Raw genomic sequence first — 288,358 nt, forward strand, 5'->3', positions numbered from 1 at the left:
ATTCACAGAGAGATCAATGATGAATTTTTTAATGTAATTTCATTTTTCCTCAGAACTCTAATACTTGGGAGTTATTACCATATGTTTTTGGGGGAGCAGTTTAAAATCTTATCGAAGAAATGCCTATCTATGAATCAATAAATTTAATGCTTACTAATTAAGAGTTTTAGCCTAAGAACCAGTGATTGGTGTTGGGATTACAGTATTTAATGGTTTTCAGATAACTGTTGGTTAAATCCATTGTTCTTCAAAAAGTTGTTGCTACTTGAGAACCCAACTTTATATCAACCTCTTTGGCAATTACTGTAAGAAGTTAAACATGTGAAAGCCAATAAAACCACTGAAAGGTATTATATGTTATGATTCAATGTGCTTTCACCACTCTGAAATAGAAGCCCCATTTTAATGTTTATCTTAAATCAGTGTCTTTGAAGTTTATTCCTATGACTAGTAATTAAATTATATATAACCCATGAAAAGCTGTAACTGTGTAATCCCTCACTAATGAATGTGAAAGTGGCTAAAACAATGATGATTGGATGCTCACATTTTCCAGAAGTTCAATATATATGATGTCTAAACAAATAACAAACTATAGTATGCATAAGTAAAAAAACTCAGAGATGTGCCTGCATAATGCCAAGAATGTGCCTTAAAAAAAGTTTCAGTTGAATAACATTATTTAGATTTTTTTTTAATTGGATGCATAGTGGAAGCAAGACAAGTAAGGTTATGGGAAGATAATTCAGGATGGCCTTTTTAATTTAGCAGAAAGAGTTCTGCTCTCTGCTCCATGGACCCATTCTAGGACCCAAGATGACAGCAGTTTTGCCATTTTCAAATGATGACTTCTCAGTGAGCTCTAGTGTAATTGTCATATAGTCAACAGGAAGTGTGAGAGTTTAGGGAGGGGTGCTCAGTAGAGGTTTCATGGGCCAGTCCATTAAATAATATACATCATATTGACTCACATTTCATTGGGAGGAACTTAGTCATATGACCACACCTAACTACGAGGAAGGCTGGGAAATGTGATCTATAACTCAAGCCTTATTTCCAACTAATTAGAAAGACAGAAAAGACAGATCGTGGTTAGCAGTAGCTCTATCATTGGGCAGTAGAAAGACCAGATGGGAAATGAGGCTCAATCTGCTTAACTATGTTAACGTAGTGTTTTCCAGACTTAGTTCACCATGGAATCTCCTTTTAGAAGATACCTATTAAAACATTTTTAAGAAATGCTAATCTAGAGCAACAATTTTATTCTATATCAATGCCCTTAACATAGCTGCAATTTCTCTTAAAATTTATGTGATGAAGCAAAACCCGTGGCATTACAATGTTGAAATCCCTACATTTGTATATTCCTATAAATGAATGTCACTTTCACCCCCGAGATTTGGACAGGTTTGGCATTAAATTGCAGGAGGGTTTCATCTGTTTTAGGAATCACTAACTTATTTTCATCCAGAGCTTTCATACAACATAGATAGATACTTTTTCTTACTATCCGCCAAAAATAACAGCACTGAAAAAAATGACAGAACCCGTTTTATGAAGGCATAATATAACCTACTGCTGGGAACATGTCACTCCAGGCAAAAGCAGTTAGATCTGCTGGCTGGATGCTCTTCTGATCTTTCTCCTTAAATAACTTCATTATTCAATGAGAAGTGTTTTAATTATTTAAGTGACATAAAAGATAAGGTTGCAGTATTATATTTAGATTGTGTTTACTGATTTTAAGTCTTTTCTGTCTATTTATATTGTAGTTGTAAGCACTTACCAAATTCTATCTGGTAGGGAATCTCTCTCCACATTTAGAAAAACAAAAGATTTCTATGTCCTGAAAGTTTCTGTTTTCCCAACAGGATCCCTGTGATCACTCTTTTGCTGTCAAATATGGTCCTAGCTTTATTAAAAAGAACTTTGTCCTTCCCCTTTGCAAAAACATTTACTTTTGTTACTGATCCTCAGACATGGTGCACTGATATTTACTGATAATGAATTTTTCCCTCGTCAATGTAATGTACTATCATTAGGGATTGCTCTCATCATGACAATAGATATAACAATAATTATTCAACATCCTCATTACCTTCATTTATTTAGTGTGCACTATGTGTTAGACACTAGAGAGTTTCATTCACTAAATTTCACAGCAACCTTGATATATAGGGATTATGATCTCTGTGTCATAGATGTAGAAATTGAGGGAATGTTAAATTTAATATTTAAACAATACTTGGGATCCCTGGGTGGCGCAGAGGTTTAGCGCCTGCCTTTGGCCCAGGGCACGATCCTGGAGACCGGGGATCGAATCCCACGTCGGGCTCCCGGTGCATGGAGCCTGCTTCTCCCTCTGCCTATGTCTCTGCCTCTCTCTCTCTCTCTCTCTATCTCTCTCTGTGTGGCTATCATAAATAAATAAAAATTAAAAAAATAAATAAACAATAAACACAGTAGCAGACAATAAACACAATTGAAATGTTTTTGAACATTCAAGTCAGGATTCTAACAGAGGTCTGATTAACTTCAAGTTATGTGCTCCCTTTTTGCATTATCCTGTGTTTTTACTAATGCAGTTGATAGATATGAAAACTTATCTATGTCCTTCTTTCTGCATACCTACTATCTTTATGTGGAGGTTTTGATTCTTGCAACTGTAAATTGTTCTTAGAACTGTGAAGTAGTGAAGCCTTGAACTCAAATAGCAATTTATGTATAACATGGAAAACATAGGGCATGAGAAAGAAATGAGAATGTCCATTATAACCTCAGCATGATCTGAAAGAGATCAGTATTGTCTTTAGCATTCACAACCACAGAGCAATGCTCAGCAAGGACCTAACCCTTAGGGATAGTGAGTAGTAGGTCATGTAGGCTGCACTCCATGCACTTCATGTACTTTGCATTCCCTAGAGCAGTGTGTAGCAAAACTTCTCAAACTAAATGCAGACATCTCATTTACAAGTCATTGGTGGGCCAAAGGTGTGGCCAGGAATTATGTCAGGAAAAACAGAAATGAAGAAAACAGTAAAAGTAGGCGAAAGAAAGGTTAATAGAAACAACACAAGAAGGCTCCATTAAAATATTAAAATCTATATGTGCTGACCAACAAATAAGTAGATAATTAGCTGAGAGAGAAAGGAAAAATAAAATGAAAAGGGGGAGACGGGATGATAGGAAAGGATAAGAAGGAATACATCTCTGTGCTTCCCCTGTCCTTTATTATACATATAAAAACTAGCTGAGTTCCAATCTTACATTTACCAGTTATAATTATTATATTGCAAGCAACAAAGAGTGGGTAATGGTTAATGTAAGAAAAAAATAATAAAGGAAGTGATGAGGGAAAGCTATAGGAATATCCCGGTAGTTCAGCATACAGAAAGGAACAACTCAGAAACCATAGTCCATTATGCATCTGGAGCAGAAAGACCTCTTGTACTCTGGCAAGTGAAGAGCAATGAACAGTCTCTTCAAGCTGCTGACACTGGGATGAATTTGCTTCAGCCATTTTCTGTCCTGAGTCATTCAAATAAAGAGGCAAATACCATTGAGTGTTTCATAGGATCAGCTCCTCCCAGGTCACAGGTTCATCACTTGGTAGGGAATGGGAAGGGGAGGCAATGCACATTAATGGCAGTTTCCACAAAGCCAAACAAAGTAGGGAGGTAGCTTCTTAAAGCGAAATCCTGGTGGTGGTATGAGAAAAACAGTTAAATAGATGTCAGGCAGGCACTGCCAACTGAGCTACCATAACACACAGCTGTGCCAAGTCCAAAGATCTCAGTTTTCTAACAATTCCTGTGATGTCAACATCAAAAGAAATTACACTGGACACTTGTAGAAAATGGCAAGGAAGAGTTTGTCTAAGACTATTGCAGCAGGAGAAAGAGATTGGAATCACCTCCACTGAAACAATAAGCAGATTTTTTTTTTTTTTTTTAAACACTGAGGTAAGCTAATGGAAAAGTCCTGAGGACTTTAGGTGGGTGGTTAGGGAATGTGATTAGGCCATCTATGTTTGTTAGTTGGTGCTCATTGAACTTGGGTTCCTACCCTTGCACTCTGGGAGGTAGGAGCTCTGTCTTACTTGATTACATTTCAAAAAGAAAAGATCCCAAGTCCTGAGAAAGACATTCCTGTGTAAAGCTTTCAAGAGGTTATGAGAAGATTTACATCTAAAAGGACCAGGGAAGAATTTATACTTGAATGTTTTTTCAAGTAGATGCTCTAAAGAAAGAGAGGTCAGGAACCTAGAGTCAGAAATAAACTTGTCTAAGGTTTAATCAAGCCGAAGGAAATGTTCAAGGGTTCTTGGTCAGTAATCATGTGCTCTGCTGATGAAAACCTATATCTGTTGCTTCCAAGTCCTCCTCCTGTGCTTCTCCCATCTTCCTGTCCCTGTGTGCTGCTGCCTCTTACTCTGGTCCTCTCTCAGAATTCTCCAGAGCAGCAATAAGAAGCACATACTCCAGTGCTGGTGTATGTGCTTCTCCTGGAAGACCTGCAGGTAGAGACAGGGAATTGCAGCATCCCGGAGGGGAGAGAGCAACTGAAAAGTGAATGTCAGACAGCAGTACTTTTGAATTTAGTTACATGTTCATTAGACTTTCTAGGAACTTCTCAGGGGCTCTACCATGATGGACCCCAGTCTGCTACTGCATTGTTCAGTCCCCACCTAGGCATCCTTCATTCTCTGGCTTCTCTTTCTTCCAACATTCCCCCACTCCCAGTACACACAAGCCTCCAGGGAAGAGTAGAAAAATCTCATTCCATTATTATGCAAAGCAAATCACCCTTTCTTACTTTCAACCTCTCCAAGCCTGGCCAAGACTTAGGACCTATCTGTGCATATTCAAATAAGAAGTTTCCTAAACAAAAGGGCTTTTGGGCCTAGTTTTCACCTTTGAAAGACTAGCAAAAATTTCCTAGTTATATTTCTTCTGCATGCCTCAAATCAAATTCTTATGCTGGGTTCAAAATCCGAACACCAGGAATTTCATCTGAGGATATAAAAGAGGAAAGGGGGAAAAAAGGCAATAGAAATTTTAGTTTTGCTCCTTTGCCAAAAAAAAAAAAAAAAAAAAAAAAGTGAAGGTCTTGCTTATTTATTTATTTATTTATTTATTTAGAACCTGAAAGAAAGAGGAAGATAGGGATAGAGCAAGAAATTATCCAAACCAAAATAATTACAATGGACATAAAGCTACTGTAACTGTGAGATTTGTAAAATATTAATTCTTTTACTTACCTGTGTATCTTATAATTTTATTTATTGTTTTCATAACTAAAAAAATATAAACCATGGCAAGATAGGATACCAAGTAAAGGATATGAGGTGCTCAAAATATGAAACTGTCATTGATAGATAAACAGACATAAATAGAGATTTGATAATCACTTGCTGGCATCTAAATCATAAAATTCCTGGACATTAAATAGCATGTGAAGATTATTGACTAGGCAAGTGACTGAATAATGACCTAAAAAGCATACCATGGAGAGTGCCAAAGAATTGTTTTATATTACAAAATGGAAAAGATTTAGACCAGAAAGCAAAACAAAAGGCTTACACCACAGCAAATCTTCCTAACAAAGAATATAGCTAAGATATAAAAGACCTTACTGAAATGGTATTACTGACACTAGAAGCACAAAATGTTGTGCATGAGCCATATTTGGTCTGTAGGAATATTTAATTTGCTATGCAATTAGTAAAATTTGTTAAATTATATTTTTAATTTAAGAGTACAAACATTTATAAAATTAAGATCAAGGTTTTCCTTTTATTGTTTTTAAGATTTTATTTATTTATTCATGAGAGACACAGAGAGAAAGAGAGAGGCACAGACATAGGCAGAGGGAGAAGCAGGCTCCATGCAGGGAGCCACTCAACCACTGAGCCACCCAGGTGTCCCAAGCTTTTCTTTTTTAATTGGAAAATACAACCATAGGCTTTTCTTTCTGCATAATGACCACTGGCTAAATACCATTCCTCCCAACATAGACAAGGCAAGAGGCAGACTTGTAGTGTGGCACTGATGACACAGAATGAGGCAGATTTTCTCTCTCTCTTTCTCCTAAGGAGGTATGTCCTGTGTTTCCTTGGAGACTTGGCTACTAGCAAACTCTGTGCTCTGGATTAGGCTTTCTCCTCCATTTGGCTTCTTACAACTCTCCCTAAGCCACTGGCTTTTAGTGTTCTACCTCTTTGGGGTCACATGGAATGTGATTTTTCACGCATAGAATTTTTTTTAATTTACTAAAGTTGGCTCCCTTCCTCAGAGTCTACATCTGGCCTTTTGTCTGCTATCAGAAGGGCAGTTTGCTTTGCCCCTTCTCCTGGTACCTATTGTTGCTGGCCTTGGTGTGTCTATAGATACTCCTAAGGACTAGAAAAAGGTTACATTTAACTTCTTCTTCATTGGAAGACATTGGATATCTTTTTTAGTGAATATACTCATCCCCTGCCCTGTGAGTATATTTCATAGTACAAATATAGTTACTTGATCAAAGTACCAATATTTGGTCCCGTCTTAACTCTCTAGCTCTTGAGCATGGGTCAGCTGGTCTCTTGTCTTCTGGCATTTGCTTCAGAGTCCACTGGCTCCAGAGGCACAAAGAGGCAGAGGAATTATGACTATTTCTCCTGTGTTTTTGAGCCACCAGAGTCTGGCACAAGCTTCCTAATGAATGAACAAAGACCCGAATACAATTCATTTAAGAATATGGAAGGCAAAGAGAGGGCTTGTTTGCAGAAATGATGATCTGTGCCTGGTTAACCACCTAAGCCACTTGTGCTGCTACATAATAATGCACCACTTCTCTGTTGAGTAAAAAGTTGAGTTGAGCTGGTAGAGAAAAATGTGCCATAGCAAATTGACCATGAATAAAACAAATTTACAAGTTTCTCCTGGGTGTCTGATTATCTAAAAATCTGCCAGGAAATTGAATTGCCTGTCAGCTGCCTAAATTATTTTACTCACTGCTATTGAAATTCTTGGTGGGATAGGTGTTTTAAAAGGAAAAAAATAGGAAATGAGTTGGAAATGATTGATCAAACTTGAAAATAACTGTATATAGAGTCGCTTCTTTCATGCAACAAGGACACATTCCACTGCATTCTTTTGTCATCCATCCAAAGAAGAGAGAATCAAAGACAGGAGACCCATTTCAAATGGTACAACTATTTTACCTGGGGTTTATGATTTTTTTGACATGATATTGAGAACTAAGCACTATAATCAATCTAGGATCTGACTATATTGCTTACCTATTTCAAGACTAAGAGTGAAATTAATCCATCAATGAAATATGAATTAATGTAAAGAAGAGTAACACAGAGTACAATAGCTCTAACGTATACTATATTCAGGTCATAATGTTCAAAATCCACCAACAAGCATTTTTTTTTCTTTAGATGGTTCCATTACCTTCTTTAATTACCTGTCTCTTGAGGGCACTTTGGCCCTCATGGTTGTATTTTCTTTCGTATGTCTTGTCCCACGCATGAGACAGATGTCCCTCATGTTTTTCAATACTACTTTCAGACTAGTCTTACTCACATTTCCCTAAAAATCCCAATTTTGAAAATCAATCAGATTGAATCATCAGCATTTCTTATTATTCCTGTCAATTACAGCATCTCAGGTCAATTCTTCCTGTTTTAGATAACTCTACCCCATGGTTTAATGTCAATGTCTTCAACACTACTCCTGTCTTAACTCATGGTAATAGATGTTCTTTCTAACACCTTAGATCCTCATTTTTAAAACTAATCTCTTCAAAGGTTTGCATCTTCACCTGACTTCAGTTACTCATTCTCAAAGTCAGACCCTGTGACTATGTCCTCATCATATATAATCAACACCAGTAACTGCTACCCTTCAATAATAACAATTATATGCACCAGTTCTCTGACTTCTGCCTTGAATCTCCCTCTAGCACTCTGCCCTCTTTAAGAACACTAGCATCTCCAATCCATGGATTCTGTTAACTTCTCATTGTTCTTCATCATTTAAAGTCATTACCTACCCCCTCTTCTCCACATGTAAATGCTATGGTCAATTGTTATAATCATTCCCTTGCTAATATTGACTTTCACTCCTCTTTTAGCTTATACTCAATTGGTAAAGCCAAAGTCCTATAAAAGCAAGCCTTCTTCCTATTTCATGCTTGTACCTGTGCAATTTAAATGCAATAGAGAAAAACAGATGATCACTCTGATTGGTCTCATTTAAGTTTCACAAACAAAAATCTCAGTTAAGATTATAATGGTGCCAGTTTAACTTCCTAGTCTAAAGGTTCTCCCATTCTCTTGGAAACCTCACAGCTTCTCTCTTGAATTCTCCAGTATTCCTTTTCCATGCTCATTCCCACCTAATTATACTGCTTCTTATCTCACTGACAAAATTGAACCACAAAAAGAAAATCTCCACACACTTCCTCTACCTCATCTACATACCTTGTAGCATTTCCAACCTATATTCTATCCTGCTGCCTGTTACCATAGCCTTTAGAGGAAGCTAGTCCCTGTCTTGGGTGTTAGAACCTGCTGCTGCCTTCCCTGTTCCTTGTCTCCTCTTTTATTCGTCCAGTTCATTAGGAAACTTTCAAATCTCTACCTCTAAATATATATCTAGTTTCCCACCATTTCTAATCACCTCAAAGGCTGCTACCACCTTCACCGTAGCCACTACCGCCAATATCTCTAATCTTCTGTTTTTGCCTGTTACCCATCTGCTCCCCTCCCACTATTCTCAAAGTCCATTACTATTCAAGTCTGATCATGTTGCTCCTCTGTTAACATCCTGCAATAGTTTCCTATTTTGTTTAAATGCTTTTATTGTAAAATGGCCTAATATGACCCACTTTGTTTTCTTATCTCATCTTCTTTGCACTCCGACTCCTCCACTTAAAGTTTATGCCTTGGATGCTTCCCTACCTGGAATACCTTCCCCTAGATAGCTCCATGGTAAATTGCCTCACTTCTTTCAAATATCTCTTCAAATGTGACTTCTCAGTTACCACCTATCCTGACCATTCTCTTTGTCTCACTTGCCAAGTGTCTTTGTACCCTCTACTTCTATTATCTATTATTCTGGTCTACTTAAACATTTTTTGCCATAATATTTGTCAGCTTCTGAAGTATCAAATACTTTACTTGTTTAGGTTATTATTTATCTACTCTTTTTAACTCTAGAATATAAATTCCTCAGGAATTGTTATCTCGTTTACTCACCGATATGGCCCAAATGGTCTAAGGCATCACTGGGCATATGACAGAAGATCAATAAACATTTGTTGAATCTTATAAACACTTTTTACTGCTGATGCTCTATAGTGTTGCATGTTCAACTCTTGTTGGTTTGATTTATCTGTATTGTAAATATAAGGGTATTCATATTCTTTTGCCATTTAGTAAGTTGAGTAGTATTTATTTTTCTTAGTACAAGTATGCTTTATTTATATGCCAGTTTATGTTTTCTTATGTTAAAACACCTGGATTTTCTCTTATTATCACTATTTGCTTAAGACTATTACCTCCCATATAACTTACTTTGTTTTGAAATGCCTCATTTGTCCAGAGCTTCTTGGGCCCACCTTATAGACTACCCATATAGAAGGGATCTTTGAGATAATATACTCTAACTGCTTTATGCATAGGTGAGAGCATTATGACATAGAAAGATGAGCAATTTTCTATTATTTATTAGTGATAAAACTCAGCTTCAATTCTCCTGGTTCTATTCTCTTTTCACTATAAGCCAAGATAGCATACACATGACTCATTCCATCTTTCCCTCCATTGACTTAAAAGCACAGCAATCTTTTGCAGGAGCAAGGCAATGGGTTTGGAGGAAGCAGGTAATAGAAGTAGGGACCGAAGCACAAATTCAGTCTTTTTTGATAGAGGAACTCAGACAATAAGCTCAAGACAATATATTCCTTGATATCACCTCAGAATAATGATGAGGAACTATGCTGGGACTCAGAGGATGATGGTGAAACCCAATGACCTCGGGAATACTAAAGCATTGTTTTCTAGGTCAGATAGGAAAACTTAAGTTAGAGGATGCAAGATGAATGGTGCCTATCATACAACAGAGCATTCTAGGTTACTATTATATTGATGTTTATTTCCCTGAAGCTACTGTTACTTGAGCCCTTACTCCTTATCAGGTGTTGGTTGCCTTAACTCTCTCAGTACTTACATTAGATACTACTCTAACCCTCATTCTACAGATGAGAAAAAGGATATCCAAATAATTTAGTCATTTGCCATTTGTTACAGATATAGTAGGTGTGAGCTTAGCATAAATTTGAACACAAACCACTCTGTGAAAATGCCCTCCCACATTCACTAAAGGAATGTATTTAGGACTGCTGAAGTATTTCCAGTTTCAAGTTGCAGTTCATTTGAAAATTGACAGGATCAAATCTATACATAGGATGAGATGCACACATTGATAAGAAAAAGCTAGAGTAAGTAGAGTTACCAATAAAGTGGGATGATGATTTTAAAAATATCTTTATTTTTTAATTCTTCTCGAGCTGTACAGTTTTGAATTAGTAATATTATTTTGATTGAGAGACTCATGAAATCAGGTAAGACCTAAGTGATATTAAAAGTAACATTATTCACAAATACCATTTGGGATCAGTGATTTCACCAACAGAGGCAATTCTTAATTTTGTCAATAAATCAATTTTGGGCCATCAGAGAACTTTTGGGAGTGACATGTGTCTTCCAAAATCAGTGTCCTTTGTCACAGAGGGGCCCATCTAATGAGAAGTACTGTGTTCCCACCAGAAAAAGCAGTTGGTTGCACATCAAACTGAATGTGGAATGATAGGGATCGCTGAAAATTTGCCGGCCTGGCAGTGAATTAGTTTTTCCGTGTCCTCAGGGATAGAGTGCCCTGTGAGAATTTGAACCTATCAGTTAGCTGTCAAATTTCATTTGACACCTCATCCAAAATTTAAAAGGGGCTGCCATCTGAAGTCAGAGATGTTCTTGGAGGAAAGGAAAAGGCTATTTTTTTATGGGCTAGCAGGATCGAAGCTGCCAAGTGCTTCTACTGAGGGCAGCAAACTGGCAGCCCTACGCAAGCAAACTTCACAGATATTATGGCTTCCTAATGTAAGCAATTCTTTCTTGGCCCCTAAACTCATTTTTCCCCCTCTCTTTCTTAGACAGAGGGCCCCCAGAGGCATGAAATCCCTCAGGGGACATTTAGCACAAGTTGCAGAAGTGCCGCTGGAGTGTCAGTTGGCAGAGGCTACAACTTGTAACTCCTTTGTTTCTTAACTGCAATTGAGTTTTCTACTCTCTCCTTGTCTTCTTCTGGGCATTGCTTTTTAATTTTACCCAGAATATCTTGCATACCCACCCCGTCCTTTGAAATGTGAAGATTTCATTTGGTTTTTTATTAGTGAACCTCATGGTAAAGTTGTTTCTGCATGTTCTGTAGAAGTGTTCCTCACTGGAGATGTGCTCACACTTGGCTGACAGATCACCCCCTGAAGTTGACGTTCTCTAATGCCCCCCATGCCCCCACTTTCACCCTGTTCTGCTAACTGCTTTAAATGGCTTCTTTGAGTGAGGGCTTCAACAGTTTGGAAACTGCCCTGAGACAAGGACCCCTTGATGGATTCATGATTGACCTCTTGATTATCCATGGCCATTCGAGGAAGATTAAAAGGGCATGGCATGAGAGGAACATTAGCTGCAATCAATCTGCTGCTCCCTTCTCCTTCTTCCTTTCTCCTTCACACAGACTGATTCATCAAAGGACATTTGCAATGCCTCATTTCAGAGATCCTGGCTTCAAAGCCAGGCTTTATTTCACAAAGAGAAAAATACTAAAGTCTCTCGCTAGATCCCTTCAGGGCCAAAGGAAAAAAAAAAATCACCCTCTAATTGTCACATCAATGCTGGCTCTGGTTAAAAAAAAAAAGAAAAAAAAGTGCATATGTAAGGGCAATCATTTGAAAAGAATAAAGGAAAAGCTGCTCACTTTTGTTTTATACCACCTTAATTTCTTTGTTAGTTTCTCTGTGCTAGTCACCTGTACTGAATCTGGACTCTTAGAAAACTACAGAGGGCATATAAAGGTTTTAATTTAAACATTAGCTTCCTAGGTAAATGAAGCTGCGTTCCTGCCTTTGCAATCTAATTCACACAGGGCCAATTTTATTCTTGTTCCATTATTTCATCGAGCTTCTGTGATCATAAGTCTCCCTTTGAAGTTGGTTGGAACTCTGAGCACAGATAGATTCCCTGGGTCTTGGAGTAAAATGAGTAATAGATCTGTAACCTCACAGTTCCTAAGGCTTGCTCACTTTTTCTCTCTCTTTCCCTGTGGTCCTCATTCGTGTTCTGGAAATGACTGGAATTTGTACAACTTCGGAAGTTTGATCTGTCACATGACTAGTTAAATGATAGGAATGTGGTGAACAATAAAACATATGTACAAAACAAATTAAACTGAAGTTGCTTTATATATATATATATTGCTATATATATATTTCACAAAGAGAAAATACTAAAGTCTCTCTCTCTCTCTCTCTCTCTCTATATATATATATATATATAGAATGAGAATGAGAGAAAACAGAATGAGAGAGAGAGATAGAACATTAAACTGAAACCAAAGTTTAATTTTTTTCAAGTTATCTTTTTAGATAGATTGAAGCTGTAGGTAAATATCTATACTATATCTGTCCCTGTCTATCATCTATCTATCTATCTATTTATCTATCTATCTATCATCCATCTCTCTATATCTATCATCTATCTATAGAAAGAGAGAAAAAAATCAAAATAACCAAAATAAACCAAATATAACCCAATAACTATATATAATCCCCCATAATATGTGGCACTTTTGAAGATGTGATTGGTTGAGAGATCATAGAAGCTAAATTTCTGCACCAGATATAACTATTTAGTCAATCTTACTACTGGTCCCCAATTAGTCCTATATGTAGTTTGGTAAGCAATGCCCCAGTTGATGTGATCAGTAGCCACTACGGGGGCCTGGTCTTCCTATCCCACATAAATTTATGAAGACAATAAGCTTATTATATGTTCTTATGATAGGAATAAAGAAAGATGCAGTGAGGTGTGGTGAAAAAGAAATCACTCACACAAAAGTCTAGAATAGAGTGCCAGTTTCAGTTTACCCAGATCTGAGTGGTATCTTGGTATGTGGAATGTCAGTGCTAAAACTATGAGTCTCTGGAAAATAAGAATAATTGATCTGAAAGCTTAGATTCTAGCACCTTTTCTTGTATATTTTTATTATCGGCCTCCATGTCTGTTTTCTATATTCTGTGGATAAGACTGGATAAGAGGCTTTAAAATTGGTAGTCAGAAGCCAAATCCAATTCACAAATTTGTTTTGTTTGGGCCACACCATGATGTGTGAGATTTTGCATTTAGATCTTGATTTCTATTTTATTGTTGGTATCTTGAAAGTAAGAAGGTATTGTAACAATGGGTCTACTACAGGTGTACCAGGCAATGGTAGTCATCTGATGTTGAACAGCATCTGCCCATAAAATATGGATGGAATGTATATTTTTACTCATTTACATTGGCTACTCAGCTCCTTTAGTCATTGGAACATGCAGCCACTGGACTAGACTAGTGATTGTCAACAAGTCTGCTTGAGGCCTACCTTGCATTGAGTAATAGCCTTTCAGCCAATGTCAGGAAGAAAGGTTGTTGCTTTTAATTCTTAGGTGTGCCCACATATTAAAATCATAGTGTCCTACACAAATGCCCATCTTCTCCTTGAAATCCCCCAATGAGACTTAACAAAGTTCCAAGGATCTGGAAGATCTCTTGCAGCTCTAAGACTCTGTTAACGAAAAGGTGGAAATTGCCTATTTATCACCTCTCATTGAAAATACTTGTTGTTTTATTCTTTTAATCACTGAAATACTTCCTACTTAAAATATGTCAGAAGTATAAGCCTAACCAGTTTACTCTGATTGTAAATCAAGTGTTTCCTCCAATATGCTTTTCTGAATTGGGAAAAATGGGGCTCTTGGAGATCAATATGTGGTATTCCGCATGTTGTGATCAATTGGTGATTAAATGAAAACGGTTTAGCTTAATTTGCTTTGAAAAGCTGTGCTTGTGCTGATAAAGTGTAGAAGTGTTTCTGAGATGAGATACAAGGAACAGATGTTTAGTATAAAATATTGATAGCACAGAGCAGAGATAAGCTCAGTATTTAATTTGTCTTAATATTTTCATTGCCACAAATTCAACAGCCTTTATCTTACTGGGTAATTACAACTTTTCCCCCCCCTGGCATAAGATAAGATACGCTCTTCCCCGTTTTCTGTCACATTTAAACTCTTTATGCCCCCCTTCTCTCTGTGTTCTTTTTTTTCTTCCCCTAGGTCGTGGTTCCTTTATTTTAATTTCAGTTACAATCTTCAGTTAAATGATTAGAGAACTTGTTTGTAAAAGTCGACATTTTCCTTGCCTTAGAGTTTTTAGGTTATCTATTCATGTTATCCTGTAAAAAGGAAGTGCCTGTGTTAGGATATAAGTTGGTGGCTTCAGAGGGCTACAGACTATACAGATTCAAACAATAGAGGAGTTGGGTTTGGTCCTTCTTTTCCTATAACATTCAGGTCAGGTACAGGTCTCCACTCCATGCAGTCATTTAGGGATCCAGGCTGGCTTATTTTGACCTCTTCAGTGTATAGCTTCCTTCACTGATATACAGCTCATGCTCCATTTCTTAATGTTTTTCAGGCATATGGAAGGAGGTTGGGGGCTGAATGGGTAAGTCCAAGGCAAGCAACTTGTCTTTCAGGAAGTGACCCAGAGGTGTATACATTAGTTCTGTTCTTTTACAATTGGCTTTTTGCAAACATGTTCACATCCAAATGGAAGGGAGGCCAGAGTCCATTTTCCAATGAAGAAAATTAATCTTCCTCTTCTAGGAGTAAGGCAAAGCAACTATGCTGAAAAACAGTCCTTCAAAAGTCAAAATAAGCATCATAAAATAATATTATTGTGTTGCTGGAATAAAGGATATGAAGGAATGTCCAAGGAGCAAAGGAAAGAGGAACAGAGATTAAACAATGAACAGAGGAGAAGGCTGTGATCTGTAAGCACATATATTGGCCTTCCTGGGTGAATATAAACCCTTGGCCTACCTCTCATAACTGTTTAAGATGAAGCCAAAATAGGACTGCACTAGGCTCAAGTCAGTAGTAACTCTTGACTCATGGAGAAAACTACTGAATGAAAGAGAATATCTGAAGAAAAACACCATGAATTTAAGCATTCAGATATTCCACAAATAAGAACAAATATGAACTTCCATTCAGATATTCCAAAATCTGCTGGAAAATGAGTGGCAAGGGAGCAGAAATATTAAACGAAAGATTTAGACCCTTTAGTACCTTGGATCTCACAATTATGAAATAGAGAATATAAAATGATCACATAAAAATATGTTAATATATAAAATATAAGGTGGAATCACAAAATAAGGAACCAAAAAAGACTGTAAAAAAGAGCAGAGAAAAAAATAAAATAAAAAATAGAAAAAGAGCAGAGGGACTCCTAGGTGACTCAGTGGTTGAGTGTCTGCCTTTGGCTCAGGGCATGATCCCAGGATCCAGGATCGAGTCCCACAATGGGCTCTCTGCATGGAGCCTGCTTCTCCCTCTGCCTGTGTCTCTGCTTCTCTCTTTGTGTGTGTGTGTCTTTCATGAATAAATAAATAAAATCTTTTAAAAAAAAAAAGGCAGAAAGGCCTGAAAAAAAAAAAGCACCAAAAAGAATTTAAAAGCAGTAGACAATTCTTTTTTTTTTTTTCCTTAAGATTTTATTTATTAATTTATTTTTGGGAGTGAGAGAGTGCAAGCAGGGAGAGATGCACAAGGGGAGTAAGAAAGGCTCTCAAGCAAACTCTGCTGACAGCAGAGTCTGGTGCAGTGCTTGATCTCCCAAGGCTGAGATCATGACCTGAATGGAAACCAAGAGTTGGACATTTAACCAACTGAGCCACCCAGGGGCTCCAAGAAAATGATTCTTTATTTTAAAACAGATTTTATTGATTTATTTTGAAGAGAGAAGGAAACTGTGTGCATGCGCAAGTGAGGGAAGAGGAACAATGGGAGAGGGGGAGAGAGAATCTCATGGAGACTCCCCTCAGTGAGTGAGTGCACAGCTGGATGCTGGGCTTGATCCCAGGACCCTGATATGGAGACCTGACCTTAAATTGAGAGTTGGATGCTTAACCATCTGAGCCATCCAGGTGCCCCAAGAAAACGATTCTTAAAGTTACAAAAGTAACTCAGAAAATACAACAACAAAATAGTAACAGCAACATGTATATAAAAATGAGGCTAGCTTCTATATAGAGATAGGAAGTAACTTTGGCCACATTCATTTTTTTGGGATCTCAGGTAATTTTCATGTGGGCCCTGAACATCACATATTGTTTTATGAAAAAAGTTTTCTGTGTCTCATTGAAGGAAGTGAAACATATTCCTTCTTAGTAAGGCATTTTCAACTAAAACAACCCAAGTAGACAATTTTTACATTCTTACTCAAGAAACAGTTTTTGATCTTTGGAACTCCATCTCCATTTCAGAGGAAAGTATTTGCTTTACATTTGCATAACTAAAAGGCTCAGTTAGATGGTTTTCACAGAACAAAAGAACATTCTGCCTAAAGAAATAGGCACAGTAGTTTCTGACACTTGAGAGTTAGAAATCACTTGGCTCCTTTTAAATGTCATTTTCCCTTTCCCCACCCTCATTTGTATCCATCAAAGCTTGAAAAATCCTGGGTCAGAAGCCACCCGGACACCCCACAAGCCTTGGTCTGAAGCACTGGTCACATTACTTTAGTGGTTCCTTGTTCTCAGTCGCATGAAATCTGGTAAACCAGAAACTCAAGTTTAACAGGGAGCTTTCCTCCTCCTATTCTGCATGGTACAATTGTGAAACTGACCAAAGGAGGAAAGTCAGGGATTTGTTTGTTTCAAAGGAACAATGAGGAAAGTATTCCTTGTGCTGCATTTATTGAATGCACTCAGAACTAATCATTGTTGACTCAGTCAGTACTTCATCACTTTAAAACTACCCCTAAATAGTCAAATAGAGATCATTGATCACTCTTTGTATTTGCAGCGTGCCAAAATTGTGTTTTGTCAGTTTTCTTATTTAATCTTCATGAACCTCTCTGCTGCAGGGTTTATTATCACCCTTAATTTATAGAAGAGAAAACTGAGACTCAAGGCATTGCTAATAAATTTGAGAACCATGACCTGAGTCTTTTCCTTCTCCCTATAAAATCTGTTATTTACATTGCACAATGGTCTCTTCTTTACTTATAGCAGAAGTGCTTAATTACAATGTATTTTTTTGAAGTAGTGTAATTCATAGTTTATATAGTGACTCTCAGTTGTCCAGAATAAATAAAAGTTTTTGGATAATGGATAGTTACATATAGGAAGTCAGGAAACATGGTTGTTTATGTAAATCTCTGCAATTAACCAGCTGTGTGACGTTAAAACAAACTTTGGGATCCAGGTTGCTTATATGCATTTGAAGGCTTTAAATTTTGTTTTAATAGATTATTGATTACTAGTGATTCTTCTGGTTTAAAAAATAGGATGCTTTTTCAGTTCAAAACAAGTTGTCTCAATATCAGCATATATGTGTGTGTGTACGTGTGTGTATACACACACACACACATATATATGTCAATTTGTACCAATTCCTTAGTCCATTCAGGATGCTGTAACAAAAATGCCATATACTGGCTTAAACAATAAACATTTATTTCTTATAGTTCTGGAAGCCAGGGAATACAAGATTAAGGGATTTAAGATTCAGTTTCTAGTGTGAACTCTCTTCCTGGTTTATAGACGGCTATCTTCTCACTATGTCCTCATATGATGGAAGGAGTAAAGGAGCTCTCTGAGATCGCTTTTATCAGGGTCCTACTACCATTCATGAAGACTCTACCCTCATGACCTAATCAACTCCCAAAGGGCCCACCGCTTAATACCAGTACATTAGGTGTTAAGTTCTAAACGTATAAATTTTGGGAGGACAGAAACATCCAGTCCTTCAAAAGATTTTTCTCTTTGTTTTTCAATACATGACCACTAATGATTCTCCCTGTTAAACAAATTGTAGACATTTATGTATATGATTTTATTTATTTTATTTTATTTTATTTATTTTTAGAGAGAGTGAACACAGGAGTGGGGTTGGGGCAGAGGGAGAGGAAGAGGGAGAGAAGCAGACTTACTGCTGAGAACAAACCCAGAGCTCAGCAACCTGAGATCATGAACTGAGCCTAACAAGAGTCAGATGCTTAACCAACTGAGGCACCCAGGGGCCCCTAGACATTCATATATTTTATCTTTAAAATATATGTTCATGATTTTTCATTTCAAAATTAGTTGTCTCAGTGTTGCCTTAATTTTTTTGTATTAGTCATTACAAGTCACATTACATGCCTGTATCTAAATTTTGCCAATTGTTAAGAAAAAAAAAAGGTATTGTACCACATTCTTCAGAAATTCTTTAAGAGGAAAAAAAAAAGAAATTCTTTAAATCTTGATATTCCTATTTGAACCAAATGAGGTCTGGCCATATCACAGAAACCCTCTTTAAATAACACCATTAAAGCATAAAAAAGAGCACTTTAAAACACCCAATTAACTAAAGTTCATAAAATGGAATATAAAATTGAATCTTAAGTGTGTTTAAAGCTGACACTCATATTTTTAGACTTCACAAAAATATAATTTGTTTATTTTTTCCTATTTTTTTGTAGAAGGAATAGAACTGCTTCTTTCAAAGAAAAAAAGAAGTCTATAATTTTATCTAAAGGATAAGCTGTTCCTGAGTGAAAGTTTTGTGATAAAATGGCCACAGACCTCATTTTGTAAATTTCGTCATCCCCTCAGCAATGTCAGTTGCCTCCATGTGACTTCATTATTTTCTTCATCTCCCCCAATGAATCATATTAATATTAACACCTGATTATCCTACATTGAAGATCTATGAAGAAATCGGGCGAAAAGCTTGACAGTAGCATTTATTTAATGTAGAATAAAACATTCTTTAATGACTTCCCAGAAGTCAGAGATGAGGGGATTTTCTTCAGTTTATTTGCATCTATGCTCCAAGTGATTTTTTCTGGTTTCTGATTTGGTGAGAAGTTTCCCATGTGAAATTTCAGCTGAGCACAGTATGATACTGCTGCAAACATCTTTGACTTTGGATTGAAAAATTCAGGCCAGTTTTAAGTATTCTAAAAGGGCATTCCAGTGACTCTGGAAATGTGCCATATAACTTTCTTCTGCAAAATGGATAGGTATCCATTAATTAGACATTATTATTAATGTCATCTTCAGCTGCATACTAAAGGGCAGTGTATAGAACTGAGGGCAGGCCTGATGACTTTGGTGATATATGGACAGCTTTCATAAATTACTTACAAAAAATTCTCACTTACCCTACTGCATAAAATCATTAGAAGGTACTGAATAATTGTGAGAAAAGGAAAAAACGTACATGGATTAGGCATATTTCTTGCCCCCTTGTTATTAGTTATTTTCCCACAGTGGTGGGAAATCTCTGTGATGTTGCAGAAGGTTGGGGAATCACATGATTTAAAGAGTGTCATGACTTTTCTTTATGTCTATTTGAACATTCCCTCCCCAGAATTCCCAGGAACCATACTTCTGTATTTCCTAACTCTGTTTATTACTTAACCATGCCATATTGTGCCAGGGTAAAGTTTTCCAAAATATTTTCTATGATATCCTAAGTCTGAGAACAATGAAAAGGCTTTGGGTTCAAATAAGTGTGAGGAAAAGTATTTAGGTACAGGTAATCATTTCTTATTCTAGAACACCTAAGTGTCTTTAACATGCGACAGCATATTCTGAGTTTACAACAGGGATATTTCACAAAATTAGGTGAATTATATTGTACTCTATAGTGGAGTATCGAGTGGGCCTACTTTTCTTTGGAGCACATGCTGGATATCCTATGTTAAGTGATTCATACAACAGACATATGCCACAGTCCTTAACCTGAAAAAGAACTTTCAGAAGAATAGGCATGTCTGGGTGGCTCAGTGGTTGAGCATCTGTCTTCCGCTCAGAGTGTGATCCCAGGGTTCTGGGATCAAATCCCGCATTAAGTCCTGCATCAGGCTCTCAACTCAGGAAGCCTGCTTCTCCCTCTGCCTATGTCTCTGCCTCTCTGTGTTTCTCATAAATAAATGCATAAAATCTTTAAAAAAATTCAGAGAATGGATACATTTGAATCAAGTTTCCAGGTAGGATCATACTGATATATCATATGCTATTGTGCATTATTTCTGCACTAAAGATCAACTTTGGTGATAACAACAGATAAAACAGTCTTAATGTAGGTGTCCTTCAGACACTAATACAAACCTTATAAATTAGTTTCCTTTTTTTAAATAAAAGATTTTATTTTGTTTGAGAGAGGGAGAGAGAGAGCATGAGCAGAGGGGAGGGGCAGAGGGAGAGAGAGAAGCCAATTCCCTATTGAGCAGGAAGCCAACACTGGTCTCTATCCCAGGACCCTGGAATCCAGACCTGAGCTAGAAGTAGACCTTTAACTGGCTGAGCCACCCAGGTGCCCCTAAACTAAGTTTTCTAAGGGTGAAGGTGCTATGAGGGACTGGTCAATAAAATCTACTGCACCTGATTTTTGTATTATCATATACCTAATCAAGTATGTGGCCAATCTAGTAAAGTCATGATGGAGATTGGTCTGCATGTGACTAAATAATTAAGGCAAATTAATTTACATAAATGATACATCAAATCAATAATTGATTGCCTTGGGATCCCTGGGTGACGCAGCGGTTTGGCGCCTGCCTTTGGCCCAGGGCACGATCCTGGAGACCCGGGATCGAATCCCACGTCGGGCTCCCGGTGCATGGAGCCTGCTTCTCCCTCTGCCTGTGTCTCTGCCTTGTCTCTGCCTCTCTCTCTCTCTGTATGACTATCATAAATAAATAATTTAAAAAAAATAGTTGATTGCCTTTAACATTCATATAAGTATTAGGTTGTAAAATTTACATATTCAAAAGATTGCTTTAGTTGAAAGGTAATAATGGTTTGGGATTAACAATTCAAATGTCATGCTTGTCTATAAACAGATGGAGAATATTGAAAACAGATACTTTCTCTGTATTTTTTCTCCATATTCTTATCATAATACCACCTCTGAAGAAAATGTTGCTATTATATGTGTGTGTGTGTGTGTGTGTGTGTGTGTGTTTATGTTGGAAATTTTACAGTGTTGTGTTCCCTTGAAAAGAATGAGTATCCTTCAGGAGAAAGAATATGTACCAGATATAAAATTTTTATTTACATCAAAGATAGTCAGAAATACATACTTTTCTCCCGTATAACCTTGTCTGCACATCCTTAGGTCACCTGCTATATTGCATGCATTATTCACAAAATGCACTTCAGTAATTTTGTTTTTAAGACCTTTAAAATACAATGATATATAATGAAAAAATCAGAATCCCTTCATTTTAAAGTAACTCACAACTTTTATGCAATTATCTATATTATTTTAAGGCAGATTACATTTGCTAAAACATTTTTTGTCTCTGAACTAGAGTTTACATATTAGGTCGTTTTTGTTCAGATGTGCCATCTGAGAAATTTCTGCCTGGTCAAGGAAGCAAGACTCTGTAAGAGAAGGAATGTAACAGTCTTCCTAGCACAGTGCCTGGCACACGGTTAACCTTCATCAACATAGCTCTTAGCTCTTTTTTTTTTTTTTTTTTTTAGGTGTGGGGTATTGAAAGTAAAAAGCTAAACGTGCAGTTTTATTTGGCCATAAGATAAGGTTGCCAATGGTTGAGGGTAGAGTCAGAAGATGTTTACACGCAGGGTTCCCATCCCCAGACATTCCAAGGACCCGTACCAGTGTTTACATGTAGAAAGCCCCAGCACTCTCCAGAGTCTTCTGGACTTACAGTAAAGCCAGGTCAGTATTTCCTACTGTGCTTCAAGTCACTAAAAGGCCTGAGATCAGAGGCACTGTATGCTGCTACAGTTAGGGTTGTGTCAGCATTAGCAAAGATGACAGTTTAAGTGGGGAGATCTTCTTGAGGTTTTCCGACATGATTACACAAATGAATTTCTTCTTTTTTTTCAGATCTACATGTAAGACATTTGCCTAACTTTTGTGGGGAGGCTAGTATAACTAGACTGTGGATTCACAATGTCTTAATTTTAGAGGTCCATCTCCCTTCCTCACTGACAGATCCAGGCATGGAGGGAAGACACAGAACTGTGTTCTGAATTTTCATGCCCGAAACTTGACTTGCCGTTTCCGCCAGTCTGAGAAATGGTCGCCCTCTTGGTGCTGAGTCAAGCAGGGGTGCACAGAGATAACTAAAGTAAACTGTCCAGCTTCCCTTTTCACTTCTGGTTTGATAGGGCACCTTGAGGTGCGTTGTCTAGTATGGTTTTGCCTACATGTCAAATATTTGAAGACATCTGGTTCAAATGTTTCTTCTCTGTTCATGAAACTTGGTTTTAGCACATAGTCGCTTTCCCCCCTACTCTTGTGATTAGGTGTAAACTTCTATTTAGCCCAAGTCCTACATCACTGATCTTCCCTTTGGCCCAATTTTCTTTTGCCCATAATCAGAGTTGAAGGAAAAAGAAATTATGAAAAATGTGGTAGTAACCTTTTCCTGTCTCCATCCCTCAGCTTTAAAGTCTGAAGGCTTTTACTGTCATTTCAACGATTTGCCCTTCTATCTTATTTCAGTAAAACTTAAAAAAAAAAAAAAAACTAGGTTTATCTCATTCACCATTGGAAATATTTTTAAAACTCCATTAGTGAACTTGAGATGCATGAGGTTTGGGCTTCTTTCTTTTGCATATTTTGCATCTGTAACTAACTCAGAATTACTATTACAAGCAGCAGCATGGAAAAAGGAAGGAAGGAGACTGCAGAATTTGAGATCTGGGCTATACTTTTCTCCTGCTATGCAACCCACAGGACTCACAAAGCTTCTCTGATATTTACATCTGCTGATGGAATTTCTTTAATGGCCAATTTCTTCAAACTCCAGTTCTTAAATCTGATGATAGAATCTCTCTTAAATCCAGTTAGCCTTTGCCAGAGAAAACTTAAACATACATGTCGTCCGTCTTCCCTATGTTGGCTACTTTTTAAGGAAAGTGACTAAAATCAGTAGGTGATTCAAATTTAACATTAATATTATATAAAATAATAACACTTACCCTAATGATAGTATAATCAATAAGGAATGCCTATTTAATAATGATTGTATTGTGGTTGATCTGGTGAAACAAAAATATCTAACTTCTAAGTAAATGTTAGCGAATTGCAGTTCATTTTATTGGTTAAACAGCACCGGGCCTGAATGCTGGCATGTAATAACTTAATCTCAAAGGGTGCACACTTCTCATTTTTAGTTTCCTTGCATAGAAAAGACTTAAGGTCGTGATTGCCAATTGAAATTTACAAAAACAAACTGCTGTTTCTCTGCAAAGTTACTTTTACACATTCTTTGCCAGAAAACTACAGTGTAGGGATAACAAAGACACAGGGATCTGTTAAATTATGCTGATTTCTTTTTGTTTCATGGAACGTGTATGTATACTCTGAGAATAGAAAACTCGCACACAGCACGTAACCTTTTCAACTTTCCACAGATTAAAAAACACACTGTATTGCTTTATTGCATTTTCCTACAACAAGGGACATATTTCAGTAGAAAAGGGCAAACCAGGAAATTTACTCATGAAAACCAATTTATATAAGCATATGAATAGTATAACTATTCCCATAGTATGTCTGGTATTCATCTTTAGAACTCTTGGGGACACATGAATTATCCTTAGTGCAACTTCGATTTAGCTTGTGCTTAAATGTAGAAAGCAAATGAGGTTGGCTCTGGATTTATTATTATTATTATTTTCTCTCTGGTATCAAGTCAACCAGTGTGATGGCCTGTGAACTCTTTCAGCATTCTCCCTGCAAAATCAGAGTGTGACAAGGTGTCAGCATTGACAGATCAGTAGTGGAGATTGAGCAGACCTGAATTAATAAAGGTCAAAATTGTCAGCAGGAAGAGTGTCCAGTGGCATGTGAGGACTTGCTCCTAACCAGCATTTGAAAAGCAAAAAGTGATTCCAGAACAGAACCCAAGGCACCTAGACAAGCCAGGAGTTTGCTGAGAATCTTCTCTAAAATAAATACCTATACTGAAATGATTTTAAAATGCCCCCCTTCCTCCTCATTTCTTTTCTCTATCTTTAAATGCTCCAAAACATCTCAGGTCCTAAAATGACCCAAGGTGTTAGAGGGAAGAAGTGGCAGTTTGTGAGTAGAGTAGAACACAGTCACTGTGTTTCTTTGTAAGAGGAATAGATCCTCCCACTGCCCCACCTTCTACTCTGCCTCTGTCCCCCCCTCCTTTTTTTCCCCTTTCCTCATAGCTTATGATGTTTTCACAGCAATTTGTAAAAGCAAAGTGCTTTTTCTCTGTACTGCATAATTTGGTCTTTGATTCTATTTTGCTGGTACCATTATCTTTTCATTATATGTAAGTTTCATCTCTTAAGCAAAGTATGTAAGAAACTCAAGAGGGGTATCATGTATTTCTTTTACATCATCTAGAGTGTTAGCTGAGTCCACATTAGATACATAGTACATTGGGGATAATTTCACTTTAGTTGATGAGGAAAGAAATTTATAACAGTTACATTTGGGGAGGAAATTCAATATTTTTTTCCGGCCCTTCAGTTATATTCTTCAAAATTGCAAGAATGTCAGTGTTGTTTCAAAATAAATAAAATCAGGGGAAAGGAAAGAAAATGAGTGGGAGATATCAGAGAGAATGACAGAACATGAGAGACTCCAAATTCTGGGAAGCGAACAAGGGGGTAGTGGAAAGGGAGGTGGGCGGGGGTTGGGGTGACTGGGTGACGGGCACTGAGGGGAGCACTTGACAGGATGAGCACTGGGTGTTATACTGTATGTTGGTAAATCGAACTCCAATAAACATATACATATATGAAAAAACAAAATAAATAAAATCATTTAGTACTTACGCAGGAAAAATGAAATTGTGCAACAAAATTTTCTTGAAGATTTAGAATTCTCTATAGCATTTTATTTTTCTCGTTAGGATTATCTTTGTCAATTTTCTTGTCTCTTGATTTTTTATTCAGAGGGCAGATATAGATATAGTGGGAAATTTATCTGTGTGTTTCCAAACTGTATCACTCTCTATGTTCAGTTTTTTGAATGTGTGTGTGCGTGTGCGTGTGTGTGTGTGTGTGTGTGTGTGTGTGTGTTGTCCTTCTGGCAAGTACTCCATGATGCCCAAACAACTTCCAAATTATTTGAATGAAAAATAAAAATGACTTTATAGCCACTTAGCTTTTCTCTAGGAAGTGTGTTCATAGAGCCACATATTAATCTCCCTCTCTCACCCTGTCTTTGAAAAATTCAACTGAAAGTAACCAAATTCCTTCAGAGCCTCCCAATTTCCTTTTTTCTTTTTAATAGCATAATAAATGCTATTAACCAGTTTTTTTTTTTAGTAAGAAATGGTTTATTCGAGAAGTCTAATGTAGCAAACACATTGTTGTCATTCTCTGTTAGAGAAAATATACTAATTAGCCAAAAATATAAACTGGAATATGTTCTGTACATCTTTACCAGATTGGTTTAGTACCAGAGTCTTTTCAACTTTATTTATTTTTTTTTATTTATTTATTATTTATTTATTTATTTATTTTCTCAAGACTTTCAGTCCTATGTGACAACACCCTGCTAAAAGTTAGGCAATCTCCTTTCACTGCCGTTTGGAAGGGATAATTATTTTATAAGGCAAAACAATCTAATGATGCCATCTCAGTGACTACGTAAAATTGCAATCCAAAACCTTCTATATGATTTTTTTTCTTTCTTAGCATATTAAGGTCTCAGGGAATGAAAATGTTAAAACATGGTATCCCCCTAAATTCTCTTTTAAGCTTTTATCTTGTAGCTAATTATTATCTACAGTTAAATGGGTTAAGTGATTTTTTGAAATTGCATAAATTTACTTTAGCTCATAAGGCATTTTTTTTCAAAGTTAGTTTCTTAATAGTAAAGTCAGATAATATTATCAGCAGCCAAGTACTATGTGATCTGGTTTCAAAAGAAAAAATGAGTAAACAATTCAACTCTGTTATTCGTAAAATTCAAAACACTCTCAGATCCCAAATGGTTTTATGTTAGAGAATGTGAAATTTTCTGTAACATACAAAACTAATACTGTCCACCACAATACAGTGCAAAATGAAGGATTTAAATTGAAGAAGATAGTAAAAGTTATCTACAATTTTAAAAAAATATATTATTTTCCTGATTAAAAAATAATAGCTTTTGAGGTGGAAATATATTGCCTGTGATTTTAAGAGAACAGAATCATCCTACTCTGGTTAGTGAACATGTTTCTGGTGTGTAATAAAAATGAAAACAAACTCTCACAAAAAATATAATAGATTTTGGTGAAGAAAATAATAAAAAAGTTATAAAGAAAAAATACCTGTCATCCTATTAATGTTAACATTTGTAAAAATATTACTAGCTTTTTTATTTTCACACAGAACTGTGTGTATTTTTACTTGTGTGTCTTGTGTGTGTGTATAAAATATTGGATTGCATTTTTGAAGAATGCAGATTATAAATGCATATTTGGAAGCCTATTTTTTAAAAGATTTTATTTAATTATTTATGAAAGACGCAGAAAAAGGCAGAGAGAGAGGCAGAGACAGGAGAAGCAGTCTGCATGCAAGGAGCCTGATATGGGACTCATCCCAGGACTCCAGGGTCACACCCTATGCAGAAGGCAGGAGCTCAACTGCTGAGCCACCCAGGCATCCCTGGAAGCCTATTTTTATATTTAAAAATATACAGAACATGCAATTCTGTATGTCATCAAATATTTTGTTATAAAAATAAGATTTCTCATAGCTTTTTAAAATGGCATATTTGAATACTTTTAGGCTTATGTCTATGTTGCTATAATGTTCTAACTTTTTTTTCTATAAAATTATGTCTTTATGTGTAGCTTTGCTCTTTTTCCCCTTATATTCCTTTGTTATAGGTTAAATTTCAAGATCTAAATCATGTACATTTTTACACTTTTGATAGATAGTGACATATTATATACCAGTAAGATTGATTCAAATCACATTGCTACATTGGTTTATGATCTTATCTCACTCTTTATATCCATATATTTTTATTGTGATTTATTTGCATATTTTCATGCCATTTATATTTTGGTTATAGTTTGTTGTATCCATTTTTCTGTTGAGGTATTTATTGTCTTCCTATTAAGGTAGTGTACTAATATTGTGTTTAAGTATTTTATGAGTATTTTTCTCTCCTTTTCTAATTTTGTTCAGGTAACATACTAAATTTTAAAGAAGTTAATTTTACAATATAGTATAAAGACTCTAATTTTTTTTCAGAATCAGTTCTACCTTTTTGACTAGATACAATGTGTGCATATATATGTTTTTGTATTGTGTGTATACAGAGAAAGAGATAGCTTTATAGACACAATTTCTTCACATCTCCTTTTCTTCTCTCCTTCCACTACTTTTGTCTTTGCTTACCCCTTATTTCTTTTTCTGCCCTGATGACCAGTTTCATAGGAAATCAAAATAGAGAAGAAACTGAGACAAATAGGTTAATTTCACTTTTTTTTTTAGTGGTCTCATCTTATAATGGACATATTCACTATGAAATTGAATCGCATTTACTTCAAATCTAAGAAACAAATAATGTGCCCTATTTTAGGATACTTATGAAATGGAAGAGGAGAAAAATTAATTTTAATATTAAAAATGGTACTTCTTAATTTGCTTAATTGACAATACAATTATGAAATTAGAAGTAAAAAGTATATAATGATCTATGAAAATTTGGTAGCATCTTTCATTAAGTGTTACTAGTATTAGCAAGGACATATAAACAATAAGAAAGATTGATCTATAGGAGTTAAAAATGAAAAATAGAAAAATATACACAGTTAAAATGTATAATAAAATTGAGCTAGTAATACAAAATTTTAAATAGTGATATAGAATGTATATAGAACTAAATATTCTATTTTTTACTCTTCAATTTGCAAGATATGCAGAATATTCAGTGTATCAGTTCTAGACCAGTCCTTAGAATAAACTAAATCTTTTAAAAGACAAGATCTCCAAAAGATATAATAAAATTAGGGTTGACTATTATTAATAAATTTGTTTTCACTTTTCTTTCTCTTCCTTCTTTTTATTTTTTATTTTTTTAAATTTTTTTTAAGTTTTTATTTATTTATGATAGTCACACACAGAGAGAAAGAGAGAGGCAGAGACACAGGCAGAGGGAGAAGCAGGCTCCATGCACCGGGAGCCCGATGTGGGACTCGATTTCCTGTAGAAAGCTGGTGATCTTCGAGTATTTAAAAGCTGCTGATCTCGGTATTTTCAGTGAAATTTTGAAGGACATAAACCAAACACTCAATTGTGGAATGCGGCTATGAAATCTGCAATGAAAAAAGATACTTTTAACTGGATATTCTAGAGGGTCCCTGGAAAGGTTTCATTTGTTTTTTCTTTCCTTTTCTTTTCTTTCTTTTCTTCTCTTTTCTTTCTTTTCTTTTTCTTCTTTCAACTGGGAATAACATTTCTCCCATCTTTATCTAAATATCTACAGAAAATGTCTCTTTCTGTACCAGGTGACCCAAGGCAAGTATGTGATATAAAATATGTCTTCTTGAACCTTTAAAGCAGCTTGCACTCCCTCTTTCCCTACACTTTCAGGTGGTCTATCTCTTCAGCATTCTCCTTTATCTTCCCCTACTGCCAGCACAGGTTGTCATGGAACTCATTTATACTTTTCTTATTCTGGATAAATGCTACCAGCTGTTGCCAGGAACTACCTGCCATTAGTAATAACTCATTAGACTTGACAGTGAAAATCTCTCCTACATGGCAAATGCTAGCTGGTAGACTGTATACTGATGAATCCATTTGAATCCATTTTCAGCCAGTGGGTGAACATGAATTAGGGAACTATATAGTGCCTAAGATCAGCCCATTGTATAACTCTCATTACTTTTTTATGGGCTCATCCAGCATGAAAATCATTCATTAGCAATGAACATATTTAATTGTTCTTTCCAGTTCATCCCTTTGTACATTTTAAACAGCTTATCCTGGCTGGCTCCAAACCTGAAATCTAAAAGCAGATGCTGCCTCTAATTGTGAGACTCAGGTACGGTACTTAAAAAACAAAAGAAATACACTATTTTTATGATTTTATGTCAAACTTTGTGTTTGGAGCATGATGGAATGAATAAATGAAATAATACATGCATTGCATGCACTCATTAATAAATTAATGGATAGATGAACAAAAAATTATCCAAAAAACAGTACCTCCATTTATTATTTAAAAAGAGAGAAAGCAAAGAAAGGTGATGATATAGTTAAAAGGAGGAATGAGTGGCAATTGGCAAACAGAAGCAGATGCAGAAAGATAGAACTGGAACTTCAGACCTCTACACTTATTTTAGCACAGTGGACAATCAAAAATTATTACTCACTGCTCCCATCAGAAAATAAAGAATTAGGAAGGGAGGAAGGAAGGAGGGAGGAAGTAATAAAGAATTCATAAAGTAGGAAAATGGCTCTAACATTCTGAAAGTTCCACAAATAGAAATATAAAATTAGAGAAGGTTCTTGTAAAATCATGCAATATTTAGTATATTAGAATACTTCACATATTTTGCTAACAAATATTTGAACTACTGTCAAATGATTGTAGGGGTGTTTGAACTTCAAGGTTACAACCTTGACATGGCTATAATGAAAGAAATTTAAACTTCTTTTAGATTTCTCATTAGTACTTATGAAATTATTTAAAAAGATAATTGGTTTTTATCCTAACATCAGATATGCTTCTTGAACAAGCTATGTATTATTTTTCTATTATCTTAATTACAAAAATAAACACACCATGTTTTGCCAACAACCAAAAAATAAAATCCCTTGCTTCGAAGAAAATGCTCAATTTTATTATTGAAGGAAATTAATGCAATCAAATTTTATGCCCAAATACTTTGGGGGTCAAATTTTATTTTGACAAGTGAATTTTCAATGTGCCTCAGGGAGGGGAATCCTGAAATTCATATAGTGATAAATATAATAAAAATCTACACATGATCATAGGAGGGTAATTGGTAGATAAAATTTCATCAGTTCATGTCACCAAGTCATTCTGTCCGCTAGGGAGATAAAAAAATTATTTTCAACATTGGGGAAAAGACCCTGTAACTTGATGAAAACTCTAATCAACTGAACCCCAAATTCATGATTTGGAGCCTATCACACGAATGTTAACACAGATACGAAAGATGCTGGTGAATCATCTTTTATTAGTTTTGAGACCTACACAAATGGCAGCTGATCAACATATTTTACTCTTGGAGAAGGGAATTCATATGAGTAAGATAGACAAAATTGAGGAAATAGAGTTCTTCAAGCTTAAGAAAGGAGGTAGAATATTTCAAGAGTGGTTTTCAAGTAAATATGAGGTTATTTAGCAAAGGGTAATAATCAGTTTTTCAACACACTTGTGTAAAATAACAATGAGCAGAATTATCAGAAGTAAAGTTTCAGTTAGATAAGAAACAAATGTAGTAGTGATTACATATATCTTTCATTTGGCATTTATTTGAGACCTATAGTTTTGACCTTATTTTTATGTGACATTTTTTAATACCTCAAGAAGAGTACAAGCTCTTTGAGGTTTGAGGTGTTGCTTCTATGTGTATGAGAGAGGGGAGGACACAGTGGGTAGGTGTATCTTGATTATAAGAGGTGTTAAATCGAAACAAGTTAATTTTTGTGTGTTTTTGGCATTGAGCAGTTTTAAGATTCAAAGAATTTCTGCTTTTGGATTTCTTTTTTTGCATTTTGTTTGAAATAATTTTGAACTTATAAAACATTGTCTAATGGTGCAAGGAATACTTATAACCTTTTTATCTAAACTTGCCTATTAATATTTTTCTTTATTTGCTTTACCATTTATGTACTCTCTCCATCTTTCTCATGGACTCTCTCTATATATGTATAGATATAATTTTTCCTGTATCATTTGAAAGCAAATTTTGTATATGATGGCCTTTAACACATAAATTCTTTAGCATAAGATTTCCAAAGAATAAGGATATTCTCCAACATAACCACATTGCTGTTGTCAACTTCATTAACTTACATATGTACAACACCTTTACCTAACCTACCAGTCACATTTAACTTGATCAGTTGACACAGTAGTATCCTTTATAGCATTTTTTTTTCTCTTCTAGTACAGAATCCAGTTTACAGGCCAGTATTGCATTTAGTTGTCTGGTCTCTTTCACATCTTTAGCCTTTTTAAATCTCAGACATTTCTATAGCCATTCTTCGTCTTTAAAGACATTATCATCTTAAAAATATGCTCTCCCACCTTTTCAAAAATCACATATTTCTCATCATGTGTTTGGTTTGGTGTTTCCTTGTTGACTAGATTATGTTTATGCCTTCTCACTGGAATGCTGCATAGGAAGTATTTTGTCCTCCTGGAGCCACATGATGTCCATCTGTCCTCGTTGGTGGTATGAATCTTAACATCTGGTCAAGGTGTTGCTCATTTCTCCTTTTTCCATTGTGTACTTGTTTCACCTATTCTTTCACCCCGCCCCTTCCTAGTTCATAGGCTTATAATAAATAAAACTCCTAAAAAGGATTTAGGATTTGTTTGCTCTTCTGCCTTGCCATCAAATAGCCCATTCTGCCCAAGACTGAGTGTGTAGAGCTGAATGCTCTGTTCGCAAGTACTTAGATTTGTTCTTTCTTTTCTAATCCTTTCAGTATGGTTATGGTGTTCACTTAAAATATGATTAAGGCTCATTTATTTCAGTTTGCTTGCAGTTTTTTCCCCTTCCCGTTCTTGTTGGTTTAATTAATATTTTTAACCATGTGGTATATTAACGTGCTTAAAAATTCCCAAGTATGCATAAAAGAATATTCAGAGAAGTATCTTTGTTTCTTATACCCCTTGTAGTCCATTTCCTTGCCTCACCACATGAAGTGAACTTCATTTTATTTTCTGGTTCCTGCTTCCCATGTTGCTTTTTTCTTAAAATTGTTTTATTTTTAAGATTTTGTTTATTGGGGTGCCTTGATGGCTCAGTCAGTTAAGTTTCTGACTCTTGATTTCACTCAGGTCATGATCTCATGGCTGTGGATAGAATAGAGCTCCAAGACTCCGGCTCCTGTCCACAAGCATGTTCACTCTCTCTATCTTTATCTCTCTCTCCCTCAAATAAATAAGTAAATCTTTAAAAATCATGATCATGATCAGATCATGATCTGAGCTAAAGACAGACACTTAACTGACTGAGCCACCCAGCTGCCCATGTGTTACTTTTTAAAATGACAAGCAGGTATATGCACATTTTCTTACTTTCTGTTCTCATACAACATATAGTATTATATGTATGTTCTTTTACACTTTGCATTTTTCACTTAACAGTATATCTTGTTAATAGAGTCCTTCACTTGCTTTACAGAAGCATAGCATTCCATTATATTCACTCACTCTCCTATGCTTAGAGACTTAGATATTTTCCAATATTTTGTAGTTACCCATAATATTTCAATGAATAATCTTGTTCATTTGCATATAGCAAACACATTTTCATATATTTGAAGGTATATCTTCAGGGTAAGTTTCTGGAAGTAGCACTGTTGTATCAAAGAGCAAATGCACATGAAGTTTGTTAAAAAAATTTTTCAAATTCTCCTCCATAAGAGTTGTACCATTTTTAATTCCCACTTGCCATGTCAGAGAGAGCCTCTTCCTGCACAGACTTTCCAACAGAGTGGATTGTCAAGCTTTTGAGTTGCCATTCTGGTGGTTTATAAATGGTACCTCAGTAGTTTTAACTACACTTATCTTAAGAAAATTAAGATGAGTATCTTTTTATATATTTAGAGAACATTTAGAGACATCTCTTTTTATGCGTTGTCTAAGACACGTCCTTAAAAATATCATAATCTTGATTTAGGAGTGCTTTCATACCAACTCAAAGACAGTGGTAGACAATAAGTAAAAACTTAATGAAACAGAAGTCAGAAATTAGGATGTCAACAGGACATTATCTTCATAATCTCTTCTGTATGTCTGTCTGATCTCCTGCCTCTCTTTTATAAGGATATTTGTGATGGCATTTAGGCCCTACCTTGATGATCCAGCATAATCATCGTTTCTCAAGACTCTTAATTTAATTATGTATTTTGTCATACAAGGTAATATTTACTATTTTGCTATATGAGATAAAAATCACAATTTTTAGGGATTAGGACATGAACATACATTTTTGAGAGCCACCACAGAGCCCACTACATATGGATAGTCTTATAATATGATGAGGAAAGAGAATATGAAGTTCTTGGTATCAAATAAGGTTTGTTTTTTGGAGGGAAAGCATTGAGGGAAACAACATGGTTACCCTTCTGGCTATCACTCTTACCATTTCTAGAATAGAAGAGTACTGGAGACTATTCATGCTTCTGGCTGAAAGAGATTTAGTAATTGTTTATGTGTTTTAACTGGCTTAATTTGTTGTTGATGTTGTTGTAATGTGCCCTAATAGGAGTAATTGCATTATACATTTATATATAAAAAAAGAACCCATCCGAGGATGTCTACGTTATACAATAAACAATTTTAAAAAGGAAGAACAAGGCACTTGAAAAACTTTAAGCTTCTAATGAACTTTATTTGTGACTTTGGCAACAATAACAAAACATGTGATTGTAAAACTTTCTAGAAGGGTGAGATCACAGTTTTCCAGACTTGATTCAACTGAAGATACCATTCAGATATGGTGTCAAGACCGAACATATGTTTGAACCACCTTGTACTTATTGCTGTTGTTTTACACAGTTGATCTTAAACAAAAGCCCACCTTTAAATGTCATTGTAAAGGGCTTTCTCCTTTGTTTGGAGATGAGATCATACAATTGGTAAATATTATTGCCTTGTATATTTTCATAATGCCTGTCCATCAGAAAGGTTGGCATTGTATTGCATATTGTGATTTAAACAAGATGTTATTAGTCGTGTAGAGATTAGCATTACATTTTACAGTATATCCTAAGGACATTGAAGATAAAATGATGAATCATCAATCATATAGTTGGCAGAGAATGTAGAAGTAAACTAATACTTGATACTTGAGTAGTTTTCCTGCAAATACTTTGCAAAGATAGCATCTAGATTTTGCTAAAATACTTTCAGTTCAGGGAACTCACTATCTCTCAGGAGACCCTATATTATTTTAGTGATTCTGCATTAAAAAAAATCATCTTACATAAAATATTAAGTTAAATGTTTTCTGTATATACTTTGCAGATTGATCATTTACCTTTCTGATCTCTTTGCTATACTGACAATCGTGGGGTTTTTTTGAACTTTCTAGTAGTTTCCTGTTTTGAATTATTTTAGATTTTGTCTAAACATATGGATATTGCTACTGTCTTTATTAATATTGACTGCAACCATTTTTGTTTCCATGTTAAAGTGGAAAACAACTATAAAATCAAAGAGTAGGAGGGATTAATGGGCTGTGGACTTTGGCTAGTGCTTTGGGCCTGAAGAGTCTATGGAGTTCCTTAAGACCTTGGGTTGTTGGTGTTTTTTGCTTAAGCCAAACAAGGGTTTTATGTCATAGAAATTAAAAAAAAAATTCAGGAGCACATGGGTGGCTCAGTTGATTAAGCATCTGCCTTTGCCTCGGCTCATGATCCTGGGGTCCTGGGTTGGAGCCCCAGGTCAGGCTTCCTGCTCAGTAGGGGAGTCTGTTCCTCTCTCTCCCTCCTCTCCTTACGCCCCTTCCCCTGCTCATGATATCTCTCCCTCTCTCAAATAAATAAATAAAACCTCAAAAAAAGTAATTACAAAAATTCAGAAGTGTCATGGAACTGAATTTTAGAAATGTATCCAAGCTTCAAAAAGGAAGTGGAACAAGGATCTGTAGAGCTTAAAAAGAAAACAAAACAAAACCCTAAAGTCTGTTCATTCATTTTCTCTCTCTTTTTCTTTCTCTCTTTCTCAGTACCCATCTTAAGTCTTATTTCTCCTACATGTCTTCTGATTTTGCTTTATCCTTTTCTCTCTATACAGACTGGCTTATGTGATATTCCTGGCTGTCAATTTTACATTAAGATTATCTTAGACCAACCAACTGTCTTCAGTAACAATTCCAAATCCCCGAAGAGATAACCCACTTGCTCCAAACTCAGCCCAGGTCAGGCATTTTTCCTCCTCTAACCAGTTGGAGCTAAGGGGCAGAGAACATGCAGTGATGTTATTCAACATTGTCTGGAGGTTAACACCTGTAGATCAAGATCAGGAAATTACAGGAGTAAGGAGATGGCTCTAGACCAGGACAGGCAATCCTCCAAATGTCTGTAACAGAGAAGGGCAAACTTAAACTTCAAATTTTCTAGAGTTTGAGAAAACAAACTAAAATATTTTCTGTAGGGGGTAACTATATTGGACACTGAGGGTACAAAAGTAACAACTGGGTTGTTTAAGACATTTCTTAAGCTATTGAAAAAAAAAGAGAGTATCTTTAACTTTTCTTTCTTGTCTGGATCAGTTTAGAGGGGGACTTAGGGGAGACCATATATGCAGAAATATTGTATTAATTTTTTATGAAACCTGGCTTGATAAACTCAGGAAAGAAGGAACCTCAACACAAAACTCTGGATGCATTCCAAGAATAGTTGGTATTGTTGGCAATTAGGTCACATTTGGGGGGGAGGGCTATGTTTATTATATCCTACTAAAATCTAGATCTTTTAGTAGGATTGCTTTTGCTGTTTTATGTTTCAACTTACCTATACTTATCCAAAATCCCTTTGTACAGGACTTGACATTTATCTTGAACGAATACGTGACATAACTCAGTATTCCAGTCTAATAGGACGTTTCTGAATTCTGATTCAGTACGCCCATCTGGTAGTTATTCCTTAAGTTTCGTGTCAACTGAAAATATGATTACATGCCATCAGGTAGTAATAAGGTATTTAAAATAAGTTGGCAACTGTGGTAAAATGTATATTGGACAAGGTCTTAGAGATCTATATTGTATGAATTTGGGTAGGCCATTTGGATAGGCATTATACCTTGTTCTGTCATAAATAAATGGAGCAATAAACAATTTAGTAATTATAAATTGAAACAGCATGAAGACAGTTGGGCAATTGCTTGAACTTCTATATAAATTGGTAACATCATTGAACATCTCTAGTCTTAAGTACCTACCAGGAAATGCCAGATGGGATGAATTGTTTCAGTTCTGGGCCTTGGGCAGGCTGATCTGAAAAGCCAGTTGAATTCTCCTCTGCATCTTGAGGAGGATATGAAGTTGCAGCTGTGGAGCACACCTTCACTGGAAGGGTAATTTCTTCTATCCCTAGCATCAAATGTATTTCAAGTGTCAGATGGTGCCTTTAAGGCAACAGTCAGTACATGCATCAAGGCTGTTAAAGGTGATGCCCGTTAAAGGAATTACATTAGTTTGATTCTGAGACAGCTTCACTGATTGCAAGGTGGCTTCTATACTGGATACATGCTGTTTCAACTCATGCAGCAACCTCTATCTTTATTTTTTGAACAGCATCTTTATTTCTCTTCAAGTAACCACACTTTTTATCTCTGTCCATGGAGTTCACTTATCTGAACCATTGTCCCCAAAGGTAGACATGAGCTACATACTTGGCCAAATAGGGATCCATTTCTACTCATCACAGCAATAAAGTCAGAGACAGGTATGCAAATCAAGTTAGTCCAATCAGACTCTGCCCCAGAAAATGTAGATATTGAATAGAATGACAAAGAGAAAATTAAGTGGCACATGGTCATTGGTTCTTGCAGTATATCCTCCAGACTTTCATAGTTTCTCCATTGCCAAGGCCTGGGCTGAGTTTTGTTACTTGTAAATGCATAATTGAAACTGATACATACCATGATTTTAGAAAATAAAGAAATATGCATTATAAAATCAAGAAAATGTAACAACTACATGGCCTACAGGACTCTCACTGAGTCTAAGCCCCAATGAGTTCTGTGCTTTTCCTATTTATGCCAGGAGCACCCATTATCAGCCTGGGCTCTCCCATGATCCCCATAGCTCACCATATAAACCAATCACCTTATCCACTTTGTATCCATCCACACTACACTGCATTTCGAATATCAGACCAGATCATGCTTTCCCTTGAACATTGGTTTATTAGTTCAATTGTGATTATGATTCATGATTATTTGAAATAATTTGCCTAGTCTTGACTCAGTCTTGCTTCTTTTGACTAAATTCTTTCCAGATCTCAAAGTCAATATTAAAGTAAACTTCTGGGGGCACACGGCTGGTTCAGCAGCTGACAGTCTGCCTTTGGTTCAGGGTGTGATCCCGGATTCCAGGTCCGGGGATTGAGCCCTACATTGGACTCCCTGAGGAGAGTTTGCTTCTCCCTCTTTCTGTGTCTCTGCCTCTCTCTGTGTGTCTCTAATGAATAAATAAATGAGAACTTTTAAAAAATTAAATAAATTTCTGTATTATTTTCTTTTAATCTATGACTGCTCTTAATATAATAGAGACATTAGGTATTTGTTAGAGACATTTGATCACAGAAAACAAAGGTTTGTTTGTTTGTTTGTTTTCCTAATGTAATTGTAGTAAAAATCTCCATAGTACTACCTAGACTTGTATGGCATTAAGAAATACATTATTTATCTATTGCTGGATAACAAATTATCCTAAAGCTCAGTGACTCAAACAATAACACACCATTGCATAGTTTCTGTAGGTGTGGAGTACAGACACAGCTTAGCTGGGTCCTCTGCTTCAGAGTCTCTCAAGGGATGCAGTCAAGGTGTCATCAGTGTCTATGATCTCATCTTAAAGTTCATGCAGACAAGGATTAACTTGCAAATTCACTTACATGGTTGTCAGCATGATTCAATTCCTCAAGGATATTGGACTGAGGGCTAAGTAACTCATTGACTATTGGCTAGAGGCTACCTTCACTTCCCTGATGTCTGGGCCTCTCCATATGGCACCAGGCTTCATCAGAATAGGCAGGCAAAAGAGGGAGAGAAAGAAAGAGAGAGGGAGTGAGAGAGAGAGAGAGAGAGAGAGAGAGAGAGAGAATAGGAACAAGATAGGAGTCACAGTCCTTTATTAAGTTAAGTTTGGAAGTGACATCCCATCACATTTGCATATTCTACTGTTACTAGCAAATCCTGTTGCCTGGCCCACTTTCAAGAATAGGGGATTCCACAAGCTCATGCATACCAGGAGTCAGAATCTGCTTTCTACAGTAGGCTTGACCACTTTTTTGTTCATTTATTGATATCATTGAGGAGCTTAATTGCCAAACATTGACAGTTGTAAGGCAGGACACTACATAGCATTTAATTCACAATGTCCTCAAATTTCTGCACTTTATGCAGTAGCACCTCTGAGCTTGTGAAGAGAAACTTCACACACATTTCTTACTGAAATCGTCTCATTGTCACTTTTTTATAATAAATTTATTTTTTATTGGTGTTCAATTTGCCAACATACAGAATAACACCCAGCGCTCATCCCCTCAAGTGCCCCCCTCAGTGCCCATCACCTATTCACCCCCCACTCTCCTCCCCTTCCACCACCCCTAGTTTGTTTCCCAGAGTTAGGAGTCTTTATGTTCTGTCTCCCTTTCTGATATTTCCTACCCATTTCTTCTCTCTTCCCTTCTATTCCCTTTCACTATTATTTATATTCCCCAAATGAATGAGAACATATAATGTTTGTCCTTCTCCGATTGACTCATTTCACTCAGCATAATACCTTCCAGTTCCATCCACGTTGAAGCAAATGGTGGGTATTTGTCATTTCTAATTGCTGAGGAATATTCCATTGTATACATAAACCACATCTTCTTTATCCATTCATCTTTCGACGGACACTGAGTCTCCTTCCACAGTTTGGCTATTGTGGACATTGCTGCTAGAAACATTGGGGTCATTGTCACTTTTAGTTACACAGCAATGTGTTCCTTTAGAACTCATGGCGTTACATACCCCAGTGGCTATGATACAATATGCTTTAGACATAGAGACAATATTCTTATTTACTTATGGTGCAATACTATACAGGGTCCTCACTGACAATCAGCTGTTCAGTCATTGTTCTCTATGAGGGAAGATGTGAATATAGTTAACTTGATTCTTTAGGGATGACAGTGACTCTTGGGCTCACTTTTTTTCTTAAGCAGTTGAATATCTTCTTACAGAAGAATGTCTGGGTTTTTTTCATGTATCAAATAGCCAGGCTTTTTCTTTTCTATTGTCTTTTTAAAGCATATTATCTTAATATGACAGTTCTCAGTTACTCTTAAATCTAATTTTTATATATCTGATTACAGAAAGTTGATTCCATACGTACATGTGTATGTATGTATGTATGTATAAGCATTGGAATGCATAAATCAAATAATTTTGTATTTGGTGCTTATTTCTAATTAGTCTCATGGTCGTAATCACCAGTGATCTAGTTTATAAATAAGTAACTTACATGTACTATGATTTTTTATGATAGAAAACTTAGAATTTGAGTCAATATTCACCTATGTCATACATAGAATACAGGCATTAAAATACCTGTGATTTGGAAAACAGTACGGGCATTCTGATTAACTGAACCTTCTAGTTAAAAGAAAATATCATAAGGTATCCAGAGGCTGTATTAATTGTTTGCTATTATATCTGGAATTTTCACACTATAGTAATATAAGTTATGATGCTAAAATATTGTTTTCTTTAAAGGTTTTGTTTATTCCTGAGAGACACAGAGAAAAGAGAGAGGCAGAGACATAGGCAGAGGGAGAAGCAGGCTCCTTCCAGGGAGTCCAAAGTGGGACTCGATCCCAGGGGATCACAACCTGAGCCAAAGGCAGACACTCAGCCACTGAGCCACCCAGGTGCCCAGATGCCAAAATATTGTGAGAGCACTGTAGACACATGTAACTAATGTTTTTATTCATTCATACTTGCATTTATTCAGTCACTCAATAAACAGTTGTGGAATCTATGCTTTGTGCCAGATGCCACACTCATTGCTGGTGAGCATAAATAACACATAGTCCTCACACTTTCCATATTCACAGTTTATTTAGATAAATGTAAATGTATTTATATTTATTTAGATGTAAATAAATATTTATGCTATTTTATACAAAATAGTGATAATAGAAGAATGTAAATGATATGGAAATTGTTTTGGAGCCCAAGTTCTCAAACTTCTGTATTTCATTAATCAGAAAACTTAAAAAGAAATTGTAAGAGGCTCAAATAGACTTATTTTGCTAACTTTGTGCTTAGAAAAACAAAATAGATTATTACAATCAAATCATAACATATAGGCAATTTTTTACTAAAAATATAGGAAAGGAAAAATATATAGGAAATATGATCTTAAGTTAAAATACATTTCTTCCAAAGAGAACTAATTAGTTATTTATTTCTGTTAGCAACTGTATTAGTTACCTATTTCTGCTTAACAAATTACCCCAAAGTCTAGAAGCTTACACATGGATATATTCTCTCACAGTTTCTGAAGATTAGGAACCTTGATGCAGCTTAACTGGGAAACTCTGGCTCTAGGTCTTGACAAGGCTATAGTGGATGTGTCTGTTGTAGTTTCCATCATTTCAAAGCTCATTTGGAAGAAGATCTGATTCCAAACCACTCATGTAGGTATTGGCAAATTTGGGGTCCTGATGAGCTGTTGGCTGGAGGCTTTCCTCCATTAATTCTATTGGTGCCTTCACCTATCGTGGAACATAGCAGGGCAGCCAGTTTGCTCACTCAAAATGAGTGAGCAAAGAGAGGGGTGGCTAAATGGAAGCTAGAGTCTCTCATACTTTACTTTTGGAGGTGGCAGCCCAGTATTTTTTTCTGGATCCTACTGATTTTTTTTTAAGATTTTTATTTATTTATTCATGGGAGACAGGGAGAGAGAGAGGCAGAGACACAGGCAGAGGGAGAAGTAGGCAGAGGGAGAAGCAGGCTCCATGCAGGGAGCCCCATGTGGGACTTGATCCTGAGACTCCAGGATCATGCCCCAGGCCGAAGTCAGGAGCTAAACCACAGAGCCACCCAGAGATCCCCTGGATCCCACATATAAGAAGTGTGATACTAGGTGTTCCATCCCACATGCAAGGTGATGAATACCAGGAAGTAGGGATCTGTGAGCCACCTTAGAGGCTCCCTATCATAGGAAACTTTTAAAATTTCTTTCATGTTATATTGCACTTTATGTTGATGAATCTCTGTAATTAAATAAAAGGAGAAAAAGAAAGGAAAACCTTCTCAGAAGTAATACTGGACAATATATTCCCACATAAAAAAAGAAATTATTAGAATGACTGTTAAATTGATATAAGCAAAAGCTATGGGGTAAGAAACAGCAAGGTGAATTACTTGAGATCAAAGATAACATACAAAGTCAGAGCAAATAGCACTGCAGAGGTGCTAGAGAACCTTATATACCATGCTGAGAAGTAGGGCTTATTTTGTAAAAAGTGTTTCAGAATACATTGTGGGGAGTTCTTGATTTCTTCTTATGATCTTTATTAGTATAATATTTGTGAAATTAATTAATATCAAAGTTACTTTGATAAAAATATTAGTAAAGTCATTTGGGAAATGTACATATATTTGTTGCTCAATGGTTAGATTTCTGTAAAGAGTGAATCACTTGGGGATCCCTGAGTAGCTCAGCGCATTAGCGCCTGCCTTTGGCCCAGGGTGTGGTCCTGGGGTCCCCGGATCGAGTCCCACATCGGGCTCCCTGCATGGAGCCTGCTTCTCCCTCTGCCTGTGTCTCTGCCTCTCTCTCTCTCTTTCTCTGTGTGTCTCTCATGAATAAATAAACAAAATACTTTTTTTAAAAAGAGTGAATCACTTAAAATTAATTTTCTAATTACAAAATAAGAAAAAAATCAGAGCCCTTTTCTGAGTTTTTTTTTAAAGCCAAGTATGTCTTTTAAACAGTATTTTGTCTTAGTCTATCCCTATAAAGTGTTTAATGGAACTATTAAGCTTAGCCTTCTATCATTAAAATGGTTAATCTCCATTCTCTCCATTATGAAAATTATTGATATGAAATCTTGGTAATAATCAGTAAAGTCCCTTCCTCAGAAGGCATTGTCACATATTGCTTTGATGGTGATTTCATTAAGGAGCAACAGATTATCAGTGAAGTATCACTCTTAAAAATGCCTGAGAAACTCTAGCTGGTTCCATTGGTGATTCTTTTTATGGCTTCTCCAATAACTCCATAAAATGCATGTGTGTACAACCTGAACACACACACACACACACACACAAATGCATGTGCCCATACATAAAGGGAAACACAATTCCATAGAGAATAGCTTCAGAATATCTCAATACAGTACTACTGGGAAGGTAGATCCTGGTCTGCAAATCACTTTATTGCATTTTGCTATAAATATGGTCCTATCACCTTCAAACAGAAGTCCTGGAGGGTACTTCTGCATGTGCTTCCAGTATGTGATATAAAAACATTTGGCAAGCAGTTTAAATATTAATCCAAGCTTATAAATGTTTCCACCTAAATTTTTAATGTTTTCATCATATAACTAGTTTACTTTGTTTCACATTTCGAGGGCACAAAAATAAGATAACATTTCTTTGTAAAATCCAGATTGTACGGTATGGTACCTTTCTCACAATTAAGGAAATATCATTCTCTCTGCTCTGGGATAACTTTGTTCTAAAATGATCAAGAACTCCTGGGATTATGCTAAATCCAAGTGGTCAGCATTCCTGGTTAAAAATATGAAAACTAGAAAATCCAACGTATCAACGAGCAGAGATCATGATGAGTAAGTTAAGGTAGAAGGGAGTAGAAGTCTAGACTAAAAGAAAGCATGTGCCAAGTCCCTCTTGCAGAAGGGACTATAACAGAGATAGGCAGCTGAGTGAGACTGAGCCTGAAATAATAAGAGAAAGTATAACTGGAAATACAACAGGGAGATTCCTCAGAGTATTCGTAAAGGTATAGGAAGTGTTGTGATCACGTAGGGAGACTGTACAGAGATAAAAAGAAGGATAACTCAGAATTGACCTAAAACGTCCTCACCTACAGTCTGGGTAGAAGTTAATCTTGCAAATGATAAGGAGCAACCAGACAGATTATCGGCAAACACAATGTTCAAGGGAATATAGTGTTTCCAGAAAAAGGAATTGATTAACAGTGCTTAATGCTGTGGAAGCAACCAGAGACTTTAATAATAGAAAGCTGGAAATTGTCAGTGACTAATGAAATATGTTTTTGCAGAATAGAGGCAGAAGCTAAAATGGAATGAGTTTAGGAGAAAGCGAAGAGTGAATAAATGGAGGCAGAAATAAAGACGGTTCTCCCTAGAAGTTGGCATACTACATGGGGGAAATAGATTGGTTGTAGCTAATAGCACTTGCCTGGTTGAATAAAGGTAGTTTTAAAAATGTGGATGGTTTGGCTGTTTATTAAAAAAAAAGAAATAAACAGTAATTCTGCTCCTAAGTATATACCCTAAAGAATTGAAAACTGGTACTCACACAAATTTCTATACATGCATGTTCATAGAAGCACTATTCACAATAGCCAAAAGATGAAAATAGTCCAAATATCCATCAATATATGAATAAACAAATGTTGATAGATATGGTGGATTATTTTTCAGCCGTTAAAACTGATGAAAACCTGATATGTACTACAACATGAATGAGCCTCTAGAACATTATAATAAGTAAAAGAAACCAGACTCAAAGGATTACACATTTTATGGTTCTTTCTATAGGAAATATCTAGAATAGGTAAATTCATAGAATCAAAATGCAAATTGGTGATTACCATGGACAGTGAGGAGAGAGAATGAAGAACAGCTCATTATAGGTATAGGGTTTCCTTTTAGGGTTTTAAAAATGTTTTAGAACTCAACAGAATTTGGAGCTGGATAGTTTGTGATTGCTCAGCATCGTGAATACACTAAATACTACTGAATTGTTCATTTTAAAATGGTTAATTTTATATCATATGACTTTCACCTCAATTTTTTAAAATAAAACTAATCAATGATAAAGATCTAACAGCAGGAAAAAATGAAGTATGCAAGAAAGAGAAGAGATATCAGAGTACAATATTCCTGAGAAGTCAGATGGGAGTTGGAAGGAAAGCAGAGATAACTTTATTTCTGTAATTATCTGTATTTTTTGAAATTCCATTTTAGGATATCAATGTACAGAATTTAAAAATTGCAAAGTAGATAAATATAAGAGACATAAATATTTGAATCTTTTGCACATTTTCCAGAGAGCTTGTATATATTTCAGAAAAATTTCATTTCACTTTGAGTCTTTCTAAGAGCTAGAGCTAATAACTTTTGTCCAGGTTTGAATCCTGACTCTGCCATTAAGAGTACCAGTTTGGGCAAGCAATTTAATATCACTTTGCCTCAGTTTCTCTATCTGAAAATAGATATGATAAACATGTACTTCAGAGTGTTACTTTGAAGAATAAATTAAATAATACTTGTAAGAGTTTAGGGAAATGCCTGGCACATATTAAATGCCCAATAAAATTAGATATTTTAATAATCATTCACAGATGAAAGCAATGTTATTAACCCATCATACTTAAAATCTGTGTTAACATCACTTTTCCTAAAGTTGTTCTTTGTACTAAGCATTTTATGCTTTCTATGTCCAGCACGCTTTGAGAATCAGGTAGGAAAAAGGTACTTGTCTTTTGTGTCAGAGTTATGGAAAACTTGTTGCCTAAGTAGAAATTTACTTCAGTCTCATTGGTACTATCTGAATCCAGCTAACAACTAAACATAAAGAGAATCTAAAGCTATTATGAGATGCCATAAATTAAAAATAATATGCTGATTTATTTTCTGTGGAACACTAAACACTCAAATAATACAAGTAATCAATATATTATTTTAATGACAAAAAAATTAAGTTTCAGATGTTCGTAATTTTCTGTCAGTCTTGACAGAAGCATTGAAATCTTTTTCTCTAGTAAACTTCAGGTGAATTAAGATGCATCTTGGTTTTTGTTTGTTGTAATTGAAAAAAATCTATTACAAGTTTGGTTTCCTGGGGAAAAGAAAGTCCATCAGAATAAGTAGATTAATCTAAAAGAAAGGGAAAGATTGAGATAATTTATTCTTTCAGTGTGCATTGGCTTTTGATTAGTCAGTGCTAGAAGCTGTCATGAGAAAAAGAGTTCAAATTGTAGTAGAAAATGTATTTGCATCAACTTTTCATTGAGCCAGGATAAAGAAGCTTAATATTATAAAATTTTTAGCACAGTTCCATGATATGAACACATTTTACCCTTAAGAAAACTATAGAGGTAAGAACATAACCTCTTCATGGTTTGCTGTGATGGTTAAAAATATATATGTCTATATCTATCAATGTCTGGCACCTGATAAGTATTGTTACTGTTAACTATTATTTTTGTATTATTTGCTTTTTTGAAAAATGTTGTTTACCAAGAAAGTGACACATGATTCAAGAGCAACTGTAGATTGATGAATATATTTTTTTACTTTGAAAAGTAATGTGAGACACATGACCATGTAAAATCTTTCTCCATATAGAACAATTAAGGAAACCAAGTAGTTTTGATGGACTTCTATATTATAACTCAATTTAAAAGGAAACCAAAACCACAATTTTTTTTCATATATTCACAATCCTTTTTTGAGAATTATTTTAAATAGCATAAAATGTAAATTCCTTAATCTTCTTTTATATATTGGATATACTACCTTGATCATTTATCAGGGAATATAATAAATCTGGACTGATGTCTAAGATTACTTTGGAAAAAAAACTTACATTAGTCCTAATTTTCAATATTATTTTCTTATTTACCTAGAGAATAGGGATTTTATTTAATAACATACAAATTTGTCAATTATAAGTCAATATTTGATCTAGCAATCTTAGGGTTAGGAATTTACCAATACACAAGGAGTTCATATTTAAACACAAATGCATAAGATGTCCATTGCAATATTTTTAATAATGAATACTGAAAACAACTGAAATGTTCACCAGTAGATATTGACTATATCAATTCTGGTTCCTTTGTACAATAAAGGACTACTCAGAAATTAAAATAAATGTGATAGACATTAATGTATTAACATAGAAGTCATTATAAGTTATATTATTTTTTAAATGTCTATAGATTAATTCATTAGGTCATACACAAGTATGTGTATGTACACATATAGTGGAAGCTTTTGAAATATAGCTTTATGGACAAGGTTTTGGGTTAAGAGCTAGGGGCTTTCACATTATATTTGGGACCTTCTGATAAATCTAATAATATCTGGTTCTAATAATGTCAACAACAATATCTGGTTGATGCTATGATGGGTCATTTTCACTTTATTATATACTTCCTTGTATTTGAAATTAATAATACTTTCTAATTTAAGGTAACATATTGAATATCCTGATAAAATAATACATTTTTCTTAGTTCGTCTATATCGTTGTGTACTCTTCTTTTTAAATCAATTGTAATTATGTACTTATTTATATTCTCCTTTAAACTATGAGTTTTTGAGAGCTCTGAGAATTAGCATAGCACCTGATATGAATGGTAGATATTTAACAAATACTGCTTATATGATCCAAAACATACATTTAGAACATAGATTTCAAAATAAAATAGACATGGATTTAAATTTAGATTTTTCCAATATGTAGCTGATAGTTATGCGTATGTTTCATGACTACTGAATTGCAATGAAAATAAACAAAAAAACAATCATTCTTTATCATATAGAACTTTATTAATGATTACATGATACAGCATTTCTAAAAAGAATGCTACTGTGATTGTCATATAGTAAGTCTTGAATAAAAATAAGATCTCTTTGTTATTTTCCTTTTTCTACTACTCATTTAATAATCCTCTATAAGCCATCAGGTTCTCCTTGCAAACATTTTAACACATTTATTTTTTTATATCTAAGTCATTTCCTGTTGGAATGAAATAGAAGTTTAAAACTCCAAAGGTAAGTTGACAGAAGATGTGGAAAATGTTCTCCCATCTATATGCAGTAGGGAGTGGCTATGGGACATTAATTTTTGGAAGATATTTTTTATCAAACATTTTTATCATTAATCATGTATATAAATATATACTTAAGCAGAAAAAAATATGATATATCAACTTTGCTTCCAGAGGAGATCCAAGCAGTGGCAGGCAATATGAGTAATTTAGGAGACAGCACAAAAAGCTTTAGGATAATATATAATTCAGTTATAGAGAGGCAAGTCATTGTTGTTAGTCTGAAAGAATTATAGTAATTTTTACTGCCACCATTTATTACTTTGGATTCCTCAAGGTGAAGGTTTAAGGGAACTGCTCTTCCAGAGATGTTGTTGTTCATGAAAGTTGAGGTCAGCTTGTCTTTGTTTTATTTTTAATTATTCATTTGTTTTTAAGTTGAGTTCAGGATTTAAGCTTTAGCTACTAGCTAAATTTATTTTTTTCAATGTAGAATTAAATCATGAATTTAGATTAATGGCCTCTTTGTAATATTGCCATTGCCCAGTGGACTAATTACAAAAGCACAAGCAGTAGGAAAGATAAGAAAATGCAGTTACTCATTTTTTTGGAATGTTGACATTTGGCATACAGCTCCAAAGTGGATGTTTACACAGTAGCTGTCGTTAATATCCTTTTCCAATAGGTTATATATTATTTCTGACTTGATTGTCTCATCCTATATACAGCATACTAAACAAACAGCTGTTAACCTATGCATAATTAAACATATTTCACAAGGCATTTTAGATATTGTAAACATTTCCATTCACTCATTCGCAGGGAATTGTGCCACTGTTTGTTATTGGATTTGAGGAAGTCATCTGATCATAATGAAGTTCAATGAAATCTGAAGACTGGTTAGAAAAGGCTTAACCATAACCACTTTCTATCTATTGAAATATGTAGGGAAGCACAGATTTTATCATCCTGAAATTGTCACACATGGTGCAACTCCATTTGCTAACAGTCACAGAGGGTGATACTTGGCATTTGAAACTCTACCATAGTATTAAACTCATTACATGAAGTGATAATATCTAGTACAGGATTTTCAAAAAATGTCTCATTGTTGGTTGTGATTTTTATTAAAGTTATCCAATTTTGATTTTTCAATGTAATAGTTTACTTCCTTTTTTTTAGATCTGTGTTCTATGAATCACATATAATAATTTTAGTCATTACTGTTTCTGAGATCAGATCTTGTGTAGCTTGGAAAGGCCAAATGAAGCCAACAGGATAAAGTTTCACATAGGTGTGGTCTCATAGGCCTAAGAGGCTGGGAACTGGCTCCAAAATCAGAAAGACCCAAGTTAAAATCCGTCGACTACCTCTGAGCTGAGTGGTTTGGAGAATATTAATTCACCATTGATTCATTCCATCAGTCCATCAATAACATTTATAGAGTGGTAACTTTGAGGCCAGCACCATTCTAGGCACTGGGGCAATAGCAATGGACCAAGAAAAATGTAAAGAAACAAACAACTCACAACAAATATTAAGTACAGTGAATCTCCAAAGGGAAAATCTAATCATGCAGGGTTAGCTGAAGCATGTCTAATACAGCTGATGCCCAAGCTGAAGCCAAAGAATGAATTGGCACATTTGGAAGTAGGAGAACTCAGGGAACCCAGGGCAGGCTGCCAGACCAGGAGCAGTATGTGTGGGGTCCCACAGACTGACTTGTTCGTTTGAGGAATTGAAATGAAGCCTGATTGGTCTACATCATGGTGGTGATAATATGGGGGTTGCGTGTTTGGAAAGGACAATTGTGGCTAGATTCTGAAGGGGTTTGAGAGGAATGTCAGGAATTTAGACATTTTTCCTAAGAACATTGCTTAACCCTTCTAAATGCTGGTCTATTCAGCTATAAATGAAGTTAATATTATCTAATCTTAGGAGGTCTTTATAAAGATTATATGAGCTATATGTATATCATTTGCTTAGGAACAAAGTCTGGCACATTATAAATAATTTATCATAATAACTATGATTCATTTTGTTAAAGGCTATTCCTAGGTTTATTTTTAAGTAAGTCAATTTGTGAGTAAGCACAGGAGGGCATCAGGACTAGCAGATCAGAGCTCACTGAGAGCCTATTTGCTAGTGAACAGTAGTAGCATAGGTAGATGCTTTCCAGGAGATACCAACTTCAAGAAGAAAGTAAGAAGCAAGCAGGCATCATGGCTCTAAATTGGTGGGGTCTACTGCAGTGATTCTCAAACAGGAATGATCGTACTTCTCACAGGACATTTGGCAATGTCTGGAGATTTTATTGATGCTACAAATGGGGGTAGTGGGTAGAGACCAGGAATGCTGCTGTCAGTGCACAAGATCGCCACCCATAGCAAAAACTGGCAATAGTGCTGAGTTTGGAAACCCCACAGTGTGCTGGCCAAAGTTGCAATACGGGCAACTGCTGGCAAAAGATGCCAACGGTGAGTTCCTGTCTTTAAAGCTCTTTATTACATGGTTGTCTCTCTTACGTTTGCTTCCTTCTTTTATACTGGAATACAAAGTAAACATCATGTGGTGCATTAGTCATAGAGTTTGCTTATTCTCAAATCTGCTGAAACATATATACCTTTTCTAACTAATCAGCTTAAGCAAACCTCTGCAGTGGGTGGTAATTGTAGCTGACAATAGCAATCATGTATTTCTGAAGTGGCTGTGGAGAAACATGAAGATTATATGGGAGTGTCAAATCTATGACTTAGGCGGGGAGGTGTCAAACATCTACAAACAATATTGCTAGAACATCCAAATTTAGCGAAACCATTTTTTAGAAGAATGTAAAGTTAGTGTAATATATAGAATCTGGAAAACATTAATGTAAGAAACTATTATCTACACTAAACTCAAGGCTTATCAATACATGTTATTGATGGTGCTGTGAGACTCTATATACAATCTCCTGAATTTCTTTAGGGACTTCTATATTTGTTTTTATTGCAATATTACCTTAATTAGATATCAAGTAATAGTAGTGCCTGGGAGTGCTCATGGTTTTCTTTGGGCTTTTTTTTTTTTTTTGAGGTGGGCAGTGCTCATATTTTAAAATTCCTAATTTCAATATTGAATAAGAACAAATGCTTCTGTGGTGTTTTATGTGTAAAATTTGGCAAGTTTATAGTATTAAAAATTATGTATACTAAATGTTAATTTACTTAAGTAGTCCAAATTTATTTTAAATATAAACATTTGAAATTAGTAAATACATTCTAATAATGTATGCAAAGTCAGTTATATGTATATTAATTTTTGTGTGAGTACATTTTAATTTTGAATGAAGCACTTCCTTAAGTGATAATTACTAGAATCTATTAAATTCAAACATTACTTTTCACAATGCATAAGTAACAAGATTCCCAGATAAAAAAAGTATTTGTATTTAGCAAATTTCATAGGTCAAATGAAGTTAGGAAATATAACTTTTAAAAGTTTAAAAACAATTACAGTTGACCCTTGAACAAAATCTGGCTTAGTGGTACCATCTCCCTAGGCAGCCAAAAATAACAGTAGGGGGTTCCTGTGTGGCTCAGTTGGTTAAGTATCTGCCTTCAACTCAGGGCATGATCCTGCAGTCTTGGGATCAAGCCCTATGTCAAGCAGCCTCTCCACTCAACAGGAAGTCTGCTTGTCCCTTGTCTCTCTCCCTCTTCCCCTCCCTCTTCCTCTCTCTACGTTCTGCTTGTGCTGCTCACTTTCTCAAACAAATAAGTAAAATATTAAAAAATATTCCTGTGTGATTTTGTCTTCACCAAAACTTAATTACTATGGCCCACTGTTAACCAGAAGGCTTACTGATAACATAGTTGGTTAACATATATTTTGTGTTGTATGTATTATATACTATATTCTTTCAATAAAGTAAGCCAGAGAAAAGAAAATATGAAGAAAATCACAAGGAAGAAGAAATACATTTGCAATACTATATTTATTGAAAAGAATCCAAGTATGAGTGGACTCACACAATTCAAACCTGTATCGTTCAAGGGTCAATGATATTACATTTTTAACCTTATAATTCAGAAGTAATAAAAACAATCAAATATCAAGATGGGGTAACTGTATAAAAGCCACAAGATTTGGGGTAATATTTCAAAATACCACTCTGATTAATGTCATTCCTCTATAGAACAACTTTTCATGATTTCTCACTACTTTTGGTTAAAACAAATGAGCAAACAAACAAGCAAACAAATAATAATAATAATAATAATAATAATAATAATAACTCCCTAAGAGAACCTATTGCCCAGTACAGTCTTTTTCTAGGTCTCTGGTCCCCCTTAGCACCAAATTCCTACTGCCACAGGACCTTTACATATGCTATTGCCTTTGCCTGAATGTCTCTTTCCAATAGTCCCTTATGCTATGCTTATCAATCAGAGTAAGTCAAATCTCTAGATGATACATACTCAAGGAACCTTAATCTCTTTTTTTTTTTATATTCCTATGACTGGTCATTTTTTATGTACTTATGTGCTGATTTAATAGAGGGAGCAGAGAAGAATTGCAACCATATTTCTAATGAATTTATCACAGATTTACAGGGTTTACCAGTCTTATTTCCCAGTCATTCCTTGTAATGACACATTTGTGGAAAAGATGAGGCCACAAGAGAAAAGAATAATAATTATAAATAAGATTCATATTTGTATAGGGCTTTATATTTTATTAAACCTATTTTAAGCCTTATTCTCATTTGATCCTTGCAATAATCCCATGAGGAATATAGGAAAGTTATTTAACAAACATATTTTAAACATCTATTATGATGCTGAGTGCTAGGTATACAAATACAAAAATAAGCAGCAATTTTACTCCCCTACCCTCAGGGAGATCCTTTTCTGAGAGGGGTGGGGAGGAAATACAAAAATAACTAACTATAATGGAGGGTGATTAGAGCTATGTTTAATAATAAGAAAAGATTGTCATGTGAATGAAAACAGGAAATTGTTAATTCTGCCTGAAGAAAGAAGTGGGAAAAGCATTGCAAGCAGAGAAACTACTTGAATAAATAACACATGATAGATGGTTTGTGTTGCACAGAACTCAGAGATGTGGAGAAATACTAGTAGAAGACCCATCTTGGTGTCTTCTGCATATCTCTGTGTTGGCACCATTATTAGGCAGGCTCTCCTCTGTTAGCAACAAACAGTTCCAATATGTTGTTCTCTCAACATTTCTAATAATTGTGTCAAAATTGTGTCTTACGGATTTCGTTTGGGTAAATCAGACACTTTTCTCGGAGGTAGGCAATGTGTTGATTGTCCATATCTGATTAAAAATTCTACTTCAAAAGTCACATCTAGATTGAAGGTATCCAAACCATGTGCTTTAAACTAGAGGTTCTCAAATTTTAGCACACATTAGACTCCCCTGGAAGGCTTATTAATACAGAGATGCAGCTAGCACTCCCAGAGTGTGTTTGATTCAGCAGGTCAGGGTGGCAGTTATAACGAGTTTTTAAGTGATTCTGACACTGCTGATCTGGGAACACAATTTGAGAACTTTGAGACTTTTGAAGAATAGTTTCTCATGAAAAATCTGAGCTATGTTTCCTAAAGATACAGACTGGATTCCAAGCTAGCTAACACCACGGAATTAAATTCTGACTGTGCAAATTTGGGAAGTCTGTGATAACTGCTCCCATTTCAGTCTTTTTCCTTTGTCCTTGACCCTTTTTACTTTAGCTGTTCAGTAGCCCCATGATTCTCTTCTGACTCTGAAAAGTTGCTTACTTCAGGTACCAGATCTTTACCGTTATAAATCAAAACATGTTCTCTTTTTCTTTTCCTCAGAAGAACCTGACCCAAAGATCTGATGGCAGCATAGCCATTAAAATCACAGGACAGATCCAGAATTCTTGGGTTAAGCACCTTGTTTTATCTTTTATCTGACTTTGGGCATGTTACTTAACATCTATGTACCTCAGTTTCTTCATATGTAAGATGTTGATAATAAATAATAGTATCTAATAATAACACCGTCATAAGTTATTCTGAGGATTCAATGAGTTAATATATGTAAAGTGCTAAGAACAGCTCCTGACACACACTTAAGGACTATATAAGCCTTAGCTCTTATTAAAATCGTCCATTGTCAGTGGCTTTAAATAATTAGACTTGATAGATTTTAGAAGAGAACAGGTACTGAAACACTGACAGAATTTAATCCCTTCCTTTAACAGTCAATATGCATCTCTACAGAGAATTAAATGATCTGGCCAAGGGTAAAGAGATGGTTATTGGGCTCAATACTCATGGTTCTTCTGCTATTGCTACTATACAATATAATTTTGACTTTTTTTCTAATGAAAAATGACTTCTCATGGAAAGAACAGGAATTTCAGAATTATAGGTTCCCAATCCCAATCATAGGTTGGGATTCCATTTTTCCATATTCTAACCAAAAAATTATGAACAAATTAGACATTCTTTTGAGCTTCTATTTTCTTATTAAAATATTAAAAAAGATTTGTGTGTGTGTGTGTTTGTGTGTGTCTGTGTGTGGGGGAGGGCTATATATAGATTTGTGTGTAAAGTGCTTACACACTGTGCGTGCTTAGGAAAATATCAGTTTCTTGGTAAATTTTCAAGTCCTTTCTTCTTTTCTGTTTCCTTACATAAACCTATTACACCTAAGCATGAACCTTTGTTTGCTATGTCGAGAGGATGACTATGGTAGAAACTGTAGGTTGTACATAGATTATATGAATATGATGGGGAAAATACTCTACAAGAGGGTTTTCTTTTTCTTTTTCTTCTTTTATACAAGAGGGTTTTCTTTCTTTTTTTAAAATTAATTAATTAATTTATTTATTTATTTATTTATGAAAGTCACACATAGAGAGAGAGAGAGGCAGAGACACAGGCAGAGGGAGAGGGAGAAGCAGGCTCCATGCACCGGGAACCCGACGTGGGACTCGATCCCGGGTCTCCAGGATCGCGCCCTGGGCCAAAGGCAGGCGCCAAACCGCTGCGCCACCCAGGGATCCCCACAAGAGGGTTTTCAATGCCCTACCAAGCACTTTTCTCAGTGATTATCCCCTTCAATTATCTATAGAACTATGAGAACAATTATTAATAGCTACCATTTATGGAATGCTTAAATATGCCTGGCATTGTGCTAAGTTCTTGACATACAGTGATATACATATTCCCCATCACAATTCTAGGGATCTGGCACTACTGTTAGGCAAGTTTTGCAAGGGAAAGTATTTTTACTGAAGTCTGAATGTCTTCTAAGCCCTCATGCAACTTGGTTTATACCTAAATTATTAGGACTTTTGTGCCATGTGCCATGTAAGGGTTAAACACAAGGCAAATGTAAATGGTAGATCTTGATTGAAATGACTGACACCCTATTTTGCAAATGAATTTTAGTTTTTAGAGTGGCTTCATGTATGTTCAGACTTCTTCATGGAGATGATTTGGGAAAGGTGAAATATATGCTCATTCTGAAGTCTGTGATATGGGGACACCTCTCTTCATATGGCCTATTCGTTTTATGTACTGGCCTGTATCTGGTGAGGAAAATTGGCCCATGCTGTCCTTAGAACATGCTCTGTTTTCTTGCCTCTGAATTTGCTGAAAGATTTTCTCCTCTAAGTGGCTTTATCCACCTTTTCCATTTGCCTAAATCTGATAAATTCTTCAGAATAGCTCAGTTGCCTTCCTTCATGAAGTCCTGCCCAGAATACACTTGATTAATCACTGATCTCAGAGTTCTAATTTGCAAAATGTCTTAAAAGTATTTAATGTACAATTAATACATGTATAAATTTGAAAAATGAAAGAGATAAAACAAATAAAAATAACTGCAATTTCACCAATAAGAAGTTATGCTTGCAATTTGCATGCATGAATATGTGTACATGTGAAGTTACATATATATGTAAATATGTGTTTGAGAGTTGTATAGGCATCTATTCTATATTTTGCTCATCTACTAAACATCATGCTATAAAAATGTTAAAAATATCATTCATCTGTACATGTTAAAATAGTATCTTCCATCCAAACATTTACATGAATTTTATTAGTCAGTTTTAAGTCCTCTATAAGGCATTCCAAATGACTATGTAGCAAGACATAATTTGTTTTCTGTCTACTTATTTAATATAAGATCTTGAGCAAATTACTCATTCTGTTATTTTCATGGAAAAGTATTTAACTTACAGAATTGTTTTGAGGACTAGGTAAAACAATGAAAATAAGATGTGAAAACTCTATAATACAAGTTTTCAAAAATATTTATTGTTAGCATTATTTTCATGATTATTATTTATTTATTCATTCAACATATGTCAGCTATGTATCCAGAAATACGCTCGATCTAACTTAACTTCTAGGGGCAGCCCAGGTTGCTCAGTGGTTAGCAACTGCCTTCAGCCGAGGGTGTGATCCTAGAGACCTGGGATTGAGTCCTACGTCAGGTTCCCTGCATGGAGCCTGCTTCTCCCTCTGCCTGTGTCTCTGCCTCTCTCTATCTCTCTGTCCTCATGAATTCATGAATACATAAATAAAATCCATACAAAAAATCTGTTTAAGGTATTTTCATTAGATAACAGTACTTCCACAATTGACAGAGGGATATAATGGATAAGCATGTGGCAAATTAGAACAGCCAAGACTTTAGTCTTAAAAATGAGGTAGTGATACAAAAAAAATTGCAGAGAACAAGATTTCCCATATTCAATGGAGATTTCATAACGAGCTATCCAAACTTGTAACCTGCAACCTCAGGAATTTTCTTTTATCTTCCAGATTCTATAGTAAAAAAGCAAAAACCAAAATAGCTCTGCCACATCCAGCCACTGTCAATTAATGCCTGGAACTGAATTAACTACGAGAAAACCAATTCAAGTAACAGGAGACTCACCAGCTGTCAGGCAGGGTTAGTCTCCTTGGAGGGACCACATACATATCTTGTTGCCAAGGAAAACAGCCTATAACATCATCTTTTTTCAGGGCACGGGTAAATTCCTGCTTCATCCATACAAAACCTTCAGACCTCCAAGAGGCCAGAGGGTACAGATTAAAATTCATGCCTAGCAGAAATAGCTTCCACCCTCCTCACTATACTCTTGTACACAATATTCAAAAGAGGATCCCAAGGACTAAGCTATTGTCTCAGCTCTGCATTTGAACTCCATTCATGTACAAGCATAGAGCGGCTAGTGTTTTACAAAGGGCAGGGGTGGTTACATTGAAAGTACTTGGCATTATCAGAAATCCTTGTTTATATCCTTTTTATGGGAGCCACAAAATGTGTTTGCTACACTCTTTTTTACCTTAAGTCTTTGTTGTCAGGTTGGGAACACTGCTGAATTCTGTTAAACAATGGGGAGTGGGTTTTTACAAAACAACCGTATGTGTGTGTGTGTGTGTGTGTGTGTGTGTGTGTGTGTGTGTGTTCCAAAGACCTGTAAAGCAAAGGAAACTATTAAGAGAAAATTTTAAGCGAATCTGTGGGTTACCGGGCCCATCTGGGTGTTTACTGACTGTGTTCCACTGGTTTATTTGACTGGAAACACCTGTTGTTTTCTCTGCAGAGCTGTTGGGAAGAAAAGGTGTACAGCCGAAGCTTACTGATTAGAACATGTGGCTGGTGCATGAACCTTGGTAAGTCGTAGTAAAGCAAGAGTGTAAATACTGGAGTATGCATTCTTTGTCAATTCCATGCTACTTTTGGAAATTTGTTGGCATTTGTTTTTTTGTACTTGGCACTATAGACTATTTTAATAATGTTTACACTCTTGTTCTGCTCCCTATCGCAACAAGCTGTTAAGAGAAGCCACATTTAAACAAGCATCCCTGCATCTTTTGCTGCTACTTGAAGAGGGTAGCAGGCTGTTCCTCAGAATAGTCTGTAAAAGATCTTCTCCAAATAAACTACTTTAATGCTAAGCAAAATGCCACATATGTAAAATAGGTAATGCCGGATTATGTAAAATGTTTTTTTTTAAGATGAGGGAAAAGGACTTAGCATCAAATAAATCTGTCAGCATGGTGAGTTACAGAAATAGTTTTAAAGGTAGTTTGAACTGTTTAATATTGCAGTTACTATTTACTTCTTCAAATTAGCCTCCATTATCTTATGAACAGATCTTAAGAATGATTTCTTGACCATCCAGGGGCTTGTGGTCATATTATAAAAAGATGTTTAAAGAGTGTTCTAAGAATCTTCTGAAACCTAATTTAATCTTTGTATCAAACACTTTTACTTATTGCTTATCCCCTTCCAAACACTCCCACTATCCAAATTTCTCAAGGAATCCTTTTTCTACATTAGTGTTAATGCATTGGTACGCAGTAGGGAAATTAGCCTTGAGTTATATGTATCAAGAGAAACAACAAAGGGAATGTGCTTTGTTCTTAGCAAGCTTACTTAATCTCTCAGATATGTAAAGATGAATCAGAAAACAATATGAACCAGCTCATGTCCTTAACTGCAATCATAGAACGAATGTTGAACTAAAAATGTATTTTAGAGAGTACCCACCTTAGACCTTTCTTTTTCTTTTTGAGAAAAAAACAAGTTCAAAATGCTAAAACAATTAACCTAAGGCCCACAAGAAGGTATTTGGCAACATGTAAATAATACAAACGGAACTTTGCACCATATAATTTTATCTTTATCAAAGGCCAATATTATCATTTAAGCCTCTCTAACAATTTCTAAAATATATGAATTTATTTTGGGAGGAAGCCATACATTTAAACCTGTGTGGTGTCTATTGATAAGTCAATTTTCTTGGAATCTGCTTTTATATTTATGGTATTTACACATCTGTCTTCCATAATATTGCTATTTCTTAGAGTCTGTCTAGAGCTTTGACCATTCAATCAACATTCTATTTACTAAGATATTGGATCCAAAGATGCACTGAAACAATCCCAATGAAAGATGCGCTTTAGGAACTAATGTCAGGCAGAAGCAGTTAAAATACTTGGCAACTGACTGAACTGCTACGCTTGCCATGTATGAATTTCCTAGAGATAAGGCAAATTGTGCTTTGGCAAGAGATTAGTACCTTTTTTTTTTTTTTTTAATCATTTCCTCTGTCTCTCACACACAGAGGTTTAAAAAAAAAAAATTAAAAGGCGACTGCTGTCCATGGTGCTAATTGAGAGCTTTACGGGGGGAAAGGCACCTTGCATATAGCTAGCTTGTGAAAAACCCTTAACAGATACTGATTTTAATCACTATAATTTTGGCAGTGCCAAGCATATTTAGATACTAGATTCAACACCTAGAGAGTCCTCTCCTAAGTCAAATGAGTTAAGAGTACCTGCAATCATTTAAATAGACACATTTGACTTTCATGTAATTTTTAGGGAAAAATAATGGCAAATGGACAAGTGTTGAGAGTTACTCTTTAAAAAGACAGACTTAGCCTCTAAGCTCACATGGTTTATTTTAGCAATTTCAGAGGCTGTGTACTCAACTTCTTGTGTGAATTGTGCTTTATACCATTCCATTTGACAATTAAAATGAAAAAATGTGGAAAAAGCCATTGTTTGTTTTTTCTATAGTACCATCAATGTGCACTGCACTGAACAATAGTCAGGGCATGACAAACAAAGGCTCTGCCCTGTGGAGCTTACAATCGAGCAGCATGATACAATACAGAACAATACAATTCAGAACAAGCATGTGGTGATTAACAAGCTTTCTAAGTGACATTCTTTGCAGAATAGGAGTTTTTTTTTTTTTAAATAAATCAGTGGGTGAGGGGGTGGACATACATTAATTGAGAAGCGGTTTCATCTATTGGGACTTCAACAGAAGACACAAATCAGCCTTGGGTGAATAGACCAACGAGGAAAGATTAGGAGGATGGTATGATCAGTAATTAAAGATTTCAGGGTAGGATATCTCTGCAGTGAATGAAGAACTGGGGAGCTCCTAGAAATAATCAGTATAGCCACATTATAAAGAAGAGAATAAGAACCAAGGTATTTAATAAAGAGTCCTTTTCTAGTATATCAGGAAAGAAGGTAGGTTTGAAAGCATCCATGGAGAGCATATAGGGATGGGAATGTGTGGTATGTGCTTTATTTTTTTTTAAGATTTTATTTATTTATTCATGAGAGACAGAGAGAGACAGAGAGAGAGAGAGAGAAAGAGAGGCAGAGACACAGGCAGAGGGAGACACAGGCTCCATGCAGGGAGCCTGATGTGGGATTCGATCCTGGGTCTCCAGGATCACATCCTGGGCCGAGGGTAGGCACTAAACCACTGAGCCACCCAGGGATCCCAGGTGTGTGCTTTAAAGTTAGAAATTTTACTTGAATCATACAGAAATTCTGGCAGGCATTTGATACATGAACTCTAAGTTGGTTATGGAAGAAGAAATGGTGCCAGATAGTTAGAATTGTATGTTGTGAAGTCATGAATCCATAGCAGTAGCTGTGTAGACTCAAGTATATTCTGGAATGTAAATCCATTGTTCTGTGTGTACAACATTTCAGTAAGTTAGAACAACTATTGGAAGCAAGAAGGTATTTATTTCACCCCAATAGCAATGGCCAATATTCATTGAGTGCCTACTACAGCAAGGTACTATTCTCAACAAACTTGTATTATCTCCTTTATTTCTCACAGCAGCCCTGTGAGGTAGATAATATAATTGTTATAAAATCCCCTCCACAGATGGATAAATCAAGGCACAGACTAACTTCTGAAAATGGAGTCTGGGTTAAAAATCAATACTCTAAGCACTATGTATAAATTCCTTTCAAAATCCAGATTACCATTCTCAAGAAAAACTCTCCTTGAAGGAATCCTGTATTTTCATGAAGGTTAGGAAACACTGATCTCTTTTGTGCTTTTGTAATTCCATATATCATTTTCCCTATACAGTTTGCATTCTGCTCAAGACTACCTTATGAGTCAGTAGATTAAGATGAATGAGATGCTATTGTTTATGTGGAGTGCAATAGACTTAATATCTAAAATTCTAGATTAAATATTAAGAGACTGGAAAGAATATTATGAATCCTCTCAGCCCCCATGAAAGAATAGAGTTAAACGGGTAAATAGAACATGTAATAGATTAAATTTTGAGTCACTGGAAAGTATTTGCAAATGTCTTTTTGCTATACGTGCTTCATTGCAGGAGGCCCCAAGTGGCTTATGGCAGCCTTGGTTCACCAGTACCACATCCAAATAGATTATAGCTAAAGTAAGAACTTAAATAGCTTTCCTATTGTTTATCCCATATGTAGTAGTATCAAAGTCATTTCTTGCTATGCAAAGATCCCTTATCTTTCTATTTTTTGTGACTTTGTCACATCCAAGCTATCTCTTTACTCCAGAAGACTTCATAAAATTCTTGAATGTGAATTATTTTAGGTGATATTTTATTTTAAAATACAGTGAGCCCTAGGGCACCTTTTGCTTCAGATAGGAAGAGATGAAAACCAACTGCTATAGGAAACTTCTGCTATGGGAATTATTGTGACAACCCTAAAGGAATTGAGACCACTAGTTTAAGAACATGAGAGCAAAATGTCAAAGACACTTAACTAGTTGCTTTTCTTGCTAAATGTAAATTTGCATGATATCTTTGTTCATTGAGCTTAAATAACAATTTTTCTTCAAATCTTCCCAACTCGTAACAAGTAGTTTACCAAATAAACAAATAAGAATGGAGAACACAATAAATGTGTCAAAAGCTCTATTTGCACAAGATTTTCTGAAACTCCTGAAATGATTTTCAGCAGCTGTGCATTTAACTTTTAACAAAATAATATAGGCTAGAGTCAATATGAGAGGGGGAAGACCCAATTGAATTTAAGGGCCCAAACATGTTTTCTTCAATGATCCAGATTTATACACAAAAGGCCTTGGATGATTTAATTTTATTCATGAGTACTATTACCAATTTTTAGTTGTTCCTTGATCTATTTTTTCATTCTCCATCCTGTTTATTAATTCTGTCTCATATGCTAAAAAAAAATTCACCAGATCTTTCGTAAATTAAACAGTAACAGTAAAACTACCATGTTTCATTCCAAATAACTGTGGGGTCTTTCTCCTTTCAAAGGCTGCATTTCTTATTTACAGTGTGTCCCCCGGGCCCCTGAAATAGGAGTCTGTCATTCCACTCCACTGAAATATCTTTTTCAAAGATAATTAAGGCCTTTTTTGCCTTTTTTTCCCCAAACTGAGATATGATTTATTTCAGTGAAAGAACAGAGAGTTCTAAATATTTTTTAAAATGTGTGCACTACATAAACCATAGACCTTAGTAGATATGATAGTATATTTGCATCATTCCAGAACATTTCCCTTTCCGCCTTACAAATGTGATGAAAGAAATTGGAACGGTTATTCTCTCTGGGGGGATGGATAATGCATTCTGATTTCTTGTACCATAGATCATTTTTTCCTGTTGTAGAACTTAAAATAAATGGAATCATACAGTGTGTACTCTTTTGTATCTGGTTTCATTCATGTGAATATATTTTGGAATTCATCAAAGTTGCAGCAGAAGTTCATTCTGTTTTACTACTAGGTGGTTTTTGTGAAATGAACAAACCTCAATTTATTAATCCATTCTCTTGTTTATGTATATTTGGATTGTTTCCAGTTTGGGTGCATTATGAGTAAAGTTGTTAGGAGCATTCTTGCACATGTTTCTTTCTGAACATGTTTTCATTTCTCTTGAGTAATTGTCTAGAAACAGGAGTGCTGCTGAATCATAGGGTAGATATATGTTTGACTTTATGAGAAGCCTCCAATTTTCCAAATACATTAACAATTGTACATTCTTACGAGCAACGAATAAAAGTTCTAGTTACTCCATATACATACCAATATTTGGCATTTTCAGGCTTTGTAATTTTGACTCTTTTAGCACATAGGTACAATATCTCCTTATGATTTTATTTTGCTTTTTCGTAATGACTAAGGATGTTGAGCACCTTTTCTTGATTTTATTGTTCAATCAATCATGAAGTGTTTGTTCAAGTATTTTGTCCATTTTATTGAATTGATTATTATGATTAGTGTTACTATCATTTAGTGGTGGGCAACCCCTACCTCATAACATACACACAAATTAATCCACAATGAGTGTAACATCAAAGATACCAAAACTGCAAACTTTTAGAAGAAAACATACAGAAGTATCTTTACAACATAGGCAGAAATTTCTTAGAAGGGACAGAGAAAGAACTATCCATACAATAAAATACTGCCATATTAGATTTCATAAAAATTAAAAGCTTATGCTCATAAGTTACCATTAGGAAAATGAATAGGCAAGCCACAGACCAAGAGAAAATATTCACAATGCATATATCTGACGAGTTCTTGTAGGAAGAATATATGAATGACTAATGATCTTTTAATTATTAAATATACGGACTTTTCATTTCTCTTATGGCTTATTTTTTTATTTCATTTGGTCTTCTTTGACCAGCCATTTCTTGAAAATTTATTCTTCTTAGTTGTTGGTGCTTTTCTTATTTGTTCATTTTTTAATTTTCATTAATTCATCTATTTTTATAATTTTAACTGCTTCTTTTGGAATTTTCTTCTGATGTGTTATCCAAGATCTTTTTATTATTATAATTTTATGTTTTTAGAAAAAAAGAGCTAGTCTATTTTTTTCCTCAGTGGTCTAAATTCTTGCTACTCACAGTGTTATCTGTCAACTAGCAGCACCGGCATCTGCGAGCTCTTTAGACTTGCAGAACCTCAACACCTGACCCACTATATCAAAGCTGCAGTCTAACAAGATCCCCAGGTGATTCCTATATACATTTATTAAAGCTTGAGAAGAAGTAGTATTGTAACTTATACCTATGGTTTTAACTGTCTCCTCTTCTGGTAGTTCTTACATATTTAGTAAATGCCATTTTAACGTAGTCCAGATTTATATTTCAGTGTACTGAGTATCTTCAGATGTCTGATATTTAAGTAGGTATGTAAAACACAATATGTTCAAAAACAAACTCATTATCTTTCCCTTCTTTTATTTCAATATCTCAGTTAATGAAGAGGTAGTCAAATAATTTTTATTTTAGAATACTAATTACTAAAGTAAAGTTTCTTAAGTAAAGAAATCTTACAAAAAACTAAAATGGTGCCGCACTACTCAATTCTTAATTCTATATGGCTTTGAGGGTATAGGCTGAGTTATTAGGGAAGGAAAAGTAAAGAAGCAATGGAAAAAAAACAATAATAGTATAAACAATAAAAATAAATAAATGAGGATAACATATTAATTCCCTAAACGAAAGACAGTTATTTATGTTCCTTCATCCTAAATACTTTTTGATTTCAAAACTGAAACACCTTTTCCTTCATGTAACCAATTCAGCAATTCATTTATAGGAGAGGAATATAAAGTGCTATGAATTTTGCATATGTTATATGATTTCAGAACATCAACAATATTTTTATCCTGTCAAAAATGTCCATCAACAAAAACAAATAATAAAAGTTATGTTTTTATTCAGTTATTCCCAGTAACCAAGAAAGCAAGCTGTTAGACTAAAATGAGGAGGAAATGCAAAGAATTTGATTTATATTATATAAAGACCAAAAATGACTATTGAATTACTAGTATTGAATTACACATATCCCATAGGTACTGAGTCCAATGACAGTTAAATTTTTAGTGAAAATACTTCATTTCATCTCATATGTCAGAACATCTTAATAATCATGTCACAAAAAGGATTTTTCTCACCCTTTCTTGAAGGTGAAGATCCAAATTCATGCATTCTACTTTGACTAAGAAAGAATGTTCAAGAAGTTTTATATCACTCATGGCTCTTTTTAAAAAGGGGAAGGGGTAATTAATTCTCATACTTCAGCCTGATCCTAAACTAAGTTCCTAGCATAAAATATCCATGAGCATGGCTGAAAGATGGTGGTGTCTCCACTACATTTGGGTTATAATAATGCCATTAGATAACAATTACAGAGAGCTTCTCTTTACCTTGCTTTATGATCATCATTTCATCAAATTCATACAACAGCCCTATGGCACTTAGAAAGTTATCGTGGCTTTCTTGAGATTTCATAGAAAAATGCTACTCAGGATTGGTGGCTAATTCCAAAGTCAATGTTTTTTTTTTTTTTTTTTTTTTTTTTTGTCACCATCTCCATCTGGTTTGTTTTATTTATTTACTTTATCTGCCAAGCACCTTTGGCATTTAGTTTTTCTTTTTTTTTTTTTTTTATAAATTAATTTTTATTGGTGTTCAATTTACCAACATACAGAATAACACCCAGTGCTCATCCCGTCAAGTGTCCCCCTCCGTGCCCGTCACCCATTCACCCCCACCCCCCGCCCTCCTCCCCTTCCACCACCCCTAGTTCATTTCCCAGAGTTAGAAGTCTTTATGTTCTGTGTCCCTTTCTGATATCTCCCACACATTTCTTCTCCCTTCCCTTATATTCCCCTTCACTATTATTCATATTCCCCAAATAAGTGAGAACATACACTGTTTGTCCTTCTCCGATTGACTTACTTCACTCAGCATAATACCCTCCAGTTCCATCCACGTTGAAGCAAATGGTGGGTATTTGTTGTTTCTAATGGCTGAGTAATATTCCATTGTATACATATGGACTTTTTTCAGAGACTTAGAACAAATTATTGTAAGATTTGTGTGGAATCAGAAAAGACCCCGAATAGCCAGGGGAATTTTAAAAAAGAAAACCATAGCTGGGGGCATCACAATGCCAGATTTCAGGTTGTACTACAAAGCTGTGGTCATCAAGACAGTGTGGTACTGGCACAAAAACAGACACATAGACCAATGGAACAGAATAGAGAATCCAGAAATGGACCCTGAACTTTATGGTCAACTAATATTCGACAAAGGAGGAAAGACGATCCACTGGAAGAAAGACAGTCTCTTCAATAAATGGTGCTGGGAAAATTGGTCATCCACATGCAGAAGAATGAAACTAGACCACTCTCTTGCACCATACACAAAGATAAACTCAAAATGGATGAAAGATTTAAATGTGAGACAAGACTCCATCAAAATCCTAGAGGAGAACACAGGCAACACCCTTTTTGAACTTGGCCACAGTAACTTCTTGCAAGATACATCCACGAAAACAAAAGAAACAAAAGCAAAAATGAACTATTGGGACTTCATCAAGATAAGAAGCTTTTGCACAGCAAAGGATACAGTCAACAAAACTCAAAGACAACCTACAGAATGGGAGAAGATATTTGCAAATAACATATCAGATAAAGGGCTAGTTTCCAAAATCTATAAAGAACTTATTAAACTCAACACCAAAGAAACAAACAATCCAATCATGAAATGGGCAAAAGACATGAAGAGAAATCTCACAGAGGAAGACATAGACATGGCCAACATGCACATGAGAAAATGCTCTGCATCACTTGCCATCAGGGAAATACAAATCAAAACCACAATGAGATACCACCTCACACCAGTGAGAATGGGGAAAATTAACAAGGCAGGAAACAACAAATGTTGGAGAGGATGCGGAGAAAAGGGAACCCTCTTACACTGTTGGTGGGAATGTGAACTGGTGCAGCCACTCTGGAAAACTGTGTGGAGGTTCCTCAAAGAATTAAAAATAGACCTGCCCTACGACCCAGCAATTGCACTGTTAGGGATTTACCCCGAAGATTCAGATGCAATGAAACGCCGGGGCACCTGCACCCCGATGTTTCTAGCAGCCATGTCCACAATAGCCAAACTGTGGAAGGAGCCTCGGTGCCCATCGAAAGATGAATGGATAAAGAAGATGTGGTTTATGTATACAAAGTCAATGTTATTAACCACTCCAATGTAGAGGGGTAGAAATTTATCTTCATCTTTCTCTTTCACTTCTCCTACTTGGAGAAATAATAAAAAAGAAGACAATCTATCCCCTCTGCACCTCTGGAGGGTAAATTTTCTGCTCTGTGGAGTCAGAAGGAGAGAATCAGTCAGAGAAATAATAAAAATGATGACAACTGTGTCAGTTCTATGGAGGAGAGGAAAATGAATCATTTCATGGCATCAGAGTGCATTCGGAAAGTAGGACTTCGAGTAACCCTAGGAAGAAGCTTTATTTCAAAGCAAAGTGTGAATGTGTGGTCCTCTCCCAGGCCCCAACCTGAGGCCCCAAAGTACCCACACATTCCTAATAGGGGCAAACATTCACCTCTCTCCTCCTTTATCTCTCTCTTTCTCTCAGCTTCACTGTTAGTCTGGACCCCAAACTTACTACTTGTACAACTAGACACATGAGTGTTTCCAGCTGAGAAAACGAATTTTTCACACATTGCTGGAATCCTAACCCTGAGCAGAGACAGCATCCTCCCAGCATATAGGCTTTCTGAGTGAAATCAGTGCTGCTGACAGGATCCACATTTTCAATCTATATTCATCCACACGGCATCATATCTTCTTGGGGAGGGCATTGTCATACAGTTGAAGCTAATGTTCTGTCAGGCTTTTATCTTGCTAGTCTATCATTACAATCCCAACTGAACCAGAAGGCCTCAGGGGTTTTCTGTTGCTCTCAGTCAATCAGTATGGCAGTTACCAACACACTGATCCAAGGGAGGCAGTCCCTGCATGAGATTTCCACGTTTGGCATCTTTTCCTCTTCCTACATAAGAAATCTGCAATCATTAATTGGAAAATACTGGAAAACATTAGGTTTGCAACATTTCACAAGGCTATGAGTTTCAATTAATATTTGTAAATTTCCAACCTTCTTTTTAGCTGCTATTAAAAAAAAAGGCTGCTAAAATGTAAAGTACAGGAAGAGCTTTTCAAGCTAAATACTGTTAACTGTGTCTTCTTAAGGAGCTAATATTTAGATTTTTTTGGGATAAATGACTTTAATAATGTTAAATGCATATGAGACTATTTAAAAATATATGTTATAATATGTACATTTCCCCATAACTGGGATTTTCCCCTTCATTGTTTTCCTTTTAATTTTATGAGAATTATTCCAGATATGTATATTCTGCCTTTTTAAACATAATACATTGAGCATAATTTAACTTTATTCTAGAAAACTCAGAATCTCATTTATAGATATGCATTGTTGCATTACGAGATAGTGATACTGTGTTGGATTCTATATAATTTAGTAAGTCAGGTCTTCCTATAGACATATGACTTTCTTTCTTTCTTTCTTTCTTTCTTTCTTTCTTTCTTTCTTTCTTTCTCTTTCTTTCTTTCTTTCTTCTTTCTTTCTTTCTTTCTCTCTTTCTTTAATTTTCTATATCTGCTTATCAAGTTCCAATTATTTGCAAATATGGTGCTCAATAAACATCAATAAAACAAAACAGATAAGATCTTTGTCTTCTTGAATTTAGTCCAGGGTGGGTATAGATAGAATAAATACACACAAAAAATACATAATTTAAATCTAATCAATGCCAAGAAGATAAAGAACAGGTTGTCATTATAGAGAGAAGCAGAGATATCTAATTAGATTAAAGAGTTAGGGAAAGACTCTGAGGAAGTGAAGTTTTTCCAATGAGATTTTCAAAATTAGGAATTAGCTACAAGAAAGGAATAGCATGTGCAAAGGATTTAAGATCAGGAAGATATCCAAACACCCAAAACCTGGATTAAAATTTAATATTGTTGTAGGATAATACAAGAGGGGGATTTCAGAAGGACATCACGCTCTCTAAATGTTTAAGAGAAAGAAGTTCTAATAACTTCCTAATAAATTATTTCAAAATTTGGGGAAAATAGTTACACAGTTAAGGAAAATTTGATACAAAAAGAACTCAATATTCTTAAGAATTAATGAGGATTTAGGTCAAATGCAGATATAATCCACAGGTTAACTTTATGTTTGTTATTCATCATCAAATTTTCCCTTAAGTTAATTGAGGATTCCCCATAGAAATTAAAATGAGTTTTACAAGGGATAAAACAAACAAAATGATTAATGCCAATTTAAACCCCCAAGTCATTGTTTCTCAGATTCCTACCTCATTAGACCTCAGGAATCTCTATAAAGGGATTATTAAACAAATGAATTGTTATTTTAGCCCTGTTGTACTTGTTAGTGTGAAAACAGTTTATATGTAAAGCAAAGTAAATTACGGTAAATTAGCATAAAGTTTAGTATTATAATTGTCAGCAAATCTCAAAATAATGGAAGTGTCTATTTGGATTATTATTAAAATCAAGAGTAAGATGAGCTTCCTCAAAGAACCTCCATGCTTTATTTTATTATACCATAGAAACAATTTTCTTTTGGAAAAAATGAGCAAAACAAAAACATATTGTTTATAATTCACTTGAATTATCAATTACTTAAATAAGCATGTAGAAAATATTTTACTTCCTGGGAAATGATTTTCTGTTGATTAAAAAAGAAGAGAGAGGGACCGAGAGATTCTTAAGATACATGGATTACTTCTTAAATTCATCTGGCGCATTGAAATTCATTAGCCAATTAATGACATTCAGTATGTGTTATTCATAATATACCCATAAAATTGATCATTAAAACTCAGAGCAACAGATTTTCATACTAGAATGTATGTGTACTCAAGACAAAACTAATTCTAGTGCTTGCTAATATCAGCATTATTAGAAAATCTTTCCTTGTTTTACTTTTTAAAGTAATTAGAAATTTGCTTAAAAATCCCCACTGACATGCAATGTTAATATTAGTGCAATTAATGAAATGCTAATATTTATGAATTAATTGGCAGGAATCTTGATGAAAGGAAGCTAACAGAAGTCGCTTATGCAGAATCTAACAGAGGACAAGATTTGTCCTTGGTGACTTGCTCATTTTGCTTTCAGATTGTTATTTAGTAAAATAGTCAATGATATTTTAGTAAATTTTTGGCTGAAAAAGTTCTCTAAGCCAAATTTAACAAGCTAGCTTTTAACATAGGTATGTTCACCGAAGATATTGGAGATGATATTTCTTACCCACTAACTCAGATATGCAAGGAAAAATTATAATTCTTATTTTCTATGACTTTACCTTGTCTCTATCTTAAGCTTCCATTCTTCTTGATGGTCAGACATATATATAGTCTAATTACAATTCATGTGGCCTTCATTATTTTAGAATTAATCTAATTAATATGGTATTTACATCACTATTCTCCTACCAGCATCTTCTGTAGGTGCATCTGATTTTCTGGACATTATATCAGCATTTGCTCAACATTCCTTGTTTCAACCTATTTTCTACTCACAGTGACATACTATTTACTATTTTGGCATTTTAGCATCGCATCGGAAATTCCTCCCGGTCTACCATCTCTTAATGTCACGGAGTCACCATCTTTAGTCCCACAAGGAAACAAATAGCAGCCCCTGCCATGTTACAAGTGCTGGGGCTAATTTGTTTAGGCATGTTCTGTCCTCCCAAACTATCTTGGTTCTAAAAACTCTCAGTGGGGTTGGATGCCTACTAGGGCACATAGGCAGGGGTCAAATCTTGCCTAGTATCAGTGATCCTTCTGTCATAGAGAGGTCATAGCTGAGGTAACCATTTTGGCAAATTTTTCTTCATAAGTTTTTTTTTGTGTGTGTGTCTGTGTGTTGCCTGGATTTCAGATTTTATACACTAATAAGCACAAACTGACCCTATTTTTTTTTTTCCGGTCCCACCACAAAATCTTTTTTGGACAATGATGGCTTTATCAGGGTTCAGGCAACACGCAAATAAATTTGCTGATGCCAAAAGGCCAAATAGCAACTTGGTCAACACTTCACATTGTGCCATTATTATATACTTTCTTTATCATTGTAAAACTTAACACTAAACATAACACTTCACATTGTGCCATTATTATATACTTTCTTTATCATTGTAAAACTTAACACTAAACATAACTTGGAAATTAAGAATTTTATAGATGAAAGGTCAAAAAAAACACTTCACATTGTGCCATTATTATATACTTTCTTTATCATTGTAAAACTTAACACTAAACATAACTTGGAAATTAAGAATTTTATAGATGAAAGGGTCAAAAAAAAAAGGAGGGAAGAAGAAGGAAATAACATATGAACATGGGATCCAAAAACCAGGCCTTTGCAAAGCCTTTAATATAAGCTCCCCTCCCCACATCATTAAACTTAGGGAAAGGAGGGCAAAACATTAAATTGAGGAAGAGGTCTTCTCTCTCTTCATTACTTCTTTCTTAAAAACACTTCTCTCTTTTTGCACAATCTTCCCATGTATCAAGGCCCAGCTTCAGATGATTTTAGCCCTATGTTGTATTAACATCTTACTGTTGAAAACCTTTTCCTTCAGAATCTTTCTCTGCAGAGCCAACCAATATGAAATTATGAGCCAAATGTGGATTTCAATAAGGGCCTCTAGAGATGAATTCTTATCACAAATGTACCCAAGTTATTTTAAAGCACAAAGCAAGTCAATGGTGAAGAAGACTCTTTGTGTCAGGCTGGCTACTATGTTGATCACCCCATGGAAGTGGAATGGACCACATCCCAATTAACATGTAAGATGCTGAGAATTTGGGAGAATTTGAAAGAAAGTTCATTACTCACACAAGGGATTCTTGGGAAGAAAGAGTTGGTAATTGGCACAGAGAGATCTGGGATGTTTTGAATAGGGCAGAAGAGTGGGTTGGGGACTTTGTTGTGGCATTAGGGAATTTGCTAGATTTGGGTTGGCAATTTTCAAGTTTTGAATATTCCACAGGGTCCAAAGGAAGGGACATGAGGCTTATAAGAAGTCAGTGATTCAACATTAAAAAAAAAACGGGTTCAAATTCTACTGTACTCACCTTTCTCTGTTGTGAGAATGTCCAGTGCCCCTTATTCTACAGAAATCAAGGACAACTGCCTCACAGACTAAATGAAGATAAAGCAAGAATTGCTAAGAGACCAGGTTGACTAAAAAACCTTGTGTAACAAATATTAAGAATGCCAGAGTCTAGTCCCTTCTTTTCTTCTGTAACTATTTCCCACCAAATGTGGGAGATCACACATAGAAGAGCAGTGACATGCTAGAACCTCATGATCCTCTGATACATCTTTTCTAAAGGGCTATAAATTATGGAGAGTATAAAAAGTTTTTTCATTCTTTTAAGACTATGTGCTAATAGAGTGATAATATTTGTAGGGCAGGAGCAAATATAAAACATTAACAGTAGATTTCAAAATCAGACCTCCATGTATTTCATGGAGTACGTTTTCATGTGCTGGGACACATTAATAAGAAAGAGAAGTCACTTATCCTTATGGAGTTTGCTTTTTGTGGGTGGTGATAGATTTTTTTTAAAAAAAGCAAACAAAGCAAAACAAAACACACAGCTTCAGCTCTATTAAGTGCCAAAAAGGATTCTGAGTGCCTAATCTAGTCTAGGTACAAAGGAAGGCAGCCTTTGGGAATGATGGTTAGCCTAAAACCTAAAGCATCAGTGCAGAAAGTCTTCGAAGAAGTTAATGCTGGGTGCAGAAGTTCCTATTTTCTAATTCTAGTAGTTATTCAGGACTATATTTAATTGGTCAGATAGAAATAGGGCAAAAATTGAAATGGGCCTCTCTCCCTCTGTAATGAATTAAATAGTTTTCCATAGCATTAGCTGTAAATGACACTACTGAACTGACAATTTCTTTCTTGTTTGGGCTTCGTTTAAACTTCTGAATGGTATTAAGAGGTTATTAGAGATTAATCTCCAATTAGGTATTCTGATAGCCCAAGAAATTGTCCAAGGGTCCCTCTGGCCATACTTTCTTAGCATTAAAGAGATATTGAATTAATAATATTTTGCCATCTCTTCAGACCTTTAAACTCCTGTGACTGATGTCCAATCATTTAGCCCACTTAAACAGAATGTCACACTGTGAGTCTTCCATTCTGAATAGGTCACCATAGGCTAGAGCTCATTAATGTTGAGTGTCCATTTCAGAAGCTGCAGCAGCCACTCAGTCCCTATGTTTTAAGAAAATAAGTAGAAAATTGTTTTCTCACAAATGAACGGGTTATAAAGACAATGTCATATGTCAGTATTATTGTGACTAAAAAATATCATCTAGGCTCTGTAGTGCTGTATAATGCTCCAATATTAGGCCATAAAATCAAGTCGGGATAGTGAGTGAAGTTCGTGGCATAGTTCCCAGACCTATCCAAAGTGTTGTGCACTGCACAGGATAAAGTCCAAAGCCTAACATCGAAAGCAGGAGGGGCTGAGCAAAACAGTTGTGATTTACATGGGATTCTCATCCAACAAAGCAAGACTTGAATGAGTTAATCAAGTACTTGCACTGAAAATTTAAAAGGATAAGTTGGTAGAGAATAACCTGAGAAGATTCTCCCTTGTTTTGTTGTTTTATTACACTGAAAAGTTAAGGGTTTCTTTTCTTTCTTTTTTACATTTATTTTTATTTTTCTATTTAAAGATTTTATTTATTCATTTGACAGAGAGAGAATGAGAGGGAGGAGAGAGCACAAGTGGTGAGGAGGACAGATGGAGAGGGAGAAGCACACTCCCCGCTAAGCAGGGGAGATTCCAGGACCTCAGTCCCAGGACACCTAGATCATGACCTGAGCCCAAGGCAGACACTTACTGACTAAGTCACCCAGGCGTGCCCCTCTCTTACCATTTTTTTAAAAAGCTTACATTTTTCTTTACTAGACTATGAAAAGATATGTTATAACTTAAGAACTTATGGGTTATAACTTAAGAACTTATGTTGTAGTTAACTTTTCCCTTCCTTTACTTCATTTCTGTAACTACATGGCATACACAGGTTATGTGCATTTTAATAATAAGACAACTAATGGTTTACATTTTGAGGCTTGAATAATTATAATTTCTAAATTGGGAATTTCTAAGGAAGGGAGATGTGGCAGAAAGAACTCATTAATTGGTTTGGATGCAATGACTGTTGGAGACATCTATTGTTTTTGACTCCCAGCATTGCTTCCTCCTGGTAGGAGCTCTTCAATTTGATTTTCCTTTGGGGAACTACATCCTTTCTTCATGCCCACTTGTCTGTACCTTTGTGAGATTATCAATGGAGATAACTCACCTTAAGGAGCTAAGGGTGGATGAACCTGTGATTCAAATTACACCAAGAAATTACTCTCTTTCTCCTATATTTAGAATAGAAATACAAGAGAGGAAAAATGGTGGTCTGATTCATCCCAATGTGGAAAATTGAAGAGAATTCCTGTTAGGTTCCTCTTCTTTCCATTGCTGAAGCTGCCCTGTATCCTGTATAAATTAAGGCCTGATTGTATGGATTCCCTCATTTTGGAAACTATTCTATTTCTTTATAATATACTTAATTTTAAGCAAAATTAATTCTTTGGATTATGGTAAGAGTATGAACTAATACCATGATATTAACACTTCCATCCAAACAGATAAGCTAAAGAAATAATTACTAGGTCAAAGACATTAAGAATATAGTAAATATATGTGATTGTGTTATAAGGGAAGAGTGTATATTGGGAAGGGCATTATAAACAGTTAGCTTGGACCTTGAATTTGGTAGACTTTAAATTCTAGACTGTAGTAAAAAGGAACAGAAAAAAAAGAAAGAAAATCAATTTCTAGACCATGTCCATGACCTCCATTGCCTTGTATATGACATCTATGAATTGCAGTTATCTATAAAATAATGGAGGCAGGCTATATGATCTGAAGGTCTTGTTCTTTTTTTTTAAGATTTTATTCATTTATTCACGAAAGAGGCAGACACATAGACAGTGGGAGAAACAGGCTCCCCAAGGGGAGCCTGATGTGGGACTCGATGCCAGAACCCTGGGATCATGACCTGAGCCAACTACGTAGATGCTCAACTACGGAGCCACTCAGGTGCCCCTTGTTTAGTTCTATAATTGTGCAACTATGTATTTCTATTCTGTTTATTTGGGTGCTGTCTAGTATTCCATAATAGATATGCTGCAATTTATCTATTATATTAATGAGTATTGGAGTTATTTATACTATTGACTATAAATCATAGTTTACAAACATTCACATACATGCTTCTTTAAGCTTATGTACTTGAATTTCTACTGCGTAAATATTAATGGGTGGATTTCCTGAACTATGGGTTATATGTATATTCAACTTTAGGAGGTAATGCAAAGACATTTTCTAAAGAGATTTTAGCAATTTATGATCCAGCCATCATCGTATGAGAATTTTCATTGGTCCACATATTTGACACATGTATATAGTTGATATTTTTAATTTTAACTATTCTTATGCTTGTAAAGTAATATTTCATTGTGATTTTAATTTGCATCTCTCTAATTAATAAGAGGTTGAGTACCTTTTTATGTTTATTTCTACTTTCATATCCTCTTTTGTGAAGTGCCAATTCATTTTTTTTTATAAATTAATTTTTATTGGTGTTCAATTTACCAACATACAGAATAACACCCAGTGCTCATCCCGTCAAGTGTCCCCCTCCGTGCCCGTCACCCATTCACCCCCACCCCCCGCCCTCCTCCCCTTCCACCACCCCTAGTTCATTTCCCAGAGTTAGAAGTCTTTATGTTCTGTGTCCCTTTCTGATATCTCCCACACATTTCTTCTCCCTTCCCTTATATTCCCCTTCACTATTATTCATATTCCCCAAATGAGTGAGAACATACACTGTTTGTCCTTCTCCGATTGACTTACTTCACTCAGCATAATACCCTCCAGTTCCATCCACGTTGAAGCAAATGGTGGGTATTTGTTGTTTCTAATGGCTGAGTAATATTCCATTGTATACATAAACCACATCTTCTTTATCCATTCATCTTTCGATGGGCACCGAGGCTCCTTCCACAGTTTGGCTACTGTGGACATGGCTGCTAGAAACATCGGGGTGCAGGTGCCCCGGCGTTTCATTGCATCTGAATCTTCGGGGTAAATCCCTAACAGTGCAATTGCTGGGTCGTAGGGCAGGTCTATTTTTAATTCTTTGAGGAACCTCCACACAGTTTTCCAGAGTGGCTGCACCAGTTCACATTCCCACCAACAGTGTAAGAGGGTTCCCTTTTCTCCACATCCTCTCCAACATTTGTTGTTTCCTGCCTTATTAATTTTCCCTGAAGTGCCAATTCAAATCTAATTTCTTACATCCTTGGCTTGATAATTTTCATTATATTTGGAAGGTTCACAGCTATCTGTTCAAATATGATGGCTGCTTTTTTCTCATTCTCTTATTTTTCCAGATCTTCTTACTGTATATTTCATGGTTGTCCTCCTCCTCCTTGTACTCTCCTTCTTTTGTCTCTCTCTGCTTCATTCATTATTCTGAGTTATCATTCAGTTCACTAATTCTTTTGTCACCTATTTTTAACCTGTGCTAATCCAATCTGCTGAGTTCTTAATTTCAATTATCGTATCTTTATGTTATGAAATATCTACTTTTTATAAAAAAAAATTCTGTCTCTGTCAATATTCTACCACTTTGTCTTTTATTCTATTCGAACAGAATAAAGTGATTACTTTTTAATTCCATGACTGGTTACTCTAGTACCCGGACCATGAGTAGATCTCTTTCTATTTTTTAAATTGTTTCTGCTGATTTGGTTCATGTGGTTTTGTCTCCTAATGTACCTGGTTATTTTTTTTATTTAGTTGGGCATTATTTTCACAGAATTATTTATAGAAAGAAAATAATTTCAAGTCTCTGACATTATCTTCTTTCAGATAAGATATAAGGTTTGCTTCCTAACCTGGGAAGTAGTGGGAAATAGCAGTCTTTGATCCATCTGATTTGGAGATGAGTGCAAGTCCTTGAAGAGGTCTGTGTATTTCTCTTTTAAACTTATTCCTAAGATGCAGTATATCAGTGTCCTGCCCAAAGCAAGGGAGATTCCTTAAGTTTCCTCCACTTGACACCTTAGACACTAGTATCTATTCTCTTAACCCAACAGGGCTACAAAAATGATGATCAGCAAATAATCTTAAAACATAAGATGGCCTCAAATTCCAACCTAACCTTTCTAAGCCTATATCTTCCTGGCCCAATAACTCTTTATTATTGTATTAGCCCTTTTATTCATTTGAACATTTTTAAATATACATACATATGTTAAATATTATAAATATAAGTATGTGTGTATTTTTTTCTTTGGTGGAAAGCTTTTCCAAAATAATATACCATTTCTGGAAGTGAAAATCCCTGATTTGGTTTAATCCATTTTTACACTGCTACTGTAATTATAATTTTAGAAGGGACCTTTCATTTGATACCATTCCATTCAATTCCACTGAGAAAACATCGAAACATCTTAGCTCATAATTTGTAGCTTTCTGTAATCTAACTTTAATCTTACTTTCCAAGTTTATATAATATCATTCTCTACCACATGCATTATTATTCTAAGGCTATGAAACTACATTGTTCCCCAGTGACAGGGGACAATCTAATGTTCTTGTGCCTTTAACTCATGCTGTTTCTGCTGTCAGAGTATGCTTTCATTGTTTGGTGGTAAAATCCTATTCATCTTTCTAGACGGCTTTAATGTCAACTCTTCTGTGAATGTAGGTCCTAAACCCATCTCAAACACACACAAAAACACTACAGAACTGATCATTCCCTCCTCACTTTCTGATATGATCTCCCATGTAGCTTGTAAGTAAGCCACACTAACCTGTTTCCTGAAACTACCTTATTTCCATATCTTCACACCTTTGCTCATAATAATCTCTTTGCCTAAAGAAGACCCATCTCATGCCTCAAAGAGATTCCATTGATTCTTTCTGGCCCACAAAAGCTGAGTTAATATATCATTCCTGCTTATTATAGTTTGTCCATATCTCACTTTGTCCTTACCTCAATTATAGTCATTGTATTTATTTTCTAAATTGCTGGTCACATGTTTTTCTTCCTGGAGGAAGAGATCATATCTAATTCATCTTTTTTTGCCCAAAATTTAAAACAATAACTGATGTACTCATAATATGTGATTGATGCACAATTGATATGTGATTGATATGAGTAAACGCATAAATGAATGTATATAATGTCTCTCTATTTCACTAGTTATTAAATAGTTTTCCATAAATGGGTTGAGAAATTCAGTTTATATAATGGGCCCAAAGTTCAGGTCATCACATTTTCACTTTTCATGATGGTAGAGGAAAATGGCAGGAATTAATAAAAGCCAGGCAGAATTCCAAAACCTCATTAGCTGGTATTTTCTCTTGCTTCCACCAAAGTGTGACTAACAAATAGAATGATGCTTTATTCTCTCCATTTGGGTTTTGCTTGTTAGCCTATAGTAGAGATATTATTGAGCTGTGAAATTATTGAAAGCACTCATCTCCAAACATTAGTAGACATAAGAATCAACTGAGAAAATTGCTAATATTGAAGATTTATGACCCTAAGTATCTAGTTCAGTAGGGCAGTGTTGGATACCAGAGAAAAAAAATTTTATTAAGTGTCTTGGGTAATTCTATTTCAAGATATTCTATTACTGCCATTTAAAAACCTCTAGTTTCCATGTAGTTATTGGTCTACAAATAATCAAACCATTGAGCACAAAAGTAAAGCCTAAATAACCAGATGCTGAGTTCTGGAAAGCTGAATAGAACTGTCTTAGCTATATGCATCTGACATGGTGAGCAAAATGAAACTCCATTTTTCAATATCTAAAAGGGGCATAAATACCAGGCAACAGTAGTGGTGGGAGGGAATTTATCAATTGCCTTAGAAACAAATTAAATATTGCTTACGAAAAACAACAAGTCAGAGGGAGAGACAAACTTAAATTAAGAACATATGTTATCCTGAAAGGTATTTCTTTGGGCTATAATCTACCCCAATCCCCACAGATACTTTTCTTCTAATAATTCCTCCCCTCCTTTTGTCTGCCTGCAATTCTTCTAAATGATGATAACTAATAAAGATTATAATCTGGCAACTGTGATTTGACAGACCATGAAATAGTTTGTGGAATAGATGGATAAAATATAGAGTAGAGATTTTGATTGACTCAAAGGAATTTATTAATTGATTTCAGAAATGTTGTCTAATCAAATAAATAACTTTATTTAGTTCTTTGAAAATGTCTTTTGAGGGCAGCCGGGGTGGCTCAGCAGTTTAGCGCTGCCTTCAGCCCAGGGCCTGATCCTGGAGACTCGGGATTGAGTCACACATTGGGTTCCCTGCATGGAGCCTGCTTCTCCCTCTGCCTGTGTTTCTGTCTCTGTCTCTCTGTGTCTCTCATGAATAAATAAATAAAATCTTAAAAAAAAAAAGAAAATGTCTTTTGATTGGTTTGTAATGGGGCATATTAGCACTTTTTAACAGATGGCTTCTCACATTCATGACCCTGATGGGACTCATTTGATCAAAATAAAAAACATACATGCATTTGTAAGTATGGGCTAATATATATAATCTTTCTACCTAAAAAGAGAAACTGTATCATATTTTACAATTAAAAGCACTAACATGCAATGGTATTTTTGCTGTTTTTCCTAGATTTTTATAACATTACTTTCAAACTATACCTGCCATTTTGAATTAGGAGCATGTCTCAGTATTTGGAAAGAGTAACATGTTTAAGTATGGACTGAATTCATATGCTGTGTATGTGCAGTTGTTAGCACATTCTGGCTTTCTGAATCCACCAAGTAAGCTGGCCAAAATGGAAACATTAATTGAAATATGTGGGTGTGCTCTGATTTTTATGGTATATGCATAGAAATAATATGATTGGCCAATAAAGCATATTTAGGATTCCTGTTTTAATTATTAATTATAATTTTCTGCAGGTCTCATTTTTATCTCTGTATATTATTTCAGTTCTTTAAAACTCTGATAATTAGCACATTTAGATGTCAATTGTTTTAATCTGGGTCGTTTAGTTTTGAGGGGTTTATCATAAATGAAATGCAAAAGATATCAAGAAAAGAAGAAAGATTTTGTGATTGCTTTGTAATTTATCATTGTAAATAGCAAACTCCTAATTTTTGATGGAAATAATCACTATACATTGTTTTTTTTTTCACCATTAATTATTTAACCAGTAAGGGCCAGAGAGACTGTTTGAGTTGCAAATAGTCTTTCCTCCAAGATCCAACTAAATATGCTTCTAAAAATGAAAGTGTGAACATGATTTTTATTTGTTTATTTTGTTAAGTTTATTTGGAGACTAATTTATTTTCACTAACAGCAGTGGAAAATAAAAGGGCATGAGAAAGAGAGATTGAGCCTGAGACTGACAATCTAACAGAAATACTCACTTGAGAATTCTAGACAAGCATCAAAACCTGCAAGAACTTCTAAGAATGATTTTGGTTTACATATTACTATGATGCTCCTCCCTTTCAGCTAGCGAATATATGTATGTTTTAAGTCATAGGCCATATTAAAAGCCCAATTCACACTGGTATTTACTTGGTTATCAGGGCTGTATTAGCATAAAAAGAATGATGTTTGTTGTTTCCAGCCATGTCTTGAAAAATTGCCTTTATAATAATGACAAGCAACACAATCACACTTTACATAGGGCAGCCTGGAATGTCATAGTCCCTGACTTGAGATGTGTTGTTCAATTAAAACAAAAATGAGGGATATTCTAAAGGATAAGACTTATTTTTGCATTTGTCTGTCAACCTGTTCCTGCACACAAACACTCTCTTTCTTCCCCCTTTATGTCTCTGCCCTACTATATAAAAGGATTGATGTAGGTAATAAACCTGACCTACTTCCTAGACTTAAAACTGCATCTGTCGGTAACTTGCTAAAGAGTTTGATCTCTGATGAGCTAATCAAGGCTTATACTGTCACCCCGATAGGGCATACATGGAGTCATAAAATTGTTTCACCCTATTATGTGTTAGTTGGAATAAGAGGGCATTAGCACACTGTCAGCACAAATGCTTCTAGAGTTCTTTTCCTTGAAGAAACTGATCTCTTCCTAAGACACAGGACAAAAGTGAAGAACAGGACACCTAAAGCACCATTATCTACCTACTTCCTTATAGTTAAACAAACACAGGCATTTCTCAGTCCTAATAGGTAAGAACAACAGGAAATCATATATGATTTTTAAAAAAACAGGCACATCTTAGTATACAGTCAGCAGCTTTAAGAAGAAACAAAAGAAATGTTTTAATTGGCCTTTTTGGATGCATGACACACATCACTTCTTAAACAGAATAAAGCTCCTGTACGAGTGCTTTTTTATTTATTTATTTTTTTATCACTTATTAGATGAAATACCAGCGGACTAACAAGGATGCTGGCTAAGCTAGATCCTGAACCATGATCAAAATTAATCATGCAGTCTGGAATTTAGTGACAAGCATTCGAATGCCACATTGAAAATGGCAGCATCTGCTTAATACCATGAGCCCATTCAACATTGATGTATAACAGCGCTAAGATAGGAAATGTTTTCGCCTGAAAGAATGAGTGTTTATGTGATTAAATGATGAAAAAATGAGCTTTAAAACTGAAGAATTTTAGAAATTATTAAATTGTATTATTGAAATTATTATTTTTAAAAACATTTTATTTATTCATGAGAGACACAGAGAGAGAGGCAGAGACACATATAGAGGGAGATGCGTGGGACTCGATCCCGGAACCCTGGGATCATGCCCTGAGCTGAAGGCAGATGTTCAACTGCTGAGCTACCCAGGCATCCCTGCATTATTGAAATTAAATTGTTAAATTGTTATTCCTGTTTGAGAGAAGAAAATGAAATTGCTAGCTATGAGTTTACTGATTATAAATACTTACCTGCATTTGATTCAATCTCTTAAGTATCCATAGAGACATTTAGACAGCAAGGTGCTGTATATGTTAGGCAAGATTTGAGTAATTAATACAAATGAAATGTGAAACTATTAACAGGGAATTAATACTAACCTTCTACTCTACCCTTCCTCCAATTTTGAATAAATGTACATGTTACATATACTAGATAATGAACTAAATGCTTATGCTACAGACAAATTAAACTTCAGAAACAAAGCAATTAATCTATCTTTTTTTTGTTTCCTGTAAGCATAAGCTTAGATCGAAATGGGAAATGTGTACTTTTACTCTACAGTCAGTTCTGCTGAAATGCAACATATTTACTTCTAAAAATTACTTTTCTATGTAAAATCACAGTGTAAAATCTGGGAACTTGTGGGGAAAATGTGGTTACGGTATGACATTCAATAACGTTATTATTGACATTATTTTGTAAGTATGATTATAAATAACTTTAAAAAATAGGAACCCAAAAATACAGTAACAGTTTTACACATATTAAGTGGTTAAGAAATACATAAAAGACACAATAATTATGGTACTTTTCTTGAAAAAAAAAAAAAAAAACCTGAGGTGGAAGTGTTTGTGGGAGTAGGTGTCAGAAGAGTTTCAGTTTATTTGGAAGGAGGGTTATCTTATAAGGAATGCTATATAACCGTATAAGGTTCAATATATCTCATATCAGAGGCAGGGAACTATGGTAGTTAGTAGATGTTTGAATGTGCATCTTGTGTATTACAATGAAATGAGTCAGCTGGGTGCAATTTTCTGTATTCACCTAGCATTTCATCCAAATGAAATAGCACATAAGTAAACACAATTCACATTGCACTCGTTATTCCCTAGTATATAATTGCTTGGGTCAAATTTACATTTTTAAAACAAGTGTTACAGCAGACTGACTCTACTGGAATCTGTGAAATTTTTAGTTTTAAATTATATACCCATTATGTCATAAATCTGTCATGATAAAATTTTAATATTCAGAAATATATTTCTATGGAACACACTTTTTCTTAGGCTGAATATTTTTACTAGGCAGAGGTTTTGGGGGATTTTGCACTTTTGGCTTTCTCAGGCCCACTTACAGTCCACCCTATTGGAAGGATAACAGTATTTGTCAACTCTTTACAAAATCGTTTTCTAAAGATACTTTTACAAACTGGAATCTATTAAGAAAAATCAATGGATAAGGAAAAGAGTTAATTTTAATTAAATACACACTATGTACCAGAAGTAGTGCTACAAATTCTGACTGCATCATATCATTTGTTGTTCACTTTGAGCCCCTGTGGTCATTTTGTTGGTTTGCTAATATACCCCATTTTATAGAAATGGTCACTATAGTTTGAAGCGGGTAAGTAGTTTCTCAAAGTTCATGTAGCAGATAAGTGCAAGGCTAAGTATTTTAGTATTCTGATTCAGACTCTTTAGCACCACTCACTTAGAGATAATTTTAAGTTCTTGGCGTGGAGAATTGAGAGGAAGAGGCTGTAAAGTCTCCCCGCCCTTACCTCATAACTTCTGTATAGTAGAACATTATGCCTATTAACAAATTTATACCCTTTTTATCTTTTGTGTGGTTTTAGTTTGTCTTACCAGAGAATTTAGGAGACCACATGTAGAGATACTTAATCATTATCCTTCCTTTAATTCAGAGGAAAAAGATGTCCCTTGGGTCAAGAATCTAATTAGCATGAGTGTGGGGTGGGAAGCAGAGCATTGCAAAATATATATTCTATTCAAGGTTGGTAAAGTTGTGGTCAGATAGGGGATCTTTACTTATTACCCATTCTTTAAGAAGCTGATAGAAAGTATAAACTCTCTTTTCTGGTAAGTGCAATAGACACTTGATTAAAGCCCCTTAAAATAATGTATCACCCATTTCCCTCCTTCATTCAACAGCAGTATCCTCAAGAGCTGCTTGCTTATAAGCACTGAAGGGTGGCAGGAGGGAGGAAAGCAATTGAAGATTTGGCCTAAGGAAAAGTTGGTCTTCTGCCCAGGAAAGTTACCTGGCTACTGCTAATTCCCAGCTCCATGATGCCTTATTTTGCTCTTTTTAAGGCTTCATTTCTGCTATCATTCTAACTCTTTATCCACCCATCAAGTGTCACTTAGAAAAACACGGCAGGTGCTCTGAGCCTGTTTGTCAGAAATACAGAGGTTTATATATGGTCGCCAGATTTTGTAAATAAAAATACAGATATAGAGTTACATCTGACTTTCAGATGCACAACAAATAATTTTAGAGTATAAGTATATTCCAGATATTTCATGGGACATACTTACACTAAAAAAATCATTTTTTTTAAATCTGAAATTCAAATTTAATTGAGGGTCCTGTACTTCATACAGCATCCCAACATGTATAAGTAATGTATTCCAAGAGGCAGGTGTCTTCAGCAGGGCCCTCTGACAGCCTTGCTTTAAAGATTGTCTTGTTTGACAAGCCATTGTCATTTCTTTAAATTAATTGAAAAAAAATTAATAAAATATTTTGCTTCAGCTTCAGCCCCTTAGGACTCATAATATCCTATGAGAAGGGTTGCCAGCATCTTGAATTATTGCCTAGCTTTCATAGAGCAGATAAAGGCAGGGTTTTAAGAGCTTTTATTTCCTCTTCTGAAACTGATGATAGATTCAAACATTCTTTATGCTTACATTTATGAATGCCTATTTATATGTGAAATAAAAGATTCCGTATTATTTGACTCTTCTATGTTTCTGTCTTGTGAGTACTACAGTCATGCCGGTATTTTCCTGAACAAATAAAGAACAAAGCCTCAATGTATGGCATCCAGAGGAAGTTAAAATTTTCATATCAGCTCAAATTTAGCTAAGCCTATTGCACCTAAATGTCTCTTTTCAAGACTTTTCAATCTTGGCCTTCCAAAAATATTCATTGAATAATGAACTTCAGAAACCAATTCCTGCTCTATGGCATTTATTCATGCGATAAAGCCTACAAAGCTATCTTTAATTATTACTGTATAGGATATCCCGTTATCTTTAATTATCACTGCCGAATGGTTGCAAAATCAAATACTGCTGGCAATCAAGAGTCATTATACAATAGCATGATTGCATCTGTTCATATTAACAGATAAGCACAGAAAATCAAAACAGTGTCTGATTTAACCACTAAAACTGTCTGAACAAAATATTGTATCTAGCTCTCTTAATATCTTGCGGTGACTTTGATCTGATTAAAATCCAAAGAAACATAACCACAGATGCAAATGTTCTGGTGTTTCTGAAATTAATATTGCTGAATCTTTCACTGGACTGAATTGCTGGAATCCTAGTGAAGCAGAAGTGATTATAGGCACAGTATAAACTTATGATAGGAGGATATCTAAATCTCTGAGGCCGCAGGTGCAGGATTATAGCAAAACCCCAGTGAAACATTCAGTGTTCTGTCTAAATACCCCAGTACAAAATTAATTAGGCAGTTGATCACATAATAAAGCTATGATGGATGATCTAATGGAAACTAGCATTTCAGAGTCAATAACGAACTTGATTCTCTTATTAGATGCAGCTGATTTTCAGTACTGCCATTTACAAGATTGTGTGCATAATAGAAGATAAAAAAGGGGGGTTCTATTTTGAAAATGAGAACTCAGTTACAGTATTTATCTCTGTTGGAAACTATGATATGTAAGCAATGTAGAATTTGTAGATAGACATATCTGCGAGTAATTCTCTAAGATACTTGCCTGAAAAGCACATCAAAGAACAGGGAAATAATGAGACAGGCTCCAGCTGTTGGATTCCTACAGCTTTTGATTTGTGCTCTACTAGAAACTCCAGGTTTTGATCCTGTGTTGATTATTTCCATGGTACTGAAGTTGATTTGTGCATTATTTAAAAACAGACAGTAGGCAGCAAACAAGGAAGAGTTTGCAAACTACATCTTAAAGGACATTTTGTTTCTGTCTTGTCATTTCTAGCATTCCACTTAGGGGCTCGGGTGATGTGCATGGCTACCTGTAGAGGAACACACATTAAAAATGAAGATGGTGCAGAACAGAGCTAATCAAAGGTTCTAAAAAGAAATCAGGATAATATTGCACTTCAAGTGACCATGGCCTTCTGGGACTAGAGGATGTAAGAGTGCCACACGTTCCATGTCGATTTTCAATTCTGTAAAACTGTTCAAATGAGAATGAGGGCGAGAACAGCTGCCCATTTTGAAACAAGGAATATTTACTCAGCATAGAATTCTCGTAGTTAAAAATTACTAAAAAGTCTGTCAGCACTGGGCAGCCCTCTTCCTGACCCATGGCTACAAGAAGTACTTGCTGAAAAGGCAGCTCATTTTTTAAACAGCTTATTAGTTATTTCCTAACAGAGGTTTTATCTCCCAGTACAAAACAGTGTGATTTTTTTTTCAAGTTTGGTAATAAGGTTTTCTGGAGAACTCTGCCCAAAAGTGTTTTTGTGTTCTGATGGTAATAGAGTAATGTGGGTCAAGGAAGAGCCCGTAATTTCTGCTGCTATTTGAGTTTTTGATGATGTTCTTCAGCTGTTTTGGTTTTTTGTTTGATTATTTGGGGGGTTTGTGGGGCTGGTTTTTTTTTGGTTTGTTTTTGGTTGAATACAGGTTTATACAAGGTGATCCGCTGTTTGGTGTGACTGCTCTTGAGAAAAAAGTGACCTGATTTGACAAGTGACTTGGTTTGGTTGTTTGTGAGCTCCTTTCAGCCCTTCTTCCTTTTTCCTTTCTGATTTTGCCACCCTCTGTGGGCACAGATATACAAATACATGTCAGCAAGAAACATTGGAACAGCTGCTTTATGGACCAGTGAGAAATTCTTTAAGGGTTATTTTTAGAGAAGCCCTCACAACAGATCAGCTTATTGACTCCGAAAGATATCATTAATCAATATACAACTCTGAGAGTCTTTTGGAGGCCACTGTTTGATTTGACATTGACTCAACCTTCTTCTTATCAACAATCACTTCCTCCCTCTTCATTTGGTCCCTCTTGGTTAGGTTGTCAATATACAGTACTTGGAGACTTCCTTAATCAAATGCAGTGTGAGAATTATAACAAAGATTTCTGTTTCATAGGTAAAAGTCATGAATATTTTTAGTCGCAACTATACCTGGCCCTATGTGAAATAACACAAATTTTAAGACAAGTTTCCTGTATTCTAAAAGCTGTATATGAAGCTAAAAACAGTGAAACAATGCAGTCAGAAAATATGAAATAAAAATATGCAGAAACATTAAAGGAAAAAATATAGTAGTATGGCATTTAATAGAAAACTATATGTTTCAAGAACACAGATATAAATGAAGATTAGTATAGTCTTATTTATTGTTTAAAGATTTATTTGTTTGTTTGTTTGTTTATTTATTTATTTGAGAGACAGAGAGTGAGCACAAGTAGGGGGAGAAACAGAAGGAGAGAGAGAGAGAGAGAGAGAGAGAGAGAGAGAGAGAGAGAATCTCCAGCATTCTCCCTGCTGAACACAGAGCCTGACTCAGGGCTCAATCTCATGACCCTGATGAGTTCATGACCTAAGCCAAAATCAAGAGTTAGTTGATTAACCAACTGAGCCACCGCAGTGCCCTAAAGATTCAATTTTTTAAAGTAATCTCTATACCCAACACAGGACTTGAACCCACAACCCCGAGACCAAGAGTTGCATGCTCCAGTGACTGAGCCAGCAGCACCTGGCAGGGTCAGTTGGTAGAATATGTGACTCTAGATCTTGGGGTGATGAATTTGAGCCCCACACTGGGCGTAGAGATTACTTATAAAAAGAGTTAGATGGGTATTGTTTTAAAAGACTTCAAATAATAGGACAGATGAGCTGAGATTAAAACCAATGCTAAGATGACAAAGAATAATAAATTTGAAAGATTCCCCAAAAGCAGTGAAGAAAATCTCTCTGAAATAGTGAGTCTGCCTTGATTAATAACTATAAAAGATATGTACGCAATTCCCAAAAATAATTTAATCATATAATAAATAAGTATTTTTGAAAGGAAAATATAAAATACAAAAAGAAGAGGAAAAGAAGAAATAAAATGACAATCTCAAAAGAGGATAGGATTACATATTTTTCCTTGGAGTTCTGTGTAGTTTGCAAACACAGAGAAATTATTAGTCAGATTGGCTGGGTTACACAGCAGCGACAAATTCCCAAATTTCAGAGGCTTAACAGAACAAAGGTTTGTTTCTAATTTGCATCATATGTCTAATGCAGGTTGGCAGGCCTTCTGCTTCCCATAGTCAGAGCCCCAGTCTGTGGGAGGCTCCACCGTATTATAGCTAAAGTCTTTGAAACACATGTCCTCCAAGTTTGCTGGAGTTGATTAAGAGAAGACAGGAGGCTCGTGCAGGATGTTTATAAGATCCAGGCATATAAGTGGTTTATATTACTTCTGCCACATGGTCCCAAATTTACTGCAAAATAAATTGACAAATATAGTCTTTCTAAATGCCCAGGAGAAGTAAAATGAAATAAAGATTTGGAACAATACAGACTTGTTTCTGTCTCCTCCCACACTTCCAGTTTTGAACAAAATTTGAATCATGATATTTTACAGTTTAGCTTTATTTGAATTAATGAATTATGAATATGTTTCCAATGTGTGCAGAATATTTCATCATGTAAATATTACACCCTTTACACAATGTATTTTTTTTTTGCTGTTGTAAATTAAAATACATTATTTTTTATGTAATGTGTAGCAGTAAAGTTGTGGTTAAGAGTGGAGCTTTTCTGTCAGAAGACCTATATTTGAATCTATGACCCCTTTCCTTACCAGCTATATGACTGGAGGAGATTCTTTAAGAATGTTATGCATATTCAATGATCTATTAGATGGAAACAATAATGTCTTTCTCATTTACTACCTTGAAGACTAAATAAGGTAATAGGAAGTTCTTAGTTCACAGCTCACTCAATATTAAGAGTATAAATCCAGAATAAATGACCATATTGGAGGCCTTTATGATGATATTGGTGATGGCTTGTGTTACTGCATAGAGTTCTTACATGGACACAAGCATACGAGTTGAGAAGAAATTTTCTGTAACACAGCAAGTCTGAGGCTTACTTGAATTTTGCACAATTTAATCCTGAACAGAAGGATCATCTATATTGCCAATGCTACCCAAGTACCTTTTTCGGATGAGGTCACATTTGAATGGAACCTGAATGGTTTCAAAACTATGGAACAGTACCATATTTTTATATAGGGATCACCCTGCACTGTTCCTCCACAGCTAGCTCCTGCTCTGTGAGAGAAGATGTATGCCATCTGGTGCTTTAAAACAAACAAATAAACAACCCAGCCCTGAATCACAAAGACATCTGTAAGGATGTTTATCATAGCAGTATTTATAATTACAAAACATGGATATTATGTAAACAATTATCATTGGTGGTAAATTAAATTATGAAATTTTACAATTGAATATAATATAGGCATGCAAAAGGAAAATGTAGCCTGTACCTATCCATTTATATAGAAAGATTTCCACAATGTATTGTTTTCTGTGTCTCCTCTGTGTGGTTCCTCTATTCTTCCTTTACTGCCTTCCTTTGCATAAAGTGAATATTTCCTATTGTAGTCCCCACACATCCCTACAATATTTGGGCTTGTCAGTCCTTGTTCATGTGAACCATTCTAATAGGTGTGTAGTGGTTTCACATTGTAGGGTTTTTTTTTCACATTGTATGGTGTTTTTTTTTTTAAGTTTTTATTATTGAAGTATAGTTGACATAGGATGTTATATTAGTTCCAGGTGTGCAACATACTGATTTACAGTTGTATACATTATGCAAAGCTTACCACAGTGTAGTTTTCATCTATCACCATAAAATGTTATTACAATGATATTAACTGGGATCCCTGAGTGGCGCAGCAGTTTGGCGCCTGCCTTTGGCCCAGGGCGCGATCCTGGAGACCCGGGATCGAATCCCACGTCGGGCTCCTGGTGCATGGAGCCTGCTTTTCCCTCTGCCTGTGTCTCTGCCTTGTCTCTGCCTCTCTCTCTCTCTCTGTGTGACTATCATAAATAAATAAATTAAAAAAATTTTTAAAAATGATATTAACTGTATTCTCTATGCTATACTTTTCACCCCCACGATTTTAATTTATTTTATCACATTGTAGTTTTAATTTGCATTTCCCTAATACACTAATATTAACATTTCCATATGCAAATATACATGTATATATACATATATATTATTATTGAGCTATGTATATCCTTTTGTCTATTTTAGTATTGGACTGTTTGGTTTTTGATCAGTGAGTTTTGAAAATTATATATTCCAGATAGTAGTTATTTATCAAAAATATAATTTACTCATATTTTCTTCCAGGATAAAATTTGTTTTTACATTTTCTTATCAGTGTCTTTTGAGGAGAAATTTTTGTTCTTTATAAAGTATAATTTTTATGTGTCATTTTATGGAATATGCTTTTGATATCATACTCAAGAGACATTTGCCTAAGCCAAGGCTAGAAAATTTTTTTAACACATTTATAGTTTTAGGGTTTACATTTACATTTATAATCTTTTTTTATTTAATTTTTATAGATAGTATAAACTTAGATTGTAGTTCTTTTTTCTTTTTCTTTTTTTTTCTGCATATGCAATGTCCAAAGATCTGGTACCATTTATGGATGACTACTATCCTTTCTCCACTAAATTGTCCTTGAATATTTGTCAAAAAGCAGTTACCATAGTGTGGACCATTTCTGAAGACTTTAGTCTGTTCCATTTATCTGTTTGTTGCTTTTCTTGTTTTGTTTTGTTTTCTGTTTTGTAACTTTGTTTCATTTTGATTTGTGTATGTGTGTGTGTTTATTTTGCTGCTAGCACGCTATCTTAATTCTGTAGCTTTATAATGCAATCAAAGAATGTTAGCCCTACAATTCTATTTTTTTTAAGTTGTTTTGGTTACTCTAGATCCTGTGCCTTTCCCAGTGAATTTTAGAATAAGTTTGTCAGTTTCAGTCAGGAAAGCCTGATGACATTTTGTTTGGCAGGTGTTGAATCTATAGATCAAATTGGGAATAATTGACATTTTAATAATATTTACTCTTCCAAACATGGACAAAGTATATCATTCTAATTATTTAATTCTTCTTTCATTTCTTACAGCAATATAGTTTTTGTGTCTAGATCTTTTTATCTCTTGTCAGATTTATCTCTAAGACTTTCATATTTTGATGCTAATACAAATATTATTTAATTGTTTTTGCTACTATATACCAATGCAGTCTTTAAAAAAATATTGATCTTATATCCTGCAATTTTGCCAAATCACTTATATACACTTTAACATTTTTTATCAAATTTTCAACAGACTTTCATATCATCTGAAAATAAAAATCATTTTTACTTATTTTTTCCTGCTTTATAAAATAACACTGGCTAGAACCTCTAGTAAAATATGTAATGGAAATGGTAAGATTGGATACCTTATCTTGTTACTGATCTTAGTTTGGAAGCATTCAGTCTTTTATCATTACTATTGGATTAACTATGGATTTTTGTAGACATATTTTTCCAGGTTGAAGAAATTTCCTGCAATTTTTGATTTGGTAAGAGTTATCATCAAGAATGGATGTTGTATTTTGTCAAATGCTATTTCTATATCTGTCAAGATGTTCATATACTTTGATTCTTTTTATCAGACTTGTGTTTCTGAAATAAAATACTTCTAATAAATTTTTAGATTTGATTTTATAAAATTCTATTGATTTTTTTCACCTATAATTATTAGTGATATGGGTCTGTAGCTATCTCTTCATGTCACACCTTTGTGCAGTTTTGGTATCAAAATAATGATAGCCCCATAAAGTGAATTGGAAACTATTCCTTTATAATTTTCCTGGAAAAATTTGTGTAGAATTTGTTATTATTTCCACCTTAAATGTTTTGTAGAATTTTTGTTTTTGTTTTTGTTTTGTAGAATTAACCAGTGAAGCCTAGCATTATAAATTCATTTCTTTAATGGGTATAGGGCTCTTCAGATTACTTTTTGGGTGAGTTTTGGTACTTTGTGTCATCCAAACAATGTCTTATTTCTCTAAATTGTCAAATTTTGGCTATATTTCCTTATTATCTTTTCAATACCTGTAGAAATTATAGTGATGCCATCTCTCATTCATGAAATTGGTGATTTCAGTTGTCTCTTTTTATTCTGATTAGTCTACCTAAAAGTTTATCAAGTTTATTGATCATGTAGAAAAAACAAGCTTCTGGTTTCACAAATTTTCTCATTTGTTTTCTATTTCATTTATTTCCATTTTTACCCATTTTTATCCTTTTTAATTCATTTTTTTTCTGCTTACTTTAGGCTTAATTTGCCCTTCTTTTTCTAAATTCTTAAGTTAGAAGTTGAGATCTTTTTTTAAAGACTATTAATCTTTTTGGACTTTTTAATGGACTTTTAGTTCTTTAAATTGGCTACCCCAAATCTTTGATATGGTTTGTTTTTATTTTTATTCAATCCAAAATATTTTCTAATTTCCCTTTTAACATTTGCTCTGACCCATAGTTTATTTAAAAGAGTTTCCGGTTTCCCACATATTTGGAGTTTTTCTGAGTTTATCTCCAAATATTTGTTATTTTGAAAATTTAGTTCATATTTAAATAATATTTGTATGACTTGAATACTTTTAAGTTGACTGAGGCTCATTTTTAGGTTCAATATGTAGCCTCTCTTGGCACATATTTCATGTGGCACTTGAAAAAAAACCTATATTTTGCTGTTACTGTATAGAGTATTCCATAAAGTTCATTAGTTGTTATCTGTTTTCAATTGTTTTATAACTTTACTGATTTTCTTTCTACTTATTTTTTAAATGGACAGAGTTGTATTGCGATCTTTGACTGTAGATGTGGGTTTGTCTATTTGTCCTTGCTATTTTATTAATTTTTGCTTCACATATTTTGAATTTCTCTTATTAGGTATGTAAAATTTATCACAGTTATATATCTTAGTGCATTGAAACTTTATCCGTATCAGGAAAAAAAGCAATTTTATCACTGATAATATTCTTTGCCTGAAATATAATTTGTTTTATAGTAAACAGCTACTCCAATTGTCTTTTGAGTAGTGTTGGCATTGTATATTTTTGTCATTATTTTACTTGACATTTCTATCTTTAAAATTGTATCTTTATATTTGAAGTATCTTTCTTATACACAGCCTTCAGTTGAGTATTGCTTTTGTTTTTATCTAACTGTATAATCTCATCCTTTTTTGGGAGGATATTCAGAACATTTACATTTAGTATGATTAATGATATAGTAAGGTGTAGGCCTATCATCAATCTGTTTACTCTCGATATGTCCCATCTATTCTTTTCTCCTCATATTATTTTTTTTCCTGCCAACTATTGGATCAAGTGAATGTATTTTGTAATTCAAATTTATCTCCTTTGTTGATGTATTAACTAAAACTCATTGCTTTTTTATTTAAGTGATTGTTTTAGTGTATGTAGATTACATTTCAACTTACCACAGTTTACCAATATTATTTATTTTCTGTCTAAAGAACTTCCTGTACTATTTTTTGTAGTGCATATCTGGTAATAAGGAATTCTTTCAGCTGCTTTGTATCTGAAAATGTCTTTATTTCACCTTTGTTTCTGAAAAATTTTTCACTAGATAGATTTCTAAATTTTCTCCGTCTCCTTCCACAACACCCAGGATTTTTAAAATGTTGCTCAACTGTTATTTGGGGTGCAGGTTTTTTCCATCTAGAAGTCTTCAGTCATCATTGTATTTATTCCATTGTAATTAGATTGTCTTTTAGAATTTCTTTCTATTACTGGTTTTGAACAATTTGATTAAGATGTAGCTTGTTATAGTTTTCTTCATCTCTTGTGCTTGAGGTCCATTGTGATTTTTAGATCTGAGGATTTATAGTTTTCAATAAATTTGGAGAAATGTAGTCATTATTTTTCAAATTTTCTTTGCTCTCTCATACTCTTTCACATTTGTTGGGTCACTTGCATTGCCTCAGAGTTCTCTTTCTGGTTTTTCTTGTTGTTTGCTTGTTTTTTGTTTCTGCGATTGTTAATTTTTTGCTTCCTTCAGTGTTTGATTTCAGATCATTTTTATCACTATGCCTTCATGTTTTCCTGTTGTTGTTGTTGTTGTTGTTTTAATGTAACATCTTCTCTGTCATTGAACCCGTCTAGGCTATTTTAAAATCTCACACATTGAAGTTTTTAATCTTCAGGATTCGCATTTCTTAATATCTTCTATGTTTGCACCCAATTTTTGAATATATGGAAGAAAATTTAAATAACTAATAACCTCATGTATAGATTGTAAAATCTGTGTCTGTTCTGGTTCAATTTAATTAACTACTTTAATACATGAGTCATATTTTTTTTGTAATTTAGTACTTTTTTAGTAATTTATATTTGAGTGTGAGACTGTGAACTTTATTTTGTTGGGGTTGGTTTTTTTGCTTGTTAGTTTCCCTATACATATTACTTAGCTTTATTCTGGGATGTAGTTAAGTTACTTGAAAATATTTTGATCTTCAAGTGTAATGGTTTTAAGATTCTTTAGATGGACTAGAGCAGTGCTCAGCCTTAGGGTAATTATTCCTCAGTACTGTGGCATCTTTCTCTTTGCTCTACTGAGTGCCCCATGAATCATGGAAACATCACTACTCACAGCTCTGTGTGATGATTCCTTTCAGTTGGTTCTTTCTCCAGCCCAGGTAGTTTCCTCTCATGCATTCACTGATCAGCATTCAGCTAAATACCTGAAGGAACTCTGCAGACGTCTGGAGTTTTCTTTGTGTTGGCCTCTGTTACTCTGCCCTGTTAATTGGAGTCACCACCTAACTTCTCTTAGAATCTTAACTCTATCTCTCCAACTTAGTCCTCCTCTGAGCATTGCCTGGGTTCCCTTTCTTTGCTCTGCATCCAGAAATTCAATAAGCTTCAGTAGTTGATATGGTCTGAATGTTTGTATCCTCTAAAATTTATATGTTAAAATCATAATGCACTAAATGATAGTAATAGGGGTACATCTTTGGAAAGTGAGAGATCATGTCGACAGAGCCCTCATGAATATAATTAGTGTCTCATAAAAGAAGCTTAAGAGTACTTCCTTGTCCCTTCTGCTATGTGAAAGTACAATGAAAAGTCTGCTATCTGGAATAGGGTCCTCACTTGACATGGCTAGCATCCTGATCTTGGACTTCCAGCCTCCAAAACTGTGAAAAATAAATTTCTATTTTTTTGTAAGCTACCCAGTCTGTAATATTTTGTTATAGCAGCCTTAACAGTTAATAGATTAGTCACAAGCCTTACCTCACTTGTTTCTCATCTTTCAAGGATTACTTAACATTGATTGCCTGATATCTAGTGTCTTAAAATTTTTGTTTCACATTTTTTTGTCAGTTTTTTATTGTTTCTGTAGAGATTGCAAATGCATTCCTTGTTAGTCCATTCTAGTCAGAAGTGAAAATCTTATTTATTTGTAATTACATGAGAAAGTTTTGTAAAAATCAAAACACTATGGATTAATATAGTAGAAGTCTCCTTTTAATACTCTGTAATGTCAGTTCCCTTCTCAGAAATAACCACTGTTTTGTATCTTTAAGACTATTTTCCATACATCTTAACATATATATCTTCAAATAGAATAAGATATTTCATGTCAGCATTTTCACAACAAACAATGCCATATCTTTCATATTGTTCAGAAAACTGCTTTTTTCAACCAGTGATGTGAGGCATTTCCATTCCCATACATAGAAGTCAATCTCATTCTTTTGAATTTCTTTGTAATGGAAAAATAGTCTGTTTAATCATTCCCACATAGATTAAGACTTGGGTTTTTTCCATTTTTTTTTCCTCTACTGAAATGGTAGGTCCAATGATTGGCCTTATATATTCCTCTTTGTGCAGTTGTACAAATATTTCTCTAAGACATAATACAAATAGAGTATCTAAGCTAAAAGGTAAGCACATTTTAAAATTTGATAGATAGTGTCAAGTTTCCCTCTAGAATGTTTCACAATGAAATTGTGTATATTAAAGAACCTCTTCTCAACTCTTGTTAATATGTAACATCTTAAAATGTAATCAATCAGATAAATGTAAAATGTTTTAATATTGTTTAATTTTATTTTAATTTCTGTAATTATTGGTAAGATCAAGCATATTTTCATATATCACCTATTATAATTTCTTTCCTGTGAACTACTTATAGTAGCTCAATGTAGAAATACTTTGTCTATTTTTATAAAGATATCTGTGTTATTGATTTGTGAGTGGTTTGTGTGTGTGTGTGTGTGTGTGTGTTTATAAACTTCTGTAATCAACAAAATGTCTCATTTTGGAGGGGAAAATATCTGAAATATATATCAAACCATTTCCCATTTCCCATTCCACCTCTGCATCTTTGATAAACTACTCTCTCACCATGGCCAAGTCCAGAGAACTGACCCTCCTTTTGTTCCAGTCACATATAGCTTTTATTCTATATATTGTATTTTTAGGATTATTATTATCTTTCACAATAAACTGTAATAACAACGTTATTAGTTTTTTTCTGCATGTTAATTTTGGATAGATATTAGATATTGTGTTTAATCTGGAAATTTCAACCATCCTAAAAGCTGTTTTTATGGCCACTTAGTCTGAATTAGAAATGTGGTAAGAGAAGCTCTGGAATGCAGATTAAATTTTATATTTTTCCTTTGCAAATAGCAGAGCCATGGCTATAGATTGGCTTATACAACTTGCTTAGAGTTATATAGGAATTTGTTATCTGAGATCCTGCTTCTAAGAATGTAGGTAAGACTATGTCAATTTATCAAGGAAGAAATACAAAATCTTACTTTCTAATTATATTGTAACTCTCATGAGTTCATGTAGGGTAATCTGCAGCAAGTTTGAGGCAAAGTCATAATACAATGAAAACTCTTAACTGATTAGGTCTGACTGGTTATATGAACATAAAAATAGTTTGTTTCAATTTCTTTGAACTGACAAGATACATATTGCATGATTCTTTGAGTGACTCTTTTTTTTTTTCATTCACTATAACCATTGGCCTTTTCATATGGATTTTCCTGGTGAGCTCCTTGAGAGTGGAAGACTTTTCATTACTCTTTGAATCCCTCTCAGCCTTTAGCATAGTGCCTCTGGGCACACTATGCTCAGGAAAATGTTGATTATTATTAAAGAATAGTATTAAAGATGCTACTTATATTGACAATAAAAATAATAGTGATAATAATAACTAGAATTGAGTTCATGTTATATATTAGGCAGTGCCCTAACTGCTAATCCATTGCTTTTTCTTATCTATTTATTATTTTTTAAAAATATTTATTTATTTATTTGAGAGAGAGCAAGAGCAAGCAGAGGGAGAGGGGGAGGGAGAAAAAGAATCTCAAGCAGATTCACTACTGAGCATGGAGCCTGATGTGCAACTCAATCCCATGACCCTGAGATCATGACCTGAGCTGAAATCAAGAGTCTGATGCTTAACTGACTGAAGCCACCCAGGCGCCTCAGTTCACTCCTTTCTAAAAGTGAGGAAACTGAGGCACATAAAGGTAAGGCAGAGGTTGGGCCTAGATTCTGACTCACGTGTGCTGACACAGAATACTGGACTCCAGTTTCTGTGCTATGTAAGTCAGCCAAAGTGTATAATTTTATAAAACACTGCTTTGTTTAGAAATCTGTCTCCTACTAGGCCTCATGTTCATTGATGTCGGGTGTCTGGTTTTGTTTTGTTTTGTTTTTTTGTTCTTCCAGGCTATAGCACAGTGTTTCTGGCACAGAGGAAGCTTTCAATAAATGGTATTAAAGTAGTTGGATGAATGTCATGTATCTCCACCAGAACCTTCCAGAAAAATGTATAAAATTGTTATGCCTTTTATGGCTCTCAGAATGCATATTTCTGGGGCACCTGAGTGGCTCAGTTGATTAAATGATTAAGCATCTGCCTTCAGCTCACATCATGATTTCAGAGTCCCAGGATCAAACTCCATATCAGGCTCTTTGCCTGGTGGGGAGTCTACTTCTCCCTCTTCCTCTGTTCCCTGCCCCTCCTTTCACATGCTCTCTCCCTTGCTCACTCTCAGATAAATAAAATATTTTTTAAAAAGAATGAATATTTCTATATGCATTAAGTACTATATGAATGTTAATTGATGATACAACTGAAGTTAATAATATTTTTTTCTCCTCATAGTCATAAAAGTGAGTCGTTGTATTAGTCAGCCATTACCGCATAATAAACATTACCCAAGCTTGATGATTTACAATAACAACCATTTATTCCTTATTTCTTGTCTGTTGGCTTTCTTATCTAGAGTGGGCCACAAGGTGGTAGTTGAATCCAAATATGTTTCTGTATCTCTCATCTTCCTTGGGCCAGAGCATGTAATGGGGCAGACTCTTTTAAAAGAGATCATAGAGTTACAAGAAGACAAGTATATCACCAGCATTATTGGCTAAAGCAAGACACATAACTAAGCCCAAAGTCAAAGTGGAAGCTGAACACTCCATCTCCAGTGGGATAACTGCAGAGTTCTATGAAACAGAGCATGGATTCTGACAGTGGTAAATAATGGAGTCAATAATTCAGTCTATCACATTTGTACTGGCCAAGCAAGTGATATAGACAAACATTTAGAAACATCAACAGCAAAATTTTGATTAAGCCCTTAAACAAATGTAGTAGAAGTCTGAGGCAAAATCCAAGCCAATTTTTATTTAATCACAGTTTACTTCCACCCTTCCAACAAATGTAGATAATATTACAGTCATTTCTAGAGTAATCAACTGTGGTATCCCAAACAGAAGATTATAACATCAGCTGGAAACTGAGCAGCAGGACAGTTGAAGGCTTAAAAAAAAATCTCAGACTCAAGTGATACTTCGCAATAAGGAGAGAGGGTAGGGGTAGGGAAATTTAAAAATTAGCATCACAAACAGAATTGTATCCCAACAGAAGCCTAGGTTTGCCATTAGAGGAAGCACCAGAGAGAATCTGAATAGCAGAAAATGAAACATGAAGTAAATGTGACTGGCCATGAACAGTAAACACTGAAAGGTATCTATAAAAATAATGAACTAGTAAGTCTAGGAAATTAAAACAGAGAAAACAAAAATTTCCTTTTGCTTCACACCAAGAGCATTATCTTGTATGTTTCTCTTAAAGCTTCTTACACTTAATGGCTCAAATGGTACAGAACAATGTAGGAGTGATTATTCCCACGTTTCAGTCTTTGAGAATGAGAAATGGGCTGTTCACATCCAGGCTCTGTACTCATTTGCAGATTCACAGGTGGGTATGGCTCATTCTTCTTGAGACTGCCCCAGAGCATCATATAGCTCTGTCAATGCCTGGGTCCAAATGAGGATCAGAGAGCAAAGCTGAGACATAAACCTGTACATAACCAAAACACTTCATACTCTACTTAAAGATAAAAATGAAAAGGGGAAATGCCTCATGAAGTAGCAATCCTTCTGCAATAGCTTAACATTTCCCTGTAACTTTTCTGTGTTTTTCAAGCAATTTTCTTTATTTTCCGTTACATGAAATGACATAGACCTGCAATTTCTCACCCCTTGGTGTAAATTGTGTGTAATTTTCTAGTCTCTCAGGCATTTACTGTTTTATATCTGTATAAATGTGTGTATATTTATGTATACACGCAGACAAGACAAAAATGTGAACATTGTCTTGACAAAATGTTCTTTTTACCCAGTTTAACAGAAGGGACAATAGGTATGATCTTAAAAATACATTTTGATAAATATAAAAACAAGATATGATAACTTTTTCACAAGAGAAAATGTTCCTCAGTTCCCCATCCATACTACATCAAAGGTAAAGTTGCTATAAAATAGTATTAACTTTATCAAAACGTGATGAATGTCAGACCAAAATCTCCCAAAATGTCCCTACTTCTCAGGCCAGGAATATATTAAATCTGTTCTTGTATTTCTAATGGAAAAGCAGATACAAATTCAAACACTAGAAGCTATAGGATAATTTAAAAAAAAGGCTGTGGTATTAGTTTCTGAAAAATCAGATTACAATTATAGAAATCCATGGCATGTCAGGAGGTAGAGTGAATATTCTGACTTGACTGTTTTTCCAATATTACATAGAAATTATTCACATACTTCCCATCTCTTTCTTTTTGCACACATAAACCATGGGAGTTTTAGTGTATTGGTATATACCTAGTATAGATTGGCCCAAAGCTAACAAGCTCAATGGAAAGTTACTACCTCCTGCCCAAATCATTCACATAACACAGGGCAGAGGTTGGGCCTTAACCTTAGGAAATGCATCTGTCTTCCATATTCTACTTTCTTACATTCATCTCTTCATTCATTCAAACCTGTGCTTATTTAGTAAGTATTGTGCAGGCCAGATATTCTGATAAATACCAATGATTAGATTAATGAGACAAGGACACTACTATTGAGAAACTCATAGTCTAAAGTAGAAAATAGCCATATAAACAGTTATAAATTATAAAAAAATATCAGTTATTATATACAGAGCACTGTGGAAGCAGGAAGAAAGCAGTTAGCTTTGTCAACAGTAGTCCAGAAAAGCTGCACATGTGCTAGATCATCAAGGATGAGCAGAAATCTGCCTACTACAGATAAAAATGGAGGATGTACCCAGGGAAAGAGCCTTTGCAAATTCACTGAGGCATTCTCTACCTGTTGTGGCTGCTGATGAGTAGCCTGTAGTGTAGATGTGATTTACAACACATCCACAGGAAGCTATTTTCATAGAAATGATCTCCTCCTATCTGTGCCCTAATAAGGCTATAAACAATTAGAATAGAACAGAACCTGAACTGGATTTACTGTTTTGCTCTGGGATGTCCAGGTGGCTTAAGTGGTTAAGTGTCATACTCTTGGTTTTGGCTTAGGTCGAGAGCTCAAGGATTGTAGGAGCCAGCCATTCAGTTGACTCCATGCACAGCAGGGAGTCTGCTTGAAGATTCTCTCCCTCTGTCCTTGCCCCTACCCTCATGTGCATTCTTTCTTTCTCTGTCTCTCTAAATAAATAAATAAATAAATAAATAAATAAATAAATAAATAAATAAATCTTTAAAAAAACATCTTCCTTCTTGCTAAAATACATTTCTTTTGGAAACGTGATCATTCTTATCTTGGTTCAATTCAGTGTGCAATCAAGTAAAAATTTCTTATAATTGATACAGGTAAAAATTTTCAAAAGCATATATAAGTAGATGATATTTGAAAACTTGCCAGTTTGAACTATATCTCATGACATTGTAGAGTTTGTGGGATGGGGTTGGAAAGGAGCAAATTCTTTCTTACTTTTATTTTTTATTTATTTATTTTTTAAGATTTTTAGTTTTCATTCATGAGAGACAGAAAGAGAGAGGCAGAGACACAGGCAGAGAGAGAAGCAGGCTCCATGCAGGGAGCCCGATGTGGGACTCGATCCCAGGTCTCCAGGATCAGACCCTGGGCAGAAGGCGGTGCTAAACCGCTGAGCCACCCAGGCTGTCCTCTTTCTTGCTTTTATTTTATTTACTTTTCACTTATTTTTTTATTTTTACTTTTTTTTTTCTTTCTTGCTTTTAAACAAAGTATTTATTTCGTTGGCGATAGTGTCAATGGGGGCTTCTTAAGTAGTCTTCCAAAATATGAGTACTCATTTGTAGTAAAAGATCCCCTTAAAATTCTCCATATTCTCTATTTGTCATATGACTATATTTCCATTAAAACATAGAAATAGTGGGTATGGCCATAATTTTGTCTGTTATCTTGGCCAATTCCCAGAAGAAGGATGAGAATCCCTTGTGTATCTCCCTTCATCTCCTGGCAATTATTATCTTCTGTGGCCAAAGAACAAAGTTATTAAGCTATATATATTTAAGGAACAGAAAGAAATAACCCTAGACTTGGTTGTGCCCTTTCCACTAGTTATTTTTGCCTTCCTAATCAAATACTATCCCCTTACCTATTTTCAATAAACACATTTCCTTACTTTTTAATATTATCTTCCTGTATCCCATTTATTGTATTTATCCAATATTTAAATTTTCCCCTGTCATTTTGATACATAGCATTTGCCTGCTTTAACAGTGAGAGACCACTCCTTTAACCAGACTTCCAGACCTGGCCTTACCTGTCAATGCTTTGACAAGTGGGACCCAAGCAGTTCAATTCCAGAGCACTGTAACTTCAACTCTCTATCATTTCTTAATTGGATATCATAATTGAGTCATATGTGTGATTCCACAGGTTACCAGCTATATGACCTTGATCAAGATCATCATGGCAGGAGTCCATCATGGAAATCTACTTGCCATCTAATCAATCCTTTTCCACCACAACCCTTACCTTTCTTATCTTTACCCCCTAGAGATATTGCTTTTCTCTAAAACATAGCATAGTTCATTTTGATAGCCTTCTCACAAAATTTAGTCCTCCAGACTCAAAATCAATCTCTCTCTTTCTCCTGTTTGCTCTTTCTGTCCCCCTCTTTCAGTCCCTCCCTCCATTTCTATTTTATTTTTTATAATACACATTTTAAATTGTAATGTTTATTCAGGGATCCCTGGGTGGCACAGCGGTTTAGCGCCTGCCTTTGGCCCAGGGTGCGATCCTGGAGACCCGGGATCGAATCCCACGTCGGGCTCCCGGTGCATGGAGCCTGCTTCTCCCTCTGCCTCTCTCTCTCTCTCTCTCTCTCTCTCTCTCTCTCTCTGACTATCATAAATAAATAAAAATAAAGTAAAACAAAAAAATGTTTATTCATATTGAATAATTGATTATGTACACATGTACAAATTTAGGTTAGCTTTCTATTTATTTCTTGACCCTTTTTTTTTCTAAAAGGGTTTTGTTTTTTCAAGTTTGATACAGTTCCTACTACTCACTTTTTTTCTCCTAACTCCTAGATGCTATTTAGCAGCTTACTTTTGCTATTGTTTTCCCTTATATCTGTCCATCAGCATTTACTGGTGCTGCCTATTTGATCTCTGTAGAGATTTGAGTTTATGACCCTTGGCATAGATTTATTTATAGCCACAAGCAAGATAGGATTTATTTCTAGAAAATTGAGGCCAAATAGTTAAATAATTTTCCCAAAGTCATGTTACTCAAAGCCTAGTCTCTTAATTTAATTCAATATCTTTCTCTTATACCAGTGTTTCTCATTCTTGAATGTGCCTCAGAGATACTAGGAGATCTTGGTAAACAGATCGTTAGACCCTATCCCAGAGTTTTTTATTTACTATGTCTGGATTTGGGCCAAAAAAGTTGTATTTCTAGCAAATATCTAGTTGATGCTGGTTGGGGGACCACACCTTGAGAATCATTATGCTTTGGCATTATGTTGGTTTTTTTTTTAATATCTTTCCAAAGTCTTTTCAGCTTACCTTTATAATTAGATGAAGACTATTTGCTATGTCTTCCTCTCAAGATTACTGTGAGTTTCAAATCATTGTAAACTGCAAGAAAAAAAAAAGTACAAAATAAATATAAAGCTTGTTTCCTTCACTAGGGCATATGCTCCATGAAAGTTGGAGCATGTCTTGCTCATCTCAATATTTTGTTTTTGGTAAATAGTGAGCACTCTATAATATTTTGAATAAATTAGTGAACGAAAGGTAAGACCTAGGGCTTGGTTAAAATTAAATAGAAAAAGAGAGAAGGTAGAAGTAGAGACCTGGTTCCTACCAATCAATGACTATTTAAATTCAAGAAAATAATTCCCGAGGAATGTCTATGCTTCTCTGATTTATTTGGTAGCTTAGTCATGCTTGTGTTAAGAATGCAAAAGGAAGCAGTGTATCATTTGCTGATAGTGCTTGTTGTAATAGTTTCTCTTCTGGGTAGGAAGAGTTTCTACATAAACATTCAAAGGATTGTAATCACTATCCAGAGACCGAATCCTCTGCCCTGACAGTTGGAAAATGACTCTATGCACTGACAGCCCCACAGGATGGGAAATGCAATAGCTCTGCTACTACTGTGTAATGTTGCTAAGCTTAATTGACTGCACCCATAAATAGTGAGAGAAAGTGAGAGTGTGAAATCTATACTACTCTTAAATTATTGTGTGGTACCAACTTCTAGACCTCTGTGAGAATCTCTTGTGAGATAAGCCATGAATTGTTTGGATTTTAGATTTTCTTGTCATCCATACTCAGTTTTATTCAATGTTCTTTCTTTTTGCTAAGTCTTTTGTTCTTACTTTCTCAAACATATTTTCCTTTTCTTTTATTTACCTTTGTATCTTTATGCAAAGCCACTCTTATTCAGCTTTTCTCACCTCTCCTTCTTACCGGATTCTTTGCTCAGTGTTCAAACATTAATAATGAAGACACTACTCTTATCTTTTCATTCCTTTCCACATATAGTACTGTTTACTCTAATTTGCCCTGAAGCTTTTCAGATATGTTGTCTATCAAGGTTGTCACACTTTTACCATCATAATTATATTACTATTCATTTTATTTCTGTACCCATGACTCAAAAACAGCTCTGTTAAGCACATCAATAATACCCATTTTAGAAATCCAAAGAACGCTTCTCAATCTTCACCTTACTGAAACTCTCACGACAACGTATCCCCTTCTTGAAAACTTTATCTTGGCTTCCATATTATTACAATTCTGTGGCTTTGTTCCTTCCTCTCTGACCACTTCTTTTCAGTGTCCTTTACAAGGTACTCACTCTGCCTCACTCAAAACATCAGAGTTCTGCTGTTCTTTCGCTACTGTCTTTCCTTAAGTGGTCTTCCGTACTCATGATCCAAATGCTAAAATTCACTACTTCCTATTACTCCTCTCTGCCTCTCATCTAATAGCTAGGTTTATAGATTCATTGTCTTCTGGGGAGCTCTACTTGAATGTCTCTCACATTCCCCAGTTTGAAATGTCCAAAGTTCTACTCTTCAATTTCCATCTCTCACTTCGCCAAGTGAGGAGATTTTTCTTTTAAGTGAGAAGAGATTTTGATATTTTCTCTCTCTCTCCTGCTGTAACTAACTCACAAATCATGCCAACATCTATATCCACTCTATCCATTCATCTTCAGCTACACTGTACACTCTTTTGTCTGATTCATCATCATTGCTGTCTCTGAAACCTTAACCCTTTTAGTCATCTGCCTGAAATGCTCTTCTCTCCAGATAATTCCTACTGATATACAACTCTTAATTTAAATATCATTTCCTCAGAGACCTTCCCAGACCCTTTAATCCCACTGGTACATTCTCAGAGCATTTATCCAAGTCTTTGGAGCAGTTACTATATGAATGCAGTATCCTTGATTGTTTTTCTTTTTAATTATTGTATCACTAGGATATAGCTCAGAATGTTAGGCCCTGAGTAAATATCTGTTGAGTAAAAGATATCCCTTAAAAATTTTCTTCTCACTAGATTTTTTCTTTCTAGCTCCCATCTCTTTTTACTATTTATCACAGATTGATTCCTAACTCCCTCCTTCCCCCCCTTCCCCTCTTTCTTCTTGTCTTCTTGCATTCCTTTTTTGCCATCTTTGTTCTTTCATGGAAAATATGGACTTGCCAGTTAAAACTAAATGTTCCTACCTACTTATCTAAAGTTCATTCTTATTTAAGGTAAGACAAGTAGTTTAATTCAGATAAATATGTGCCCAATAACAAATTTTCATTTCTGTTTATTCTCTCTCTCACTCACTCACCCTCAAATTTAACTTTGTAAACCTAGACATTTTGAAAGCGAGAACTCCTGGGTAACCAAGATACATGATTATGTCTTAAATACCCAAGACTAACTCTCTATATTGATTCATTGAATCCTTTGTGTATTCATTCATTTAATCATTTATGCATTTAGCTAACCAATTATACAGATCCTACTGTGTATTGTGCACTTTTCTTTGAGAGAGAGCATGTGAGTTGGGCAAGGAGGAGCAAAAGGAAAGAGAGAGAGAGAGAGAGACAGAGAGACAGAGAGAGAGAGAATCTTAAGCAGGTTGCATGACCAGTGCAGAGCCCAATGCAGAGCTTGAGCTCACAACTCTGAGATCATGACCTAAGCTGATATCAAGAGTCAGAAACTTAACTGACTGAGCTGCCCAGAAGCCCCTATTATGCACTTTTATAGCCTAAATCTCAGGTCCCCCATTTATTTGCTGAGTTGTCTCTGTGACAAATAAATTATTCATTCCTCAGTTTCCTCATCTCCTAAAATGGGTAAAAATAGTAACTAACTTATAGGGATATTATGAGTTATTACATGCAGAAGTGTCTAACACATACTAAACTCCATGTAATGATTAGCTAACATTATTTTAAACATCACCATTAATTAATCATTACTTTTTCAAGCACTGTGTTACATATTATTGAGCAAAATAAATTTCATACCTTCACATAATTTACATTCTAGTGCAGGGCTCTTTCACTGAATCTGGCTCACTAACCAGCTTTGTAACCAACATTTTAATGGAATACAGCTAGGTCATCCCTTTATAATTTGTCTAAAGCTACTTCATGCTGCAACAGAGACTTTGAATAGTTGCTACAGAGATCATATGCCCTGCAAAGTAGGGAAAATTTACTGTTTTTCTCTTCACAGAAAGTTTGTTGGCCTTTGTTCTGATTTAAACACCCTTTCTTTAGGAGATAGCCTAAGTTATAGAAAATCCACTGGAGTCAAGAAAAACTGCATTAGCATTCCAATTTTTCCATTCCACCACTGTCTTCTTGCATGGTTTTAGCTTGCCACTTCCCTAAGCGCCAGTTTCTCTCTCTCTCTCTCTCTCTTTTTTTTTATTCTGAAATAAGCTCAGTGCTTTTCCTGATGTATTCCTGCAAGATCAAATAATAAAATGGATATAGAGTATCTGGAATTGTTGGTGCTCAATAAAAAAAAAATATTTTTCCTTTTGGAGAATAAAGGATTTATTTTATACTGATATTATACATATTAACATTACAGCTTTAAAACCAAATGAAACCATTATACATCAGAGGTCAAAATAATCATGGTCTGTATAAAACAAAGTTTGGTAAAAGAAAAATAGATTTTAACTGTAGTAAATGCAAACAAAAGATGTGTTAAACTCTACTTTCCGTTGTAGTTCCATTTCTATTTTACCATTTCATCTCAGTTTAAGTATGTCATATTTAAGTTATAGGTTTAAACCCTTAGATGCTAATGATTTTCCACTTCTATTTAGGTTTCCAAGGTGCTTCTTGTGCAAAAACCAAGTGAAAATACTGTGTAAACGAAATTACTTAGAAAGAAGAACAATCATTTCTGTAGGAGGGAAATAATTTTTTTAAGGTGCCTCTTTACTAATAGCTCAAAACAATAAATCTATGAAGGTTTGTTTTTTCACAGTAGTTAACCAGTCAGTAATGTTGCCTACAAAATTCCAATTTAAAAAATGACCTTTTAAAGATGGCATATAAAATTAAATTTTAATGAGTGATAATAAATGGTGATACTTTTCACAGGAGGAAACACAATGCTTGCCTGGAGCCCTTGCTACATGTCATCCACTTTAGTGCTCTATTATTGTATCTTCCCTTTCATTATTTTCAAGGGAAGATGATGGGACAGCACACTTTGAAGAACTGAAAACAGTTTTAGTATTGTGCTTACCAAAGGCGATCTTCATTGCTAGCTAATTAGGCAGATGGCCCTCTATTGCTTTAGTGATGATTCTTTTGTAGAATGCTGTTCCATCCCTCCACAATGACAGTCTAAGGTGTTTAAACATTCCTTTGATTATGTGGCCTGATTGAAAAATAAATCTTCACGATTGGGAAAAAAAAAAAAAAAAAAAAGCTTTTTCACTTTACCAGATGGGGACTCCACTGCAGTTCTGTAGCAAGAACAGAAAGGTCTTCACAATGGTCAGCTTTCAGGTGGAAAACACATTTCACGGCCAATCAAATTAAATCTAGGAAGAAGAAAGTTTAAGGACGAAGGGTCCCAACAAATGACTTGATGGCTTTCTTAAGAAAACAGGAATGATCACCAATGATTCTTAGACCAATATAAGCAGTCTTTTATTAATCCTCTAGGCCACTAGAGTTCATTGTCCCATTTACTAAATGAGAACAATTTATCATTAATGTTCAATAATCATGGCAAACATAATTATTAATTTATTGTTTCTGGCTTAAATTTCAAAATATTTTGAAGCTTTCTCCTTTTTATGACGATGCTTTCTCTACCCTTTTTGCCCTGAGGATCCTATTAGCAGAGAGCTGAGCAATTCAGTTTCATCCCAAATAAATTATGCCTTCATTCTTAAAATATAAGTACTGAAGGACTGTAAAGATTAGAAATCTGTTTGAAGCTCCCATCACTTGAAGTTTTTTTTTTTTTTTTCCTTGATGCATAGAGCTTCTGGTGTTAATGTAAAACAACACATCTTTCTAAAAGTTCAGAGCCAAGTCACCTTAAAAGAACCCTGACCAGGACGGTGGAGGAAGTACAAAATGAAATACATTACCACGGAGGGCGGAGATGTTCGGTTCACCAGAACCTGTTTCTAAGACGGGCTGCTTGTGTATTACAGAGGGGGGAGGTGACTACGCTAGTCACCCTCCATTCAGAATGATTAAAAAACTGCAATTCCCAAGAAGCAGGAGGTGAATTCTCACTTTCCTCACCAAGGATCTGGGAATGAAATGACACCTTTAATTACGAAGGGCTGTTGGTACCACTCAGGTAACAGGCTGCTGTAAATGAAAACCTTAATTGCCTCAGAATCAAGTATTTCATGTAAATGCATTTTCATCTTAAGTACAGTTGTTGGTGCCGGTTTCATTATTTTTCCCTGTCAGCATGGGATAGAAGGAAGTGGTTGTGCCAACTTTTTATTATACTGCTGTTTTATCGTCAATTGTGCCCAATGGCTCAAGAGCTAGTGTGTCTTTGCCAACTATAAATTGTTATCCCAACAGCAGTGGGGCCCCATGGGGGTGCTCAACTTTGACTTAAACAAAATTGCAATTAGAAAAGGAGGTGACTCTCCCATTTTTAACAAACCTTGATCTTTACTTATTTCTCAGAATTCTATATCAAACTGCACTAGATATCAACCTTTTTTTTCTGATTTATTATTTTTAAAGTATTTGAAATTGATACAAACCGGTTATCAGATACACATGCTTGAATTTTTAAAATTAACTTTTCATGATCTGAGCATTTACTCAGCTGTTTCTCTTTCACATCCTCCTCTTCCCTTAATGCTGAGAGATGAGAATATATATAGTTAACATGTGAAATTCCCATGACCTCATTTTTCTTATTTCATATTGAATTTGGCTGCCTGATTGTTTCTTCTAAATTAATGTAGACATATTTAGAGATGAGATAATTACAGAACTAAGAGTAAATGGGTGAAGAGTGCTGAACTAAGTAAATAACAGGAAAGGGAAGATTTGTTCATGTATTCTCTTTGCAATGTGGTTAAAGAAAACAAATTTTCTTTTAATTCCGAAGTGAAGTATAGATCAAAGAGCTACATTTAACTAAAAGTTTAAAGACAGATGGATTCTGAAGAAAAAGGGAACAGTCTTGGTTTCCCAAACAGATGTGTATTTATCTATTTTGGTTTATGACAGATAAAGTGGATAGTTAATGATAGCAAACATTAAAACGATTTTCAGAAGAAACTTTGGAGGTGATGGATATGCGTATGGTACAGATTGTGGTGATGGTTTCACAGGTACATACATATCTTCACACTCATCAAGTTGAACACATTAAATATGTAAAGTTTTTTGTATGTCAATCATACCTCAATATAGTGTTTTTTATAAAAACAACAACTTAACAAAGATAAAAAAGTAAAGCTGCCTTTCAGCAGTTAATTTTTGAATTATATTCTAGATTAAACTATATAACTACTAGGCATACTAACAGTAAGTGCTTCTTGCTTTTTCTTTCTTTAGAAATGAGGAGTAAATGAAGGCAGAAATTACTGGAAAGGAGGTCAGGGTAAGTCATATCATATTTATTTCTTTTGAAGTGTGCAGAATACATTGTGTAAAACTTGTTCAGGAACTCTCGGGGGCTCGTGTATCAGATAAATTAGACAAATTGAGTTTTTCAAGGGAAATGAAATGCTTGCTATAGCTATGCAAGACAGAAAAACACCACTTGTCCATGACTTTTTGAGATCCTGTTTTCTGCATGGCAGCCACCTTACTGTTCCATATCGTTAAGTGTATCAGAGCCAAAGTGGCAAAAGAAACTCTGGATGAATTCCCATTTTAAAATTGTGAGTGTCATCTCTCTGTGTAGCTTTTTGGTTGTTGTTTTCATTTAATCTGTTATGGCAAAGGGAGTGCTCAAAATCACAGGACAGTACCAAGGTAGGCTTCTGAATGTGACTGACGTTCAAGGCCAGATACAAAACATCACAGACTAGAGTTGATTATAATCATGTTTCTGTATTTTTGCATCATTTAATTATTGCTTTTCTATGAAGTTTAAATGTATTTGCCTGTATGAAAGGATAGAGCATTGGTTATATTATCAATAAGCATGTAAAATCTGAAGCTGTGGGTATTCTTGCTGATGACTTAAATGGTTTACTTCACTTCTGAATGTGTTATAGATAGATACGCAAAAAATCATTTTCTTCAAGTAGAGAATTAGGACAAAATGTCTTGAGAAATTTCCTGAAGTTGCTATGAACAAAAATGAATAACAAACTCAGAACAAATAACATTTTCATGTGTAATAAATAATAATAAAACCAAGAGCTCCTTTAAAAGAAAGAAGATAAGAAGGGGGAAAAAAGGAAGAAAGAAAGAAAAAAGGAAGAAAGAGAAGGTAAGGCAGAGGAAGGGAGGTAAGGAGGAAAGAAGGAAGTAAGAAAAATATGGTTATAGACTTATTTTTTTCTACTTGTACATTTAGGTCTAAATTCTGATAATGGTAGTCATTTGTCTTTGATCGTCGATGCCTTATTAAATCTTGCCAATTCAATGTTCCTCAAAACACTGAAGGTTTGTGCGTATTGGGTATTTTATAAAGGATAGAATTCTGAACCTTCCTTCCTCTTCAAATAACTCAGTTCTACATGGGCTTTGCATAGTGGGATTCTCTCTAAAAATTGGTTTTAAGAAAGAAAGAAGTTATATAGAAATTTGCTGATATCAGTTAAATCCAGCTGGTGGGAACATGGGTGACTATAACATTGATTATTCTGCTTTTCTCTGTTTTTGAAATTTTTAAAAATTAAACATTAAGAATTCAAAAAATATGTTTTGAAATATCTAAACATGTTTAAAAAATGTTTCTGAATTTTATTGCTGTGGCATGTCACCAACAGGTTAACTGAGAATGAATGAATTTATCAACACTATGATCAAGTAGACTGCTTTCTTTATGATGAGAATTCTTGGTGGAAATGACAGTGATGGGAAAGTGTTATTATTGTTTCTTCCTTACAGCAGCCATATAGATAACGGCTGTCCATTTGTCTTGGACATCCCCCAATTTGTGCTCAATTCTTATTTCAAAATAATAGTATTTTTAGATGGACAAGAGAACAATCAGAATAAGGACTATATTTCTAAGGCTCTTTTATGGGAAGTTATAACCATGTGACTGAATTTAAGCCAGTGGTATATATTTGCAATATCAGGTGGTAGCTTAGAGAAAACCTTCCTCAAGAGACAGCTGCTTCATAATTTTGCCCTTGGCAAGAAGAACTTTCTATCTACAATGTAGAGAATACTCCACTGTCTTTGACATTGTCAGGTTTCACAGTCCTGAAATGTGGATGTGATATTTGGAATTCAATCTTGGACTATTAAATGTAAGCCATGCCCTAGGGAGGGGAAAGACGAATATTTTGGGTTTATACAAGCTGAAAAAGAACAAACATCACCATTTTAATTGGTTTTCTAAAACAGTGATTTCAGCTAATATGTATATCAGGGTTTGCAAACTGGTAGCCCCTATAACAATGTGACTCACAGACATTATTTTTTAAAAGGGGGGAGACATTTTACCTAAATATTTAAATTTGGGTCTTCTCTTGAAAAAAAGAAAAAGTAACTCTAAGTACTGAGCACATGTTCTCACATGGCCCACATACTGTGAAATTAAATAGCTGCAGATCCACTTGGAGATTGCAGGGCTCCCACACTCCCCATCATCTCTCTCTCTTTTTTTTAAGATTTATTTATTTATTCATGAGAGACACCGAGAAAGAGAGGCAGAGACAGAGGCAGAGGGAGAAGCAGGCTCCATGCAGGGAGCCCGATGCAGGACTTGATCCTGGATCCCAGGATACCGACCTGAGCTGAAGGGAGCCACCCAACCTCTGAGCCACCCAGGTGTCCCTCCCATTATCTCTTCATATTTCCCCCCTACCTCATTTCACTCACTTGCTCCACCTGATTCCTGCAAGTAAGGAACTGTGCACATAGGTCAGATGCCAGATGGACCTCTTTCAAATGAAAGTTATCCACTGAATTCCAGGAAGAAGTGACTTGACCCTACTGCAATTCCACATTCTATAAAATACCAAAGTTCTTAGTATAATTTCTGCAAACATCTAACAAGATCAAAGGTTTTGTGATGTATCTTCATTCGATCTCTGTTCTTTACCATGTTGATACAGACATAAAACTTATCTCCACAGGGGATCCCTGGGTGGCGCAGCGGTTTGCCTCCTGCCTTTGGCCCAGGGCACGATCCTGGAGACCCGGGATCGAATCCCACATCGGGCTCCCGGTGCATGGAGCCTGCTTCTCCCTCTACCTGTGTCTCTGCCTCTCTCTCTGTCTCTCTCTCTCTCTGTAACTATCATAAATAAAAAAATTAAAAAAAAAGGACTTTAATGGGATCCCTGGGTGGCGCAGTGGTTTGGCGCCTGCCTTTGGCCCAGGGCACGATCCTGGAGACCCGGGATCGAATCCCACATCGGGCTCCCGGTGCATGGAGCCTGCTTCTCCCTCTGCCTGTGTCTCTGCCTCTCTCTATCTCTGTGACTATCATAAATAAATAAAAATTAAAAAAAAGGACTTTAAAACTTATCTCCACAAATCAGACCACTTATAAAACATAGTCATCTTTAGAGCATAAGGCACTACATAACAAGATATTATCTTTTTGTGTTAAAGTTCTCCAAAAACTTTTTCATCACCCTAAAGGGTATTGCTATTGGCACCCTTGCCATCCCTGCTAAAGGAACCCACACAGGGAAAACCTCAACTTACACACTAAGTAAAGTCAAACAAGGCATGACTACATACAGAGAGCTGAAAGTGGTTGTTCTCTTCTCTTTGTGGTGTTTGTTTAAAGGAAAATCATGAAATATCTGAAGAAGATGTAGATCCCAAAAGTGTGCTGTATGGGAAAATCTGAAATCTGAGGAATACAGAAATGAATGTTAGACCTGAATATTTTAACATGTGACATTTTGAAGATAGAATTTTTTTCTATCTTTGCAGCAATGATTGTGACTTCTTAATTTGCATCTCTAAGAAATGTTCTTTTTTTTTTTTTTTTTTTTTTGCCAGCAATGAAGGCAGCCTGTGTATATGGTGATATTTGTGTGTAACCCAGGAATTTTATCTTGGTGAATTTTGGCAAGAGCATTTGTCTGATTTAGCTAAAAGCAACTGGACTCTGTTTTTCTGAAACCTAGCATTATGTGAGGAATGCCAATTTAAACCCATTTCATTCTCCACAGTGTTCTTCTAGGAACTAAGATGATAAAATATGTCTCACATCAGCCTCCCTACACAACAAAACAATCTAGCCAGATTGTACAATAAGTAATGTGTTATAAGTTATGTAGCATGGAATGCCAAAATGAGGCATAGCCAGCACACATGATTAACCTGGAGTAAACATTAGGTGCATCTACATTCTCAGTTCAGATACTTTAGGAGACAAAAATGAAAGGGAGGATTTTTTAAAAAGAATTTTTATAGTTGAAAATGGTGTGTTAAACCTGGAAGTTTACATCCTATTATCAAAAGACAATTAATAGTTTCCTAGAATATAAATTTCCTGGTAGTTCAAACTAACTACTAAAATTAATACCAGTTTTATAAAATATCTAATTAGTATATAGTTGTAGCAGTAGCAGTAGTAGTAGTAGTTACTGCTGCTGCTGTTGTTGTTTGTATGCCTCCCAAATTAGCAACTGAAGATAGAGCTTATCCTACAAGCCTATCGATCTCAGAGCAAATTTAAGTGGGTATCTAAACCTTCAGAAGTTATGGTATACCTTAAAGCTCCTATTGATGTTTTTTTTCTTCTTCTTTCTTGTCTCCTACTTTTCTTTCTACTTTCCTTCTTTCCTTCTTCACTTTCCTTTCAAAATTCCATGATCATTGCTTACTCTATCTTTAAAGACAAAAACAAAAATCCTGCTAATTGGTATTTTTTATTCTTTCATCCCAAGAAAAATTGTCATCTCCGAAAAATTGTCATCCATTTTTGCTTTGCCAGATGACTTTCTGTTAGGATGTGGGCACAAGTAGTGTGCTGTTGTTTCACCCTTATCTGAAATGAATACATTGCTGACTTTTGGTAAAATTAGAAATCATTTTCAAATATCAAAATGTCTGGAGATGTCTGGGTGCCAAAGTCAGTTAAGCATCCCACTCTTGATTTTGGCTCAGGTCATAATCTCAGGGCTCTGGAATTGAACCCCAACATGGGCTCTGTGCTTAGCAGAGAATCTGTTTGAAGATTCTCTCTCCCCTACCCGCTCTGCCCTCCTCTTGCACATGCATGTGCATTCGCTCTCTCTCAAATAAATAAATATTTAATTTTTTTAAGAATATCACAATGCCTGCTATGGTTTCTAGCATTAAACATCTTGCAATAACTTATTTGCCCTGTTCTGACTTTCTTGTAACAGAATGTAATAAAAACTAGTATCTGAGAGGTTCCTTAATAAATGGTGTGTTTAATCAGTATATCTGCATTCATTGCCCCATCTTTTGAATTTCTATTACCATAAGAACAACTCTCACATGTTTCATATATATATATATATATATATATATATATATATATATATATATATATAATTATATTGGCCCCAAATTCTAACAACTGTATACTCAATGACAACTATTTGGTTTGATACCTATATTTATTTCTTTGTATCATTCTAGAAGCTATTCAGTAGACTTTCTTCCCATTGTTGACTTGCACATTTTTTTTTAAATTTGTTTTGTATACATTGAATAAAGATTGGTAAGAGAGACAGATTCCAATTTCTAGTTAAACTTTTTTCAAGTTCTACTTCCAGTATCTAATAAGTTTAAAAAGATAATGGAATAAATATTTAATACCAAACTAATACTTAACTCTGCTAAATGTATTTCTCAGCATTATTTCTTTTCTCCTTAACTTTTTGGATAAATGGGAAATAATGCTCAAAACTTTACAATAATCAAAACTTGATTTTGAGAAATTTGAAAAGAACAAGGGGAAGAATTTGTTAAAATTCTATCTTGCAATCATTGTGCTAATACACTATCAGGAGACAAATATAACTCATATGCCAGAGCCCTGCTATTCCACTATGCTCAAGATGCATACCACAAGACTGAAACATATTTATAGTAACCTTCTTTTAATATTTTGGGTAATACATACTGTAGACATAGTCAACAGAGATCCCCTTTGCTTGAATTCTCAATTTAAAAGATTTTGAGATGCTAGCGCTCCAGTGCAGGTTGAACATGTATTTCCTATTTGAAAAAAATCTCTGCTTTCTCCCAGACAGCTATTAATCATTAAGTCAGGGCAATATATACAAAAACCACATTCTGACATGCTCTGTCTGGTTAGAATCCACCAATTAGCAGAATTTTTAATCCAGTTGTGATTATAAAAGAAAGAACTTCAACTCTTAACCAATGCTTTTAAGCCACATTATAGATACTAACATGTGGATACTCTGAAATAGAAAACAGTTATAAACTATAGCATGTAAAACGAATAGGTACCTTGTATTTCTTGCTAAGTCAGGTGAAAAAAAAATGCCCTCCAATTCCACACCCCCCTGAGTTAAAGTTACTTAGACATAGGAGGCCTTTTGATATTTGCAAGTAGAAATCTGATACATTTTTAAAAAGTAAGGTTTTCACCCTTTTTCAGGAAAGTATTGTATTATTAAATAGGTTCATGAAATATCCCATTCCAGGAGTTAAGGATTTTGCTAATAACAATGAACATATCCTGAAAAATATTACAGCGATCCTACAATGCAATTATAAATCACAATAATAGTTACATTAAAAAATTAAGAGAACATTGTCTGGAAATGGCATACTCTACAGGAATGCTTTCCCCACTCAGTTTCTGAGAAGAGAATCTCCATTAGTTACCATAGAATTATAAGACATTAAAGACTCAACAAACATGATGCTACCTTATGATATTGCATAATATGAATGACAAGGTTACCTATGCCGTGATTTGGAAAGTAGATTACAGCATTATTGGATTTAGGCCAAAATAAGATATCCATTTTGCAGCACTTCTTTTAGCTAAAAGATGTTCATTTTTCAAAGGAAGTCAGCACTGAAAGATAAAATAACAGTAAAAAAAGATAAACTAATATTTTTATAACTTTTTAGAGAAAATTAAGGGAATATGAGTAAAAATGTGAATTAGAATTTGTCGGATTGACTGGAAGTGTTTAAAACTTCAACTCTGAATCCTAGGTTTTATTAATGAAGGGAAAATGAAGAGTAAGAGAATATCAGATGTGGCTACTAAATCTAGAACGTTTGTATTTGTTTCCCTTTCTTCCACACAATGAAAATAATACATAGAAGATGGTGTTAAGCCTAGATATAACTAAGCATCATGTTAGAAGTTATAGCTTAGTGCTGTAATACTTTATCTCTTTAGCCATAGAATGGTCATCAGCACAATTGTCCATTGTGGTTTATTGCCTTTTCATGTGATACTTTGTAGTTTTGATCTAAGATTTCAAATGCATAGAAAAGAAGCAACATATCTACCACCACATTGTAAGTACCTGACAATCAAAAACATCTCTGGATAGTTGAAATCAATAAACCATTTTATTTTTGAACTCACGAAAATATGTCTATTTTTCAGGACTCTAAACTTATACATGTAATAGACAGCATATCACTTTTCTCATGAATTGATATAGAATTCACAATAGGTGAAAAATGATCATCAATTTAAAAATATCAGGGTAGAATGAATCAAATCCAGCCAATTTTTTAAAATTTAATTTGTGAGGGTTACTGTAAAATTATCTTTGTTTTATCAAACCTGACTTAAATGTGTGCATAAAACAAAAGCTACTTAAAGTTATTTTATTTCCATCTTCTTTTTTCTTTTATAAAAGTTCCAACCAGAGAACAATTGTGAATGTATCTATGTCTCCCTACTCATTTAAAAAGGGAGAGAAACGGGATCCCTGGGTGGCGCAGTGGTTTGGCGCCTGCCTTTGGCCCAGGGCGCGATCCTGGAGACCCGGGATTGAATCCCACGTCGGGCTCCCGGTGCATGGAGCCTGCTTCTCCCTCTGCCTTTGTCTCTGCCTCTCTCTCTCTCACTGTGTGCCTATCATAAATAAATAAAAATTAAAAAAAAATCGGTATGTTTTAAAAAAAAAAAAAAAAAAAAAAAAAAAAAAAGGGAGAGAAGCTATGCATTGATGGGTTAAAATATGAAGCTTGCAGGGAGGCAAGTGGTATAGAGAATTATGTTCATAAATTAATCAGAAGTCAAGAGAGAGCTATAGAGAATAGAGAACTATAATGTAGCCTTGAAGAACATGGTGTAGAATGTCTTGAGGAGGGGAAAAAAAAAGTATTTGGAGAAAGGGAATAGCGAGGTAGCATGTATCCAAACATCTAGTAAAATATCAATTCCTATTTCACTATTTTGGAATTGGTTTAACTTGACACAAAATAAAATTTAAAACTCTGTTATCTCAATATTTTGCTCATTTATTATGTATAGACAGGCCACATCAGTTTTTAAAACCACAGTATATTGATTCTGATAGATTTTCAATTCTAACGGGCATTTTTGGTGATGAGGAAATTATTTCAATCTGCTGTCCAAAATCAAGACAAAAAAATTCAAATTAGACATGGCAAGCCTAATATTGAGGATATGTACTTCCCCCTTGAACTTAGATATATTTTCAAAGCTATCTGTGCAGAAAATAGGAACAATATTTATTTTAAAAAGGAAAAATAGTAAAAATATGTTGAAATAATCAATGGCTGTATAATAATGTAAAGGAATTGGATAGATTTGTCAGCATGTCAGTCAGAAATGAATTACAATTGTGGTAAAGAAATCAAGGTAAAAGGAATTTCTCTGGGGAAAAGTGGCATGCAAAATAAAAGCATTAGTGTGACATACAGTTTACAGAAACTCTCTTTGTGGAGATTAAAGTTTATGTTTGTTGACAGTGCAACAGGAACATGTCACACAATATAGAAATGATCATGTCATAACCACTTCTTAGTTGATGGCTTGATTTTACATGCAGTGTTTGACATTAGATAAAATTCAACATGCATTTCCATCCACTGACATTAGCTGCAGCAGGTGACTGCATGCATAGATGCAATTATTTAAGAACAAAACACTTTCTGCCATGAGGTATTTTATGCCATGAAACCATAAGGACTAGTACTTTCGCTCATACACTAGAATGACTAGGGAAAATGAACAGAAATTGAATTATTTATATTTTATTTTACAGACATCATTTATATCCATCTATGGAGCCTTGACATGGGCTTCATAGATTCTCAGAAAATTGAGACCTCCTGGCAAAATTAATAATTACATTAGTAATAATAGAATTAGTGGGAGTGATTATTATAATGTGCATTTATTTGGTGCTTATTTTGTGAAGAACATTTTTTGTGTTACCTCCCTTAATTCTCATAACATTTACAGTTAGTAGTATGTCAATAATCTTTAAGAGGAAATGAAACGTAGAAAGGCTAGCTATACAAATGAATCAATACCCAGTGAGCAACAGATAAGAAAGAGAAGAGAGGTCCAAGTCATTGTGTACCAAAGATGTCACAAGTTAAGGTGTGATTCAGTTAGTCATTGCAACTTTAAGTCATTTCCCTTGGGTAGTGAGCTGTGTTTTACAAAGTTTGCAGAAAGAAATTATAAACTATCTAATGAGAGTCTTGATTTTAATCATTCTAGCAATGCAGATTTTCTTTCGTGTATCTTTCTCTTGGGCTCTAGTTTCCTAATCATGTACATTAATACTAATGGAAATATAAGGGGTGCAGTTTTTATGAATATTAGAAAGTAGTAAAGTGTTTTACTATTCCACTCTCTTTGTATATTTTGAATTATATCACCATGCTATCGCAGCTTACCTTTCCAATATATATATATACTGCCATTTGCAGGAATATTTACAAACCTCAAGTGTTTGGGTAGTGGTATATTGGAAAAAGTTTGATAATTGGCTCTTCAGAAAAAAAAAGTATGCATAGGTATGCATACATAAGTTTATTATAAGTTTTATAATATATAGGACCCAATTTACAAAAAAAATGTAAATTCCAACATGGCAAATTGATTCTTGAAAAATTTTTCCTTGATTTCTGCCAAACTCTTACATATCAAACTAATGGTTGTAATTAATTGATTAATGTAGTAGTTCTTTAATATTGGCTTTTATTCTTACTTTAATGAGTAAAATAGAAAACATGTATTTTGGAATTTCACTCAGTCATCAATGATGTGGCAATTTCTTTGCAGAATTGAATATTAGTTTTCAAATACCAAGAGAATATTTCCTCAGGTTTTGTGCTATTAACAATGTAATAGCTACAGATGTAACACTCTGAAATTTGTCTGCATTATTAACATTTTATAATTACTTTCTTAAGTCTAGACTAGGGGTCAGCCAAACAATAACCAAAAGGGTAAACCTGGCCCACTTCCTATTTTTGTAAATAAAGTTTGATTGGAATACTACCAAACCTAGTTGTTTATGTACCACTTATATCTGCTTTTTAGTGTATCAGCAAAGTTAAGTAGTTGTTACAAAAGTGTATATTATACAAAGCCTAAAATATTTACTGGCTAGCCCTATAGAGAAAACATTTACAGTCAAGAAATGGTAAATCAAGCCCTGATTTGTAGTGTTTGCCAATTTATTGTAATGTTTGCTATAGAATAAATATGTACACTTAAGCTCAATAACATAATAGTAAAATGTAGCAGTTAGGAAGTTGTGGATTGAACTGTTTTCCTAAAGAAAGATAATGTTAAAGTTGTAAAATTCCTGGTACTTATGAATGTAACCTTATTTGGAAATAGGGTTTTTGCAATTTAAGATGAGGCCATACTGAGTTAGGGTGAGCCCTAAAAGCCAATGATCGATATTCTTATAAAGAAGGACAAATACGAAAATATAGAAGAGACACAGGGAAGAAGGCCATATGAAGACAGAGGCAAAGGATAGTTATGATGTCACAAACCAAGGAACACAAAAGTTTACCAATGACCACCATAAGTTAGAAAAAGTGAGGAAGAATTCTTCCCTTAACCTTCAGAGTGAGCATGAAAAGAACTTGGCTTTCGACTTCTAGCCTCCAGAAATTGTGGTAACTTTGTGGTCATTTGTTATGGCAAGCCTCAGAAATTAGTACAAAACTATTGAATTTTGAGTATTTATTACCTTTGTTTTAAACAGAATCAATTTCATTTTAGGTTTATATAACTTAACTTTTAATGATGTCTTTGTTTAATAAAAATTTCTAAAAATTTCACAAAATCGAGAGCTAGCTTGGTCTTGTTTCAGTACATCAATCTTTTTTAAAAATTTTTAAACATATAATAGTGATAGGATTATATCCGTCTGTGAAGGAAAGAATAAATTCAGAGCCCAGGTTTGTATCCAGCCTTCCATGTTTCCAGAATGCCAATTTTGTAAGAGTGGGACATAGCAGCAAAAGATTTTAGGATATAAAAGTGTTGAATCTTGCTGTTGAAACTTTAACTTTTGGATCTGATTTGCCTGAAAGGAACTTAAGATAAAACTCATGTTCTGGGCCTGAGGGTTGAGGTTTGATTTAAAATTCCACCTGATAGTGTTGCTTCAACTTCTGACATCTGCCCTATTTCAGTCAAGACTGGCTTAGGTACTATATGGGACCGAACCACAGGTGGGAATATCAGTTGGCCCCGTCTTGCACTGCAAAATGGAGAAGCAAAAGAAATAAAAGTTTAGAAATTTAGAAATTCCTCATATGAATTATTCTTTGCCTAATTATCTTATGTATTTCCAAAGCACGTTTTCCCCAAATTTGGGCTTAGTAGCATGTGTCTTTGTGGACCATATCTCATATATCTATATGTAAACACTTAATTTTAGTAGTACTTTGTGTTGTAACTATTGCCTCCCCTGCCAAAGGAATTCACATTCTGTGTCTCATTATAGTAAGCCTGAAGAGTGAACTGTTAAACATTTTGTAATGGGAAGATATGTTTACTAATAGAATCATGTTAACCATAAAAATGCATTAGATATGAAGGTCAGTTGAGTAAAAATAAAAGTTCGTTATTATTAATTAAACAAAGGACACAAGACCTTCCTCTCGCCTCTGTATCCTTTTCCATGCAGTGGTGAGAGAAGTTGATATTTGCTGACACCTGCATTTGCCTGACAGATTTCTGGTTTCCGTCTTACTCCATAAGGTCAAGAGCACTATTTCAGATTCTGCCAGTAACCATGGGGGATTCTAATCTATAGGTTATCTCTTTACAGGAACATCGTTTGGTATACTAAGTAATTGGACACTTGTCCTTGCTCTCCATTTCCCTGTTTAACCAACAATATTATGAGTTCACTATCATCATCTCCCAGGTTGTTCTCCCAGGTTAGTTTGGACATTTAATGAAACACCCTCGGTTGCATAATTATTGCCTATAACATAGAGTCTGCACTGTCTTCATAATGAGAGATGCCTGTCTTGTGGTGCATATTGGATGTTGCTCTTCTGGTTGCTCAGTGATAGCAATGTTATAGTCCTAGATACCAGGCCCAAGTTAGTCAGAAATATTTGATGTGAAATTATATCATCTGTAAAACTGTGCTGCACAAAATGAAAATGCTCTATCTCATGGGGTGAATAAAAGTACATCACTAACACATAACATTTGACTTTTTTTTTTAACATTTGACTTTTTTATGTTGACTTGAATTAATAAGAAATTAATAAGAAAAGTGCTAAATTACTCTGCCTCCAAGTTGTACAGCCAAAGCCCTGTTATAGAAAATGAAGCTGAGAGAGGCATCTTTTTCAGAACTGTTAACTGGTAATGTCACAGACTATTTCAAAAGTTGTTGAATAAACTGATTAGGGAAAAGTCTGTGAGCATTTTTTTCTATCTTTTAACCAAACTAGGAATAAAAGCAATAGTATTTTTATATCCTGGGTATTTTGTGGTTATTTTGTTTTATACAAACTGAAATTTAATAATGGCATTTATGTGAGAGCATTAAATAAGTTTCCATAGTTTAATTTCCATTAATTTTAGGACCTGTAGGAATAAATAAATGGGAAATTATGTACAGACATAAACACATACATATAGGCCCATACCCATTTTCACCCTTGCTCTAAAGATATATTTAATCAACTCTGTCAAACCTATCTTCTTGCTTATGTTTGAAGTGCATTATCCATTTAATGTGCGGGTCATGACTTGTAGTCCGTTTCCCTTGTTTTCTCCATGTGGAAGGAGCTCGGAAGAAGGAAAGTGGCCACTTAATGAAGCTTATTCTAGTGTTCTTTGACATGATACGTTCCCCTTTTGAAAAAGAACCATTGCTTCAGTGTGGAATAAAGAGTTTTAGAAAATAATATTTAAATTTCAGTAGGTTGGATATTAAAATATTCAAGACTCTTCAGGTCTAGGTTCAAATTAAATTCTTGTAAAGTAGTATGGTACTCCTAGGAGCTTATCCAAGAGAAATGAAAACACATGTCACCAAAAGTCTTGTACAAAGATAGTCATAGCAGCAAAACCCGGAAACAATCTTTCTATCTATTGTCTAACTATATTATTTTTATATAATGAACTACTTCTGGTAATAAAAAGGGAACAAACTATATTGATTAATTTTAGAAACATTATGTGAAAAAATTCATACCTAAAATACTATGTATTCTATGCTTACATAACTATAAAGTTATAAAGTAGGCAAAGCAAATCTATGATAATGGAAATCAGAAGAGTGGTTGCTTCCATCAAATTATTTGGTTTTTCCTATTGTAGGAGTTTCTTATATATTTTGCATATTAAAATTTCAAATACATCTCTTAGTAGATCTTTGGTTTGCAGATATTGTCTCCCATTCCATAGGTTGCCTTTTTGTTCTGTCTATTGTTCCCTCTCCTATGCAAGAGCTATTTATTTTTATGTAGCCCGACTTGTCTATGTTTGCTTTTGTTGCCTGTGCTTTTGGTGTCATATCCAAGGAATCATTATAAAGCCTAATGCCAAGAAAAATTTCTCTTATTTTTACTTTGAAGAATTTTACAGTTTCAGGTCATACATTTAGATCTTTCATTCATTTTGAGTTGATTTTTGTGTAAAGTAGGGGTGCAGTTTCATTTTTTTGTATGTGGATATCCAGTTTTCCTATACATTTGTTGAAGAGACTACCATTTCTCCATTCTGTGTTCTTGGCACTTTTGTCACAAATCAGTTCATCATATATGTGTTGGATTGTGTCTGAGCTCTCTATTCTGTTCTTTTGGTCTATATGTTTATCTTTATCCAATTACCATACTATTTTAATTACTGCAGCTTCACAATATATTTTGAATCAGGAAGTATGATGCTTTACTCTTCTTTCTCAAGGTTACTTTGGTTATTCTGGATCTTTTGTGGTTACACATCAATTTTAGGATTTTTAAAATTTATGTACATTTTGGCATTGAGATTTTGATGTGGTTAGCATTGAATCTGTAGGTTGCTTTGGATTGTAGGGACATTTTGACAATATTAATTCTTCCAATCTCTGAACATGGATGTCTTTACATTTATTTGTGTCTTCATTCTTTCAATGTCTTATAGTTTTCAGTGTACAAGTGTTTCACCTCAGTTGTTTATTAATAAGTATTTTATTCTTTTTTATGGTATCATAAAAGAGCTTATTTTCTTATTTTTCTCTTCAGATAATTCATTGTTAATGTTAGAAATGCAAGTGAATATTGATTTTGTATCCTGTATTTTTATTGAATTTGTTAATTTTAATAGTTTTCTTTTGTGAAAGTTTTAATTTTTCTATATTTAGAATCATGTTATCTTAAAAGAAAAGTAATGTTACTACTTCCTTCTTTATTTTATTTCCTTTTATTTCTTTTTTTTTTTTTTGCCTAACTGCCCTAGATAGGCAAAGGATTTGACATTTCTCCAAAGACATACAAGTGTCAACAGGTATATAAAAGATGCTCTGCATTATTAATAATCATGGAAATACAAATATAAATTATAGTGATAGCCATATTAACAGCTGTGAAGTGGTATATCATTATAAAAAATAGAGAAGTGTTGGCAAAAATGTGTAGACATGTACATTGTGTACACTTGCATAGTCTTGATGGGAGTATAAATTAGTACAACACCTATGAAAAGCAATGTAAAGATGCATTAAAAATTAAAAATAAAACTTTATCATATTATCTAGAAATCTCACTTCTGGATATATATCCAAATAAATTGAAATCAGAATCTTGAAGAGATATCTGTACTATCATATACACTGCAACATTAGATATAAAAACAACTGAAATGTTCATCCATAAAGAAAGTGTAATACTACATAAAATACAATGTTAGTCAGCCTTAAAAAAGAAGGAAATCCTGCCATCTGTGACAATATGGATGAACCTGGATGACATTATGCCATGTAAAATAAGACTGTCACAGAAGGACAAATATTACATATACCTAAAGTAACCAAGCTCATTGAAGCAGAGAATATAGTGGTGGTTGCCAGGGTCTAGATAATGGGTGAAGAGGACAGTGTTCAATAGCTATAAAGTTTCAGTTATAAGTAAGATAACTTACTTATCTCTAGTAAGTTCTAGAGATCTGCTATACAGCATGGTGCCTGTAGCTAACAATATGGTATTTTGCACTTCAAAATTTGTTGAGAGAGTAGAACTTATATGTTTCTTATTACAAAGCAAAACAAAGGGACACAAGGAAACTTTGGGAAGTGTTAGATATGTCTATTACTTGATAGTGGTGATGGTATCATGGGTGGTTGCATAAGTTCAAACTCATCAAATTGTGTACATTAAGTATGTATGGTTCTTTGTATCAGTTTTAAATCAGTAAAATATAAAAAAGAATTAAATAAAGAAAAAGAGTAGTTGCTTTGAGTAAGTGGAGGAGACTGGCTGGGAAGAGGCATAAGGGATCTTACTAGGATGATACGAATGCTGTATATCAGAATGCATGTAGGTTACCGAGTGTACATATTTGTTAAAACTGATTGAGCTGTGTTCTTCAGATTTATGCACTTACACCATGTAAATTATACCTCAATAAAAAATAACCAGGTGCTTTGGACAAAATATTGACTTATTAATAGCTACTTTCTATTCACCATGACTTGTCTTCTAATTCTCTGAATTTTTCACAGCACAATCTCATCTACTATATCATTTTATTCCATGGTTAAGAAATCATGGATATTATCTCTGTATTTATAAAAGAAACTATCTTTGAGGAGCCAGAGATGATTGCTCATATCAGAAATTTCTAGCAGAACTAGAGATTAAATTATGATTCCTAGGTCTCTGATTTACACTTTAATCTAGACTGAATCTGTTAAAATATATATACCTCAGGTAAAAGTAAATGATAGGAATATAAGGAAGTGCTTTTTCTGTCTGACTCAACCCACAGCTCCTAGTTAAAACCTTGAAAACAAATGCAGCAGTGTCATAAAAGGTTGATTTAATTTATAGTCTGCTCAAGATGTGTACATTAATTTAATGACTGAAGAAGTTTTATTGAGTAAAAAGTATGCAAAATCTCTAAGCTAAGCTATTGAATGATCCCAGCAACAAAGTTAAGTGGATTAGTGGTGACTAACAATTTATTTCGTGCCTTTTGGGGGGAATATCATTCTTTTTCATTACTTGATTCAAAATCCCATATATGTATAATTTTTATGCTTTTTTAAAGTTTGGGTTTATATTTAAAATATAAATGTAGAGTATTCCCTGAGCTGAGATGTAACTTAAGAAATATGTACAGGAGCTGTCCAAGATGTCCTCAAATAAAAATCTTGAATATGTATTCTGATGCACAGAGAAAGTTCATAAATGGCTATTCCTGCAACATAATAAATGTAATACTTCTCCACAAAGATGAAGATATATAAATGCTGTTGGCTTTCTTCATACAAGAAGTCAACTCTAGTAATGTTGATCAAAACTGTTAGGCCAAAAAATTTAAAGGAAAATATACACTTATATTTCACTAGCTATTTGTTCTGTATGTCATAGTTTAAATAGAATCTCAGAGAGCCACTTGATGGTTGAAATGTGTTGACTACAAACCATTTAACTCATTGTTTTGTGTCAATTTGACATTTTTTACTTTTAATGTGTTGAGTATTCCATGTGAATTAGGAAGTCTGCTAAGTACTTTACATGTACTGTACCACTAACTTCTTACGAATGCCCATAAGTTTAATATAAGTATTGTTCCAATGATTCACATAAGAATATTGAGTCTTTAAAAAGTTGCCAGTTAGTGCAAGTTAAACAGATGGTAAGCCGAAGGACCAGGTTTTATATCTAAGCAGTTTGATCTCAGAGCATTTATCCTGAAATATTATTTTATACTATTCCTGAGCAGAAATGTTATACATACATAGAAAAATAGGAGGTATTTCCTGGGAGAAAATCTCTTTCCATCACTCCTTTTTAAAAAGGAGAAGAAATCAAAAGTTATCATACTTCACTCTGACTGCTAAAATACCATGAGCCCTGTTTCTGGTTGGAATTTGTTTCAGCACATGTTTGTAATAAGAGACACAAACTTAAATGCTGGCCTAGTCTTGGTAAGTAGCTAATAGAAGTAAAGCAGGCCAGGGCTCATATATGAAGAGATACTGCTATGGATATGTAGCCATGCACGTGCTGTGTTAATCCCTAGTCACTTTTGTTAATTCACAGACTGGCAGAAACCATTCAAAATGGATGATATATTGATATTGAGCATCTTTTCATGTTTGTTGACCATCTGTATATCTTCTTTGGAGAAAAATGTCTCTTCAGATTCTCTGTGATTGGATTGTTTGTTTTTTGGTGTTGAGTTGCATAAATTCTTTATATATTTGGACATTAACCCTCATCAGATATATCATTTGCAAATATCTTCTGCCTTGCAGTAGTACCTTGTCATTTTGTCCTTGGTTTCTTTCACTGTGCAAACGCTTTTTATTTTGATATAGCCCCAATACTTTATTTTTGCTTTTGTTTCCCTTGCCTTAGGAAAAATATCTAGAAAAATGTTTCTGTGGCCAGTGTCAGAGGGATTATTGCCTATGTTTTCTTCTAGGAGTCTCATGGTTTCAAATTTCACATTTAATCTGTAATCTATTTTGAGCTTATTTTTGTGGATAGGGTAAGAAAGTGGTTCAGTTTCACTCTTTCGCATGTATCTGTCCAGGTTTCCAAGCACGATTTGTTGAAAAGACTTTTTCCCCATTGTATTGTTGAAGATTAATGACTTCCTCATTGTTGAAGAGTAATTGACTCTATAAGTGTAGGCTTATTTCTGGGTTCTGTTTTCTGTTCCATTAATTTATGTGTCTATTTTTGTACAGTACCAAACTGTTTTTATTAGAACTGTTTTGTAGTATATCTTGAAGTCTGTAGTGGTGATACTTCTAGCTCTGTTCTTTCTCAAGATTTCTTTGACTCTTCAGGGTCTTTCATGGTTCCATACACATTTTAGTTTTATTTGCTCTAATTCTGTGAAAAATGCTGTTGCTATTTTGATATAAACTGCATTAAATCTGTAAATTTCTTTGGGTAGTATGAATATTTTAATAATATTTCTTCCGATCCATGAGCATGAAATATCTTTCAGTTTGTCTGTATTGTCTTTAATTTCTTGTATCAGTGTTTTACAGTTTTCAGAGTGCAGGTTTTTCACGTCCATGGTTACAAATACTCTGAAGTATTTTATTATTTTTGTCTAATTGTAAATGGGATTATTTTCTTAATTTATATTTTTGCTACTTCATTATTAGTGTATAGAAATGAATATATTTCTATATTAATTTTGTGTCATGTGACTTTATTAAATTGATTTATCAGTTACAGGTTTTTTTTTGTGGAATCTGTACCATAATAACACCTTATACTTGTCAGAATAGTGGGAATCAAAAAGACAAAACATAATAAGTGTTAACAAGGATGTGGAGGAAAGAGAACCCTTGTGAACTGTTGGTGGAAATTTAATTTGGTGCAGCCACTGCAGAAAGCAGTATCTAGATTCCTCAAACAGTTAAAAATAGAAATACTATATGATCCAATAATACTAATGTGTATTTACCCAAAGAAAACAAAAACAAAAAAAAGAAAAAAATAAAACAAAACAAAACAAAACAAAAAACAAAACACAAATTCAAAAAGATATATACACACCTGCATTTATTGCAACATTATTTACAATCGTAAAAATATGGAAATAGCTTAAGGGTTCATTAATAGATGAATGGATAAAATGTGTGAGATATATATATATGTTATATATATACTACACATATATATGTATGAATATTATTGAGTTATAAAAGAAAAATGAGACTTTGCCATTTGCAACAACACGAATAGAGAGCATAATGCTAAGTGAAATAAGTCAGAGAAAGACAAATGCCATGTAATTTCACTCACATTTGGAATTTAAAAAACAAAATAGACAAAGAGACACAAAGCAGAGTCTTAAATACAGAGAAAAAAAAACTGGTGGTTGCCAGAGGGGAGGTGGATAGAGATATGGGTGAAATAGATAAAGGGGATTAAAAGTTATGAACAAGTTATAAAATAAAAAGTTATGGAGATGAAAAGTACAATATAGGGAGTATAGTCAATAAGATTGTAACAATGTTGTTTGGTGAAATATGGGAACTCTATTTATCTTGGTGAGCACTGAGTAATGTACAGAATTGTTGAATCATTATGTTGTACACCTTAAACTAATATAACAGAGCATCCTAATCATACTTCAGTTAAAAAAATGAAGTAAAGGAACTATTAATAGGCTTACATACAGAAAATTCCAAACTTCATAAGTCATGAATAAATAGTATCCAAAAAACAAAAACAGAAGAATGGTTTGGCAAGCTTCTCAGAAGATTAAGGAGGAATAAACTTTTCTAGAAGCCCCAGAAAATACCTCCTTAGATCTCATTAGCCCATATTTGGTCACATATCCTTGAAGAAACACATTCCTGGCAAAATTGTGAGGGAGTCACTTTTCCTGGAGTCATAGCAGTTATGTGCAGTAGTATAACTGAACCAATAAAGTTCAATCAGGAAAGAGAGAGGGGTATGTAGATCCACTGTCTCCTACACCCTTGCTTAGGTCCAGCCAATTATTATTGGGACTCAGGGGTCAGGTCTTTTGGTTTTCTTTTTCAGGAAAAACTGTAAATTTTAATATTTATGATAATGACTTCTGTATTTTAAAATAATGTACAAAGAAAGAAGCATCTTCAGATAAGGTATGCCCTAAAGGCTACAGTGACATCTGCTCTAGGTTGTGTTCTAAAATTTGGTAGTATTAACCCTAGATTGCTGAGAACCAGAAAACTATGAAGAGGCATTGTTTGATAAAGCATATTTAATTCATGAGATTGCCAAGGGAGGGATTCTCAGGAAGCCAGAAATAGAACTGAACTAATACCTGGAGGAAATGACCAGAACGACTAGAATGAATGAGGTAACTTGGGGAAAACTGACAATATCAACTTTTTTTATATATGATGCTTTTAAATAAGCTTGTTCCCCCCCAACTTGCTAGCATCATTCTGAATTTAACATAAATCCATAAAGTTCTGTAGAAACTGAAATCAATTCTATGTCATTAGTCATTATCCCAAGTCAGTTTAACAATCCACAGTTCCAATGACCCATATGATCACCACTAGTCTTATTACCTCCTTCTATCATTTACTGAGCTCTTACTATCTGCCAGGCATTGCCATAAGTTTAACACATATTAACTCATAAATCTTGTGAGAAGATCATTTTTCTCATTTTACAGATGACAGCACATAAGTTCAGAGAAGTCAAATGACTTTCTAAGGTCAGAGGCCTGGGAAATAATAGAGCCAGAATTTAGTTCCAAATCTGTTGGACTTCAAAACATGGATATTTTATTACAAAGCTATTCTGCTTTTCCTGCCCTTATCCATACATAAACCATCATGTAGTAAATGAGCATGATCCCACCATACTCTTTGAGATGAACTCATGGTATTAGCATAACATTAAACCCAACTTCTGGGGAAATAAATATTGATAGCTAGATAAACCACATTATTTAATTTTTACTTAGATGTATACCATGCATGCCTACCTGCCTTATACCTTATCTGTCTTTTTTTTTCCATACTCATCTTTGCCTTGATTAATCTGCTCTAGGGTTGGCAGTTTAACCAAGTGGTTTGACCAGACATTTGTTAAGGGTCCAGTTATGATTTATGATTTTTTTAGTCCTCATTTGTATGTTTCTAATACCCCTCCTTCTTATTGCCCAGAAATCTAAGATATCTTTAAACCTTTTTTTTTTGTCCTTTTTACCTTTAAATTAAGATAAATTGGAAACTAAAGGAAAAAAGCATCAAGAGTTTAGAATATTTTCCTAGATTCTTGGGCTTTGAGATTAATGGTGAAATGTGGATAAAATACCTAGAGTTGGTGTATGTGTATATGTTTGCTTTTATATTGACTTCCATTTGGTGTTAATGTCTGAAGCAGTCTACTTTCTTCTTCATTTTCTGTGTGGTGTATACATGGGGAAGCATCTCATTCTAGTTAGTCCCTGAAAATAGAGCATATTTCCCTCATCTCTCCATCTTTCCAGCACTCAGATTTTGTTCAGATTTTGAACAAACATTTGTGGGATAGTTAGATTTCTTGTACTTCAAAATTTGTATTTATTATTCAAAATTAAAAATATCAACTGTGAGATATCATTCCTAACCACATGTTTTCTGAAACCTATTCCAAAAACATACAAATTCTTTTTTTCTTTAGTGTTTTTTGGGGTGAAATAGTCCAGTGGAAACTTAGAGTCATGTTTGATGTGGAAAAGAAAGCTTTACCCTGCTAGGAGGCCATCCAGAGAATCTTTAATGAAAACGCAATAAACCACCTCATTCTGGGCTCTCAGCATCATGACTCTTTGTGACTTAGGATTCCTTCAGAATCAAGTACAAATAAGTCTGTGTCTTTAAAAAATAAAGCTCATCTTTTATATGAGACAGTTTATAGTTTATCCAAAAAGCTACATTAAAGTACTTAATAAATCATGCTACATACAACCCAGGGACAAGAAAGCACAACTGTATAAAATAAAATACATAAGGAATATATGAAAACCATATATTTTTATTATGATACTCAGTGTCCTTACGCATTAATCAGAAAATGTTTATTAATTGCTTACCAATTTTAAAGTAGTAAAGGGATAATTTTTAAAAATACATGGTCTCTTCTCAGTGAATGTGCAAGGTCTGGCTGCTAGGAAATTAATGGCAAATCTTAGTATTTAACCAGTTTTAATTTTTTTGTTATGACTTTGTAAGAAACACATCAACATTGCAAAACCAAATTTATTTGTCTTAAGGTAAGAGATAGTCCCTGTAGGGGCAATATTATGGAGTCAACAGAAATGAATCCCAACTTGTGTTCTTTTCAGCAGATGGTCACTGTCACTGTCCTACTCTCTACCATTCTGGTTGTACCATTTCCTGCCCCATCTTGATCAGACTTCCAGAAGGCAGATTTAAAAGTATCTCAGAGGCTGGGACTCAGATGTTAAGGTGACCAAGGGAGTCACATTCCTGACTTAATGACTCTAATGGATTTATTGATGAAGTCAGACAGTTTCTATGGATCTAAGAAGGTTGTCACTCAAATGATCCCTTGGCTCCTCATGTGGCCTAGAGGAATCCATCCAATCATGTTTAGCTATCTCTCCTCCAACTGCAAGGAGCAGAGGAAGAAGTCAGCAGGTTGGTGAAAGAAATATCTGCTTCAATTAGAACACTGTTTGGTGTCACAGAGGCCAAAGGGACAAGGGAGCAAAGGTTACTAACTAGGGGATAGGGGAACTTAGCCGAGCAGCACTTTATCTTGGGCAGAGGGAAAGTTTCTTTAAGCTCTATAGACAGAGAAACAGACTACTTTTTTTATTCAGGAGGCATTTAGAATGTCAACCGCCAGGTACTCGTGTTTGTGTGTGTGCACGCGCATTAAGTATTTGGAGTGGGCCTTGTGGACTACTCCAGGGAACGAGCAGAAGATGGAAGAATTTGTTTTGGCTTTGCAGTTAAATAGTCAGACCCAGCTTATCCACTTATTAGTTCTGTGATTTGAGACGAGTCCCACTAAGAATATTAGTTTCCCAAGTATTTAAGATGGGAATAATAACCTCTATGTCTCAGTATTGTTGCCACAATACCTGGCATAGAAACGGAAGCTCAGTCAATAGTGATTCCCTTTTTTCCCTTCAAAACCTTCTAATCATGCAGTGCCCTGCCTAGAATTCTACATCCCCTTAGCCCTGTAGAGATAGGAGTTACACCTATGGGTTAAGCTCTCTGCGACTCCATGACTCCACCTGTTTCAGAACAGATAAGTATCTGTCAATTCACTATCAAATCAGCAATGCTACCAATTCTTTTCCATTATCATAAACCAATACCTAAGTTTTTTTCTACTTCTTTATTTTTTGTTTTGTTTCGTTTAAAGATTTTATTTATTCACGAGAGACAGAGAGGGAAAGAGAGAGAGGCAGAGAGAGACACAGGCAGGCTCCATGCAGGGAGCCGGATGTGGGACTCAATCCTGGGGCTCTAGGATCACACCTTCAGCTGAAGGCAGGAGCTAAACTGTTGAGCCACCCGAGGATCCCCTTTTCTACTTCGTTGTGATCATGAAATTGCCAGGTACCCTACCTAGCTTCTTTCTCCATTACTGTCTTTGTCTTGATTCTCTTCTCCAAGGCTAATATTTTAACTAGGAAGTCAAACAGATATTTGTGGGAGTCTACTATTCCCTAAGACTAAAATACAATTCCCCAATCATCATTTATGTATTTTCCATATCCCTGCTTCTTATTGCTTTGAAGTCTTAGGCATCTTACTGGTTTCTTCTTGCCTACTATTAGGAACCAGTCCATAGTCCCGCTGTCACCTCCCTTTGTCAGTTATCTCTAGGTCCTACACATCTCCAGTTTGATTCACCCTGGATTTAAACAAGAAACGTTTTTAAAAATATAAACTATTTGAGAAGTCAGATCATCCACATGTTTTGTCTTTATAGACATTATAATACAAGACATTCCATGACAAGAACACATAATCAAACCTCAGAATAATCTTCAACTCTTCCCTATCTCTCGCTGTGTACATTCTTTTCCTTACTGAGTCATGCTGTTTTTTTTCACATAGCATTTTTGTAAACTCACTGTCCATTTTCCATTTTATTTGCTACTTCATTTGTGGCTTTCCCCCCACCTTACTCCTAGCTATCACAAAACCTATTTCCTGGGCTGTCTTTTAAAAATCATTCCTCTTGATTTCCACTAGATTTACCTTTCTAAAATCCAGATTACTCCTCTGTCCATCTCTTGTAGTACAAAAGAACTCCTCAACATAGGATTGAAGGCCCTTTAAAATCTACCCTAATCAACCTTTTGATTACAGCCCTGCCTTTCCCACTTTGTATTACTTATTTTTCCTTAAATACACCATGTATGTTATTCTCTTGGGCCTTCTCCTTGGTCTGGTACTTAGAAAAAACCTACTTATTCTTTGCACTCCTGTCCTGTTTTTAAAATCACACATCTAGTTACTTTAGTCTCCTGGATTAACTTTTCCATGCCTCCATTTACCTAATCGGATAAAATGTTATAGTCCCTAGTAGAAAAGAGTACTAAGGGTATCATGTTGTTGTCAAGACTATGTTGATCATGCTCTGGCCTGACCAGACCCATGAGACTCTCTCCACTTCCACTATGGCCTCAAATTCAACATACCCATATATGCAATGATATTTTAAGCCTCCTTGCCTTTTTACATGCTGAGCCACAAATGAACTTCACTCTGGCCATCTGGCAATTCCTTCTTGTTCTTTAGGTCTCAGTAAGACTTGTCTTTTCCTTGTGAAGCCATTCCTCACGTACTCAAGCAGGTGCCTGGCTCCCTGTTGCCCACCTTCCATATGTCTATTGCTACCTTATCTCACTATTAATCATTTTTTAAGGCTATCTTCTCTACTAGACTGTGAACTTTTTAAAGGGAGACATTGTCTCTTGTTTGTATGTGTGCTTCTAGCATTTAGCATAATACCAATCTAACATTAGATATCTGATAAATATTCTAAAGTAAATAGAAAAAAATATTTCTATGAAATATTTTTCCTCCTTATTCATAATTAATTTGTCTTTTGCCTCAGTTCCATAAACATCTAAGTACTAAGAATTTATAATTATTTTGGGAGGCTCAAATTACTAATCTTTTATTTATTAATAAATAACTTTCTGGATTGTTAATTATCAGTTTCTTCATCTCTAAATAATGATATTTGATTTAGGTTATTTGTTGAACAAAGTAATGCTACATAGTAATCAGCAGTTGTTAGATGTTGATATAAATTTTGCTGTTGGTAATGGTGAAAGTAGTGACTATTGTGTTATTAACTTATAATTAATTCCATGTGCCTTGTTAATTTCATGTACCTTGTCCTGCCAGGGCATGACTACTTGAGGGCTGCCCTATTTATATTTATCTTTCTATTCACAGAATCTAGAACACAGCCTGTTAACAGGCTCTCTCATTCTCACAAGAGAGAAAGAGAAAGAGAGAGAGAGAGAGAGAGAGAGAGAGAGAGAGAAATACATACATATATATATATATATATATATATACATATACTTGAAAGGAATTTTAATATGACATAAGATGCAAGAATGAAATAAATCTATGTATATTTATAATACATACTATATATTAAAACTGCATACTGAAGACCATTTGAAGAACTAACTAGATCTAGAAAACAATATAATTTGACTCATGGAAATATTGACATTTTCTGTGAATATATATATAACAGAGGTATAGTGAGGGAATTTGAAAAGTTTAAAGAGAAATTATTTGAATTTCAGGTACTTAAAACTGTGCCAACCAGGGGAAAGATTTAACTGTGTCCAATTATGACCAGGTAGATTGTCATAAAAAATATGTTGTCTAGCTTTGGAATTATGGAAAATGCCACTTACTCAAAACTGAGCTCTTGATCAAAATGCAAAATTCATTGATGTGTAGCTTTGACTGCAACAGTGAATCAAAAAGAGTCTGCATAGCTCTGCCCCTTGGCTTAAAAGCACTCTTCTAAGCCCTTGGGATGAATTTGTACATCTTAGTCAAAAGACCTATATCATCTGCCAAAACAAGATTTCCTAGGTTTATTTCTAAATATAGCTTTAGTTTGGGTAATTTGCTATAATCAATTTTGAAGAACATTTAAACTCAATTTAATGTTTATTTTCTTTGCCAATTTTTGGTGCCTGCATATATGATGACTCTCATTCAAACTAGAAGATTACACACCTATTAAATATGTACATGCAAGTGAAATCACTGTACATCATAGAAGCACAAATTTAACTCTGGAAGATGTATTGCTTTCACTGATGCATTTATTCATTTGCTGAAGGTTTTTTTTTCAAGTATGCATGTATTAAATATAACATTTAGAGAGCTTCACTTAGAAAATTCCTTAATTTCCTAACAAAATAGCACAATTATGAAAATTTCACTAATCTTATATTACCATTGCCAGTACATTTTATACACAGCTTTGAGATCTGTGGTAACTTTATAAGGGCCATATTTATTTACGAAGTTGTTTACCAGTTTTGAGTTTACTGATACAGGACTGTAATTATTTTATGTTTGCCAATAGTCTTATAGTTAGCAAATTTGACAAAGGTAACTTTCTGCCAGAGAATAGATATACCAGTTGTAAAGAGCGTCTTTCCTAAGCATCTGTCATTAATAATGAGATGTTAGGACCAGGTTGCAAAGGCAAGGCTGAGGTTGCCTCATTTGGAATGGCCAAAAGTAAGACTTGCCCTAAACAGGGGCCCAGAAGTGGATTACCAAAGTGGAACTGAGAAATAGTGGAAGCATTTCAGACCCTAAAGATGGGATTTAAGATATGGAATGGATAGAAGTCATGTTCATATGTACCAGAGTCAAATTAGGGCATCAAAACAAACAAGGAACAAAGAGAACAAGGATACGTACTTGGAGAAAGAATAAGATATGATATGAAGCCATGTAGAAGTCTGCAGAGGGCAAGATCTGGCTGACAGATCTGGCTGGATGGAGGGTTTTTTTTTTATAAGACTTAAAAATTAAGTTATCATTCAGTGTTTAAAAATTAGGAGGTGTTCCACAAATGCCCATTTCTACTCTTCATGAATCATAAGTTCTTAAAGATTCTATGTGAGCACTGCTGAAATCTGAGCATTCATTACCATATGAATGGTAGAGATGACCATATATTCAAGTTTGTCCCCTTTTATACCTATTAATCTAGTGTAATTATTAATAGCACTCTTTTTCATTTTCATAGTGTTCTATCTTGAAAGATAAATTTATCACTCTCCTATAAGGGGGGGTTACACACTATTGCATGCCCTGCAGTCTCTATCCTTTGCTAGCCTTTTATGTCCAATCCATTTGAAATATTAGCTTTAAATGCCTTGCTTCTGGAAGTGTTGAGTTTGTGATTCCTATTCTTAGCCAATAATTAGGAATTATAATTGGAAATGCATTGAAAGACACAACTATTTTGATGACCAAAAAATTACAGGTCGAGAGGAGCGGGTTGAGCTTTAGAATCAAAAGAGCAGTGATAAGACAGATCTTATTCTACCATTGTGTGGTTCCCAGAGGTTGGATGGAGGAAACTAGGTTCCCACAAAACACAACTGGCCTGCACACTTTTGTTATTTGAGATATATAGGCTACTGCATTGCCGATTTTTTTAAAATGTGGTATATTTCACATATAAAAGCCGATCTCTAGCTTTTCTTGAAATATTGGAAAACACAGTGATGCTGGCGGGGCCTACAGTCTCAAAATGGCAATTGATGACAGGACTTGCTAGAATTTCTCCACCTTTAGAAGGCACACATATTCTCCCAATTACCATAGTATAAACAGTGATTCATTCATTTACTGTACCTGCCTCACTGACTTTTTGTCTTCTGGGGGAAGACACACATTAATCCCTATATATCACACTTAGATCCAAAAGAATTCTTTAAAACCTGATTGAGATGGAGGAGTGGGGTCTAGATAAACAAGAAATTTCAGGCAGTCTCACCTTTGCATGCCACTATGGATGCCATCCTACTTTTAATCATAGAGATGACACAACCACATGGAGGGAGTCCCAATAACAAAATTAGTCTAAAGTAATTATTGCTTTTCTTTATTTGATCTGATAATGTGATGCAACATGAACATGACCTTGTATCTTTCAGCAATAATTAGGTATAAATTCTATTAATATACAGATTAGGAATTAAGTTGCCTGTGTGAGAGCCAACTCCAAAACCCAGGTCCAAAACATCAGGCTGAGGAGTTTCTACCTTATGTAAAATACTGGAGGATCCACACAGCCTGGAACTTTTTTCTTAAGAGTTCTTTCTTTCTCTTAAGTTAGAACATAGGTACAATATTCTCTCCAATCCTCTGAGCAGTTTCATGGAACTGTAGCACTATATAGTAGTATAGATGGCCACAAGAATATTAAACCCGGGGTTTGTCTGCATTCTCATACCTTAATTTCTCTTGCAGAAGCCAAAGGCAGTGAAGTAAAATTCATGGATTGTTCCTGACATTGCTTTTAAAATTACAGTAGTCACCTCTATACAGTTTGTCATCAAGCTGCCTCTAACTTCGATCTCATCATTACTTCATATAAATTAGCATCAAATTCTGTGCTACTATGTGGTAACTTAACTATTTTCTGTGTTCCTCATACTTGCTTTTACAAAATTAGTGATGTTGTTAACTGCTCAATGGGTTATAAGACAAGTAGACTATGATCATGTATGTGCTCCCTAGGTAAATGTAATTTACTCCCCACTTGCCCTACCACTTTATGATACCCACAGTGAAATTAAATAGCTCAACTGAAACATTAAATTTATTTTTCCTAAGTTCATGATAGCTCTTTCTTGATTCATACAATTTGAAGAAAAAATATACAAGAAAAAGAATGGACACCTCTTGGCAAAATTTAGAGTTGAGATTGTATTATACTTCAGGGAAATTATTTAAATATCTATCTCATACAACAGTCCTCAGTATTGAACATTGAGATTGTGTTCCTAGAATCTATTCTACTACTCTATTGTGTATAGCATTAGTTTTTAGTGTGCAAGACCACAACTCTGGCTGCAGATGGACCTTGATTGGTATAAGTTGATTAGTATAGCCGCATCTCTCTTTCTTAGACATTGATTTTACAATAGGCATATCATCTACATTGGTTTGATAAAAGTGAAATACAGAAATTTTAGTCAATTTGGAAGATAAAAGTATGTCCTTTTCTGTGTGATAGTTTAAGAATATAACATGTGAAACTGGCACAGCTATTGCTGATGGAATTGAAAATCAATCTGAACATAAAGTTAGCACCTCGAGGAAAGCAGAGTTAAAAAATAATATAAACCTCTAGATTGAAGTATACCTGAAGCCAATATTATTACCACATTACTTCTCAAGCATATAAGCGAATAAACTATTTTTCTGAAACCATCACTGATATACCTTCTAAAAGCTAAGATAATGGTCATAACTCTTAAAAGTTGTTGAGTGCCATTAAGAGACTAGAATAATCAGAAAATTAAATACAATCCTAACTATAGGCTTTTACTCATATATTTTCTGTCATCCTCTTTATTAATTCATTAATTTGTATATCAAGCTTAATATTTACATGAAACATCGGCCTTTTTAATATTTGGGGGTTAAAAAAAACAAGAAATAAGGTTAAGATTTGCATTTTGGACCACTAATTCTAAAATTCTGTTGTACATAAAGATTACTTAGAGGGCTTGTTAAAAGTATAGATGCTCAGGATTTGCCCCTGTGCTATCCTAATCAGAAATTCTGGATTAGAGGCCCAGATATCTCTGTTTCTCAATGACCACTAGGCAATTCTGAGATGTATAAAAGTTTGAGCAACTCTGACCTAATCTTAGTATACAGCATCAGGATTTTATAGAATGTATTGAATTGTGTTTCATTAAAAGTTTGGAATGTTGACTGCTATTACTAAAACCCATGAGGGAGGAATTATGATTCTATTACTTTACAGTATAATGAATAGAATACAGTATTCATGTAGAGATCTAGCAAAGTAGTTGTTCAGTAAATACATGTTAAATTAACATTTGGTCAAGTGAGGATGTTACAATTTTCACACAGAAGATATATTTATATAGAATATATGGAATCCAATTGGCATGGAAGAGTTTGATGACATTGCATTATATCCAGTCTCAGGGACTATATTTTCTTTTTTTCTAATTTTTTTTTTATTTGAGAGAGAGAGAGAGAGTCAGAGGAGGGGCAGAAAGAGAGGGAAAGGATCTCAAGTGGATACCGTGCTGAGTGTAGAGTCCAATGTGGGGCTAGATCTCAAGACTCCGAGATCAGGACTTAAGCTGAAACCAAGAAATGGACACTTAAATGGAGCTAAATAGGGGCCCCAACTATATTTTCTTTCTTTTTTTTTTTTTTATTTATGATGGGCACACAGTGAGAGAGAGAGAGGCAGAGACACAGGTAGAGGGAGAAGCAGGCTCCATGCACCAGGAGCCCGACGTGGGATTCGATCCCGGATCTCCAGGATCGCGCCCTGGGCCAAAGGCAGGCGCCAAACCGCTGCGCCACCCAGGGATCCCTATATTTTCTTTTTTGAAAACAAATATGAACTAGCCAGAACCTCCTGGCAAGGGAATGTATCAATTGAGCTCAGATATAAAACCTAGAATGCATATGGTTGGTGAGTGCTTAATTCTTATCAATTGAATTATGAATTGTTCCTTATAATCTTTCTTACATTTAACTGAAGGGTAAACCAGCCAACAACAACAACAACAAAAATGAGTGAATTTCTCAACTAAAGAGTTTAAACTTCATAATTAAAATGAAAAAAAAAACCTGATATATGATCCTGACCTCAAGAATGCATTGATATTGTCAAGGTATAAACCAAGTATAACATTGTCCACATTTCATCTATATTCAAAAATATTTGATAGTATTTAAAATAGCTGACAGAATTTTCCTGTGCACATTTATTCAGTAGGGAAGAAATAAATAATTTAAGTATCATGCAAATATATATACTATTCTATAGGTAAATTCTCTTTTTAGATGTAAGGAAAGAATGAAGACTGTTATTTTAGAGATGTCCCTCTCTTTAAAATTCAATTTTTGAACATATTTTTATACTCTGGGTACATTTTGAAACATTGGTAACTTTTCAGAAATTATGACATTAAAACCCTCAAAAATAATCCTTCCCAGTGAATTCAACAAATAATACAACATCAGCTAATTTAAATTATATGTATATATATATATCCAGCTACAAGATACATTAATACATATAATGTTCTATGTGTATATGTGTGTATGCATACATACATAAAATTTTATATAAAGCAAGAGAGTTGAATCTGCCCTGGTATCTAGGGAAATGTCTAAAAACTGACACCATAGCTCCTGAGACAGGTACAACCACAAAGCTAGAAACCTTTTATCTTTCTTTAGGAATTTGGCACTGGATCCAAGGGATTCCTTTGTAAACATCCTCCCAGATAAGTTAGTAATATCAGGTGAGACTTGAATACTCCTAGCAGTACCACATGAGAGAAGGTGGCAATTTGTCTCCCCTCCTTTCTGCTGCAGAGATAAAGAACTTAAATCAATCCACTCAAGCATATGAGGAGGAGAAAATTTAGTTTCACAACCAAAGCAATCAGATTATTGTGCTGTGTCTTGTGCCACTACACAACAAAAAGCAAATTGCTGCTTCTGTTTTTAAACTGAAATATGGCAAAAGTGAAATTCTCCCCACACCTACTCTGTTCCTACACAACACGAACATATATAAAATGATTGCTAATGAAATTTCCCTCGCACTTACTGCACAAATTCACTTCCTAGCAGAATTTCTGAGAGAAAATAGACCCAGACAATTGTCCAAAGTTTAAATCTGAATCATAACCATGTTTCACATTCAAGGGACCCAAGAATCTAAGACTTCTCCCTTGCATTTATGGTGAACTTAAATTACAACGGAGTTGAAATAGTATTTTTCTAGGCATCTTATAATAAACATTCCAAGTGAGAAAGGTGGAATAGGTCATTATTCTGAATAATTTACTTCTAGATGATGAATCAAAAGAATTACTGCTGAACAGTCCCTTATTCTCAGCCAAGATGGGCAGCATTTGGGATAACAGGTTGACAAGTAAGTCTGAAGTGACATTTGTGCCATGCCAATGCCACGATCGTCATGCGGGGCTCCTTTCTCATTTTCATATAGCAGTCATGGAGACTGAGCGCAAAAAATAAATGACTTGAGAGAGATGAAAAAAAAATATGTTGTCAGAGCACCAGAGCTGGAACAGGGTGCTTAAGACAAATATTAATGTATTCATTCTGTTGGAGCAATGAAAAAAGAGACTGATTCTAAAGGCTTGGGATGTCGTCACAATATTAGGAGGTTAAAAACAAGATCCAAGCCAAAGTTGCTGAGAAATGCACCAAGAAAAAGTAGATAATTTTGTAAAAGAAAAGGCCTCATCCAAGCTAAACTTTGGTTCCCATTCTTCATGAAGAACAACTTTTGGATCAGCAATCAGCTAGAACCAAGGGTTCAGATCCCAAATGGGTTGATGCTGCACTCTCTTTCTGCCAAGTTAGATAAATTGAGTTTGGCATGGAACACGGGCCTTTTGGGAAAGACCTTAAAACCCCATCTGTTCTATTTATTCTAAAGATCCCAGTGCAGTTTTTAAGAGTAGGCATTTATTCTGAGACAAAATTGGGGTACCATGTGAGAATTCAAGGCTGATAGCCATAGTGCTAGTGACACTTCATAACAATGATTGACGCTATTCACCATTACTACCATCACCACCACTGTCTTAGCATGCTTAAAAATTAAAAACAAACTATCAAAAACAAGCAGTAGGGAAAAAGAGAACAAGCCCTTTTCGATATTATAAGTCATGACCAAAAATGAAATCAAACCTAATACTATTCATATAGCTTTGTACATCATTTTATTATCTTTAAAAAATTCAGCTTGTTAACCAGGTTGCACTTAAGGAGAGAAGAAAAGGAAACTTTGAAGTTAGTGTGCCCAAAGATTAAGTGTGCCCACTGCTTGTGTGGTTTCCATCATCCCCTTATTCCTCTGCTAATACAGAGGTACATAGAGAATACATGCTTTAGCCCAAACGCAGCTTTGAGGTGCGGTGGCACTTACAGGACACAGCTAATAATGGCTATGGCTTTTCATGACATCTCTTTGGTACGCTTCAGCATGACCTTGTCAAAGTTAAAAGCTCATAAAATTCCTATTTACTTTTTATGGCATTACGATTCTGCATAACAGTGCTTAAAACAAAAACACAGTATAATTATACTGTCAATCAAGCAGCTAAGAAAGGCATTTTCCACCAGCCTCATACCTAGCAAACTGTAAATAATTTATAAAACCAGAAGTCATGACTAAGTGGCAGTGTTCGGGGGCTAGTTAAGCACTTGTCATAAAGCTGTGGTTTAAGAGAGCTGGGCACAAAACACTGCTTGTTTACTTTTATCCTGTGAGTGTAAAAAATTGTTGTTTGTGCTTGTCGCCTTTCCATGCGGGCTCTAATAAAAATATCAAATTGTCAATAGAAATTTGAACAGGTGTACAGTGAGAGTAATAATGATGTTTTATTCATATGTATTTCCAGCCCATTTAGCTTCATCCAACAAACAACAAAAAATATTTTCTTCATTACCTCCAATTAATGTAAATGTCAAATGTGTTGAATATATTATCACACTGATAATTTGTTGTGTTGATTGATTTGTGGAATGTTTTGGATTAAAGTAACAATTTTTCTTACTTGACTCACAATTGCATGTTGTTATCCGTCACCTCTGGATTATGTAAATAACAAATTTGTTTTCATTAGATCTAGTGCTAATTCTGGTAAACAAGATTTTCAAAGTGTCAACGATTTCTGAGATTTCCAGCTCCTTCATTATTCTGTTATTTTATTTATTATTAACTAGAATTTATCAGCTCTGGAGAAGTTATATATCTCCCTCATGCTAATGACAAAACAACCTTTTGCAAACCCTTTGTATTTACAAAGCAGAAGCAAAATCATATCAAAATAACTAAATTCTAGGTTCCATATCCCTCTTTGTGTTTTGAATTCTATTTGTCTCTTATAACACTCCTTCATAATAATCAAGATTATGTAGAAAAATATTTCTGTAATTGATTTTGTGCTATTTTTTTCTTTTTTTCAACTGCTTTGGCCATTATTAAATCTTCTTGTTAAATATGATTAGAATGAAAAATTTGTGGTCAATTTTCATAAGCAAGATTTAATGGTATGTTTAATAGGTTTCTTAATATGATAATGAGAAATATTTTTAAGTTTAGATATCAATATATTTTATATTCATATATAAAGTTAAATGAGAAATTTAGATTTTTTTGCATGATTCAGGAAAAAAAATCTAGTGGTGTTTTGTTTTGCTTTGTTTTGTTTTTACTATCTTCCATTATCTAGTTATTTCAATTAACTTTTCTTTGTTAAGTGGGAAAGATAAAGAAGGCTTGAGTATATATGAACATAGCACTAAATTCTACCTTGGTCATTTTTTAATCACCCTGAGAAATGATTTGTCCTCCCTATGCCTTGTTTTTCTATTCTGTGAAATGGGGATAATATTATTTATGATATGGAGCTTATGAAAACACTAAATATTTCTGAAACATCTAGCTCACACATGGCAAGTAGCCAACAATTTTTATGGGTCTTTCTTCCTTTTTTTCATATGTAAATATCATCTAAATATGGACACTGCATTCTATAGAAATGTGATATTTAAAAAAATTTTTCTTGTATATATGTAGCTGATAAGGACTGAAGGTTAACTTAAGAGGTAACAAAAAGTATTATTTAATATTTGAAGAACTAGCTTAATTTCTAATATGAACTCTTATGCATTTTTAAACTGAACTGACTCTTGATTTTCTTCTACCCTCCCCCCGCTCCGTGGTGTGAATATAAATACTTCAGAGCTTATGTAAGTGTGTGGGTGAAAGGAGCTTTTTTGATGGTGGAGGGATTTTTCTTTGCAATGGGCAAGTACTTCTCACTGTTAGCATTTCTGTCATTCATCCAGCTTACACATCAATTGTCCAGGCTGAGTCAGCTTTCAGTTCTGTCTTCACAGATTTTTCTGGTTAAGGTCCTTCATCGCCATGTTAATACTATTTTTCTACTACACTGGCACAGAGGAAGTCATTGAGACTCTTTCAGAACTTCTTTATCTCAACATTCTATCCTGCCTTGTGATTTCTGGCATCTTCTAACTCTCCTAGGGTTCTACCCAGGAAGGAAAGCACAGTTTCCTCTGGTAGCAGATCCCACAGACTTCTCAGGGATTTTCCTCTCATCTCTTCTCAACTTGGAGCTTGATCTAGAGAGCAGAGAACAAGTTCTCTTTCTCAGGGACCCACATCCATTTACTCAGCATCCTCTGCTTCTTTCTTTTTCCCCCTATCTTTGAGAAATATAGGTCACTGTTTCATGTCAGGTAGTGTCCTGAATGTATTGTTCATGCCCTGCATTTTATTCCAGGCTTCTAAGGCCTAGAACTGACACCTAAAGACCAAGAATTGCCTCTTAGCTTTCTACTCACTTGCTGAGGTGGAAGGTGGCCTTCCTGAGGCAGTTCTGTCAGTTAAAGAGGTCATATAAAATACTGAGCTGATGACATTGGAAAATGGCCACATGGTATAGGGGAAAATATACATATCAAATATTGTCTTGCTATATAAAGTTTTAAAAATAATCCTTCCACTAGAAAGGTATGAAAAATAATTGCAAGGGTGAATAACAGAGTAGCATTCATTCTTTGGGAGTCGTTTATTCTAGCATCCATTCTCATCCTACTTTACCTGAGCCTGAAAACCACAGAGTAGCAAACAGATTGGGGTCAAGATTGATAGTAGGGAGATAAAGAGACTGAGAGGAGGAAGGAACTGGAATCATCTGGGCAAATAAAAGGTAAGATATTGAAAAAGGAATCTATCTCTGTGCAGCAGAAAAAAGCACACTAAGGAAGTAGACACTGGTTTCTTGCCTAGGACATCCTGGACACATGACATGGCATATTACAATATCACAGGGACAGATATGGCAAATGTCACCACTTACTTGCCATAAACACCCCCGATTTTTTGAAGAGTGATTCTAAAATTGTAAGAATAGTTCTCGTTTCCATTAAATAAAATTAAACATACTTAGAATCGTTTAAGTGCCTGCTTGCCTTCATATTTCATGTTAGCACAGATATTCTGAGGTATATCTGTTGCAATCTCTTTACCCCAAGACACATTGCTCCTGTTAGGCTTAAGTTTAAGAGAAGGGAAAAAAAAAAAAAAAAAAAAAAGGAAAACCCAATAGCTAAGCTAACAGAAAACTCTGGCAGTGGGCATAATGTCTTTCATGACTGGTAGCAGCATTAGGATTTCAGTGGAAATGCCTTTTGTAATCAGTGTAACTTATTGAAGTCTGGTCAAATTTCTGTCACTGATGTAGTCAGTCAGGAAGGCATTCTAAACACTTAGAACCTCTATGAACAGTATTCTCAAAGCAATATTTCTTCAAAGAATTCTAGAAACAGAGGCCAGTTATAACCTCTAGTCAGTACTATAATACTTATAAGAGCATTGTGTAATGAGGATGTTTATCTCTGGTCCATATCCTGAGATAAGGGATGAACTGAGAAATTCAAATTTCATGTTAAGAAAAAACAAACTATGCACCTACACATGTGTGTATATGCACATGTATAAATACACTTAATAATAAGCACACAGCTAAGACAGTATTTTATGCTTCTTAAAATATCACCTTGGTAATACTTAGCATTACTTTGTATTTTTTCTACTTTGCACACCATCATCTTTTGCTTGTTACTCTAGGTCAATGTATGGATGCATCTAAGTAAATGGATGGGCTGCCATATATCATGTCTGTCTTATGTATTGAGAAAATCTTTCTGTTCATGAGCACTTGCCTACCATAGGCAACATAGTCTCAAAATAGAGATTATGAAAAAACAAATAAGTAGTTCTTTGTCACACTGAAAGAGAAGTGGTATGAATAATCAGTATTGGTTCAAAACAACAACCAAAAGCAATTTGCCATTATCAATAAATAGAATAAAGACGATTTAATAAATTAATGAGAAACAAATCACTTTTATTTATTGCCCAGGTTGGGGAGAAACCCAAGGTTTATCTGGAAATTGACTATTAGGGTAAGCTTTCTATTATAGCCAACCAAGTGGAAATATTCAAATGCTCAAACTATGATATCAGTAAGCTGGCCTGCAGTTGAGACTGAGCATATGTAGTATTAGAGTTGAAGTACAGTTAGAAGACACTTTGTAGTAATAAATATTATGTTCCAAGCTATAGGCCAGCACTTCGATAGGCTATTGAGACTTGCTGTAAGATTGACAGGCCCTGGTGGCTCCTTACTGGAGGGCCACTCTGCAAACTCCAGAAGTGTTTAGAACAAGTCAGGAACTTGCCTTTAATTTACCTTTTATGTACAGATTAAAAATAGTCTCAGAGGTTTGGAATAAGACAAAATGGCCTTTAGAGGCTGGAACTAAGTCACAACATATTCATTAGGCCTGAGTCAAAATTTGCACTAAAGAGAATTTGATTAATTAGGAAATTTCCAGCATGACAACTAAAATAAACTGTATTTAAAGGTGATCAGAAATTGGATCCAGTAAGAAATACGATGATAATAACCAAAGCCAGCTCTCTAAAAATTACATTTACTCATGGAGAAATTTGGAAATTATTTTTCCTGACTTGCATACCATGTGGAATACTTGGAAATCACATACAAGTCTTAGAAGTCAACCATATACTAAATGGGTTCTGTAGTTTCTTAATAGCATATCACTTTGCTTAATAAAGATGAAAATGTTTAAGTGACCATTAGAATTTTTTCTGCTCCTCAGTATATTAATACAAAGTTATTAATCATCAGTGCTTAATACTCTGCTAGAGCTTGTGGTGGGGCCCACATAAATAAAGGGCCACTTCTTTTGAGTGAATTACAATAAGGTTTAAAAGGCAGGAGGTGAATTCATTGGGGAAAATCATTAATATGTGACATATGACAAAATGGTAAATTATATGCTATTTCAGATAAGAAAATAATCTAGAGAAGTAAAGATTATAAGGAGCTAAACGTGATCAAGAAAATATTCAGGAAAATTCTATTAAAGGAAATTAAGAAATTAAATTTTCAAATAAGTGGATGGGGACAGCTCAATAAAAGGACAACATGAGCCAAAACATTTTTAAAAATCACACTGTATGGCAAATATGATAACGAGAACCTTAGCGCTCATTAGGCTATAATGTATACTTAGTGTACAGGCATACTTCACAATTTCTGGCCATTAGAAGAAGGATGACCAATCTGGAGTGATGAAAAACTGTAAGTTTATATAATTTCACATATAGAAAAAAACAAATGAAAATTAAAAAGCTAAAGAAATATTTTGTGATAGAGCTTTCTTTTTTTAAAGATTTTTATTTATTTGACAGAGAGACTGAGAGAGCACAAGCAGAGAGAGCAGCGGACATAGGGAGAGGGAGAAGCAGGCTCCCTGCTGAGCAAGGAGCCAGATGTGAGGCTCCATGCAGGCCTTTATCCCAGGACCACAGGATCATGACCTGAGCCAAAGGCAGATGTGTAACTGACTGAGCCACCCAGGCACCCCTGATAGAGCTTTCGATAAGACTTGGTATTGGTTTGTAATAAAGAGGAAACAATGCACAGAATGTATGGTACCAAGTTTGTTGAATCCGGTGAAATGTGGTCCCATAGACAATGATGGGATAATAATAAATTAATGTTAAATATGACTCATTGTAAGGGATATTTTTAAGAACCTGGTCTGGGTGGAGTTGAGTACTAGTAGAAGCCTTCCTGGGCAACAAGAGTATGATCAATATTATTATTATTTGAACATCTTGCATCTAATATATGCTTTAATAATAAAAAATTAACAATTATTCAGTGCTTATTCTGTGCTTAACCACAAGGTAAACATTGTATCCAGAATATCCCATCTAATCTAATTATACAGTTCTGGGGATTTATAGTGAAGGAGTAGTCAAAGTAATTTTCTGGTTAAGCCTGATCTTAGTTTTGTAATAGTCAGCAGTCTCCTAGACCTCAGGGTATATGGTCTGATTTGCATAGGGTAGAGATTGAGAGGGCATAGGACAAGGAGTTTATGAGCAGATGTTTTTACTCCAAGGAGCTTAGAGTCTTAGATGAAAAAAGAAACGGAAGTAAAAAGAGTGGTATAAAGCTTGTTCCCCACCTTGGGCCCTCAGAATGCATTTGAACCCCTTTAAAGGAGGGGTTTTATGTGGAAACAGAATTGTTTAAACAATGATGTCCAAGAAACATGGGGCAATATAATTTCACTTAGGTGTTGTTAGGTATTGACCCAGAATGGGACAAGATGAGCCTTCCACTCACTACTCGCTGGGCACAGAGAGCTTTCTGGTACCACCACAATAGTTCTAGAACACCTCTGTCATTGCTGGATTATGGAAAAATAATAGCAGAGCACTGGTGAAAATGAGATGCCAGTATGAGATGACAGATGCTGGTAGTGGGAGGTAGGAAGGGAAAGTATCCATTTGGTGCCTGACAAAATATTGCAAATGCCTAGTGGGAATAGACGTTTTTGTTTATACATGAGAAATACCCTCTTAAGACTCAAAAAAGTGCCTGAGTGGAGATGAAGGAAAGAGGACATTGCAAGGGGATAGAAAGTCTGTGTTATTCAAGTGAGGGCAAGAACAGATAAAATTTCGTCAATTCATTTATTTGGTAATTAACTTCTGTATACCCGAAATGCTTCTGAAGTTATTTTGGAAATTAGAATAAGCACAGTGAACAAGCAAGACAGTGTTAATGGTCAGTATAATGGAGATACACATATATTAATAAATAAATGGTGATATAAAAATTTTATACAACTCAAGAGCAAAATAAACAAGCAATTCCATTAAAAAAAATAGAGGAACTGAACAGATATTTTTTTCCAAAGAAGACATACAATTAGCCAACAGGAACATGAAAAAGGTGCTCAACACCACTAATTAGGAAAATGCATATCAAAACCAAAATGAGATATTCTTCCCACCTGTTAGAATGGCTATGATCAAAAAGACAAGAGATAACATGAGGATATGGAGAAAAGGGAACCCTTGTGCACTTTTGATGGGAATATAAATTGGGACAGCCACTATGGAAAACAATATGCAGGTTCCTCAAAAAATCAAAAATAGATAAAAATTCTGCTCTTGGATATATATCCAAAGTAAATGAAAACAGCATCTGGAATAGATATCTGTAATACATGATTATTGCAGCATTTTTCAGAATAGCTAATATATGAAAACCTAAGTGACCATCAACAGATGAAGAAAATTACTATATGTATATATTGTGTTATACATATTATGTATGTATTACACAATGAAATATTATTCTGCCACAAGAAAAATGAAATTCTGCCATCTAGCAACGATATGGATAGACTCCGTGGGTATTACGCTAAGTGAAATAAGCCAGACAGAAAAAGACAAATACTCCCTGGTATCACTTGTGAATCAGCAACAGCAAAACTAGCCAAACTCAGAAACAGAATAAAGTGGTTGTCAGGGGATGGGTGTGGGGGAAATAAGGAAAGGCAGGTAAAAGAGTGCAGACTTTGAGCTATAAGATAAATATGGTCTGAGGATGTAATTAATATAAAGCATGGTGACCACAGTTGATTTGTATTTCATAATTGAAATTTGCTTGGAGAGTAAAACTTAAATGTGTTCATGAAAACAAAAAGATAAATATGTGGGGTGTAGATATGTTAATTAGCTAGATGAGGGGAATTCTTTAATAACATATACATATATCAAATCAGCATGATATATATTATAATATCTTATAATTTTACATGTCAGTTATACCTCCATTAAAAAAGAAAAGATGAAAGGAAGAAAGAGGGCAGCCCGGGGGGCTTAGCGGTTTAGTGCCCCTTCAGCCCAAGGCGTGATCCTGGAGTCCCGGGATGGAGTCCCACATCGGGCTCCCTGCATAGAGCCTGCTTCTCCCTCTGCCTGTGTCTCTGCCTCTCTCTCTCTCTCTCTCTCTCTCTCTCTCTCTTAAAGAATTGTCATTGCTAAAGTAAGAAGCCTAGAAGAGAGCCAAAAAAAACCCAAGTGAGGAATGCTACTGATGAATTTCTAAGAAAAATAATATTTAAACTGAGACCTAAAATATGAGTAGAAATAAGCCAAATAAAAATCTAGGAAGAGGAAAGTTCCATACATGAGAACAGCTTGCATAAAGTCTTGAGAATAGAGGTGACGCTTTGAAGGAATCAAAAGCTGGATTAAATGGCTGGGAGTGTATGAGGTGAGTAAAGGGAGATATGAGGCTGGAGAGTATAAATTGTGAAGGACCTCGAGCTTAAACACGATCTTGAAGGCAATGGAAAGTTATTGACTTCTAATTTATTACATGACATTTTTAAAATATTACTATAATAGACATGTTAAAAGATCCTCAAAATCACTCCTTATCAAGGAAATACAAATCAAAACTACAATGAAGTATTACCTCATACCTGTTAGAATTGCTAAAATTAACAACACAAGAAACAACAGATGTTGGTGAGGATGCAGAGAAAGGGGAACCCTCTTACACTGTTGATGAGAATGCAAACTAATGCAGCCACTCTGGAAAACAGTATGGAAGTTCCTTAAAAAGTTAAAAATAGAACTATCTTATGATCCAGCAATTGCACTATTAGGTCCTTACCCAAAGGTTACAAAAATACTGATTTTAAAGGATACATGCACCTTGATGTTTATAGCAACATTATCAACAATAGCCAAATTATGAAAAGATCCCAAATGTCCATCAACTGATGAATGGATAAAGAAGTGATATGGAATATTACTCAACCAGAAAAATAGAATGAAATACTGCCATTTGCAATTATGTGGATAGAGCTAGATAGTATTCTACTAAACATATATAAGTCAGGGAGAGAAAGACAAATACCATATGATTTCACTCATTATATAATTTAAGAAACAAAACAGATGAACAAAGGGGGGTAAGAAAGGGAAAGGCAAACTATGAAACTGACTCGTAAATGTCTTAACTACAAGGAAAAAACTGAGAGATGCTAGAGGGAGTGGGGGATGGGCTAAATGGGTGAAGAGTATTAAGGAGGGAACTTGTACTGATAAGTACTGGGTATTGTATGTAAGGGATGAATAACTAAATTCTACTCGTGAAATGACTATTACACTGTATATTAACTAACTGGAATCAAATAAAAACTTAAAACTAGAAAAAAATAGATATCTGTGATTATCATATGGAGGGTGGATCTAAGGGATGAAAGGCTATAGAGTTACAGGAACTGGTAAAACTGGGACCTTCATTATCCTGGACCTGGATGATTATGGCCTGAGCTAAGAAATAAAGAAAAGGAACAGATTTGAGAAACACTTAGGCAGTCAAACTGAAGGGACATGGTATTGATAAAAAGTAGGCAATTAGAGTTCAAAAACAGTACTCATACTGTTGAATTGGGCAGCCAGGGCAAAGTGGTGCTGGTCCCTGGACTTAGCCCTAAGGGGGAATACGGAGCAGAAGAGGGTTGAAATCAAACCTACAAGGTTGTCTCCTTATGGATTCCAATGCACACACTTGCCTCATTTTTATTTTAGCATTTCTCATAGTTCCTTCTCAGTTTCTTCATGGATTTCTTTTCATCTGTCTAACCTCCATATATTTTTTAAAGATTTTATTTATTCATTCATGAGAGACACAGAGAGAGAGAGAGGCAGGGACACAGGCAGAGGGAGAAGCATGCTCCATGCAGGGAGCCCGACGTGGGACTCAATCCCGGGACTCCAAGATCACGCCCTGGGCTGAAGGCAGGCGTTAAACCGCTGAGCCACCCAAGGATACCCAGACCTCCACATTTTAAAGAGCTCAATCCCTAGACCTTTATTCTTTTCTGTCTATACTCACTACAAAGATAATCCATCCAGTCCCATGGCTTCAAATATCACCTATAAAATGATAATTCCCAACATCATATTTCATAATAAGACTTGAGCACTGAATTCCAGATACATATATCCAAATGCTGACTTGCATCTCTACCTAGATGTCTGATGGACATCTCAGATAGTTATCTGAGTTTTATTCAAAGCTGAATTTCTTCTCACATATCCACTTGTTTTTGTCCTATCGAGTGGCTTCCCCTATGTTCTAAGTCCTTTCTGGTCTCCCTACTTCTATCCTTGCTCTTTGCTAGCAAAGGAACCTCAGCATTGAATAAGTAAGGAGACCAGTTTTAGGGCCTAGCAATAAGCCAGGAGACAGTTTGGTGGCTGAACCATGGTGGTAGAAAAGTGGATGGGGAGCTGTGGTTGGATTGTGGATATAGTTTGAATTTATGAAACCTATTTCAGAGCCTTTGCCTGGTCCCTTTGATTTAATCCATTTCCAGCAGATACTCCCAGGGAAAACTCCCTTACCTTCTAAAGGCTTCTAAAGGCCTCCTTATCTTATATTTCACCTTTTCCCACATTTAATATTCCTTTCTGCTAACATATTTCTTTCTGTTATGATGGTCACTAACATTCTATATATGTCATCTACCTACTATGTATTGCTTATTGTACTCCTGGAACATAGTAAAAGTTTAATACATATTTGTAGAATGAATGGGTAAATTAATTCCAAAGCATCTGAGAAAGTATATCATTTAGAAATGATAGACTGTCACTGGCAGACATTCATTTCTCAGATCTTAAGGGACCATTTTGAGAGATATACTAAGACATTTTCATACCAAGAAACTCTAGTGGCTCAACAAAGTCTAAGCACCATTTACGACATTGGCATGTTAAGAATTTTGGAATAAAAATCTATCCAAAATTAAGAAGAAGCTTTCTAAACAATGTAATTATATATTTTCCCAAAATACAAGAGAATGGTTATATCTTTAGAAACAAAATGTCAAAACTCTTGATCCCAAAGAAAAATAACTGCTAAGAAAAGTAAAATATTTCGGAAATAATGTTTTATTTTCCTTCTGTGAGATACCATTTCTCTCTCTAGCAATTCAGTAGATTAGAACAACAGAAGCACTGCCCTCGACCTATTGTATAGAGATATTTTGTATTCTAAGAGCTTTGTTTAATGAAGCAAATGTTTAACTGCTTACAAATGTTAAGAACTTAGACTTTGTCCAGAGACAATAAAACCATTGACATGATACATCATTGAATGACATGTCAAGGAAGAATCAAGATTTTCACATTTGTTTCTTTTTACTGGGATTTCCTTTGCTTTCAAATAAATGTAAAAAGAGAAGAAAGTGTAGAAAATATTTTTTGCAATTGTAAAATCATAAAATCTATGAATACAAAAAACTAATTGCAAATTAAGTATATGTGGCTTACAAGAAAAATATTTCTGGGTGCTACTCAGTTTCTCTTTTCTATATAGAGTACAGATAATGAGTCTCAGTTGTTTTCTGTTATACTCTATCATTTTCCAGGGATTCATAAATTATACAATACTCTGCTTAATCTTCTACACCTTCTTTTGCTTCTCTGTTCTCTGTTTACACATTCTGAGTATATGTCAGCCAATATCAGCATTTTGATTATAAACAGACTGAAACTTCTTCTAAAGCCTGTTAGCATATAGAACAACATATTTTGTAATGTTTTCTGTCTTTTTTTTTTTTTGCTCTCCACAAATCCATAAGTGGTATAACATTTCTTTTGCCATTGCATGAACTTGGCATTTTTAACTAGCCTGGGATTAGCTTTTCTGTGTGTTCATGAAGCATTAAAGCTTTGCTGAACAAAACAGTTCCTTCTGACCTCTGCTAGAAAAATGGAATATCTTTAAGTATGCTCTTTTTATTAATGGATTTTTTCATTTGTAATTCTTTCCCCAAACCTCTTCTTCATGGCTCATGCAACAGCAAGCCCTGCTTGTGTGACAGTGTCTAGAAAAATCATTACTTGTGTCCAGGAAAAATGTTCACATCAGTAAAATCTGGGGTCACAAATTAAATTATACTATATTTAGCTAATACGCAAATTGTTTTATTAGATAGTTTATTAATGCAAAATCATCAGGGTCTGGCCAACTTTAGAGTTAAAATGGGATCCAGATACATGTTTCACATTCTTCTCCAAGAACAGGGAAATACTAAGATTGTCATTAAGATATGAACCATTTTAAATGGAACCAATGAAATATTGTGAATTAAATGAAAAAAAAAGGATAAATGCTCAGCCTGGTGGGTAAGTAAACAAAATATGTATATCTATATGGTAAAAAAGAATAAAATACTAATATATGATACAAAATGAATGGACCTCAAAAACATTATGCTGAGTGAAAGAAAACACAAAAGATCACATATGAGTCCTTCTGTATGAAATCTCAAGAAAAGGCAATTGTATGATACAGAAAGTAAATTAGTGGTTGCCTGAGCTGGGCATGACTATGGGAATTAAGTATAAAGAAGTTCAAGAATCTAATGGGGATGATGAAAATGTTCTAAAATTAGATCATGGTGATAGTTGCAAGACACCTAAGTTTGCCAAACATCTTTGAATTGTACAGTTAAAATGCATAATTTTATGCTATATAAATTGTGTCTCAGGAAAATTGTAAAAAATATACATACATACATACATACATACATACACATATGTACATACGTAAGTCTATGTACTATTAAACTATATGCTATTTTGTAAGGTCATCATGCTTTACCATGACAATAGCATCCCAAATGGCAATAGCATCCCAAAATGGCAACCAAAAACTACCACCAAAAAGTATAATGCCTTTAAAATATATGAAAACAATAGGAAGTAGTAGACAATTTGTCTACTTTTAATGAGAGCAAAAAACAAATGAAAAAAGAATAGTGAGTTCTCCTTGACCATTGAGTTTCAGAAAAGTGTTACTTTGCTGACTAAATGCATAAATATTATCCTCGTTTATTCTATGCCAACAAATACTAGAAGCAGTCCCATTAATACTTTTTCCATATTATTTTTCTCCAAAACCTGAGTTGAATAAATATGTATTATTCCTTCAGAAATCACACTAGCAGTTGCATCTCTTCTAAAATATGAAATGAATAAATAAATGTATTTTCTACATTCAAATAACACCAATAAAATTGCCTGTCTGGTTTCAAATATCTTAGTGTAATTTGATGATTTCTTAAAAATGAACTACTTTGGGGAATTTTATTTAAGATTATGAATAAAGTTAGATAAATAATTAAAAGACTTTTTTCCCCCTTTCTGAAAATATGTTTCAGCACTTAGTACATGGAACTATCTTTTGACAAAGCTATCTTTGTCATATCTGTACCCATTTGTACCATCTGTAAAAAGGGTACCCATCTGTACCCTTTTTATACTCATTCTTACATATGAGTTTTACTAGGGGATTATCTATATGTTTTCCACTTACTTTCTTAGTATTTATATAAAAATTTGAATATTAATATAGATAATTACCAATTGACTTACCTGAATATTTTATTTTGAAATTTATGTATTTCTTAAAATTTTAAATGATATTTTAATGGTAATGATAATCATAGATCAAGTAAATTGACTTGTATTCAAGGAGATAGAACTTGTGACTTTGACCTCTTAGGTAATAGTCAATAATCAAGAGAAGTCCTCACATCAAAATACATCTTGGAATCAATGACTGACTTGCTCAGAAAAAGATGTATTTAGAAAATAGGTCACTTTGGTATATCATCCACTGACCAAGAATTTCAGGTTCTAAGCAGCTCAGTGCTGTTCAAAGTTAAAAGTAGAAAAGATATAATATATAAGCTGCCTTGGTCATAGACTTCAAAGGCCTAAAGGATTCATGTATACATCAATAAGAATTTGAGTCTGAGAAACAGATAAACCATTTAAAAGGGACACCCATCACCTAGTTCTAATTAAGCTTTTCTACATGGAGGAGCATATCTAGAATGTTAAGTTTTTTCTGAATTTAAAAAGGAAACTGAAAAATAGTATGTTCATGTGAAAATTCCCAAATGTTAGATGTTGACAGCTAACTCACAAATTGTAGAACATCATAGATGGCAATATTTACAGAGGACTGGACTGGGTCTCCTAATGGTGAACTCAATCCTTCTGCTTCACAATGCAGTCTCATCTATTTCGATCCTTCATAATTGAGTACAGTATATATATATATACCAAGCTCCTGCCACCATTGCAACCTGTCTTTTACCTTTGCTCATGTTGATCCTTCAGCTTAAAATATTTTCCTTTCTCATACTTACTTAGCAAACTCTGGATTTTTATTTAAATTTTAATGAAAGTTTCCATTTACATTTCTGATGTTCCTTCTTTATAGCCACTACTCCTTTATTAAAGCAATTTTTATGTATACTTTTTAAAATGCCCTTCTAGTGGAAAACAGTTCTTCAATGTTCCTTGAAAGCAAGGTGTCATATGTTCTCATTTTGTGTTCACAGCACACTAACTACAATGCTTTAATGAATGAATGGGTGAATTAATGAGTTAGTTGTATGAAAAAGAGATAAAATTCCTACATCAGCTCACTACTGACTTGTTATGCAATCCTGAACAAGTCATTTCCACTGCTGGGCTTCAGTTTCCTCACTTATGTAGTAGATACACTAGTCTGGATTTTCCTTGTGGTCTTCAATATTCTATTTTGATGATGGTAATAATAGTATTTACTAGTAAATAAGTAATGTCCGTTATTAAATTCTTATTGTGTGCAAGGTGCTGTGATAAGTGCCTTCAACAAAGTATCTCACATAATCTTTACATACTGTAAGGTAGGTATTTTGGTCCCATTATACAGATTATAAAAAATAGGTTTGGAGAAATTTATTTGTTGTCATTCATCAAACAAGAAATGCAGTTTATTGTCCGGTTCTCTATCGCTTCTTTCTTCTCGAAAGTTTGTGAATTATCATAATTGAAGTTCCTATGGCTTAAGACTTTAATTACAGTAACTGGCAAGGCTAGTGATTATTGGCCCAGCTCTGTATAACATGCATTTTTCCTACTGCAGATCACACGGAACCATGCTACTCTAAGTGTGGTCCATGGACAAGTAGTATCAGCATCATCTGGGAACGTATAGCAATGTAGAATCATTATCTCCACCCCCAACCTGCTGAATCAGAATCTACACTTTAGCAAAATTTTTATGGAATTCCCATGCATGTTAAAGTTTCTGAAGCACTGATATAGAGAAAAATTATTCCTGGTTTATCACTAATCCTATCAATATAGAGGTAGATAAATAGGTAGTGTCTTCAGAAAGGAGATCTTCAAAAGTAGAGAATAAGAAAGTGTAAAACAAAAACAAAAACAAAAACAAAAACAAAACAAACAAAAAGCATCTGCCTCCGGCTCAGGGCTTGATACCAGGGTCCCAGGATTGCGCTCCACATCAGGCTCCCCAAGAGGGGCCTGTTTCTCCTTCTGCCTATGTCTCTGCTTCTTTCTCTGTGTCTCTCATAAATAAATAACTTTAAAATCTTTAAAAAAAAGATTTATAAAAAATGTAGAAAGAAGTGTCAGCGATGTGATCCTGAAGTCATGAGACTATATCTAAATGGCAGTTAAATTCATATTTTAGAGAATACATAATACCCATTTGTGTCCCTTTGTACTTTCCATAATAATATCTCTTGATAAAACAATTCACCTCCCAAATTTAGCATCCAATTGTTGGTCACTTATTTTCTTTGAGAGTTGGTTCTCCTATTTTACTGAAGGTTTTACTTATTGTGATTTCATCCTATGGATTGTTAGGACTCACTGTAATTGAAGTTGTATTCTGTTCAGAGACTTTAATTATAGATATTACAAAGAATCAGGTTGTTTTGAAGCTGAGCCTTCCGGAGGTTGTTTTTTGTTCTTTTTTCTGTAGACCCTTGTATATCCTACATCAGTTTTAAACCAAGATAACAAAAGGTCTTCAGTTGAAATCATTACTAATAATTGCTATTGTGAAGCCTGAACAAATACTTTCTTGAGTGGTAACAGGACAAGAAAAGGTTAGGTGCTTCACTGTATTCAGTAAGTTAGAGCAACAGGTATAATGTGAACTTGAAAAAATGATCGTCCTTTTCAGTGAGCAGAATTTACTCTGCTTCTTTTTCATTTTAAAAAATCGTGTTTAGGTAGCTGAGATAGAATAATGGGGATATGCATCACCTCAGTATCATGTATTTTCTAAAAGAAATGATTCTTCCTTTATTCTTTGTCTCTTCTGGACTAATTGGGTATATGGGAAGAAACTTCTCTTGTATAATTCTACAGTCTTTAAAAATGTTCTCAGTGTTATTTTAAGAACCTCTTTCTTTTGAGGATCATACCTCATGTTTATCAATGAATTATTCCTGGAAGCAATGGAAGGAAAGAGATTTATTCAAGGGGGGTCACAATCTTACCTTAGAGTAAGGTTGTACCATTTATAAATATATGGAGGTATGCATTTCTTCTTTCTGCTTTATCAGTAAGGAATAATTATATGTACTTGTAGAGGATAAATCAAAACCATATTATACTGAAATTGACAAATGGTGTCAAGGTCACCTGGACAAAATCTAAAATAACAGTAGTTAAATTTTTTTGTATACTCTAATCCTAGAGCTGGTCATTGGAAGAACGTTAGTTATTCCCTAAGTATTGTTATTAGTGTGTAGTCACAGGGTAGGGGGAAGTTTTTAATAATACGTGTTACAAATGGGCAGGTGGAGTCTCAGACAGGATATCCAGCTGAAACACCAGCAAAGATTCAAAGCTGAGCTTATCCATCTCAAACATTTTCATTATCATTTAATTTGCCTATTTCTGAGAGTATTTGTGTGGTAAAAGCTGGGAGAGTAAGTTTTCCATTCTGACTCTTTTTTCTTCAATGATTCCTTGTTCTTACAATCCAATAATACTTTTTATCGCTGAGCATTAAGTGAGACTCTAATAATTTATTTGTCTGCTTTGTAGCTAAGTTTCTATTTTTCTTCCTTGGCAATGTAGATACTTAAGATCCATGATTTTTCAAAAATGATATTTTAAAATAAGCACTTGTTATATGCAAATGCTTTCCTAGTCAGCAAGTTCAGCTGACTTTTCTGAAACATTCTTCAGCAAATCTTGATATTTGCATATTTGCTCTGTCTTATGGTGATTATATCCAGCTGATTCTTCCTGAAGAATAACATTCTTTTTGAGTCAAAAACAGCAACAATAACAACAAACAAAACAGTTCTTACTCTTGATACACTAGCTCTTAAGTTTTTGAAAAGCTGATGCCTTTACCAATACCTTCCTTTGGCTCAGAAGCATATACATAGGTGTGTAGAATCTAAGAGTCCATCATGCAATCAAAAGTTTCCTTTCCTCACTATTCATGCCATTATACATATATACATACATATCTATGCACATGCATATAGATATAACTACATACATTTGTAAACATATATCATCACTGCTGATTGTATTCATCTGGCACTCTCCACTTTCTCCATATATTTTACCTTGCTCTTTAAAGTTCTGTTTATAATGGAAACCAACTATATAAACTTGTAGTATCTCATCCCAAATATTTTGCCTTAAAATAGGATGTTTGCTTCCTAAATTTTCTACTTTCATGACACTCTGTTGACATTTTTTGCATTAAAATTTATTTTAAAAATACACAGTATAAAGCAAAAATGGAATTCCAAATTTTAAGAAAACTTACAAGAATCTGGTGGTTGTTTTAAGAGTAGCTGCATCTAATCAAATGAGTCAAGTTAGCTATCCACAGGTTTGTCAATAAGAGCCAATCATTCATGAATTTATAGTCCTAAGTGTGTTTGGAATGTTGATATTTTCTTACTTTTTAAAGATTTATTTATTCGTAAGAGACAGACCAGAGACATAGAGAGGCAAAGACATAGGCAGAGGGAGAAGCAGACTTCTCACAGGGAGCCTGATGCAGGACTCGATCCCGGATCCTGGATCATGCCCTGAATCAAAGGCAGACACTCAACTGCTGAGCCACCCAGGTGTCCCTGGAATATTGATATTGATGTCTTATTTCAAATAATAAAGATTTTAAAGTCAGAATAGAACACAGTCACAACTCTTAATCATAAGTCAGGGGACGCCTGGGTGGCTCAGTGGTTGAGCATCTGCCTTCAGCTCAGGTCGTGATCCCGGGATCCCAGGACTGAGTCCCTCAATGGACTTCCTGCAGGGGGCCTGCTTCTCCCTCTGCCTGTGTCTCTGCCTCTCTCTCTGTGCCTCTCATGAATAAATAAATAAATAAAATCTTTTAAAAAATCATAAGTCAGATATTCCCTGTGGCAATCATATTACTGTTTTTTTCTCAAGAATGATGCACCTATACATGTATGCATACCTGTGGTGGAGGTCAAGGCAAGGAACTTTTCATCTCTTTCTGCTTTACTTCTCACAAGAATAAGAGTTACTCATTCATATATTCATTAATATTTTTGCTTCCTGCTGTGTATGATCCATTGTGCTAGCTTAAAACAAACCAACAACCAAACCCTTGGAAACTAAACTTGAAGATAACAGTGAAATTAATTTCAGTTCAGTACATCAAGCTGAAGGTATACTTAATGGCTTCCAAACTATGTGCTAGCCTTAAAGTAAGAGGAATAAAATATAACATCTTTGTCAGAGAAACCATAACATCTTGGGAAAAACAATACAAGAATCAAATGCCAACTGCCAACTGTAGTGCTCTGCTGGTGATAAAAATTAAGTGCACACACTAAAAGGAGTCATTAGCTCTTTTTAGAAGTGAAAGATATGCAAGGAACAAAGTGAGTGGAGATTCTTTGGAGATGATGACAATACCTCAGACTTGAAAGATAAAAGATCTAAAAATTTTGGTGTAGTGACATTTGTCATGTGGGAGTTTGTGAAAAAGTATATAGCCATGGAAATGCAAGGCATGCTCAGATTATTTCCAATAGTCCATTAAGGCTACAAAAAAGAGAGGCAGAGATAAGTGACAAGTTTGAAAAAAGAAATGTTAGCACAAACATCTCACTTTGTTAAAGAATCTATCAACTGTTCTGTAGAAACCAGTAATAATTTCAAACCATGTTGCTTTGTGATCTAACATTGATATACAACTTAAAGCAGCAGTGGGAAGTTCTGCTTCAGATAGCTCTAGGAAATAATTAGAAAAAAACTCTAAGTGTCTTTAAGTGTAGAAGAGGCCAAAGAGAAATTGTTGGTATTTATAGTAACATTGGCAGAAATGAGTATTGAAAATCAGATCTGTATAGCCAGATCTATCATCCAATCCATAATCACATCACTATTGTAACGTACATTAAAAATTTAAGTTTACCTTGGAAATCGTGAATTTTTATCTTAAAGGACAAAATATAATGCCCTTTTGATATGTCTCTAGACATGTTTATTTTTCCCTATGGTATTAGAAATTAGATTTAAGTGTGAAGATCATAAATATAATTGTTAATTATAACAATTTTTTATAATATTTTCAATAAATATTTACTTTGTGCAACCAACTAATGCTGTATTGGTACATTTTATTACAAGTGGTGAATTATAGAAAAGTCTCTGTGGTATAGGTATATAACTTATGTTTCACAAAGGGGATTTCAAAAGTTTTTACCTTATTGTTGTTCACAGGTAACTATCAATGGCAGTTCATCAACATACTGATATAATTCTCAGTTTTATTTACCACTGTGATAGATGTGATATAATTTTCTCTTTTTCCTATTTTTGGGAGTGGTAGCAGATAATAATAATAAGTTAATGATAATAAAAATTCCCATTAATTATATAGCTGATAATATTGAACTTTTATTTATGATGGGCCCTCTACTACTGCATATAATGGTACTGACCATTATGTGCAGAAACCCACTTAGCCTTCAAATCAAGGAAAAGTCCTGCTATTTCCTTCATTTCACATATAGTGGCTCAAGGATGTTTGGTAACCGTTTGAAACCATAAAGTGAATAAATGGCAGAACAAGGATAAAAACGCCAGTCAGCGGGATCCCTGGGTGGCGCAGCGGTTTGGCGCCTGCCTTTGGCCCAGGGCGCGATTCTGGAGACCCCGGATCGAATCCCACGTCAGGCTCCCGGTGCATGGAGCCTGCTTCTCCCTCTGCCTATGTCTCTGCCTCTTTCTCTCTCTCTCTCTCTCTGTGAGACTATCATAAAATAAATTAAAAAATTAAAAAAAAAAAAAAAAAAAAAAAAAACGCCAGTCAGCCTGTTTGAGTCCAGTACAGACTTAATTTTCATGTTAAGAGAAGTATCTCCTCTATCCTAGATAGCTGGTTTTATCATTTAATTCATCCTTCATCTTCCATAAAATATATCTGAGAATTATAGCCCATTTCTGCATTTCTGGTATATTTTTCAAAAGGATCTTGTCTTACATTTTTGTTGTTGTTTGTTTTTAACCAACATCTTTTGTTATGGTTATTTGACCCTTTCTTCAACTCAATTTAAACAATTTATAAAACTACAGATTATTTTATTAGTAACAGAGGCCATTGCCATAAATGGAATAAAAGAATCTCTATGTACAATGTCATATTTTACAAAAATTTTAGATTACATGTTTTCATTTTAAGACCACTACTTAATTCTTAGATTCACAAATCTGTAGCTTAAACTTACTTCAATATTTTTGATGCTACTTTACATATCAAAATTTAACATTTGGTGACTTGTTAAACTATTCAGCCTTTTAAATGATAATAGGAAATTTTATGGATATCCATGTCTATATTCTAATCATCAATACTATTCTGTGAGAACCCTAAAGATGGAGAAGACATGAAATATTTTATAAATACTGGAAGCTTCTCTCTTTCATTTGTTTCTTGCATATATCTAAGATGACTTCACTATCTATTAGATAAAGTCAGCCCCCATAAATCTTATACAGATACAAAATCATTTAAAGAAAAATTTGAAATAGATATTTGAGTGAAGTTCATAACATATCTATGACTTATCTATTATATTCTATTTTTCATAGTCATTTTCATAACCTAAATATCCTACCAATAATAACAATTATAAATAATAATTATTTTTAAAAAACTGAACTCTTATGGATTATATATACTCCATAAGTTATGGAGTCTGTTAATAACTTATTTAGCAAGTGTTTATTGAGTTCTTTTTTCTTGTTTGTTTATTGAGTTCTTACTAAATATAAGACACTGTGATAGATAATATGGAAAAGAGAAGGATAGGACCTCCCCTTAACTTTCAATTTTACTGTGAAAACTATATACTACTTTGTAATTAAATAAGAAATCCAACAAATTTTTAAATAGAGAATAAAGGGTAAAGGATAATATACTTCACTTGGAATGATAAAAGAAAGCCTCTTTGAGGAGGTGACTTTGAAACTGAGAAGTGAAGAAAAGGAGAAAAGAAAGATCAAGAGAAGAGTAGCTTAGGTGGCATATTAGTTATCCATTGCTGCATAACAAATTACTTCAAAAATAATTGGCTTAAAACAATATACATTTATTAGTCACGGTTTCTGCAGGTCATGAATCTAGGTACAGCTATTCTGAGAACCTCTGATTTGTGTGGTTTCTGAAGATTCTACTGGAGCAGGATTTGCTTCTAAGCTCACTCAGGTGGATATAGTCAGAATTAGTTCCTCACCAGCTATTGGACTGAAGACTTCAGTTCTTTGATGACTTTTGGTCAAAGACCTCCTTCAGTGCTCTGCCTCATGGCCCTCTCCTTAGGGCAGCTCACTACACTGCAGCTGGCTTCTCTTAGAGGAAATAAGAAATAGTATTCAGTCTTTTATACCTAATCACTGAAGTGGCATTCCATTATATTGCTGTAGTCTATTCATTAGAAGCTGATTACTGGATCCAGTCCATACTCAGAAGAAAGAACTAAACAAGGATGTGAATTTCAGGAATTAGAGATCACTGGAGGCCATCTTAGAATCTGCCCACCATAAGTGGAAAAAATCAGTGTGATATCCACAGTCCTGAGTGAGGAAATAGCTTGGAATATTCTAGGAATTGTCAAGAGACCAGTGTAACTGAAAAGTCAGGAGGGAGACAAGAATGTGTAATGAGATTGGGACAATACAACCCAGATAATTTAGGGCTGTGTGGGTCATGGTAGGAAGTTGTGAGTGTAAAAGTGAGAATACCTTTCCAGAAAATCTTCCTTTTAATAAAAGATATGGGATTTTAAAAATGAGTAAAAGAATGTTGAATATATCCAAATTTATACTTTCAATGAACTAGGGTGCAGTGTAACCCTGAATCCTCACACGCATACATCCAGTGATGAGGGAACTATGAATTATGCATGTAACATTTCTCAGCTTCTCACAGTTTTCACTGGAGCCTGCATTTCAACACTGATTGCAAACGGTCCATGAATCCACCCAAAGCCAGATATGCTGAACAAAAGCTGCTGTTGCCTGGGACAACCCTAGCCTTTAAGCATGTTAGGACATAAATTGTGTTTCTAGGAATTTTACACAGGATTTTTTTAAGCCTGTCCTTGCAAACCAAATGTTTCACATAATTTGAAGTTTCTTATGAATTTTTCCAAGTATGTTGTTTGTAACACCACTACAGAGATGAATTTTAATGTACAATTGGAGAACATATTCGCTGAGATATTTGATCCTGTAATTTACGGTATTGTTCTTTGTATAGTTGACTTTTTCTGCCATGAAGGCAGTGTTTCTTGGAAATTTTTCTACTTCCATAAAGTGGATAATGGAACCTAAGTACTTGCTATACATATATAATAGAGTCTAGAGATTTATTAGATATAACCTGGAGAGAGAGAAAATGTCAAAAAATTGAAAAAATATTCATCTGTAGGGAAATGAAATGGAAAAGAGCAATAACTTCCCATAATAAGTATTTTTAAAAACATCCTACCTAAAATCATTCTATTGGAGAAGCCATTCTCTTTGATCTATCATCTATGTTACAATAATATTTTATTAAGTAAATCAACTTATACGATTTTTCTTAGCTATTTGACTATATATCCATGCATGTATCCAGGAAGATGGAGATCATATTTTAATTTTATCATGTGCGCAAAATAAAGTTATACCATAGTTATAAATGGAAATATCATTTCATTTTAGGCCATGGCTCTTTATTTTGTTCAACATTAGTGTTCCAGCTATTAATTATTTTATGTCTTAGCCACACATTAACAAAGAGCTAATTGAAGAAGACAAAATAAGTATCAAGTAATTCCCCTAAACCCCCTTTCTCAGTAATTGTTTCTCCTTTTAAGAGAACATTATCTTTCTCACAGATGGTTGAAGTGATGTATTGTGGGAAATTAAACACATTTGGCTTTTTTCCTGAATTTTCTACTTCGCAACTAAGGCTGGTAACCCCAGAAGTATTATTTAACTCTTCCCCAGATACCTTCTAATCAACAGCAGTAGGATTCACAGTTGGAAAACTTTTTTCTTTTATGGTCCCCAAACACTGTTTAACTTTCTTTTTATTCCTCTTTTAAGGATTTGTAACATTTTAGGATAGCATGTGATAAAGAATATTTATTTTTAATCCAAAGGTAGGATTTAAAACAGACTTACTTGTAATCATCTAAAAATTTAATACTGTTAAATGTCCCTAGAGATAGGTCCGTGAACTGATGCAACCTTTCAGGAGAACCATCTAGCAATATCTCAACATTTTAAATGTGCAGACCTTTTTTTATCTATTTATTCAATTTCTGTTAATTAAATAAAGGGGAAAATATTTTTACACAATAATAAATATAAGAATATCTATTTTAGGTGTTTATGTGATGAAAAATGAATCTGTATGCTCATGTATAATTGATAAAATAATAATAATTAATAGTAGATCACTTTTACCAGGTTCTTACTATGCATCAGCAATATACTAAGTACTTTACATTTGTTAAATCATTTCATTTTCTCTATATCCTAATAATAATGTAATTGTCCCAATTCTTTGGATGAAGAAGATGAGCTGTAGAGATACTAAATACTAGCTCAAAGTTAGATAGTGAGTAAGTAGCAGATTTAAACATATTATGAATTCATATTATGAAATAATTAAGCAAAAGATAGGCTTGACATTTATGTACTGGTGTGAATGATAGTTAAGGGTTAAAAGCATACAGTAGAATAATATGTTTAATATCGCATTTATAAATAAACATATTTGCATATGAACTATAAATAAAGGGCATCCAATCAATTTCCTATAAGTTGTGGAGTATATATCTGTTTGCTTACTCTAGTTCATATCTCTAGTGATGGCCCCTAATCCCACTCTCCTGCTGGCTCCCATGTTTTATAAAGATGAGACTGAATTTGACATCCAGAAAACAGCAGAGAGAGCCAGAGTGAGGGGGGCAGAATAAGAGAGTAAGAGGCATTATTGGCAATACTGGATTTCTAGTGTAGAGAGGAGAAATAATTTTTCCTCCAGCCTTCCAGATTCCTGGCTGAGAACTCCTCCCCACTCCTCTCCTGCTAATAAAAAGATTAACAGGAGAGGAACAAACACAAGTTTAATAACATAAATACCTCTTGTATAATGGGAAATATCCAAGAAAATGAAGTAACTCTCCAAAATGACCTAAGTCATCACCTTAAATACTATTTCCAACTAAAGACAGAAGAAAAATATTGGGAGTTGGCGGAAGGCCAGTAATGCAAGGTTACCAGAAAAGCAGAGTAAAAAAGGATATTGTTGTTACACAAATTTAAATCTGCATTCTTAATTTTTTTAAAGATTTTTATACTTGAAAGACAGAGAGGGGGCAGAGACATAGGCAAAGGGAGAAGCAGGCTCCCTGCCGGGAGCCCGATGTGGGATTCGATCCCTGGTCTCCAGGATCCCACCCTGGGCCAAAGGCAGGCGCCAAACCGCTGCGCCACCCAGGGATCCCTGTTAATGAGTTTTTAAAAGAAAATACAGACAATGACAAACTTATTGGTGTTCATTGTACCCATGGTTTAAACAGGACTGGCTACCTCATCTGCAGATATTTGATTGATGTACAAGGCATGAGGCCAGATGATGCAATTGAATTATTCAATAGGTGCCGCACATTGCTTAGAAAGACAAAACTACACTGAAGACCTTCAGAAAGATCTCATCAGAAGGAATAGGGATTCCAGTGTATCGAGATCAAGTGGTTTTAAAGATACAACACATATGATGGAACCAGTCCACACCACTATTAAATCTGTTAATCAAGGACATTGGTATAACCTACATCAGACCCAAGGTTACCCAGTACCTTCTCGGCATTTCCACAGTCAGACCCAAGATTTGCAGCAGTCAGTAAGAAAATTTTCACAGAATCAGAACATTTACCAGAGAGGCCATATCCCTCCTCCTGGTGCCACTGGAGAGGACTATTCACAAAGGAGGTACTCTTGGAACATAAAGCCAAATGCCAGTCAAGGAGCCCAGAATGCAATGTGGTATCCTGGCAGTTATTACAGACTATCCTGTCCAACCTATTGTGGGTGGACTGAATGACACAAACCTGTCCTGGAAATCTTCCTATAGGCAGAGCAGGACTGAAGACAGCTGGAGTGACTTCTTATAAGATCAAGCCAAATGAGGTTTATAATCTATTTTATTGCTCCCTTATGTGTTCATGCTTAAAGAAAAATGACTCGATACTTACCTCTTTGCTGATAAATTTACATTATTTGCAACAGTAAAGGAAATAATCTGTCATCCAGTTTTAAAACTTTTTTAAGGAAGATGATATTGTAGAACTGATAATATAATAAAGAATTTCCCGTGTAAATTTTTTTTAAAAAAGTACCCAAATCTGCATTCTTCATTAATAAGAGTTTCTAGAGATGGTGTAGAGAAGGACACCCTCTTACAAGAGATTTCCCTCCTAAGAGTAAATGTCTCTTTTAAGAGGAAAAGTTCTACTCTGTTTTCAGAGCCTTTCAAAAATGGTTAGCCCCAAATAAGTTTTATGGCACAGAGTCATACTGTGGGGTGACAAATTCTGCTCCCTGGTTCCAGCTCCTCCTCTGTATTTACCAACTATTTCAATCTGTGAAGGCTTACTTTTTCTTAAGCTACTTTGACCTGGAACTTTATGATTTGAAATAGTGCTTTTTAGCTGTTGAAGGGTCATTTGTTTGATCCTGGGACATTTTAGGTTATTCCATTCTGGGTTTGTTTTTATTGTATGTGGGTTTTTTTTTTTTTTTTGGTTTCATCTTTTTGCTTAGTTTTTATTCTGTGCTTTCATTTCACATACAGATTTCCTCCATTACCTGAAAGTAGAGGGCTCCTACGAAAACTTTTGTAAGTTGAAATGGCATGAAGTAAAGAAGCAATTACCATTAATTTATATGGAAACATTTTTGAGAGTTCCCAAACCCCAAAACTAACCTCTCTTAGGCTTTTCTGATATCTTAAGATATATCTTGCTAATGGATTCACAACATAACCAAGATAAAACATAGATGTTCATAGACAATTCAAAGCTACAGCAGCTTGATGCTGAAATGCCGAGTATGGTTCCTCAGGAAGAAGCCACGTGGGCCCCTCAGGATGCTGCTACCTGTAGAGTGGCTCTTTGCAAAACAAATGTTGAACACTATATTTACTATATTTGCTTTTTGCTCTTCTTTTTTTTTTGTAGAAGTAAAAATCCTCTTTGGATTTATTTCAGTTAGGAAAGACAGCTACTAATGTAGGTCTTTCATAAAAGTTAGTGGCATGATATGAACTTTAGAAAAGCAAGGGATACCTGTATGTGTATTTTAAACATTTTTATTGCAAATATACTAACAAAGCCACACAAAGTATAATTCTTGGTTAATTTTCATTTCAGATTCACTTGTTACAATTAGCTGGCAAAAAAGGTAAAAAAATGGGTCTAGAAAGGAACATAGTGATGCTTATGCATGGTCTATGATGTTTACTTGTTACATTGTTAATTTCTTGATTAGTGATGGCAAATCATAGCTAAGACCAATGGTTTCAACTTTATTTCAATTGTGATCTCTACTAGCCAAGAATATTTTTGTTAGATTCTATTTATGTGATTTGTAATGAGAAAATAAGAGATGTTAAAAAATATTGTGGTATAAAATTTCTCATAATATCAAAATACTTTCTCAGAGTACATATACATATACACAGACATATATACCACATATGTATAGGTGCCTATGCATACACACATTCTTTTGCCTCGGATATCACAAGTCATTTTCCTGCTAGGCAAAACATTGATTGGAAGTTATACCAGACAGTTTATGGGTTCACCAGCACTACCTAGAGACCATTAGATCTTATTTAAATGCATCAGAGCTTCAATTCATAGTAAGTGACTCAAGTAGTCCTTACTAATCAGATTCCCAGAATACTTCTGGGAGCTTGGAACTCCATTATTTCTACTTCATAGGATAACTATTTTGGAGGAAATCTCTAAATTGTGAAATATTGACTTGTTTACTAAAACAAAAATGAAAGCAGCAGCAATAGTTAGAAAAAGAATACTGCTCCAAACATTCTAAAATCAATATCCAACAGAGCCTCAGTGGACAAACAGAAGATAGCTATGTTCCAGTCTTCTGGGGCATTTTTCTCTACCATTTTGGGTATAAATTGCCTTGTTATCAAGAAAACCAAAACAGCAATGTCTAGGAGAGAAAGAAAGACGCATCATACTCCCCAGTAAATTATTAACAAAGAAGATAAATCAACATGTTTTGCAGGCCCTACTACAACATTTATGAATTGCTCTCAGTCCTGAAGAGGAATATAATAATTTAGTTCTTGGATTTTGAGAGTTGTATTTAAATATATTTTAAAGATTTCAAGACAGATTTGTTTTTGCCTTTCAGGTGTTACATAACAATCATTGCCAAAATTCTACTTGCTTTGGTTATTTCCTTCGAACAATTTACCATATTATGTACTTATGCTCTAAACACCTGTGTTTTTAATTTGCTTAAAAACATTTCTATTAAATGTTCTTTCTTAAAATTTTGTTGGAAAAAAGTACCTTTTGATATTTACTAATTTTGTATTTTAAGTGAAGATGGCCTCTCATATGGCTCATTTGTATACTCACTGATATTTCTAAGTATTTTTTTAGATTCCAATCTTTGCTACAAGTTATCTTATGCTCTGCCAAGATGAACAATGAGAAGTAAAGCTGAGAGGAAGCTTTTCATATCAGGTTAAATTTATAACTTGTTGAAGAAAATTAATACCTAAAACAATAATTTTACTAGAAGTCGATAAGGGTTATAATGCTATGACAATAATGCTTTGAGGGAACACATAGGAAATCAAATCTATTTGCCTGAGCAACTTGGGGAAAAGCACTTGGTAGATGAGCAGGAACTTGCTTTCTCTTTTTAAAAAGATGTATTCATTTATTTATTTGAGAGAGAGAATACAGGGAAAGATCAGAGGGAGAGAATCCCAAGCAGACTCCCTACTGAGTATGGAGCCCAACATGGGACTCCATCCTATAACCCCCAGATCATGACCTGAGCTAAAACCAAGAGTTAGATGCCTGACTGACTGAGCCACCCAGGTGCCCCATGAGCAGGAGCTTTCTATGAGCTGTTATGCCACTAACATTTCCACCACAGGGACTATGCACATGCTTTTTTTTTTTTTTTTTTTTAATCTGCCTGCCTGGAAAACTGTTCCCTTCCATTCTACCTTCCTCCTTCCTTTACCTTATAAGATACTCTCCATCCTTTATGTATTAGCAAGCACTACCCTTATCCTCTCAGGGAGACTTCTGTGGTCCTGCAATTTGAATGTTTTCTTCATCTGCACTTTAGTCAGATGAGTGACCAGTTTACTAAGGTTTACCATCCTCATTCATCAAATAGACTAATATCTACCCTATCCCCAATAAATCATAAAACGGGAGGTGTTTAAAAAATTATTGCATTTTATCATCATGCACACTGTTATAGTTAACTATTTCATTTTATCTCGATATTCAATCCAATTTTGCCCATCTTTTAAAAATCTTTATGTTGGCAGGCTGAACTTCAATAAAAAAAATATATATTAAAAAAAAAGAAAAAAGAATTCATTAGTGTTAAGAATCTTTATTTTATAGTTGTGTCTCTTAGGATTAGTAAACTAAGATCACTTGCCCTTTTACTTGTAGTTTATATCCTTAGGATTTCTTTATGATATTTTTTATAATCCTTCTTCTTTATTATCATCAGAATTAACAAAGCCACATTACACCTCAGGATTTCCTACTTATATATAAATCTACAGTGTAATCAGTACTTTGTTTCCATTTTTCTCTCAAATACCAAAAAATATCATCTAACTTATTCTCAGACAATTATTGAAAATAAGTCATTATTATCTTTTATCATTCTTGGTCATTTTTCACGTTTGGTTTAATGTCCCTATATTTCTTCAATAAATCGTAATTGTTTAGCACATGCAAAATAATGTTCAATGCATGTTGTAGGTTATGTTGTACTTTGTATCATCAAGGGATGAAACATCGTAAAACTCAGGTAGGGATTGCTATCCTTTTGACAAAACACAGGTTAGAAGAATCCTTTTCCTTGTGAACACTAATTAACCTAGTCTGTGCCATTGCTAATACTTTCTCTCCTTCCAGTATTACCACCAATTCAGAACCCAGATATATTTACCTACTTTTCTCTCCTTTAAGTCTTTTTTCCCACCTCCTCACAATAAGGAAACCAGCTTTCAGTTCACATTTCTAACTCTCCTCATTTACATTTCAGAGCTAGAATGTTCTGCCTTCGCACATGTAGAGATTTTTCAGCAGTCTGACAGTTTTTAATTTGATCTTGTTTTGCAGGTCATGAATTCAATTTCTAAATGCTTTACAATTTTTCGTTTTCTCAAATAGAATAATGTTCCATCCATCAATTGTTATCTCCTTATCTTCAGGGTTTTGTTTTTGTTTTTGTTTTTTTTTTTTTCCATTTCCCCTGAACCAAGGTCAATGTTTGTAAAATCTGCTTTTTACTAATTAAATCTGACATCATTTGATAATATCAATATACCTAAATAGCATATGAAATTATCTTCAAGGGAATCCACCCTGGAGAATTGGAAGATATTAGAAATTACATTTACAATAATAAACAAGGCATGTACATTATTTTCAATAATTTTTGAATTATTCAGACTCTATAACTGGTCTGTGAACTGGTCAGACATGTTCTCTCTAGCATTCACCAGAGAGAAAAGGTCTGATCACCTTTTAAAATGGTGTGTGCAAATTTTATTAATTATGTGTCTCCTTAGACTAAAATGTGCTGAATACTGCTTCTTTGAGACAATTTCTGCTTTGTTACTCAGAAACCTGAATTTTAAAGGGGAATAAAAAGTAGCTTAAAAGCATGTAGATTAAACTAGCATAAATTTTATTGGAGAACTTCACCTCACTTTATAAAAAATAATCAATTGGTATTGATGAAGATACGTATAATGAGTAAACAGTATCATATAGTGAGAAAAACCTAGATGTCCTCCCCAAGGCATCTGGGAAGGCTCATTGGGGATTAAGGCCCATTTTCTGCTGGGCTTTTATGTGCTGATAAAATAAAAATGCAGACAGCAAGGAGATGTCCTTGACTATATGAAAGTTCCATCAAACATGAATTTGAAGATACTAAAGAACAATTATGATATTAATAATAAAGGGACATGTCTCTGTGTTTTATATTTACAGGGTAGAATCTGATACTAGTTAGCAGAACTGATAACCAAACATGGTAGATATTAAATAGAGCTTATACTTTGCCTTATGCCTTCTTTCTTTTAGACCAATCCCAATTTTACATTCAAAGAGCCATGTAATCAGACTACAATACCATTGCTCTTTGGAAGTTCATAATTTACTTAGAATTAAAGCCACAATCATGCTCTATGCCTCAGCATATTCAGCAATAAGCCCAATCACTCCCCATTCTCAGAAGCAAAGCTTGGCTAGAGGGCTAGGGCTAGTCATTTGGCTCCAAAACAGAACTGTGGCTATGACTCAACATCCACTCTCCATGTTTGTAGACCTCATAGATTCTGTGTGCGTGTATAAACTCTAGAGCTATCTTGTAGTTTCTATCTGTGGACAATAGATGAGTATGCATAGCCAGGTTGAGTACAAGGGAGCAAGATTTAAATAGTGCATCTTATCCTTAGCATGATGCTCTTCTCTCCAGTGCCTAAGTGTGGCAGCAAGGAAAAGGAGATTTAAACTTCAACTGAGAACAAAACGGGCATCTGGGTGCCTCAGTTGATTATAGGTCTGCCTTCAGCTCAGGTCATGATCCCAGGGTTCTGAGATCAAGCCCCACATTGGGCTCCCTGGTCAATAGGGAGCCTGCTTCTCCCTCTCCTGCACACTTGTGCTATCTTGGTCGCAGACTCTGTCTGTCTCTCTAAAATAAATAAAATCTAAAAAAAAAAAAATTAAAAAGTTGAAAACAAAAGTTACTCATGGGTAACAATCTAGTAGGGTATGGTTGAGAAAAGCATTGATTTAGAAATCAAAAGACCCAGTCTTCTCTTCTGGCTCTGATGCTTACTGGCTCTTTGGCCTTAAGCAAGATACTAAACATTTCAAAATTCTCATTCCTCATCTCAAGTGAAAGGTCATGAATTTCCTCCTGTTATTCACACATAGATTTCTTTTTTTTCTTTTTAACGATTCATTCATTTATTTGAGAGAGAGAGAGAGACAGAGAGACAGAGAGACAGAGAGAGGCAGAGCAGCAGTGAGTGGCAGAGGGAGAGGGAGAAAGTCCAAGCAGGCTTCCCAATCAGCACAGAGTCCAACACTGGGCTCAATTTCAAGGCTCTGGAATCATGACCTGAGCCAAAACCAAGAGTCTGTTGCCCAAATGATTGTACCACCCAGGTGCCCCCATACGTGGATTTATATAAGAATCAAATGGAAATCCACATCTGAAGCATCTTCTTTAGAATTGTGTTAATTGCAATGGAACCACTGAGGCAAAAGGATTATGAAAGGGGGCTGGGAGGAATTGGATTGCAGCCATGCCAGGGCCCATGAGGCATGGAATCTATCTACACCTCTGACTATTTTTCTAACTGTAACTTTTGGAAAGCTTCAGATGCCTCATCCATAAAGTGAGGCTTTAATAATATCTATTTCTGAAGAATGTTGGGCAGGTTAAATGACAGAAGTGATGGAAGCCATTTAGCAAATGGTGGGGCACATAGTGCATGAGAAACACTTGCTGCCTCCTTTGTTACTGTTGTCATTAAACTTAATAAAAGCCTTCACCTTGTTCCCTCCCAGGCACATTTCTCTCATCTGTCATATATTTGACACTGAACATTGCAATTTTACCACCAGCAGAAGCCAGTATGAGAGACTGGGACATCTGGTGCTCAGGAGAGGCTAGGCTTTGACAGAATATGTCTCTCAAATCTTTCAAAGAAGAGAGTAAAATTGAAAAAAAAAACAAAACAAAACAAACAAACAAACAAAAAAAAAACAGTACTATTAACAGGGTTCTGCAAACTACAGCCTGTGAGCCAAATCCTGCCCACCATCGGCCACCTGTTTTGTAAATACATTTTTATCAAAGCACAGCACATCTATTCATTTCCATCCTGTCTCTGGCTACCTTAATGCTGCAGAGTTGAATTGAATGGTTGCAAATCAAGACCTTGTGGCCCATAAACATGAAAGCATTTCCAATCTGAACTGTCACGGAAAAGGTTTGTTGACCCTGGTATAGTTCAGGGGGCTGTGTGGGAAGACACAGCACAAGAAGTCAAGGAACTACTATTAAGTAAAATACCAAATACTGAAGTAATTCATCAGAAAACCAAAATTCATGCAAGCAACATTAAGATTCTGAAATGGATTTTTAAGTAAAAAGTCTCACAAAATCCTGCTATCAGAAGACTGACCCTCAACACAAGTCTGGCTTAGAACATAGAGCTGGACAGAGGTGCCTTAAGCAGCCAAAGGGAAGGGAAGCATAGACATAAGGAAGAACACTGTGGGCTAGTGGTTATATGCCAGCCATAAACATCCATGATGCCTCCCTGAAAATGAGTCCAAAACTCAGTGTGTAAAGGTCTAACAATAGATTCATAGAATATAAAGGAGAGTTCTATAGCCTGAGAGCTAAAGAAAGTAAATGCTTAATTGCACCTTACCTTTTAGAGTGAGTCCATGATGATACATATTCAATATTTTATAAGCAAGTTTTATTTTTATTTTGTTCTTTCCCATCATAAATGTGTGTGGTTGACCAGCTAAATATACTCTTAGAAGAAGCTAATGATTACTATATTCCTCTTAAATGTACTTCATATATAAGACCTAACATATAATCACTTAGGGGCCAAATTGAATAAAGTATTTAAATGATTATGCAGATCTTTTTGTACAAACACAAATTATGGTAATGTTGAGGCTGAACCAATGGTTTGTGTATGGGAGCCTCTGATATTGCTCAAAATGTTAATTGCTGATTGACTTGTGAGAGAACAAATCCATTGTACATACATATCAAGGAGTATTAATTGTGATAAACCAAAGAAAGGGCTTATTTTTCAGAATTGAAATAGGTTTTTAAAGTTGAGGGGCATCTCTGAAATCATTCCATCTGTCTGTTTGCAGATATTTAAAAGAATCTCAAGTGCAAACTAATAAGATATAATGGACAATCACTCTTAACAATGTAATTGTTATACTCAAGTTATATGCCAAGGAAGGTCTTACTAATTGTGATAACAGAGACACAGGTAGATACTGGCAAAATGAATCTTTGAAGCCATCTTACCTAATTTTCATGGTCCTTTAGAAACATTCTAACTTAAGCTTTTTTTTTTCCTTTGACAAGAGTTAGCCTTTAAAAACAGTAAGCTTAAATTTCTATCTTTGCCTTTCTGAAATTGATTTATTTAACTATATATTTCAGTTATCTCCTTTGTGTTCTTAGAGCCACATTTAATTGTTCCCATCTCCAATAACATATTTGAGAAATACCTCTTATTTCTGAAGCTTTCTATCATTGTGATATTGGTCAGGATTGGAGGGACATACCATATTGTCTTTTAAATCTATTTTACTTAAGTTCATCAGTAAAACCCCAATTATGACATTTTTATCAAGCATTGTCAGAGTATATGGACTGAATTTGCACAATCTGCTTACTAGATTGATGGTTTATATTAGTAATTGACAGAAATGCTGGTTTCTAGATTTCCCTGTATGCTTTGCAGATCAAAGCATACAGGGAGAATAAAATTATTTTATAAAAGCCTCATCCATCCATTATCACTAGACAATATGCAATGGGAAGACAGGAGAGGAATGCCAAGAATCAGACCTGCAGGAACAGTTGTGGAATGACTCTCTTCCCACCTCCAGAATCAAAGGGCACCTTGGGATCATCTCTGAACAGCACTCTGGGCTGGTGTCCAATACTGTCAATCCCCAATTAGATACAGCTGCAGAATCTCCTAAAAACTCTACTGCCAATATATATTTTTAAGAAAATAAAACAAATTTAATTATATCCATTAAAGGATATGCTTATTTTCTGAACCAATTCCATGAGAAATACTTCCTGTGAAGGCCTCAGGCAGGTTCTCTGCACTAAGACACATGAGTGGACTGAGCCCCATGCGAAATGCAGAAACAAATCTGACTGTTAAAATGTTCATTACACCCATGGTCACGATGAGACCGTATAGAGGAGGAAGAGAGAGGACTAATTATAAATGGAGTTTAATTAAATCTCTAGAGCCAAACTGAGTAAGAAAGAGAAAAAAGATTCTTTCACAGAGGTTAACTTAAATTTGACCTCCATCCTAGACCTATAGTTGCAGGCATGATTGCCCCATTTTGTCAGATAGAAAAAACTTCAAAGCAGAGAGGCCAAGGGGTTGGTCCCACATTAAACAGCCAGAAAGAGGCAATGTTAGATTCTGAGCCCTGAGTTGTCTGTTTCTACCCATAGCCTCTGTATTAGACCATCCCTGTGCTGTGAAGGAGGGTGAAGTAGGAGAGCAAAATGGGGAGCATAGTGACCTGTGTTTGAATCCCACTTTTTAGCCTTTCTGTGCTGCAGCTTCCTTATCTGTACAATGGGGAAAATAATAATAGTGTTAAAATTACTGTATATAAATAACCTGTTATTTACTACTAAAGGGTGTGCTATTATCATTATATGCTATTTACTCCCCAATTCTAAGCATTTTTTCCAGAAAAAAAAATTTTAAAGGAAAATTGCATAAATTTCCTGAATAATCAAAATGTTCAGACTTTACTTGGCTTGTAGAGATAGAACACGCACACATACACATTTATACATACATGTGTGTTTATATCAATTTATAAAGTCAAGAATTAATTTTAGAAATAGTAACTCCACTTAGACTATGCTGCATTTTCTTTCCCCAAATTAATGCAAAATCTACATTAGAATGGCTTTCAGTGTTTGAAGAAATGAAACTATTCAGGAGTTTACATAGGGAAGCAATTTGCTTGGATTGAATAAGGTAATACATAAGTATGTAAAACCCTTTCTCTGTAAATGCTGCTTTTAATTAGGAATGGAGCTCTGAAAGAAATCCTAGTTATTATACCCACGAATTGAACTCAGGCAACTATTTTAATTGGAACAGAAAGAACCAAAATGCAGAAGATTTATCAAGGAGGTTTTTTTTTTAAAAAAAAAAAAAACTAGTTCATAGAAAACAACATTTTGTGTTCTTTTTCTTCACTCCAGCACAGAGATTGGAATAATCCCCTTGTCAGAGGAGATGGATGGCGTACATTCGGGATTCTGCAGGGCATTAAGTAGTTGTTGCCATGTCAAACAACTCTCTCCCGTTATTAATACTGAATAAAATCAACATTCTTCTCCTTATTTCCTTGGCTGGAGCATATATGCATATACATGCTCATATATTCCCCTCCATTCTCAATCCTCCTTCCTATCTTTTCATTCTTAGCATTTGTTGTAGTACTTACTCTATCGGGGGTTTTCTTTTCAGCAACTTCTCTCCCTTTTTAGATGTTAGCTGAAGAAATCCTGACTTCATTTCATTTTTTTCCCCTTCCTTTGGCCATTTTGTAAGGGAAAGAACATGTTTCTGTCATTCTCCCTCAAGTGGACTTATTTGCTAGAAGCAGTCTGTTCCTGTGATAGCCATGTCTGGATGAAAGGGAAAAGGAGCACTCAGTATGGGCAGATATAAGTCTGGAGAGGGCTGTAGTGAGGATGACTTCAGCTGCTACTCAATTGAGCCTCCCCTGCACAACACTGGATAAGACAGCAGAGCTGATCTTGTGGGCTTTCCTCTTGATCAGCCTCCTCCAGTTCCAGGAGGGGGACTGGGACAGGGCTAATTAGCATGCTACAGGAAGTGTGTAATGACTCAGTGAGCTAAGTGTCCAACTCTTGATTTCCACTCAGGTTGTGGTCTCAAGGCAATGAGATCCAGCCCCACATTGGGTTCTGTGTTCAGCAGGAAGTCTACTTAAGATTATCTCTCTCCCTCTGCTCCCCTGCAAAATAAATAAATCTTAACAACAACAACAAAAAAGAATTGTGTAATAGTCTAACAATGATTAAGCCAGTAGTTCTATGTCACTTGGTAATATCTGGGGCAGGTAGAGCACACCCTCCTCAATGAGTTCATGAAGAATGAAGTGGGGGCACCTGGGTGGCTCAGTCAGTTAAGCATCTGCCTTTGGCTCAGGTCATGATCTCAGGGCCCTGGGATTGAGATCATGCTCAATCAGAGATCCCTGCTTAGCAAGGAGTCTGCTTGTCCTTCTGCTCCTCCCCCGGCTGGTACTCTCACTCTCTCAACTAAATAAACAAAATCTTAAAAAAAAAAAAAGAATGAAGTGAAAGTTTCTGAAAATACTGGAAATGATATTGAGGTAAATGAGGTCTAGAATAGTAGCAGCAGCAACAGTGGTAAGACTAAAAGCAAAATAATTGGTAGTAGTAATAGTGGTAGTAGAAGTGCTGGTGATTGTAACAGTGGTAGCAAAACTGAATTTCTATTGAATATTTATTATATGGAAGGCACTATTCTAAGTGCCTTATGTGAATTCCCTTGTTGAATCTCTGTAGCTATTAGGAGACTACTACTATACTTCACAGAGAAGGAACTGAGGTAAAGAGAAATAATTTGCTTTGTTAAGGTCACATAAAGTAACATGTATTTGAGGAGGGATTCAAACAGAAGTCTTTCCTACTCCAAAAGTGAAGCTCTTTTCCCTCTTTTCCCTGATTCATACTGTCTTGTATTGTGTTATGTAAATTTGTGCAGAGTTTTGTGAAAATCCTGAGGAATTGAGATTCCTCCTCCCTAGGAGAGTCTGTTTTAGAGTTCAGGTTTTGAACTACCATAAATGTAATCTTTCTTAAAACTAACATTTTGTAGTATTGAATGAAAGATACTGGAGAGGAGTATGGCAGGGTCTGTGTCCATTCAGTGTGACACATTTGCATGGCATGTGCCTCCAGGATTACTTAAAAGGAGGACACCGAGTTAAGATAGCCTTACTGGTGTTAGCCTATGTCGATTTAGCTTCATAGTTCTTGCCTTATTATCATTTTACATATTCACTGAGCAAATTTCTGATCTTTATTTAAGTAGGCCTTTCTCCTGGGAAAGAACATGCTGACCAGCTATTTTAATATTGGGCTCCACAGCCATTATACATTCTATTACTCGTTATTTAATTGACTTGCTTGTACCAATTAATTTTGGGTTTGAGATACCTTGAGATGATTGTCTTCCCCTTCCAAGAAATTAATCACATCTGGATATATTGATGATCAAAAACAAAGATCTATAGAAGCAACACAGACATTGGAAAGGTTTTTATATATATTAGTGGCATTAGAGTTATCACCTTATAGTCTATTAAATGTTCTTACATATATTACACTTATTTAGATGGTCTTTGTTGATATCTATGTGAAACTAGGCTATTAAAGCACAAGAGCATGGACCATGTCTTTATTCATCAGTAAGTCCCCCAAAACTGGCATCGAAGCTGGCATATTATAGGTTTTTGATAAGCATCTGTAAAATGATCAAAGGCTCTTGTCTGATCCTCACCAAGTCTTTAATATAGGTAGAGAAGGTTATGTTATCTCTATTTTACAAATGAGCTAACTAGGGCAGAGGAAAGTTGAGCAATTTGATCATGGTTCAATATAAGTGATCAATTACTAAATCCACAATATTTTCATTTTTATTATTTTGCACTGTAGTAAACAATGGTGAGTATTATGAGTCCCCAGACTTATAGTTTCCAGGGCTCACTTTCCAAAACAAACAAACAAAACAAAACGACGCTGCCAAGTACAAAATCAGGTAGAGTTTAAGAGACTTGTGCAAGTACTTAAGCTTGAAACTTAAGCTTTATTTGGCTCATGTTTTATCTGTCTTGGATATGCTAGTTTTTCATTGTCGTTCTAATAATCAGTTGTTAAAGGCTCTGCCAGACCCCAAGAGAAATGTGATTTTTTTTTTCTTATAGAATTTTTACAAAAATTTCCTTCTTGGAGAAATGGCAGTTCTTTTATCCTGACACACTTCCTTAAGTCAGGGCATCACATGCAGAATAATCATAAAACCAAGATTCCCTATGGCTGGGGTGTTTCATGTAACATCTTTAGTGATGTGTCTGATTTAGATATGTGGGAGTTGAGGGATTTAGGGGAGTAGAATCATGTCATTGAAGGTCCATGAATAGTAAAGCATAAAGAATATAGAGAGAACCCAGAATCAGAGAGATTAATGTGGGCCGTGGAGAAGAAAAATCCAGGATGAGGTGGGAGGGTAGGTTTTGTCTCCAATCCGTAAAGACTGATGAAAATGTCTGGACCTTAGATAATAGGCCCTGGGAAGTAATAGATTTTTGAGTTAGGTGATGATACGATAAAAATTATATGTCGAGAAGAAAAACCCTAAAGCATTGTTAAGATGCAATAAGTTAGCACTACATTTCAGTCACAGAGTAAAGGAAAGAGGAAATCTTGGAAAATCAAAAACATTATTACTCCACCAGGAATAATCACACTGAAATTATCAGCCAAAAATCTTGTCCCTTGGCACCACTGTTTATGTGGCCTTTCTCATACCACACCTGGAACTTTCTCAGACTCTTTTCAGCTTTTCCTCTCTGAGTTCCCTAAATCTTTATGCTGAGTCATTGCCTTTTCTCTGACTACATAGTTTCATCACTTTCAATATTATCCATGTGTTGATGACTCCCCAAATCCATATCTCCAGCCTCCACCTTTTATTTAAGATCTAGACTCATTTAACCAAGAACTCCATCTACATGTCAGACAAGATTGATTGATAAAGATTTTATTCATTTGTCGTGTTTGACAGTATTTTTAAAATCAGTATATCTAAATAAAATCTCTGAATTTGTTTCCATGTATTGTCTCTGCCCCCAACCTATAACTCTCCTAGCTTTCCCTGTCAGAGAAAATACTTCTGCATTAACTCAGCTACCCATATCAGAAATCTAATAAACTGAATTAATTGCTTTCCTTCATACCCCACATTCAATTCATTAATAATTTGCTATTGGTAAAATATATTTTGATTAAAAAAAAAGCCATCCTCTAAGGATTCTGGATATACATTAGCAGCAGAAATAGCAGAGGTGTAAAATCTCATGAAACACCACATTAAAAACAGACAAAGCACTTAGAGAGCAAACCCAAAATCCATGGATAATATTCACTATAGATTTAGGCAACAGAGTGTCCCCTGATCTCCAAAATATAGTGAGAAGATTATAATCTGTAGGCAGCATTTCCCACTAAATTAAACTTCCTACAGAACTCATTTTAGGTCTGGGGCAGGAAATACACAAGCTAGGCCTGGGTTATTTTGTGATTCCAGATACCAAGGAATCTATCCAAGCCTACTTTGGGGTCGTGTTGAATTAATGCTATAACCATTCTGAATAGTCATTGGCTAAATATGGGTCTTTGAACTTCTTTGAAATAATAATTGCAGAGGCACTTCGGTGGCTTGATCAGTTAAGCATCTGCTTTTGGCTTGGGTCATGATCCCAGGGTCCTGGTTTCCAGCCCTGCATCAAGCTCTCTGCTCAGTGGGGAGCCTGCTTCTCTGCCTATTTGTGCTTTCTCTCTCTCATCAGATAAATTTTTAAAAAAAATTTAAAAATAATTATTGAAATATATCTAAATCTAACAAATATTGTTTAAATCCATGAGTTGAAAATGATATTTTTTTCAATTAGGCCCCCCCTTTTCTCTTGCAAAATGAGTAGAATAAAGAGCAGTCTCTCTATATATACACTGCCTTTCTTACACAGACATGTATAACCATACTTCCCTGAACATGCCTGATCTCTATATACATTGCCCTTCTCAAAGATAATTATTGACCAACCAATAATTTCATTTATTTATTTATTTATTTATTTATTTATTTATTTATTTATTTAGAATCTATATATTTTAAAAAATCCCTTTTTTTGATATATAGTTTTGGCAAATGTATAGACCCAGGCCAGCACTTTCATCATCAAAATATAGAATAGGTCCATCAACTCGAAATATTTGCTTGTTGATGCTCCTCCTTGCCATCAACCCCTGGAAATCACTTACTTGTTTTCAATCCCTATTGTTTTGACTTTTCTAGAACATCATGTAAATGGAATGATACAGTCTGTAGTCACTTGAGTCTGGATTCCTTCATATACCATAATTCATTTGAGATTGATCTACATTGTGTGTATGAGGAATATGTTTTTTTATCATTGCTAAGTAAGATTATATGGATATACCATAGCCTGTTTATATGTTCACCAGTTATAGAACATTTGGATTATTTTCAGTTTGACTTATTATGAAGAGAGCCACTATAAGTATCCATATACAAGTTTTAGTGTGAACAAAAGTTTTCATTGTCTTATGTAAATACCTAGCAGTAAGATTGCTAGGCTACATTGTTGTAAGTGTATGCTTAACTTTATAAGAAATTCCCAAACCTGCTTTCTAAAGTGGCTAAACCATTGTAATATTTAAAAAGAAAGAAAGAAGAAAGAGAAAGAAAGAAGAAAGAGAAGAAAGAAGAAAGAAAAAGAAAGAAAGAAGAAAGAAAGAAAGAAAGAAAGAAAGAAAGAGAAAGAGAAGAAAGAAAGAAAGAAAGAAAGAAAGAAAGAAAGAAAGAAAGAAAAAGAAAGAAGAAGAAAGAAAGTAAGAAAGAAAGAGAAAGAAGGAAGGAAGGAAGGAAAGGAAGGACAAACGAACAAATGTGTCATGTTTGGAAGATGATGGGGAAGCACTTTGTTATCTTCAAAACTATCATATTAGTGGTAAAGCATGTATCCTAGTATTCCTATCTGAACTATACCATTGGGTAACCAAATAGCAGATAAGAAGTGTCTCTTACTAAAGTATTTCTGCTAAGAAATGAATTATCAGATTAAAATATATCACCATTTTTCAATTTCTAATTGAGTATTAAGCATAGATTAAGTATTGAGCATTAAGTATAAATAATTATTAGCATCACTAAAAGAAACATATCAGACATAATGTGCCTCCTAATGAAAGAACACAAAACTACTACCAATCTTGATAAAGGACCAAATCCAAGTCTGATGAAGCCTCTAGATCCAGCTGCCAATTTTCAGTAAGAACAGAGGACAGAGGATCACAAGTGTCCAACTGCACCATGTTTATGCAATCAACAAACCCCAAATCAAGAAAATCTTCATTTTAAATATCTCAGGACTTTTAACAAATATTTTTAGAAAGGATGAGGAAAGGTATAATTTCAAGGAGGCTTGTAAGATGCATCAACTTTAAAAAAAATTGACCTAGTCCCAAATACGTTGGCTAGGGATGCACACTAGGTGATAAAACTATAAAATTGGGAGGAAGAGATAAGGGTAAAAGTGAGAGTAGTGCTAATTTTAAGAGAGGAAAAGGATTTTGAGAATGTGAACATGAGATTAGCGAAAGAAAAATGATCTGAAACAGACCCTTGCACAATATCACTCTTTATAAGGTAGGAGAGCAAATAATAACTAAAGAAGGAATATTTAGAAGTGTTGGGGGCAGCCCCGGTGGTGCAGCAGTTTAGCGCAACCTGCATCCCGGGGTGTGATCCTGGGGACCCAGAATCGAGTCCCACATCAGGCTCCCTGCATGGAGCCTGCTTCTCCCTCTGCCTGTGTCTCTGCCTCTCTCTCTCTCTCTCTCTCTCTCTCTCTCTGTCTCTTTCTCTCTCTCTGAATAAATAAATAAAATCTTTAAAAAAAAGAGAGAGAAGTGTTGGGCAAGAATCCCACGGGTTTAGTGTTGCAGTCGTTTCAGCCAGACAGTATTCTCAAGAAAGTACTCTTCAAGCTATAAACTTCTTCATAAATCTCTAGTAGGATCAACCTGAAAAGGAAATTTGGGATTTGGACTTTGGAGAGACCTGGGTGACCAAGAAGCTCTTTTCCAGAAGTGGTAGGGGAGGCAAATTGAGAATAAAGATAAAGCAACCAAGTATCTTTTGTTTAAGATGTGTTCCAAATTTTCCTTCAACACTCCATTAAAAAAATGAGATATATTAGATATTGGTCCAGATATACTAGGATCTTAGTTATTTATTGAATAAATGAATGAAAATGATCAAAGATGTTTTGGAAGAACTTGAGATAAAGGTTGTAGGAATGATAACACTGGATAGAGTGTGAATTGGTACCTGCTTAACAGGATTTTGTGAGCCATGTAAGACTTCCTCCCAAAAGTCAAAAATTAAACTTGTGAAAACAATCAATATAAATTTGAGGGAAGGCAGAAGCATCAGCTGATGCTCACATTAAAACAAATAGTTTCTCAAAATTAGTTCAGAATCTACTTTGTGCATATATTTCTAGCTCCAGCAATTAGTTGTTTTATTTGCAAATAAAGCACTTTCTACAAAGCACATTTCCATCCACATAACAAAGCTCAATAAAGTGTTTTATTCCCTGCTGGCCACTATTACAGTTCTATTTTTTAATCAGCAGATGTTCACTTATTTCTAACTAGGTATAAACATGGCATTGAATGATATCACTGTGGTTCATAGATGTGTGCCTTGCTTATCTGAGGTTTAGCACCCTTTTCTCTTCTCTTCTGAGAAGTAAACAGCCTGCAAAGTACTGAAGTACAGAACATTTGGTTTAAGGTGGATACATTAGTTTGCATAATGGATTAAAACTTAGAAAAGTAAAAGTGAAACTCATAACCCTGCCATGAGAAATCTACTCATTGCTGTTGATGCCTACAAGGGACTTGCCATTCCCGTAACTTTTTGCTTCTTTGAAAATATGGGTATGGTCTAGTGAATTGAAAAGAAAAAAAATCTATAATGTCGATAGAAAAATCAAACACAAAATTTAGGATAAAAACATCAAAGGAAATAGATGTCTGCTTTTATCTCTTGTTATAAGAAAACACTTCAAAGAAAATCAAACTACTCTCTTTTCACTTCATTGCATAAGGTTTCCATGGATAATTCTTACATAGATCATGCCAGCCATGTTTGGACATGATATAACACATTTGGTGGACATTTCATTCATAAAACTTCTCTCTCAATATACACTACGCAGGTGGTTTCTTTGGATATTGGGGTATTTACTTCATCCCACTGGCTTATTTATGCTTTCATTAATGTTTCAAACTACCTGAATTACATTTTTTTTTGCAAATACTTCTCCCAACTTGACATATTTCTGGATAAATTGATTCCTAGACAAAGAAGCTGCAACAAAACCAGAATCACATCTCTATCTCAAGTCTCTATTCTTCCTCCTTCCTTTTAATGCAATCTACAGATGTAGTAACTTCTACTTAGCCACATGTAATGCAATATTTATTACAAGTAAAGCTTTGATTCCATTAATCTGGTGTGCTCTTCAGCATCAGTTCAGAAAACTTTATCTTTTAGACTGACTATCTGAAATTCTGACAAAGATTTTAAAGTCATTAGCATTTAGGTCTGTGTTTCTTAAATTTGAGCATATTTAATTATTATTCGGCAAACTCCTGTAGAGCGGCAGGACTGTTCTCAGTGTATTACAATTGTTAATTCATTTAATGTGCATAACAGTCATACGAGGTAGATTCCATTAATATCCCTATTTTGCAGATGAGGAAGCTGAAGCACAGATCTAAGTAATTTGTGTATGGTAAATTGTTGAGCTGAGTACAGGAACCCAGCCAGATTGACTCCAGAATCTATAACCATTATGCTAGTCATAAGAATATCTGGCCATGCTTGTTTACATACAGATTCTAGGGTCTCATCACTAGGAATTCAATCCCATGTGCTCGAGGCCCAAGAGTTTATATGATTTCCTGCATTTGTTTGCTTAATGAGCAAGCACCTTCAATGTAGCTAACCTGATACAGTTATTTCATATATTTCATTTTTAAAAGGGAAACACTGGTTTCCATAAGTCCTCTAGTCCTGCTTCCCTGCATTTTAAATGTCACTGTACACCTGCATTTATTTTACCCGTGGGCAGAAGAAAGGACTTACTACACTGTGTGAGTTTTATAGGTGCCAAGATCCCATATGCTTCCCAAGCCCTTTGGTTTCAAATGTAATTCCAATATTTTTCTTCACCTAGACTGGTTTCTTATGAAAATGCAACATCTCTTCTTAAGTGTAATAACACTTACAGTGTTAATCTATCATTTGTGCGCTTAGTGTAAATGAAAAATTAGAAAACAAGCACTGAGAACAGGGTTTAGAGTGGGGAGTGTGAATGTAAGGGTTGCCTAATAAGGGAATGGGAGAGAAGGGCCTGGCAGATGCCACCAAAAATATGGAATGAACAGCCCAGGAGGATGCTAAGGATAGCTATGGATCCTTGGTTTGGCCAAGGGTTGGCTATGTTGCTAATACAGATATGTGGTTTTAAAACCTTATCAGTCAGCTTCAGGTAATACCTGTCCTTAGAATCTGCCTCTCTGGGTGACATACCTCTTTGTCAGTAACTCATTTATAGATTTTGCTGCCGGTGAATTTCATTATCTAAACTCTTTAGGCAAATAGATTGTAAAGTAGCCCAGTTTGGAGATGCATTTCAGTATTGATCATGCTGAGGCTATGTACAGTAAGGAAGCTAAAAATCTTCATGTCAGATCAAATGCTTTTGAATCAGTTGGGAAAAGGGATGGAACACAAAGATCCTGACTACAGTTTCTTTCCATTTCGCACCTCTATGAAATGGTAAGAGGGAGAAACAGAACCTAACTACTCAACCATTCCTATTTTAGCTGGTTTAAAGCCAGGGTTGATTGTGAAATTTGACAGCTATAGTGTTTCTCACATGATTAGTAGTAACAGTCCCTAAAAGCTAAATCTCTTTAAAAAGTAGCCACTACGCTGCTGTTATATGGCTACGTTTAGCCAGTTATAAACTAGTCCCATTTCAGCTCAGGTTAAATTTTTAGTATACTGCTATAGGATAAGAAGTGTAATTGTTCCAGTCACTGTAATTTGAAATAATTGATTTCGGCGTTACATCATAGTTTTTGCAAACCAGCAAGTAAGAAGGACACTTGTAGTATTACAGTAACTATAGTTTTTCACCACCAACTTGTAAGCATTTCCCCCACTCCTGGGAGTACTAATGTCTGGCTATGACTTTGAAAGTAAATGCTACCTTTGCTCCAGCATGTTCCAAGTCTTTTTCACTGTAGTGAATAAAGGGAAGGAATTAAAGAGCATTTAGTCATCCCAAAGGTCAAAAAGAATATTGTAATTCCAGAAAACTTCACTTTGCAGCTCAAACCCTTCATTGTTTTGGCTTGGCAGCTTTACTGGAGGGGACAATTTTTGAGACTGAATTATAGCACTGAACATGCATTAAACACAACAGGCTTGCTATTGTCAAATTATTTATGCCATTTATGAATTTTAGCAGTTTGACCATAAAGAACAAATATACTCGAGACCTTTATGAAAAGAAAAATTCAGAAATACTGAAACTATTCATTGGCTTCTTGTAACTCAAGCCCAAATTTTTTATTGAGTTAGAGAAAGAATATTAATGATGGAGAATTAGAAAGACACATCATACCCTGAACATTTGTATAAGGTTCTATTTAAGTTTCTATGGCATAATGCAGAACTACATGGCATAGTGTGAAGACCATTATATTTTTTAATAACACGGGCCTAGGCCTGAAACCAGTATATCCTTACTGTAGGACTATTATCAACTTCTAAGATTCTGTGACTCATCTTTGAAATAGAAATAAAAATATTACCTATATAATGTTTCATTGGATAAACCACAGTAGAAACAGCCCATAAAGAGGACAGCGTAGTATCAGATACTGATTTAGAACACAATAAATGTCATCTATTATTGTCACTATCATCATCATCATCATCATCATCATCATCATTATTGCCACAGTTTTTATGGTAATTCAATGAATTTAATTTTTCTGGATAAATTTGATAAATTGAACATTGTGGCAAAGAATGAAATAGAGGTGACATATCTGTTTCAAAGTCAAAGCCAGGGTGTGTTCAATCTGATGAGATATTACCTAATTTACTGTAATGCTACTATGATGTAACCCCCTAGCCAATTATGTCGAATTTCGGAGACTGGAACAATTAGACTTTTCTTCAATAGCAATGTTCCAGCTACAGAAGTTTCTGTTTATGACTGTGCACACTAGACTATAATTGTAATCTTCTTTTGATATTAGTTATAGCCATTTGACTGGGTTCTAGCAAATGAAACGTGGTTGAAAGTGGCATATGCCACTTATGGTTAGCACATAAATACCTTTCACCATACTATGATCTGTCTCTTTCCCCATCTGCTAGCTGGAAATTAGCACCCATTCATATACTAAAGATAGATCCTAGTACCTAGTTCCTGAATAATACTTGAGCAGAGCTTCCCTACAGGAGCAAACATAAGATACCATCAGCTGTAATTTATGTTAGAGAGAAACAAATTTATGTAACTTATGCTACTAAGCTTTGAGAGTTAATTAACTAGGGCAACAATTAGTGGCTTGAGTGATATAAGGATACTTGTTTACCTTTCTTCCTTCTGAAACATACATTTAAAAATCACAATACAGGAGGGGACCTGGATGGCTCTGTCATTTATGATTTTGGCTCAAGTCTTTATCTCAGGATGTTGAGAATCAGTTCAGTGGGGAGTCTGCTTGGGATCCTCTTTCTCCCTCTCCCACTGTTCCACATCCCCTACTTTCTCTCTCTCTCTCTCTCTCAAATAAATAAATCTAAAAAATCATAATACAGGTATTTTTAATTGTAATATTGAAAAGCAGGAAGTGGAGGGTGATTAATTTAGTAGATTAGGAAAAATATCAAACCAAGGGAAAATTGTTTGTAATCTAGAATTCTTCTCTTATTCAAACTATCAAGTAAGAGTGAAAAGCATAACATGCACATTTTCAGATTTGTGGTCTTAATGTAATATCTCCCAAAATGTTGAAGAATATTCTCTATCAACATAAGGAAACAATTAAGAACAATATCCATGAAATAGAACGTTCAATGTAGGAGAGAGGCAATGGGAATTCCCCGGATGACATTAATGAGGGGTACCAAAAAGATAACTGTACAGCAGTCCTAGAAATCAGCCAGACCACAGTGAGGAAAGAAACAAATGTAATTATTAGTCACCTTAGTCTTTGTGTGTGAAAAAGTACTAGGCACATAGAAAACTTGTCACACGGGATGCCTGAGTGGCTCAGCGGTTGAGCTTCTGCCTTTGGCTCAGAGCGTCATCCCGGTCCCGGGATGAAGTCCCACATCTGGCTCCCTGCATGGGGCCCAGTTCTCCCTCTGCCTCTGTCTCTGCCTCTCCCTTTCTGTGACTCTCATGAATAAATAAATGAAATTTAAAAAAGGAAACTGGACACATGAAAAATGAAACAATAAGGCAAAATACTGCATGAAAAAATAAAAGCATTCACATCATATAAACATGATTCTACTGTGGTTAATATTTGCATAATAAATGTGACATAGTTTTAAATAATCTAATAAAAAAATTATGACGCAGTTACATTAAAAGTCTGGGAAGGTGTGTGTGTGTGTGTGTGTGTGTGTGTGTGTGTGTGTGTGTGTCTGTAGAGTATTTAGAGAGTATTTAGGTAAGGTGCATCCTGGGCACCTAGGTGGCTCAGTCAGTTGAGCACCCAATTCTTGGTTTCAGCTCAGGTCATGATTTCAGAGTCGAGAGATCAAGCCCCACCTTGGGCTCCCCATTCATAGGGAAATCTGCTTGACATTCTCTCCCTCCTCTCACTCTCCCCCAACTCGCTCGTGCTCTCTCTCTAAAATACATACATCTTTTTAAAAGGCACATCTTTATTTTCCAAAGTAGGGAATACTTAGAAAATATTTAAAACTGAAAAATTATACCTAAAACCATAACATGACAATGTTCTCTAGAAAAGGGAAAGTAAATGTCACCTGAATGTAAGGTAAGATAACATAAGGTAAGGCAAGGTAAATGTAACTTGAGAAATAGATTAAAGCATGGAAAATTGTATTCTTTGGAAACAGGAATCAAGGTTGGGATGGGGGAAATGGGGAAGACTTGCAGAACTAGTGAATTTGTAACATTATATACATGTAAATTTGACTTGAGAAATTAAATATGTTTGTCGATGTCACATACATTTTCTTGTCCAAAGATCTTGTTTTCCTTTGCCTTCTTTAGTCCAACTCTCTAGCTCTCCCTGCACTCTGCTGATGATATGCAGGAATCACCTACAGGCCTTTTAAAATACAGCTTCTCTGGCCCACCTAGAACTGGATTTTTTGATGGCAGACCAAAGTGTTAGTGTTTTTTATAATCACTACTTAGGCCATTCCAACACTTACTGGGTTGGGAATTGTTCCACTAAATTGTGAAGAGGGTTATTAACATGACTTATACTAGACAATGTTTATTGAGCATTTATCATGTATCAGGAACTGTTCCAAGTACTTTACATGTGTCTGTCTATTCCTTAAAGTATCATGAAGTGTATATGATTTTTCTTTTATTTACAGAAGAGGTTCAGAGAGGTTAAGTATATTGCCTAAAGTCACATAGGTCAATAGTGGTAAAAGCCTGATGCAAACCCACAACTGATTATGGATTTGAGCAATGTTTAATCACTACTCTATACTATTATGTTCTTCTGGTCTTACAACATTCCCCTCATACCTGTGATTACTCTATGGTCTAGAAGGGCCTGGTTCAACTAGATCTTGAAAAATGTTGTCAGTGATCATCATGAATTATGTTAATTAATGTCTCCTAATACTGCTTGCATTCTTAACTATAGAATGAAAGATCATAATTTTCTGTTAATGGAATTCCAAATTTAGTGAGTCGGTTGACAAAGCTATGTCAGACAGAAAAAGACCTTCAGGAGTCCTGTATTTATAATGTGTAAGTCATCACATGTGCGAGGCATTCCTAAACCTGGCTGATTGGAATTCCCTTGGGGTGCTTCATAAAAACTACTAAACTCCCTGGGAGTATTATAAAAAAAAAAACTACCAAATTAAAATCACTGAGAGTGTAACTTGGCAACTGTAGTTTCAGAACGCATCCCTGGCTATTCCATAATCAGCCAGATTTGAAATCATACCACCTATGTAGATAGTCATACCAGTCTTTCATGTTTCTTTGTCATGTTTTTCATCATTAGTAGGAATAACATTCTTGTGCTTAGAACAAGGAATTCTAATTACAAATCATCATCATACTCTACATGAGGGCCTGGTACCAAATATGGAATTAACAAAAGTAGAAAGGCCATATTCATGCATTGAAACAAACATTATTAGAATAAAAATTTGTGGGATTTCTCAATGTGTTCAGAAGATTTTTCAAAGCATTTAAAGTGATATTAAAAATGGTCTAAGTTTTGGTGCTACTTAACAATGAGAGTACATGGTGAAATTTATTTCTATTTTTGTCTCACCACACAGTGGCTGTCAAGTTGAGACCCACAACCCAGAACTTCATTTAGAATGTCATTCTACCTTGTTTTGTTCTTTTTGAATATGACCTTTACTTTATCCAAATATCATTTTGTCTGTAAATATTAAAATGAGTTTCTGGCCATTCAGTGTTGCAAAATACGTGAAACACTTTAAAGGATTTTCTGGCTGGCACAGAAGCTCTTATTGTGCAAAGTTAATCTCTTGAAAATGTTTTACTATTGACAGCATTGCTTGCCATAATTAGGCAAGTAAGAGAGTCACTCATGAAGCTGTAACAATTGAGTATTATGCTTTCATCTCAAATAATTTCAAATATTAAATGTTCATAGAATCGGATTTAAAAAAGGTTTCTGCATCTTAAAGGCCACTTAGGCTATAGTGGAATTGCCTAGGCCCAGCATGTGCCAAAATGTTTTTGCATCCTTAGGTAATAAAATTGTGAACTCCTGTGGCTACAAGGGAATTTGAGACATTATCCTGTCCCAAGCTCCCCAGTCCAGCTTTTGGTAAGGAGGTCATTTACCCCATCCCAGACATTTAGGCATTATTACCTGCCTACTGTGGTGTTTAATAACCTCTTCATCAGGAAATGCTTCTACATATCTGAAATTTACTGATTTTTGTTGTTGTTTTGTTTTTCCAGAATTCTGGTGAGGAAAAATTAAAGGCTGCTTTAAGGTTGAGGGCTCAGGCTGCATAGTGAGTCTTAGAATTTGTTCTCCCCTTTGACTTGTAGTCACTCTACATTTTGGTTCTTGGCAGCATATCCAGAGCCATCACACACAGTTATGCAATTTATACACTGCACAAAAGCACCAAGGAGAATGGTAATGGTGGGGTTGAATTCATAGGCACTGATGTCTAAACTCAACACCTACCAGTGTGTTAGGTCTACCCCGCCACTACCACCACTCCTCCCAAGAGCATCTTTCCTAATCTTCTGCACCAGGGAGAAGTCCTACAGGGAATGTTTCTATTTTTGTGTTTCTATTTTTGTGTTTGTTTTACCCAGCTTGTTCAAAGGTGCCCTAATAGGAACATTGAAGACAGTGACATTGGCTACAATAGCAAGTCTCAGTCCTAGAGGGCCTAGATTTACCTAGGATACTGTGTTGTAGTTGTTGTTGTTGTTGTTGTTGTTGTTGTTTTATATCACAAAAACAATTCTGATTCAGTAAGTCTGGAACAGGATGTTCTTGTTTTTGTTTCATTTTGTTTTGTCCAACAAACACTCCATGTTACTCTGATGCAGGGGGTGCAAAATCATGTTTTCAGAAAAAGTAATTGGGTAGTTTAGCTTTATTAGGTTGGCGCCTGGTTGTCTAATCATGCTACTTCCATTGGGATCATAGAGGCTTTGGCTATCTGGTTGGATCTCATTTGATTTGTAGTCAGAACCCAGTAGGAGTATTTCCAGCTATCAGTGAAGTTAACCGCGGTATCCTTCAATATCCATATAATTCTTGTCATTACAGATTTCACTTTACATATGTATTATTTACACTTTAGGTATTTCCTGCATACAATCTTTCTTTATTCAAAAAGCATTTATTAAGCACAGTACAATGCACTGTACTGCTCAGTACAATGCATGGTATTTGAAAGACCCTGATGATCCAGTTACAGTTTAGTAGGCTGCTTCAAATATGCATGAAAATACCCCAAATTAAGGTGTAAAGTAATACATTCCATAAAAATTTCAGTGCTTTAGAATATAGAGAAAATGAATCCTATAGAAAAAAGGATATAATACCATTCACGTTATTGTTACGTGATACATGATTTTATACTATCTACAGAAGCAAAGACAGGATTCAGAGATATTAATAATTGGATTTTTTTAAAAACTATATTCTTCAGTTCATATATTTGATCACTATTTTGCTTTTGGGTGTTATAATAGCACTGATAAGTCCATTGGCCATCACATTTCATGTGTGCTATATAATTATAAATTTGAAAGTTTTCAGTTGAGATTTCTATCAGATAGATATAAATGCATAGCACAGATTAAAATGATAATTTCTCACAGAGTATGTCTACTCAGGAGCCACTAACTTTCAATTTAGATATTTGTTCCAATATTGATTTTTGTATTGCCATACAAGAAATAAATTCTGATTTAGAGTTGACAGCTTAATGCTTTAAAGATGTTAAATTATTTTGGCTCCAGCAGTTTGTTTTTTAGTTGTTTTGGTGTGTAACAATATGGCCTAGGTTATAATCTTTTTAGACAACCAGTATTTATTTATTTATTTTTAAAGATTTTATTTATTTATTCATGAGAGACACACAGAGAGAGAGAGGCAGAGACATAGGCAGAGGGAGAAGCAGGCTCCATACAGGGAGCCCAATGTGGGACTCGATCCCAGGACTCCAGGATCATGCCATGAGCCAAAAGCAGATGCTTAACTGCTGAGCCACCCACGTGTCCCAAGACTACCAGTATTTAAATAGGGAAAGAAAGGCAGGTTGATTGTTGACCCCTGGGCACCAAAGTAAGAAATCTCATCATCAGACTGTTTTGTAGTTTGTAACCATGTAAGAGGACACCTGTATCTCTCACCTACACAATTGCTCCTATATTACACATGAGATAATATGAGTCAGTGAACAATCCTTTAGAAGTTGTATGTAATAAATTTGGACATTTTCTTAACTGATCACAGAATTAGACAAATAGATAAAATTGGTGAGGGTAGGAAAGGTGAATTTGAAAGTTCTTAAAAGCTTTCCTTTCAAAGTACCTGAATTTCTCCTTCATTAAATGGGGATAATAATAGAGGTTTCCTGATGGATTTTTATGAGAGTGAGATGATATGTTGGTCAGTACAGGGCTTGCTAGACACAGGATACATGCTTCAACTTAACCCAAGAGATGTATACTGAATATGTGTTATGTGGCAAGCACATGTGTTCTAAGTGCTGGGGGATCAGAGATAAACAAAACAAAGTTCTTGACCTCATGGGCCTTAAAGCAGGGGACACATAATGCCAAGGTAACTCCAAATACAGAAAATGGTCTGAAAGGACAACTGTGAGACGCTTATTTATTTCAATTGGTACCTTTCAAATATGCTCCTTTCTTCTTAGTCACACCAGATTTAGTAGCTCCATTTATGACATACCCAATAGTATTCATTACCTGTCAAACAACAATTTAAAGATAGAATCCCATTTGTTCAACTCACACTTGTTTTTCTTTCTACAGCTTTAGATAAACTCTATTAAGGAGATGATGTAATAGGAAAATTACCCACAAGAGTATAATAATTATCTCCATTCTCATTTCAGCTTAGATCAATTTTGAATGACAACTGGAAAAAACACTTAGCTTTTCTCGGTTTCAGTTTCCTCAGTTGTTTCCATGTGAAGTTACACTTATTAAAATAAGGAGGCAAGGCATCTGGGTTGAGAGGTCAGTGGTTGAGCATTTGCCTTTGGCTCAAGGCGTGATCCCCTGGGTCCTGGGATTGAGTCCCACATCAGGCTCCCTGCAGGGGAGAAGGGAAGAAGCAAGGAAGTAGTGGTTGTGAAGGGGGCTGTGTTTTTGCATATGGGTTGTCAGGAATAGCTTCCTTGAAAAGATGGTGTAGGAACAGAGAACAGAGAACAAAGGAAGCCAGGGGATAAGAAAATGGAAGAACTTTCCAGGCTGACGGAACAAGAAGTATAAAGGTCCTAAGGCCACAGGAATTGGGGACAGGGAGTGATCTTAAAAGCCACAATAACAGCTTTTTGTTTTTCTCTGGATGAAATGAGAAGTCATCTGGAGAGTTTTCAGCAGAGAGATGACTGTTGATGTCAGGAGGAACACGGTGGAAAGGAGACTACAGAATTAGATTGGGTGTATTTTTCTTGATCATTTAACCTACAGCAGGGAACTGACAATCTGAATGATGGTATAGGTTTTCCTTTGGAGAAAAAGAAATCACATTATTTCTATATGCAGAATAGTTGTGTCGGGGCATAGTGTTTTAAGTTTTCTGTATACTTTGATCCATTCTGGATGTTTCTATTTTTTTTATCCATTCCTTGTGATTTTCTTTTAGCTGTAGAAAAATACTTGATTGAGACCATATATCAGACTTAATGCTTCAGACCAATTGGAAAACTGAAAAAAAAAATAAACCAAGTCATAATCATTTTAAAGATAAGAGTCAACCTGGCATTGCAATATAAATAGAGACCAATTTAGACAAGAGACATAAGGAGAAATCTGGAAATCTCTTTCAAGATATGATAATATATCCATGTGTGAATATCATTGCATGCAAAAAGCTTCATTGGATAGAAAACTTAATGCAGTTTTCCCAGGGTTAGAAAACTATGGAATTACATTAGATGGAGGTCCTAATAGAGACACAGAAATCCTAAGAAAAATATTATTGGTAGGGGTTTTATGTATTTAGACTTTGAACTTTTGATTATAGACAATCTCATGTATTCACTTTGCTTTAGGATCTCAAAATGTTTAGTAATACTATTATTATTCTTACTGGGAGATGAAGTGTAGCCAGCAGTCATATTGTCCTGAAAATTGCACTGTCTCTTTAAGAAGATTGACATGCTTTGTGAATTGTGAATCTCTGCTTTGTTTTCAAAAACAAATGGACACATTTCCCATTTAAATAGTGGTCTTCACTGTCTGCCCTTTGAATAAATGCTGGGAAAGTGTCTGATGTGCATGTATTTATCTTACAGCTTGACAAATGGAATTAATGCCAAAGTGTTAAGCCATTACTGTGTAGGGGAATAGAGGTCTTACAAATACATTTGCTATTTCACTTTCTCTGCATGTTCTGTGTATTGAAGCCTGGGTTAATGATATCCTCAGAAATTGTATGGTCTGTTAAATGGTAGTGGTGATGAAATGGTTGGTCATTGCTTCCAAAAAGAAAAATTTTATTTGGTAATAAATCCACAATGTTGGAAGGGTGAGGATAGGAGTCAGGGATGGATATGAGGCAAAGACTCAAAAGGTAGAACCAATTAATATCCTCCAACTTCTGGAAGCATACGCTGTGGTCCTAGAGTTTCTCCCTTTCAGACTAAGAACCAGACACTACCAGCACCAGTTACCTTCTCTTGAGGGTTTTTTAGCATGAATGCAAAGACATGGCCACCTTGTAGACCACATCTCCCAAGATAACACCTGAAGCTGAGACTTGGTTTCATCCTCAGCAAACATTAGAACCAACACAAAGACATAACAGAAGTATACAATGCCCTCACGAGATTTCAAACTCCACATTTTGGAGAAAAATATAAGAGAAAAAGAGATAAATTCCCTTCACCCCTCCTTTCCTCACATCATACCCCCCCTCCTCCTCCTTGCCCCCATCTCTTCATCTCATCTCCCTTCTCCTTTCCATTTCAAAGTAGACCCAAACCTCCACCATCCTTAGGCATAGGAAAGCCTCAGGGCAAAATGAAACCAAAGTACTGTCTTTAATTCTTTGCTTTTGAGCTTCCTGGAGCCCAAGTCCTCCAAATATAAAGAAGTTTCAAGGATAATTTTGACAATCAGTAATGTTTACCTTAATTTGCATTGTTGAATTGAGAACCTAGCTCTTGTATTTGAAGAAACAATTTCATTGCATATGCAGTCTGCTTCCAAATTAGCTGTTTGTTTGTTTTTTAAATAAAAATATCCTATTTTCTTAGAGTAGGAACTTTCTGTTTTCATCTATAAAAACTCACAATGTCTAGATCAGTGCTTTGGACAAAATAGACTCATATTAAATGTTTCAGTTGAATTATGTAAAAATCTCCTGCCATCTTTTAAAGAAATTTTAGTCAGCAATGTATCCCATACACTGCCTATCCAATCTAAGAGTATAGATGAAAGGTTTTCCATATGCTTTTTATTTAAAATTACTATTTTTCCTTGGTGAACAGAATAGAGTTATCTCTGAACTTGTTTTTTTAAATTGGGACACTAGAATGATTAAAGTTTGGTATTATTTGTCAATCAAAGTTATTCTCTAGTGAATATGCTTCCTTAAAAGTATTTAAATTTTCTAAAGCCACTGTGCCAGATAATCTAAATCCATAGGACACAAAGTAGCAATTTTATTTGATGCTGACATCTTCTCTTTAGGTTTTCCTTAAAAAAAAAAAAAGTCTATGCGAAATCCACTGAGCATAAAAAAAGAACCTCTATTTCTACTACCTACTGATGCCTTTTTTGAGGTTCCCTTGGTTGGGAATTTAGCATTAACAAAGGAATTTGTGATGTCTTATATACTCTGTACTGTAATCTAATATTCGTCTGTGATATCATTCATAATTACTATATATTTAAATCTCAGTTTGGAATTCAGGTGTCAAAGGAGAAATAGAACTGGGAAAGTCTTCATTATCAGTTATGAGCTGCTGTAAAAACTTACAGTGTTAAAACATCCCTTGAAATAGACATTAGAGACCTGAAAAAGGGATAATATAAAATTGATCAAAACCTAAATTTCAAAGCAGCTTTCCCCACCGTCAAAAAAAAAAAAAAAAAGGCTGTAGATAGAAGTGGTTTAGGGTTATATCATACATGAACACTTAAAATCAGGCAGAATTTTCTGTCCTTTATTGGAAAACTTAGAAAGATAGATAGATAGATAGATAGATAGATAGATAGATAGATAGATGATAGATAGATAGATGGACATATGAATAGATGGATACACTAGAATAAGAATAAACTCCAGAAATAAACAAACTCACCATAAAACTCATCTCTCTAGGGAGAAAAAAATCAGAGGCTCATTGACTGCAAAGGTTAATCAAGATTCTGGGGGGACATCTCCTGTGCAGCAACTGACAAGCATTTCATTAGGGAAGAAGTCTGAAGCTTCAATGAGATTCTGGAGAACAAACCCACCAGGAACCAGATTGCTGGGAGGAGGAGAGATCAGAGCTGGTTGGGGTGAATGGACTTGAATATTGACAGAGCTCTGAGTCTCTTCCTGAAACGGAACCTACTTTACTCCCCCAAGAAATCTTCCTGCTCGGTATCACACAGCACTTAGCAGCATCATTACCTATCAGTGTGATTGTGGATTCCTGCACTTAATAACTTAATACATCATTACTTTTCCCATCAGAAAATCCACACTAAAAATCTTACTCCTGTGCATATGTTTTATGTCCATGTGCAAATTGTGAATAATATATTTTGGTTATTATTTTTGTTTCAGGTATCACATATTTCCTCTGGCAATATTTTATCATTCCCAATTTCCATCTATTCCACTTGTTTGGGATAGAAAAAATATATGTATGTATTTGAATATATGTATATATATATATATATATATACATATATTCAAATTTACCTTTAAGGGGATTTTTTGTTGTTGTTATTTGGCTTTATTGTTGTGTACATTGACTTATCAGATCCAATCTCTGTGTTGAAACAGGTATGTTTTTTCATTAGTACTATTGAAAATTAGGGGCCACTCTTAATTGTTCAAAGAGATTGAAAATATCGTGACTATTTTAGAGGCCATAAAGATGTAAAATCAACATTTGAACCACAGCAGAGTGAAATCACAGCTCAGTAACAAGTTCTTATGGCAAGAATTATTTATAACAATTAAGGCCAGTTTATTAACTGGAGAGAAAAATAGAGGTAAAAAAGAGGACCTTTCAAGACACATATTATGGAGAGTGAGCCAGAGTTATTTTTAGATTTATTTTTGTACCATCTGTGTGTAATGTTGTTTATCTGTGAAACCCGGGAACAATAGAGTTTGGCGATTTCTAAGTTGTTACTGGTGTCTTGGGTAGGCCTATTATGGTTATGTTGTTAAGTAGAGGAGTGTTACAATAGTTTCCAGTTCTTTTCCTTCCCGTTGCCTTGTTTTCCTGCACTTCTTTCTGAAGGTAAATGCCCAACACATGACATGCTCTCATAGAAAACGTCTTATGATCTGCAAAGCCTGTCTCTAAAGTAAATAAAACACCAGTCAAATCCACTTTGTCAGCAGCTTATCAGGAAGCATTTTTGTTTTGGTTGGTCGCATTTTTTTTTACGCTGTGTTTGAAGGAAACTTTTATATTTGAAAGACTAAATGAACACTTGGATGGCAATTGATGGTCCCCATCACATTCCTGCTGGATATGCATCCAGCTCATTTTCCAACAGCGCAGCAAGGGCTCTGAGTTTTTAGTATTAGCACAGATCCCCAAGGATTGGGTATGGCGAAAAAGCTGACAAACCTTTGTTACCCAGAGCTCTGGCCATCAGAAGCAGATGGGGACAGAATCTGCTTCTCTTGCTCTTTCCCTGATCCTCCGGATAAACTCATTACCTTGATCCTTAAAGCAGTAAATCTGACACTTCTCAGCAATACTAAATTCACTTCCTCCCCATTTTGAATAGCGAGACGTTGATAGCAGTCGTGGGTCAGCTCCTCAGAATCACAAATCCAGGACTGGCACCCCTGGCTGTCCTGCCAGTATCTGTGGCCCAGTATGGAGACACATGCATATGGAACAGAAGGCCTTTTAGTGGTGAAAGCAGCACGTCACAGCCGAATACATTTATTATAACATCAAATGGCTAAAAACTGTTTATTCTGTGAACATAATGGTTTTCTGTGTCTTTGGTTCATCTTAATCTGTTTTAGTGCCCAGCTTCTCTCAAAAACCTCTTTTGAATGCAGAGTTATTCATTTCAGAGAACAGCTATAAGAGGAAGAAGAATAAAACAAAATTAGCAGTTGATCAAGAGTACTTTAGGCTGCCACCCTTTCCATTAACGATTTGATTTGATGTGAGTGCAATGCTTTCCCTGATACATTATGATAGAATAACACTGACAGAGGGTAAAACCAGAGAAAACTAAAACTTGATCGGAGCTACAGCAGCCTGCCACCCTCTCTATTAGCATTTTAATTTGTCAGAACTTCATCTCAGTTCCCACAAAAGGCTTTCTCATTGAACAGTGCCTTATCCCTATCAAGTCATCCTGAGCTTTTTAAAGAATTTGTTTGTTTATTAAGGATCACCTCTGCTTTCCCGTTAACAATGGAAGTTGTTTATCAGACACTGCTTTACAGTTGAAATCTAAGGCTGCCTCTTGATGACAGATTGTAAATCTTCATCAGGACTAAAGTGTGCACTTAAAGAAAAAAATATTCTGCCGATAATACCTTTGTTGAAGTGGCTTCCTACAAGAGAACCATGTTAATAGTCAAATTTTCATTCTTTTTGCTTGAAATTATCTGCTGCCTTAAAAAGGAAGTGAATAGAAAAAAAATTATTCTTAGATCAATCCATTCATCATTAATTGAAGTCACTGCATTATTCCTACAGTATTTGGTTAAGGGGGGGGGAGCTTAAATTTCTAAACAGACATTTGTTCCACACACGGGAATGAAGATGAAATATTTATTTGTTAATCCCAGCTCCGCCAAGTCCAATGCTTTCCTTCCCCTTGAGACTTCCCAGAACTGGGCTTGGTGACCTGGCTTCCCATGGAAGATGTGGAGTTTGAGAACCAGTGACTTCGATCCATCGAAAAGGAATGTTTTTCTTGTTCTGAAGTCTTAACTCAGAACATTTTATTCTCTTGCCTGCTTCATCAGTTATCAACCAGAAACAAACTATGTAAGAATCCAGTTTGACCCCCGTAAGGGTGATGGAGTGCTTTTTTTTTAATTTAAATATATATATAATTTGTGTAATTATATATATATTAATTTATATATATAATTTATATATATAATTCCCACCCCTCTCAGCATCCACAGAGACTCAAAACATTTTCTATACCTCGATATTTGGAAACTGCAGATCTGAAAATCTGAAAACAAAAAAAATGAATATATATAATAGTATTTTATCACTATCATTTTATCCGAAGGGAAAACTCCTGTTTCTTTGAATTTCTTAAGTTGCCACCCAGTACAGATAGGGTTCTGGTTCACTGTATTTTTCTATTTTTCTGAGACTTTGTGTTAAGGCTTCCCTTTCAAAGTCATTTCTCATATGCATATTCCCTAACTAAGAGTCATCCACATCAAAGTTACACTTTGAAGCTTTCTAGCAAAGTAGCAGCTCGGCAATCTATGACAACAGCAATAATTTAGTTGCGTAGTTTTATTGAAGAAGAAGTTTCATCCTTATTTAAATAGTGGTTTTAAAGCCTAATTAACTAAATTGATAGCTTTATGTGTGTAAATTGCCATGACAGAAAAAGGGAATATGCAAGATGGGGTGGGGGAAAGTGAGTGCAGCCTGCCCTTGTCCTATAATGCTGTTTTATTAAACAGATCTGCATGCTCCCTGGGTATTCAGAGGCCTGTTTGTGGTGTTGTAATCTTTAACAGAGAGATTGTACGGAGACAAGTTCTTTAAACGTTCAGAAGCTAATCTAGCCACAATCTTAGGAGGATGAGATGTGCTCATTATTTGGAGATTTATTGCTTTGGTACACTAATGCCCTTTAAAAATCAGATTCTTGAAAAGAAAATATTCTCACCCAGTCAGCCCAGAGACCAATGGTAGGATACACAATGTCACCAAAGTTTTTCCATTACCCTGTAAACACTTGTGTGTCTGACATATGTATCGCAAAGCTCTAATAACAGCTTATATCTGAATAAAAACACAGCCATGTACAAACACATTTACCATATATTTATCAATTACTATTTAAGTATTACACTAGTAAACATACTATTTGCGTTATATTAAAATGTTATTTTAACTCATATAAAATGTATTTATCTTTGTAAGCTTGTAATATTTATTAGATTAAACCAACTGAAATTCATGGTACTCAGCTGTGTTTGACCTATATAAAATGGTCATTCTATGTGATTTGATGTACTGAATACAAAAATAAATATAATTTCAATTGATATATATTCATTAAATGACAATTTGGGATCGTTTTTCTTTGATCACAAATCTGATAAAAGCTATGGATTTCTCCTTAGAAAAATTTAGATTGATATAAAAAATTTGCATATAAACTTAGGGTGTTCACTGCTTTCCGATGAGCATCGCATATTTTATCCTGTGTCTCTTAACAACCTTCACACATTGTCTGAGATTGTAGAGAAAGGCAGACAGCAGAGAACCAAACGGTGTCTGGCTGATTCGCGGCCTAAGGGAGGGTTAATATGAAAACAAACTACAGGCCTAGGACCCACAAGGATTTCTAAATGACCACTTTGGGGAGAAAAACTGCAGTCTAAGGATATTAGAGTTTATTCTCTGGATAAATGATGGCCCCCCTTTGGCCTCTTCTGGCTTCTTTCTTTGAGGCTTGGGTTTTCTTTTGGCAAGGAAAGCAAGAACAATTGCTCTTTCAGACCTCCAAACTGTAGACCGTAGACTGAATTTCATCTCTGTCTTAATCTGCCAATTTTTCCTAGTGTGTTATTTCATCCCTGAGACCATTTCCTTGGCAATCAGAGTAATCCATGGGCATGAACCTAAATGAAGTACTCTAGGAAAACGTTAGGAGAGAGCCATGAGTGCCCAAGATAAAAATCTTTTAGAGTTAGTTTACCCTGGAAGAGTAAATAATGTAATGGGCTCTTTCAGTTTCAACAGCTCTTACAGACCACCCATCTCCATTCACCTCTTTGAAATGCATGGTGACAACCCATTGATATTGCCTAGGTTAATGACTGACTGATTAACAACAGAGAGCACATTTGCAGGCAAATGAGCTGTAATAATTGTTGTAGGAACTCCTTTGAAGAAAATGTCTTAAATAGGCTTATAAAGGCTCTTGAAATGGCTTCTTCGCTCCATCCAGACAAGCTGCTCCCTATTCCTTTTTTGCCTTCTGTGCTCTTCCCAGGAGATTGGAAGAGAAAACTCCATCAAGCTTATCCCGAAATATCTAAAAAGTGGTACTTGTTCATCCAATCTGAGGGATTTCAGGTAGCAGTCACCTTAAATGGGTAGAATTGACACTTTAAGCAGCCTTGATCTTTAGCTTAGGTTTGCTGATTTAGAAACCATGAGTTAGAAGTTAAAATCCACGAAGACTCAATGTGCCTGTTTTCCTGTGCCTTCAAAAAAGGAGTTGGGCATTTATTTGAAACAGTGAAAATGAAGATATTATGTAATTTTTCCTGCAGGTATCACATACATGGAGTTACAAAAAGGAATATCTCTCAACTTCTTTTAAACTCATGTACTGTTTTGTTAGGAGAAGTTCTTAATCTTCATCGTTCCCCAATTCTATCGGATTTAGGATGATTCTGTCTCCTTAGGATTCACACCTTTGGCCTTGTGTAATTGCCAATGTGGCAGCAGCCTTCAAAATTCAGCATGCATCGAAATCACCTAGAGGGCTTTTTAAAAAGGGAGGGAAAGAAAAGAAAAAGACTTTGAGGTCCTCTTTCCAGAATTTCTACTTCAGTAGGTCTAACAATTTGCATTTCCAACACATAACAGTTAATACACATGGTGTTTGTCCAAGGACCTTCCTTTGAGATCATTGTTCTTGAGTTACCTCTTCAGGTAGAGATGCCTACAGCTGGTCCTAACCCTTCCCATTCTCTTATCCACCGTCCTAATCTTTCCATACACACAGGCAGGTCAACTGTTTGGAGTAGACAATCAATCACTCTGCCTTTCTTATTATGCTCTATGGTTTTCTTTTTATCCTTGTTTTTAGTCATTCACTTAGTCAACAAGCATTTGACAATTTACTGGCCTGGGCATTAATCTAAAAGATCTTGGAGTTACAAAACTAACTGCTGACAGTCTGCAGTCCAATTAAGGACCTTACTGAAAGCACTGCCATCCTAGGAAAGAAGGCAATAAATTCAGGTGCCTCAAACAAATGGAATCGTTATGGCATCAAGGGGATGGGGATACAGTGATCAAACTTCACTAATCCACACACTATTTCTGCAGTATTTTTCTTTTACTTCTTTCTCTTTAAAAATATATTAAATGTATTTTTCAAATGATCATAATATTATTACCACAAAAAATTAAAACAATACAACTTCCCATGAAGAGAAGGCAACCAAAAATAAATAAAGATGCCCTACAACAAGACAAGTTCATTAAATTCTGGCTAGACACTATTACCTACAGAAAGTTCTGTGGCTGGGGTTTTCTTAGTGAAAAAAGGGAGATGAGCAAATGCTAGGAGGATATTAAAGATATTTTAGCAAAACATAGAAGTCCACTTGTATGTTGGAAGAAAATGGGGAAAGGGAGACTTTCCAACCACCAATCTGTTCTCCGTTTTTGTTTAGTTTTAGATGGTAGATTCTCTATATAAGTGAGATCATCCAATATTTGTCTTTGTCTGCCTTCTTTCACATCACATAAGGCCCTCTAGGTCTATCCACATTATCACAAATGGCAAGATTCCATTATTTGTTATGGCTGAGTGATATTCCATTGTGTATATGAATACCACAATTTCTTTATCCATTTATCCATTGTTTCTGTGTCCTGTCTATTGTAAATAAATTGTAAATAAATCCAATGGATCAAATTATAACTTCAAATCTAGTGTTCTTGATGCAAAACAATGGCCAGCATTTCATGGGAAACTTTAGCAAGCGAATATTTCAAAAGGTGTTCTCATTGCCTGGAGTATCTATCTTATTACTAACGCAGGAAACTGCACTTAGAAGAGCAATATTAGGGATCACATTTTATTATAGTGACTGTTTATGTGATCCATGCTTCTGATGTAGGAATTGGACAATATTGTATCATGTCAAAAAATGCCTATGAATGAAGTTATCACCTTAGGTAGGCAGAAAAATAAAGAAATCAACTTCTTTTCTTGGCCACTGATGCAGATTGTGAGTTGAACATAGAATGGGAAAAGCAGTTTGACATCAAAATGGTAAGAGTAGCTACTAACAAATAATACCATATCACTCTACCTCTACCACCATTGCATATAATTTAAATCCATATTTACTGGATGAAAATAAGAAGAAGAAAAAGAAATAAAACTTACTTTATACTATTTTTTCTAACTTTGACATACATTATCTCAATTTATCTTTAAACTCGTTTAGCAAATAATGAAATTTGATCCCAGAGAGTAACTTAATTTACAAGGACACCTTTTGAATTGATGGCATAGCCACTATTTGAAGCCAATTCTGATTCTCAGTCACCATTCAATTGTAACTAGTTGTAATAACTATAGTATTTGTAATAATAATAGTAATAATAATAATAATAGCATCTGTTGAGTGCTTATGAAGTCTTACATGAATTATCTAATTTAATCTTGACAACAACCTATGAATCAAATATTATTATTTGTCTCCTAATGTGATATCTGAGGAAAAGTTGCTCAAAGAATTTAAGTAAATTTCCTGAGGTTATATAACTAATAAATGGCAGAGCTGGGGCCATACACAGACTCATTTTAATTTTGTGAACTTTGGAGTTCTTATGTATCTGTTCTCAAACCATCTGGAATGTATTTTGAAAGTATATCTAATTCTTGGAGATAGACATTGTTACAGAATAAATATCAGCTGCTAATGTTCATGTGGACCCCCAAGAACCAGAGCTCTAAAGTTCTCTTTGAATCACCTGGGGCATTATCCTGTCTCTAACTTCCCCTGCCACATACTCAAGGAGGCATTAACCCCTTTCATTAAATGAATTCCTGCTAGAGGGTTAATAAGATACCATTATGGCTTTGTAACATCATTTGCAAACAATATTTTCATGTAGGACTTTTTTTTTTCCTGATCCCAAGGCAAACAACTTCAGGTACTCCTAACTTGATGGTGGGGAATAGGATCTTCTATCCCATATTGCTTTCTGTGAGGTCAGTCCCTAAATGTAGGCTCTTAACTTGTCTACCATACCATAACCAAAATACTTAAAAGCCCTGCAAAATATGACTTCTTAGTTTTAACAATATCTATCTCCAAGGTATAGCAATTATATTGCTTTCTAAAAATATCTGGTTTTTAAATAATCAAGTACTAAATGAGAATATCATCTGGTACAAAAAAAAAAAAACCTTAAAGGTAAGGTTGACATCCTCATAACTTCATTCTTTGAAAGGTAATTACGTTTTTATGGTGGGATGTGTGTGTGTGTGTGTGTGTGTGTGTGTATGTTTTATTTTCCCTAGGCCATTTTCTACCTATTTATATGAATCTATGTACTCATAGAAAATATACAGTATTGTTTTTATTTTCACATCAATTGTGTTATAGAATATACATCTTTACCGTTTGCATATTTTTTTCCTATTCTAGTGATTTAAGAAACTTTGTATACATATAGTTTTTCTTTTTACAGCTCTCTGGCCTTCTGTAATTTGGATATGCTATAAGCTTGCCATCGTCTTACTGATGAATGTTTAGGCTGATCAGTCCTTTACTATTATAAACAGAGTTGCAGGGAGTATCCTTGCCTAGCACATGGTTGTCCATCAGATCCTTATCCCTTTATGTGAAGTTTTTTCTATGAATGAGGAGTGAAATTCTGGATCATAAGACATGCAGGTTTCAAATTTCAATAGCTAGTATCCAATTGCTTTTGGCTGTTCCAATATTTACTCATACTAGCCAAATAAAAGAGGGCCTCTATTCCCCACTCTCAGAACCACATAGTACTTTAATGCAGCATCTACTTTCTTGTGAATATTCTAAAGAAAGGGAGGGAGTGAGGGAGGGAAAGAGGAATCATAGAAGATTAAATATACTAGTGTTGCCCTAATTGCCTGTATTAGGGCTGTGATTCAGAAAGGGTGAGGCTCAGTTGGTCTGAAATATAACCCTTTTAACTTCATCATTTAGCATATTCCAGGCTTTTCACCTCAGTTGCCACTTCAGAGCCTGTCTCATTTATCTCTGCTCTCTCTAACATTAGCACCCATGGAAAAAAGACTCCACGAGGTGGGAGACCTGACAGTACAGTGCAGTTGAAATGTTAGAGACAGAATTCTGTATTGCCAAGGGAGATGTACTGTGCCTCTGAATATTTAAAAGTTAACTTTTTACTTTTCCTGGAAATGCAATTAAAATGAGTTGTACACCCCCAACACCCCCAACACCCCCTCCCCCGTTACCACCCCCAGGCAGCTCCTAAGGAATTAATGACCAGCTGAGGTTAATGAGTCCCCACTCGGCTCTGGGCCATCAACTCTCCCAGCTGGCCATTAATCCCTTAGAAATGCCCCACGCCTTGGTAGTTACTCCTTAATTATGGAAGGCATTAAGGATCAGGAGAGGATCCTGAGCCAAATGAAAAGGCCATTTTTCACTGGTGCTCAGCATGGGACACTTCAAGTCCAGGTGGCACCAGGAGACACAACCAAACTGCGATTAAACCAACTGCTTCCGAAGAAGTGTCATCAATCTCTATTTTGTCCTTTGATCATCCAAATTCAAGGAGGCGATTCAAGGCTACCCTAGATCTGAGACCAAGCAAATAACTTGTTTCTAATGAATTCTTGATTAAACTGTCTGAGGACCAATACTTTGGACTCATTCAAGCCAGAGATAACTTTATCTTCATGTCTGGGAGGAGTAAGTGGTTGTCTATAAGGTTTGAAATTTTTAAAGGAGTCTAGGAGTTCTCCTACGCATCCATCTATTTATCTCTACTTACTTGTGTCTTAAACTAATCTGTTAATTATTCCCTTGAGTCTGAATAGTAGATTTTAAAATGGATTACCCAGAAAACTAGAATTATTTTCCCATGGCCTTAGTAAGTTTTTTTTCCCAGCTGATTAGGTTGAAGGCACTAGCCATTACCATTTTATTAAGCAAAGCAGGGCATATTTTTATCTGTGTTTAATGTGAGGGTCCCGGTGCCTGCAAATGTTGAAACTTGTTAGATGAACGTATTAAGTTTAACATTAAAATGAGAGTTTGGGGGAAAGGCTGATTAATAAGCATTAACACTTTAGTCTGAATTAAGTTAGTGCACAACCCAGTCCAAAGTGCTTGGGGGAGCCCTCAGAGTGAGCCAGAGGCAATACTGAGTGAAAGTTAAGTCTAAAGCAAACTTTACCTGCTTAACCATTTTGTTCCAGTTGAAACACGCCCCATTATTATTTTTTCTAGCATGAAGATAATATTAGATTAATTTGAAGTTAATACTGTATCACACAGTAACCCTACCTTTAAAACAGGACATGCCAAGTAAGACAGCTCTGTCGAGGGCTTCTGAGACAGAGAAACTGGGCACAAGTCCTGATTCTGCCCCTTAATGATATGACTCTGGGCAAATGCCTTACCTCCCTAGGGAAAAATAATGCCTCCTCTGTTGTGAGGCCAAAAGAAAATAATGCTTATAAGTAACTGTACTGTTCTTCACAGTTAATTCTTAATAAATGGAATTTTTTGGGTTTTTTGTTTTTAATAAATGGCATTTTTAGAGATGTTTAATGCAATGTCTTTCATGAAAAATAACAATCACTTTCATTTGCCCTCTAAATCTAATCTGTCATAGAATCCACTCTGTGTGTTGTGCACAGGTGTCTTTGCTGCCCCCACTTCCACCAATGAAACTTCCCAAACTAATGACTTCTCTAGCTTCTCCATTTGGACCACTTAACAACCTGGTCCAAGTTCGTATCTATTGCTTCTTCTGATCCTACTATTACCCATCTTCAACTGATCCTCTGGCAATTCTCATGTCTCTTTTCAAAGCTTTCTTCCAAATTATAGTGTTAAGTTTTGTGACACACTAGGAAGAATCCAGAATTATTTTTTCTTTACTACTTATTCAAATCCATCACATCTTATAAGACTCAATTCTAACCTCATCTCATTCTTGCCCTTGGTCCCAAGCACACTGCCCTCTTCGAAACTGCATTAGGCTGTAGTATTCCTTCACCACTCATCTCACATTCACTCAGATTGTTATTTTGCTTTTCTTTCTATCTTTCTATCTTTCTTTCTTTCTTTCTTCCCTTTTCTTTTCTTTCTTTTCTTTTTTTCTTTTCTTTTCTTTTCCTTTCTTTTCTTCTTTTCTTTTCTTTTCTTTTTTTCTTTTCTTTTTTTTCTTTTCTTTTCTTTTCTTTTCTTTTCTTTTCTTTTCTTTTCTTTTCTTTTCTTTTTGTGGTACAAGCCTTGACTCCCAAGTTGTGTTGTACATTCAAGCAATTGCTTACATTTTTCATTCATTGATTATTCTCTGACTATTCTTTTTGGCATGTCCTTCATTTTCTAGGCAATACAAGTGGCCCCAGGGATAAAGTCATTACAAAAGAAAGGCATGATTGAACTCCAAATTAAAAAAAAAAAGGCATGGTTCTACCTTCATGAAGCTTATGGGTTGAGAGGGAAATATACAAAGTAGATGTCAATGAAATGATCACTAATGTTTACATAACCTTTATTTGCAGAAGGAACATATAACAAAAGAGTCTGAGCTTTGAGGATCAAAGAGCTTACTTGAAGAAAATATGGAAAAGGAGTTATCTGATTAAGAGTTACGTATTTGAAGAGGGTAGTAAGAATGATTGCACCAAAGAGAACAGAGATATCAAGGGTCAATGGACAGGAGGAACTGGAGAGTGGATTGCAGGAAATGGGAAGCCCATAGGGTTTCAGCCAGGGACTAATGGAGAAAAAGTGTGAAGTAAGGCTGAAGAAAGAGATAGTCTATTATGGTGTCTGCCACTTCTCCTAAGAGAAATGGTATATATTTATAGTTTGTAAAGGCCCCATGCCTTCCAGGTCCCTGGTGAATATCTGTGGAATGAATGCCTGAATGAAATGGTGATGTTTATATAAATGCTATTTGTTCCTCATGTATAACTGGAGAATGAGTAGGAAATCTGTAATGATTTATTGGCAGGATTTTCAAGGGCTTAGATTTCTGACCCAGCTTCTAGACTGATAAAAATACTATGAATTATGTGGAAAAACAATGAAATAAAAAGGATAAAGCAAAGGGAATGCATTCTACTTAGAACTATTGAATGTTTTTAGTTCTGGAAATCAATGATTTAAAATAGAATATTTCCTTTGCTCTTATTTTTTTAAGCTATGCCAAGTGAAACATCTCAAAATCTAAAGAAATTCCCACTCCAGCTTCTATAATGATCTTATACAATGTCTCTATAATCGTAAAGCATAAATCTTTGTGACTTTGCTGTATTTTGTATCAGGAGCTTAGCTTCTTTAGTAATGAAAGCAAAGTTTAACATGACTTGACAAGAGGTCCTACTTTACTATAGACGAGTATTGCTGGTGATGACCATAAACATACTGAAGTATATAAGTGGATCATCTCCCTATAGGATAGGTAAAAAGAAAAGCTTAAGAATGATTTATCCGTGTTACCTGAAAGTATAACACACTTTTTGGTTAAGTCAAGGCAGAATCTTGACTTAGAATCTGCATGCTTCACTCCTTGTCTCCCATTCCAGGATGCTTTATTACACAGAGTGGTATTTCCCCCCTTTCCTCCTGCTAAGACATCATCTGGTCTCTATCAAAGATTAAACTCAGTTCTTTAGTCAGTCCAGGGCAACACATCTATTTAAAGCATTAATGGATAATCAGACTCCTCAGGGAAATTTAATGTGGTTAAATAGTAATAAAGGAACTTTCCAATAGAACATAAACAATACCATAATGAAGAATATTAAATCATATGTTTTGTCACTGAGCCCATTATAGAGCCAATTTAAAATTATAATAAATTTGCATTTGGCACTTGCTAGAGATTGGCAAATTTATTCATGTGAAAAATAGAGAATATAGATTAAATGTCTTTGCATATTCCCCTTAGAGAGAACTAAAAAATAATCACTCCTGTATAAAGATATCTCTATCTATCTATCTATCTATCTATCCATCTATCTATCATCTATCTCCATTTATCTTTGTTAATATATACAAACATGAAACACACATACCTTCTTAATCTGTTAAATGTCCTTTACTGACTCAAAAGATATATTTTGATTGAAACATTTTTAACACTTGAAAATTAATGACAAGCAACAGAAAAATTAGTGATTTGATTTTAAATGCCTCTTTCCTCCCAGAAACTGGCTAGCATTTTGTTCCAACACATGATGTATGATGTATGAAGGGGACTGGACAAAGAGAGAAGCAGCGTGAGCCAGGAAGAGTGATTCAGAATTGGCTGGTGCAAAAGCCAAAATGCACCCAGACTGTCTCCTCAGCAGCAAACAGAAGACAATCTGGTCACCTTTAAATGACTGGCAACTGTACCCTGCAACCAGTTGCTGGCATTAGTGCAGCTGGTTTTTATATCATTCCCTCATTTCCTAAAAGGTCTCCTGACTTTTTTTCCAAGACAAACAGCAATAATCCTGGACACCCTGTCCCCTTTGTGACCTATAGTTTCTTTTGCCTTCTAAGAGGGCAGTGCCAAAAGTTACTAGCTTGTTTTAATGCCATTTAGTGATGACATGCTAATGGCTCCAGAAGAATAGTACAATTTGGTATTTTTCAACAGTATTTTTACCCAGAAATTCCACTCCCAAGTACTTGTCTTGATGCATACTGGGATGCTTTTTTTTTACTGTCACCTATTATATAAAGGATTAGAAGCATCCTAAATGTCCAACAGTAGGAAATTGGTATATAACAAATGAAAGTGATGTATGTTTATTGAACTGAAGGATACTTGAAATATATCATTAACAATGAAGGTAGCGTATAAAACAGTATAAGTGTGCACACATAAATATGCATATACGTATAAATAGTAGTTATATTTGATGTGGTGGGAGCTTTTAGACTTTTCTAGGTTTTGTGTGTTTTGTTTTGATAGTAAACATGTATTACTTGTATAACACTGGATAAGGGTGGCAATAGTTATTTTTTCTCTAACTAAATATGTCTAATAGTTATAGAATTTCCAGTGATCAAAGGAGACACATTTTTCTTACACAATGTGCGATTGATTAGGGTCTTCCAGAGAAACAGAAGACAGACAAAGTGATAGAACTGGAGAGGACAGAAAGAGAGGGAAGGAGAGAAGGAGAGAAAGAGGAAGACAGAGAGGGAGAGGTTTATTATAAGGAATTGACTTACATAAGAATAATGGAGAGTGATAAATTCTGAGATCGGCAGCCAGCAAACTGGAGAGCCAGAGGAGCCGATGGTGTACTACCAGTAAGTTTAAAGGCCTGAGAATGAGGAAAGCCAGCACTCTGAGTTCTTGTCTAAAGGCTGACAGGCTTGAGAGTCAAAAAAAGATGATGTTTCAGTTTAAGTCCAAAGGCAGGGGCAGCCTGGGTGGCTCAGTGGTTTAAGCAACACCTTCAGCCCAGGGCCTGACCCTGGAGGCCCAAGGATCGAGTCCGACATCAGGCTCCCTGCATGGAGCCTGTTTCTTCCTCTGCCTGTGTCTCTGCCTCTCTCTCTCTCTCTGTCTCTCATAAATAAATAAATAAATAAATAAATAAATAAATAAATAAATCTTTAAAAAGAAAAGAAAAGCATTAAAAAAAAAAAAAGTCCAGGGATCCCTGGGTGGCGCAGCGGTTTAGCACCTGCCTTTGGCCCAGGGCGCGATCCTGGAGACCCAGGATCGAATCCCACGTCGGGCTCCCGGTGCATGGAGCCTGCTTCTCCCTCTGCCTATGTCTCTGCCTCTCTCTCTCTCTCTCATGTGACTATCATAAATAAATAAAAATTAAAAAAAAATAAAAATAAATAAAAAAATAAAATCTCCTATTTAAAAAAAAAAAGTTCAAAGGCAGGATAAAACTGATATTCCAGATTGAAGACAGTCAGGCAAGAGAAATTCCTCCTTACTCCTGGGAAGGTTTATTTGCTCTATTCAGACCTTCAACTGACTGAATGAGGCCCACCCACATTAGGGAGGACAATCTGTTTTACTCAGTCTACTGATTTAAATGTTAAAATTATTCAAAAACTTCTAACAGGAACATCCAAAATAATGTTTGACCAAATATATGAGCACCCTGTAGCCCAGTCAAGTTAGCATATTAAAGTAACCATCACACAGAGAATTTCCCCTAGGCTTTATCAATCTTCCATGCTCTGGGACCAGAGAAATTCTGTGGATTACAGAATTGTTTCATTCAACAACAGAAAATGAAGAAAGAATTTTCAGTACAAGGCAACCTTTATGTCACCTATGCTCACTCTGTGTTAAGTAAGATTTTGAATGGTTTGGTTCAGAGAAAATCTAAAGAATTGAGGGATTTTGTGAAATAATTTAGACAATATCTTTCTACTAAGTCATTTTCTTTGAGATAATGGGTTATTCTCTACTACCATGATGGACTTTTTTTACATTAATTCTAGCCAGTGGTACATTTCTTATGTCACCTTTATGGCTTCTGAATAGAACAATAGTGGAAACATAAAAAGCATAATATAAAATCAGAAATTTTATTTTTATTTTACTTTGGTGGAATAAGTGCCATATATATATGTACATACATATATATATATGGAGAGAGATATTTTGATTTTAATTTTGATATTATAACCATCAAACATTTATTATAATTTTAATGACCTTTTTTTTTCTGTTAGGTAATTATATTCATCCACTATTGCTGCTTTAGTAAATTATGGCTTAAGCAGTTCAAATATATTCTCTTTCAGTTCTGGAGGTCAGAAGTCCAAATAGTCTCAATGAGTTAAAATCGAGGGGTTGGCCAGGCTGCATTCCTTTCTGGAGGCTTTCGAGGGACAGTCTGTCTCTTTGCCCTGTTGAGAGCATCTGGGAGCCACCCCTATCCCAAGGTCCCTGTCCCTTTCTTCCATCTTCAAAGACAGCAGTGTTTCATTTCTCTGTATCTTTCTTTCATAGGCACATCTTCCTCTAACTAACTCTCTCCTCTGCCTCCTTCTTCCAGTGTTAAGGACCCTTCTGATTACATTGAGCCCATGGAGATAATTCAGGATAATCTCCCCTTTTTAAGGTCAACAATAAGCAAACTTAATTCCATCTGCAATCTTAATTGCTCTTTGCCATGTAACCTCGCACACTCAGGGTTCCTGGGATTAGGGCATGGGACTCTTTGGAGGACCATTATTCTACCTAACACAATAATTACATCTTTTCCACTGAATACAGCCTCATGGGGACTTTAATCAAGATGTCCTGTCCTCCCTAGTCTAAGAGCTGTCATGTAACTGAGGCAAAGCCAATTGTGCTTTACTCTACAAATTCATACTAAGAAAAATTATCAAAGACTGATAAAGTTGGAACATATTAATTTCAATGGTAGAACCTGAGACTATCATAGAGTTCCTCTTACAAAGATTCTCTGGAGCTACTGCCCCCTGTTGTTTATCAGTTTCATTGCTTTATTCTTTATTCTTCATTTATTTCTGAGAGCTCTGATATATTTCCAGTTAATTCTGTTTTTCCTTAATGTAGCTAGGCTGAATTTCCTTGGCTTACAACAAAATAATCCTAACGTTACAAAAAAAGACAAAAAACAAGGGAGATCGAGGATAATTAGAACCACCTCCAAGTGAAAAAATATGATTTATTTTATGCCATTGCGCTTAAATATTATAAGTAGATAGTAAGTGGAATTTCATACTTTTCTAACAGCACACATGTAGAATTACAAAACTGCATTATTGTTCCATAGGACTAATCATAGAGATGAATTAGGGTACAACGTGGTTATTTATGTATTATTTTAATTTGTTTAAATGAACTCATTGCCCCAAGGCCTATGGGCATGTGTACAAAAATTAATAAACACAAAACTAACTTCTCACAGCAGTTTCTGGAAAACTCCCTGGCTTTTGAAATTCTCCACTGAGTATAAAGAAGAAAACAGCTATAGAATCCTAGGGTGCCTAGAGGGCTTGAAATCTATGCAAAACAGATTTTATTAAAAAATAAAACTAAAAGTCATGTTTTTTTCTTTTACATGTGGTTTTTACTGAAGTAAACTGTAATGGAATTTCTTTAAATGCTACACAAAGAATTCAAATAAGAAAACTGGCTGCCTTAGTAAGAGGGTGTCAAGAAAGAACCAATCATAAGTATCTCCCCCTTTTTAAAGTTTGTGTTATGCTACTTTTATAAAAGACTTATACCAGTACCTGTTTTTTTACCCAAATGAAATCCCAAGAGGATTTTCACTTTTACAGAAAAACGTGAAAAGCGTAAAAGAACATTTGGTGTTTGTTTTGCAGTGAGCTTTTAGAGAGGTAGCTCACACCCTGAGCATTGAGAGTGGCCCTGTCAAGTTCCTTCCCCAGGAACTACACTTCACTTCTCAGCACCAAGCCACTATGGCTTTGAATTGCGTCTGTGAGCCTCTGTGGTTTACCTTGATTTATTTTGTGCATCTGTTGGCAAGGTGTGTCCTAAGGTATCAGGAAAGCCTAAGAGAGGTTATTTATTTCTTTTTATTTTTTCTGGTATCTAGGAACATTCAGAATTTATTTCCATATAAATTAATGGTAATTGCTTCTTCGCTTCATGCCATTTTGCCTTACCAAAGTTTTCATAAGAATGTTCTACTTTTGGATAGTGGGGGAAACCTGTGTAGGATTTGAGTCTTTGTTGGGTGATTTAAGGAGAGTCTAAAGAAGTAGGGATTTTCTCTAGAGTAGATAGTGTCAGAAAGTGGGGGCAGTTCTAAGATCGGGTATTTCAGTAAATCTTATCTAGAGGAGGGGAGATTAGCAGAAGGATAAATCTGCAATAGGTAAAGAAGTAGCAGTCATTTTGAACTAGAGGGGGCATTTGTTATTTTGTGAATGGTACAGTGACCTTGTTTTTGTCTGTGCTTAGCCAAATTATGAAATGGCTTGCTTTGTCTCACTTTCTCATGATTTTTTAAAAATATTTTATTTATTTATTCCCGAGAATACACAGAGAGGCAAAGGCAGAGGGAGAAGCAGGCTCCCTGTGGGGAGCCGGGTGTGGGACTCGATCCCAGGACCCTTGAATCATGACCTGAGTCAAAGGCATATGCTCAACCACTGAACCACCCAGGTGCCCCTCACTTTATCATGGTTTCAGAGTCACCTGTTTTGAGGTTGGTATTCTGTGAGAATTGTTTGTCTAGGAAGAGAATAACACGGTCTAGCTCAAGTGTCAGGACAAGTTCTAAATGTCAGCAGTTACCTCTTTTCTTTCTTTTTTTTTCTTTCCTTTCTCCTTTCTCCTTCCTTCCTTCCTTCCTTCCTTCCTTCCTTCCTTCCTTCCTTCCTTCATTTCATTCTTCCTCATTTCTAACACCCCACCAAAAAGAACTATTCAACACAGAATGTCAATAGGACTGAGGTTGAAAAATATTCTGCTAACTGAAAGTAATAATAATAATAATAATAGTAAATTTGGGGATTATATTTTGTGAGGTGATTTTTCTGAGGCTTCAGGAAAGAAAAAAAATGGTGGAAGGAAACATCAAATTTCCTAAACTATTCCTTCTACCAGTTACTTCTTGCTATAAATGGAGGTGAATAAGCACTTCTCACTGGGTACCACAAAAAAATTTCCAGATGCATTTGCCTGAGAGCTGGGGCACCCAGAAGAGAGGATAGTCCAGAGGTAGAGGGAATCCAATAAGGGTATTCTGAAATGGATGTCGGGATGAAGTGTGTTTCATTTTTAAAATGGCAAAGTGATCCTTGAGTTAGACTCTGAATCCAAGTCCCTCACTATCTGTCCGTGTTATCCTCAAGGCTTGGACCTGCTGGTTTCTGTTGCTTAAGACACTCATAAACCATCTTCAAAGAGCTAGCTCCCTCTTATCATTTGATTATGCACACCCTACCTCCACTCACTCCGATTACTGTGTCTTAATTATTTCATAAGGATTATACTAAGTGTAATTATATTATTTATTACTGCATTTACCTATATTTTCTGGTAGAAAGTAAACTCCATGAGAGTGGAAGCCTTGTCTCTTTCACATCCATATCCCCCATACCAATAGCAGTGTCTGGCACATGCCAGTAAGTGCTCTGTGATGCTTGCAGAATAAATGAAATGAGTGAATGAATCAACCTTGGCTCCATCTCTGTTTCTGTGAAGCTCTATGGTTAGAATGACAACCAAAGCTACCCTGGGAGAAAGAGGAACATTTTGAGACTATTAGCTCTTTAGTAATGGAAGGTAAAATTCTCCACACAAAGAGTAAATTGAAAAAAAAAAGTAGAAGAGATACTGGAGAAGGATTTTTCAATTCTATAAAAGCAAAACCAAATCAAGAAAAACATCAGGTACTGATAGGAAAAGAGATATGTTTGATAACAGACAAATGAGTGGGGGGGGGAACCCTGAAATGAAAACCCCAGAGATTTCATTGTTTTTGTTTTGGATTTTTATGTCTGTCTTTAAGAAATTTTTTTTTTCTTGAGAGAGAAAATCAGAGAAGTGCTGCCAATAAAGTCAAAATGAAAGAAAAAGGAAGAAGCCAAAGGATAAGAAGATAGAAATCATTTGAAGATACTTGACAAATCATTGTATATTTAAAATCAGTGGGGTCAGATGGCATGAGTTCTACATGTTCAGAGATTGATACATATTTTTGCAGAATATCCTACTATTAATTGCTAGAACTTTTAAAAGACAAAGGAAGGTTTCAAAAGAAAATAGTGCATTTAGACCTTGCCTTAAAGAATAGGTGTTTGGAAAGGCAAGCACCCAGCTAATTACAGATCGGTCAGCTTAGTGGTAACAATCAAGAAGATACTAAAGGAAATTACCTTCCCCACAAAAATCATATTTCAAGCCCCTAGAGAGGAGCACAGTTCTGAGAAGCAAACAAGATTTTGTGAAGAGTGAATCATGCCAGACCAACTTAATTTTCTTCTATGATAGAGTGGCAGGCCGAGAGATAAAGGGGAAGTAATAGATGTAATCTACCTCAAATTCATTGAGGCTTCTGATTCTGTCCTACATAGCACTCTCATCAGTGGGCTAGGAAGACTGCTCTGTGCTGTACCACTATTAGGAAGGGGCATAAATGCCAAAAGACAGCCTCAGAAGAATGGTTATCTATGTGTCAGGATAGAAGCATGTTTCAAGGAATGTAGGGCATTCTAGCCCACAGTATGTTAGGAAAAAGCAATGGTTAGTTTAGCAAGGGGGGACACAAGAAGTCTTGTGCCCACCTTTATCATTAATCATTGTATCTTTGAGCCTTTTGTTTCCTTTCTCTGGAGCTCAGTTTCATAATCTGTAAAATGGGTGGATTTAGAGTAGATATTTCTAAGGTCCCTTTGAGCTTTAAACTTGTATGATCCTTTGGATAATAATATTTTAGGGACTTCCTCATGACTTGGGTAATAGAGTTGAAGGTTCTGATAGATATGTTGGCTATTTCAACATTATCTACAACTTCCAGTTAACAATAACAAAAAAATTACACAGGGGAAGTTGCCCTTTTTCTCTAACTCTCATATCTATATAGTTTATTTATTGGCATAGTAGTTATTTTGCATGTTTTTTTTGAGTGCCTAATACGTGTTCAATGACAGGAAATTAAGGAAATCAATTTGACAAAAAGCAGCAACTCTCACCTTTTATGTGTCATACATAATATCTATATCAAAGTTTTCTGAAAAGCAATAATTATAGAAGAATGTTAAAACGAAGTATTTGCTAACAGATTAAAAACAAGAACTAATATAAACCATAAGTTAAAAAAAATGTGTTTGGAGTCATACAAATTAATTATGTTTGCTACTTAAATTATAGCAAAACGGTTTATTGCAATAAATGAAAACTCAAATGCATAAAATCTAGACCTCGCTTTCATTGACTTAAAAGCTACTTGCTTATTAAAAGCCTATGTGATTTTCTTTTTCATTAAATAGTTTATTCAGAAAACTAACCAACCTTGGTCAAATCCAAACTATTCTTAATTCCTGAGAGCTGATTGATTTCTTATAACGTTAGCTAGTTTATATGGAAAGCATATCTTTACATTTCTTGTAAAAAGCGCCCAGATGGAATAGCATCCTAAGGTGGTAATATGCTTATTGTTCATTACTTCACTTTTTAAGTTGGCATTTCAGATTAGTTAAGCATTTGATAAAGCTCATGTTTATGTAAGTGTTTACAAATTAGGAAAGCTGTTAGCGGCATTTAATTTGTTTGAATATATATATTTAATTTACTGTTTCTAATGGAAAGAAGCTTAAGGGAATTTAAGAGTCATAGGCTTATTGATAGACATTAAGCATATGCAAAATGTGGTTTTTATTGCTAATATTTTACATTTGCTGCATCCCACCAGTTAGGTGCAGTAAAGAAGCCCGTGTGATTACAAAGGCAGGAAGGAACGTGTGCTGAACATGCAGAGTGTTTATATCACTATATGTATTTATCTTTTGTGGGCTTTTTCACTGCCCTCTAAATGAAATGTGTTTTCCTCCCACTAATTTCCTCACACCAGTGTTATAATGAGAATGGAATGCTCCTCTGATCCTTTGGCATAAGATTTGTCTAATCACACAGAAATTCTGGACACAGCTCAGATCCCATCATGACAAATATCATTTCAAGCTTTTGCCAATGGCCAGTTTATCTCCAGGAATATGTGATTAAAATGAATCATTTAGAACAAGATATCATCCAGCTATCTTTCTGAAACCCATGCAAGGGGTTGACGTTGATCAGGATTCCTGCTGATCCATCTATAGACATGCTGTTTCTGGCTATGGATCTATGAGTAATGATGACTTGATTTTTATTATTTTTGGAAATTATTTGATTTCAAGCTGGCCAAAATCATTTATTCAGACATGATTTAAGCACCTACTTTGTGTCAGGTTCTGAGTGGAGTGCTAGAAGTGCAAAGGTGAATAAGAAAAGGCTCTTCTCATCATCATTTCCAAACTAGGTTAGTAGAGGCAGCCTTCTAATTTCCTCAATCCTGATTTTACTGGTCCCTTCCGATTTATCCTCCACCCAGCCACTAAAAGCAACCCATCTCAAAAATAAATCAGAGCATGTTGGACTGTACATTTAAGGCCTCCAATGACTGCCCTATCTACCACCAGATAAAATCTGGGCTTTCAAACATAGCATCAAAGGTCTTTCATAATTTGGCCTCTTGCAGTGCTATTTGTCACCCTCTTCACTTACACTTTTTGCTTCAATAACACTGAACTGCCTTTAGTTCCTCTATACACTGCTTCTTGCCTTGCTTATTCTACCTCTGGCAAAAAATTCTCTCTATCTGCTATCTTCAATTCTTCCTCCAAGACTCAGTTCAACTACATCTAATTTTCTGATCTCCTTTCCAGGCAAGGGTCAGGCAAATTAGGGCCAACTGTGTTAAGGCATTTGTCACACCACCTACATATCTCCATAACTGCATTTACCACCTAGTTGTGTAATTACCTGTTTATTGTTTCAACCCCACTACTAGATTGATGTTTTTGTCTTTGTTTGAAATAAATGACTGTGCTTTTTCATTCCAATAATACTAGCTGGTTCTTTTTAAAATTCCCACCTGCTTTTATTTCCTTTTTACATGAACTAAAAAAAAAAAAAAAAAAAAAACGCTGTTCCATGTTTTGAGTGTCATTTCTTCATTTATCTTGAAAGATCCTAAACATATTAAGTTTCAAGTCACTTTTTTCTAGACTCTTAAGTCATTTCCATTTATATTAGAGTGAATTAATCACCTGATTGTCAATTTTGTGATCCTACATTTTGCTACTTTCTCAATCAGTTTCAGAATTGTGGCTTCAAGTTTCATCATCAATGGAAAGCTCCCTACAACATTCAGCCCTTAAATAGGCCCACCTGAGCCCCATGGTCCAAACCAAGTCCTTATAGTCTCACAGCTCAGGATTTCTGTCCTATGGGGTTCAAATCCAGTCATAAAACTCATGAGCAGCCTGCCCCGGTTTGATGGAGAGAGAGAGAGACAGAGAAAGAGACAGAGAAAGAGACTGTGCCTGTTCTTATCCTTTTAATTTAGTGTCATATAATCTTTAACTGCAGGCATCACTCAATCATATTTTGTTTCCCAGTCAGAGAAGTGGTGTGTCACTCTGTCATTTTTTAAAATAAACCTGGGTCCAGTTTATATGAGGTATGAGACAATTCTAACCCCTGCTATCTCACCATATACATACTCTACTTCTTCTATTCTGAGACTCAATGCCCAAGAGACTTTGGGAGAGGTCAGTCTTAGTTGAACACTGAGTTTCTGTTCCATTTCTCATCTTCAAATTATTCTTCTTTGGGCCATGATTATGTCATTTTAATTTTTCGCTTCTTGTATTTTATTTAATAATCTTATATTTGTCATAAAGGAGGAGGAGTCAAGGAATGAACTAATATGTTCACCTGCCATCTTCACTTCCCTTTGAGGAAATAAGTAAAAATGGGACATGGGCGCATTAGGAGGCTAAAGGAATACAATAAGTCAGTTCAATACATTAAATGAAAATATTCTATGATAAGAAACAGTGTTAAAACCCAAGACAATGGAAATACTAATAAGATAGAGGCCTTGATCTTCAGGGGTTAGGATGATATATATATTTATTCTTATCCATTCATAAAACAAACACTTATTGACTACCTAGTCTATGGCAGACATTGGTTAGATGCTAGGAATTCACTGGGAACAAAATAGACAAGATCCCTGAGCCCAACAACTGTTGGAGAAGATTGCCATATAATTTTTTTAAAAATTAATAATATAGAAATGTGGGTCATTTTGAGAAATCTAAGCCATCCAGAACACCAACCTTATGATTAAGCTGACAGTGGATGAGGATTGAAATTAACCATTCATCAAGTTAGGGTGTTCTCAAAAGGGGTAACGGCATTCAGGAGGCCCTAGAAGTTGGAGAGAGTATGGTGTTATGGAAGTACAAAACTAGTTCACCGAAACTAGAGCAGAGATGGCAAAACTCAGGTCATCCAACCCCATCGCTGTACTCAGTTCACTCTACAAGAAATTACTTTCAGTAATGGAGAATGCGTCTTAGGCACTGCAAGTCTATCTTTGGCAATGACTGTGTTCCCTAGGTATTCACAATGATACCTGGGCACTTCCTCCTTTTCATTTTCCATTAGCTCATTTGATATTACACAGTCCAAACTGAAGTTTTAAGAGCTGATATAAATTTCCTTCCAAAGGTCTCATGTCAAGTATCTCCAAATTGTTTGAAATCCAATTGAATAAATTATAATATGTGCAACTATCTTTTTTCTCCCAGCCTATCATGAACTCTGAAATGATGTGATGTCTCATTCCCAAATTACTTAGCACTGTTGTAATGCCAACTAATTCCTCCTGGTTGGTCAAAAATGAGTACAGGATGGCAGTTCCCCCAGGAAATTTTCTCCTCTGGGAAATGAAGCTGTTAACAAAGCAAGTCAAGGACCTGTTAGACATTCTGCTGTTAACCAAATGAGACTTCCAGCAGATGTCTGGAGAGTTGAAATCCCCATCACTACTCTGTCTTTTCTCTGCACTGATTTTGCAATCTGTGTCTAGTAATACACCATACATTTCCTCCATGTGTCCCAGTGTACTCTCATAAAGATAGCACTTCTGTATTCTTCATTTGTCCTAATCCATATGCTCCTGCCCTCAGGTCTGGGGATTTCCATATGAATGTATATCTTCATGACATTTACCCCTGTTCTGCCTCCTGTCTAAGCAGTATGTTTATTTAGGAGTGGGTATATCCTTCTATTACAAAATTGTAACACCCTTCCATTGAATAATTATAATATAGAACCCACAGAATCCAGGTAATAATTACAAAATCACTCTACTCTTTCTGGCCTATCTCCAATGCATTCTATACATTTTTTTCCCCTCAACTGCTTTCTAATCAAAATCACCAGAAATTCAGTGTTGAAACTTTCTCTGTTCCTTGCTACTCTGGACCAGCAGCTGGGATCTCTTCTCAGAGCCTATTAGAATGCAAAATCTCAGCCATCATCCCAGACCTACTAAATCAAAATCTGCATATTTACAAGATCCCCAGGAGATTTACATTAAATGCATTTTAAACTTGCAGAGCACTATTCTCTAGTACCAGATTTCCCCTATATATCTAACCTTATTCTCACTTCCTCATTCCATAAAGCCTTCTATATCAACTTCATTTGGCCTTTCTGCAAGCTCACCAAAAATAATCAATCTCCGTCTAATTCATCCTTATGATATAGAGAAGACAACTGATCCATTCGGTATTTAAATATGTGACACTGTTTGCACCATGTTTTCTCCAAATAGCATACATGAATGTACGTACCACTTTCTTGACTTCAACATATCTGGGTTCCACTGAATGTAACCTCTGGAAAGATGCCATTTCACATAACCTACTACCTTTTTTGTAATGTTTACAATATATTCTTAACTATTCTTAAGTGTTTTTATTTTTTAATTTAACATATTAAAAAACTTAATTTTATCCTAAAATATATCAGCTGTTATGAATAGAAAATAACTTCATCTCCCCCTCCCACCAAAAAAAACCCCACAAAACCAGAAACAAAAACAAACCACTACTATTAAATTCTAGTTAGATATTGTTATCTGCCAAAAACTCTGAGCCTAAGACCTTTTCTTTGTTAAACAGAGATTGTGAAATATTAAAGGTATGCTAAAGAAATAGAGCTCCATAGTTTTTCGTTTTTTTTCTCTCTCTGTTGTAATGTGAAGCCCTGAAAGACTAGAAAAGGAAACTTTTTGGATGCAATGTGTTTAAATGTTATTACAAACTACAATTAATCTTACCATTGAGTCTTTGGAAAACACCATGCTATTCAACAAAGACTACCTGTCACTTAAACCCTATTTTAATTAATTGGATCAGAGGGAAATTTTTAGCCACTTCTCAGAGATGATGCTTCCTTGACATATGTATGGTATTCATAAGTAACCAGTGGTCATGAGTCATAAGTGACTTGTATTGGTCTATTTGCTACCATAAAATAGGGAGCCTCCTTATCAAAATGAGACTTACAGTTTCAAATTCAGTGTGAAATCTTTCTTTGTGCCAGGCACACGTTTGGAAACAACCTCTCTATTCTGCTAAGATCTCAGTGTTTATACTGATACATTTTCCACAGTGACAAGTAATGTACAAGGGCAGAACAAAACATCACCACAGCCTTGCAAAAGCTTTATAATAACATTGTATTGCTTTGAACCATTCAATCAATTGTAGACATGGTTTAAATGTACAGAAAAACTAAATGCAGTACCATGGGAAAAAATGAAAAGTATTTTGCAGCCTAACCTCAGCATAAAGAGTTTGGGAGCATATTTTTTTAAGAGAAGAAAGTTACACCTAGGTTCCCTGGATTATTATATTTCTAGTATGGCCATAATAATTTCTCTTTAAAGATTCAGAAACCCAGTATTTCACTCAACAAAGCATGTTTTATGCTAATTAAAAGTGCCCAAGAAGTCATGAATTCCCTGTGATCTTTATGGAGAGAAATCAATACCTGTATCTATTTCTATAAAACTCCAGGGTTTTACTGGTAGATATTAGAATCCAGAAAGGTAGGCTTTTATGTTGTGTTTCTTGTAATAATGAGCAATCTAGGGTCAAATAGAAGTCTCATGCAGAGTACAGAATAAAAGAGTAACTATGAACCATTGAAAAATAAATGCAGAATCAGATATTTGTAATGCTGCTTAAAGTGAGGCTAATCTTTATTCAACATTTTTACTCACATATAAGACTCCCATTGTGTGCTGTCTTAGCAATGGTTATATTACTGAGGTTCTAAAAACTCAGTATTAATGCAAAGAATTATGGTTTTATAACTCAGTGGGGGAACGTATGTACGCACACAGACACACATACACATAGACCCCAATCATTGCTATCTCTAGCAGCATTTATTACAATAGGAATCCTTGAGGAGTCTTGGTTTTGCAGCAATTCAAAACTACTGAAATGTGTTGAGGAGGTGGACTGGCTGATATCTACGTGTTCACCCAAGAGTAAATGACATGGATAGTTTTAAACAGTGCTAAGATATCTCACTGCAAGACTCTAGTGGATATCATTAAGATTGGCCACAATCATAATCCTAATCATTGTTACAAAAAACTTATAAGTCTATTTAATCATATTTGATTTTGTGGCCAATAAAATTACAACATAATAGTCTATCTGCAGCATTGACTGATATCACAATAGAATGAGTTTTATTGCTGCAGATTCCTAATGTGTTTTCAGCAGATTTTTCAGTGGAAAGGGGCAAGATTTAGTGAAGGAATGTGTTTCAAGAGAGCTTCCCATTGCATATTTATTTAAATATTAAGTTCAGTATTATGACCACTGTTCTTCCTCAAATGATGTTGTTTTTTCCTGAAGTGCAAGGGTTTCAATATAACAATGGAATTATTTCAGAATTCCAACTGTAATAACTCATGTATTACCAATTGACTGATAAAACTGGTGACTCCATAGGAAAACATGGGCATATGAAACATGCACATCCAAGCAACATCAAAAATAGAGTGAAACAACAAAATGGCCATACTGATTTTGGAAAACTAAAAGCAATTCTGCGAGAGTTGTATAATTGACAGTTATATCCTCTCACAGGTAGTTATCTTTATTTGACATTGCCAATAAGCTGGCAGTAACTCATATTAATCATAGATGAAGGTAGTATTCAGGATTTTTTTTTTTTTCTGATTGCTGTCCTAAGTTTACCCAACAGAGGCTATTGTTAGTACCTTAGTGCCTTAGAATTTATTCACAGCGCTGGGCTGTGTTCTGAAGTCCTCCAGGAAAAAGGGCTTCAAAATATACCTCTCCCTGTCCCTCTTGTTGAGAGCTCTTTTCTTGTGAGCCGGTAGGAAGTAGCATCGACAAATCTGTGCTCTTTGATAATTGGCACATACAGGATCCCTGTGCATTCTGGTCCCTGCTGACTCAGGAGAAAGAAGATGACAGGGGGCGGTGTCTTGGGCGGGCCGTTTGTGCTCAGGCTGCATGCTGAACACAGCTCCTGGGCAGCCATCATTTGTAGACTACCTTTTTATTGGAAAGTAGGCCTTCACCTTTGGCAGGTGGCTCTATTATACTAAGCAGCTCACAAATCTGGTGGGGAAGCGCCTCAAACTTTCTTTGAATGGTTGTGTTCCACATTCATAGGTGGTGTTCAGAAAACCTGCATGAGAGCAATAATTGTGCTCTATTTAGAGGCAGTGGTATGTCCTGAAAAAGCTCGCATGGATGAGCCATGTGTGGCCCCTAAAGCCATCCACCACAGTTGTAACAGAACACACCAGAAGCCATAATAATGAAATGCTTGGTGGATTTTTCTCCCAGCTGCCTAATTATGAAGCTTATATTTTACAACCATTTGAAGTTTTTTTGTTGTTTCTTATGGTGGTATGTGTGTGTGTGTGGGGGGGTTGTTATTTGTCTCAGCATGAAGGCATCCCACGTGGGTAGTTTACATAGTCATGAGATATAAGGTTTTGGTTTATCTTATTTTTAAGTTAGATATCATTCAGGGATAACTTTACCAGCAGGCTTTGGTCCAAGAGATATTGAAAGGAATGCACCAAAATCTCCTGCCTCAAAAATGTCTCTCCTTATCAATGTTTGAAATCCACAGTTAGGGGATCCTGGGGTGGCTCAGCGGTTGGTGCCTGCCTTCGGCCCAGGGCATGATCCTGGAGTCCCGGGATCGAGTTCCGCATCGGGCTCCCTGCATGGAGCCTGTTTCTCCCTCTGCCTATGTCTCTGCCTCTCCCTCTCTGTGTCTGTCATGAATAAATAAATAAATGAAATCTTAAAAAAAAAAGAAATCCATAATTAGAGATTATCTTTCAAAATGTACAGATGTCTACAACCTAAAGATTTATTTATTGAAATAAAGAGGTACCAGAAATGAGTAAGCCATAAAATGGTTCCTTAGCTCAGTTCCTGAGCATCTCTTAGGTATCTGAAACTCTGCTGGGCAGCAGAAATCCAAGGAGTGGATATATATTTACTTCTCTTTCAAGCAGCTGACATGAAGTTTATGCTGGGTTGGAAATTAGGCTCATGTTTGGAAAAAAAAAAAGTGAAGAGAAAGAAATTTAACTTACTTCACAATCTTCACAAGAAATAGACTCAGTTACATTTAGTTAAATTGTGTGCTTGACAGCTGCTTGTCATATGTCATTCGGTTCCTAATATGCTTTATTTACATTCAGCAATAAGCTTAGGCATAAAAAGATAAAAGGGGTGAGGAAAAACACACTCAGAATTATAGAGCAGTTATTTAACGTTTAGAGGGCTGATGGGAATATATGAAATACCTAATGTTTAGGGATGACCCCACTATCAAGCCATATTGCCAGATACCATAAACAGATATAAATTGTCAGAGCAGCAAAAGTACACAGTGACCCTGTGTTCAACTAAGCACAGCATTCACGATAGTAGTTAACCTTTGACTGTAGTAGTAAATTAATGCAGATCTCCAAAAAACACTCCTGTGCAAAAATCACTCTGGAAACACTGATGCATAATAATAAAAGTCTAACAGTGACTTGACCTCCAAAGCTTACGGCTAGGGGAGGTATCATGTGGCGTTGAACTAGGGAGGAGCATATGTTCATTAGGAAGGTTGTTGAACACTAGACGTCTTATATTTCATGGTTAAATTCTGCCACCGCCAAAGAACAGCAACTTGTGTTATAAAGACAACAATGTCAGGTGTTCCAAGCTATTTTAGTAACACCCCTTTATTACTGAAAGTGCCTCCGGTAAATGCCCAAATTGCCTATTTGCACTAAATAAAATGTCACTTTGTGAATAAATTAGGCATTTTATGCTACCTTCTGTATGTCTAATGACATCCGTTGTAATATAATGTTTGCTTGTCTCTAGAGGCTGGCTCTAGAAATCAGCTTGCACCTGTGGCTTTTGGGAGATATTAAGCAGAGCTCTTTTGTGCTCACTTCCCCTGGCAGAATGTCAGCAATATTCAAGGAAAGACTTGAAAAATATTACCAGAGTATTTCTCGATACACCCCTAGGGCTTAAAGTTTTGAATTTACATGGACCTTTTGACATGTCGCGGTCCCTGTCCAATGGGAGTTACTAGAAGCTTGTAGTTCATACTCTTCACCTTGATTCTGCCTGTGAACAACTGGAGTCAGATTAATGCTGTGTGCTTGGCATAAGTGTGACTAACTCCACCAGGTTTTTGTTTTTTGTTTTTTTAATGGTCTGGTTTTGCTTTTATCTGTTGTTGCCTCTATCCTTGAAACAACTCAATTTCTGCTTTCTTTTTTTATGCACCTTGATTTCAACAAAAACTATAAATTTAGCATGACCACCAGAAGGGAAGGATGCATCTGTAGTGTATAGTGATCCAAATAAATCTTCAAAGTTGCAAAAGTCATTCAAATTTTGTGTCATTATGTCAACACTTAAAAAGGTTTCCTCTGGTGGCTTTCTTTACCCTAGATAAACCAAAACACTGAAGTTGTGAGCTGAGTTATGGAAAGACATTCCCTTAAAAGAATGGTCCAGATAGAAGTTTCATCCAAAAGTGAAAGGTATAAACATTTGTATTCAGCATTTCTTATCTTCCTCCTTTGTTCGATTTGACAAGAAGTAGTAAAAGTGAAGACCCAGGTAAAAAGAACACTTGACTCTATAGGAATTTCAAATAATAGCAATTGCTAACATAAATTGAGTATTTACCATGTGCCAATAATTATCTAAGGCATTTTACACACATTATCTCTTTGAGTAGTTACAACAACCCACTGAGATAGGCGATGTTATTATCTTTGTTTTTTAACAGAAGAAATTGATACTGTAACAAGCTAAGTGAAAATTAGGATAAGTCCCTTAAATAAGTCATATTCTTTGTATTAAAAGTTCTCCTTTAAGTTGAAGAGTTGTACAGTATATTATTTAAAGGAAGTGAAGGAGTCAGAGAATCTTAGTTTGAATACCCTTTTTGCCACTAACTCTTTAGTTGACTTTAGGTATTAGTCAGGATATCTTCTGTTGCTAGTTACAGAATAACACTTGCTCACACACACACAGAAATATTGGGAGAAGAAAAATTTATTCTTCATAGAACTGAATTGTCAAATAGTGCCATTTCAGGCATGGCAAGTCTCAAGATTTCAACAATGTCACCAAGACCCAGTCTGTATACATATTCCAACTTTCTTTTCTTTCCTATTGACTTCATTCTTAGACTTCACTTGGTGATATGATGGAGGCTGGTGGTTCCAGTCCTAAATGCTCCCAGGTTCAAGCTCTGTGGGGGGCGGGGGGGAATAAAAACAAAACAAAAAGCAAAAGAACAAAATTATCTTAGCCCATCAGTTTGAACAAAAGTCTTAAGCCTCATAGATGCATCTCTGAGCCAGTAACTAAAACCAGGGGAATGGAATGCATTGATTTGACAGCATTAATCAGATGCTTTTTCCAGGAGCTCCAACTTAAGCACCTGTAAAAAGAGTGGATGCGAGTGGCTCACCAATAGAAAATTGGGCTATTCTCATTGGGGAAAAAAGGTGGAATGGAAATGGAGGAATTGATTCTGAGCATCAGAAATAAATGTCCAGTACAACTTGGGAGATTCTCTTCATCTCTCTAAACATTACTTTTTCATAATAACTACCTCGTAGATTTGTGAGAATCCAAAGATTATGATTTGTGAGTAGATTTTTGGGTATCCAAGAGTACAAGGTATGCATCTAGCAATTTAAATTGGCTTCTCCAACTCTTGTTTCTCTTCTTTTTCCCTTTTTCCTCCCTTCCTTCCTTCCTTCCTTCCTTCCTTCCTTCCTTCCTTCCTTCCTTCCTTCCTTCCACTTTGTCATCATCACCACCACCATCATCATCATCATCATCATCATCATATTCATTACTCAATTACTACTGATCTGGCCCAAGATCAAGAACTACTGACCTGACCCATGGCAAGACTTACAGATGGAATTGAATAGAGAAAATTCGATAGTAGGTCAGCATGTGATACCTGGAAGTCAAACTCCTCAAAAGAGGTATCCTGGGCTTCAGTTTAATGTCACATCTAAGTATATTTACAATTGCCTAAACAGTACTGCATACATCATTACTGGCTTAGAAATCATCTAGACTTCTATAAAATCCAGCTTCTGGTGTTAAAAGGTTATTTCATTCCTTGTGTTGGAGCAGCAACCGGATAAAAATGTTCCATCACACCTTATAAGTTTCTCCCAGAAAAAGGAGTGAACCCTAACCTGGCACACACATCTCTCTTAAGCTTGCACTGCACATCTGCATGAAAATTATACATTTTGTGATTTATAACAAAATTATAGAAGACAATCATGTTCCCTGTCTTTATCTCTGATTGGATCCATCACATAAGCCATGCTTTATTACCAATCCCCAAATGATGTGATTGGATTATAAATGCTAAAATTCACAACTTCTTCATCATTGCAAAATAGCAAGCTGATTAGTAAAAATATACTTAGTGTTTAAACCGAGTCACCACCTTTTCTGAACATTAAAGCTCAGCATACATTTCAGTTCAAATTAACAAGTGTACAGTGAGTGCCTGCTTGACTTCGTTAATTTCCAAAATAAAATTCTAGGGTAGGGATTTACTGCTCCAGGATAGATCAGTTGCATATCTCAGGACAAATGAAGACAGTCCCAGGAAAGTGACATCATATCATCATATCATATCATCATATCTCCCCATGGTATCATGGGGGATGGGTTGAAAGGCACAATTCCAACAAAGGAAAAATAAAAGGGTTCTGGAAAGAGTGTTCTATCTGTTCTATCTACCCCCAATAAAAACCTCTCAGAGCAGCTTAATTGAGGTATGACTGACAAAATTATGATACTTTTTAAAATTATAAGATAAAGTGTACACCTTGATGATTCGACATGTGTACATTGTGAAAGGACTCCTAGTCTAATATATATATATGTATTATTTATACATATAATATATACATATAAGATATATAATACAACATATTATCACCAATATAATATATATGAATGTTTTAAATTCTACCCTCTTAGCAAATTTGAATTATACAATATATTATCAACTCCAGTTATGACGTAATACATAGATCATCAGATTTCATTAATCTTATAGCTGAAAGTTTGTACCCTTTTATTAACCTCTCATTTCCCCTAACTTCAGCCCCTGGCAATCATGTTCTTACTTTCTCTGTCTATGAACTACACTCTGTTTTATATTCTATCTATAAGTAATACCATGAAGTATTTGTCTTTCTCTGTCTAGTTTATGTCTTTTAACATAATTCCCTTAAGATCCATTCATGTTGTCAGGATTTCCTTCTTTCTCATGGCTGAATAATATTTTATCATATACACACAGACATAGACCCATATACACACAGGTACACATATCATGTTTTCTCTATCCATTCATTCTTTGACAGGTACTTAGGTTGTTTCTGTCTTACCTGTTGTGAGTAATGCTGCAGTGAACATTGGAGTGCAGATATCTCTATAATATTCTGATTTCATTTTCATATACCCAGTAGTGGGATCGTTAGATCATATGGTAGTTCTATTTTTACTTTTTTGAGTTACCTCCATATTGCTTTCCATAGTGGCTGCACTAATTTACATTCCCACCAACAGTGTACAAGGATTCCTTTTTCTCCACATCCTCATCAACACTATTTCTTTTTGATAATAGCCATTCTGACAGGTGTGAGGTGATATCTCATTGTGGTTTTGATTTGCATTTTTCTGATGATTAATCATGTTGAGCACCTTTGCATGTATCTGTTGACCAAGTATATTTTTTTCTAGATGTTTGTCTTCTTTGAAAAGATATCTATTCAGTTCCTCTGCCCATTTAAATCAGACTGTTAGGGTTTTTTTTCTTATTGAATTGTGGGTTCTTTATATATTTTGGATATTAACCTGATATCAGATATATGACTTGCAAACATTTCTCCCATTCCATAGGTCGCCTTTTCAGTTTGTTGATGACTGCCTTTGTGGTGCAGGAGTTTTTCAGTTTGATGTAGATTTTTGTAAGTTTTAAATAGCTGTGGGTTTCTTTAGGGGAAGACAGTCATGAATAAAACTTACCACGTTCCTTTCCAGATGCCCATTCCTTCCTTCACCAATCAGTCCAACTTTCATTTGCTCTTGGTGTCAAAAAAAAAAAAAATTACTGCCAAGATCAATGTCAAAGAGCCTACTCCCTATGTTTTCTTTTAGAGTTTTCATGGTTTCAGACCTTGAATTTAAATCTTTATTTTAAGTAGATTTTTGTGTATGGTATATTATAGGAGTTCAGTTTCATACTTTTGTATTCGACTTTCCAATTTTCCCATTACCATTTATTGAAAAGACTATCCCTACTGTACATTCTTGGCTCCTTTGTCATGAATTAGCTGATCACATATGCATGATTTTATTTCTGGGCTCTCTATTCTGTTTCATTGATCTGTGTGTCTGTTTTCATGCCAGTATCATACATTTTGATTACTGTAACTTATCAGTGTATTTCGAAATCAGGAAGTATGATGCTAAACTTTATTTTTATTGTCTAGTCAAAATACCATTTACATCTTCATTTAGAGTTATTCATTCAGAGTTTAATGATAATCTAGAATTACCTCAAAAATGATTTATTTTTTAACTTTGCATGAAATATGTAATTCTAAGATTTATGTATTTTAAATAGTTGTGGGTTTTCTTTGCCTTGGGACAATCTTGAACAAAACGTACCACCTTTCTATGTGTCTAAAACATAATCCTTTCTTTAAGATTCAGCTTGACATTTCCTTTTTCAAGCATATGTAGCTAGGAATGTAGAACACAAATACTGTGTTGCCTTTTTAATTATTTTTTTGAGTGTATTTGTCTTACCCTCTGAACTGGATTATAAATCAAGGGAAAACAGTGAGTTCCATTGTTCATTGTGACCTTGGTATTGAGACCCAAATCTTGTGTAAAGACTTTTCTTTAGTTGCAGCGTTTGTTGGAAATAATAATAGTGACTGCATAATGAGCTTCAAGAATGTGTTGTGCACTGAGGTGAGCATTTGGTAGTCATTGATCTATAATTCTTGAGAAATGCTGATCAGGCAATTGTTATCATCTCTGTTTTAAGTATACAGAAACGGAAACTAAACAATAAAGATACCTATCCAAGATAGCATATGGAACTCCATGCTTGGTTTCTTTTTTAATATCCAGAGAGTATTATTAATTACCTATTAATCTAAAAGCCTTTGAATATGTTTCTTCACAATGCGAAACAGTGCATTTGTCAATATTAATACACTGAGGGGTATAAGATGCTTATATCACAACATGTTTTCAGGCCTACATTGAACCCCTAATATCTAATTCCTTCTATGAACTTCTCTAATAACCTTTACACGCCAGTATTATTGCATTGTTGGGAATCTGCTAAACTGTGAACAAATGATGAATGAATACTATGTTGTATTTAACTTTTTTCCTGAAAACTCGGTATAGCACCTGACATAGTATAGCAGGTATTAAATAGATAATGCTTTCATATATAACTTAAAGAATGAATCAATCCATCCATCCTTCTATCCATAAATGCAACAATGAATAAAGAGGTTAGAGCTACAGAGATTTGTCTACAAAATATCATGCAATTTGGTAAATAATTAGCAGTATGTGACTTTCCTAGACTCTTACCATGTTGGACCTTGGTAGAGCACTGCATAGAGCAATCTCTAGGACTGATAGCCAACACACTGCTGCCAACACAGCGCCAAATTCCCTTGACTTGCATTTGTTAGTACCTTATTCTCATTTATTCAATCTAAAATATAGTTTAATATTAATTTATGTACTCGAATCTTGAGTTTTGCTATCAGCAGTGAACATTTTCACGTGACATAAACAAATGTGAACATTTAAACAAGCAACAGATTACCCAGCAGTGAAATTTATTCACCACTACTAAAGCAGGGATCAAATCAAAGTCTGCTGTGCATTGAGTTAGCAGATTAAACTCAGCCGGAGTTGTCAGAGTTTGCACATGCACCCTTCCTCATAAGCATATGGGGGACCTCCTATGTTGCCACCAGCCCTGGACCTGGTAAAAGGAAGGTGATATGACTGAGAGAGGCCATTTAATACTGCTAATAGACACAACTCTTGAAAGTGGTTTCCTCCAAATATTCTTAAGTTCCATTTTATTTACTCTATCCTTAAAAATATGTAATGCAACTCAAAATATCATTATCCCTTTAGTGACTTTTTTAGTTTCCACTTTAACAACATGTTTCTTTGTAACACCATTGTAATGTATCTGAAAAAGCACAGGTTAAGTCACATTACCTGATCTTAATAGATGGAAGATCCATTTACTTTTGTGTTTTTGTTTTCTTTTTGCTGAATGTGGAGTTACCATATCCAAATCGAAAGCCTGAAATGTTTCAGATTATTCAAAAGATTTTGAATAATTACATGAGCTAATAAATGTGGCTCAGTATTCTCATTCATAAAATGATGTATTTTTACCATTTTATACGTGTATATAAGTATAAAAATTTATATATATTTATAAAATAACTATTTCCTGATTACACATAATGCAAAATTTGCATTGTGCTTTAATTCATCTAAACATATCTGACCTCTAGCTAGATAAAAGAAAATTATATTGAGCAACACTGCACTATAAATGAACAATATATAGCACGAATGTATTATCATTACTAGATAATAAACCAATATTTGCCAACATCATCTAGTGTAGATTGATATACAGACATCAAAAAATAAATATGATACAATCCTGATGTTTCTTCCTCCTCTGGCCTCCCCTTCCTTCTCCATCTCTGTTTCTGTCTATCTCTGTCTCTTTCTTTTGTGCATGTACATACACATGCAGAGCTTATTTATACATAGTTGATTGACAGCTGGATTCAACTGAAATAAAAATTTTTATAAATCAGTATCTTCATAAAATTAAAAATGTTTGAACACACAACCACAAAAGCACATGAAAAAAAATATTGGTTATACTTGTATGGCTTTGTTGCTATCATCTTACAGTTGCAGCCAAAACTTCATTAGGGATGTAGCTAAATGTTCATTTGGCAATGACTTCCTATTTGAATAGTATAGAGTAAGACTTTCAGGATGTTGTGATTTCTATGCTTTTGCTGATAGATATACTTGCTGTCCTCATAATTGGTTTATCCCGATAGATAGCCTCCTCAGAGACCATGCAGTCATGGAAAATATCACCCAATTTCCTTCCAAGAATTGTTGGAAGGTTTAATCAAGAAATGTTTGTGAGGTGCATTGGGGAGGGAAGTACTCTCCAGAGGCAGAGAGAAATGATTATTACTGGAATTAGTCTTTACAAAAATCTCTAATCATCACCCAAACAAGATGAAGAGATGATGAAAAAATCTGACACAAATTAGGAATGAAAATTTCCAAATACATTTTTTTCTTTAATTGGAGCACAGTTTTTTTTTCCTTTTAATGTTAGTTGCCACTGGGGGTCTAATATTTTAAATGAGTTTTTAGAACTAAAAGAACATTAAAATTAAGGATTTGGACTTCATTCATTCTATGCTTCTACAATTCTAAATTGCCTATAATTTCCTTCTTTACACATGCAGTGTAGGAATGGTTGTTTTTCACACACCCTGCTTTTCTACTAATTAGTTGCCAGAATTAAGTTTGCAATTACCCAATTGGAATATTTTAAGAAAATGTGTCATGTATCAGAAAAATAATTAAAATGCATAATTTGAGGAGGAATTTGGAACTCATGTTGTATATTGTAATAATTTGAGTATTCATTGCGAGTGAGAGGGATCTGATTCAAACTGACTGAAAAAAAAAGAGTATGGATTTATTATAAGGATCCTTAAGTCACTCATGAAACCCAAGAAACAGAATATAGCTGGGTCTGAACACTTATTGAAACAACAAATTCCAACGTATCTGGGATTTGCTTTTCATACCTTGTTTCTTCTCTCTAATGTTTCTCTCTATAACAGGTTTTCTGTTACTTAGTCCTTGTGGAAGAAAACCTAGTTGCCAAGAATTGCATCTCACATTCTAGGCTCTTCGAAATAAACCAGCACACTTTTTCCTGTTTCAGTCCCAGAATTCCAGAATTCCTATGACTGGGAGTCATTGTTCCAGTGCCTACTTTTAATCAGTCAACTGTAGTTAGATGGGGGTCTCCCTGGAACTAACCTATTAATTCCTAAAATAATCATGTGGATGGAGCGAAGATTGAAGAGCAATCGCCAGAAACAAGTCTTTGGGAGACAATTCTCTAAGGACCTCCTACATACATTTAAAAGATAACATTTCTAAAACAATTCACAGGTTGCTTTTTTAAGTGTAGAATAGGTTAAAAAATCATACAATTAATTAATATTGTATTTAACCTTATAAAAATAACCTGATCTAACTTTACTCCCAAAAGGGTAAGAGTGAAATTTTTCAACTGGATAAGACATCATCACTACACAAGGGTGATAAACTTAAAAGAGTGAAAAACTCAAAACTATTCATGGATGATATTCTCCTTAGTTCAAACATATAGTGAATAATGAATCTATGGAAACCTTTGTGCTAGGAAGTGGGAATACAACAATGAGCAAGACAAGCTAGTGAAGCAATTGACACATTAACAGATAACATAGAGTAATGCAGAAAATGCAATGATGGAAACATCTTCAGATTATTATGGGAGTACTGAGGAGGAACAAAGCCCTGTTAGGAGTGAAGGGCAAGTATAAGTGTCTTCCCAAAGGAGTCAACTCCTGAATCACATCTACGGTGACAAATAAAAGTTATTCAGATAAAGAAATGGAAGGTGAGCAGGGAGAGGAAAGCAGGGACAGATGATATAGGAGCTTGAAAACCTAGCTACAGAGCTTGGGTTTTCTGAAAGTTCCTAAGAAGAGATCATGGGAGTGGTGGCACTATCAAATTTACTCAGAACTAGGTCTGAGTTACATTTCCCACAGTCCTAGACAGTTGGTTTCTAAGTGACTTCTCAAGTGATTAAGTAAACCAGGCTAATTTTGAAAAAAAAAAAAAAAAAAGATAATCCAGCACATTCTGTCATGCCCTAACTATACAACACCCCTGTCCTATACCCACACACTTCCCCAAGTGGAAGAAATCTACTAGTTTCAAGAAATGATTGTGTTCAATCAAACAAACAAAAAATCAACAGAATTAACTATTTGGATACCTTTTTCTTCTTTGTTCCAGGAATGAGGAACACATATTCCCTTGCTTTGTATCACTCACCCTCACCAGACCCAGGCTTTCAATTATAGTCAGACTAAATTGCCTGCCGTCCTCTGCCTTTATTCATCATAAAGTCATTTGAATTTGCTCTTGGGAATTTTCATGCCCAGGAGTGACTCTTTCTCCCTATCTTCCAGAATCTATGGTTCTCATTATTAAAAACTCAGTTTGAGGCCATTCCTCCTGGGGCTGCTCATTACATTAGATAGGGGTTATGTGGGACTCTCCTTCTGTCAGTCCCGACCATCTCTTCTCCAGCATTCATGATATGTGAGTACATACATTTTTGTTCCTAACGTTTTTGTGTGTGCATTCTTCTTAAAATACCCAGAGCTAAAGCCTCAAAGCATAATGATATGCCCTCTCAAAAATGTTTATTAAGTTGAATGATACTAACTTTAATCACAGAAATAGCAAACAAGACATGGTCTGCTTTCCTATGTGCACGTGTGGCACGAGTTTCAGAAACATTTCAAACAACAAAAATATTATTTCTATTGCCACCTTGTAAAATGAGATTGTGTCCCGAAACAATATTAAAATCACAATTCCAGGAAACTCATCATTTACCAATAATAAAATGTATTGGCTTTAAGCTGTAGCAAGTCCTGAGAAATTGGTCCATGAAATCAAGGCATAATAATTTAATGAAAACCTGTCTAAAAAGAAAAAAAAAAGAAAGAAAATCTAAGAGTTTTAAAATATATATGAGAACTAATTATCTGTTACTTGTCCTCTATGGTTGATTTGTTATAGCAAGCACCTGGGCCTCTTATTTGGCAAATAAAGAAAATGCCAAATAAAAAAAAAATATTTTATCATTCTATTTTCTCAAATACAATCTTTCCATACTCTAGAACAGGCTCCTGTTCATATATGCTACCTTTGTGCGAGAACTTTCTCAATATAATGAGAAGCATCTATTTACTAAAAAAAAAAAAAAATGCTATTATCTGTCATTTAGCAGGATATGCTTGTTAAATTATAAGTCTACCACCATTTAATTTTTTTACAACGTTGGTCCCAAGCAATTACTATTTATTTGTTGACACTAAGAATGTTTTCAGGACGCCTGCCTTGGATTATGTGTGTTCATGTGCACCTTCCTTTTCTTTAGAATCTCCCAGTGCTTCCAAACTTCTGAACTCTTTCTTTAACCTGTTCCACACTCTCTAGACTTAGCTGTTCTAACTACTACACTCCCAAACCTCCTTTAGGCTTTGTTCTCTTCTCCCATTTCCAACTCTACCGATGCTTATTTTACCACACAATTAATGTTTTATTCCAATCATACAGATATTTGCAATTTAAAAAGCATACCCTTGAACTTCATTTTCAGCCTTAAGGTTTGGCTGTAAAAGTGGCAATGAGGTGCAATGGAAAGAAATACTAGAGGAGAAGGGAGGAGACTCATTCCCTGTGTGCATGTTTTATTGAGGTTTAGAAACATTTCATACAATGAAAAGATGATTGCTTTTGCCATCTTGTAAAACATGATTGTGTTTTGAAAAAATATTAAATCACAAACTCAAAAAACAAAATCACAGTCTCCGGAAACTCATCTGTCAGGACACTTAGGAGCTGGGTGACCTAAGGCAAGAAATTCATACTCTCTAGGATTGTCTCTTTCTTTACACTAAATCAATAGTTTTATTAATGCATGTTTTTCTTTCTTTCTTTCTTTCTTTCTTTCTTTCTTTCTTTCTTTCTTTCTATTTCTCTTTTTCTTTTCTTTTTCTTTCTTTTAAGCAGACTTTATTTCTTAGAGCAGTTTTAGGTTCACAGCAAAGTTAAGAAGATACAGAGATTTTTTTTTTTTTCTACACACTCTGCTCCTATATATGCATAGCTTTCCCCATTATCAGCATCCTTCACCAGGGTGGTGCATTTGTCACAACCAATAAACCTATATATCATTATCAACCAGAGTTCTTTGTTTACACTAGGATTCATTCTTGGTTTTGTACATTCTACGAATTTGGACAAATGTATAATGACATCTATCCACCATTCTAGGATCATACAGAGTAGTTTCACTGCTCTAAAAATCCTCCATTGCAGATGTGTTTCTTGTTTCTGTTTCTCTTTACCGTGTTATTTTTTGTTTCTGTGAGTGACACTATCTCTTCATTTTAGTTTTAACCAAATCTTCTGTTGAGTCTGAATGTTTAAATCAAAAAAGGAGAATTACTCTGTTTAATGAAGAAATAGAATACCTGAAAACCTGTCTCCTAGGATCCATCTTACCACATCACCCCAGACTCCTTGTTTATGCTGGTCACAGATACCACAGCAACATAGCCTGAAAACCACTGCTAACTCACCCTTTTCATGGCTTTCATTCATGAGATATACCTGGGACGGAGCTGAGAAAGTGAACCCTTGTCCAAAACGGTGCCTCTTTAACACATTCTCATGGCAGTTGTTGAGATGATATTAGAAAGCCACTAGTGTTAACAATTTAAAAGGCTAAAGCCAAGCTGCTCAACAGACTATCAGATCCATTCAGAAGATACTCAAATGTTGATACTATTTTGTGTGCTGGCTAATTCTCCCAACCATCAAAGAATAAATATCACAACACTCTCAACCCAGTGGGTCCTGGCTTGTCTCTTTTCCCACGCTGCAGAGCTGGCATTTGTTTTCTATCATCTGTCCTGCATCAGCCCTTCTCAGTTTCCAAAGTTGGGGATTTCAAGGGACATGTATATGCTACTTAGACACCTGGCTCTACCTATATGATCTGGACCTACACGTAACAGAAAAATTGTCTTTCCTGTTTTAAAAAAGAAAGCAAGACAAGAATGTCAAAAGAAAGTCATTTCACAGAGTTACTAAGAACTCCAATTCAACTATGAACTACAATTTCATATAGATTTTACTTTCCTTGTTTAGTAATTATAACCTGTGATTCATTCTTAAAAGCATTTGCTTAGACCCCATAGCTGTTGAAAGTCAAACTTGATGACAGATGCTGCGTACTTATATATACCATTCAGATTTGCTAAGAAACTTGTCCTTATGATATCGTGCATTTTGATATAGTAATTAACCACACAAAAAGCCACAGAGAATGTATGAAGAGTTAATATAGACATGTGGGATGGACAATGGCAAATGTTTTATTGTGACATGTGCAGTAATTCTCATTTCAAGTAAACTAACTAAATGTCATTTTATATAACATTTGAGGTTCGGATGTTTATGGCAGATATACATAATTTTATTTGATGTAAAGCCACAGACAAGTGTCAAAATTAGGAGATCCAGAGGAAAAAGCTTTATTTTCAAGGCTCAGTGCAAGTTTTAACAGTACATCAGTCTTCAGTGTCATAAATCTCCAGTGTCCCCTAGTCCTTACACTGAAATCTAGACTCAGTCTGGCTTTGAGGCAATGAACAGCTGTACCACAAACACCTCCATATTTCCTTTACTTTGGTTATCTAATTGCATTTCTTGTCTTCCAAAACCCTACAACAATTAATGGTTGATATTATGTAATTTAACAATCGATGTCAGAGTATCTTTTGTAGCTCGCTAGTTATTTAACATCTTATTTTCCTTCTTCCATAGCCTATGAACAACTAAACATATATATATATATATATATTTTTTTTTTCTTTTCCTTGTTCCATTTTTAGAAGGATTCTAGAAAGGGTCATTGGGCACAGTCACTGAAGGATTCCTTCACAATTTAGTGAGGATAATTGATTGGAAAAAAGTACAAATATAAATGAGGATGAGGTCCAAGAAAATAAAATAGGAAACATTGAAACAATTGGGGGGAACCACTGTCTCAAGTTTAGAGCATGTGCTTCAGTTCTGTGCTCTGGGATCTCACAGAGTTAACTATAAGACTTGAACACCATGTGTTAGCATTTCATAAAACTTATGTTGAGGGAAGTCACTATCATTGCTGTTGCTGCTATCAGTGTCATATTTGTTATGGGATTGGCAACTTTATTATTATTTTTTTAATTATTGACTACAGGCCACAAATCCAGAATGATTAAAGTCTTTACCTTCCATCCAGTGTTTTATTTTGCTAGAAGGTGGAGTGAAACTTGCAATATTGATCAATGCAGTGTCTAAACAGTGAACTCTTCCCTCTCAGCAGCCCTGAGTAATGTATTTGTGAAATTTGACTCAATTAAATAGTCTTTTAAAGACTAAAATTATAAGAATTATAAGAATTTAAATTATAAGAATTAAATTATTTATAATTATTTAAAGATTATAAGAATTTTAAGAATTATAAAATTATAAGAATTAAATTATTAAAATAAAATTACACATATATAAAGTATATCTTCCTGAGATAAACTATTTTAAGGTAACTCTACCTATAAGTCTTTGCATACCTGTGTATGTTTTAATACATTTTTTTTGTTTAAAGAAATAGAGGCTACTGTAAATTTATGTGAAAAGCTTGGATTGTGATCCAAAAAAGCATACTTCTGCCTTATAAGTGAAATGATCGGTCTTGCATTTGTGCTGTCTCCCCCCATTGAAATGAACAGCAACTGTGATAATTACCGAATGTCTATGTTTATATAAAACATACCAAATATAAACATTTGCTAACTATCAACATATATGCCGGCTTTTATAAATGCATTTGGCATGTTTAGCAATTATCACTGAAAGTATTTCCATGAACTTGAATGTAGATGTTGAAAATTCTATTTAACTAACAAAATAAAAAATACCATCTTGACATTATTAATGTCTCAGAAATGTGTTTGTAATTCAGTGAATTCAAAGTAAAGGTAGTTTTTGCCTTGAATGCTTTATTCATTTATCTTTAATTTTTATCTTATTTAAATTCTGCCTTAGCCTATTTTGATCAGAAAATATCCCCCGTTTAATTTCATTTTGTCAACTTCTTAACTATTAAGCTCAAAATACCACTGTGTCTGTCACACGATCAGCAAAAACTTACTCCTTAGGATGAACAAGATGTTTTTATTTTTTTTTTATGCTGACTGACAAGCAAAAGCGTAGGCCTCAAAAGACTTACTTGCCACTTCACTCCACTTTTTCTCCACTTATTCTCCACTCTTCTTTCCTCAATAAAAATAGATCTGACATTTATGATCACTTTCATAATGAGTGGAGGAGTTGATTATTACTGTTTGGTTGTCTGTCTTATCACATACGGGTTCCTTTAGGGCAGACTGTGTATATTTTCTTCACTATGGCCCCCTGGTGTTTGCCACAAAGCCAAGTCTTAACAAATATATTAGTTGAATGAACCAGTATTTTATTTTATTCACTTGTGTTGGGCCAAAACTGACCTCCTAATGGAGTAAAAATCATACTATGCTTCGCCTAATGAGTTTCTTTTTTTAAAATCGTGCCACATGTTTATTTTATGCTCATCGGTATCTGATTTTCCAATACAGTAGCCAAGTTTCATTTCTCCACTTACCAGAGCTGCCCTCTGAGGTCCTCATCATTAATTGATATTTATTGAGCATTTGCTAGCATGCGGTTTTACACTGGCCCCTCTGTTTAAAATATTCCTCCCGAAGTGTAAGAGTCTATCGTTCACATTTGACACAGTCCACCATGAGATGCATAGGAGTTTCAAAACCAGCATTAGCTGGCCCCTAACTAATCAATACCCGACACTGCTGCTCCTCATTTTGGGCTGGGTGCCCTCTCAGCCCTGACGGGAAGGCCCGGAGGAGCGTTGATTTTAAGATGTTCTGACTACAACTTATGCCGCTTAATAGCCATCATGCAGGAAATTTACAATCCTATATCACACTTTAGGGAAGCTTCTGCAACTTGCCAGCGCACTTTGTTTGCAGTAGTCAAAGCCCTAGAGGCATCAGCATTTAACTGTGATTTGAAATTGCTGAAGTGGGTCGTTCCACCAGGCTGGGTGGCCTACACAGCAAGTCTAATAAAAGAAAGCGTCTGTTTGGGGGGAAATGGCCAGACATGCTGTATTGAGATTATCCTCAGTGAGAAGGCCTTAAATGCCTGAAGGAACTGCTTTTCTCCTTTACCCCCATGCCACCTCTTTTTCTGTTTTAGGATGGAGTACATATGTAACCTGAGCTGACCTTGGGCTCAATGTATTTATTCATGGTTTGTTGAACCCTTGGTCAAGTTTCTGCCACTGTTATTAATCACTCAGATTCCAATTGTCAAACAGACAATTGGAACCCTTCTACACAAAAGCTGAATAAACAGGGTGCAGTAGGGGGGAAAGAGAAAGAGAATGAAAACAGAGATTAAGGCAAATAAAATGGATTAATCCTTGACATGATCATTTATAGCAGGACTAGGAGTCCAACAGAAGAGCTGTTGTAGATTATGTGTGTGATTAATTGCTGCTTTAGTTTCATCAGTGACAAAGTGATTAATAAAGTTTAGGACAAAACCAAATCCTTTTGGATCTGCACCTAAAGTGTGTGAAATCTAGCAAGGGCTTCTCATTCAGACCTTGGGTCCCTTGCAAGACAGACAAACTTCTAATTCATATATCTGAACCCTCATTAGAAGACAGCTCCACCTTTACAATAGATCCACCCTTTATTTGCTTGCAAAATATTAAAGGGTTAGGAACAAGAACCCATTTCTGAAAAGACTTCCCAGGGAGAGGTTTATTTGTGTTCAACTACCAAGAAGCATAAATAGTGCTAGCCAGCATATTAAGTATTATTCCCTCTAGCCCTTCTTTGCCCAAGTAAGCAATTGTGCATTTCAATACAAAATCGGAGAGCAACCTCAGAGATTGCACAGGAGAATGGATGGATGCAAGAAAGGATTTAAGACAGTATTTTATTTATGATTTTTTTAAAATCATACTCTTCAATAGGGTACATGTCAGCTTATCACATTCTTTCATATACTTCATACCCTTCAACTCCTTAAGACTCGGGATAACAAAATTTACTGTGGATAAAAATCAGTGGCACATACAGGTAAATATATGCAGATTCCTAAGTCCCTCCCCCCACCACCCCCCAGCCCCTTTGATTCAGTGTCAGCAGAGGAGGAGGGGAGAGGGGGACTATGGGTAACTTGCATCTTAATAAATCTCTGCAGATCAGTCTGATGCAGGCAGATCTAAAAAGGCTTCAAGGAATGCTGCTTGAAGGCAAAGTATGTTATTATTATTATTAATAATTGCTGAAGAAACTAAGGATCAGAGAAACTAACTTAAAATCAGAAAGCTAGACAGCAACTTTGATGTTTTGACCACTGTCCTTTCTTTCTGCACTGAGCATTTTGTATGCAAAGAGTTCCAACACAGTCACAATAGATAGCGACAGAGAAACATGGTGTAAACAATACAAAACAGGGCTTTCCAACCTTGACTACACATTGAAATCACCAGGGGAGTTTCAAAAATATGGATGTGTCCATATGTGTCCTACTCTCATATACTTGATTTTATTGGTCTTGTGAGTGACTTGGGAAATGGGGATTTTTAAAGATCACCAAGTGATTGAAAGTGCATGTAAGTTTTGGGATTACTGGTGTGAACCGATGAATTAAGACAATATTCCTACATTGACTCATGCATGTCATATGATATATGAGATGGCTTTCTGTAGTAGAGGAACATTTTAGTTTTAACAGTTATGTATTTGTTTTATTGCATTTTTGAAAAATGTATTAATAAACCAGACCCTTTATTTGATACATATTCCTTAAGACAAAGCTAAATTAGGCATTTAATTTTTTAAAGTGAATTAATTAAAAATCTATTAACCAATTAATAGGATAACTGTATGTGGAAGTAGCAAAAATATGGAAGTGGTATATAAATAACTGAAATTTAGAGAAAACTGGGTTAAATTATTTTGTCTCTAAAAGGGATCCATTCAATAAATGCCAGGAAGTTATGAGACAATGTCTAAACCCTTAATTATTCAATTAGTGTATTAATATATGATAAGTGAACATGTTGTCAGCAACACACAGAGGTCAGATTCAGGTAGGCAAGACTGTGAAGCATCTGGAATGACAGGATGGCAGAGGCTTGACAGGGAATGACTAGAAACAGTTTTACCTTCTTTACAAAAAAATGAGCCACATAGACATGAATTAGCTATAGAGATGAAGTAGAGATGCAGAAGAAGATAAGATATTCCTCCAAGTAACTCAGGACTTTAAGAATAGAACTGAAATGATATTATTGAAAATAATACTGGAAATTATCTGATTTCTAAATATAAGATAGCAAAGAAAATCTTATAAGGCCAAATGGATGAGAAATTGCCCAGCTGAATATTATAACATAAAATCACAATCATCACCACAATAATAATAATAGTGATAATAATATGATATTGTACTGGCAAAGAAATATCTGAAAAATATCAATAATATAAGCATAGTATCTAACAGTCTGTCCAAATATATTAATATTAAATATGAGGTAAAGATAATGAATGTCCAATACCTTGTCAAATGGCATTGGGATAGTTAGCAAATAAAATAATGTTATATCTCTAATTTGTCACTTACACCAAAATAATTTCCAAATTAAATAAAGATATTCATGTAACGAAAAAAAAAGTAAAAAAGTAAAAGCATTGGAAAAACATAGTAAAATCTAAATATGTATAATATATTTGAATAGGGAAAATTTGCTTTGATGAAAGAGAGACAAAAACCATTAAGGAGCATGTTGGTACATATAAGTAATTCAATTCTCATAAAACAAAATTAGTCAAATAAAAAATGGATAAAAATATTTGCAATCTATATTATAAAATGTTACTATCTTTGGTATATTAGTAGGTCAGTAATCAAAGACAAATATGTCAATAAAGAAATGGTCAATAAACACTAATATGCAATTCTCAAAGAAAAAATATATTTATTAAACATAACACAAGTAATGAAATGTAAATTAAGATAATGATAAAATACATTTTTATCAGCTTAGCAAAAATATTAAATTATAAATAGGTTATAAACAGTCAAAACAACTTTGGAGGGCTATTGGACAATAAATAGCAAAAGCATAATTTTACAATGACCTAACAGTTCTATTCCTAATACCGTCATACCACAGGGTGAGGGTGGGGATGGGTTAGGACTTGAATATATAAATTGAGGGAAGGGTAATACATTCAATCCATAGTAAAGTGATAAAAATATATAAGTATGGGAGACTCAGTGAACCAAGAATGGCAAAACATTGCTAAACTTGGACCTGAGACACAGTTGGGATCATTATACTATTTCCTCTCCTTCTTTGTATGCCCAAAATTTTTCATATATAAGGATATATATGAATTATATATGAAATATATGAATATATTTCATTTTTAAATGTATGTGGTAGGATAATATGTAATGACATGGAAAAGATTTTAGTTAAATGTATTTAAAGAAGCAAGCTAGAGAAACTTACACTGATCAAATCTGAAATTTTGGAATAAAGAATGGCAAATGTCTTTGTGACCTGTATGGGGGGGAGAAAATCTCATAGCATAAAATACCAGGAGGTTTACAAATTAAAGCAACGGTATTAGGGCTACATATAATTTTTTTAAATAATCCATATCTCCATCAAAAATATGTTACGTTTTTAACAAGAAAACGTGTTATAAAAACAGTGCAAGCATTTCACCTTGATATTTAAAAATATAAATATAAATTTATAAATTTTCTTTAAGTAGTCAATTATTTTTTGACATTTATTAAGTACCTAATATGTGTCAGGCTTTGTGCCTAGAACTGTAAATAAAAATGTAAATATGATATAGTCTCCTGTCCTCATCATATTCACATGGAAATCAGGTATACAAATCAAATAATTATATCATTATAAATACTATCACAACAGGGTACATAGACAACTATGAAAACTCACAGAGAAAAGGGACATTATTTTGTTTTTACTTTAGGTCTCCTAAAAAGCAAACAAGAGAAAGTTATCAACTACTACCAGTGAACTACAAGATTTCCTGTCATGAAGAGGTTTGAGTTTTAAGTAGACCTTCCTATAGCCATTCCTTGTGAACTGACACTTTGCCAGACCATTCTACCTCTGAGCCGCTCCATATTTTCTTGATTCCTTGGCAGGTTCCATCAAGCCGGGAGACCAACCAGTGATCTTGGGCAAGTGGAGGAATTAGTATAGGCCTTGATTAAGCCTTCATATTATTAGAATATCTATAGTGACCCTACATTCCTTATAGTTATTATCAGAAGGAAGTGAAATGAATCCAGTTTTAATAAACTGTATCTATGTGCAGAGTATTCACTCAAGACTGAGAGTTATCTATTACAGGACTACTAGGCCATAGAACATAAAAAGTAAGTGCAAACTGCACTGCACTGTAACCATAAAATACGCTCCAAATTTTGAAAATCTTTTTAAATGGTGGCTACCAGGAAATTTAAAATTACATGTGTGGCTTACATTTGTAACTTCACATTACGGTTCTATTGCGCTACAGCACTGTATTAAAACCTTCAAGCAGATGAGCATCAGGGTACTTCAGATGCTGACATCTTATAAGTATTTTATTACATCTTCATAACAATTCTGTCTGGTGAGGATGGTATTTTACAGACGAGAAAACCATTAATGCATGGACCATCAGCTCAATTCCCACGTTCACTGAAAAGCATTAGATACTTATTTCTTTTGTTTGTTCAGTTAAGCACTTAAGTACCTAAATATTGTGTGGAAATGGGAAATATACACCATTAGATCACTTGGCATGTTGCTTTGTTCTGGGTATTTTCTATGTGATAAGGAACATGCACATAAACAAGGTAACTCATCACTTCAAATAATCTCTCTCCAAATCTCTCTTACATACACACAAACGCATGTTATTTAAACACACACACACACACACACACACACACAGCCTATTTGCCATTTCAAATAGTCTTTGTAAAATGTATGATTTTTGTAAGTGAAGGGAAATTTGAAGACTTCTAGTCCAGAAACTGCCTCTCCTTTGCCCCACCCACTGAATTCCCCCAGCTATGGAAACTTTTCTTCAAACTAGCTTTCATATAGAGTGCCCCTTCCAAATGCAGATAATAATCTGCAGTTCTGGTGGACACAAGGAAGGAGATCTCCTGGAATCCTACTTCCTCCACTTCCCTCTTCATCTCCTGAGGTAATTGCAGATTTCTAGCTTAAAAAGGAAAGTGAGGCCCAGAGAAGTCAATTTCAGAAATAGTACTTGCTATTATAGCACTGAAGAGGATACTTTCCATATCATCAGGTGCATTTCCAGAGCTCATCCAAAACTTGATTGAGAACAGCAAGGATACACTTTCATTCTAAGAAAAGAATTAAATAAGGATCTTTCTTGGTTGTGTAGCCTCGGGAGACTGGGTAGATGAGATTCCTTAAGAGAGAAACCAACCGAAACAAGTCAAATTCACAGTACTTTATCCACTTCAAAATTTCACAATAATACCCTTCCAGAATTAACTTTTACATTCTGGAAAGGCTAAATGCATTTTTCCTCAAGTTTGAGACATAGTTTTCTTTTGGAGCTATGTGAACACTGGGCCTCCTTTTTTCCCCCTTTTTTCCTCATCTTTACTACAATTCTTAAAAGCACTCCATGGCCATGGCCAGCCTGCTCTCACTTCACCCTCATGCTCTTCAAGTTTAGGATGGTCACATCTGGAATCACAGATGGCTATCACTGAAGGCAGACAGAAGGTGGAGACCTCCTTAGGTTTTCAGCTACCCCATGTGTTTGTTGTTTTACCCCTAATAACTCTTTCTTTGAGTACCAGTACAGCTCAGCCAACTAACTTTTTCAGGGAACTTACTCTCATTCCTCAGAAATCAATGATCAGGAAGACATCAGGATTTGGTTCTGAATGAATACATGTCACTCTACTCGGAAGAAAAACCAATGTTTACATTTTTATCCGTTGATATTTTAATTAACAATATAAGTGCAATGTTTGCCCTGTGAGTTCAATGGGAAAAACTCTGCAAATAAACAGCAGTTCCCTCTTGGACAATCACTCTGTAAATTAGCTTACTTTGTCAATAAAGTGCATGCCTATCAGGCTCTTCAAAGCAGCAGGGGTAAGGATGTTCATTTACTTAAGCAGTAGGTTCTACCATTAGCGTTTGTGATTGGTGTTAATTAGAACTGTGTGTGCATGTCTCTCTGCCACAGAGCCCACATTTTCAAAATCCTAGTAACAATCAAGCTATTAATAAATTAAGTACCCATATTTGTTTGTGTTCTTTTTTAATCTAATTGAACCTTTCTGAGCAATACCATCTTGATAAGCATTTGAGAACCAGTTCCTCCGTGCTATGATGGCTTGAATCATGCTTGATTTCTGTTTTTTAAAATATGATACAGATATTTAATATTTACGTTGGATTTTTTTTTTACAATGGGTTCAGTTGGAATCCTACATATTTTGACTATTTGAGGCAAAAAGTTATTGATTTATTTTTAAACTTTTTTTTGCATTAAATGGGCTTTGATAAAGTAAGTGTTTTATTTTCTCAAAACCAAGCATCAAAAGCATGTAAGTTAGCTTTACCGGCATCCAAAAGAATTTAGAGGGTTTTATGAAGAATCTAAGTAAATATTGTTATGTCAACAAAGTTAAGTAGTTAGAGCCACTATGTAGGTAACTGAGATGATGTAGATAGAGACATAGGTAGGGAGCTCTGTCATCCAGTGGGGAAGAGAATATTTCCCTTGGGCCTAAAGTATTCAGACTGGCTAGATTATTTGCAGCTCTCTATCTCACTTTGCCTCAGGAGATATAACCTTAATGTTTCTCACTTACCCTGAAACTGGACATCAAGTGAGCCAATGCAACTCAAAGCTATTTACAATAGTGCTAGCACTACAATGAAGAAAAGAAAAAAAAATGGTTTATCTATTACTCTGATGGAATTTTTTTTTTCAGTTTTTCTTTTATCAGCCAGCACATATTTCTCTGGAGAAGTTCAGCCACATCTCAATCCAACTTTGTGCTTTGTATTTGCATCTTAAAGAGAAACATTTTTAAAAATATTTATTTATGTATCTTAGGGAGTATGCACGAGTGTTGGGGAAGGGTAGAGGGAGAGGAAGAGAGAGAGAATCCTCAAGCAGACTCCCCACTGAGCGTGGAGCCCAATGTGAGACCACATCCCATGACCCTGAGATCAGGACCTGAGGTGAAACCAAAAGTCCGACACTTAACCAACTGAGCCATCCAGGGGCTCCCTTCTTAAAGAACATTTTAAAACTTATGCTCCTTGAAAAATCTCCAGTGGATCAAGTAGGAAAATCACAATTGCTGTTTTGCTGTAGTTTACGTCTGGTTTGAATATCACCAATCACCCAGTGAACTGTTTCTTGACTTACTATCTTAATGCCAGTGGTTTGATTCTTGGCTATCTGAGGATCAATTGTGCCCAAGCTTGTGAGTTCTTCCATCTTTATGGGTATATTTTGTAAAGATTAGAAAAGCCAAAATAAATCTTACAAAAAAAGGAATTTGGGAACAATTATACTTTAATATCTAATTTTCTTAAAAATAATTATGGCATTTAGCTTGAGACAATGGAATTTGTTATGTTAATAAATTTTAGCCCATTAGCTCCTGATTCTTATGTGTGCTCTTGAATTCATGCTTGTCAATTTGTAGCATCCCTGTAATTCTATGGTAAACTATGTATCATGCTACAAAAGGATGATTACAGTTGGTAGAAGAGTAGTCACAAGTTGAGGACACTTGCAGTAATATGAAAAGGAAACTAGAAATGTCCAACATGCATGGACATCAAATTTGTTTCTAGATTATGTGCTCTGGCACAAAAGGAGAAGAATTTTCTACATGTTAACACACTCTTTGTATTTATGTATTCCTTCTAGGTGGCATTTCTGTATTTAAGATTGTTTTATTTTTCCTTTAATTGTATTGAAGTCTGTGTGTAGACACTTAGGAAAAGCAGAATGTTGCCTACCCCACATTACATTTTGCTTATTTCCTAGATTTTGAATAGTATCTTATTATAAGGGAGACATTTCTCATAGAGATACAACATAAACTCTTCTTAACTGGTAATCAAGATATTCAGTAAATTAAATTTCTAATGAAAATGTTTTGTGAAGAGACAACCAGATTATTGTTCCTATCGCTAGATACTTAGAATTTGCGAGCTATATTTATATTTTTCTTTAAAAAAATCAAAGGTGGAATTTTAAAAGAAAACCTGCCAGTTATTTTCAAATATATGATTTCCTTTTCATAAAAAGGCCAATTCTTTTTTAAACAATAAGCAATTTCATGGATGTTATACTTCTGATAATAATAAAAGATAATATTAAACGTATATATATCTTAAACATTTCATGAAAAGAGAGAAAAAAGGAAAGAGAAAGAGAGAAGCTGCTTAGGTCTACTGAGAATAAGTGTACTTCTGTATAATATCAGAGATTTGCAGGTTTTTCCTGGCCTGAGGCATGGGAAAGATAAAGCATTGATTTGGTTTTAAAGGATTTTGTAAGCAAATGTATACAAAGTGTTTATAAAGGCCCTCGGAGTATGTTGGGAAAACATACTGCAAAGATACTGCACTAATAAAATATAGCCACTAATAGTAGCCAAGATCACAAGTGTTCCTATTTATTGCATAAAGGTAAATTCTATTTTTTGTATTGTAAAAAATATATATGTTTAGCCTCAATGACATCATGTGGATCTAAGAGTTGCTAATATTTGCAAGTTAATGCATGTTCCTTCACCATTGCAAAGGTACATCTGACTCATACAACCTTTGGAATAAGAGAAAATCTGACTTCATTTTTAATTTGGCATTCAGTAGTATGCAAATATTTATTTTCTTAATTTTTAAAGAATATGAGTTTTCTAAATTGAAGCAGACAGTCTCAGTGCCTTGCTTATTTCCTCCCACCTCACAGGTCATTTGGAGCCTGCAAACTGGACTTAAGAACTGTCAGTACAGGAGAATCTTGGCCTGAAAGAACTCTGTACTCTAAAGCCCAACTCTACCTGTGGATAAGGCAGGCTGCAAATGCCAGCGTACTAATGCTTTTGAGAAGCAGTGCTCCATGAATGACTGAAGGGGATTGATTGACAGGGAGCTCTCCTCAGTTGTCCCTTAAGAGAAAGAACTCTGAGGCATGTGTTCTACACCGTTTCCTAGAGTCTCCCATGGGATTATGCTCACTGTGGCCGACTGTTATTGTAGACTTATTGGCTTCCTGCCCTTTCCTGTCTTCCTTTCCTACTTCTCTACCACTGAATCTTGCAATAGTGTCTCAATAGACTGTGTAAAAAATAATTCTTGTTTTAGGATCCACTTCTAGGAAAGCCCAATATGAGTCATACATTTTTTTAAATTTAGTTACATATCCATGCAGTTACAAAATTTATAGGATAGACTACATAACATATAGTAGTGCTGTATACTACTACCCTTGTCCCCCAGCAGTAAACTACTTAATAGGTATGGGCAAGAGGAGTCTTTGTCTTGTTTCACATGTTTTAGAGTCATGTGTGTCTCAAATACACAAAGAAAAAAGTTTATTAAAAAGACAAGATGTTTTTACTCTCAGGTTCTGGCATTTAATGCTGGCACAGGGTCCGTCCACCCTTAATATCATAGTTCAGACCCCATGAAAGTACTTGTTCATATCTCTTGCCTGAAGTCTTGAAATAAAAGGCAATTGTGTTCAAATGCTCTGCAAGTTGTGGATTTTGTTACAGTCGATGTTGAAAATGGACACTGCTTCAGAGGACAGGGAGGTTGAAGATGAACACTTAAACAAAAGACAAATTAATTAACTTATCAAGTCCTTTCACTGAGTATAAATGTAATAGATTCCTGAATGATGAAATATTATTTCCCAGTAGTGCTAAATATCCATTTCTTGTTCTCTCTCTGTTCCAATTTGTGGTCCTAAGGTATTCATGAATTAACATGGTGTTCACCACACTTACACATAGAAACTGAAGAAGTTTAGGGCAGCCCGGGTGGCTCAGCGGTTTGGCGCCTGCCTTCAGCCCAGGGCATGATCCTGGAGACCCGAGATCAAATCCCACGTTGGGCTCCCTGCCTGGAGCCTGCTTCTCCCTCTGCCTGCGGTCTCTGCCCCTCTCTCTCTCTCTTTCTCTGTCTCTCATAAACGAATAAATGAAATCTTTAAAAAAAAAGAAAAGAAAGAAACTGAAGAAATTTTTAATTTTTTAACAATTTAGATTCTTATTAAGTTTGTATATATTATGCAAATCTATACAAATATATTTGAAGTATATTTGCAAGTTAATGCATGTTCCTTCTGATACAATTGTTCTTACATTATCTACTAGAGAGACAATGCTGAAAATATTTTTTATAAAATTGTCTTTAAAACATTAAGTTTCAAAAAAAGTAAATAAGCATTGCAATTTTATTTGACTGATTTGGTTAAAATTATGATATTTATTAATTCTTATTTATTTTTGCTTTTCAATTTTTAATAAATAGTTGAGTTTTTAGAATAAGGTAATTTTGAAAGCATGAAAAATGCATCCATTTTGGTATACATATCCCTTAACTTACATTTTTAATAAAATTATATTCAAATTTTGCAAAAAATGTAATTCAATTACTTTTTATATAATTAAAATTGTAAGTCAAGATTGGGACAGAAATAAAAATATTACATTGGCATTCAGGGACATGATTGTAGAAAGTTAAAAAAATAGACACATTTTCAATGAGGTGATCTAATTAAATTATGAAATTAAATAGACTTCTGTCAAATAAGACCCAAGAATTCATGAAAAGGGCTTTCCACATTCTTTACTTAATAAATATTTAATTACCGCTCAAAACAAGGCTTGTTCAAGAAAACTATTTTTATCCATTCAGCAAAGTGAACAGGTTTGAATTTTCACATGCTTTACTAAATAAAATTTTAAGAACTTATAAATACAATGAGAGTGAAAAAAGGAGTATTTACATCAAATTCACAATTCAGAAGCAACAATTATAACTCCTTCCTGCACATTAGAAGCTAAGGATATTGTATCCACAAAATTGTCAATTAGACAAGAAATATAAAATAAACTGGAGCTATATCATGCTTATAAATGATGGTTTTAGAGCACAGTCATCACAGTTCTCTGATAGTGCAGGAAAGGTTTTCTAATCAAACCAAATCCAATCCAAATTAAGAATTACAATTTTCCATTGATTTAAGATGGCAGAAGAGTATTTAATTTTACACAAAATTATTTCAAACTGATAAAGACTTTAGATTCTAATCTAAATGTAATCTAGAATGTAACCTTTTACATCCTAATTTCAAAGTAGATATTACAAAATATTTGGCCAAAGATTATATTTTGCAAGAAATCATATTTATAATTAGAAACATTTAGGCTCTTACTTAAAGGAATACAAAATATCACTTGCACACACATACACATGCATATACCATATGAATCCTTAGAACTAAAGAAAAGATTTGATAAAGAGCAAATAAATATTATTTAACAAAGACAAGGAAACCTTTGAAACACAACACTTGCGTGATTGGTTAAAAGAATATTATATGCCCAATATTTATTTATTTATTTTTAAATATTTTATTTATTCATTCATGAGAGACACACAGAGAGAGAGAGAGGCAGAGACACAGAGGGAGGCTCCATTCAGGGAGCCTGACGTGGGACTTGATCTTGGGACTCCAGGATCAGGCCTTGGGCCAAAGGAAGGCGCCAAACCGCTGAGCCATCCAGGGATCCCTAAATGCCCAATATTTAGCCAAGCATGAAATTTTACACAAAATAGACAAGAACATAATGCTGAAAATTATGTTTACATAATAGAAATATTTTGAAAAGTGATACTATCGTGGCCAAACATGTAAAATGACTAACAAAATTGTTATGATCTACAATAGTACGTTCAAAATGTGAAGATTAACTTAATGGGTAATAAAGTGAGAAATTAAATCATAAAATAAATTTTCAATCCAAAATAAACATTATTTTTTAAAAATAAACCTTATTCATGGAGATTTCATCATTGAAAAAAGTCATATTGAACATTTGGTATTCCTCAAGAATAGATATTATTGAGGTTTCCAAAGAATAAAACAGAATAATAGAAATTATTTCATTGGGTTTACCCTTGTTCTTTTTAAGAAGCACTTGTTTTGACTTAGGTGAAGATCTGAAAAGACACTTAAGTATTGGCATTGATTTAAAACATTGTCTAATGCTTTTGTTAAGAAAACTAACATGACCAGTAAAGAAAGAGGCACAAAAGCCAGAATTTTGACTTAAAGTTCAGAGCCATTCTTTGTGTAGGGCATGGCACATAGTCTAAATTGGTTACTAAGAAACATGATCTTTACTGTGAATAATCTTTGAAGCAATTCAAGTAGTAAATATGGCATTTTCTGGATCTGCTATAAGGTGGAAGATCTTGATGAGACATTTTTCAAATTCAGCCTTACACTAAAACTCTTGGCCAATTGAGGAAACTAAATTATGTTAAATCATTAACAATTAATTTAGACAATATTTGAAATGTATTAAAATGTAAGAGTTGTGAACCAACAGCATATCTTTAAATAAAGAATGTATCAGGATCTTTAGTAGAAAATGGAATCATTACTCTCCACACTTTTGATGATTATGAATAGTGCTAGCAAAAGATTTGCAAGGAAGCCTAAATAGATCTAAGTTTGGCAATATCACTTGTTAGTACAGTTTTATTTCTTTAACTGAAAAAAACTCATAAATCAAAAGAAACTGTGAAATATGCAACATAACTGGCTCTGCCCATACATTCAGATACATAATGTCTATGGATGCTTTTGCACTACAAAGGCAGAGTTGAGTGGTTGCTGCAGAGACCAAATGTCCCTCCAAGCTTAAAGTACTTACAATTCGTGTTTTTACAGAAAATCTGCTTCAACCTCTGATGTAGAGAGTGCTTAAAGAGACAGTCATCTTTGATATTTTGTCCATTTTTAGTCATTAAACCATAGCTTCCCACCTATTTTTAAACCTTATTATTATAGAGTTAGATTTGTCAAAGGAGAATATAAACTATTTAATGATTTTGTTACCTTGATTTGTAACTTTTAAACATTTTTTAAAAGATTTTATTTCTTTATTCATGAGAGACACAGAGAGAGGGAGAGAAGCAGAGACACAGGCAGAGGGAGAAGCAGGCTCTGTGCAAGGAGCCCGATGTGGGATTGAATCCCGGTCTCCAGGATACACCCTGGGCCAAAGGCAGGCGCTAAACCGCTGAGCCACACAGGGATCCCCTAAATATTTAAACAAATAGTATGTGGCTTTCATTTGTAGTCCTCACCCTGGGCCTGCCAATATAAGGACTGGACTTGTCCCTCTGTTTCCCAGATATCTTCTCCCAGCCGACATTTTCTGGGACATCCTTGCAAACATACATATATTTGCACATACACAGGAATATGAAGTTTCATTTATTCTCCTACCTTGCCATTAATATTACCCAAAAGGAATCACAGCATCTCTTTCACCTTCTTCCCTACTGAGGATGACAGAACCATGAGGATGACAGAACCATCAGAAATGATGGCACCAGTGGGAGCTACAGATGCTCATGATACAGATTTCTAAGCTGTGTTCAAATGTACCCCAAGTAAATTATATTCTCTCTCTGGCCTTTATATAGTTTTATCTGTACCTATATTGTAAGCTATCTGTGTCTTTATTTATTTTTGTCAGAATTCTTTCTGTATTTTTTTAGACAGCTGATATAGCCTTCAGGGGTGATAGATATTTCTTCACTCTTAGGAGTAAGATAATGAGCATAGAGGCATAAGTCTGAAGGTAGAGGCCACAGGAGGGATGAATTGGTTTGCACAATTAGTGAGGAAAGAGGGAAATCAAGGGAAGTACACAGATTAGAGGAAATCAGAACCAGAGAGCCCTATATCCAGAAGAATGGCAGAGAAAAACATGACTGCCCCTCATTTCTAGTACCCTTGCCCCACCCAGTGGGAAAGAGGATCTCAAAAGTACATGATACCTGATGGAGGTCTTTAAATTTTGGGGAGTCAGATGTGGGGTTAAACCCCTCCTCCATTTCTGCCACATAATTTTAAGCAAAAGACTACAGACTTCACTTATATTTCTGGCAAGGGAAACCCTTTCAGGAAAATACCAAGAGATGTTTTAGTACTACATGGAATTTGAAACAGAATAAAATTGGACACAGCATGTGGGGACAGCTGACATCTGGATTACTTTTTTTATATGTCTGTTTTTCTTTCCCAGGTCTGTAGTTTCAGATCACAAGGGAATATGTCTTATTCTTTCCTATTTCTCCAATTCTAAGAAGGTACGTTGGTTGTAGTTATGCAACCATTAATTATTTGGAAATCTTCATAGATGAATCAGTTTCTAAGTTCCAGAAGGTATGGCTATTAAAGTTGACTTTCCATACATCCCAAAGATATAGTGAAGAATCTGAAGTTTTAAGTTGGATGATACCCAAGCTCTATCTCCCCTTAGTTAAAATAGAAGCACAAGTGTTAGCTGTTCTCTAATTTAGTGTGATGCTGAGGTTAAAAACCCCATTGTGATAAAGGGGTATCCCTAAGCATCTAATTCCCAGGAACCAGCTTACATAACTGAAAAGACTCTCATTTATTTTGTAATTTCTGTTCCTTTACAATATACTAATAAGAACCACTTTGGAAGAATCAAACACGATTCATTTTAGTCTTTGCAATGAATTGAAACTGAGGCATTATGAAATCCTTGCAAGGATTCCTCATGTTTGAATTTGATGCTCTCAGTGTTTAAATGACACCCCTTGAAAAGATTCATACAGTTTTTGAAAAAAAAAAGACCAATTTCAGCTCTGTGAAGAGAATATGGAGAAATTAATTCCTCTGCAAGACATCTTGAAATGCAAGATTGGTTTATAGAAACAGATCATGTAGCGCGATCTTATTTCTATTCCATAACCTTTTTTTCTGTAACTTGGATTGTTTTTGATAGAACACTCTGTTGATGGAAATGCAAACATCCAAGGAAAAATAGATTTTTTTAATGATCAGAAGGAACAGCTTTCCCATAAAACATGGGGTTCTCTGAATTCCCAGGCACACAGAATTTTTTTTATTATCTGTGAATTTTTTATGAACCAACATTCAGAAAAGAGGTTCCATGGGCCTAAAGGGAATAAAATGTGTCAGATTATATTGATTGAGTGAGCAGTAATAATGATAATAATAATAGCTAAAATTTATTTTGTGTTTTTCTTCTAAAAAGCTCAAAATAATTCACATATATGCAGCTTTCTTTTCACCCTGTAGAAAGAGTATTTTCAGGAGAATGCTGACCCATCAGGAGGCCATAGGGAAATGGTTTCATTACCCTTTAGTGCCAGCCTCTGTAAGAAGAATATTTATCTTTCTGAGGCCTGAGATAAGGTAAAACATACGTAGTCATTCTCATCATATAGCTTTGAAGTCCCTGGGGTCCCATTTCATGGTCTGCAAGTAATTTAAGTAAAAACACTGAAAGTATATAAATATGGAAATTCTAAGACATTTCCTCCTTTTGTAGAATTCTCAAGGTTCACTTTTCTTAGTCTTAATGATCTATCTTTGTGGGTTTTGTTTGGAGCGGGGGTGTGTAGGTGATACTGAACTAAGGACATATGTGCTAGCCATGTTCTAAGATTGGCTGCAACCTGGGCAGTATGAAGAAGATAGCCAAAAAATTATAGTATTTAAAGTGGACACTACAGTATTTCTCAAATAATCCACTACTGAGATGAGAAAACAAACTAAATAAAGGGAAATGACTTGCTTAACATCAGTCAAATCTCTAGTGTTCAAGTGAGAAAGAATTCAAATCTCCTTCCTCTCTCCTTGACAGTTCAAAAGGGCAAGGCTTTCAAAGAAAATCACAAGCCCTATTAGCTCTTATTACATTTGAGCTGAGCCACTGATAAAGGATATATTAACGTCCTTTCCATTTTTTCAGAGTAAAGTAGGAAAAGGCTGTGAAATTCATCCTCATTCCTTCAGTTCTTTCCAAGTTCTGCCTGCCACATTCTTACTGACACACCATTCCAAAAGGGCTACCCCTTTTCTTCCTAGAGGGAGAGTTATTAATCACATTAATTTATTTGCCATTGTCACTTTCAATTCTAAATGAGTAAATAAAGAACTTTTCCATAATAAAGAAGTAATTTTGTACAACCTTAGTACAAGAATCTTTTCTAGAATATTCCTGACATCTATCCTCCTTGTCTCTGAATTAAGACCTCCAGGGATTAGCATTCTCTCCACTACAAGGAAGTTATATTAATTACTAGACCATTCTTAATGTTCATGTTTAAACATTCTTCATTATAATAAACTACTGCCTGCCTTCCTCTCTATTATAGCCACTAGCCCTAGTTTTGCCCCCAGAGCAACACAGATTAAAATGAGTCCTTCCTGTGACAATCATTTTCATATCTGAGGAGAGCAACTTCATCATTCTTCAAATTCATCTCTTTTTCAATATAATATATCTTTGAAGAACAAAAATAAGTTGCCTCCCTTTAATTTTGAATTAAAATTTGGAAAAGCTAACTAAGTCAAATATATATATATATATATATATATATATATATATATATATATATCTCATAAAGTCTTTAGAAGTGGAAAGTGATCTAAAAGTCTTTCAGCATGAGGCAGGGAGAAGACATCCAATATCCAGCCATTTCTTTGTTGCCAAGAACAAGTTTCTTTCCCTTATGAATTACTTTTTGAGTAATATTTATAAACTGAGAAGATTGGATTAGATAATGATCCTGTCTCCCACTTCTAAATGTCCTATTCTCACCATATATTTTGGAAAGAAAAACCAATATTAGGCCTACTGCTCCCTTGAAATTCTATTGGTGGTTGGTAATTTTAATCTACACGTCAGGTAAATTCTAAACCATGTAGTGAGCTGAAGATGAATGTCTTGGATAAACTATACTAGAATCTTAAGAGCCCCTAGTGGTCCAAAAAACAAATAACAGAAAACACCTTAGTTTTGTAAATTTCCTGGAATTTTAAGCAAATCTGTGACAAAGCCAATTAAACAGGTTTTCGGACTTGTGAAAGCTGTAAAATCCTAGTCTGGTTTGTTTAAGATAACATACCTTCTTATGTTAAGTGAATAGTCTATGTTGTTTATTGTTTTGTAAGGAGGAGGGCAAATTAGATTTTTAATTCTATCTCATATAAGGACTGGATCTAGGTTTTTTGTAGACTAAAGGTTCAGTGTAGTCTCTAGGAGTGCCATGGTTTGAGTAAGGCTAGGTCTGGGAACAGTAGCTAGCTCTCCTTATATAGAAAAAAATATTGTTTAAGATACAGAAGGCACAGACTTATTAAATTTAATAAAATTCAATGAAACCAATAAAAAATAAATATCTAATTTTAAAGCAGCCAATAATAGTTGTAAATCCAGATACAGAACTCACAAGTCTTCTCATGGAAATGCAGTTGTTCCTATTACAGTAAAAGGCAACCACCTGGAATGTATACATAATTCATTATTATTCATTATACAATTATTTATATCGTTTGAGATCATACGTTGACATTTCAAAAATTATAATTCATTTGGACCAATCAGCTGAAGTTACAGTTGTGAATATTTTTGATTCAGAAAAACAAATTGTTGGGCGTATATGTCTTCTTCCTCTTCTGAGGAAATGCTGTTGCAAGGTTGAGGGAGAAAAAAGTAGCTCTATGATCTCCAACTGGACACTCCAGTATCTCTCACTAAGACTTATTTGCAGATTTGGAGGGGGGGGGGATGTGCATGAATGTATGTGTTATTTCTTCCCACTACTTTCCTACGGCACTACTAATAATCTCATGAACACTGCACAGATGTTTTCTCCATTCTGTGGCATACTTATTTTTCAAGTGGCTTCTGAGAGCAGATGTTCCCATGTGTCTTTGTAACTTCTTTTCAGTTGATGCTTTTACAACAGTAAAAAAAAAAAAGTGGGGGGGGGGGTGGAGTGTAGGGGTAGAGAAGAGGAATACTAAGCACCAATTATAGAAGGAAATAAAAACCAATGTATGTTTAACCTTTTTTTATTGTGAAAGAACCTCCATTCAATTTAGTTGAATTTAATAAGTATTTATTGGAAATCTACGTGTAAGGCCCTTGGCTCAGTTTTGGGAGGGTTCAAAGTAGACAGATGTCACATAGGTTGGAGGAAGGATATTTGTAAAACAAGAACACATTCACAAGGCATATATGAGAGCTGGTATCTCAGGCAGAAGGCAAAAATAAAGTACGAATGCTTAGAACATATGCAAAGAAAAGTAAAATTATCAGTAGGATCTGGGTATTGCCTCATGTGGTGGAATAATTGGGAATTTAGATTCAGGAGGTAGTTTAAGGCCAGAGTATAAAGAACCATGAACAATAGACTGAGGAGTTTGTGATTAAGTGGATTTGTACTGGTGAATGTTTTTGAGTAAAGGAATAACACAATCAGAGCCATGTATTTTAGAAGATTATTTTGGCAGCCATGTATAAAAAGGATTGGGGAAAACAAAGACAACAGAGATAAGAAAACACAGCTATTCATTCTATTAGTGATGAAATAATAAGGTAGGATGTAATCCATAAAAATAAGAGAGTTATAGATCTGAAGATATTGAGGTAAGAGAGTCATTGTTTATAGAGTGTTGCTTTTGTTTCTTTCTCTTCCAAAAGGTGTGAGTTAGGAAGATAAAGAAAATAGTGCCATTAATAGAAATTGGGATGTAAAAAATGATAATGTAAGGGTAGAGATTATGAGTTTGATTTGGTTGTAATATATTCAGTTAATGTTCAATAGGTATGCATGTCTGGTGTCAGGAAGAAAGCTTCAAGGAAGCGATAGATACATAATGTGGCTGTCTGCATAGAACTAAACAGTTATTGAGAAAAAGGCTGAGGAAAGCTGGGAAAAGGGACCTGAACACATCATTGGCAATTAGTGTGCTACTGATAAGAGAATCAAGGAAGAAGAGGCTGTTTAGTCGACTGAGGCTGTTAAGTTCAATGAAATAGCAAGAAAAGCCCTAATAATTAATTTGAACAAGAGATCCCAAAAGAAAGGAGAATCTAGCTAATTCCATATGGTAGGTAGTTTGAGGAATAAGTAAAGATTAAAGGATTTGCCTGTGGAAAGGTTTTGATGACAAAACTGGGTTAAATATTGGTTGGTGGTTGGATTTAGGAATGAGAACCTCAATATGTGGTTTAATTAGCTGATGTTTAATGGATAGAGAAGGTTTTTTTTTTTTTTAATAAAGAAACTTGGTAAAGAAGATTTGTTTTACATAAGAGACTGGGTGCTACTGTCTCGCTGGCTGAAAATGTGTTACATCAATCAGATAGACCTGAACTCCCAAGCTTGGTCGCAGAAATTGCATAATCTCCCATTGTCCTCCCTGCAAGATACTCTTCATTGCAAATCTCAACCAGACTTCTTTGTTAATCTATTTGTCACTCATCCATATCAGGAAATGACTTCTTTTTCCTACTCTCCTAATTTGCCTAATTATAATAATATTATAACCTGACAAAGGCATTGCTTCCCAGAATCCATAAATTGACTTTCTAGGGTAATCTTCCTATGAGGGAGTTTTTGCTTCTCCACTTCTGTTCTGGACTTTTTGCTTTAGAAGCTTTTGAGGGCGTAGCTTTTCCTCTCAGCAGGAAAAGTGCTTTAAGATCTCAATTCTAATTGGTTTTAATTATTGAAGATCACCATTTCCAACAGAATTGGAAAGTGTATGATGGTTAAGCCCATTGCTGTACTCTTTCTGATTTTAGGAATCTGTTCTTTATATTTAACCTGAGTCTTCTTACCCCCAAATTCAAACTATTAGTCTTTTTCTCCTTTTCAGAGAAAAAGAGAATAAGAGACATCAAGCAAGTCACTTAATGTATGTTTTTGTTACTTTTTCTTCTAAGATTGATATGATTATATGTGAAATTGGTTATGGAAGTGTTACATAAAATTGTAAAGCATGAACAGGTTTTTAATTGTTAGTGATATTAATTATAAGTAGGAAAACAAGCAGTTAGAATAAACAACCATGGGGTGTGACAGCTGGCTGTAAAAAAGACAAAAGTTATATTAATTATGAGAATATAAAAGCAAATGTGTGTGGAATCATATAGTGAAGGGACAGCTATGCTAAATACACAGTGATCCATGTTAACATTAATAAGTAATTTACAGTACCTCAATCGAGCATGAATTAATTAGTATTTGGCATACTAATATAATAAAATACGAATTGTAATAAAAATGTAATATTTGTAATATTGATCCAAATTTATCAATAAAATGTTAGCAAGTTCCATAAGAAAGTTATGTTCAGCATATTCTGTATAGAAAGAGCGAAGAATGGAATGCATTCAGAAACATTTTCAACTCAAATATTTGAAATCTTTACAAAAAAAGTCCTATACTACAAATTTAAGCCTCAGTTATTTGTAAAACTATTTTTCATGATCCTGATTTTCCTAGAAATGCTGGGTAAACCCAATCATTCAGCACATTCATTGGACCTAGAAATGCACAAGCCCTTCTCCTGCAAGATGAAAACTAGAGGTAGCACAATCCTTATAAACACAGAGCATCTCTTTCAGTACTCTTCACTTTTTTTTTTGATCTTTTTCATCTTCTCATTTCTATTGCTACAGTTGCAGAAAGTTTTATACACACACACACACACACACACACACACACACACACACACACACCATTTCTCCTCCCTGGTGTAAAGCTACTTAATCCTTGCCCGAACCATTACATGTTTGAAATAGCTAAGGGGAAGTAAAACATACCTGGAGTTCTCCTTCATTGATTAAATGAATGCATAAAAATGATGACTTCAGGGAAGTCTTCTCAGTGGAAGAGGAAATATGTGATAAAGAAAAACAAATACTTATTTGTTTCTATAATAGTGCCTACTACATAGTTATGTTCCAGCAGGTACCTGATAAATAACATGCAGTTATCTTTTAATGAGTTTCTACTCAATGTTGTTCTCCAATGAGGAAGTTGAATGCATTCCTTGCAAATGTTTAGCTCTGAGTTCTTTCTAAACAAGAAGTTATATCAGAAGAGAATTATGTCTTATTTTTAGCTTTTGTCTTCTTTAAAGATGAGATGTTGTATACTTAAAGCCAAAGATTTATATTTGTAAATCGTCTGGAAGGACACTTTCATTCTTTCCAAGGGAAGTAGCAGAAACTACTTTGTGCCCAGGAAAAGGTAGTAGGATTACGAACAATCTCTGGTTAGAAGTATTAGAAGGAAGACCCACCCACCATCTACTAAATGAACAAGCAAAATCTAGCCCTGCATAAAATAACTTATACAAAGAATATATGTCAGTCATGAAAAATCCCTTTGGACTGAAGGATATGGCCTTCAAAATTGATGAGAATTGACCTTCAATTATTCAACTTTCTTTTGATTTAGATTATATGTTTACAATATTCCTTCTCCTCTTATTATTTCTTTAATGAGCAAAGTTTTGATATTTGGTAACCTGAATAGACTTCTCAGTAGGGTATTATTGTTATAAAAACCAGCTTATAATGTTACAAGGATCCTCTCGCCCTACATTAACTTATGAAACATAATCAACTCTGTCGATTCTATCTATGACAGAATTTTTTAAAGATTTATTTATTTATTCATGAGAGACACAGAGAGAGAGGGGGGCAGAGACACAGGCAGAAGGAGAAGCAGGCTCCTTACAGGAGCCTGATGTGGGACTCAATCCCGGATCTCGGAATCATGACCTGAGCTGAAGGCAGACGCCCAACCACTGAGCCACCCAGGTGTCCCTATGACATACTTTTAATCTGCCTTAACACCCTCTGCCACTTTACCACTTTATTATGTAGGCCATGCTGAGGAATTGAAGACTGGCATCAGAACCAGTAAAACACATAAATAGAAAGGAAAACCCATCACATTTAAAAGACATAGAAGACCAAATAGAAAGCCAAATGAAAAGCAATTGGTTATGATTTGTTTGTTAGACCTATTCATGATTCTTAAGCCTATCCACTGATGCATACATCAGACAGTTGACTATATTATTCCTGCTTATTCTTATTCTAAAACATTAAGAAAACTCCTTACTTAGAAATTGTAACTGAGGAGATGATTTGCTTTTACCCCGGCAAAGCAGTGATACCTATCTGTCCAACCATAAATCTACCCAGTCATCCATCTTTCATTCAAATCTTCCTCTATGCAAGCTATGATGTTCTCTAGTTCCCACCAAGCAAAATATTCTATAGGTATTTCTAAACATTTTACAATTAATATATATGGCTTTCATTAAAAATGGATAGGTGCTTAAAATAATAAATAAAAGACTTTGTAGTACATTGCCCATTCTTCTCCCAACACTGCTGATTCATAAAGTCAGATTGTGTCATCTCTCTCTCCACTCCTTTAGATCCATAGAGCAAGTTGCAATGAGCAATTTGGCCACTCAGACTGGTTGTTGATATTATCATTCTTATAACTACTATCATATTATCATAATATACACTCCCATCTCTCATCTCTAGATACTCATGATCTATCTTGCCCTGTTCTATGCCATGTAATTTAGGCTTTTTAATTATGTTTATTATAAGTCTTACCAATGTTAGAACATAAGTTCAACAAGGGCAAGAATGTTCCTTGTTTTATTCTCTGATGTGTTCCAAACTTTTAGAAGTGTGCTATGCAAAACATGGGCACTTAATATTTGTTTAATAAACCATTTATGTCCTATTAATAACTACTACTATATGCTTGCTTTGAAGCTCTGTGAGTGCTTCTTATGCACAAGGGCAAGCCCACCACTATAGGTTTCTGGATGTACAAAAGGAAGATTCTGGAAGATTTCAGTTTGCAAAGTGGAATGAGGACAATCATTGCTGACAGTATCTGCATACGAAGAGCATAGTTGCTCCATGTGCTAGACACTATGCTAAATGCTTTGCAAATAGTATCATCTAATTTATCTAATCTCAAAAAGCATGTTATATTTTACGATGTTTTATCATTCTCCTGTCTTATTGAGGGAAGAAGGTCCTTACCCAAAGTCACAGAGCCAGTATGCTTAATTGAAACTGAATAATACACTGCATAATCCATACTCTCACTCCATTTTGATATATTATCTACATGTACTATGTTAATAAGTGTTTCTCAACTCTTTGAAACAAAAGGAATGTGCAATTTTAGAGCATTACCCATTTTTAAGAGACAAGTATTGTGTTTCCCTTTTTTAGAGGAAAAAAGAGAAAGAGAGAAAGAGAAAGCTGTCCTCAGCCATCCCTGGTAAAGCCTTTGTAATACCCATGTAAGTCAGTAATTCCTTCACTTAACTGTGGCAGTTAACAACCACAAAAATAAAACCAGTCAGGGCTCTCAACAACCCTTTCCCTTTATTCAAGTGAGGTTTTTGCCATAAACTGTCTTTTAAAAATAATCTCTGAGGTTCAGGTGACACTGTTCCTTTGGATTGTTTGTGTCCTGGACTGTGGAGAAGCTGCTGACTGCAACCCCATCATTACCTGCCATAAATGGAATCCAGATGAAAGCAAGGCTCCAAATGAGTGAGGAAGTGGCTTCTTTTATAGTCCAGTCATTTTCCCTACGAGATCATCTGAGTATCAAAGAGAAAATTCACTACTTCTCTCAAACACCAAATAAAACAAATGTCATTGTATCTGGGAGGTGGTGCTGCTTTAAACATATTGATGAAACTTAAGAACTGATTGTAACATAGGTAGAGCTTGTTTACATGACTCACAACTAAAAGTGATTGAGATCACCTGAACAATGACAAATGCAGGGTCAGAGAAGGACAGCAAGAGATTTATTATGGACAAGTACAAAGTAATATATGCGTGTGGCAAAAAGGCATCAGACTTTTACTTCATAGAGGGAAGCTGGCCAATTTGTGTTTCCAGTGGGGCAGAGAAGAGCCTGGGTCTGGTTTAAGGAGACATTAAGCCATAGAAATTGCAGGATCAGACCTGGAGTCCTGGGAAAACATGGTCTGTGACAGAAAGTTGTGGGCATGTGAGATCAGACTTAGGTTCTAACTACAGTGTACCTCCAACTGGCTGGGTGACTTTAGACAAATTGCTTCATCTCTCTCCACTCCTTTAGTTCTAACATGAATGAGGGGAGAAGCATGCTCTCCCTGCTTACGTTGCATAAGTTTCATTGATGTTAAATAAGAACAAAAGGACTTAAAAGGAGGTACGTTGTTAAAATTGTTTAAAATTAGGACACAACAGTAAAAAATACCATAATCCCACAAAACACACACACAGACACACACACTCACACACACACACACACACACTGATCATAAGCATATATAAAAATAGCAATTTTATATTTTTCCTTTTTCTCTGATTTCTCTTTGTGATAAACATCTTTTTGTTCCCAATCATTTATATTTTTGTAAGAGAGAGGAAAGAGAATAGAGAGAAAAAGAAACCTTTGCAAAAAAAAAAAAAAATGAAAATTGTAAATGCTGTAAAAAGGGAGAAAGAAAAGAGATTCCAAGATTAGCTTCTTAAATTTGTACTTACTTATTTTTAAGTTTTTATTTAAATTCTAATTAGTTTACATATAGTGTAATACTGATTTCAGGAGTAGAATTTAATGATTCATCACTTACAACACTAAGTAAGATTAGTTTTTCTTTTTTTTTTTTTTAAGCATAATTCTTCACATTAGAATCTTGAGAAAGATTAGAAGTAAGAATTTGCCACTTTGTTAGGAGGGCACATGTGGTAAGTTTGAGGCAAATATTGATTAAGTGAGTGTATCATATAGCTTTAAGCCCTGACTTTTGTATTAATGGAATAAGGGAAAAACTGCTTTAGACTCAGAGACTACAGACTTGACTTGAGTGAAGGTAGCTTTGACAAAATATCCAAGCTCATTTGAGGGTAGAAGAGAGGAGTAGGGACTTTTAGTTTTCATTATATACCCTTGCTCTGACACTTAGCATTTTCAAAGATGCAAAACAGTATCTTGGAGCAGTAAATAATGTAACACATCTCTCCTCAGACCCAGGTGTACTTTCTCCTTATACTTACCTTATGATCAAAAAGAACACACCACTCGACCCAGCGTGCTAGTCAGACCTAAATCTCTTAATACAAATCTTGTTCCTTCTTGGAGAATAAGGGGAGGTCTATGAACTCAAAGAGGAATTTCAAAGTTTTTACTAAACTTTGGTATAAACAGAATCCTGTAGTTGACATAACTAGGAAGTGGTTGCCTCTCACTTCTTTGTCAAAAGCTAAGTAAACATCAGCTTTTGTGATTCTCTTAGTCTTACAGAAAGTTTAAATAGTAGGAATTATTCTAATTATTCAAGACCGAAGTTTTGAAAATAAAAGGTATGTTGCTTTTCCACTTTTTTGAAGTAGCTAGCTCCCCTGGTGACTTTAAATCGTTAATATTGACCCTTAACTACTTTCCAGGAAGGCAGGAAGGGAAGAGACACAGGATCTGGAGGTAAAAGAGAGGTCCTCTTGGCAGTTGTTGTTCAAGCATAAGTGAAGATAAATCATCTTAGAGATATTAATGTGAGTCAACAGTCAGATGGGACTCTATTTGCCAAAACAATCAAAAACAACCAAAAGAAAGTGTCTCTACAACTTTTCTGGAAACCAATGACAGTTTGATGGGATATGCTGGTGTCTGTGTCTCCTTAGATAAAGAATTGGAGACAACTGAAGATGAATAGCAGTCATTTCTGCAAAAAAGAAAATCATGTGGAAAACAAAATAATTACTGGATATTTCAGATCAAGAGGTGTTACTGGGAGAAAACATGTATGTACAGGCACATACAAACAAACCCAGAAATGTTAGGAGAAGGGATTTATGCTGCTACCCTATTTGTTCCCTTTTATTTTACTCTTTATTGATCTAGTTCTAGACTGTTGTCTTACTTCCTATAAGAGAGAAAAGGGTAAGCCAAATAACGAAACACAACCATGGCTAGTAATTAATGTCTTTTATGGCTGCTTCATTAGAGCAACTAAAAAATTGGAGAGGGAGAAGTGTTACATATGTACCTGGCAAGGTGGAAAAAAAATTTTGACATACGTACACTGGAATTCCCCTTAGAGAGCAAATTGTGTTTAAGGAAATACCTTAAGAAGCCTCTCACACTGGGATGCCTGGGTGGCTCAGCAGTTTGGTGCCTGCCTTTGGCCCAGGCATCCTGGAGACCTGGGATCCAGTCCCGCGTCAGGCTCCCTGCAAGGAACCTGCTTCTCTCTCTCTGCCTGTGTCTCTGCCTCTCTCTCTGTATCTCTCATTAATAAATAAGATCTTAAAAAAAAAAAAAAGAAGCCTCTTAAACTAGTAGGTGAGACTCTTCCAACAATTGGATAGAAGACAAGATAACAAAGTGATAGCTAAATTGCTCTGTTTTATATGACCTAGGAGAGGCAAGGAGGGATATGGGGTATGGCTAAGTAATATATCCAAAGACATTTTTATGAGACTGATGCGCTGCCCACTGCGCTAAGAAGGCGGTCAAAGACATTTTTAAAAGGTAATGTTCTACGATTTCTAGTCAGTTTTCTTGCTGCAATATAATGCCCCCACCATCCTTCTGAAACCCTCAGAAAAGCTGCTATATTGAAAAAATATTGTGTAAAGATCACTGTTTTGATAGTAGTTCAGAAGACAACTGTGTTCCACACCTGGGTCAGTGTCATAGAATAAAGGCAACGTGTGTGTGGCATTTGGGTGATCCACAAATTGAACTTCAGGGAAGGTGCTGATATCAGCCCCGAGGGAACTGAGGAAATCGGATTTTCCCCTCCAGAAGTTTATCTATACAAGTGATTGGGAAAATAAGCCCAGATGACATCTGTGTTACAGAGAAGTCTAGGTTTTTGCAGAAACAGCATTTCTTTTGATGTGCATACAAAAATATGGCCATTGATGCAAAACAGAGGATCGCATGCCTCTGAATCATAGAACTCCAGCACTCAATCTTTGAGAATATCTCACCGAAGTGACTCATTTTACAGATGAGGACAAAAGCCATGCAGAACCAAAAGTATTGAACTGGCCTGTCTAATGCCAAGCATTGTTCACTCTACTAATTTATTTCAATTTGAAATGATACTGACTTTTTTCTTAAGTACTTATTAATCACTATGCTAAGTTTTATGTGTTTGAGCACTTAATATATGCTAATTTATTTTATTTGGATCCTGAGGACCTATTAAATATCATGGAGGGAAAAAACAGAGAAAACCAAAACTGAACTTGAGTAAGAGAAATTGTGGAGTGAGGAGACTATTCCAGAATTAAGAAAATAAGGCATGTATGAGATCCCCCTCTCTCAAGAGCAACAAGTTGATCACCAAACAAGATCTGTATTTGAATGTCTGAAGACAGTCGTAAACTTTTCAAGCTCTGCAGGGATGTGTATTTTGAGATGTAAACATAAGAAATGGAAACAGACTCTGACTCAGCAGTGAAGTTAGTGGCTTGAGTTCAGGAACGTTTCACAAGATGTCTTTTCATTGCTCTAGAACAGAAGTGATAGGAAAAAAGCATCTTTCTTAAACACAAATACAATTTAAAAGTAGCAACAATAACTGAAACAACTATTTTTGGCCTTCTGGAAAATCTATGCCAAAACCTTCAAATATAGGGAAAGTCAAGTAGCATAAACTATCTTAATTGCAAAGAAAAGTAGCTATATTCTGCTAAGTCAATAATTACTAGATGTTAACCATTTTACATATACTCTCTCATTTAATAATTGTGTCTCTTAGAAAGGACAAAAAGTTCACTCAAAGCCAAGAAGATGACATAATAGTAAAATAAGCCACGTGTCAGAATTGGACTCACTAGTCTGCCTTTCCATTTTTATATACATGTCTTTCTTGAAAAATCATGAAGAGCACCAAGAGAAAACAGGCTTTTGGCAGAAAAGGCTTTTATGGCCTTGATTCACTCTCACATCATCTGGATTAGAGGACATTCAAAGATTATAGGGCACCATGACAAAGCGGAATGTTTTGGTACTAGATTTTGACATATGTCTGGGTATTCTATCATGGCAATGTTATAACTTTAATAACTGGCAGTAATAATGGTCAGATATTTGGGGAGACTCAGAATTGTAAAATCAAATCAGTACTAAGCTGCTGATGATACTTAGAACATCATAAAATAAGGAGCAGAAGCTCTGTTTTGGGGTTTTAATCCTATATATTTTATAAATCCTATATATTTTTATCTTGTATATTTTATAAATTTAAAAATCCTGAATGTTTGTAATATATTTTAATAGATTCCTTGAAGGCTCCAAGCTTTGATCTTTGGCTTTCTCTTCATTCTGTAGAATTGTGTACAAAGCAAGTTCTAAGAGTAGAATTTGGCACCATTTATTGCTAGTCTTAGGGAAACCAAGTCCAAAGCCAGAGATAAACATTTTTCTACTACAAAATTTTGAAAGCAACAGTGCTTATCTCACTCTGTTTGATAAGCAATGCAAATTCAAGTGGCTCTCATTTTATCCACATTTGCTTTAATTTAGAAGATTCTCAATAGCATATGTGTGGAAACTATATTGTATATTTAAGAGAACATGATATTTAAATTGACTTGAATACATTTTTAAAACCCATTATCAGCACTATACTTTCTACCTTGGAGTATTAAAACATTATTCTTATTTCCCTTTTTTTCACAATGAGTTTTTCCTAGTGATAGTCCATCTTTTACAATACTGATGTAACCCTGTAGATCCATGGTTGCACATGGCCCATCTTCTTTCTGGACTGGGCAGTGAAAACATGTACTGAGATAAGTTGACAAAACATTATCTTTGGATATAACTGCATGGAAGCTGACCACAGTGTGTATTTGTCAGTCGGATATGAAATTTTTAAGGAAATCTTGATGGAAAGATGGATTAATACAAAGCAAATTCTAAAGTATTGCAAACATTAGAATTCTGTTTGGTAATATCAGCAAAAGTCCTCCCTCTGCTATGATCCATCCTAACCAGATGAGCATGTGTCTGTCCTGTGTTTCCAGCAAGGCAACCCCATCACCAAGTGTGATGATCCCACTTAATTTGCCTGGATTTCTCTGGTACTTACTCTAAATAATTGAGATGGGGCCTGACCCAAGCTCCTTTTCCACCTGTAGATTTGGCCTTTTCACTCAACTTTAAGGAAAGTTTAAGTACTTATTGGGATGACTCCTTGGAGGGCATTACTCATTGAGGTAGTTTTATATTATAACTATGTATATAATTCTTTCTGGCTTCTCTCACTAGGAAAAAAAAAAAGAAACAGAGAGTGTTGGCATTTTTAAAGCCTGTGTCTCTGCATTTTATTCTATGAATCAGTTTTCTTTCTGGAGTCAAAGGTCACTCCTCATGCTGCATAACAATACTTTTCAGCCTAATACTAAAAGCTGGCTTCATTTTACTTTGTAATATGACAAAGCTTCACTTTAGCATTAATATCATTCAAAAGTCAGCTGCTCACATAATAGGTTCCTTTTAAGCAAAATGGGAAAACACACATTTATCAAACAATTTTCAGTTTGGAGGCTACAGTTTCAGTTACATCAAAAAACCTCAGCCAATCAGGCTATTACTTCTGAAAGATGTCAGATCCATGCCTCTGACAGGCTATCGAATAGTCAATGAGTTTATTGTTGCATAGCATATTTATAAAATCTTTTATAATGTGGAGAGGAGGGAAGAAACATGGCTTAAAAAATATTTTCTAAGTCAATTTTAAAGAGCCCATGTCAAAACTGAGACGTACTTTCTGTAAAAAAAAAAAAAATAGTGTACTTTTCTGGGTACTATATAACATGATGAATAGTAAAAGCAAAACTGAATTTATCTCAGTATTAGTGCCACTTACTTGCATGGATTTTTATGTTAGTGATGACACTAGAAATGGAAGCATTCTGTTTTGCTTTTTGTAAGTTATTGTAGTAAAATCCATGTCACTTGAGCACAACTGAACCTAGATCCAGCCTGGACATGAACTATCCTACCAGAACTGATATGAATTTTAACCATTGGGAGACAATTTTTTTCCTGTGTATTGCATGTCAACCATATACAATGTTAGAATATAGTTTGGTTTACAAAGTTATGTAAAGCTTGGGATCCCTGGGTGGCGCAGCGGTTTGGCGCCTGCCTTTGGCCCAGGGCGCGATCCTGGAGACCCGGAATCGAATCCCACGTCGGGCTCCCGGTGCATGGAGCCTGCTTCTCCCTCTGCCTGTGTCTCTGCCTCTCTCTCTCTCTCTCTGTGTGTGTGTGACTATCATAAATAAATAAAAAAAAAAGTTATGTAAAGCTTCTTTTCATTATCTATACATATATTTTTCTTTTCCTTTTCTGATATATTCCAAAGCATGCAGTATTCTCCCTTAGCTTATGATTCCTGAGAGCATCATTTTCAAATAATTAATGAAAGTAGAAAAATAATATGGTGATCAATCCATCTAACATGCCCACTTGCAATTTATTTTTTCTATTGCATTTGACATTTAATTGCAAATACTGAGATGGAATTGACCCAGAGAAGTCTTGCCAAACCAACCCACAAACAAAAGCCATAGTCAATTCTATCTGTCACTATGATTGATAAGGAAACCAGTGCATTAATTTCTCAGGTGATTTTCCTCTCATCCTGATGAATCTGCCAATCAAACTCAAGAGATAGGCAAGAAAAGATATATGTTTCAAAAGACGGTGTAGTGTTGCGCGCGCTGCGGCAACACGATCAGGGTCCTGAGGATAAGGGGATGAGGAAAATAAAAGAAAAGTAAAGAGATGGGGACAGGAGGGACACAGTGGATGATGTCCAAGCAGTGTCAGCTTTATTCAAGGTTCTACAGCATTATATAACATAAGCAAAACAAAGATAAGGAAGTGTCCTTTCTTAGCATATTTGTGAATCCCTCCAAGCTTTCCCTTTATCAGCATACAAGACAGACCCACAGGCGCCAGAAGATTTAGGGTCCTGGTTAATAGATAAGCTTGTTGCTCCAGGTGTATGTACCTCGAAGGAACATTATATATGGTTAACAGACCAGCAAGGACAGCACAGACCCCTATTTAAGTTTATGACCAGGCCAGAATAAATTGTATCTATTGTGTTATGTGGGCGATCACGTAAAAGCGAGCTCTGAAAACCATTGCTCAAGCCCTTTCTAGAGCATCTACCAACTATTCACCCTTTAGGCTCCCGAGCCTTTTGAGTGAACGAGGGACCCAAGTCTGGGCCTGGTTTGGTTTAGTAACTCTAGCTAGTCCGCGGCCGCCCACAGTGTAGCAGCTGGTGAAGGCCTTCATTGCTACCACTTCTACTTTCATTTTTTTCCTATTTCTTCTTCTTCTTTCTCCTTTCTTTCTTATATCATTTCTAAGATATTCACCTCTTAAAAATATCCAACCTATTGCAAAACACTTGCATATGTCACTTAAATGCCACAACTGGCTATTCCGGGCTATGAGTCTCCAAGCTCTTATATCTTTAGGTTTTGGTGCGAGTTTTTTTTTTTTTTTTTTTATAACTTTTTAACATCAGCCCCTCTGACATACAAGTCTCATGATCCTCTTTCATATCACAAAATGATATTCCAGAACCATCTGTGTTTAGATTGCTGTGTGTGGTAGAAGCTAAAAACATGACATGCATTTCCAGGCGCCCTAGCACTCCTCTCTGGCATTTTCCCCTTAAACAGTAAACACATATACACGTGCATGTGCATGCATACACAATTCTAAATGGAATTCAGAAGACATAGCACTGGGAACAGCTCACTTCTTAGGAATTCTGGAGAGCTAGATTTACGTCCTCCCCCACCATCAGAGACTCAATCAGTCTCCACTGAGGGGAAAAAAAAAAAAAAAAGAATAGAAAGTGGCTGCAGTTGTAAGAGACAGCCTGATCTAATTGATCCCAGCCCCTTAGGGAGGATGTTCTTCACTTAATTAAGAGCACAGCCACCTGCTTGGTGTATCGGTGTCTAGCAATTCAGTTGAGCAGGTCCATCCGCAGATTAGGACACCAGCTTTTACTGATGCATGCTACAGAAACATTAGCATATTAAGCTCTAAAGCTGGTTCTTAAACTGTCATAATGCTGGCTGAATTATAGCTGATTGGAATACCGAACATGAGAAAGCTGATTGGCTGAGAGCAAATCAAATCTGAGTGAAACCATACTGCACTAATAGAATAATAAGTCAGAATGCTTGAGAGAAAGTATTTATACCATTGCTTCGCAAAAGTCCTGATCATTCATTTAGTTTATGTTCTCCAGGAACTATTCTAAGATGTTTAATCAAAACCAGTGTTATCTGTTCTTCCGAGTGGTATTGGTACACTTTTGCCCAACACCATATTTTATGAAAGAACATCAGCTCCTTTAGGCTTGTACTATGCGTGTGTTAGCTCACACACTTAAAGCTGTTTAAGGGAACAGGTAAAAATTGGCAGTTGCAGATTTTAAAAAACCCAAAATAAGACCAATTTCTAAACAAATTTCAAGGATTCCTTGACTTTTGGGGTAGTAAACAAAAGCCCTAAGTGAATATAGTTTATTTTTTTAAGGAAAAATACGGGTTCTACCTCTTGACATTGTGGTGGAATTATAAGTTCACTAAAGCACTAATTAGAACTAATTATCATATGAAGTTAAAGGGCACCAGCAAGCCAGCTTAAACCAAACTTGCATTTATTTTACATGATTTAACTGTTCCCCATTTTTCTTTCTACTTTTTATTACTGCTTGGGCTCTATGTAGCAATGCCAATAGTTAGTAATATCAACAGTTAATAGTATAGTAGACCTAAAATAAAAATGTATAGCATTCTTTAAATATTAAAAAAAAATCAAAACTATTTTTGATCAAGTGTGTAAAGTTACCATCCTCTACATTCTAAAATACACTCTTTAAATTCTAAACTGTGTTCTCTTTATGTAGTTGTTCATTACCTTTAAAAGTTCTAAAACCTTTTACGTTACAGGTACTATGGGTATACAGAATGATGTTTGGATTTTTTATATATTTTGTTTAACCATTCATGTTGGTAAGAATAATCATATGATAAAATTATTTAACATATTTACAGATTATTCAAGAATATTTTTGTCTTAAGAAGTCGGGCACTAAAAACGACACCAGTTACATGTTTTTAGAAAGGACCTTTTTGTTTTAATTATTTTTCATGAAAGTTAATACATGGATTTTTATAGTAGTATATTTAAAGTTTCTGAATACCAACAAAAAGCAGTAGTTTTCTCTGTGCTCTTAACTCATCAACAGAGATGAGATGATTACTTTTGTAATTTTTATAAATATCCAGTAATTTTTAAGTTTTATATATACATATATATAATATGTGCTAGTTGTGTTTTCATAAATTTTTAGCATGAATAAAGTCAAGTTCTAATTTTTTTTTTTTTTTCTGGGACGCCTGGGTGGCTCAGCAGTTGAGTATCTGCCTACAGCTGGGGATGTGATTCCGGGATCTGGGATCGAGTCCCACATCAGGCTCCCTGAGAGGAGCCTGCTTCTCCTTCTGCCTGCGTCTCTGCCTCTCACTCTGTGTCTCTCATGAATAAATAAGTAAATCTTTAAAAAATAATAATAAATTTTTTTTGCTTAAGTTTTCAAAAAGCAGTATTTTTGGAGATGTTTTCATATCAGTTCATATAGATTAACCTATTTTTTCAAGTGCTACTGAGTTTTTTATTGTGTAGATAAGTCATAATGTATTGAAACAACCTGATGTTGCTAGAGCTTTAGGTTGTTTTTAACATTAACATTCACTCTTTTAATGATGCAATGAAAATAGATGTAGATACAAGAATGTTGACCATATTTGATACCTAGAAGTGGAATAGCTGTGTTCAGGAAAATGCATTTTGTATGTGATGGGGATGTGGGCCCTTAAGTGAGGTGAAAAAGCACATCAGTTTTTCACTATTCCCTCTGCCTGAAGAACTTTGACCTCTAAATAGTCCTGTGGCTTTCTTTCTCACTCAATTAAGAGTGAGAATTTCTGAATCTTCCTACACTCTGTCTGTAATAAGACTACTACTCTTTCTCCCTCTACTACTTAACCTTTAGTTTTTTTTTTTTAATTTTACTTACAACCATCCGATCTATAATGCATTTATTTGTTTCATTATTTATTGTATAAATTTATCAGTTTTACTCTCTGCTATAATCTCTGTTACCCAGATCAGTGCCTAGTGCTTAATAATACTTGTTGAATAAGTGGGAGAAATAAAATAAATTAATGATAGCTTTGCCTCTACCAGCTACTATCTTGGTATTTGGCTTTCCACCTTGAAAGCATAGGCACATGGAAAAATCAGGATGTGAAAATTACATACTTTTTAAAAATCATATTTAAAGCTTTTTGTAAAGTTACTGTTAAAAATGCATGCCAGTTCCTCTGCTAAGGGAAACATAGCCTTTGTCTCTGCAAGAAAAAGCACATAATCATTTACGAACTCCACCAAATGAGAAAAAAAAAATAGTCACAGAGGTTTTTGTGATCATCTGAAATGTAATCCACTTAAGGTATTAGATATTTTAACACAAGGCAATTTATCTACTTTTTGATATAAGTACAGAATGGAGTAATCTCCCGGGCCTCTTATATCATGTTTGGTACTTGAACAACAGGAATCTTATTGACTGGAATTAATGTTATGACATCAAAGTCTATTCCTTGGTGTCCCCCGAAGCTCTGCCCTGAGATACTTCTTTCCAATTACCACATGTTTCTCCTTTGTCTTTTCTTTTGTGTTACTGAGACTTCAAGTGGGATGCTTATGCAGACTATGATATTACTTACCACTGATAACCAAATAGGAAATAAGAATTTAGAACATTGTTGTCAATCTATCTTCACTGTCTTCTGGTGCCTGGGTGGCTCAGTCAGTTAAGTCTACCTTTGGCTGAGGTCATGATCTCAGGGTCCTGGCATGGAGCCCTGCCTTGGGCTTCCTGCTTGGTGAGGAGTCTGCTTCTCCCTCTCCCTCTCCCTTCTCTCCATTACTCATGCTCTCTCTCTCTCTCTCAAATACATAAAATCTTTAAAAAAAATTTGCCTTCACTCTCTTAATTGAATTTTATCTGGTACTTCAGAATAGAAAGTTTGGAGGATTTAATTTGTAAAAGCTAATATTCTTTTTCTGATCATTTTAATACCTTACTCCCTAAGTAGAATTTCATGGATTGAACAACTTATCAACCCAGAGATATTTCGATGAAAGTAATTCAGGAATTTCAACACATTAAAGGTCAAAGTACATAAAATTATAGAATAAAACTAGTTTAAGAAAAGAAAAGGCAAATCCAGTGTTGATTTCTGAGGTAGGATTTATTGCCTTCTAGAACAATGTAAATTTTCAAAAAATATTTTTGGAAAAAAATCCTTCTATTAAATGTACACTCTTCATGCACTTAGAATTGAAAAGAAGCCACATAAAACCTAATGGAGGGATCCCTGGGTGGCTCAGTGGTTTAGCATCTGCCTTCGACCCAGGGCATGATCCTGGGGACCTGGGATCGAGTCCCACAACAGGCTCCCTGCATGGAGCCTGCTTCTCCCACTGCCTGTGTCTCTGCCTCTCTCTCTCTCTCTCTCTGTGTGTGTGTGTGTGTGTCTCACACATAAATAAGTAAAATCTTTAAAAAAAAAAAAAACTAGTGGAAACTGGGGTGCCTGGGTGGCTCAGTTGGTTAACCGTCTGCCTTTGGCTTAGTTTATGATCTCAGGGTTCTGGAATAAAGCCGTACATCCAGCTCCCTGCACAGTGGGGAGCCTGCTTCTCCCTGAGTGCATGTTCTCTCTCAAATAAATGAATAAATAAAATCTTTAAAAAAGTTTTGGAAGCTAAAGCAACTGATGAGAGTTTCAATATTTTGGTCTCTCCTTATTTTTATATTAAAAGCTTTTTTTTAAGACTTTATTTATTCATGAGACACACAGAGAGAAGGAAAGGCAGAGACACAGGCAGAGGGAGAAGCAGGCTCCATGCAGGGAGCCCAATGTGGGACTCCATCCCGGAACTCCAAGATCACACCCTGGGTAGAAGGTAGGTGCTTAACCGCTGAGCCACCCAGGCATCTTTTGGTCTCTTCTTTTTAAATCTCTTGTATGTGGGATGCCTGGGTGGCTCCGTGATTGAACATCTTCCTTCAGCTCAGGGTGTGATCCTGGAGTCCCAGGATCAAGTCCCACACTGGACTCCCCACAGGGAACCTACTTCTCCCTCTGCCTATGTCTCTTCTCTCTCTGTGTATCTCTCACAAATAAATAAATAAAATCTTAAAAAAAATAAATAAATCTCTAGTATGTTGTGGTTTTCATTGACATCACTGCTTATGAGAAATTATAAATGACAAACTTCAGGCAATGATTGAGATGGCTTGTGGTATATTAGGGTTATGTACATTCAACCTCTACAATTAGAAAATATTCTAAAATATTAAATGAGTAATAAACTGTTATACCTCAGAATATAGAAAAATGCTATGCATTCCAAATGCTTAGGTTGTCACTAGCTAGTAGGAAAAAACATTTGTGCCAACTTCATGCATATTGAACAGATACTTGCCATGTGGCCAAAAAAAAAAAAAAAGAAAGAAAGAAAATTGGTTGGAATGTAAAAGTAACTTTTTTAAAGGCTACTCATGTATGTCTGCACTCCCTTTTAATCTCTTTGGCATTTTATAGTTGGCACTTTTCTTTCAGTTTTAAAAAGAAATTAAATGCTTTCCTCTGAATAAGAATGAATCACCAACTTATTTCCATGTTTACCAAGAGCAGCTCAAAAGTTAGTGTTGTTTTTTTTTTGTTGGCAATAGCTTCAAAGGACCTTGTCTCTTGTGAAAGTCATTACAAGATTTCAATTTTTTTTAAGTTAGGTTTATAGTCAAAGAAGTTAATTGATTGCTCAGTCCACTCCAAAAAAACTCTTATCTATTTTATGACACTTCGATTTTGTGTTTTTGAATTACGAAAAAGAAACTTTATGCTTGAATTAGGGGAAAAAAAGAAGACTCAAGTCAATAAAAAATATTCCAAGACTTTTTGGAGTTGAGTCATTTTTCTGTACTTAAAAGTCCAATGTATTTTGCAGATTATGTTCAAATTTGATCCCGAGGAAAAATTTTTTTGTCATTATTCCAAGGACCATGCTAATGTGCTAACTTGCATATCAGAAATCAAACTGTTTTTAGTATTTTTTGAGGTTTTATTAAAATTCCAGGTAGTTGACATACAGTGTAATATTAGTTTCAGGTGTGCAATATAGTGATTCAAGAGTTCCATACATCACCCAGTGTTCATCCTTGGATGCTGATTAAAAAAATAAAAAAACCTAATGATTGTGTGAACACATTTTATTTAACTCATTTATTCAAATTTACTCATTCACATATTCAGCAGATATTACTGAGTACCTGCAATATGATCTGACTCATGCCAAATTGTAACATCATGGTGATTCAATGATGAATGATAACAGATAAAGTTTCTTCTCCTGTACCTTCAGAAACCTATACAGTAGTTTTCAGGAGGGAAATCATTCCACAAGAAAAATATTTTTTCGCCTGCCAACCCTCCAGAAATTTCTAATCAGTCTATGGAGATACTAAAAATTTAGTTACAAGAAAAATTTCTTGACTCCATCCAGGCAAATCTTAAAAAGTAGAGAATTTGGTTGTACCCATGGTTACAAGGTTATTGTTGATTACAGATGGAAACAAAAGTTCCAGGTAAATCTTGTGACACTTTCCAGTTTAGGATTAACAAGCTTTTGCCCCACAAGAAGTGGCTGAGACTTACAACAATTCTTCCTGATAGAACTTCACTTTGGCTGCTAGAAGATTTTGGCCACAAAGACTAACAATTAATTCAAGAATGGAAAACAATTAGAAAGTTAAGAAAAATTCACAAGGTATATTCAAGGTTGTATTGACACTCAGGTTGACCACCAGGTGAAATAAAGTAATTATTTTAACTGTAGGAGAATGAGAATGTTGGTAAGATGGCAGAAAAAGAGACTTCAGACTAAAATAAAAGTCCAACTGCAGTGAGGAAGAAAAATATTGCCTTTCAAAAGAGAGAGATTTGGGAATTTGGGATGGTAACTTGTAATAAAGTGATTTTATGATATTGCAAGGTAACAGAAGATGAAAACTGGGAGATCCACATTTTTCTGTTTCTCTTTGTGTTCATCTTCATGTTTAAAGGTTTAAGTCACTTGAGGATCAAAACACCCAAGTTAATCTCTGAATACTTTACGTTCGTCCAAGGTTGCAGTGCTCCCCTTTGAGGAAGACAGAACAGTCTTGCCAGAAGAGGTGGAAAAAGCAGGGTTTATAAAAAGGTTGAAGAGGAATCATTTAATTCGCACCATACTTGGCTTTCCCAGGAACGATTATGCATTTCTTATGAATGTGACATTGAAAATCTGTACTTTTTATAGTACGCAGTGGGAAAAAATGTAAGCTGTAAAACGTTGCTTTAAAAACGTGTTTAAAAACAGTGTTCTGACACTTTATTGCACAATGAGCTCTTACATTAAGCATTTATGGCAGCTACAAATTCACAGCATGGTTTTGATGCAGTAATAAAAAGCACCAAAATGGGTCCAACTGACATTTTACAGCCAGAACAAAGGGTTGAAAGTTTAAAGCTTATCTATAGCTACTACATGTTACGTATTAGCTACATTATCTATAGCAAGATTACAGGTTACTCACCCTAAAAATATTTCTAACAGTCGGTTATTAGTAAATTTGGTATTTCAACTCCTCTAAAAGACAAAGAATATAAATTTATATGGTCAAACAAACTTAAGATAATTAGGAGGGACTGGGTTTGTATTTGTGACCACCAAGTGCAAACATAGCTTATCCAAAATCCATCCTTTCCCAAAGAATGAACCAATCTCATGACTATACTATTCCGTAATTTCAGAGGGTTTTTTTTTTGTATTAGTGAATACTAAGGGTAATTGAGTCAAGAATTCTTTAGATATTCTGAAATTTGGCAAAATATTGAGAATGTGTTTTTTACTTTCAATTAGCCAACAAAATCACAAACATGTAGTGGGATCCAAGCTTCCTCCCACTCAGATTCCCCCACCTACCATTACCAAAGATATGGCTCTTTATCAATATCAGATTAGTATTTTGGCTGAGTGATGGTTTGCCTAGACTTTATCCAAAATACATGACAATCTTAAAGTTGCAGTTTTGAAACCTTAAGAGACTTGGTATTTGAAAACAGGTGTCCTATATAACTCTGGCAGCTCATGAACAGGGTTTCCCAAGTGCATTGAGCCTTAAAAGATACACAATTAACTAGGTAGCTACCTATCTACCTATCTATATAGATAGCATTTTCAATGGGAGTGAGCAATCCAACATTTTACTTAGTTCATGAATTTGTCTATGAAAAAAGAACTAGAATTATTTTCCCATGCCAACATCTGTGTGTGTGTGTGTGTGTGTGTGTGTGTGTGTGTGAAATTTCCACTGCCAAAAGGCTCATGACTTGGACACAGCACAGTCCAGTTTCTTAGTATTGCAACAGAAGCCAAGATGTGCTCTTCCCAATGACTGGTTGCATTTGCCTGAATGCCATGTTCGTCAATTTTAATGTTGGACAGACATTTTGGGATTGACTTATATAAATATATCTACCAGCCAATCTATTCTTAATATTCTGGGCAAATCAAGTATATGCCATCAGTAATTAAACTTTTTAAGATTTTTTTGTAGCTGTTTTATGGATCCAAAATATATAAATCCATAAATATTTTATGACATTTTATAATTTTTATAACACTTTAACAAACTGTGCTTCATTTGATTTATGCCCATGCTCTTTGATAGCACAAGTATCATTTAGATATTTGACAATGTATACCTAAAATCAGAAAACTTGGGGCAGCCCGGGTGGCTCAGTGGTTTAGCGCCACCTTCAGTCCAGGGCCTGATCCTGGAGACCCGGGATCCTGTCCCACGTCAGGCTCCCTGCATGGAGCTTGCTTCTCCCTCTGCCTGTGTCTCTGCCTCTCTCTCTCTCTCTCTCTCTCTCTCTCTCTCTCTGTGTGTGTGTGTGTGTGTGTGTGTGTGTGTGTCTCATGAATAAATAATAAATAGGAGATGAAGTGCAGAAATGTCTGAGAGCTCAATAAAGTTACCAAATTACATTTAAAAAACTATCCAAAATATATATTCTGTCAACACAAGAAGCCAAGAAGCATCTAATTCCATTAATGTTTTAAAAAGTCAGTGTACTAAAAAGAGAGAGAGGGTATCAAGGAGAGTGTATATAGGGCTAGGAAAGAGAGAAGGGAAGAGAAACAGTTAAAAATATAGTCTACTTTGGGGTGTCTGAGTGGCTCAGTTGGTTAAGCATCTGCCTCTGGTTCAGGTATGATCCCCAGGTCCTGGAATCAAGCCCCACATCAGGCTCCCTGCTAATCAGGGAGTCTGCTTCTCCCTTTTCTGCTGTAGCTCCCCCTGCTTGTGCTCTCTCTGTCAAATGAATTAAAATCTTTAAAAATATACATAATTCCTTTTAATGCACGATTGTATTTCCAGATTCTTTTTAAAAACCAACAGTGAAAATATTTTCCAGGTGTATAGTTATATTTAAGAATGGAAAATAATGTTTGAGTCATTGAAATGTTAAATCAACTAATTCAAGTCTCGAAATTTGGATATTTACTTAAAAATTCTTACAATACTGGGGGCACCCAGCTGGCTCAGATGGAAGAGCATCTGATTCTTGATCTCAGAATCATGAGTTCCAGCCCCACCTTGGATATAGACATGACTTAAATAAATAAACTTTAAAAAATAAAAATAAGAATAATAAAATACAAAGAAAACTTCAGTGGTGGTAATGATGATAACGAATAAAAATTAAGTGTCAACCTTAACAACATCCATTTGAGCAAATTAACATATCAAATTGAAAGTAATATTGCTATTAGATATCAATAATATAAAATTAATTTCAGTAATTTTACATAAATTTCTTTAATGTTAAAGTTATTATTGAAGTAATAATAAAGAAGGAAAAATTGGCATTTGATCAGATACTCAAAAAAGGAGAAGGAGGAAGTTGAGTGGAGAATTGAAGCCCACACTGTCTTTTTAAAAGATTCCTCCTTATAATTCAAAATAATAGTCTCAAAAATAATAATAGTCTTGAAGTGCCTGGGTGACTCAGTTAGTTAAGTACCTGACTCTTGTTTTATCCAGTCCCATGTTGGGCTCTGCGATTCAGCATGCAGTCTGCATGGCAATTCTCTCCCCCTACACTTCCCCTGCTTGCATGCACTGTCTCCCTCTCTCTCTCTCTCTCAAATAAATAAATCAATCTTTTAAATAATAATAATAACAATAATAATAATGATAATGAAAATCTCATATTACATAGATCTGAAGTTTTTAACTTAGGGTGCATTGAACACCTAGGTATCATGGAGAGGTCCACAAACCCCCTGAAATCATATGCAAAATTCTGAAGCTGCTTGTGGTGGTGATATGTCCATGTGTGCATTCTTCTCATATAAATCACCTGTGGCTTGTGTCACAATTATAAAGGAATTCATGATCCCCAAAGGTTAACAATCAGTAATATAGACCTTCAGAGTGTACAAGGCACTTTCACAGTTATTAACTAGTTTGATCCTTACAACATAGGAGCAGACTTGGCACTAAGCCCCAGGACACTTAATTTTTTCATATGGTCCAGAGAAAAGTGGCCTGGAAAAGCTATTTTTGCTAAACTACACTTAGTAAATGTAAAAGCCTCTCCTATAGTACTTGCATTTGCCACTGAAGGAAAATGATGTAAAGATGTTTTATAGATCCTTGGATGAGGACAAATAATACTTTTTGTGGGAAAGGAGGATGGGAGCCTTCCCAGTTTTTTTTTTCTTTTTTTTTTTTTCTTCCCAGTTTTTCTTATCTAGCACCCATTAGGCAAACTTACCACCAGTGAGTGAAGAAATGAGTAACACATAATAATAAGCACTTATAAGTTCCATGGGGCTATTTGAGGGGAAAAAAGCTTCTTTTCTATAGTTGAAGTTTTGTGCATTTCTTTGAACCCCAACACTTGAATGCCAAGGCATTAGAGACAAGAGAGTTATTACTCTTAAATTCTAATTCAACTATTATTCTTCAAATTAGTTTATTAAAACACATCAGGGGGAAAAGAACCCACCTTTAAAACAAGCAAACAAAAAGCTCAAAAAATTTTCATCCTTATAAACATCCGTCCTTAGAAGAGTAATTTTCTTCACTTCCTTCTCCTGAAACACACATTCAATCATCTGAACTTCAGTCAAGCTAAAGCAGAATGAAGAAGCTAAAATCTTTTTTAAATGTCTAAATTTTAGCCATTTAGAAACCTGACCATCTATCTATCTAAGTCTTACTCAGTGCTAGTGGCCAACTTGAAGTACTTCTTTATAGGACCACTTTTAAAATGTTTAGTCCTAACTGATCTCCTCCTTTAAGATCATAAAACGTTTACCAAATCATTTGAATATGGACTTTTAATGTTTGTTTCTATTTTTTATGTTATTATTAGAGTTTCTTTAGAATAGAAAAAAAAAACATGTCTTTATACAACATTGTGATAAAGAGCACATACTCTGCCTGGAGCCCGAAAGCTTGAGTTTTATTTTCAGCTCTGCCACTTAGAATGTAATTTTGAGTAAGTTACTTAACATTTCTGAGGCTCAATTTTCTTATCTGTAAAATGGTAATAATAGTCCCTATGCCATGGGATAGTCGTGATGATTAAATGAGTTATATATGCAAAAAGTTAGTCAGTGAATGATCTAACCTGTGTATATATTAGCTCTTGTTGTTTACTGCTTTCATGTGGTTGACACTAAGAAAGGATTTGTGGACTGATGAATTTCAGTTTTTATGTTCTACAGTAATTCCTGAACCAAAGAAGACGTTGAGCTTAATTGATTCCTGTGATTTTTTTTAACCTTTTGTTGTCTTTGGTAGTATTGTATTTATTTATTGAATATTTTAAGAACATGATTTCCCAAATGGAAACAAATACAGACTTTAGGACTTCTAAATTCCTTACCCTAAAGTATTGAAAACAAGGGAATTTAGTCTGAGAGACTTATTTATAAATGTCAAAGATTACATAAAACCATAGATCTCCTTATTTCTAGTGAGGTTTTTTTTTTTCATTTCAGAACTTAATGATTCAATGTCCGTGTAAACTACATATAATATTTGATGCTATTTGTTATACATTTACTGTAATAAGATGAATCAAAGTGTAAATTAGTAGCTTGGCCTACACTATTACAGAAACTACACATAGTACAATAAGTTATGAAGAAGTTCTAAAAATTAGAAGGTAGATTATAAAGATATGCTTATCATCAATAGTTACCAAACAAGCTATAGTACTGGCATATTGAAGAAAACACTTTGAATACATTGAAGAAAAGTTTTTGAATCAGGTAGACTTAGGTCTAAATCCTCCATTTACCCTGACTTGGCAGCTGTTAAGTCATCATCTAAATTATTGGATCTTTTTGAGCTTTAAATGTGGCAGGTGCTCACAAATTGGTCACCTATCTTCAAAATTTCATGTTATCTTCCCATATACTAAACTGAATTAGATTTTCAAGATCTCAAGTCTCAAGAAAAACAGAAAAGAATATATTTCCTTATAGGAGTCATTTGCCCTCCTAATTTAAAATTTATATCATAGTGTCTAGTATACTATACATACCAAATGAATATTAATTTCCTCTTTCTTCTTGTCTTACCCAACAGTCCTAGGCTAGGTAAATAAAATACAGCTGGTGGTATAATGCACTTAGCGCCTAGGATATACAGATATAGATAGAGCAATTTTGTATTACTTCATTATTTTGAGTTCCCTTTTGCCATATGCATGTTTTACAACTTTCAGTGTGCAGCTTACATTATTACGTGATCCTAATTTTTAAGTGGCCTCTATTTTAAATTTATTGGGAGTTTCTAAATTTATAAAAATTAAGGGATAGAGA

At 35.1% G+C, this 288,358-nt stretch overlaps 1 pseudogene; it reads left to right on the forward strand.

The window, feature by feature from the left end:
- The first annotated feature begins 49,645 nt into the window (after positions 1–49,645).
- LOC129509394 (RNA/RNP complex-1-interacting phosphatase-like) lies at positions 49,646–167,473 on the forward strand (annotated as a pseudogene).
- The last annotated feature ends 120,885 nt before the right edge of the window (positions 167,474–288,358 follow it).

This window comes from Nyctereutes procyonoides, unplaced genomic scaffold, assembly GCF_905146905.1.
Source record: "Nyctereutes procyonoides isolate TBG_1078 unplaced genomic scaffold, NYPRO_anot_genome, whole genome shotgun sequence".
Classification (NCBI taxonomy): Eukaryota; Metazoa; Chordata; class Mammalia; order Carnivora; family Canidae; genus Nyctereutes; species Nyctereutes procyonoides.